At 39.3% G+C, this 270,904-nt stretch overlaps 2 protein-coding genes across 2 annotated transcripts; one reads left to right on the plus strand and one right to left on the minus strand.

The window, feature by feature from the left end:
- The first annotated feature begins 11,071 nt into the window (after positions 1–11,071).
- On the plus strand, positions 11,072–85,517 carry PLEKHG7 (pleckstrin homology and RhoGEF domain containing G7). The gene is made up of 16 exons (XM_021006421.2): positions 11,072–11,856; positions 13,821–13,843; positions 37,376–37,503; positions 41,350–41,390; positions 45,227–45,322; positions 47,216–47,359; positions 49,524–49,619; positions 51,440–51,541; positions 54,822–54,935; positions 59,293–59,467; positions 63,164–63,279; positions 64,399–64,492; positions 74,334–74,413; positions 77,717–77,870; positions 82,796–82,893; positions 85,276–85,517. The coding sequence occupies exons 1-16, from the start codon at positions 11,167–11,169 to the stop codon at positions 85,378–85,380; spliced, it is 2,256 nt and encodes a 751-aa protein (XP_020862080.1). The 5' UTR covers positions 11,072–11,166; the 3' UTR covers positions 85,381–85,517.
- A 3,995-nt stretch (positions 85,518–89,512) lies between these two features.
- Positions 89,513–210,817, minus strand: EEA1 (early endosome antigen 1). The gene is given in 32 exon segments (XM_021006418.2): positions 89,513–93,534; positions 94,090–94,188; positions 96,946–97,066; positions 97,342–97,580; positions 102,239–102,424; positions 103,308–103,439; positions 104,389–104,574; positions 111,832–112,014; positions 116,986–117,180; positions 117,412–117,507; positions 120,560–120,890; positions 122,744–122,837; positions 122,840–122,882; positions 124,956–125,050; positions 125,053–125,110; positions 126,321–126,434; positions 130,476–130,676; positions 132,766–132,969; positions 133,897–134,016; positions 138,229–138,378; positions 143,982–143,995; positions 143,998–144,319; positions 157,511–157,627; positions 161,062–161,217; positions 163,444–163,565; positions 164,342–164,455; positions 165,785–165,824; positions 168,694–168,759; positions 168,856–168,910; positions 171,148–171,266; positions 185,882–185,974; positions 210,648–210,817. Coding segments are annotated over 32 exon segments (4,212 nt in total). The 5' UTR covers positions 210,672–210,817; the 3' UTR covers positions 89,513–93,411.
- Positions 210,818–270,904: the final 60,087 nt, after the last annotated feature.

Consider the following 270,904-nt stretch of genomic DNA (forward strand, 5'->3'; position numbering starts at 1 on the left):
GGTCCTTTAGAGCCACCTATGCTTAATCATGCAACCCCTCTACCATGTTCCTTACAGGCTGGGGTCATCCAGCTTTGGGCTGAACCCTTCCACTGAGGAAGAATTCACCACTTCATAAGGAATCCCATTCATTCTACTTGGGGATAGCTCAAATTGTTTGGAAGGGTTTTTTTTAATTTATTGATATCAAGCCTAAAGATATTCCTTTTCAGCTTCTACCAATGGCTTTTGGTTCTGCCTTCTGGGGTCAAAAAGAGAAAGTTTACTCCTTCTTATGGTCCCTCCAATATTTGAAGACAGTCGCCCCACCAAAGCCTTCTCTTATCCAAACTAAATATTTCCAGTTCCTTCAAATGATCTTCATATGCCATATTTTCGAGGTCCTTCATCATCCTACTTGCCCTCTACTTGACATGTTCCAGCTTATCAATATCCTTCCTTTATTGTGCACCCCACCACTTCCTCCAGATAACACTCTGGAATGGGCACTCTCTATTATTCTCTCAGGTTCTCATATACATTCACCCTGTGGCTCCAACCCTTCATAGATAGTGTCAACTTCTTATGTTCATCTAGAAAGTAACTGTACCTTCAAATCAAATCTGATTACCTCAAAGGCCCCCACCTACTGTCACTCTTATCCACCAGAGGGCACTGGGGTTCTTTGATCCACCTCTATCAATGTCAGTGTTTCAGAAAAGCATTTAATCAGGGTAAAATATTCACTCCAAACTCTAATCCACTTCACACATTCCCAGAACTTCTCATCATACCACGACCCACCCCAAGTGTCAGGTAGGGCCCATTAATCCTACCTAGCTATGAGCAAACAGTAGCTTCCACACATGAAACTCACCCCCAAAAACTTAATTGATCAGTTTCATAACAATACAATGCAGAAACTCAGAGTATACTCAGTGGGCAGGTGCATGGGGGTCTTCTAAAGATGGCATGGTTTGAGTAAGCAGGGTCCAAGCAATCGTATCTCCATGCCTCAATCTCCAGCTTCATGGTTTGCTAGCAGATTCCTTTATTTAATTGCATTTTTATGCTTTTAACACTGGAAATGTACAAAAGGGCTTTCTTCACAGCACATGAGTTGCCTGGATATCACACAGGCTCTCCATGGAACAAAGCGGGAGGGATTTCCAGGTCATTGTAAGTTTGTTTTCCATTTCTCCACTATCTCTCCCCAAGTTCCAACCACAGTTTTTAAATTCCCCCATTTCCCCTTCCTGGGTTACCCCTGCCTCTTGTGCCTTCCACATCTCTGGGGTTATACAGGAAGGGCAGGGGTGTTACATTCCTCAAATAGGGCACGTGGAAATGAACATAATACTGCAGCTGTGGTCTAAACTAGAGGAATATCACTGATGCAAAACTCCCACTGCCTGTTGGAGATGATGTCTCAGCCCCTTACCCACTCCAAATTCTCCAGCAGGGACCACGGAGACTTTAAGGTAGCAGTGACAATTGGAGCAGATCTCTGAGGACCTGGCTCCATTCCAACGTTCGTCCGAATTCTAGCAGCAGCTTTCATCAGCTAAAAGCACTGTCCTCCCTACTGAGAACATTCTGAGTCCATCAAACTCTTGCCAGAGCAGAGAGGATCTCTTAAGAGGTCCTGGCCCAGGGCAAAGTGTTGATGAACCTTTAGCTGGTGATGTGCTGGTAAACGTTTAACATATATCTCCCTGAAAAGCACAATATGCTTTTACATTTAATCTTCATTTTTAACATTTTCTCCATCACTTTCTAGAGTCTAGACAATTAACCAAACAACCAAGCAAGCCCAGTTTGTGAGTTGCCATTTCTGAAGCATTAATAGTTACATCTCCTCGAATATTTAAATATTCACAATGAGTATTTAACAACAGGTTTTTGCAAGCCTGTTGGAGCTGGCTCATCATACCCCTGCCTGTAGCCCAAGCTGTTTTCCATAGCCCAGACCACAGGGTCCTCCATTATATTCGGTCTAATGGAGACATCCTTCACAATATGTTACCCCCTGCCTTATAGAAAATAGTCCCATTGGGCAATATAGAAGGATTTCTGAACAGTTCAAGGCTTTTGGTACCAATCTCCCCCAACTCTCAAGTGTGAGATGGCCAACAAATGAATTCTCTGGTGCCAGCAAGGGCAATGAACCTTGGCAGAATTAAATCCAGTTCAATTCACGATCATATTAAAGACCCACACTGTGCCAGTCATAATGCTAGGTGATAGGGATGCAAAGACAAAAATGAATTGTCCCTGCCCTAGAGGATCTTTCATTCCACTGGGGGGAAAATAAATATACAGACAATTAAAATAAAAAAATAGGCAAAGTGAATGTGCAGTATTTAGGAGAGGAAGAGGGAAGTACTAACCACTATGAAGAGAAATCATGAAAGACTTTCTACAGGTGATAACATAACAGCTGACATTTGAAGAGCTCTTGGATTCCCAAAGACAGAGGACAAGACCATGAGCATTTCTCATTCAGAGAGCTGGTGGCCTTGGGCAATTCCATTATCTTACCCTTCCTCTATTCCAATATCTATAATCTTTTGCTTCATTGGAAATAGGAAAAATTGCTTAGCACATGGTCTAGATCTTCTTTTTAGCTCTGATTGTATGGAATTTGCTAGTTCCCTCTTGACTCTGTGTCATGACTTAGCATGGGATATCCCTGCCTTATTGAATCAATATTTGGTTAGATAGACCTGTCCAGTCTATGATGAACTAGCCCAAGATGACGTAACTATCCATTTTGGCAGATGATGGATATAGTGGATCAAGTACTGGCTTTGGAGTCAGGAAGACCCATGATCAAATCCTAATTCAGACACTAACTAGCTGTGTTACCTTGGGCAAGTCACTTAGCCACCCTATGCCTTAGTTTCCCACTCCAGGGGAGTAGGGACTTGATGACATCCAAAGTCCCTTCATCTCCAAGTCTATAATCCTACGATCGACTCATGCTCATCCTGCAATATATAAAGGAAGTCCTTTCAGTGGACACCAGTACTGCATGTAACATTGTGGTAGACTCTGATGCAACCCTACCCCATTCCTGCCCATGCTGGTTGCACCTTGTAAGGTAGTTCAGTTTGGATCAGGGGAGAGGGAGCCAGGACTAACATACCCCTACTAGTCACTAGAGCGCCAGCCTGACAGCCACCACACTCCCTCTTTTCTACTCATCCCCATATCGACCAATCTTCACATCTCTTGTATTATAACTATTTGTGACCTTCCAAATGAAATCACCTGAAGCTGGGATGTGGAACTTTCCAGCAATGGGGGTCTCAGAAGCCCCTGAAAACTTTATTAACTCAAGAGAGGAAGTACTCAAAAAATGTCAGGTGTTCCAAATGTCCAACAGGCAGTTGGCCATGCAGTACTGGAGCACAGGAGGAAGAATAAGCCTAGACATATAGATCTGGGAGTCAATGACATAGAGATGATGATTGAAGCCATGGGAATTCACGAGATCATGAAGTTATTGTTGCAAGAGAAGTCAAGAGAGTAAAAGAAAGAGCCTTCAGGTACAGAGTTAAGGGGTAGAATATGGTGATGAACAAATTAAGGAGACTAAGATGAGGCAGTTAAGCAGACAGGTAAACTGAGAAAAACAAATGTCTTGAAAATCCATAGGGAAGAAAGAAATTAGGATCAAAGGATGGTCAACAGAATCAAATGCTTCAGAAAGATTGAAAATGGTGGGGACTGAGAAAAGGTTCTCAGATTTGGCCAGTGAGGGGTTATTGGTATCTTTGGAGAGTACACCTTCAGGTAAATAATGAGGTGGGAAACCAAATTACAAAGGACTGAAGAATGGGAGAGCAGGAAATGAAGGTAATGATAGGTGAGAGAGGCTCTCCTAAGAGTTTGGATGTGAGAGAGAAGAGACAGGAAATAGTAGTTTTGGGACATGTAATCTATTTCCAGATTTTTTTAATATTACTAATATTACCCTACATATTTAATAAATCCTTTCTCCCTAACAAATAGTACAAAAATATCCAATTCAAAATTATCATGCCTGCCTCATAAGACTGCTGTATGGAAAACACTTTGCAGACCACTGCTGATCTTCAGGTGCCATATAAAAAAATTTAATTATCATTACATTGTGGCTACTATTTTTAATATTATTTTGATTGTAATTTCATTTGTGATTTCATTGATGCTAGAATTTCTTTTGGGAAGACTTTCTCAATCAATTTAGATCAAAAACTGCTCTGCTACTTATAGGTTTTGAGAATTGCTAAAGGTATGGAGATGTCAAGCGACTTGGCCAAGGACTAAGCCAGTTTGTGTCTGGGGTGGGATTTGAACCAGGTCTTCCTGACTCCAAAGCTGGCTCACTCTCTATTACACCATACTTGCCTCCATATTTATTATTGTCATTGTTATTATTTTATTCTGTTCACCATTTTTAATGGAAATCTGATATTAAAGTACTGGGACATGTAGCTTTCCTGTTATTTATTTTATCTTTAATGTTTTACAAACTATTGCACAGGTGGAAAAAATGACTGATTTTGATAATTAAATAAAAGCATTGGAATGTATACTCATTTTTTATGAGTTCACTGAAAGCAAAATGCTGAAAGCATCTTTGGGACAATACCAGTAGCAGACGGGATCATACTGGCCCCATATAGTTATGATTCTTTCCACCAGGTCCCTATAATATTGGAAGCTTCTCATTCTACATAGTTTGAATATTTAGTATGGAGACATCTATTTAAAAACATTTTTTCTTAAAATTTGTGGGTCAAAGTTATGTCCAGATAAGTATGAGCAAAAGTTCTGTCTGCAATTATTATCACTACTGTTATTGTCATTATTATTTCATTCTCATATTATTCTCATACATATTATTTCATTCTCATAGAATGGAGTTCAGAAAAAATTTCCTGTGACAAATCCCTATCTTGCTATTCTTCTTTTATATTTAAAGTTCTGTGGACTATTACACAGGCAGATAAAATAACTGCTTTTGGTCATTGAATAAAAATATTAGGATTTGTTTTTAACCCATGGGATCTGATAACAATATCAAGTGGATGGAGAGAAGAAGAAAAGAGGGTCCAAGACAGAGCCTTGGGGTACACCCATAGTTAAAGATAGAATATGATGATAATCAAGCAAAGGAGAACAAGAAAGGGCCATCGGCAGGTAGGTGAGCTCCTCCAGACTCAACTTCTGTAGACCCATTTACAACATCCTCAATGTAACTCCAGAAGTAGACAGAATAATGGGGATATTGACCTCAGCCTTTTCCCATACCATCTTCAATTCTTCTGCTTGATTTCTATCTTTTGAAGGTCTTTTATTCCATACAGTTTAAATGTACTAAGTATTTGCCCTCCAGACCCAGAATTTCACTCTTCATTCCATACTGTCTCTAGAGCATTACCATCATCATTATACATGCAGCTAAGTGGTTCGATGGAGACAACATTGGGCTTAGAATCAGGAAATCCTGAGTTTAAATCTTACCTTTTATTTATTTGACCATGTTTCCTCATCTGTAAAATGGGGATAATAACACCTATCTCCCATGGTTGTTTTGAGGATCAAATGAGATAATATTTTAAAGCGTTTTGCAAACCAAAGTGTGTGTGTATAAATATGCGCGTATATATATACACATTTGTATACGTAAAAATGTATATATGTTACTATTCAGTCATTTTCAATTCTTCATAACCCCATTTGAGGTTGTCTTGGCAAAGGCACTGGAGTGGTTTTCTATTTACTTCTCCAGCTCATTTTACAGATGGGGAAACTGAGGCAAACAGGATTAAGTAACTTGCCCAGGGTCACAAACAAGTAAATATCTGATGCTGGATTTGAATTCAGAAAGATGAAAGTCTTCCTGACTCTGGGCCCAGCACTCTATCCATGGTGCCATCTAGCTGTAATAGATCAATCTATCTACATACACACATATGTATGTACACATACATATGCAGATACATGTGTGTACCTACATATACGTGTACATGCTATTATTGTTGGGTGTTATTAATATATGATGGCTCTCATTATCTCTGAATAAGTGGGGCCCAAATTATTTAGGCTTTGCCTTACTTAGAATCCAGAACTCTCACTTACTTAGAATCCAAACCCAAAATAATCTCTCTTCTCAAACTCAACCCTTGACAGGTCCAAGCCAACGACTAAGAATACAATATGAATGGGGCAGCTAGGTGGCACAGAGGCTAGAGCATGGGCCCTGGATTCAGGAGGACCTGAGTTCAAATCCAGCTTCAGACTTAGCTGTGTGACCCTGGGCAAGTCATTTAACCCCATTGCCTAGCCAAAAAAAAAAAAACACAACATGAGGGAAATAAAAGGTCAGACTAGTATCACCTCCCCAGTATTGACCATTTTGTAGGGGCAGAAGTAGTTCGATTTCAGGAACTTGAGGAGATCCCTGGTGAGAAATTCTCTCCACCAACCAAGATCAGCACTTACAGAGAGTGGCCAGGGAAAATGAGAGGTTAAGTGACTTGTCCAGGGTCACTCTGCCAGTAGGAGTCAGAGGCAGCTGCCTCTGCTTTAATTAGTAACAGCCACTAACAACCAGTGAATAATAAAAAAAATCATCTGATCTTTAAAAAAAATAAATAAAGCTGCCCTGGAATCTGGAGTCATTTCCCCCAGGCCTTTTTCATAAACAAATATCTAGAAAGGTATCTAAGAAGGGAGAAGGTTAGTTCCTCATTTCAGCAGCTCATCATGGTTGCTTTCATTAAGCAAAGCAGCAGACGCTGTGTCCATGGTAGAGCCAGTTACCTGTGAAGAGTGCCTGGCAGCTCATTCTTTGGATCTGAAAACTTTCCTCGGGCTACCAGAAGACATCAGGGCTGGTGGCATGCTCTGAGTGTGCCCACCTGGCAGGTATTTAAGTCAGGGTGGTCGGGGGGGTAATCTGTTTCTCCTGTTGACAATTCCCTGTTATATATAGACTGAGTCTTTTTCTTCCGGCTGTGGTTAGGTGTGGTCACCTGCTACAGACCTATCTTAAGGCTTAATGAATCATTAATTCATGTAGCTTGCCTTATGGGACAGAGAGATAGCTTCTCCCTCGGAGTACTAGAGTGTCCATGTTTGTGTTCTTTCAGGTTATGGATCAACGAGGTAAGTGAATTTCATTTTTTGTGACCCTGCTATTGGATTGTTCTTTTCTGTAAACCGTGAGAGGAAAATCTCTGGGTAACAGCTGAGAAAATCAGATTGATTCTATTGACTTTTAGATGCATTGTCAGAGTCCTGGTGGGTTTCAAATTCTCTGCTTCTCCTTGGTGTACCATGGAGACTTGGAAAGGGCCCTGGAGAAGAAGGAGCAGCCTTCTCAGCTGAGCCCCACACCCCTCAACCTGAGGCTTGAGTTATTTTCTAATAGGTCCATACGACCCTTTCAGGGGCAATAGATGGGTGACTCTCCAGAAGCCATCCAGCTGAGGAAGGATTATAGCATCATAGCTCTTGAATTAGAAGGTACCATCTTGTTACAGAGTCATAGAGCTGACAGCGATGTTAAAGGTCCTACAGTTCAACCTCTTTATTTTACAAAGGGGAAAACTGAGGTCCAAGAGATGGAGTGAATGGCCCAGGATTGCACAGCTAGTATCTGGAACAAGATTTGAACTAAAGGTCTTTCTGGCTGAATCCTGCTCTCTCTGCTGTCTCATTTTACAGATGAGGAAACTGAGGTTCATGGAGACTGACTTGCTCTGTGTGATAGAAATATTGTTTCAGAGACAGGATATGAAACCAGGTGCTCTGACTCCAAAGGCAGCATCCCTTTCATTATAACATGTTGCCTTCCAGTCAAAGGAGCAAGAGGGAAAGGTGGATTTCCATGGAAGATATAGGAGTGACTAATTTGGTTGGGTTTTTTTTTGGTTGGTCAATCATGTCTGACTCTTTATGATCTCATTCAGGGTTTTCTTGGCAAAGATATTGGAGTGGTTTGCCATTTCCTTCTCCAGCTTATTTGACAGATGAGGAAACTGAGTCAACCAGGGTTAAGTGATTTGCCCAGAGTCATACAGATAATAAGTATCTGAGACCAGATCTGAACTCGAGTCTTCCTTTGTCCAGACCCAGTGCTCTATCCACTGTGCCAACCTAGATGTCTATGTGACTACTATACCAGTGGATATAGTAATTCAGCTTTGGGGGGGGGTGACACTATGATTTCAATGATGTGCAGAACTCCCCTAAATCAATCATAAACAAAATTGGTTCATTACCCACTATGTGCCAGTCCACTGTGGATGCAAAAACAAAAATGAAATATCCCAAAGCATCACCATCTTATCTCTCCAATAAAGGGAAGGATGTTGTCTAGACTTGGAATCCCAAATCCTAGGTTCTGGTCATAGCTCAATCACTTTCTAACAGTTTGGCCTGGGGAAAATCACTCAGCCTATCTGAGCCTCAGTTTCCCTCTATGTTAATAATGGGGATGGACCCAACAACCCCTTCATAGGATTGTAGACAAAGTGGGAAAGGATCTCAGATCATCTAGTCCAATTTCCTCATTTTTCAGATGATTTCAGATAAAGATGTGAAACCCCAAGAGATAAAATTACTTGTCCAAAGGCACATAGTCACTGGCTGATCTGAGCTTCAAACATTGGCCCCTCCGACCCCAAATTCAGCATACTTCAGACTGGATTCCCCAAGACTCAATGTCCGGTTTGTTTGGGGTTTTTTTTTTTGCTTTGTTCTGTTTTAATACACAATAACCATTCCCTTTAAGGCAAAAATAGGCAGTCAAGACAAGCCCAGACACTCAGGGTATTGGCACTCCTATTTGGTAAACAAATTTGGAAAAGCAAAACTGAACATAACGTGAAACCTAAATAAATAAGCCGAATGCCTTTGGCATTGTCCATGTGGAGAATGTGGACAAGCAGACAAAGAAAAGTATGAAGTTTCTGAGGAGGGAATCTACAGGAAAATATTTCTGCTCTGAAATTCAGCCATTTCCTCATGAAGAGAAGAGAGTCTTTTCCCATCTCTTAATGGAATCATCAAATTTTCAAAAACTAATATTTACACACTCTGTGTGTTTCTTTTGATGGTCAGAATGGAAAGAAGTTGCTGTCATTTTCAATTGCCCCCTCAAAAACTGTGTGGGTGCAAATGAAAAATAGGGGATATGAATTTTTTTTACCTTCTTCGTTTCCACACTCCCACCCACCAAAAGGTATATGTATGTGTATATGTAGATATATATACATACATACATATATAACTGTGTGTACATATGTGTGTATGTGTATATAGATAGATAGATAGATATAGATATAGATACACACACACATATATATATAGGTACATATATACCTATATATGGAACTAGGCATGCCAGGCTGCTGAATCAGGAAGACTCATCATCGTGAGTTCAAACCCAATCTAGACACTTCCTAGATGTGTGAACCTGGCAAAGTCACTTAACCCTGTTTGCCTCAGTTTCCTCATATGTAAAATAAGCTGGAGAAGGAAATGGCAAACCACTCTAGTATCTTTGCCAAGAAAACCCTGAATGGGGTCACAAAGAGTTGAATGTGACTGAAACGACTGGACAGCAGCAACATATACCTCTATGTACTTATGTGTGAGCATCCAATAAACATTTATCAAGCTACTACTATCTGTAGGGCACTGTGCTAACTGCTGGGGATACACATAATAGAGAGACAGTCTCTGCCCTCAAGGAGCTTACAATCTAATAATGGAGGCAGGCAACATAGAAAGGTCAAGGAAAGACCAGTGTGGTGCTGAAACCAGGCAGAGCATGTAGGTATATATGCATATACATGGGCATGTGTTTGTCCACACATACATGTGATATATGTACATACAAAATACTAGATCAGAAATTCTTTTGAAGTCAGTCCTCCACTGGGAACACTAAAATGCAAACGTAGCAATAGGAATTTCAGGTTTTCAGACAAGAATCCAGTAAACTGTACTCACTGTTTAAATCTCTGCAATGAGACTTTATCTGTCATTCTCTTCTATCTGAATCCTACCCACGAACTATGAAGTAGAAGGTGGGGGGGGCGGGGAGGAAGGTGATGGTGGGAAGGCTCCTGAGCTGGTAAAATAGGGGTTACTAAGTATGTATTCTAAAGTTTTTTGTTGTTATTCAATTTTTTCCGTCATTTCCAACTTCCACCTATAAAATAAAGGAATTGAACTAGATTCCCAAGAATACAACTAGATTTCCAAGGTCCCTTTCAGCTCTAAATCTACAGTCCTATGTTCTATACCAAAATGGTGTGGGGGTGGGGGCAATAGTAGATTTTTCAGGTGTCAGTATGGGCTCACCTCATCTCATTAAGGACTGAAAGTAACCAAGAATTAACTCTTGGAATAACTTTTATCTTTAGATTTTTTTTTCTATGCATGGTGAAGCCATTTCAAAATTGCCCTGAACAAAATTTTGCTTTATGAATGGGATATATGCCTCTTCCTAGATTACTTGGGGGTTAGGAGAATGGGGGCAAGAATGATTTAGTAACTAATAATCATTGGAAACAGATCTCTAATTACACAGGGATGAAGAACATCTGGTGAATTGGTGGGAAGAGAGTATATTCAAACTATTTTCCTAAAATCACAATTGATAAGATCTTAAATGTGTTTAAAAATGCTTTTCATCATAATCTCTAAAGCCTTCTATAACTTAAACCCCAAGGAAAGCTTCCTGGCTTCCTTTGTTTGCGTCCCCAAGATACACTGGTGAGGGCAAGGTACTGCATTAAAAAAAACCCACAACATCAGAACCTAGGGGAAACTAAATACATCTTTATTCATTTACAGTGGAATCATCAACAACGTGAGTTCCAAGAAGCCTCCTAAGAATCTTTATAAAATTTTTTTAAAGCTTTCTTCTTAGAAACAGGAAGACATGTTATTAGGCAGTAAATAAACTTCAATAACCAAAGTATTTAGATCAAAATGGTGGGATCCCAAAAGTTAATTATGGTATTGTTATTTTTTTTTATCGAGATGGTAATCCTACTATTTATCTTTCCATCTAGCACTGACGGTGAATCAGAAATTCCAAACGTTCCCCCACATCCCCTAATATGACTCTTCATTATTGACAACAGATTCTGAGCTCTTGGTTCATTTTATCTAAAAATGCAACAGCACTCTCTTGACAACACTCTGGAACCAAATGAAGGAGTTTGCTTGAACATGGAACATGAGAAGGTAGATCACAGTGGGAGTTCTTCAGAGAACAGTGATTCAGAGAGCATCCCGCAGGCTCCCTCTGAAAATGTGGGATTTGCATCTGGGCAGGACAAAGAGTCTTCCAATACATTGATACAGGGAAGAGGTCATCGGGGTCCTGCTAACCAGTCTCCAAAGAGTCCCTCAGCACAGTATGGCAGTGGCTGGGGTAGTCTCTTCCAATTTGATAGGCAAGCCCCGAGCCGGATTTCAACCTCTCCCACCTTGAGGCGGCTCAGAAGTAGCACCTCTCAGCTGCCCCCTCATCAGGACTCTTTGGAAACATCTAACTGGGGAAACTGGAAGCGGGGCCAGGGTTCTCTGAGCTCCCTTTATGAAAGTCTTTCCAGAAGCCCTAAGGCTTGCTCTCAGTCTCTGTCATCCTTGAACCTCAGTCCCAAAGCAGTTCCCCACTTGCAAACAACAACGGCACCGTTCAGTTTTACAAACTCCAAAACCAGTTGTCCATGTCCAACAAACAGCCTCGTAGACAACGGTGCTTGCCTTGGGCCACAGACCCACTCCAACCATACTTCTCTACCTGGGAAAGAACCTCAGCCTCAGCTTGGATCTGTGACCCACGACAAATGGAATCCGGTAAGTGGGCTCAAGACTGTTCAAATTTAAATAGGTCCCACATCTCTAACCAACCCCTGGGCTTTCACTCAATGATTCACTACCCCTGGGTAGACCCTAACTATGCCCCTTTCCAGGGGGCAGCATAGTCAATGGTCAATAAACATGTATTAAGCACCTGTTATGCACCAGGCACCCTACTATGATATAGTGGGACAGTATACTGCATTTGCACTCGGAAGACCTGGGTTCAAAGCCTATCCCTGTTACTACCTATATAATATTGAGACAATCCTTTCATTTCTCCGACCCCCATTCCTCACCTGTAAGGTGAGCAGGTTGAACTAGATCTCCTCAAAGGTCCCTTCTAGCCAAGTCTATGATGCTATGATCTTACTCTTTTGAAAAGCAAAGATGCCTCAAACACATAGGCTAAAGGAGGATCGGTTCACTTTTTTGAAAGGGAGGGGAGGGGTGATATGCTCCCAACATTGGAGAAAACCGAGAGACCCCAGAAGGAAGAGGTTCCATTAAGTCTAGCCTTCTGCTCTTAGTTACTGCTTCCATTTTTAATAATTCCCATGAATCCATGGCTGTCCTGACCTGCCCAGAGACAGAGCAGGCACTAAGCATTGAACCAGCCTCACCTAAAGTCCATAGTATTTTGCTGAAGTAGGTGGTGCCATAGTGCATAGAGTGCCAGATCTGGAGTCGGGAAGATTCATCTTCCTGAGTTCAAATCTGGCCTCAGATAGTTATTAGCTGTGTGACCCTAAGCAAGTCACTTAAATCAGTTTGCCTCAGTTTCCTCATCTGTAAAAAGAGCTGGAGAAAGAAATGGCAAACCACTCCAGTATCTTTGCCAAGAAAACCCTAAATGGGGTCACAGAGAGTCAAACACAACTGAAAAAAAGACTAAATAACAATAAGGCAAATGTAGAAATTCACACTGGATTTGGGACATCCATTCGTAGTTTGGTAGAGTTGGGGAGCAATGAGTGACAAGCATGTATTTATTTTTAAAAATACCCACTATTTACTGGTAACTGTGCTAGACATCAACAATAAAACCCTTCGTCTCCCCACCAATGAAAACGGTTCCTGTCCTCAAGCAGCTTCTATTCCACTGAGAGTGAGAGTGCAGGAATGCACCAGGTACACAGATACATACAAAGGAATTTCTGGGGTTGGATACTAGCAGGTGGGTGGGACAGGTCTTGTTTCAGAGGTCACAGTTAAGCTGGGTCCTGTGAAGAGAGAGAGGGATTCTATGAGGTAGAGATAAGGAGAGAATATATCCACAGGAGCAGTGCATTATCGTGGAAAGAACACTGGATTTTGAATGGAAGGACCAGGATTCAAATGCTGACTCTGGTCCTTAGGCCTATTTGTGTGCCTTGGGCAGGTCACTTAACCTGGTGGCCCTTGCTTTCCCCACCCCCCATAAAATCAGGTGGTGAGATTTCTTTTAGTTCTAGTCTATGATCGTTGAGGGCAGGAAATGGTTGGGTTTTTCTTTCTTTGTATATATGCATAGTGCCTAGCAGACAGTAGGTGCTAAATAAATGCTATTGCTTGATTGGTTGCAGCTCAGAAATGGAATGTAATGCATGGGAACAAGAGTCAGGCCAGTTTGGCTGCAATGTAAGGCAGAAGAGAGGAGTCATGTGAAATAAGACAGTCAAGATAGTCTAGAACCAAGTTGGGAAGGCTTTTAATGCCACAGAAATAGTTGTATTTCATCCTAGTGGTAACTGGGAACCTTTGAAGCTTATTGAGCAGAAGAGTGACATAGTCAGACCTGTGCTTTAGAAATAGGCTTAGAAAAAAAAGAAAATTCTTTGAAAATCCCAACTCCATTTAACCAAACTCTGGATTTGACAATTCTGGTTGAGGTCAATGTGGTTTTTTTTTTCTTTCAAAATACTTACTTCATAACCTAGATGACTAAATTTGATTAAACTCAGCATTTCTTTTCATTTTAGGGAGAAGAATCTTCCCAGTCCAGGTATGCACATATTTATTTTTCCTGTGCTATATAAACTGTCAATTACTGTTTTGTGTGTGTGTGTGTACTTTTAAAATCTCAATTCCTTTGAGGTAAAGGAATCACGCATTTAATAGGTATCTACTGTGTGCCAACGCCTGCACCAAGCTATTATTTCATTTGATCCTCACAGCAGTGCTAGGAGGTAGATGATATTATTGCCTCCCATTTTACAGTAGAGGAAACTGAAGCAGATGGAAGTTAAGTGACTTGTCCAGGGTCACACAGCTAGTAAATGTCTGAGGATTCGGACTCTCATTTCCTGACTCCAGGCCCAGGGCTCTATCCACTGAGCCATATAGATACCAAAGGTGGTGAAAAGGCTGTAAAAAACAATTGTGATTGGGGGAGCTAGGTGGTGCAGTGGATAAAGCTCTGGCCTTGGAGCCAGGAGGACCTGAGTTCAAATCCAGTCTCAGACACATGACACTTACTAGCTGTGTGAACCGGCTAAGTCACTTAACCCTGATTGCCTCACCAAAAAAAAATAATTGTGATACCATTTCATAAGTCTTGGTCTCCATGAAGGTGGAAAGAAGTAGCTCGTTATAAATGATAGAAGGTTATTTTGAGAGCTAAATCATTACACTTGCTTGTAGGTGGGGACTTATTTCCCACATCCCTCTCTACTGTGTTCAGGTGTATTAATCCTGTTTCAGACAGGCCACGGCAGTCAGGTACTGTCACTGACTTAGTTTTAACTACTCTGGCTTAATTACCACACTCCATGTGGCAGGGTTTTTTGGTTTAAGAAAACAAAATGTACAAAGATATCAAAGGTACTTTGATGCTTCTGTGTTTGGAAGGCTGGTGCTGTCCAGTGGAAGGATAGAGTGTTGGACGTGTTATAGGACCATAGATTTAGAGTTAGAAACAACTTCCCAGGTCATTTGGGCCAACCTCTTCATCTTACACGTAAACCACCCTGCAAACCTAAAGTATTATATGCAGTAAATATCTGTTGTTGTCCCATCCATCTGGTAACTCCCCTCCCTGGTGCTGATCACACTCCACCTATGTCTTCTTATGCTGCACAATTCTTGTCCATGGATCCCCTCATGGTGCTAGAGACTTTCCTCTAGGACTCGGTGACTTCAAACCCCAATAGAAATGGGTCCCACAGAGGCATATTGACTTGGAAAACCACAAATTAACATTGTCTGTATTGTATTTAATTTTTATTTATTTTGTTAAACATTTCCCCATTACATTGTAATGGGCTTACAGCCCCTTAGCCATGAGTTTGACGTCTCTGCCTAGGTCAGATATAGATATCTTAGATATAGGCAATACCATGGTAACACTCAGGCTGCTCATCTGTGACTCTTCCTTCTACCTTGACAACTCTTTTACCTCATTGTATAATGTCTCTCTATGCTGTTTGAGGTTGTGGGTGATTAATCATTAGAACTATTCAATAGAGGATGCTAGATGGTGCAGTGGATAGAGCACTGGACTTAGAATCAGGAAGACTCAGCTTCCTGAGTTCGAATCTTGGCTTCAAGACACTAGCTATGTGACCCTAGGCAAGTCACTTAACCTTGTTTGCCTCAATTTTTTCATCTGTAAAATGATCTGGAGAAGGAAATGTCAAATCACTCAGGTCGTGAAGAGCAGACATGACTGAAACAACTGAATAACAACAACAATATGCAATAGGTCAGGCTCCTTACAACCACTGTGTGCCCCACCACTGCACTCTGGGCTACTCACATTTTTTTAATCTCCAAATATCTTATCACGCTCCAATTCTTAATTTGTAACTATAGTATTATGAGGAAAATATTGCCATTGGAACATTTTTATGTTTTGTCTTTGTCAGGAACAGTTTGGAATAATTAAAAGCATTGTCCAATTTCCCAAATGCAGTCTATCCCACTTCTTTCTCCTCTTCAAATCTGAATCTAGCTCCTTGGTTAGTAAGGGTCATTGTCCATCTGTAATGTCTACCAGGTATATATTCACTGATGGTCTAACCCATTGATATCAAACTCAAATAGAAATGGGGCCATTAATGGGTATATAAGCATCCCTGCAGGCAGCATTTTGACTTAGAAAAGCACATATTTAACATTACCGATGTTCTATTGTATCTTATTTCATTCCATATTTTCCAATTACATTTTCATCTGGCTCGGTTACACACTTGGTTCAGGTACAACTTGTAGGGCTGTAGCCAAAGAGTAGTGTGTTTGGTACCTCTGGTCTAACCAAAGGGCTGCCCATCCGGTGGCATAGTGTCATCTGGGCAATGTGTTCTTCATCATCCAGTTGGGTTTTTTTCTGTGTGAAGGGCTAGAAATCTGTATTTATAAGAGAGATTCTGAGGCTGAGCGTGGGGGTGCATGCCCATAATGCCTGCAGCTGTGGAAGCTGAAGTTAGTCTCCATTGCTTGAGTTCTAGAATTCTGAGCTGCAGTCAGGTTAAAGATATTGAATATCTATACCAAGTCTGGCACCATGGTGAGCCCTGAGAGTGTGATGCTACCAGGCTCCCTAACGGGAGGTGTCAGAAACTGAGCAGATCAAAGCTTTTGTGCCAATTGTGAGTGGCCATTGCACTCCCAGCCTGGGAGAGATAGGAAGACCCTTCCTCTAAGTAAAAACATAAATAAGTAAATCAATAAAAGAGATTCCAAGTACAAACACAAATGGAGCAAGATGTGCCTACTAAGCATCTTTTCTGTGCTCCACTGGCTTCTTCTTATGCTAACATAATGAATGAAACAATCTCTATTCACATGGGATTTACGATAGGGAAGATGACACATACATGTTATTTATAAGTCTGTATCAAATACATAAAGAGAACTAATATAAAGAAATACAAAGGCAAACTGCTGGTCTCACATCTAAAAGGGCATGTATGCATACCCTCTGCTCTCAGAAAGGTCATGCCCAGAAGGCCTTGGTGGAGGAATGGGGAAGGAAGAGATGAAGAGCTAGAGAGGGAAAGCCATGTCTAAATCATAGCATGTCAGAACTAGAAGGGACCTTGTACATTATGTATCCAATACAACTGTCTCAATTTAATAAGGGGGAGGACTATGTTGGAAATTTAATATAATTTAAATTATTAATTAATTAAATGTATTCATTTAGCAAGTATTCATTAGGCGCTTCTAGCAGAATCTCAGTTTATTAATTCTAGCATCTAATAATAAATCTACCAGCATTCATTAAGTACCTACTGTGGGCCAAGTTCTGTGCTGGGTCCTGAGGATCCAAAGACATAAATGAAACAGTTCTTGCCCTTGCGCTTACAGTCTATTAGGGAAAACAACGTATAAATGCAAACTAAATAACGCCAGAGGAGAATCTTCAGAAGAGGGTTCCCTTTCTTCCAGATGCAGCACTGGCCTGACTTTACTTCTTTGCCTTTGTTACTCGAGAGGAATTGGAATCGTTGGCGTGGATTTCTTGCCTCAAACTAGAACCTGCAGTTGAGAAAAGTCTCTCTTCCCTGAATGTTAGCATTTTATCAACCCCAGCAGTTTCCTGGTGCCTCTTGGCACCTTTCACCCAGAGCACTTGACTTAACACATTATTGTTCTTTTGTTTGTGGTCATGTCTGATACTTCATGACCCATTAGGGGACAAAGATACTGGAGTGGTCTGCCATTTCCTTCTCTGGCTCATTTTACAGATGAGGAAACTGAGGCAAATAGGGTTAAGTGACTTGCCCAGGGTCACCTAGCTAGGAAGTGTCTGAGGCCAGATTTGAACTCATGAAGATGAGTCTTGGATTCCAAGCTCAGCCGTCTATATAGTATGGTGCCACCTAGCTGCCACTGAGCCATTGTTCTTGCTTTTGAATAGAACTCTCTGGATTTGAAATGATGAGGTTTCACATCCAGTAAGAAATGTGAGCTCCTTGACAGCAGGGATGGTCTTGCTTTTAAAGTTGAATTCTAAAGCTTAGCGTGGTACCTGGTACACACAGTAGGTGCTTATTGATTCAAGAAGGAAGACTTAAAGATGATTCTAATTTTTAGAGCCAAAGGGTCTGGGCATCAATTCAAGAACCATTTGTCAAGCACCTACTGCAATACCAGAGTGATTTTTCTTTGCTTTTGTCATCCAAGAAGGATTGGGATTGACAACATTTGTTTTGGGCACCATGGCCCCCTTTCTGTACCCTCTCTCTCCTCAGTGAACTCTTATTTTCCCTTCTCCAAGGCCTAGTTTCATGCTTATACCCCCTCGAAAAAAAAACCTGTTTTCAGAGGCAACATGACATTAAAAAAATGGAGCTCAGGGCCTGGATTCAAATCCTACCTTAAAGACTATTTTGCTGTGAGACCTGTAACTTCTCTGGATCTCAGTTTCCTCATCTGTAAAATTCAAGGGGTGAATTCCAGAGCCAAGGTCCTTTCTAGTTCTAAACCTATGATCTTGTGAAAAATTAAGTTACAAAAAGCTAATAAGGCTTAAAGTGTGTGTTCTTTTTTATTTTTTTAACACCCTTACCCCCAGGTTATTTGTATTTTAAAAGAGATCAAAGTTTTAAGCCAAGGAAATGAAGCAGAACTGAGGAACAAAGTTTTAAACCAAAGGAATAAAGTAGAATCAGGGAATTTGGTTGTCAACCAGGCAGTGGAGGAGAGATGAGGGAGTGGGCCCTTTGGATAATAATATTAATAGCTCACATTTATATAATTCTATAAGGTTTGCTAAGTGCTTTAAAATATTATCTCATTTTACCCGAACAACAATCCTCCAAGACAGGTGTTATTATTAGCCCCATTTTATAGAGGCAGGATTTGAACCCAGGTCCTCAGCTCCATCCTTTATATCACATTGCCTCTTTGAGAGCAGATTTCTTCTGAGAGAGTATAAAGAAACTAGGCACTGGAGAAGGTAAAGGTCCTCAGACAGACAGAGGCTAAGTGACTTACCTAGGTCACACAGCCAGTAAGTGTCTAAGGCAAGACTTGAACTCTGATCTTTGTGAAGCCAGGTCAAGTGCTCTAACCATTTCACCACCTGTTGTTCAGCTGTTTCAGTTGTCTGATTCTTCATGACCCCATTTGGAGATTTCTTGAAAAAGATACCAGTAGTTTGCTATTTCCTTCTCCAGCTCATTTTACAGATGAAGGAACTGAGGCAAACAGGCTTAAGTGACTTGCCCAGATTTGGATTCCAGACCCAGAGCTCTATCCACTGTTCTATCTAACTGACCATTTCACCACCCAGCTCAGTAGCTAAGGTCACTCCCTCCTAGAGCCAGCCCTACAGCTGGTATAAGAGGAGATAATACTCTGATTTCTATGAAAATAGTCTAAAGGAAATGAGAACAAAAATCTATCCAAATGAGCAGCTGGAGTAGCATTGCCTTGAAACACACAAGAATGAGTATTGGAAGCCACTCATAAGGAAGTAAGACAGCCCAACTGGGGTCATGGGCAAACGGCCTTTGAGGTATTGTCCAGTCTCATCTTTGCAAAACATAATATTTATTCTTTCCCTAAACTATAATGAAACAATCAGATGTTCTTCCCTCAAAGAAAAACATTCAGAAAAATGTTTTCCAGCATAATGCTGGGACCCTGAAGGTGCATGACTTTATGCTGACTTGTTTTGTATTGTTTAAAGGAAAAAGCCAAATTATCTTAGATCTGGTGATAAACTGATGTGGGCAGTTCATGCTTTGCCTGACGGCAGAACACTTAGAAAACATTTAACAGACAGAGATGAGATGACGAGTATATCAGTTGAGTTCAGGTGCTGACTGACTTCCAAGGCACTATAACATGGTTACTTCCTCTTTCTCTCTCTCTCCCACAGAGAAAATCCCCAACCATTCTGCCCTCTTCTCTTCCCCAAGGCTTCTTCTTCCCTCCCTTCTTTTCCTGCCAACAAGTAATTCTCCTGCTGACAACTCTGTCCATCAAGACAGAACAATAATAATCCCAGTGTTTGCTACCTTTCTTCCCCTGGAATGCACAGAAAAGTAGCACCTGACATAGCTTCTCTGGTGGAGTAGAAAAGCACGAACCCTAAATCCTCAGGGTTGGACTGTCTCCACAACCCTCATTGGCCTTAGCATTCTAGCCCTTAACCCACTAAATTACCAAATTATCTCTCCCATTCTTTGGAATTTGTTTTAATTACTTCTTGGATGGTTTTCATATCATGAATTACAAAGTTAAACTAAAGATGAATTTTCCACTGGGTACAAAAACTGCTAGAAATGCCTCAGCTCTTTCTAACAATTAATCCATTGCCAAGAAACCAATATGTAGACACAACATGAACATCTAAGGTCCCTTCCAGGTCCAAATCATCCTACTTGCTGCTCTCTTTTTTCCTATCCCTTTTCCTCTTTTCTTTCCTAAGGTCACTCACAGATGCAGACAGACAAAATTGGACTCAAGTAAGAAAATTCTTAGCATAAGAACTATACAAAAGTGGAATGAGCTGAAGGAAAGGAAGTACCTTCACTGGAGGTCTTTAAGCAAGAAGCTGGGTGAGTTCTTGCCAAGTCTGTCTTAGAAGGGAATCTTGGTCAGATATAGACTGGATTAGATGGCCAGTGAGGTCCCTAACTGTGTCACAGGGTCATATTAAAAGCTAAAAGGAAACTTGGAGGACATTGGGTCGAACACCCTTATTTTAGATGAGGAAACTGAAGCACAGAGAAGCTAAGTAATTTGCCTTGGAAACATATATACACAGTATCTACTTGCATATATATGTCATGCATATACATATATGTATATACACATATGTATATACACATGTACACATTCCCTAACCTTTCAGTCTTTCTTCTAAATTCCATACCTATGTCCTCAGTGGCTTATAAGACATCTCATCCTAGATGTTTCACAATCACCTAAACTCAGCATTTCCAAAACTGAGCTCACCATCTTTCCCTCTAAATTTCCCTCTTCTTATTTAATTATTTTTGTCTATGGCAACACCATCCTCTTCCTTCTCACTGACTTCTCATATCCAATCTGCTACTAAATCCTATTGACTCTACCTCGGGGATATCTCTCATACCCATTCCTTCTTCTCAATTCCCAATGCTACCATTATAAAATAGATCTTCCTTACCACCCACCTATTATACCATAATAGCCTTCTAGCAGGTCTTCCTGCCTCCATTCTTACCGGACAGTCCATCTTTCATGCCACTTAAATGCTCAAAAGTCTTCACTAGCTCTGGACTGCTTCCTCCATAAAGTTCAAACCCCCTTGTTTGTCATTCAGATCTCTTCATCACCTGGTACTATCCCACTGTTATACCCTTCTCTTGAATTACTCCCCTCCATATAAACTCTATGCTTCAGTCAAACTGAACTATTCTCTGACTCTCAAATGGTCATGTTTGTTCATGTCCCTATGCCTTTGCTCACTCTATTATTTATACATTACGTATGCATAATATGTATGCACTATAATATTACAAGAAAACTATTGAATTTGATTCAGAAGACCCCAGTTAAGATCCTGGATCTTCTATTACTAGTGTAATTCTTGGGTAAATCATTTCAATTCCTTCAGTTTCCTAATCTACAAAATAATCTCTAAGATTCCTTCTAATACCAAGTCTATGGTTCTAAGGGGTTAGATTCTATGGCTCTTACATTCCCTTTTAGCTCTATATCCAAGATCTGCCAACTATCTTCTCTCCAACCTATGTGATACTGGGCAAGTTCCTCAAATTCTCTAGTACTTAGTTTCCTTATCCGTAAAATGAGATGTCTAGACTAGATGACCTCCCTGCCAGATCTAAATCTTTGATCCTATGATACTTCTCTTCAAATCAGGTGAATTTCCATTCATCATTCAAAGATGCATTCAAATGATACCTAGTCAATGAAGATTTCCCTGATCTCCCCGCTTGGTAATGCCTTTTCTCCTGAGACCTCACTTAGCTCCTAACTGGTAAAGTAGCATGGTTACTTTTTTCCTGCTCTCATGTATTTATCACATAATACTATCTTGCAGCAATTTCTGTTGGTGACTCAATCCCTCATCTTCCCTGCACTGGACTCCAGGTCTATGAGAATGGAAACGTTTATTCCTAAAATCTGTATCTCATTTGACACTGAGCAAAGTGTTCTTCACTAACTATTTAATGTTTGTTGAATGATGGCAGCTATAGTAGCCCTGTTACCAAAATGTCTGTCAGTACCATGGCCAGAGATTGTGGGACCAATGAGAGTAGTTGTGTGGTTCAGCACTAAGATATATGTAAGTCAGATACTTCTCACAGTTAGGGACATTGTGCCACCATTTTGATGGCATAGAGGTCAGCTTCACCAGAAATTATAAGATCATAGATGTAGAGTTAGCAGGAACCTTAGAGAACATCTAAGCCAATACTTCCATTTTCCAGTCTGTTATGAAAGCTAGTAATGTTAAAGATGGACTGACCTTTGCACCTTTGAGCAATCTGAATTATCCTCAGAAATTAAAGTAAGACTCACATGATTCTCTTAGTCACTGTTTGCCCCAGTGTGAGTATGGCTATGTATCTTTCCTACTGTGGTAACCTATACAGAAACAACATGGGGAATGTATAGCCATGTTCCTTTCACAGGTGTCTGATATTTTTGTGAAAGCACATGATACCCATTCCTATCTGATAAGGGGTCAGTTATGCATAGTTGAATTGAATCTATTATAAGAAGGATTTTTTAGAGACAACTTGAGTGGCATTTCTGACATCATGATCACTTTGAGATTCTGCCCTGCCACCATAAGGTAGTATTTCGAGAGACCAGAGTTGATACTTAAGAGAAGCCCTTGAATAGCCCTAGAGCTAACCTTGTAGTCCTCTCAAGTTAAACCATGTGATCTGACGATAAAATAGCCTGGTGGGATAGAAATAGCATGAGACTAAGTCTTTGGCAGCTGAGAAGAACTTAAGATGATTGAAAATGTGATAATTTCCCAAATATGATTTATTGCTCTCTCTTCCTCATATTCATTTTGGGACACACCTGCAATTTCTTTACAAAATATATGTTCTAATGGAGTAACTCAATGGGCTGTCAATCTGACTGCATGTAATGATCTGACCAATAAACATTCTTCAACCACTTAAGGGTTTGCAAAGCACTTTCTTGTCTCACTTGGTCCTCCCAACAACCCAGTTAGTCAGGTGCTATTATTATTCCCATTTTACAGATAAGGAAATTGAGGCTAGGAGAAGATAAGTATCTTGCCCCAGGGTCACACACTCTTCAAGACTTTAAGGTACAGAGAAAGTGTTAACCTCCATTGGCAGAGGAAGTCTCCTCACTCAGGATTTTCCTATATCAATGAAATCACAGATCCAGTCCTCTTTCTTTGCAAAGATGCAGTACTAAGAGTTTAGAACATTGTATGTACTCTCAGACACAATCGGGGTATTGGCTAGCTTTAATGAATGGTTTTCCCTCTTTTTTATTCCTTATTGTAGTTGGTTGGTTTGTTGGGGAGAAAAGGGGGGGGGGAGATGTTCTTTGAAATAAAATTGGTGGAAAAAAATTGTTTAAAAAAATTAAAATAAATCCTTAGTGCTTATACAATTGCATAGGATTTCCTCTGTGGCCAGGTCAAACTGTGTTTCCTGAGCTCATTTTCTTGAATGTCATCGTCACTTCTTCACCAAACTGTTCTGGTACTGAGCTAAGTGTGAATAGTGACTCCTCTGAAGTGGTTGCATGTGTTTGAATTTGTACTATTTGAAGTTATAATTATGTAAAATATGGTCACTGGTTCCAGCTCAATGGAAATATGTGGCGTGAATGTGGTCATGCCAGTGTCATCAATGATGAAAACTGATTGCTGTGGAAATAGCTGAATTTGGTCCATTTCCTTTCCTTCTAGCTTCTATAAATGTTCTTGGGATAATCCCATTAGTTGGATTTCTTACCATGTTTTCTGTAGGTTTATCTTTTCCTCCAATGTATTTCATGATTTTGTGAAAAATTGTAATGTGCCTTCATCCTCCCCCATAATATTTTGGAAATAAGTTTATGCTCTAAAGCAATGTTTCCTCTTGGCTGCCATGATTCACTGGTTGGCAAGGACGTGAAGTGTTTGCCGGATAAGACCTTTTTTTTACCTCTGCTCTTCTGGCTTCTTCCTTGTGATGATCTGATCAGTCAACAACTGTGAATTAAGCATCTAACTCTGTGTCAGGCTCAAAGGAAAGAAGCTTCATGTGCCTGGAATGTTTTCCTTCTTCATCTCTGCCCCTTTGGAGCCCTTTGCTAGATTCAAGTTTCAGCTCAAGTATCCTACTTTCTCAGATTCTCCTAGTTTTAGTATTTGTGTATATAGCCTGTCTTTACTTAGCTGCAAACATGGTGTTTCTTCCCAATGGAATGTAAGATCCTTGAGGATAAATACTGTCTCACTTTTGCTGTTGTATGCTTAGTGCTTGGCACAGAGAAACTGCTCTAAGAAATGTCAGTGATTGAAATAAAGGTCTTCATTTGCCAAACTTCCCATCAATTTCTTTATTCATTTTTCCCAGAACTATCTTCCTATTTTGCAGCAACTTCTTTGTATCTTTGATTTCATTTATAGAAAAGTTATCAATATAGATGTGATTCTGGACCTTTAAGTGGTATGTGAATCAGTTGTCGGAGAAAAATCTCACAGAGTTCTTACAGTATTTGAGGAGGGGGTGTGGTTTCTGGACCTGTGATTTCATTAATCTGTGTAGGGACTGTTGAAGAAACTCATGCTCCCAAAGCAGATCCCCACTCAATCTGCTTCTTCTAGGCTTAGAAAACTGACCAGAACATGATAGGTTAAATGATTTGTGCAGGGTCATACAGCTTGTATGTGTCAGGACTTGAACCCACACTTTCATTAGACTGTAAGCTACCTGAGAGTAGCGATGGTTTTATTCTTTGTTTATACCCTCGGTACCTGGCACACAGGCAGAAACATTATACACAGCAGGCATTTAATAAATACTTACTTGCTTGATTGATTCATGGCCCCAAGGCTGGATCACTTTAGACCAATACTTCTTAAACTGTGGGTCGCAACCCCATATAAGGTCGCATAACTGAACATGGAAGTAGCGAAAAATTTGGCAACAGTAAAAGGTTTCTGAACGTGCAATGACCAAAATATTCCACCAAGATTTATATAAAAATAAACAAGCACATCTTATCATTAGTATGCAAATTTGCTTTCATCTTTAATAAATGGTAAAATTATACGTATACCAAAGATATCGTTTTAAAATAAATTTCTTTATGCTTTATTATGAGTAAATGTTTGACTTGTATACCTGTTTTATATACCTATATACCCATGGTTGAGTAAAAATTTATTGGGCAAAAAGGGGTCTCAAGTAGAAAAAGTTTAAGAAGTCTTTGTTTAGACCATTCCATGGTGCCTCTCATGATTACCTTTTATAAGTGACTTGAAAATTGTAATTGTTAGCATTCTCTTTTCTCCTCCTTCCTTCCCCTCCCCCAACCCCACCCCCTACCCTACTACTATCATTGTGGAAATCTATGGAGGCTTCATGGGACTAAAGATTATTTTGTGTTTTAATCATGGTGAATTACCAAGACCTAAGAGAAGGCAGTAACATTGGTAAAGCAGAAAGAACATTGGTTCTAGAGTCAATGGATCCAAGTTTACATCCTGCCTTGATGCTTAACTCTCTGTGTAAACTTGGATAAGTTCCTTCATTTCCTAGGGCTCAGTTTTCTCTTCTGTAAAATTAAGGAGGTTGGATTATATGGCCTCCGAGACCCTTCCTCTTCTTGACTTATGGTCATATCTGGTTCACTAAAACTCCCTGGACCTTGATTTCCTCACATGTAAAATGAGACAGTTGAATTAGATGGACTCTGAGCTTCCTTCCAGCCCTAGATTTAAGTGTATAAAATTAGCATCTCATGGTCAGCCTGCTGGGGACAAGCACCTCCACACTTGGCTAGGCTGATTCTTTGGGCAACAGACATAGCCTGTCACAGGGTCTTTCCAGCTTAGTAGAACCCACCATCCCTTGTGCTCTATTTTGCATCACTAATCATAACTATTTTTCCATCAAGAAAAGCTTAAGATAAGCAAACGCTGTCATACGCCATGTTCTCCTGAAGCACGTGTCTCTGCTTCTTCATAGACACAGCTGTTTCCTGCATAGGAAATGCTAGAGACATTGAGCGGGAAGATTTTCAAAAGCTGAAACTCATTGAGAGCACACAGGTTAAGATTGCCTCCAAATGTTAAGGGTCAAAAGAATACCAGCAGAAAAACCACATTCAACAACTCAAATTGGAAATCTGCCCTTCTTATGAGCTTAGACCTGGTTTTTAACCAGTTTCATGAACTATAATCTGACTTCAGATTGTGTTTCTCTTCGATCCTAACAATAAGCTTCTAAATGGTGATGAATTTGAAACATCTCTTTCATTTTGGCTTGCTAGTTTACCTTGCCATATCTGCTCTCATAACTGAATATTTTAACCTTAAGTGATCCATCTCTTAGTTCTGGCCCTTTGAAACATGAGACCTCACTACCACAGATGGTCCCTGGGTACATCAGACCTCCCTGCTAGCATTATAACTCATGTGAGGGTTCTTTATCTCAGGGTACAACTGTACCCATTGAAGCTATGACAAATTTATGTTATCTCATCTCAACTGGGTCCTCACTGCAGCAAGGCAATGCTGTTCCCCTATAACTGATTCTCTCTCCAACTTACCACAGTTACAAACTATCCTCAAGCCTCCCCATCATCTACTCCCTCAGTTGAGGATTTTATGTTATACTTTATCCAGAAAATCAAAGCCAATCACCAGGCCCAGCTCTTCTCTCCTTTTCATCTAGCATCCCCTTGACATCACGTCCCACTTATTCCTAATGTAAGGTGGTCCTTCTCACCGAGGCTAATTCTTCTAATCTTGATCCCTTCTCTAGCAGATTGCCCCCACTATCATTCCCGTTCTTTCTCTAATTTTCAGTCTCTCCCTATCAGTTCCTTCCCCACTGCTTACAAACACATGCATATCTCCCTCATCCTGGAAAAAAAAACCTCACCAAATCCTACCTTCCCTGCTAACCTATCATCCTATATCTCCCTCCACTTCTCAGCTAAATTCCTTGTAAAAGCCATCTATACTCAATGCCTCCATTTTCTCTCTTCTCCATCCTTTGCAGTCTGACCTCCAACCTCCTCATTCACCTGAAACTTCTCTCTCCAAAATTACCAGTGATCTCTTAATCACCAAATCTAATGACTCTTTCTCGATCCCACTTCTTTTTTATTTCTTTGAAGCATTTGACAGTCAACACCAGAGCAATTTTCCAAGTATATTTTTTTTAAGGCAATTCGGGTTAAGTCACTTGCCCAGGGTCACACAGCTAGTAAGTTCTGAGGCTAGATATGAACTCAGGTCCTCCTGGCTCCAGGGCTGGTGCTTTATCCACTGCATCATCTAGCTGCCCTTCCAAATATATTCTTGACAACAGCTTGTAGTATTGGTGGTATAGTAGTGAGCAAAGCTGCCTTCTAAGCAGTTGATCCAGGTATGATTCCTAACCCATGGAACTGAGTATTTTGAAAGGCAGCCTGGGATAGAGTGCTGATTTTGGAATCAAGAAGACCTGGATTCAAATCCCACACATGTAACTTGTGACTCGGGACAAGTCACTTAATCTCTATGAACCTCAGTTTCTTCATCTGTAAAATATGGGGGTTGGACTTCATGACTTCTCAAATCCCTTCAAGCTCAAGTCCACCTGAGATCCAGACTAGCCTGACTATTCTTTTTTGTTTTATAGATTTGTTTTATAGATTACTGTAGTGAAAGAATTCATCTCCAAGTAGGCACCCTATGAGTAATCAGCCTCCCTCCAGCAGCATAAAACAGATTTGAAATTGATGGGTCCAAATTCTACTTCTTGTAATTCCCACCCACATGAAACTAGGTAATCTCTTCACCTCTCTGAGGTGAACCTCTGTTTCCTCATCTATAAAATGAGGCAGTTGGGCTATATGACCTCTGCCAACTCTAAATCTGCAATCCTAAACCATATAGCTTTTAGGTATTTACCTAGGTTAGTCCTAGGAAAGCAAAAATAGTGTGCGAGGTAAGGGGTTTCCAGCTGAAACCTTAGTTTAACAGCCTTCTTTAAAATGCAAATGCCACCTAAGAAGGGTGATTTTCTTTCATAATTTCATGTGAATTTACTAAAGACTGAGAATTTTGGTTCCAGGAAAGGAAAGGCAGGGGTGGGTGGAGCTTTGGACAGTCAGAAAACAATTTAAGAGAAACAAACTCCTGCAGAAGTAGGACAAGGGAGGAGGAAAGAGGTGAAAAGAGGAAGCATAGACCAACCTTAAAATTTGACCCAGTCATTAGTTTCCTGGGTACCTCAGAAAACCTTCTCTGAACATGTAAACAGATGGACTTTTCCTTCCATGCAGGCTATGTTGGGAGAGTTCATCCCTTGAGCAATATGGCTGCTAACTCTAAAGGCCCTTTGAGAGCTGAAATTTCTATCTGCAACATTTGCAGTAGTGTCTGTATCTTTCTTCAGGTAAAGAACAATGTATGTGATCACATATCTGAAGGGAAAAGGACCTTTCTTGATATTCCCAGGTGTTAATGCCTTCCCCCTGTTTCTCAAATCACTTTGGGTTGATTTTGTATATATCCTATATTAGAAGCAGTGTGGTGTACAGTCAGCAAGACCTGGATTCACATCCTCCCTCTGACACATACTGGCTGTGTGACCCTAGGCAAGTTATTTGACTTCTCAGTGATCTAGGCAGTTTTCTAATACAACTTGCAGAGAAATTAGTAGAGGGAGTTTACTCACCTAGGAATCCCCTATGCCAATGATATCCCATGTCCACTCTCTATCCCCTATGCCTATATGCTGTAATCTACTACTAATCCCTTGACATGTTGAAGCTCCTTAGTAGAAGATAAATTCCTTGAGGGCTTACATGATCTCTCTTGTGTTTGTCTTCCCAAAACCTAGCAGAGAGGGAGATGCAGAGTAAACACTTTTGATTCCTTTCAGTCATGCCCAACTCTCCATGACCCCCTTTGGGGTTTTCTTTGCAGAGATACCAGAATGGTTTGCCATTCCTTCTCCAGCTCACTTTACAGATGAGGAAACTGAGGCAGAGTGAAGTGATTTGCCCATGATCACACAGCTAGTAAGTGTCTAAGGCTGAATTTGAATTCATGGAGATGGGTCTTCCTGACTCCAGGCCCACAGCATTATAGGTGCCCCATATCTGATGCAAAAAATGCAGGGGTAGCAGTTATGATCTCAGACAAAGTTATGGCTAAAATAGATTTAATTAAAAGAGATAAACAGGGTAACTACATTTTTATAAAAGGTACCATAGACAATGAAGCAATGCCAATACTGAACCTATATGCACCAAATAATATAGCATCTAAAATTTAAAAAAAAAAGTTAAATGAATTACAGGTAGAAATAGATAGTAATATTGTAACAGTAGGGTACTTTAATCTTCCCCTTTCAGAACTAGATGAATCTAACAAAAAAAAGAAAGAAAGAAAGAAGTCAAGGAAGTGAATAGAATTTTAGATAAGCCAAAAATGATAGATATCTGCAGAGAATTGAATGGAAATAGAAAGGAATACATCTTTTTTCTCAGTGGTTCATGGTGCCTTTACAAAGACTGACCATATATTAGCACATAAAAATTTTACAGTTAAAAGTAGAAATATTAAAAGCAAATACTTAATAAATGATTATTACGTTATTGATTGACCTTGGAAGTCTTTGAATCCCATCCCTTCACTTTATAGGAAGGGGGAGGGAGAGGTAGGAATAAGGCCTGAGTATGGTTGAGTGACTTACTTAGGGTCATATAGGTGATATGTGAATAGTCAATTTTTTTCTAGATTCCTGACTCCAAATCCAGCACAGTTTCCCCCTATACCCCACACCACTTTTAACATTAGATTTAACTATATTTGTAATAAACAAAACTTTGACCCTAACAATATATAGTCTTTGCATTAACTTGTTGGTCAAAATGGAATATTATACATAATTTTGTATATAAATATTTAAATGGCATAAATTAAAATGTACAGGCTTAGTCATGTCATTTAACAATCTTTCCTCCCCTTGACCTCACCCCCAGTAGAAAAAAAAAGATCCTTGAGAACAGAGGCTGTTTCATTAATGTCTTTGTATAAGTAATGCCTAATGCAATGTCTACCATATAATACACGTTTCACAACTACTTAATGAATTAAAATCCAGTGACGTAGGCTCAAAATGTCATTCATATTTAACTTTTCCTTATTCCTCACCTCCATCTGCCCAGTCAATTGTCACATCAGGCCAAACCTCTCTTTCCATTATCTCTCACATCATTTTCTTCCTTTTGACTCAGATTGATAACACCCTAGGTCCTGCTCTCATTACCTAAGTCCCCCTAACTCTAGCCTCCTCCATTCCAATTTGTCCTTCATAAACCTGCTAAAGCAATCTTTGTGGTGCAGAAGAATTTGGACAATGTCAATCCCTGCTTGAAAACTTTCCATGGCTCCCTATTGGTTAAAGAAACAATCTGCTTGCCTATCATTTAAGGCCTTCCAGGTGGCACAGTGGATAGAGTATCTGAGCTTGGAATCAGAAAGACCCGAGTTCAAATGTGGCCTCAGATACTTACTATCTATGTGACCCTGGACAAGTCACTTAATTCTGTTTGCCTCAGTTTCTTCATCTGTAAAATGAATTGGAGAAGGAATTGGCCAGTCTTTCACAAGAAAATCCCAAGTGGGATCACAAAGAGTGGGACATGACTGAAACTACTGAACAACATAATCTAGTTCTGGCCTTATTTTCAATCTGTATCTCTCTATTCTTATATTCATACTCTTTATTCACCCTCTATTCCATCCAGTCTAGTTCTACTAGCTGTTCTCTGATCTCATCCAGCCTTCTCCCATTTCTGTGTATTTGTATTCTCTCCATTTCTCCAACAATTTAAATAATTCTCTTTCTTCGGTGTCTAGCTAGGGTCTGCATCATAAACATTTTTCTCTATCACTTTCTTAAGACGATCAACAAAACAACAAACCAAGGCCTGATGTATAACATTTGCTGATTTCCAAGGTATAAATGCTCACATTGAAAATTAACATTTGACTCTCCCAACTTTGAACTGTATCCAGCACACCCATGGACCGAGAAGGGACCTTAGAGATCATCTCATCCATAGCATCTTGATCCTTTGTGTCCGAATCCTCCTCTCTGGAAATCTGGTAAAACTTGGGGGATCCCTTCTCAGATTGGTGTTCATTGCCTACATTCATAATGGAAAGAAATGCTCAATTTCAAAGAGAGGTTACTAAAAATGAAGATGCAATTTTTTTCCCATACAAATTCACAGACCCACTGAAATCTGTCCAAAGACCCCAGGTTAAGAACTCTTCATCTAGTCCAACACCCCCTCACTTCACAGATATAGAAGCTGACCTCCACATGAGCGAAATGACTGGCCCATAGACACCTGAGGCAGAGAAAGTGAGATATGGTTCAAAACTAAGGTCCTCTTGACTTCAAATCCAGAGTTCATTTCATTGCACATAATGCCCTTTCCTTTACCATACATTTTCTCCCTCCATAATTTTCTTTGGAAAATATCTACAAGGACTAATTCCTCCCTTATTAATTGTACTTCAAGGCTATATCTTTTGGTTAAAGGTATTGGGGAGTGAGGCAGGAATTGCTTTCTGTTGCTGACCCTCAAGTGATGTCTTTCACTGTGTGTGTGTGTGTGTGTGTGTGTGTGCGCGCACGCGCACACACACTTGGTCAGGGGTGGGGAAACATTCTCTGGATTCCCAGAATTGCCGCAGTCACCCACCCACATATCAAAGCTTACATATTTCAGCAAAGGACAGAAAGGAAAAGAGAAGCTGGTGACTCTGGGCCAGAGACCAAGAGATCCTGACCAGTAGCATGGGAACTGTCCGCTCTGATCTGTCAGTGGCCCTGCAGCACAACTGAGGGTCAGTGGATGGGGGCTATGTTTGTGTCTGTGAGTGAGGGGTGAGAATGGAGTTTCATCTGAGAACTGGGGTGTGACCGAAAGCCCAGACAACTGGGAACCTTGCTCACACACTCAGGTTTAGGACCTATTTTGATCCATGGCATAGAATTAGATCTGGCAGGGACTTCTGAGGCCATCTAGGCTAACTCCTCATTTTAGAGGTGAAGAAAGTGAGATTCAGAGATATGCAGGGGCTTGCCCAGGATCACACAGCTAGTAAGTGTGAGAAGTGGGATGGGAACCCCAAAATTGAGTCCTAAAAACCAGGTTCTTAGTTATGTTTTCCAACCAAAATGAAAAAAGAGAGAATAAAGATTTTTGGTTTTGCATTGGTGTTTTTCATTGGATATTTCCAAGCATTTGATCAAAATGATCAGCCCATTCCTCTAAGAACCCCTGGTTTCCTTCAAGATACTGCTTGAATCACCAGCTACTTGAATCCTTTCTTGATTATCCCCCAACTGATGCCCTATTCCCCCAAATTACTTTGTTTTTATTTTGTGTATATATGTATGCATGTATGTATGGAAAGACAGATGGATAGACAAATAGATGGATAGATGGATGGACACATAGATGGATATATTGATAGATACTATATATACATATATACACACACACACACACACACACACACACACACACTATATACATAAGTGTATACATATGTACGTGAATATGTATGTATGGAAAGATAGTACATATATGTGTGCTTATATATATGTATATTTGTATATGTGTGCAAGTATGGTATGTGTGTATGTATGCAGGGAGGGAGAGGGAAAGAGACAGAGAGAAAGAGAAAGAGAGAGCATTGACTCTGGAGACAGAAGACCTGCATTCAAATCCTACTCCTGATGTATACTGCCTGCATGACCTTGGGCAAGTCACTTAACAGAAGGATCATGCATGTCAATTGTTGCAAAAAAAAAATTTTGGTAATGTATCCTATCTGTGCAAAGTCCTTTAAATGCAAATAATTGCACGCAGATATTATAATTGTACTTTGAAATGAAAACTTTCATCATACTATCTCAATGTTCTTTGACTTATAAATTTTAAAAATGTGTCAATCAATGTAGCTTGATCCTTCAAGGTATTCTAAAACGCCAGTCCTTCTATTAACTTCTCCAGACTTCAGTTTTCTCAGTTGTAAAACAAGGGGTGGAATAGATGGCCTTTGAGGTCTTTGAGGGCTTTGGACCTGGAATCCTATGATCATATGTGCATACTTTCTTCACTAACAGAATGTAAACTTCTAAAGGAAATGTTTCAGTTTTGTGTTTGTTTCTCCAGTGCCTATCACAGTGCATGGGACATGGTAGACTCTTAATAAATTCTTAATGATTGATTGATTTCCTGTCCCAGCACACCTGAGATAGGTAAATATCAAGAGGTAATAGAGAACCACTCCCCCACTATCCTACACATTGTTCATGGATGGATTACTAATTTATATTGAAAGCCACTGGGCAACTAATATATCCAGAATTAGAAATGTGGCAGACTAGAAAGAACCCTGCATTTGCAGCACAAAACCTGGGTTTGAATCCTGACTCAGTCAATTGACTGTCAAGTTAAGTGACCTTGGGCAAGTCACTTAAATTCTCTGTTTCCCATCTGAAAAATGATTGAATTAGATGATCTCTAAGGCAGTGGTGTCCAGGTGTATTTTTATTTATTTCGTTAAACATTTCCCAATTACATTTTAATACAGTTGGAGGCACTGGGGAGGGTTGCATACGATATGTCTGACACTTCTGCTCTATGATATTATCAGGATCTAAATCCAGTTTTGTTGGTAGAGGGATTTTTTTTTTCCCAGAAACTCCTGGTACTGATAAAATTGAAGGGAAGGATGAAACAAAAAATATATTTCTGGCTTAAATTCATTGAGTTACTCTGTGAAACCTTTAAAATTTTTCATTTCTCTAACAATTCTAACATTAGGAATAGCAGAATTGTGATCTATAGTGAGTTTCTCTGTTTAGGCCATTATTTCTTACTCACAGATAACTCCATCTCCCTTCACAGCACCAGCCAGCAAAGTGTGAGACGATTTCTTCTGAATAGTCCCAAATATCCATATCTTTCTCCTGTTGACTGACTGATTCTCCTGATGAATCAATCTGCTAACTTTGTCCAAAAAGGAAGGGAGATAGTCTGACATGACCTGCTCTTTTCAAGAACCTGTGCTGGATTTTGTGATCATCACTTTCTTTTCTAAATTCTCAGAAATGATCCTTTTAATAATTGAAAAACTCCATAATTTTTCCAGGAATCAAATTCAGGCTTATTTTCCTATAGCACTAAAGATTCCCTATTTTTTAAATAAGGTAACATTTCCCCTTTTCCAGTACTGAGACACTTCTTCCATTCTTCATGGTCTTTCAAAATAGGGCAAGGAAGTAATGAAGGTAGCTGAGAGGAAGATGTAATTTCAACATAAGGACATGCTTCCTAATAACTAAGAGTAGTCTAAAAGAATAATGGACAGTTTGGGGGGCTTGTGGCTATGTTGCTGAGAGTGCCCAGCAGACTTTCATGGGTGAGCATTACTCTCTTCTTCCTCTGTTCTGAGGGCTCCCCTTCACAGGATGAGATGACTTCGGACAAGCTGGACAATGACTTTTAGGAGATGCCTGCTTAGGTATGGCTTAGACTTGACTATCTATTTCCTCACTACGAGAAATTATTAAAATCAAAAGACACACATTGACAAATACTTAAAACATGATACAATACTCATACCTCCTGTCAACTCAGGAGACTGATGATGATGGTGGTGGTGGCAATGATGACTGGCATTTATATAGCACTATTTTTTTGAGGCACTTGGGGTTAAGTGACTTGCCCAGGGTCACACAGCTATTAAGTGTCTGAGGCCTGATTTGAACTCAAGTCCTCCTGACTCCAGTGCTCTATCCACTGTACCACCTAGCTGCCCCTATGTAACACTTTAATATTTGCAAAATACTTTGTATACTTTACTTCATGTGATCTTCACAACCCCTCTTAGGTAGGGGCTATTAGTATCATCTCCATTTAACAGGTGAGGAAATTGAGCTGTGAGAAGTTGTGACTTGCACAGGATCATACATCAAAACACGAAACATTTTTTGGAACTGCGAACAGGCAATTCTACTTCACCTCAGCTCAGCGCTGTCCAAGCAATTCCCTCAAGGTCCATGTCTTCTAGCCAGTCAGGGCATGGCTCGGGCTCAACCTCCTTTGGGGGATCATCTTGTCTGAGAAGCATTGTAGTAGCTGAAAGGATTACCTCCTGAAAGTCAGCCAGCACTAAGAAAGGAGCCCTGAATTTCCAAACACTCAAGGTAGTCATCAAATCTGAAAACTCTCTCTTTCAAGAGTACAGATCAGTCTCCTGAGCTCAGGGAAAGAAAGACAAATGAGTTGCTATATGTCAAGTGCTTTGCACACTTGAAAGCACTACATAAATGCTATTTATTAGAAGAGGCTGCTAGAATTTTGGGATACAGTCTCATGTCCACCTAGAAAAACACATGGTCTCACTGCCATGTCTGAACAGCTACCATAGCTGGGGCTTTGGGGGAAAGGATAAGAAAGAGAAGCCTCCTCCCTTCATGGGAAGCATAAAAGACAACTGTTAAGAGACCCGGTTACATGTTCAGAACAGAGGAAGGAGAGAGTGATGCTCACCCTTGAAAGTCTACTGGGTGCTCTCAGCAACACAGCCCTGCCCCCACTTCACTCACCACTAATCCGTTTCTCTACTCTCCTTCACTGCTAATCTTGAAAATGTTGTCTGCATTCAATATTCCCACTTCCTCACCATTCCCTCTCTTTCCAACTCCTTGCAATCTAACTTCTCCCCAGCCTCTCTCCTACACACACTTATCCTCTTTACTGAAGCCTCTCTCTTTAAAGACCAGAGGGATGAAATGTTTACCAAGAGATCACATGCAGTTAAGTTAGATGAGCTGGAATTTAGACTGAAATCCTCTGATTCAAAATTTTGGTCTTATTCCACTATGATATCTTCAATCCAAGGGACAAAAGTTGCTTCCCTCCCCAAAAAAACAGTCCTTTTTTCAAAAGTTCATCAGAGAAGTGAGAGGTTTTTTGGGGGGAGTACCACTGAATTTTGAGATAGAGAACCTGAGTTCAGACTCTGTCTCTATCAATGACTACCCACAAGATGTTGAGTAAGTCACTTAGTTTCCCTGGGCCTCTGTTGTTTCATCTGTTAATTGAAGAAAGTTAGACTAACCTCTAAGGGTGCATTGAGGTCTAAATCTATTATCCTAAAGTGAGACATTTACTAGCTGTGTGATCCTGGACAAGTCACCTCACCTTGTTTGCCTCAGTTTCCTCATCTGTAAAGTGAGCTAGAGAAGGAAATGGCAAACCACTCCAGTATCTCTGTCAAGAAAACACCAGTTGGGGTCACAAACAGTCTGAAATGACTGAAAACAACTGAATAACAACAAAGAGAGATTGATGTCTGCATCCTACATAGCCTAGGATGGCATCTCCCAGAACAATCTTATCTGAGTGCTATCAGGCAGCATCTCTTTGAAGCAAATCTGGGGGCAGCTAGGTGGCACAGTGGATAGAGCACTGGCCCTGAAGTCAGGAGGACCTGAGTTCAAATCCAGCCTCAGACCAAACACTTGACACTTACTAGCTATGTGACCCTGGGCAAGTCACTTAACCCCAATTGCCTAAAAATAAAAAATTAAAATTAAATAAATTGAAGCAAATCTGAAAATCATAGGAAAAAACCCTCAAAAGTAGCTTCCTAAGATCCTGATGAATAGGAAGAAATTGTACTGCTTGTAGAGACCAGTTTCAATGCGTTATAACTGAGCCAGTGAAATACCTTAGCAGGCCTGAACAGCCTTTACTACACTCTAAAGGCCAGAAAAACACTCAAGATGCCAAGGCAGCTGGAAATTTACGGAGTGAATGAGTCCCTGTTAATCCCTGAGAATGCTGGGGGGGGAGTGATGGAAGTTAGCCAACAGGTCACCAGGACAATATTCAATTGTCCTTCAGTATTGTCCCACTCGATGTCTTAAATATGCCATTCTCTTTTTTTTGTGAATTTATTACTAAGAGCAATTCAAGAGTTATGAGTGATTGGAAATGAGAAGAGCATCACTGTCTCTTATGGCATAAACATCTCTAATGGTGCTTATCTGTTTTCTTTCCATAAAATGTGCTAATAGAAACAACAGCTCTAGGAATATTGATATCCAAGTATCATACCACCATGCTTTTATCCACAGGGTGATTTGTAATAATCTGCATAAATATGCATAATTTAGGTTCATCTTAAATACCCTTTTAAAGCAAAAGAAGCAGGGTTGATTTATGTTGTCATTTCTCCTGAAGAAACTGTATCTGTTTTTATTCAGGCAAAGCCTGGACCAGCAAGCCAAGCGCTAAGCTCTCCCCTCTCTTGCCTTGGGTACAGGTTGTACCAGCACAGGCGAAGTTCAGTGGTGGTGAACCTACCTGGACTTGAGGTGTTCCCTGGAGATCTCCTGGTGCCCGATGGAGTGGCCAGCTACCTGTGCCATCCAGCCCTGCTGCTGAATTCAGGTCACTGTCAGAAGGTTTGGGTTTTTTGAAGTAAGAACCATAAGACCTAAACCTAGCAAAGGCAATTCACATTATTTGAAAGCAACCATTTGGCTTAGCACTAGCTCATCAGCTATAGCAAATGTGTCTCTAAGGCAGGGCAGTTTGCCTAAATGTGTATGGAAGATCTTTGACCTGAAAAATTCCATTGAATCCAATCCCCTCATTTTACAGATAAGGAAAATGATGTCCCAAAAGACTGAGTAATTTGCCCAAGTTCACACAGGTAGTAAGTGAGAGAAGTGGGAATGAGATGGGCCATTTGTAAAGACTGACCCTCGGTCACTGCCACCATTACCACTATGCTAGAAAGACAGTACAGTATACTGTACTGCTGGATCTGAAGGTAGGAAGACCTGGATTCAAAGCCCACCTTGGGTCCTTATTAGTTGTATTACCCTGTGCAAAACATTTAGACTCTATGGGCCTCAGTTTCTTCATCTGTAAAATGAGACACTTGTATTCTTAAGATCTCTAGTGTCCTTTCCAGCTCTGGGTCTTTGATTCTATGAGCTTGGGATCAACCCCTCCATCCATTGTCTTACAAGTTCCCTCAGGCCAGACTCCCAGGGTCAGCCATCTGTGAAACTGAAATGATCGAACATTTACTAGATCTGACACCAAGAGAATCTTAGGGAAAATGTAGAAGTCTTGGCACAGGTCTGTCTGCCTACACCCCATGTTAACAACCTAAATCTGCCACTCGCTACTTTCTGACCCTGGAAAAACCATCCCCTTTCTCTGGACCTTAGTGTTTTCATCTATAAAATGAGAGAGAAATCAGGGACCCTAAAGTTTAGCCATATGAAAAGGCATAATGGTCTTCAAGTTGAGTTCCCTATGTATCTGAGAGTATTCAAGTCATAGAACCTTAGAAGACTTAAGAGATCACCTGGCCCAACTCCCTTATTTCTTTCTATATGATGGAAAAGGTCATAGAGAGGCAAAGGGGTGGACCCAAGCCCACACAGCTGGCTTGTGGCAGAACTTGGGCTAGAATTTATCTCCTGATTCTTAATCCATATTCTTTCCATAAGACCATGCTGCCTCCCACAATCCACGGGCTGAAGGTTGTGATATATACATATGATAACCACAGCAGTAGTCTATATACCTGATTCCACTTTGGAAGCTATCTAAAGTATTTAATTTCCATTAAAATATATTCTCCATTGAAGCCCTACCCTGATGCCTCCTTATGACATGGGGGAGAACCCTTAGTTCTTGAAGGCCGTAACAATAGTGGATAGCCTTTGGAGAGTCTTATAAAGCTGGAAAAGTGTTCAGTGTGGCCAAATGATGACTGTATATCTGTCATAAAAGAATCATCCATGTTACCTTCACACAGGTGCATTCCCAGCTTGCTGCAGGGTGATTTTTTTCATTATTATTATAGCAACTCACAAAGACATGGAGAGGTTGCAACCTATGTTAGCATATGAAGTATCCCCACCAATGGAATTACTGATCTTGGAAATGTCAAAGAATAAATTGCACTACAATTCCTCTGTGGTGCATACCTAACAGCTTCATTTTACATCAAATCAACAAGTCTCTACTCTTAGCACTGAATTAGGTACCATGATGACTGAAAAGATGCTTCCTTTCCTGAGGTCACTCAGTCTAATTCATGAATGAATGAATGAAACCAGATACTATGATTGGGGACTCATACAAAAGCAAGACAATTCCTGGCCTCAGTGAGCAATGCCTATAGGTAAGGAATGGCCAGGGAAGGGAATATGGGTATAGGAAGTCAGAGGGATGATAAGTCGATCCATTGGGCAGCAAATTATTTAACATAACCTTTCCAGAAAGGAATATTAGCATTGACTTTATTATTATGTCCAAAATCAAAGATGGGGCCAATATTGTGTTTTCTTCCAGACAGTATCAGTGTAGCTAGAGGTAAAAGTAAGAAAAGGGCGGAATTAATGAAAGACTAAAGGTATGAGATGTCAATTTGAAAATTTCCATTTCTTGAGCCATCCAAAGGTCAGGGCTCCACGTGTTAGCAGAGATTCAAAGTTAAGTTTTCTTGGTCCATTATAATAATTACACAGAAAGATGATTTCCTTCACTCCAGAGCAAAAATTGCAATTAGTGGGAACTTCACAACTGCTAAGACAAACCTTAAAACACCAGGTAATAAGCAGTTTCCATTAATACTTACCTAGAGGAAGTGTAACTCACCTTTGTCTTTATAAAAATCAGTGAGAGGGCCAAAACCAGAAGGAGGATATTCAGCCAGACAAATACCTCCCAATGGCCCCATTGAAAATACACCGTGAGGCATGTCATTCGCAAATAAATTGCAGCCCAGATAATTACCTCCATTCTACTGAATTGAAAGAAGGGGCCATCTGATGAATTTGATTAGAAGGAGAGATGAATGTAAGTAGGGCCTATTTCATCCATTTTATTTGAGCTGTCAGCTCATGCCACCCAATCACAAGAGTTGCTTCTCAGCCTTTCCAGAGGTACCATTAACACTCACGGCACTGTTTCAGCAATGCTCAAAGAAATTCATGCAAGTAGGGAAGGCAATATATATAAAAGCCAGGGAGCCAAAGTTTTCCTGCTTTGTCTTAATGGTTATTTCTTTTAATGTGGCTTTAAAATGGTTTCCTTCTCAGTCAACCTTGAATTCTAACTACTTGAAAGGAAATCGACAATGTGAACATCTCCAGGCAGATGAAAGCAGCCAGCCTCCTAATGTCATTTTAATTCTCACTGTTTGCATATTCCTTCCAAATTATGAGTGAAGCTTGGTTTATATAATCTCTTGGGCCTCAAGATTTGTCAACACCCATCAGACCACATATATTGGGATGGTTTAGATTTAAGCTTGTATAGAAGTGGGGGCCAGATCAGATAACCTCAAGAGGTCCTTCCATCTAAGACTTTGTGTATTTAATCAGTTACTGAAGTTGTTGTACCACACCTTGTGAAACAAATGGAATTTCCTCTGAATGAAGAATGATAATATTCTAATTAGGTCACCCTAATTCCTACTGAATCTGAAAGATCACAGATTTAATTATGAAAAGAACCTGAATCAAGTCTAGCCTCCTCATTTTATAAGAGCCTACAAAGGTTAAATGACTTGACCACAGTCATATAGATAGCAAATGACAGAACAAGATGATGGTATCACAGATTTAAAGCTGGAAGAGACGTTAGAGGTCAATTTATTTTATGAATGGTGACATCAAAGCCCAGAGAGATTAAATATCTTGCCCACAGCCATTTTGGAAGTAAGTAGAAGAACCAAGATTACGGTATTATAGATTTATAGCTGGACCATAGGGACCATAAAGGATATTTCGTCCAACTCCCTTATTTTCAGATGATAAAACTGAAGCCCACAGAGGTTAAAGGAGTTGTCCATGGTCATAGAGATAGAAAATGGCAGAACTGAGATCATGGCAATGTGGATTTAGATCTGGAAGGGACCTTGGAGGATATCTAATCTAACACCCTTATTTTAGAGAAGAAGAAATTGAGGCTTAGAGAAGCCTGAATGAGAGATATTAAGCAAGTGACTTGTTTAATGTCATTGTTAAAGTCACTTGTTTAGTATCAGAAATGGCATTTGAACCCAGGTCTTTCTAACTCTAAGTCCAGGCTTCATTATATTATTTGAACAAATAGAAATTCTTATTTTGTTCCCTTAAGAGAGAAGTAAAATTAAAACAGGAAAATTTTGGTTCGGCTCATTATTTAAAAAGAAAGATTTCAGAAAGCCTCATGATAATCCATCACTTGCTTATAGAATAATACCTTTTCTTTCATTTCATTTACCAGAACCCAAAAAGCCGAGATGGCCATTCTCCAAGAAAGGCGTGGTGAGTGTCATTTAATATAATTCTTTTAATTAAGCTCCAGCAGTTCAGGACAAAGAACTAACAGCTGAAGTGTTTCTTCCAGCTCTTCCTCTTTATATGGAGACAGGTGGCAGGTGAAATTTAAATGAGATTATAGAAATGGAATTGGTGAGAGCATGCCAAATGGGGCTTTGAGCATTGAAACAATGCCAAATACCAGGCATTAAGGTGCCCAGCCAGGAACAAAGCTCTTTCCCCTGCCTTGGGATGCCCCCTCCTTCCCATACTGTTATGCTTCAGCTTTCTAAATCTGTAACTACATATACCATCATCAATAACTCATTTGATGATAGAAAGTCCTTATATGAGTTGTTGTTAGGACTGGGTTGTTTCAAAGCATTGTGAAATTAATGAGCTAGTCCAGAGAGGGATTCCAGAAATGCATTTCTATTTCAGGGAAAGTGAGCTGGGTTTGAATGAGTTCTTGATTGTGTTCTGTTAAATCAGTTCAGAAGTGTATTCATTCAAGACACTGGTAGCATGTTTATTTGATAGAGCACAGCCTGGCCACTATTGAAAGAGAAGTTGCCATGGCCCAAATCCTTTTTCTTCTGTGTTGAGGGTAAAAGGGCTAATGTAGTCAAGAGCAAGAACAGCTGACTTCTGGGGATTGAAAGAAGGGAGAGCAATTGGAGGAGTGGGAAAAGAAAGATATGTAATGGTACCACCAATTCTCCTGGTTATAGTAAAGGAACAAGCTGAATGACGAAAATTGTTCCATTATTTTCATTAAAAATGAACCTGTCTACCAGCTTAAACAGCTAACTTGTTTTAGGTGCTCTGTCTGTATAAACACTAATTGGGAATGGGAGGACAAAAAGCAAAATAACAACTGGTTATTTTGAAAACTGATTAATTATCATAGAGTTTTTTAGTTGGGAGGGATGCTAAGGGTCATTTAGTCCAACACCCTCTTTTATCAAGGAAGGATAGAATCATAGATTGGGTAGAATATAAGCTCCTTGAGGGTAGGAACAGTTTTTCATCTTGTCTTTGTATTCATAACATAATAACATAACATAATAATAACATGATATATAATAATAACATAATAGGCACCCAATAAATGAATTCTCCCTGTTTTGCAAATAATAATAATACCTAGTATTAATGTAGCACATTAAAGATTACAAAGCATTTTGTGTATATTATCTCATTTGATTCTTACAACTGGGTGAGGCAGGTGTTGTTATTATGCCCTGTTTTGCTGATGAGGAAAACGAGGACATTAAGTGACTCACCCAGGGGTCGTAGCTAATAAATGTTTAAGGTATGACTTGGGCAAACCATCTTCCTATCCCCAAGTACAGTGCTCTAGCCCTATACTATCTTAGAGGTCATCTTTTTTATTTATTTATTTTATTTTTAATTAAGGAATACAACAAGCATTTCCATAACAAAAAAGATAGCATGTGAAACTGCAAATCTAATACGTACAACTTGCTATTCCTTTTAAATATAAAATAATCAGGTATATTTCTTTCTTTTTCTTTTTTTCTACCCTCTTCCTCCACCCACCTTAGAAATGGCTACCATTAGACACAAATGTACGCATGCACGTGTATGGGTATGTGTGGGTATATGTGTGTGTATGTGTAAAATTATTCTACACAAATGTATATTTACCAGTTCTTTCTCTCGATGCAGATAGTATGGTTCTTCATATGTCCTTTATAGTTAATTTGGATATTTATAATAGTCAAAATGACTTATTTGCTCAGTGTTGCTCTTAAAATAATATTGCTGTATACAATGTTCTCTTGGTTTCTGCCTAGAGGTCATTTTGTCCAGCTTCCAGATTCCTTCAAAAATTAGCTCAGGTCTTATATCCCAAAAGAGGACTTTCCTGACATCCTACCCCTCATACCTCTAAATCACTTTGTAATTACTTGTATCTATTTTGCAGGTACTTATTTTCATGCGTGTTATTTCTCAAATAGAACATAAGTTCCTTGAGGGCAGGACCCTTTTGCTTTTGTCTCTGGATCCCCAGGGGCCTAACATAGCATCTAATACAGACTAGTTATTCAATAAATGCCTGATAAATTGAATCTGTTTTTCTGTACAGCTAAAGAAAGGGAGACCCAGCAAGGTTAGGTGACTTGTCCAAAGTCACTTGGGCAATAAGTGGAAAAGCCTGGATTAAAAACCAGGTTCTCTAGCTCCACATTCAGCTTCCTACCCACCATCCCACACTGTCTATCAATTCCACATGAAGACCTAGATTGCATTAAGGGAGGGAGCTGGAGGAGCGTGTTACCCATGTGGAGTTCATTATCCCAAGCAACCATTTGACTAGTCCCTTCTATAAGGAAAGTGAAACAAACGCAGGCAAGAAGGCACCATTAAAGGGGAACCATAAGAACTCCTAATTTCTTTGAGGCTTTCTAAGTCCTTTTCTCAGAACAACACTGTACAGTGGGAAGACCAAGGACTTTTAGCATCATGATAACATAGCTAAATATATTCTGATATTATAAGATCTTAGATTTAGAACTGGAAAGGGCTTCAGAGAGCATCTCAAACAACTCCCTCATTTTACAGATGAGGAAACTGAGGCACAGAGAAGCTAAGTGATTTGTCCAGGGTCACATAGCTAGTAAGGAGCATAGGTAGGATATGAACACACTGACTCCAAGTCTAACATTCAGTAGTAACTACCATACCACAGCCACCTAATTCTCTGAAAGAGTTAACACAACTGGAGGAATGGAACAGTTTATGCCTTCTTCACTAAGACCTCCTGGTATGGGCTCTCAGGGTTGCCAAGTACTCAGAACCTCTAATAATTGCAGAACCCAAGATTTGCCAACTGGTACCTACACCCCCACAACTCCTACAGCCCATTATCTCACTGGGATTCTTTTCTCATTTGATATACTGGTTTCCACAACAGTTCAGTTGCTGTGGTTTCAGACATCAACAAAAAGCATGGAGCCCAATGCTGCAGGATCTCACACACACACACACACACACACACACACACACACACACAATCTCCAAGATGCTTGGTGACTATGGAAAGAACAAAAAGGCTTCCTTCTTTGGAGTCAAAGAAAATACTCATTATCCTCCTTGTCACTAATCTTCATGGGTTTGGAAAATATGAGCAGGCCCTCATAGAGGAGTCACTATTGATGCTGGTAACAGGAGATGATAACCTGTTCCCATTTTTAGCCAATATTATAAATGTGACTCACTCACCCCCCCTTACCCCCACCAGCTGCTTAGATTCACTGCCAACAGCACACATGCTGAGACATAGAAACAAGCTGAAAAATTATCATTGATGAATGTCTATTTGGAATGCTGTCAAATTGGCTTTAAGGCTCTCATACATTATTTTTCTTTCGACACATCCTTCCTGGTTAAATTGCAAAACTGAACTGTTTAAAGGGGTAGTTCCATTCAAGGAAAAATTCATGTGGACATGTCAGAGTCGGAACTTGAACCTATATCTTCCTGCCTACTCTATATTCATTATTATGCAATGCTGCCTCTCTCTCCAGCTCATAATAAGATGTTAATAAATACTTGTTGAATTGAATTTTACAGATGAGAAAAACGAAGCATAGAGGATAAGTGATTATTAATTATTAATTATTAGAAGTTGGATCTGACCCCAGGGCTTCCTCATTCTAATTCCACCATTCCATCCACCTGATAGCCAACCTGTCTACACTAGGTTTAGTAGAGATACCAGATATTTCAAGGAACAACAACAACAAAAAAAATGAAGCTACCTTTGTTGTTTATATCTTCAAGGAATTAACCCATAAAGATTTTTTTTTAAGCAGAGTAAAGACAAACAAAAGCAAGCACTTGACCTGAAAAATTGCCTTTCCACCATTAAGATTACCGACTGCGGTGGATACGAGTTTCACAGCTTGAAGGTATCAACTCAAGTACACCCATATTCTTAACTCTTCTTTGTATTCTATCCCTTCCTTTCTTTTCTTTATTTTTTTTGGGGGGGTGGGGGGGCGGCTAGGCAGTAGGGTTAAGTTACTTGCCCGGAGTCACAAAGCTAGTAATTGTCATGTGTCTGAGGTGGGATTTGAACTCAGGTCCTCCTGACTCCAGGGCCGTGCTCTATCCACTGCACCCCCTAGCTGCCCCTATTCTTTTCTTTCTTAAATGGAATTCACATAGAATTGGGACTAGCAGTCCTCATCTTAGAATTGCCTCGTTTTCATGATGGATACATATTCAATCGATTGAAGCATTGAAATATAGCCTAAGACGTATCATAAATCTCCCCAGAGTACCTCCATCTAATACTTCAATACATCCAGGATTCAGGATGTCATCAGTGTTCCCTCCACCAACAGACATTCATTCATCTTCAATCCCTCCATGGCTCAGTAAGTGCCTTTCTTGAGTTGCTGAGGCTAAAGAAATTCACCAACCTACTGAAATCCTTGGCAATGAGTGTCTCTGTCCTTACCTAGCCCGATCTTCAGGTGATTAACATACTGGGGCCATTATTAGACTTATATACGAAGCCCTTCCAATTGGATATGTTCTGAGTATTTAAATTCTAATCGCATGGACTTCAGAAACCCAGGACTGTAACCACACCATGAAGAGGCATCTGAGAACACAGGTAGAGACCACAGAACAAAATGAATTAAATTCACTTTCACTTTAAAAGCCAATATAAGTGGCTTAAAGTCTCTATGCCCCCAGGCAACTCTCTAAGACTCGAAGTTACAGGACAGTTGCTGATCTGCATTGATAGAAGAGTTCCCTATGCCAACAAAATTTACAACTGCAATCCGAAACCAAAATATGCCACATAGCTCAGATGTGGTAAGTAGTAGCATTACAAACTCAGCTATTCTTTTCAACTCAGCAAAGATATATTCACTGATTCTATGAAAGGCAGAGGGAAAGGGAGGGTGGGACCAGGCATTTATTGAGCACCTGCGATGTGCTAAGCACTTTACAAATATCTCATTTGGGGGCAGCTAGGTGGCACAGTAGATATAGCACCGGCCCTGAAGTCGGGAGGACCTGAGTTCAAATCCAGCCTCAGACCAAACACTTGACACTTACTAGCTGTGTGACCCTGGGCAAGTCACTTAACCCCAGCTGCCTAAAAAGAAAAAAATTTTAAAAAAAAATCTCATTTGACTTAAAGGGATTTTACAGAGGATAGAGCTCCAGGTATGGAGTCAGGAAGACTCATCTCCCTGAGTTCAAATACAGCCTTATCTGTGTGACCCTGAGCAAGTCACTTAGCCTTGTTTGCCTCAGTTTCTTCATCTGTCAAATGAGCTGGAGAAGGAAATCTTTACTAAGAAAACCCCAAATGGGGTCACAGAGTCAGACTTGACTAAAATGTCTAAACAGAACATCGGCCAGGCATTGTGCTATACAGCTGAAAAATGACTGAACGACATGCCCTTTGTATTGTGGGGAATAAATTGACAAGCAACACTTAGGGCCATCGGTGAGAAAAAGTGGATCATGGACTATAGCTTTAGAGTTGAAAGGAACCTCGGAGACCATCCAATCCAACTTTCATTTTCTGGATGAGGAAACTGAGGCCCAGGGAGATTGACTTACCCAAGGTCACACAGGGGATAAGTATCAGAGGCAGGGTCTGAACTCACTCCTAGCTCCAGAGCTAATGATTCTTCTATTGTCTATTGATGTATTCTTGCAAGTCCCCTGCACCTCCACGACCCCCACCACCCCACCATCGCCACCCCAAAATAACAGTGAGTCAGGTCAATCAGGTGAAATGAAAGACTTCTCTTCTTTTTTCTCATTATGTATAGGATAAGACCTGGGAAGAAGTTCTGGAAAGACATGAAAAGCTTCCTAGTGAGCCAGCAGACTTGAGAAAGCAGCAGGAAGCTGTGTGGGAACTCTTCACCAGTGAATGCACCTATTATTTAGACCACTTGCTAGTTCTTAAGATGGTAATGCTCTATTTTGCTTCATTAACAAATTCAAAATGTTCCTTTAACTCCTTGGGAGTCAGCTTTGCTATTACAGAGAGTTAGGTCATTTCATTAAATTTGGAGAGGATTTATGATGCCTACAGTGTGCATGGCACTGTGTTAAGTGCTAGGAATTAAATATTTCCTGATCCCCAGAAACTTACATTCTATGGGAGGAGGTGCTCAGGTTGGTAAATGTAAAATACAGAAAATCAATAAAGAGTAATTTTGAGGAGAGACTTCTAACACAGCTAAGTGGTGCAGTGGGTGGAGTGTAGACCTACAGCTGGGTTCAAATCCAACCTCAGACACTTAAAAGCTGCATGAGCCTGGGCAAGTTACGTAATCTGTGTCTACCTCAGTTTCTTCATCTGCAAAATGGAGATAGTAATAGCACCTATCTGACAGGGTTGTAGTGAGGATCAAACGAGATCTTATTTTAAAGCATTTTGAAAACTTTAAAGTGCTACATAAGTGTTAACTGTTCTCAGCTAAGAAATCAAAGAGGGTCCTTTCTAAAAAATCACATAAACTAAACCTTGAAAGCAAAGAGAGACTAGAGGCAGTGTGGCATAGAGATTAGAAATCTGACCTCACGGGACAACTAGGTGACACAGTGGATAGAGGTCCAGCCTTGGAGTCAGGAGGACCTGAGTTCAAATCCGGCCTCAGGCACTTGATACTAGCTGTGTGACCCTGGGCAACTCACTTAACCCCAACTGTCAGAAAGAAAGAAAGAAAGAAAGAAAGAAAGAAAGAAAGAAAGAAAGAAAGAAAGAAAGAAAGAAAGAAAGAAAGAGAGAAAGAGAGAAAGAAAAGAGAGAAAGAAGAAAGAAAGAAAGAAAGAAAAAGAAAGAAAGAAAAAGAAAGAAAGAAAGAAAGAAAGAAAGAGAGAGAGAAAGAAAGAGAGAAAGAAAGAGAGAGAGAAAGAAAGAAACAGAATGAGAGAGAGAAAGAAAGAGAAAACGAGAGAGAGAATGAGAGAGAGAGAGAGAGAGAGAGAGAGAGAGAGAGAGAGAGAGAGAGAGAGAGAGAGAGAGAGAAAGAAATCTGGCCTCAGAATGAGAAAGATCTGGTTTCCTCTGACACATACTGGCCATGTATTCCTGGCCAAGTCACTTAACCTCTCATTGCCTTCGAGGTAACTCTCTGAGGCTGTGAATTGTAGAGAAGGTGCCAACCTGGATTGGTAAAGGAAATTTGGTCTTCTGGGAGTTCCCTATCCCAACGACATTATAGGTCTAGGTCTATCCCTAAGAATTTCAAGAGGTAAAGATGAGAAAAAGAGCATTCCTACAGGTGGGTCAGCCTGGCAAAGGCATGGAGAAAAGAAATAGAATGTCATATACTATAAACAGTAAGCACCACTTTAAACTGCAGTTTCCTCATCTGTAAAGTGATGATAACAATACTTAGAGTACCTATCTACCTCACAGGCTTACCGTTGGTACCAAATGAGCTAATGTATTCAGAAAACTTCATAAAAATCAATGTTATATGATTAATAAGAAGGAGAAAGCACTGATAGGGTCATAGATTTAAGGCTGGAATGACCTTTGAAGTCATCTGGTTTACTTCCCTCATTTTACAGAGTTACTGGATTTAGAGTCAGAGGATGTGAGTTCAAATCCTGGCTTTGTCACTCTAGGGTCATGACCCTGGGCTTATCACATGTTATCACTCTGAGCCTCAGTTTCCTTACCTATAAAATTAGGAGATTGGAACAGATGACCTCCAAAGTCCATTCTCATTCTAAATGCAGGGAATGTAGAGAGGATGTTTCCTAGTTTGTAGGCAAGGGAATGAAGACAAAGAAAGTTTATATTCCCCCGTTTGGATTTAGTAATAGATACAAGAAGAAATCTGAGGTGGTATGTGCTAGAGACCTAAAATCCATTCCCTTTTTCCTTGAGTACACCATCAGCCAGCCCTCATTAGCATGCAGATCTCCATATCAAAGAGTGGGATCTGAATATATTCCACAATGCTAAAATGGGACCATTTGAATTCAGTAACTTTCTAAAATCCTGAAAATTGTTTTTTAAGTCAATGCAAAGGAACACGAAGTGCACCAATCTCTCAAACAGGAGTCTTCAGACATATAAAGCAGGAATAATGGGCGTTTCTCTGGGGTTTTTCTTAGGTCTTTATGAATACACTCAAATACCTTCAAAACTATGAATGCCTCTTGGATGTGGACTTATGGAAACTTTTTGCTAACCTTGAAGAATTAAGTCAGGTAAGGAAATGATAGGAAGAAAAACTGACTCAGGCAAACTGTGGCACAAAGATAATTTGTTACAACTCATGGAAAGTACTTTAAGATGTCAAGCTTTTATCCATTTCAGTGGGTGGAATTCTACAACATGCATGCCACAACTCCTTTCTTTCCTTGAAAATGTGTAGCACTATGGCTGCAGATATGGCTGTCATGTGCGATTGATTTTACTTAATCTTTTTTCTTTGTTGCAAGAGCAGGATTGTTGAGACAGGAAAGGGGGAGGGAAAAGTTTATACAAAAATGGCAATTATTTGAAAAAAACACAAGTTATCAATAAAACAAGAAAATACAAACAATATTTCAGTTTGCATCAGTATACAGGGATGACCAGCTATTCCCAATCTCTTCTAGCAAAGCAATGGGGCTCCATGCCAGAAGGCATAGCATCATGGGTATGCTGGTAAATGTTTAACAGCCGGCTCTCCAAGAGGAAAAAAGTACACTAGACACATTTTTAATTTTATCTGCATTATTATCATTTTCTCCATCACTTTTTTAAGAACAGACAATCAACAAAACAATAAATCAAGCCCTGAGTTGTAGCATTAGCCAATTTCTGAAGTATAAATGCTCATATTGAAAATTTAAAAATCAACTCTTATGAGCCAGTGGAAGCAGTGAGCTGGCACATCACTGTATGGGATCATAGAGTTAAATTTAGAAGGGGGACTGAGAGTAGTCTAACCTCCTCATTTTACAAAGTGAGGCTAAATATATTCAATAATTTGTCCAGGGTCACAAATTACCAAGCATCTGAGGCACCATCGGTGACTCCAGGCCCAGAGCTCTATCATTTTAGACACCTGCCTAAGAGGGCAGCTAGGTGGCTCAGTGAATAGAGAATTGTACCTGGACTCAGATTCAAATCCAGCCTTAGACACTTACTAGCTGTGTGATCCTAGGTAAGTCACTTAACCCTGTTTGCCTCAGTTTCCTCATCTGTAAAATGAGCTGGAGAAGGAAAAGTCCAGGATCTTTGCCAAGAAAACCCCAAATGGGGTCATGAAGAGTCAGACATGACTGAAGAGCAAAAGAAACCTAGCTAAGAGTCTGTTAAATGCCAAGGTCTGTGTTAGGTACTAGGAATACAAAAACATAAATGAAATAGTTCCTGCCCTCAAGGACTTTGCATTCTCCAATGGAATATATAATATATGGAACTCATACATTGCTGTGGGAGCAGTATTATAGATGTTTACATATGGACAAGCGGTTGAATAATTCAGTCTTGCAATTTGACAGTGGGGTCTGAGGTTAAGGAGACACTGGTTGGTTTTGGCCAACTTGGGAGGAGAGGGTAGGCCTACCCCTCCCCCACCCCATCATCTTAGGAATGGGATGATTTAGGAAAACAAGAAGGGCATTGTGGTGTTCAGGTCTAACGTAATTCTATTTTGTGAGATGGAATCCATTGCACAAGGCTGCGAGTATTAATTACCCTTCCTTCTTGCGCTTATTCCATATCCCCATATTTAAGTAATATTTAAGTAACTAGAAACACATCCCAAAGATTGCCATCACACATCAAAAGACTGTATTCCAAAGTGAATGAGCTCTCTTAACATAGATCTTTCCCTTAAAAATAATAAACCAGAAGAAGATCAAAGAGTGCTGATTCCTATCAGTGCCTTATGCGTCCAAGTGGAAAACTACCACTGTTGTCTTGGCAGTAACCATCAAGAAGGGTCACTTCCATTCATCGAATTTATATTCTTCAAGCCTGAGCTTCAGGTCACAACAAGGTCAAGGTCATCGTCTATCCCTTTGTCTGCCTTCAGGTCAGTCTTGGCTTCCTGAGCTGTTTTTTCAGCACCATCAAGGACTATATAAATTCATCTGGCTCTGCATCCTCCATGGATTTCATCTCTGTGCTCTCCAAGGTAAAATATCTTGACATCCCCAATGGAGTCTCCATGTAGACCCTTCCCCTCTTCCCTGAGAATTGTTTACATTCCTAGATTTTTGCAGAGTGAAAAAAAAAATCACCCCGTCTCCACCCCCTTCTCCCTAATCAAAACTGCCAAATGTAATCTGCAGACAGGTTCACCTTCCCACTGTGCTTATCTTTGGGGCGTACTTATTAACATACAAATCTGAGTGCCTGGAAAAAAACATCTCCCAGTTTGTGAAATGACTTCAATTTTGAGCAATATTCAGGGCAAGAATTTTGAGTTCACTAATTACATGGTTTACTTGGTCTTCTGAGAAAAGTGGCAGCTTCTCCCAGGGAAACAAAACAAAACTTCAAATCCATCAAAGCCCCTGGTGATTCTGCTGTTGTGTTTGGTGTAGAGGGGAAAAGTTGAGATAAAAAGAAAAAGAAACCATAATTCTACCATTAAAGATACTCTCGGTTTTTTCTAAGCAAATGCTGAGAACACACACACACACACACACACACACACACACATCCATAATAATAATAGCTAGCATTTATATAGCAATTTAAGGTTCACAAAGCACTTCATAAATATTATCATGTTTGATCCTCGAAATACTGTGAGGTAGGGGCTAGTTATTATCCTCATTGTACAGGTGAGGAAACTGAGGCAGAGAGACTAATTGATTTCTCCTGGGTCTTATAAATGTAAATGTCTGAGGTGGCATTAGCAATCAGGCCTTCCGAATCCGGGTTCAATTATCTATTGACTGAGCCACCTACCTACCCAAGAGTGTTAAATGCAGTTCTTACTTTAGATTTTGTATTTTTAAAAATATTCTTGAGGCAGCTAGGTGGAGCAGTGGATAGAGCTGCAGCCTTGGAGTCAGGAGGACCTGAGTGCAAATCTGGCCTCAGACACTTGATACTTAACTAGCTGTGTGACCTTGGGCAAGTCACTTAACTCTGATTGCCTATCCCCCCCCAAAAAATATTCATTGATGAGCTGGAGGCAATTAGAACAGTGGAAAGAGCACTGGCCAATCACAAGGCCTGGTATACAGTAGATACTTAATAAATCCTCATTGATTAATTGAATGATTGGTTGGACTGGGAATCAGAAGCCCTGGGTTTCAATCCCGGTTCTGCTACTTAGAAGTATGTTATCTTATAAAATAAAGACCTTGAAGCAGAGGTAGCAAGGCAATAGAAGAAGACAGAGGGCTTCACATGGAATAAGGGATATCTGGATTCGAAGGATGCCTCAGATACCCGCCAGATTTGCAAAACAGGCAAGCCACTTACCAATCTGGGCTTCTGTTTTCTTAAACATAAAATGAAGGACTCTTAAGGTTGATGACATCTTAAGTCCCTTCCAATCTGAATCTATGGTCTTATGAACTGCTCAACACCATTGACTTTACTCAGATCCTGTGTGCTCATAGACTAAAATATTGGAGTTAGAATAATTCCCTTCCTTCTCTTAGTCAGCATTTGTTAAGCACCTACTATGTGCCAGGCACTGTACACACAAAGAAAGGAAAAATCACGGTCCCTGCCCTCAAGGAACTTACAACCTAACTGGGGAGACAACGTGGTAACAACTCTATGCCAATAAGCTTTAGACTGGAGAAGTTGGTGTGAACAGAGGGAAGGAAGGTGACTTCTCCTTAGGTGACAGGGATGACACTGAGCTTAAAACCTGGCTCGTGCTGGTTTTCACCATCTTCTGCTTCCTGCTCTTGCCAGTCTTGCCATTTGCCCATCATCACCTCCTTTCCCCTAATGCTCAAGTCAAATCGATTTGTCCAGGTCTTGATTAAGTAGGCCTCCTATTGCCATGTTATCTTCAGTAGCCTCCATCTCAGGGCCATCTATTACAAGGGGTCATATAGAATATTATAAACATTAGAGGACATTATGGACATCATGAGGACATTAGAGATCACCTCATTCTGCCTTATTTTATCGATAAGAAAAATAGTTGCCCAGAGAGTTTAATTAATAATAATAATAATGATAGCTAACATTTGTATTTCACATACTATGTGCACTAAGAGTTTTACAATTATTATCTCATTTGATTCTCACAACAACCCTGAGAAGTAGGTGCTATTATTATCCCCATTTTACAGATGAGGAAACTGAGGCAAACAGAGGTTAAGTGACTTGCCCAGAATCACACAGCTTTTAAGTGTCTGGGGCTACATTTGAACTCAGGCTCAACACTCTACCCACTCCAGTGACTGCCTTCAAAAACTCAAACCCTAACAGAAATATGAGCTGTTGTTGCCCACAGTAGCATTTGAACATCATGAAAAGGAAACCGTAATCACATATGTGCCCACTTAGATTTATGAAAGATGGCTTTGCTCAAAGCCTCAACTCCTGTAAGAGCATTTTGCTCTTACAGCATTTCTGAGGGTGCCTCTGTCAGAGCCACCAGATTTACTGCCTTAATTATACCTCCACAGGATCCATGTCTTATCTTTTATATCCCCACTTAGTGCCTTTTTAAAGTGCCTTGACTATGTGCTGGTACAGGAAAGATTTTTGTGATTCCCATCTCACATTCCTGGTATGAGAACTCCCTCCACTAAGGCAGATCACCAGCCATTGTGACATAGTAGATTATGGGACCACAGACTGAGAGACAGTCATTTAGTCCATGATAAAGATGAAAAAACTGAGACTCAAAAAGGTGAAGTTGCTTCCCAAAGTCACAGGGCTGGACAATGAACCAAGGTTAACAAATATAGCATCTTTTCCACGGCAGTCTACTGTCTCCCTAGATACATCCTTTGGAGGTACCTGAGAATCATTGAGCTTCAGTAACTTGTCCAGGGTCACATGAAGTAAGTGTCCAAGGCCAGGTCTGAACCATCTTCCTACCTCCCAGCCCAGGACATGGCAATCTTGACTCTCTTGTGCCTTGAGCATAACAAACACTTAAAGAAACATTTACTAAGCAAATGGAAGACTCTTATTTATACCCATTTGAATAGGGTCAGGCTGTCTGGAGTTTTCCTTGGTCTGGACTTTGGGGTTTAATTGGTAGAGAGAACTCCCAGTAAGCAAGGTCAGCCACTGTTCTCCAGTCTGTAGCTTAGAAAGTTGCACAAGTCATTGAAAGGCACCATGAGTTACCCAGGGTCATACAGCCAGGACTCAGACCCAGGACTCTGAGGCCCGCTCCCTGTCCACTCTATGATGTTGCCTTTCTTCCCACAGTCATGGATTATTTGCTCATGGAACTGAGGTTCTGCATTTTGCTCTTCCAGCACTTCCGAGGACGCCTCTGTCAGAGTCATCAGATTTACTGCCTTAATTATACCTCCGCCATTTTCTATCTTGAGAGCTTGAGACAGAGGGAAGACTTCGGAATCTATTTAAAGGTGATGTGAGCCTTGATTTCTCTTTCTGCATTGTCCTCCCTTGTTCTAAAGCTCTTTGAGGCTGGTGGAAAATGGGGATTGATAGTGACTGTATTTAGCAAAGGTGAGGAGAAAGGAATTCAGATAAATAAGTCAAATACAGCAAGAAACCATAACAGGAAGGAAGGAAGGGAAAAAGGAAGGGAGGGAAGAAGGGAGGAAAGGAGGAAGAAAGGAAGAGAGGGAAGGAGAGAGGAAAGGAAGAAGGAAAGAAGGAAACAAAAGACGGAAGGAAGAAAGGGAGGGCAGGAGGAAGAAGGAGGAAAGGAGGAAGGAGAGAAGAGAGGAAAGAAGGCAGGGAGGGAGGAGAAAAGGGAGGAAGGAAAGGAGGGAGGGAGGAAGGAAAGAAGAATAACATCTTAGGGAATGGGGAGAACATCCAAAATGTCTCCTGAATTGTGGACTGCCATCTTCCTCCCCTCCCTATCTTTCTCTTCTTCCCCTTCCTCTTCTCTTTCCCCTTCCCTCATCCCTTCCTCTCCCCAGGAAGACATTAAGTGGAACCCCAACTCAAACCCAGGTCCTTTGACTCCAAATCTATTCCTTTTTCCAATAAACTGGTAGAATCAAGCAAGTAACAGATGGCCTGATTCAGTCAGTGCTTAATTAATGGGTGCTTTGATTGATCGAGACAGTCTTGTTTTGGTCCTTTAGAGTTTGGAAATACATTTGGGAATTATGGGCAGGAAGGTGGGAGAAGAGACCAGAACTATACCTCAGGACTGAGCAGAGAGAACCCAGGTCTAAGAGGCCGGCAGTGATCTTCTCAGCTTAAATCTCACCTTCTGCTACAGGCCTCTCCTGGTCTCCCTAACTGCAAGTGCCTTCTCCTCTTAGACTGCCTTCCTTCTTCTCTGTCTATACCTTCTATGTGTCTAGTTTTTTGCATGTTGAATCCCTCATTAGAACGTTAACTCTTCTTTTTTTTTTTTAAGGCAATTGGGGTTAAGTGACTTGCCCAGGGTCACACAGCTAGTAAGTGTCAAGTGTTTGGTCTGAGGTCAGATTTGAATGCAGGTCCTCCTGACTTCAGGGCCGGTGCTCTATCCACTGCACCGCCTCGCTGCCCTAGAACATTAGCTCTTTAAGGACAGGGGCCACGTGCTTTCTTTATATCCCCAGTAATTACTATAGTGCCCGGTGCTGAGCAAGCACTTAATAAATGTTTGTTGCCTGACTGGGTCTCCAAAAGTGTGGGTTTGAAGAGGTGGATGCTTCCAAGTGCAGTCTGGGCAACTGGATATTGGGATTCCCAGAAGAACAGGGGGTTAGGCAGGGAAGAAACCAGGAGACACTGAGGGCAAGATGACAGGTATGTGCAGGGGCCTGGTCCTAGGGGTACTCTTACTCTCTTAGCTTGCTGCTTCCTTCCCTGTTTGCTTTTCCAGGTATGGGTTCCAGAGCATTAGAGGAAGACTATTTCCTACTAACAATGGTTAGACTTTGTGGAATAGTAGACCTGAAACTTTTAGGGGCAGCTAGGTGGCACAGTGGATAGAGTGCTGGGCCTGGAGTCAGGAAGATTCCTCTTCTTGAGCTCAAATCCAGCCTCAGACACTTACTAGTTGTGTGACCCTGGGCAAGTCATTTAACCCTGTTTCCCTCAGTTTCCTCATCTGTAAAATGGGCTGGAGAAGGAAGTGGCAAGCCACTCTAATATGTGTTTACCAAGAAAACCCCGAATGGGGTCACAAAGAATCAGATATGACTAAAACAATCAAACAACAAAAGACCCGAAGCTCAGCATTCTCTGGCTTCACTTCCCCACGATTTTCTCTAAGTCTGCAGAGTGATTTTCCAGGGCTGGGTCAAAAGCCTTTTGTTGGGTTTCATTCTAGGAGTGGGGATGGAGGTGGGGAGGGGAGGGCAGGCAGGAGGAGTGATCCAAGGCTTTCCAGAAAAAAAGCAACCCTTCCCTGCAGCTGCAAGAAAGCCTTTGCCAACAAATCACCTTGGAGACTTGAGGGGAGGGAGGGAGGGAGAAAGTCTTCTGATGTTTGTTGAGCTATTGATGTGCTGAGAAACCCTCAGTGGATTCATGAGGCCACAAGAGAGAGACCTTGGGAAGAAGCCTGACCCTTCCTTCCTTCACATTCACAGCATTTCAAGGATTTGACAGCTCCAACCAAGGCCATTAGAGCTTCCCAAATTAGAAATGACATCATCCTGTTGACAAAATTCTCCCCTTGGTTGGGCGCTAGACTGCAGCATTTGCTCAGCCTTCCAGGCCAAGGGTGAGGGACTCATTGAACAAGCCCCCGCCTCAACCGCTTTCCTAATCTCCTTGAAAGCTAGCTTTTGTGGGTCTCCAAGGATCATGGGATCACCGATTTAGAGCCAGAAGTCCATTTCAGCCCGGGTCTTCTGACTTCAAACTCAGCCCTCACACATTTTATTCTGTTTCTTTCAGGGGAGGGAAGCCCAAAGCTTGTGACAACATCAAAATCAAAAAGTCCATAGGATTTTAGAGGAGGGAAGAGATGTAATAGGAGGATTATGGGTAACATTGCCAATACTTCACTGGCAGCTCTGGGGACCCAACCTATGAACTAGTGAGCGTCCAGTTGGGGAAGCATCACAGAAGGGCTGAGGGGGATTCAAACCCTAGCTTAGACACATATTGACGATGTGTCCCAGGGCAGATAACTTAACTGCTCTCGGTGTCAGTTAACACATCCATAAGACGGGGGTGATAGCAACATCTTCTTCACACATTGTTGTAAGGATCAAATAAGATAATGCCCGTAAAGTGCTTTATAAACCTTAGAGCAGCTTGAGTCAGGAAGGCTCATCTTCCTAAGTTCAAATCTGGTCTCAGACACTTAATAGCTGTGTGCAAGTCACTTAACCCTATCTGCCTCAGTTTTGTCATCTGTAAAATGAGCTAGAGAAGGAAATGGCCAACCATCCCAGTAAGAAAACCCCAAATGGGGTCACAAAGAGTCAGACATGACTAAAAAATGACTGATAGACAACAGGATGGAAGGACCAAAGCCATCTGTCTCCATCCATAAAATAGGGTTAATTTATGTGAGCCTTACATCTGCAACAGATGTAGGGATCTGAACCCACCCAGGATTTCATCACAGAGGAATGTATTGCTCTTGGGCTGTCTCCTATGACTGGAATGCTGTCCCTCCTCACTTTCTCTCAGTTTCTTTTGTCATCTTTGAAGGCCACTCAAATCCCACCTTCTGCAGGAGGTCTTGCCTAGTCTCCTCCATTGCCATCCCATCTCCCCTACTACTAGGGCCTTCCCTCTTAGATTGCCTTCCAAATACTCTCTTTTTCTCTCTGTGTATGTATATACACACGTACATATATTTATTTATTTATTCATTCATTCATTTGTTTATTTATATGTTGTCTCCTCCATCAGAATGTAAGCTTCTTGAGGGAGAGGAGCATTTTGCTTTTGTTTCTACTCTTTGTATGCCTAGCACGTAGTACAGTGCCTAGCACACAAATGACCAGCTAACATGTAGGTCCAAGAAAGCATTTTACCCTATTTTAGAACAAGTAAATTGGGACAGGTGAATGTTCATTCTCATGTTTGATCTAAGTATGAATTCATCGGTCCTAGCATCCCTAGCCTTGCCCCTAGGACACAGCCAACTGGGGCCATGATCTAGGCTCATATACTCTGGGGGCTTTCTCATTTGCTTCAGGAAGTGACCACAGCTACAGAGGGACCCATGAGAAGACTAATTCAATCTGATTCAACCAATATTCATTCAGCAGGTATTGTGTGTGTATAAGGCAGTTGTTAAGGGGATAAGAGCAGTAACTTTATATTCAGAAGACCTAGGTTGAAGTCCCAGCTCTCATTGATGACCAGAGTGACTTTGGCCAAGTCATCTCCCTGGGTCTAAGTTTCCTCATCTGTCCAATGAAGACGTTGGACTAGATGACCTCTGAGGTCCCCTTCATCTCTAAAACCCTATGATCTGATAATCTTTCTAGAATAACACAAAGAGTGGCCTGTAGATGCTATGGCTGTCAATCACCAGTAAATAAAAGCTAGAGGGGACAGCTAGGTGGCACAGTGGATAGAGCTCCAGTTTTGGAGTCAGAAGGACCTGAGTTCAAATCTGGCCTCATACACTTGACACCTACTAGCTGTGTGACCCTGGGCAAGTCACTTAACCCCGATTGCCTCACCAAAAAAAATAAATAAATAAATAAATAAATGGATGAATAAAAACTAGAGGTTCCCCCTGTTCCCTTTTGATCAGTGGAGGCTCCAAAGAGTTTCTTGCAGGTGTGGCCAGGGAAGGGATCTTCGAATCAGCCACCCTCTCTGCTTTGTGTTCTGCAGTGGTGTGAGAGGCATGATCAGTGCAAACGACTCCACCTCCCTGAACTGCTGGTGACTCCCCTGCACCGACTGACCAGGTACCCATTGCTCCTGAAGAACATCTGGAAAAGGAGTACCAATGCCAGGGAGAAAATTACCATCTACTCCCTCAAGGAAAAAGTGGAGAAGGCGATTCGTAAGTAACAGGGGCTTGTGATAACAGGAAGTTGCCTGAGCTCTCTACAGATGAGAGGAATAGAATCACCATGGAAGGAATATCATATTTAGAATGAGCAGCCCCGCATAAACATTCTGACTCTACCATTTACGGTCTGTGTGACCTTGAGCAATCACATCTCCCTGAGCCTCAGCCTCCCCCTCTGTAAAATAAAGGACTTAGATGGTCTCTGAGGTCCCTTCCCATTTTCAGTCTATGACTTTGACTTCAATGGGCCTCAGTTTCTCCCTTTGTAAAATGAAGGTGTTGGATTTGAAGACCTCTGAGTTTCCTTCTGTCTCTAGAACTGTGATCCAGTGGACTCCAGATTAACATCCCTCCATTTTTTTTTCCTAGAGGACATAACAGAAGCTCAGAGAGGCAAAGGGAATAAGAGTTTGAGGGATGATTTGAACCCAGGTCTCCCCAATTCCAAGCCCAGAATTCTATTTCCATGACTCTAGACTGCTACTTTCTGAGGCAGGGAACCCAATCCTAGTCCTTGAGCTCACCTTCCCTAGAAAAGAAGGCCAGTAACTCAAGGTCATTTCAAGCAGGGGAATTCCTTGGAGCTAGGAAACTTGGATGGAAGTTTGATCTCCTCATGAATCAAAGATGCTCAGAACAATGGGCCTGAGTCATATCCTCTCTGACCCCGTAAGAACTCAGGTACCGCATTACCCAGATGGTTTGATCCCTAGCTCAGATTTTCAGATGTGAATGGAAGCAGGAAAAGCATCACTTCCCAGAGGATTGAAGGTACTTTGTTTATAACTTCCAAGTGAAAACCCTGCAAAGCTGGTAAGAATCAACAGTGCTTCCTGAGGATATAGATTGATTTGTCATTTTGCTTAAGTCACTAAAATCCTCAAATCCTGGTTTACCCTTGCCTAAAGTCTCAGGATGTGAACTAACCATTCAAGACACCTAAATCCCTCTGTAAGCTAGAGCTGCCCTCCCATTCTCAGACTATGCTCCCCTCTCTGCATCTATACTCCAGACAAACTCAGCTGCTCTCTCTCTTCCCCATAAACACATCTCATGGCATGGGTCTTAAGATTTAACTAAGTCTAAGCACAGCCTGGCACATAGTAGGTATTAATAAATGCATATTGATTGATTGACTAATGGTGTGTCTAAGGCTTAGCACAGTGCTTGGCACATAGTAGGTACTTAATAAATGCATATTTGACTAGTGTGTCTAAGGCTTAGCACAGTACCTGGCACATAGTAGGTTCTTGATAAATTTTTATCGATTAATTGTCTACCTCAATGCCCCTTACACAGCACATAGTAGGTGCTTGATAAATGTTTATCGATTAATCGTCTACCTCAATGCCCCTTACACAGCAGCAGGACACAGTACAGGCACTCAATAGATGTTTGCTGATTGAATGATTGATTGATTCTGTCTTTGCTCATGCTGTTCCCTTAAGAGATAATGAGATATCGTAGAGAGAGGGCTGAATTTGGAGATGAAGGACCTGAGTTCAAATCTAGGTTCTGACCCTCGCTACCTGGGTAATCTTGGTCAAATCACTTGATCTCCATTTCCTTATCTGGAAAATGAGGGATCAGACTTGAAACTGTCTGAGATTCCTCCCAGCTCTGACTTGATAACGCTATGACTTGGGAGTGAGAAGACGTGGACCTCATGTCCTGGATCTGACATTTATTTGTTATGGGACTTAGAAAGAGTCATTTTACCTCCATGGGCTTCAGGGTCCTCATCTGTCCACAATAAAAATATACAGGAAGTTGAATGAGATGCTTTCTAAAATTCTAGCTCTAATGCTCAATGATTACATGGATGAAATGAGTTCTTCCCTTTTCTTTCTCCTTTTCTTTTCTTTTTTTTTTTTTTTTTTGGTGAGGCAATCAGGGTTAAGTGACTTGGCCAGGGTCACACAGCTAGTAAGTGTCAAATGTCTGATGCCAGATTTGAACTCAAGTCCTCCTGACTCCAGGGCTGGTGCTCTATCCACTGCGACACCTAGCTGCCCCTCCTCCCTTTTCTTTTAAAGCCCAAATCAAACGCCACCTCATCTAGGAAGCAGTCCTTAACATAGGCTAGGGCTAAGCAGGCAGGCTGGTTCCATACCCAGAGTTGGAATTGAATGAGACCCTTGAAGTGTATCAGTTAACAAAAGGAGGTTTCCTTGGCCATTGAAAGGAGAACATTCAGAGCAGAGAAGAGCTATTCATTGAGAACACAGTTGATTCAGGTGAGCATAGCTCCCTATGCTGCTTTTTTTTTTTGAGACAATGGAGGTTAAAGTGACTTGCCTAGAGTCACACAGCTAGTAAATGTCTGAGGCTGGATTTGAACTCAAGCCCTCCTGACTCTAGACTGGTGCTCTCTATACCACCTAGCTGTCATGTAATATCCTTTTCTGTATAAGTGTTTGTTTTACAGCTATCTAATGAACTTCAGTAATCCTATGTATTCTAAGTAACTGAGTCTTACTCCCTTCTAGTCTGTATGTACCATGTCTTACCTAAATTCTATGCCTACCCCAGTGCCTAGAATGGGGTTCTGAACATTGGAGACCATTAATAAATGTTTACTGAATTTTTTAAAAATTGGAATTGAACCAAGCATGATAATGGATTGCATCCTCCTTTCTGTTTTCCATAATGGGAAATCCTGAATAAAATGAAGACATTCTGGGTGATTTATGCTAAGTGTGTTATGTGCTGGTCTCTCTCAGGAGTGTTCAGATGGGATATAGCTCTCCAAAGTTCCCCAATTAGCTGCTGTACAAAGCCGCTATTACTCTTATTGTTGTCAATTCCCTTTTGAGAGCTGCAAATGAAAATTAGCAAATTCTTTTTTTTTTCTAATCTTGAAGATTTGTTTTCCCTTTCTATTTCCAAAGGGTCCAAGGGATTGAAATAAATTTCATCTAGTCAAGGAATAAAAAGAAATTTGTTGAGATGTTCTATGCAGTGGTTTATAAGAAAATTCTTATATGAAGGATTGGGATAGGTTTTTGAGGGAGATGTCAGACCTTTCTCTGGGGGCCCCTTAATACAGGGTGATTTCTTATCGATCTGATATGATGTCAAGTATAGTTTTGTCCATTAAAAGTGGTTTCATCTCACTAGGATGATGAATCAATTTCTGAAACTTCCCACTGGTCTTATGGGCCAGTGGGTCTATGAACTGTCCTCCATCTCTTCAAATGAGTTTACATCATCCCATATCTTTGAAAGCAATAGAAATGGAGTCTTGAGAAATGAATATAAACACACTAGGGAAAAAATAATGGATTAGTTTCAACCTGTTATCCCCCCAACGTAAAAATATCGATTGCGTCATTACCTCCAATATTTGTATTTCTCTAATTTGGAAACATGTTTTCCCCCAAGGGAGAGCAGATAGCCCCTATGGAATGACATCAGTATTACTTGAGTAACAATACATAATTCATCTCCCATTTGCTGAACTGTGTTAGTAAAGACTTATTGCTCTCAACAAGAGACTAAGTTTAGATCAGCAAGTTTCTTCCTTTGGCATGTAAAAAACAATCAATATTCTAAAGATGCCAAAGAGGCCAAGAGGTCAATGGGGCGTGGCTTAGGCAGAGATCACCCCGAAGTCCAAGTATCAACATTTATCATGCCCTTGGATGTGAAGTGCACATGTTAAAAGGGCTTATTCTTCTCTTTTAGGTGACCTTGAAGGGAAAGTGAAATGGCTTGACAATTTCCAAAAGTTTCGGCACCTCCAGGAGATCATAGTGTGGCCTCCACTTTGGGATCGAGATAAAAGGTTCTTCATACCAGAGGTAGGCCCACTAGGCCTGACATCCTTTCCCCTGTGCGTTTGTCCTTCTAGGGGAAAATTCTCCATTAGTTTCCTTGCTACTGAGGAGTAAAACAGACTGGATTGTCCCCAGGAATTTCTAGACCCTGGGCAAGCACCCCAAACCATGTCCAAGGCAAGTTACATGAAAGATGCCCTCATTAGGTGGTGTAGGACATCACATTATTATAGGAAGACAGGGATTGGAAATCAGTGTGGTATAGTGAAAAGACAACTGGTTCTGGAGGTAGAGGAGCTGAATTCAAATGCTACTTCTGTATCTTAATATCTGAGTGACCATAGGCAAATCTTAAACCTCTCTGGGCTTCAGTTTCCTCATCTATAAAATGAGAGTATTGGATTAGATCAAGGGTTCATAATCTGGGGTCGACAAACTTGTATGGTTTTTTCAAAAATAATTTGATAAATGTATTTCAATATAGTTTCATTTCCTTTTTAGTTCTATTTATTTTGTTTTATGAATTAAAAAACACGATTCTGAGAAGGGGTCCACAGGCTTCACCTGACCATGACTAAAGTATACATGGCACACTAAGAATCCCTGGACTACATGGTTTCTGAAGACCCTTTTCGCTCTAACTCTATGGTCCTATGTCCTTCTGGGACATTGGGATAACACTACTGCTAGGGAACTTGCCACAGAGGGTGGAATGGGGGAGGATCCCTCTCCAGCAAACCAAAGGACTCCAGCACCCTGGAAATATGGCACCCTGGAATAAAGCCCCAGGTACTCTGTCCTAGTTACAATTCTGCAGGTGAGAATTCTGGGCCAATAGTATGCCTTCCATCTAAGGGTTATCTTGTATGGGGAAGGCAGATAGCTTATAAGATTTATTGAATGTATGTTTCTTTCTGGAGTTATAAAACCACTGGCAAACAGTTCCCAACAGATGGCATGTGGAAAGTATTTAGCACAGTGTCTGTTATATAGCAGGCACTTAGTAATTCTTGTTTCCTTCCCCCTCCTCCTTTTCCAAAGTATCCCATGGTGCATGGCTTGGTATCGCACTAGCTTAAGTTTCTGTAGTTGGGATGTTCCTCTTCTATGGGCTTTCTGTGAATCTCTCTCTTGTTTTTGAAGTGCCTGAAACACATTTTTAAGGAACACATGGCAGAAAACATCTTGTCACCAGCCAACAGATGCCTCCTTCATGAGGGGAAGCTGACTCTAGCAGGTAATGAACTGTTTTCCTTAAGTTACCAACACTTTCTGCTTAGGAGTTGGTAAGAAAATCTGGCTGCTTGGTTTGGTCTCCATTTTGGGGAGAAGAGGAGTAGAACTTGGGGCAGCTGGGTAGCACAGTAGATAGAGCATTGGGCCCAGAGTCAGGAAGACCTCAATTCAAATCTGAACTCAGACACTCACTAGCTGTGTGACCCTACAACAACTCTGGGAGCTAGTCAAATCAAGTGAAGTAAGCCACATTTTGAGAAGGTACATGGCACAATGCCTAAAGTCAAGAAGACTCATCTTCATGAGTTCAAATCCAGCTTCTGATCCTTACTAGTTGTGTGACCCTGGGAAAGTCACTTAGCCCTGCTTGCCTCAGTTTCCTCATCTGTAAAGGGAGCTGGAGAAGGAAATGACAAACCACTCTAGGATCTTTGACAAGAAAACCCTAAATGGGGTCACAAAGAGTCTGACACAACTGAAATGACTAAACAAGAAATAGAGTCTGACTGTTTGTCTCACTGTGACACTGGGTAATCAATCCACTGAACCCAGAGTCAGGAAGACCTAAGTTTAAATCTCACCCCCAACATTTACTGGTTGTCTTACCCTGGGGAAGTTGCTTTGCCTCAGTTTCCCCATCTGTATAATGAAAGGGGAGATAGACTAGATGGTATCTAATGTTCCTTTCGGCTCTCAATCTGGCTTGATGAATCAAAGTCCAACACTTTATGGGACTCTTAGGGTTCAAATTTCATCTTAGATATTTACTAGCTGTGTGACCCTGGACAAGTCACTTAACTTTTCTGTGCCTCTGTCATCTGTAAAATGTGAGGATTAGATTTGAGTCTCTCCTAGCTCTAAATCTATGATTCGATGATCTTATTCCTTTCTTTTTTCTTTTTTTGGCTAGGCACGGGGTTAAATGACTTGCCCAGGTTCACTCAGCTAGTAAGTGTCAACTGTCTGAGGCTGGATTTGAACTCAGGTCCTCCTGACTCCAGGTCAGTGCTCTATCCACTGAGCTACCTAGCTTCCCCCAATGATCTTATTAAAATGTTGTGTGCTGTCGGTGTTATGGAATATTTCCTATTCAGGCACCACTTTCACCTCTGAGATTATATAAATAGGAAGGGGAAAGATTCACTGCATATATTACAGCACTGAGGATCCCAATTTAGAGCTGGAAGGGACCTCAGAGGTGAATCCTCTCATTAAACAGATAAGGAAACTGTGGCCCAAGAAGTAGCTTGCCCAAGGCCACATTTGTTTTTCAAAAGACCCTGGAGTGGTTTGCCATTTTTTTCCTCCAGCTTATCATACAGATGAGGAAACTGAGGCAAACAGGGTTAAATGACTTGCCCAGGGTCACACAGCTAGGAATGTCTAAGGCTAGATTTGAACTCAGGACTTCCTGACTCCAGGCCTAGTGCTCTATCCACTGTGCTACCTAGCTGCCCCCCAAGGGTCCCATAGGCAATAAGGAACAGAGTCAAGATTTGAACCCAGGTCCTTCTGACTCCTAAAATAAAACTTTCTTCACTCTATCTTTTTGCCTTTTAAAAAAAAATTACTTGGCCTCTTTAATTGGCCTTGTTTCCTTTAATCATAAGCCTCCTATTTTTTGGATATTCATATTAGAAGGAAATGAAAGAAAAAGGAAAAAAATAGCTGCTTGCATTAACAGCTATATCTTAGTTCACTGTTCTTGCAGTGAGGGGGAGAAAGAGGGGCCTCAAGATGCCCTTTGGGACCTGGAGTAGCCTGGTGTTAAATCCTGAGCTGAGCCTCCTGCAGGGGTCCTTGAGTCAGGACCTAGACTCCAGCAGAATCTGACCAGCCCAGGGAGGCCATGACCACTGTGGACCTCAGGAGGGCATTGGCCCTTGCTGTCCAGAACTCTTAAAAGAATAGAGCTATAGCAAGAGGAAGTGCTGAGAATGAAAGAATCCAAGTCAAAGGAAATAACACCCAGGAAAAGTCTGGGAAGGCTCATGGCTGATTTTCTGGTGCTGATTTTGTGTGTGTGTGTGTGTGTGTGTGTGCTGATTCAGACCTTTGGTGGCAACGAGTGCGACCGTCTCATCCCTAGGCTTAATAAAAGGATGGGAAGAGCAGGAGCTTTTACCAAGCTGAAACAAACAAAATGAATCTTCAAAGATTTCTTCTCTAAAAGCAGTATGTGATAGTAGATAGGGATGGCCTCAAGGGTTAGAAATACCTGGGTTCGAGTCTAGATTCTGACACAGACTGACTGTGTGTGATCCCAGACAAGTCACTCTAAGGCATCTCTCAGATTCTTAAATTACAGAGAAAGGGATGACTTGGAAATTCACTCAGACAATGAAATCACAGGTTCAGGCCTCTTCCTTCCCCTCCCCCAATTTATTTAATCCTTCCTAGCCTGACTACCAACCACACCCACCTATCCCCCAAAACATGCCTGACTTGGGAATCCTCTGGTCTCCTCTGTGTTTCTTGGAGACATCTATCATTTCCTGAAATGTTAAAAAAAAACAGCAGCAACAAAACACCGAGCCCAGGTTCACCTTTTTTTAAACACTGTGCTTTCTTGCTATCTTTTGTATTTAGTTAAGCCCATTTTGACAACAACAAAGTAAACAAACAAACAAAGATGTTCTCCTATAAAGGTCTCTTAGAATAGAAAGGAGGGAGCCAGCCTCAGAGCCAGGAAGACTTGGCTTCACATGGAACCTCTCACACATTCGGGTTGTGAGACTCAGGACAAGTCACTTAACTCCGCAGTGACCTGATCTGAGGGATTCCCTTTTCTTTCTCTCTTCTTACTGCTATAACTAACAATTCTATTACAATATTATACAACAGAGGTGATAACGGCCATTCGTGCTTTATCCTAATTATACTGGGAAAGCTTCTGGCTTATCCCCATTACAGATTACGCTTGCTAATGGTGTTAAATAAATATGACTTACCATTTTAAGGTAAGCTCTGTTCAGTCCTATACTCTCTACTGTTTTTAATAGGAAAGGGTACTGTATTTTGTTGAAGGTTTTTTCTGCATCTATTGAGATAATCATATGATTTCTGTTGGTTTTGTTATCAATATGGTCAATCATGCTCATAGCTTTCCTAATATTGAATCAGCCCTGAATTCCTGGCATAAATCCCACTTGGTCATAGTGTATGATGTTGTGATATATTGCTGTAATCTCTTTGCTAGTATTTTGTTAAAAATTTTGCATCAATATTCATTAGAGAAATTAGTCTATAATTCTCTTTCTCTGTTTTGGCTCTTCCTGGTTTAAGTATCAGCATCATTTTTGTGTCATAAGAGGAATTTGGTAGGACACTATTTTTCCAAATAGTTTATATATGGGGGCAGCTAGATGGCACAGCAGACAGAGCACTGGCCCTGGAGTCAGGAGGACCTGAGTTCAAATCCAGTCTCAGACCAAACACTTGACACTTACTAGCTGTGTGACCCTGGGCAAGTCACTTAACCCCAACTGCCTCACCAAAAAAAAAAAAAAAGAGTTTATATAGTATTGGAATTAAATTGTTCTTTAAATGTTTGGTAGAATTCATTTGTGAATCCACCTGGTCCTGGGGATTTTTTCGTAGGAAGTTCATTGATGACGTGTTCAATTTCTTTTTCTAAGATTGGGTTATTTAAGTATTTTATATCTTCTTCTGTTAATCTGGGTAATTTATATTTTTTGTAGATATTCATCCATTTCTTTAGATTGTCAAATTTATTGGCATATAATTGGGCAAAATAGCTCCTAACAATTGTCTTAATTTCCTCTTCATATGTGGTGAATTCGCCACTTTCATTTTTGATACTAGTAATTTGGTTTTCTTCTTTCCTTTTTTTAATCAAATTAATCAATGGTTTATCTATTTTATTGAGGTTTTTCACAAAACTAGCTTCTAGTTTTATTTTTTACTTTGATGGTTTTCTTACTTTCAATTTTACTAATCTTTCCTTTGATTTTCAGGATTTCCAATTTGATGTTTAATTGGGGATTTTGGGTTCTTTTTCTAGTTTTTTAAGTTGCATGTCCATTTCATTGATCTGCTTTTTCTCTATTTTATTGATGTAAGCAATCAGAGATATAAATTTTCCCCTAAGTATTGCTTTGGCTGCATCCCATAAATTTCGGTATGTTGTCTCATTGTTGTCATTTTCTTCAATGAAATTATAAATTATTTCTATGATTTGTTCTTTGACCACTTATTTTTTAGGATTAGATTATTTAATTTCCAGTTAATTTTTAATCTCTCTTTCCATTGTCCATTATTGCATTGCATTATGATCTGAAAAGGATGCATTTATTATTTCTGCTTTTCTGCATTTGGTTGTGAGGGTTTCATGTCCTAATATAATATATGATCAATTTTTGTGTAGGTGCCATGTACTGCTGTGAAAAAGGTATATTGCCTTCTATTCCCATTCAATTTTCTCCAGAGAGCTGTCATATCTAACTTTTCCAGAATTTTATTCACCTCCTTTACTTTTTATTTTTTTTTTGGTTAGATTTATCTAGTTCTGAGAGGAGAAACTTGAGGTCCCTCATTAGTATAGTTTTATTAATTCCTATAATTCATTCAACTTCTTAAAAAATGTAGATGCTATATCATTGGGTGCACATATGTTTAGTATTGATGTGACTTCATTACTATGGTTCCTTTTAACAAGATATAGTTTCCTTCTTTATCCCTTTTAATTGGATCTATTTTTGCTTTTGCTTTGTCCGAGATCATGATTGCTATCCCGGCTTTCTTTGCTTCAACTGAAGCATAATAGATTCTGCTCTAGCCCCTTACTTTTACTCTGTGTATATCTCTCTGTTTCATACATGTTTCTTGTAAACAACATATTGTAGGATTCTGGTTTTTAATCCATTATGCTATCTGCTTCTGTTTTATTTATCCCATTTACACTTACAGTTAAGATAACTAACTGTGTATTTCCCTCCATGCTATTTTTCTGTTGTTTATCTCTTTCTCTCTCTTACCCTCCCCGCCCTTTCCTGCCTCATGAAGGTTTTACTTCTCATCATCACCTTCCCCAATCTACCCTCCCTTTTAACAGTCCCCTTTCCCTCTTCCTTTATCCCCATCCTTTTCAACTGCCTTATATAGGCTAAGATAGATTTCTATATCCAACTCAGTGTGTATGATAGCCCCTCTTTGAGCCAATTTTGATGAGAGTAAGATTTAAGCTTTGTATGCCACACACACCCTCATCTTCCCCTCCATCCTAATAGCTCTTTCATGCCTCTCTTCTGTGGGGTAATTTACCCCTATTCAATTGCACCCCCCTCCTTCTTCTATTGCAATTCTCTTTCTCACCCCTTTATTTTGATTTTTGGGGTATCATCCCATTAAAATCACCTTATATCCACACCCACTGTCTACATATACTCCTAATTGCTCTTACAATAATAAAGTTGTTAAGAGTTACAAATATTATCTTACCATGTAGAAATATAAACAGTTTAACCTTATTGAATTTCTTTTGCTTTCTCTTTCTTGTTTCTTTTTTACCTTTTTATGTTTCCCTTGAGTCTTGTATTTGGAGGTCAAATTTTTTATTCAGCTCTGGTCTTTTAATATGAAATGCTTGAAAGTCCTCTATTTCATTAAATATCCATTTTTTCCCCCTGAAAGATTATATTCATTTTTGCTGGGCAAGTGATTCTTGGTTGTAATCCTAACTCCTTTGCCTTCCAGTGTATCATATTCCAAGCCCTCTAGTTCTTTAATGTTGAAGCTGCCCAATCCTATGTAATACTGAGTTTAGCTCCATAAAATTTGAATTGTGTTTTTGGATGCTTGCAATACTTTATCCTTGATCTGTGAGCTCTGGAATTTGGCTATGATGTTCCTGGGAGTTTTCATTTTAGGATCTCTTTCAGATGGTGATTGGTGGATTCTTTTAATTTCTATTTTGCCCTCAGGTTTTAATACATCAGGGCAGTTTTCTTTGATTCTTTGATTTTCTTTGAATTTCTGGAAAGATGTTGTCCAGGCTTTTTTTTTTTATCATGGCTTTCAGGTAGTCCAATAATTCTTATATTATCTCTCCTATATCTATTTTCTAGGTCAGTTGTTATTCCAACGAGAAATTTCATATTTTCTTCTTTTTTTCTTACTTTTTTGATTTTGTTTTATCATAACTTAATGTTTCAAAGACATTAGTATCCACTTTTTCACTTCTAATTTTCAAGAAATTCTTTTCTTTTTTTTTTTGCCAAGTCTTTTTTTTCAAGCTTTTATTTAGTATTTTATTTTTCCCCAGTTACATGTAAAAACAATTTCTAATATTCATTTTTAAAACTTTGAGTTCCAAATTCTGTCTCTAAGGAATTATTTTCTTCAGTGAACTTTTGTACGTCCTTTTCCATTTTACCAATTCTATTTTTTAGGGAGTTATATTCCTCAGTAAATTTTTGTATATCTTTTCTCATGCTATTGGCTCTTTTTTCACAATTCTCTTGCGTTACTCTCATTTCTTTTCCCAATTTTTCTTCTACTTCTCTAATTTGCTTTTTAAAATCCTGTTTAAGCTGTCCCAGCTTTTTGGGCCTAAGACCAAATTACATTTTACTTTGAGGCTTCACTTGTAGCTATTTTGACACTATTGTCTTCTTCCAAGTTTATACCTTGATCCTGTCACTATAGAAACTTTCTATAGTCAAGCTCTTTTTTTGTTTTGTTTTTTATTGGTAACTTGATGTTTTTATGTGAGAGTTGGGCTCTGGTCCTGCACTGTCCCAAGCTTTTTGTGCTGGGGCTCTGGATCTTACTGCTGGCTTTCACTGGGCTTCAGGGATTAGCTGCTTACTTTCTCTGGAGGGTAGGCTTCCCTTCTGGCTCATTCTGTGGCTTGTGCTGGGATGAGGGGTCTCTGGAGTGGGGCCTTCCTGGGCTACACAGACTACTCACTTGTTTAGGGGGCTGCTGGCTTGTAGGAGGATGGAGCCTTGCCGGTGAATTGTCCCAGGCTTGGTGCCTTGCTGTGGGCCCTCTGCTTGTGAAGCTGGCTGCTGCTTTTAGACCACACTCCCCTCCCACCCCAATAAGCAGCCCTTCCCTGCTGGGCTGGTCAGCTGCTGCCCTGCTCCTAGACCAATTCTGAGGAGGTTTTCTAGCTATTTGGAGGGTAATTTGAGAAGGCTTCAAAGGATTCCTTCCTCACTCTGCCATCTTGGCACCACAAGTCCATAGAACCTTAGAACCACAAATTCAGAGCTGGAAAGGACTCTAGAGGTTGTCTAGTCCAACCCTTCATCTGACAGATTAGGCAATGAAGGCCCTCAGAGTTTAAGCCCTTTTTCAAGACACACAGGCAGTACAGGGCTAATGCAGGATTTGAACCCAGGACCTCTGGATCCAAAGTCAGTGTTCTTTTCTACTCCATCACACCACCTTCTATTTTAGAGACAAGATAGATGAGCTAATTTCCCTTCCCTGGCTAAACACAGTAACCACATCATCTGTTGCAAATATCAAATGCAAACAACACACAAATTTGAGCAGCTGGAGGTTTTAACCACAAAATATTGTGTCTCCCATGATGCTGAAAATGCAGACCTTTTTCCAGATGGTCATATTGTGGATCCTGCCAGAGGGATTTTGCTTTGGGGATTTTCTGAGACTGAGACTCTGCTGTCCAGTATTTTTTATAAAAATGATATTATGGATATCTTTTTTTTCCATCATCATCATAAGAGCTAACATTCGTATAACACTTACCATGTGCTGGGTGCTTTACAATCATTAGCTCATTTGAGCCTTAAAACAACTCTGGTAGGTAGATGCTATGATTATACCCATTTGGTGTTGTTATTTAGTCATTTCAGTCATGTCTGACTCCGTGACCCCTTTTGGGGTTTTCTTGGCAAAGATCCTGGAGTGGTTTGCCATTTTACAGATGAGGAAACTGAGGCAAACAGGGTGAAGTGACTTCCCAAGGTCACACCTTGGTCATGATCCCATTTGGGGTTTTCTTGGCAAAGATCCTGGAGTGGTTTGCCATTTCCTTCTCCAGCTCATTTTTACAGATGAGGAAACTAAGTGACTTGCCCAGGGTCACATAGCTATTTAGTGTCTGAGGCCAGATTTGAACTCAGCTCTTCCTTACTTTAGGCCCAGTGCTCTATCTACTGAGCCACCTCGCTGTCCTCAGGGGACATCAGCAGAATCCACTCTCCTTCACTCTCCTGGCCATCCCATGTAACAAGAATATTTTTAAATCGTTCTGTAATTTTTTCAAGTAACAAGCTTCTTTGCATCCATCATATTTGTCTTTTCAGATTGCACAGTAATATTCCATGATTCATGTACCACAGCTTTAGGATAGGGAGAAACAGACACACACAGATACTGACTTTTTATCAATGGCTTCCTTAGGATACAAGCCTATTAGTGGAATCTCTGGGTCAAAGTCTTGGACACTTTAGTCACTATATTTGCATAATTCCAACTTGCTTCCCAAAATGATTGTCCCATTGAGCAACTCCACCAACAATGCACCAGTGTGCCTGTCTTCTCATAATCCCTCCAATACTGACCATTCTCTTGTCATCCTTGAAAATTTGCTGGGTGTGAAAAAAGTAAAACCTCAGGGTTGTTTTGATTTGCATTTCTCTTATTAATGATTTGGAATATTCTTTCATATGGTTGTTAATAGTTTGTGATTTTTCTTTCGAGAAGTGCTTGTTCACACATTTTGACCATTTATCTACTGGAAAATGGTTAATTAATATCTGTTAGTTATCTATATATCCTGGGCACTAAACCCTTAGCTAAGAAATCTCATACAAAGACTTTTTCCCATTTGCTTCCTTTCTTAACCAAGATCTATTAGTTTTATTCATGCAAAAGCTTTATAATTTCATGTAATTATAATTATTTATTTTACCTTTTGTAATTTGTAAGTATGTTTATTCTTTGTTTGGTTAAGTCAATTGTCTGTTCAGATGGATCTTGCTTAAATGCTGCTCTTCCTTACTTGCTGATTCAAAACCACCAGAAATGTGATCTTGGAATTCAATGAAAAACACCCTCACTATTATAATAGCCAAGATTATAGGTAGGCTGTCTTTCTAGCTGGAACCAATATGGATGCAGAGAAGATCAGTGCTAGGGCCCCAGAGTACAGATCAAATCCCTCCAGAGGCAAATAAATGTTGTGCCATGTCTAAAAAACAGAATTAATCTTTAACACAGGCATCGTGTTGCACAGATGAACGAGGTCATTAAATTGTCAACCTGAGACTTTCCATTGCATATATCCTGCTTTGTAAGCTAAAGGACACACATGTATAAGAAGACTCTATGTTAGGGATTTCTAGTATGGGAAACTCCTTCCATCAGCACAGATAGCAACTCATCGGTGGTTCAGGAGATAAATCCCAAGGTCATCGAGGTCGAGTGACTTGCCCAAGGTAACAAAGCTAGTAAGTGACAAAGATGAGATTTGAACTCAAGTCTTCAAGTGTGGAAACTGGACCTCTGAGAAGCTAAGTGACTTGTCCAAAGGAAAACAAGGACTAAGCGGAAGAATCCTAGATCCTCTTCCTCCAAACCTAACATTCCATCCACCGTGACACGCTCCTTCTACCATCTAGGACAGGGGATGGGATAGGACGAGGTCTGTGTCCAGTACAGATGGGCATCTTCTCCGCAAGTGTTAGTCTCAAACAGTTGCCTATGGGCACTGAGGAGTTAAGTGGCCTGTCCAGTGTTACCCAACCAGCATACCTCTCAGAGGAAGAATCTGGGATCAATCTACTTTAAACAAAAGCTTACGTGCCGTTTCTTGCCCCATTTCTCCCTTCCCTCTATTTCCTCAGAAAGCACCAGATTCCTAGATGTCTACTTGTTTCTGTTTGATGACTTCCTATTAATTACAAAAACCAAACACACCAAAAAGGTAATAAGCGATTTCTCACTCTGCTGAGTTGTTTTTTTCTTTTTTCTTTTAAATTAGTTGTGGTGGTGGTGATTTTTACAGACACACAGCCAAAACACAAAAGTCTGCGCAGGATCTCAAAGTTGAAGCTGGAAGGAACCTTAGACACCATTGAGTCTAACCCCCTCTTATTACAGATGAGGAAACTGAGGCTGAGGAGAGATTTAGTTGATTTTGGGGGGGGGTTAGGCAATGGGTTTAAGTGACTTGCCCAGGGTCACACAGCTAGTAAGTGTTATGTGTCTGAGGCAGGATTTGAACTGAGGTCCTCCTGAATCCAGGGCCAGTGCTCTATCCACTGCACCACCTAGCTACCCCTGAGGAGAGATTTAAGGTCTTAAATGCAGCTTTCAGTTCTGTAGCTGGAAATCAACAAAACAGATACCCAGTTTAACCAAGATTTCCAAACCACCATGATTAATTTGTGGAACATAGTGGTATTCATCACAGAAGAGCACTCAGGACAAATCCCATTCAGAGTACTCAAGGCAGAGAGTATAGTTAGGATTCACCACCTGCCCTGGAATCAGGAGCACCTGCGCTCAAATATGGGCTTAGACCCTTGACTGCTTACTAGCTGTATGACCTTGGGCAAGTCATTTAACCCCAACTGCCTCACTAAAAAAAAAAGGGGGGGGTGGCAGCTAGGTGGCACAGTGGATAGAATGCTGACCCTGAAGTCAGGAGGACCTGAGTTCAAATCTGGCCTCAGACCAAACACTTGACACTTACTAGCTTCGTGACCCTGGGCAAGTCACTTAACCCCAATTGCCTAAAAAAATAAATAAAATAAAATAAAATTCTATTATTCTGTGACTTGAAAAGAGCTCTGATCTGACTCTCCTAAACACTTTAGACTTTTAATTGCTACCAATAGTCAAAGGAGGAGTATCCTGGATTAAATATGGTTTTGATACCAAAAAAAAGAAAGAAACTCACAAATATTAGCCAAACATGTTAGTATTCCCGAAAAACATGGCAATATTTTCCTTCAGTCATCACCTCAAGAAAGGTAGCATGGGATAATGGATAGAAAGCCAGCCTCAAGGCCAGAAAGATCTGGGTTCAAGTCCAGAGTCTTACACATACTGGCTGTGTGTCCTTATGTCTGCCTCAGTTTCCTCAACTATAAAATGGGGATAGTAGAGTTGTACAAAGACCAAATGAAATAATATTTATGAAGAGTTTAACACCATGTTGGCACATAGTAGGTGCTCAGTGCTCATTCTGTTCCTCGGCTATGTCTCCCCAGCCAAGCCAATGAAATCTCTGAAGCTGTCCCAAGCCTATTGTCACCTCAAAGTGGCTGGAAATCAGAAAACCTATAGTTTAATTTGTCCAGCTGTCAGACTGCTGCCTAAAAAAGAAAGACGGGCCTACAGGGATGGATGGAACAGTTAATAGGAGGCAACTGGTTGATGAAACCACAAGGTCGCTTAGGGAGTGAAGTATTTACATAGCTTGACCTTGTTTTCTGACTCTAGTTACAGGGCATACCAAGAATTTCCTGTCCGATTTCTATCTTCCCATTTAATAAAGCATCCCCAGAACTCAAGCTGAGAGGCGAGAGATGAGAAGGGAGGAGAAGCTCATGATCTATTAGATAAAGTGTCCTTTTGGAATGAAAGTGGGGATGACATCAAGGAAGGGAAATTATATCTGTAGGCAAGAAGATCCCAGCCACCAGCCTCCCCTTCCCATTTTGATTAATTGATTCCTTCCATGTACCTGCCATGGCTCTGGACCCTGGAAATACGGTGACAAAAATGAAATCGTTTCCTGCCCTCAAGGAACTTACATTCTGTGTTTGTGGAAGGGGAGCCAACCAGTACAGTAAAGTCCATAATTTATGCAAAGGAACCTCAAAGTAATTTGGCAGAGAGAGAGGACTCATTATTTCAGACATTAGACAGAGTTTGGGAAGAAGGTGGAACATGAGTTGAGCACTGAGTGGAGCTAGGGGCTCCAAGAAGTGGAGGTGAGAAGGTAGAGGAGAGGAAGTGGAGGTGAGGAAATGGATTTGAGGAGCGGGAGGTGAAGAAGAGGAGGTAGAGTTGAGAAGGTAAGATGGAGGTTAGGAAGTGGAAGTGAAGAGGTAGAGGTAGAGGTGAGGAAATGGATTTGAGGAGGGGGAGGGGAGGAGATAGAGGTGGAGGTGAGGAAGTAGAGGTAAGGATGTGGGGAGGTAGAGGTGAGGAGAACATCCCAGGCATAGGGAACAGTCTGGTACCAATCAACCAGTTATCTCTGTACAAAGGCATAGAGATACAACATCATATATGGGGATTAAGAGGCAAACCCAGTTATCTGGAAGTTTGAGTACATGAGAGGCAGAACTTTAACAAGTAAGCTTTAACAAGTAGGTTGGAGCCAGATTATAAAGGACTCTAAATGCCAGCCTATGTCATGCCAATGATGGCCAAAACCAACTGGAGCTTGAAAGAAGCATCATGGCCAAAATTTTCATGTCATGGAATCATCCATAAGCCATACCATTATTTTCTAGGCAAATTATTGCCATTCTCTTGTGCTGTTTTGCATTTCATTTCCATTGTGCAAATTAGGATGATTACCATCTCTTTTAAATTGCCTCATCTCTTATTTTAAAAATGATTGCAACAATTTGCAGACTCTAGGGTCTGGAGTTTATCTGGAGTCTGTGCCATTGGTAGCATCTCTGGTGACTAAATCCCAAAGGTAGCACAGCCAGAATCATTCCTTCCCTCTTCATCCTTCCATCTTACTCCAAAAGGGATCAAAATATCAGGAAGGGAATCTTCCTCTTAAGTGTAATGGCAATGAAGATCCAGTGACCGTGGATTTCAAAAGACAATGAATGAAGTAACCTTTTTTTGAGCCCTACCAAATGCCCGTATACCTGGCACTCTGTTAGATCCCAAAGACACAAAGAAAAGCCAAAAGGCAAACAAAAAAGGAAAACAAAACACACCACAAAAACAGTCCCTACCTTCAAGGAGCTCACGGTCCAATGGGGGAGATAACATGCAAACAATTGAACAAACCAAGATATTGGCCATATACACTGGAGATAATCTCAGAGTCCAGGCTTCTTCTAAAGGTGAGACTTTAGCTGGGACTTAAATTATTGGGAAATTAGTTATTCTCAGGATCCAGGAGTCATCATAGATAATATTTTGAGATGTCACCTAAAAGGGCTATTTACAATGTAAAGAATCATGGGTTAAGTCACGGTTTGGGTGTGTTATTTTGAATTTATTGAATCATCTCCTTCTTTCATTTCAGAAACTTGGGTGCTCAGACATAGGTTTAGTCTGCCCTTCCCTTACCCCTGAGCTGCAGGCGATGATTAAAGAAGGTGGTTCTTGTACGGTACTCGATCAACCCATTCCTTTGGACCGGCTGGTGGTTAAAAATATTGACCCACTCCATGTATCAGGTAGACTCCTCCTGCCTTTGCGCCATTGCTTCTGTTTGTCATCAAAGTTTTCCATTGGTTAACGGCCTATTGGCCACACCCACATCTGACAGCTGCCATAATATGAATCGTCATATTATTGCATATAATTGGATTGCACTCCCCTATAGATAGAACTGGGCCATCTGACTTTTTTCTTTCAATGCTAATGTGATTGATACATCTTACAAGCCCTACAAGGTGGAGTGATGGGATAAGGGGAAGTTCTAGAATCTGCAGGTATGCAGGTGTGGTGAATGGGAAGGAGCGGTAGATTAGGAGTCATTTAATATGATATTGAATCTGGAATCTGTTGCTTTAGGACTGCAGGATCACTGATTTAGAGCTGAAAGGGACATCAGAGACCATCTTTTATTTTTCAGTTGTGTCCAACTCTCTGTGACCCCATTTAGGGTTTTCTTGGCAAAGATATTGGAGCGGTCTGCCATTTTCTTCTCTAGCTCATTTTTACAGATGAGTAAACAGAGGTAAACCGGGTTAAGTGACTTGCCTAGGGTTAATAGTAAGTGTGTGAGGCCAAATTTGAACTCCCAAATATGAGTCTTAATGATTTAAGGCCCAGCACTCTTAGCACTATGGCACCATCTAGCTGTCCTAAGAGGCCATCTAGTCAAACCCTTCAATTTAGAGATAAAGAAACTGAGATTCAGAGATTAATTAATTGAGTTGGCCAGGGTTAGATAGCTAGTAAGTACCAAAGATGGAGATCTGAACCTAGCTATTCCAGACTCCACATTCAGCAGCGTGGTTACTATGCTACAACACCTAGCTCATTCATTCATAGGTCTCATTTTTGTCATTTGTCATATGGGGCTAAGCATGAAAAGTAGCATGGTGCTGTGAAAGGAAAGGTGACGCAGGAATCAGGAAGACCCGGGTTCAACATTCCCTTCTGCCTCATACTGTGACCCTGGACAAGTCACTTATTTTTAGAATATGATCTTAAGTATCTGAACTTATTGAGTCCAGATAATTCTGGGCCTGACTATGCATTCTATTGCTGTCTACAGTACCCTACCTACAGCACCACGGTATTTCTATTAGTCTAGCTACGTCCAACGAGATTGAACACCAGAGTTGGCCACCAGGTGGTAAAAATTTTGTACAAATGCATCAGGACCGCCCATCTGGTAAGGAAGGCTCCATCTGCCATCTACATCAATGGTGGGGGTGTCCACACTGAACAAATCATAAATCCTTGATGGTTGAGATCAAACCCAAACTGATTAAATAACCTAGATGAACCAGAGGGGATGTCTCTGGAGCATTTTCCCTGTTTATGAGAAGGGTTAGACAGGAAAGGAGTAGGGAGATAGCTCTCCAGTGTATGAGCTGGTATACCTGGAACTCGCTAACACACAAAAAGTCCCAGGATGGTATAGGACTCTCCTCTGAGGAATTCCTTGTTTAAACTAACAACCGTAGCAAGATGGTCTCAGGGGTGGGGAAACTGCGGCCTTGAGGCCACATGTGGACTTCTAAGTCCTCAAGTGTGGCTGTTTGATAGAATTCAAACCTCACAGAACAAATCCTTTTATTTGGGGATTTGCTCTGTAAAGGCTGGATTCAATCAAAGAGCAGGCCAAGGTTCCCCACTCCTGGTAGATTAAATAGGAGACTTTAAAAAAAAATGAGAACTGGGCAGCTAGGTGGCACAGTGAATAGGGCACTGGCCCAGGAGTCGGGAGGATTTGAATTCAAATCTGGCCTCAGACACTTACTAGCTGTGTGACCCTGAGCAAGACCCTTAACCCTGATTGCCTCCAAAAAAAATGAGGACCAAATCAGTGAAACTGAACCATCACCATTCCCCAGGAGAATGTCCCTCAGCTTGGAGGGTAGGGACTGATTTTTTTTGGTTTCTATCCCTAGTACCCATTGACAGAAAGCACTGCACAAAAGATAGTATCAGCCTCAGGGAGATCTGATTCAAGCCCTGCCTCTTACACATATTTGTGTGATTCTGGGTAAATTATTTAGCCTGCCAGTGCCTGCCCCCCATCCACACTCCAGCAACTCTCTCAGACTCTAAGGTACAGAGCAGGTGCTGATATGTAGCGGTAGAAGATTTCTTTACTCCTAAATTCCTATACCAATGAAATCATAGATCTGGTCCAAAATAAAACAAACCAGCCATATCAGTCAAACTATCAAAAAATTATTAGATAGAGCTAGAAAAAAATAACAACAAAATTCATCTGGAAGAACAAAAGGTCAAGGATATCAAGGGAGCTCATGAAAAAAAATACAAAGGAAGGTGGCCTGGCTGTACCAGATCTAAAACTATATTATAAAGCAGTAATCATCAAAACCATCTGGTACCGGCTAAGAAACAGAGTGGTGGATCAGTGGAATAGGTTAGTACACAAGACAGTAGTCAATGACCATAGTAACCTAGTGTTTGATAAACCCAAAGACCCCAGCCTCTGGGATAAGAACCCACTCTTTGAAAAAAACTGCTGGGAAAACTGGAAAACAATGGGGCACAAACTAGGCCTAGACCAACATCCCAAAAACAAACAAACCAACCCAATGCCTCACAGTCAGCCAACAAACATTCATTAAGTATTTACCAGGCACAACATTAAACACAAGACTGTCAAGAAAGGCAAAAAAGCCATTCCTGCCATCAAGAGCATACTAGTGGACAATCAGTTAAGACAGTGATAGTTTAAGAGAACTACCCAGAGTAACATAGCTAAGATATTTCAACACTGGGTCTTGAACACAGGTCCAAATCATGTTTTGGACTCCAAGACTAATCCTCTATCCAATACGCCATATTTCTCTTGCTCATGGTAGACGCAATATATGTGATGAATTAAATTGGAGGGCATCGTATATAACACGAGGAACCATATACCCTAGTCAGTAATTTACTTAACATTAGGCCAGTTAAGACTTTTGGTCCATGCAAAAATATGACGCTCGAAGATGTGTTGGAAGCCATGAGACACAGTAAGGAAGAAGAGTTCAACCAGACCATCATTAGAACAAATTCAATTTCTGGGCCTTGACTTTTAATGGAAATTGGTCATAATTGGTCACATGAAGACAACTGTATACATAGCCCCTTTTGTACCTTTATTTATATGCAGGAACTCCTCCTTTTGCCATATTTCCACCCATTGGGTGTTTTTTTTTATTTGAGGAATGACAGTTCTTTCACCTTTGTCTTCTCTCCCCTCCCAAGATTCCAGCTGATCAGACAGGATACATAATAAAAATGGACCCTTAGGTATATGTGCTTCTCTACTCCATCATTTAGAAAGGCTATTTTGTAAATTCCCTTTGCTCCCTGAGAAAGCATCATGTAGCCATGTTGTTCAAAATCTACCATTTACTTCAAATCACAGATGAGACAGCCAATTACATTTTATAATGGAAATCAATATTCCCACTCAAAGTCAGTCCTGCCTCAAAGAAGCCCCATCATCACTAAATTTATTATATTTAGTCAGTAAAAGGAAAGTCAGGGGAGCAGCCCTGCATTAATGATCAACTAAGAAAACCACCAGTCTTCTGTCCAACCCCTCTGACCGCACTCACACCTCTTGAGAATCCAAGGACTGGGCCTGCTTCCTTAGGTTCTAAAAATAAATGGACTACAAAGGATGGATGGGCCGAGAGATTTATATATGTATTTTTCCCCATAGCAATAATTCAAGAGAGGCATTTTAAAGAGTTCCTGCTGTGTAAAAGGAATTTGCTCCCAGAATAGAATCCTGCATGGTCTTTGACACGCCAGCTGGGGAATAAAATGGTCTCCAACACACAGGCTCTGCCAGCACTGTTTTGCCTTCTCATATCTAACTTCATTTGCGTCTGTGCATGTTTTTCAGGAGGCAATGGTGTGAACCATATTGTCATGCTTTGTTTCGACACCTACTTTTTTCTTAAGAAAGCAAGGGACTGTGATAGGGAGGGAGAATCATCTCTGTCCCTCTATTGATTGTTTCCTGATAGGACATTATTTTTACTGTGGAAACTTAGCCTTAAAATATCTACCTTGTTGGGGCAGCTAGGTGGCACAGTGGATAGAACTCCAGCCTTGGAGTCAGGAAGACCTGAGTTCAAATCTGGTCTTAGACACTTGACACTTACTAGCTGTGTGACCATGTGCAAGTCACTTAACCCCAACTGCCTCACCCTAAATATATATATATGCATATACATGTATGTACATGCATATATATGTGTGTATATGTATATGTATGTATATATGTATGTATATATGTATATACCTTGTTCCACGAAGAGCAGGCCATTTCCCATCATGTGCATGGAAAATTGGGAAGCAATGCAGTATAGTGGAAAGAGCACCAATTTTGGAATCAGAAGACCACCATTTGACCTCTGGGTCTGTTACGCCCTACCTGTGTGACCTTAGTCAAGATACTTAACCTTTCTGAGTCTCAGACTCAACTCCAAAATGAGGAGGTTGGATTAGAGGCGTGGAATCTGCGGCCTTGAGGCCACATGTGGTCCTCTAGGTCTTCAAGTGCAGCCTTTGACTAAATCAACCTGGATTCAGTCAAAGGGCCACACTTGAGGACCTAGAGGGCCACATGGATTCAGTCAAACAGATGCACTTGAGGACCTAGAGGGTCACATGTGGCCTCAAGGCTGCAGGTTCCCCACCCTTGGACTAAACAGTCTCATAGGTTCTTTTCAGCTCTAAGTCTGTGACCCTATAAACGACATTTCCTCACAACTCAGACATCATTCATAGTTCTAAGGTGACTTTCTCTACCTGCACCATCTTGAAAACCTTCCACCATCCCCAACTTCCCCCAAACAAACCCCCAAAGGAGCAACCAGGAAACTATTCTGTTTTTATTACTGAATAATGAGCTGAACATGTCACTGTAAATGTCTCTTTCTAGTCTTTGGGCTAAGAAATGCTTTCCTTCTACAACACAAAAACCGTTATCAACAATGTATAGCAGCTTTCTTGTTGCAAGCACAAACGGAAACAGCCAAAGTAAGTCTTTCACTTAATTATTATTAATTAATTTAATTATTCACTTCTGATTTTCAGATTTTCCATGAATAAAGAATCCACCCAAAACATCTTTATTTTAAATTTTATGAAGAACAAGAGGAGCATTTTGGCAAGGGGACAGAAGGGAGCTGGCCCTTTTTTGGTGGGTTCAAATTCTGTTTCATACAGATGGACCATAGTGTCCTATCCACTCAAGTCAGTTTCCCATTCTTGGAAAGTCCTACAAATCTGTTCCCTTGGTTTATCTGCTCACCACTTAGCAAAATTCCATGATCCCAGTAACTGACCTACCTCCAGATAATGCCAAATGTTGGTTGGGGTTTCCAGTTGGGGAGATATAGGTTTAGACACTCAGCTGCGTAGGAACTCCTACAATAAACAAAAGAATCCATTATTCATGAAAAATCAATTCCTTGAGATTACTGCCGAGTCCTAGTACATGCTAGGATTTCTATCTCTATTCTTTTTCCACACCATTCATTTTCTCGGTGCTTAAAAAATCCTTTATTATTGCTTTCTCCATGTGATCTTCATTGTGGCATTTTCAAATTTATCTACTTTGCATGAATTCATGTTTACAAAGGGATTCTGTGTCATCACAATGCATAACATGAAAGAAAACATGAAGTGGACTAAGGGAGAGAAAGCATAGCGGAGTGGGTGCATAGCTAGCCTTACTGTCAAGAACTAGGTTCAAGTCCCACCTTTGACCCAGAGGGACTATGGGAACTTGGATAGGTCACTTAACTCCCCCCCCACTCCCCTAAGTAGCCCTGTTTCAGTGAGAGTGGCTGTCCTGCAATGGTATATACCTAGCATCCTCTACCTAGATGGAACCACAGGTACAGACCAAAAAAAAAAAAAGTGCTACAGAGTTTAGTGTATATTGGTTTTAAAGTATAAATATATAGGAAAACATGGATCCAAATAAAAATGTGAGACTGCTAGTTTGATCCTATTAAAAAAGGATTTGTTATCTTACTTTTAAAAAATTCATTTTTTGTTACATTCTAAATTCCAAACTATCTCCCTCCCTCCTTCCCCATCCCTCACTAGAGAAGGCCACCATTTTTCACACACACACGTATTTATATATACATATACATATGTATGTATATATGTAAAACCATACTATGCATACTTCTATTTATCAGTTCTTTCTCTGGAGGTAGACAGCATCTTTCTTCATAGGTCCCCCATAGTTGATTTGAATATTTGTAATACTCAGAATAATTTAGTCATTCACATTCTTTAGTCAGTTTTTCTTTTAATTTTAAATTAATATAATAATTAAATAATTCTATTCATTAAATAAAAATTTTAATTAATGTGATTAAATTCTATATAAAATTTATATATATATTCATACATACCATTGATATACAAATTAATTTATTAATAATTAAATGATAATCAAATAAATTAATTTTTTAAATTTAGTCAGTTCTTTTAATAATATTGCTGTTGCTGTATACAATGTTCTCTTAGTTCTGCTCATTTCACTCTTCATTGTTTCATGCAAATCTTTACATGTTTTTCAAAAATCAACCTGCTCATCATTTCTTATAACACAGTAGGATTGCAAAACAATCACACACCACAACTTGTTCAGCCATTCCCTAACTGATGGGCATCTCCTCAATTTCTAGTTCTTTACCACCATAAAGAGAGCTGCTATAAATATATAGGTTCTTTTCCTTTTTCCTTAATTTCCTTGAGAATCAGACCTAATAGTGGTATTTCTGGGTCAAGAAGTACATGCGGTTTTATAACTCTTTGGGCATAATTCCAGATTGTTCTTCAAAATGGTTGGATCAGTTCACAATTCCACCAACTGTATTAAGTCCTAATTTTTCCCCATTCCCTCCAATATTTGTTGTTTTCCCCTTCTATCTGTGGTAGGGTTCTTCTGCTTAACTCAATTTTATTTTATTTTATTCATTCATTCATATATTTTATTTATTGTTGCAGCTTCTCTCTTGGTTGTTAATGTTAGAGTTGGACTCTGCTCCTGGGGTGTGGAGATAATGTCTCAGGCTTCAGGCTTTTGTCATGCTGTTGTTTTCTGAGCTCTATCTGGGCTGCCCCCAGGGCTCATTGTTTGTTGATGCAGCCAAATCTGCCTGGAGGTATCTACTCTTCAATAGACCACACACTGGGGGAGGTCAGGTCTTTCCAAACATCCTCCTAAATCATCTTAGGCTGAACGACTGTTTTACCCCAACTTTCAATTACTTCTGATGCTCTAAGATTTTCTTTGAGGCCCTATTGTGAGGGAATTTGGGAGAGCTAAGTAGATTTACTCCACCATCCTCCCAGAATCCTCCTGTGATAAAGCAGTTTTTTTTTCCACTCTTACAGAAAACATGGATGGCACAAATTCAAATGGCAACCTCTAGCTTCATGAAGAGATATGAGACAAAGAAATCCTCCTTCACTTTGTCTACAGAATCCTCTGAGATCTAGGGGCCAGAATACAATGACTGTATTTGCTATAACTTTTTATCTACTGATAGAGGCTGCTCCTGTGATTTCATTGGCATAGAATGAGGACACGCCCTCTGCCAACTCTACCTTCTCTATAAGTTAGTCTAAGGGGGCTGCCTAGGGCACTTGAGACTTTTAAGTGATTTGGTCAAAGCTGGGCAGCCACTATGTGTCACCCTTGGGTTTCCTGTCTTCAAGGTCAACTTTTATGCATTACAGCATGCTTCATCTAACTTTTTATGTATTTAGGTTTAAATTATCATTTTTACAAAGTTATTATAACCTTCCCCCCATGATCAACTGTGAAGATATAGTGGTACTGTGGAATATGAAGATTTGGTTCAAGAAAATCAGCAGAGTAGAGGTTATAAAGATGGAAACATTCTGGGAGATCCCAGTGAAAAGCATTCTGACTTTCAGAATATTTGGTAATATTTCCATTAGCCTTGAAAGATGTCCAGTTAAGATTAAAAATTGAACAGTGCGACACAAAGAAATAGTGGAAGCGCCTCTGTCTCTAAACCAGGGGTTCTTAATTTGAGGTCCATGAACCTTTTTTTTAAAAAAATGATATATTATTTATATGTGTATGTGTGTGTGTGTGTGTGTGTGTGTGTATACACACATATGTGACAACTATTTCAATATAATTGGTTTCATTTGTAATCCTATGTATTTTACGAATTTAAAAACATTATTCTGACAAGAGGCCCATAATCTTAACTAAACTGACAAAGCAATCCATGACACACAAGAAAGGCTAAGAACCCCAGGAGTCCCCAGATCACACTTTGAGAACAGCTGGACAGTAGGAAAAGGCCTAGAGTTAGGAGAGTCCTAGGTTCAAATCCCATTTCTGACAGTGGTTTATTGGCCTAAGTCATTTAAAGTCTCTGAGCCTCAGTTTCCTCATCTGCTATTTTGACCAGCGCTTTTGAAACTGTGAGTCATGAGTGGAAAAAGTTTAAGAAGCCCTTATTTTGACCACTCCTCTTCTAGCACAATGGATAACTAAGAAAGGAATGCTATTCATGCATGGCCTTGCTCTGCAAACCCTCAAACATCGGTCATTTTTATTTTAAACTTGGTGCCTTAGATATGAAAAATTAAACAAGAGGGATGGCCCACACTTCCTACCCAGAATTACATGGACATACAATCCTCATTTCTCAAAAGTTGCTCACATTTATTCATTTTGTGTATTTCAGGTTAAAAAAAAAATGTTCACACAATTAGGGTCCAGTGAAAAAGAACCCAGGCTTGGGAGGGAGAGGACCTGGGTTCTGCTGCTTACTATGTGTGACCTTGGGCAAGTCACAATCTGCTAGGCCTCAGTTTTTTCACCTGTAAAATGAGAGGGTACTAGGTGACCTTTGAAGCCCCTTCTATGACCCCAATGAATGAATCAGAAAACTGAACTTACTTCTCTTGAAAGAAAATTAAGTTTTTCAAGCACAACTTGAATGTTTTCATCCATGTCATCAAACTTTTTTGATCACTTTGAAGGTCATTCCAATATATTCCTTTTCTTCAACATAACTCTATTTTGCTTTTAATAGAAAAAAGCTACTTATTGTTGATATTACTTTTTCCATTTATTTTATAGACCATAAAAATTCAATTAGACCAAAATCAAGAATCAAATATGCTTGCACACTACTAACTATAATAATACCTTGCATTTATAGAGTGCCTTAAGCCTTGTAAAGTGAGAAACTGAGGCAAAGGTTAAGGGACCTGCCCAGGGTTACGCAGCCAGTTAAGTATTTAAGGTTGAATTTCAACTGAGCTCTTCCTGACTCCAGGTCAAGGACTCTGCTCACTGTGCCACCCAGCTGCCGTTATTCAGGGAGGGGACATAGTATGGCACATTTCATTGGTGTAGGGAACTCCAAGTGAGAAAAATCCCTCTAACAATGCAGCTGGCCTTAAGAAAGTTTGAAACATACTGCTATAAAATGAAGACACGAAAATGTTGGAAAGTTAAAGATAGGGGAAGCTAGGTGTCACAGCAGATAAAGCACCAGCCCTGGGAGTCAGGAGGACCTGAGTTCAAATCTGGCCTCAGACACCTGACACTTACTAGCTGTGTGACCTTAGGCAAGTCACTTAACCCCAATTGCCTGGCCAAAAAAAAGTTAAAGATACACACCCCTCCCAGAAGATATCAGATGCAATTCCACAAGGGTCTTAATTCAGGACATGGCACTGTCACAGCAAGTTTGTTGGTCACGTGAAGGTAGTTGGAAAACTAGATAGCAGATGAAGAGTTGAAGATGTGGACAAGGATGGCTATATGGAGCGGTCTATGTGAAGTAATTAACTTGGGTTAAAAAAAACAAACAAAAAAACTTCACACAAATAAAAATGGGTCTTGGTGGTACCTATCTGACTAATTTGCAGGTTGTTGGTGGACGTTAACTTTATAATTGATGTTTATATAGTGTTTTCAGGTTTGTAGACCAATCTACATGCATTATCTTATTTCATTCTCACAACACTGTAGGGTAGTAAAGCTATCATGGTCCTTTTACAGATGAGGAAACTGAGGCTCAGCATGATTAAGTGGCTTAAGTCAACAGACTAATATCAGAAATGGGACCTAAACCTGGGTCTAAGTCTAAGCCTCTTTCCACTATACTGGTGGGTCACCAAGTGTCCTCTAGGGACCCCTGGGCCTCTTCTAGGGGGCCAGGGGGCCAAGTCAAAAATAAGAAGAAATTTTAATTTCCAATGCAGCAAGTACTGATAGATATAATCCATGTAAACTAAAGCTCTTTGGGGGCCTTTATAATTTTTAGAGCATAGAGTCCTAAGTCCCAAAAGTTAAGAGAACCACTGCACTGTACCATGGTGTCTCATAAGTAAATGTTTGATACAGAATCCTAGATAAAGGAAAGCAAGGTGATGTAAGGGATATACTAGTAATTGACATGCATATGGTGCTTTTAAGTTTGTAAAATACTGGGATGTATATGTATGTGTGCACATATATATACACACACACATACACACACACACACACACATCTCATCCCATTTTCTCATTTATGGCTTACAACAACCAAATGAGGAATTGAAATGGGAAAATAGCACGTAAACACTGTATTTCAAAGGTGTTGGGCCTTTACAGTTTTCAGTATCTGGACCCATCAACTGAAAACAGAAAAATCTATTCTAGAGAGTAGCAATGATTAAAGAAAAAAAGGTGTTGTTTACTCAGAATGAAAAAATAAAATAAAAAGGGAGAACAGTGTTCAAATATGTAGGGATATTGTGTGGGTGGTAATGAGAGGTTCTTCTGTAGTCACTGACAAACAGAGCTGTAGGGTTTGGATGCATTGCCAAAGGAAGTTTTGCTTCATTGGAGATTGTTATGGAAAAGTGTAAATGTTCTTATTGCTGAGGAAACATCTCAAACATGTCATTTAGGTACAGGCCTACTCAGAGAGAGGGCACTTACCAGATGATCTCTTAAGGTCTCTTCAAGCCCTATGATTCTATGAATCATATTTATGTAACATATGAAGGGTTGGTTTTCCCAGTTTCATTCCACCCAAAAAGGGAAAAATACATGTTTAAAAGAAAATCTTTAACTTTTCAGCAACAGGTTGTATACAAAGACTTTTGCAAACACCAAAATGGAAATTCTAACTTACTTTTAAGGAATACTCTACAACGTATCAGTAGATAACACCTTGCGGCCAAAAATCAGGCAGCCAAAAGATCTCCCTTTTGTGGAAACAGTATCTCAAACAGGCACTCCATTTTGAAACAGAGGTGGGCAAATGGGCAACCTCTTACAAACGTACAGCATGAAATGAAGGGTTTTCACTGATTTCTTGGCATTTTATACAATGATCCATGGAGGAAAGCAAAGAGCACAAAGCAGAATGGGACAGATGAACCATACGATGAAGGAAATGAATCATGCCTCTTAAAAGCATGCATTTAACTTCTACTAGAGTTGAAATAAAAACAAAAACCCCAATGCTGACTTCCAAGTGTACTGTGTTCCTATTCTATTGGTAAATAAATTACTTCAGAACAAATTCCCTATTGTCTCATTTTGTCATGTTGAGGAAAGACCATATGTTATCATAGACCACAACTGCTAGAAAGAGGGTTTTTATTAATATTCTTTTAACAGATTAAAAACCAAATGCAACAACACAACAAGTCTCCTTCCAACGCTCTTTGTACAGAATCACGTACCACCATTTGGGGTTACTGGTAGGTACAATTCGAATCAATTGCCATCCGATCCTGAGTTCAGGTAGTACAGTGCACGCTGAACTAAACTCTTCCACAATATAAGGCACCAGCACATGATCACAAGGAGTACATACCACACAACTTAAGAAACAAAAAAATCAGATAAACAATCCATGCAAACCCATCTACAGATGAGCATGATCCAGTTTCCAGAAGTACATGTCATGGACACGTAACTGCACTGTGTTACCAGTCTGCACACAGCAAGAACTTAGTTATTTCCAATTCTATTTGATACATGTTTACATAAATTCCATAGGTCTATGCACAATATTCACATCTGCAATGATAATGAAAAATTAGAATCTAGGCAAATGGCAATTAAGACAGGATAATGTGTGGCACGCTTGCATTAAAAATACCATTCGTCAAGCTTGTGTCTAGGAATGCTAAATTAATGGCACATTTAATCTTGTGGATGATAAGTATTTGTGGTTTAATAACCAAAGTGCATATAAAATTCGCTGTGGTCACACAGACCACAATTATCAAAGTGTGTGATAATAATCTGCTCTTTACTCAAGGAAAAAAGAAACATCTTTATGACAGGGTTAAAGAAACAGAATTAGCTTTACAAATCTCAAAACTGTACAATTTAAAAATAATCACCAAGAATCACCTCTTTCAGGGTAATGGGATACAAACATTTTCGGCAATTACTATGTAACACTACTGTGAGGAAGCCCTACTCAAAACTAGCTCAATTCCACAGAGAGGTAGTTGAAACAAAATGCTATTCATATCCTGCACTGAGGTCTTCTGTTTATTTCCCCCCACCCCCACCCCACCCCACCCTTTTTTTCCTTACAAAAGAAACAAATCCTGTACAAGCAGCATTTTTAGTCTTTTTTCTACAAAAGTTCTACAGGTACAGTCTGGCATACACTAGACCAGCAAGGCCTGCCTTTTTCTTTACTTTTTTCTTTTTTTTTTTTTTTAAAAAAAAAACAGCTCTTCTGTGTCTGGATTTGAAGTTTTCCAGCCTGCTTTGCATTACTGCCAAATCACAGATCTTCCAACTCTAACTCACAGACACAAGAATGGAGCCTAGCAGCCACATTTGAAATATGCAGCCTAGGAGCATATTTTCATCTTTTTCAAGGGGAAAATTTCCTTTTGTTTTAAAAACATCTTAGGTTCGTGAATTAAGAACAGAAAGCTATGTGGCAGTGACAACAACATCAGCATCACTAGCTCAGAGAAAGCACAAGGAACCTTAGGACATTGATGGAAACAAGAAAAGCAGTCAGATTACACACTTTTGTAAAAGCATTTCTGTAATAGTCTCCATGTTATTTTTCTAATGAAAGAGGGAAGAGGCATTCAGTGCATCCCATAGCAAGGGAGGAAGGGGACCAAGAATCTATCCTGAGGAATTTTCACGATATTTACTGTTCTAAAAACTATGCTAACGGTGATACTGTGCGCTTCTGTTTGACTTAAACACTATAATACCAACGTCACTGTGTGTATTGGTTATAGATATCAGAGGTAAAAACTACCTGGGAGATTTTCAAAATAAAAAAGGTCTATTTTAACTATTCAGAGTAAATAGTTCTCTAGTCAGTCTATCTTTCACACTGAGCAACGCATTTCCTTTGTCCATATCTGCCTGAGTGCTTAGGATTGTTTCCTTTTTCAGGGGCTTATTCCATATATTTAATTATTATTGACAAGAGGATTTACATGCATGATTCCATTAACAGCTAAGCAAAACTATACTCCTTTACAGTGTAGATTTCAGATATAGGTAACATCATTTCTGGCATGATATTTGAAAACAATCCTAGAAAATATTGACTGCAAAAGAAAAACTGCTTAGTTCTAATTTTTCCTAGTTATCAATAATTTACCTTTTCTCTGATTGCTACATATTATAGGATCATAGATTTAGAGCTGGAAGGGACCTTAGAAGCCACTGAGTCTAAGCCCCTCATTTTATGAGAAACTGCAGCCAAAAGAGGGTGACTTGCCCAGGGTCACACAGCTACTAAGTGTCGAGGGTGAAATCAGAACTCAGGTCTTTATGGTTCCAGATTCAGCACTCTACCCACTGTGCTCATTTTCTTTTCCAGGAAATGTCAATAACTGAGGCTAACTTCAACTTGGGAAATTCCATAATTTCCAGACTCATTATAACAATATAATAAATTAAAGATCTATTTTCAGTCTCCAAAGTATTCACAGACTTCCTCTAGGCATGTATTAGTCTTAAAATCTGCAAGACCATCTAGTTCATCCTGTATATTCTTTTGGTAAGGTCACAGAAGCCCAGAGAGGCTAACTAACTTATGTGAGCTCACCCAGGAGACAGTCCAGGGACTGAGCTGAGCTAGAACCCCGGTATCTAAGGCAAGCTGAGCATCCTCTCCACTATAACATAAGCACTTCCTATTTCAGCTCAGGTTACAAATTTTGGGACTTACTGATGTACTTATTTGGGGCAATAATGTCTCTGTCAAAGGTAGCCATAATGCATCATTTTTTTCAAAGTAAAAAGATTTCTCAGATCAAGTCAAAAACAAAATTCTGGATCAAAATTTGTTGGTCTGTTATCACTTTGAAAATTGTCTACTAATTACCTAAAGAAAATATGAAATAATTGAAAATTTAATGTTTCCTTACCACTTAACCAGTGGTGACTTATTTTTCAATAAATAGGCTAACAATACCAATTACTAGTTTTAAGACGCAAAATTATGAGTCAATCAGACATATACCTAACTGATAGTTTTGGGTGATTATATGAAATAATATAATTTTTAAAAGTTGAAGTATTACAGAATTGAGAATTTCATATTCCTTACGGGAAATAATTTGGCTATTCTCAGAAGACTAAATTGAAAGTAAACACAATTTAGTAATATCATATATTCTATTCAGCAATTAGTGAGAGATCTTTGTGAGATTCTTATTTAGGGGGAGGGCAGGAGAGAGGAAAAGAAGAGCTAAGAAATAGAAAGAGGAAAAACAGACAAAAACATGTTTTAGACAAAAGAAATACTCAACCTTTCAAATATTTCCCCAAGGACACGAACTATTACAAAGCAAGGGATTGGTTTCACAGAAGTCTATGAAATGAGTGTAAGAGGAGTAAATCAGGATAAAACAAAAACCAGGCTTGAATTTGTGGCAAAGAGTCTTCTTAACATACAGTGTATTTAAAATACCCAAGCAACATTTTTTCAACATAAAAATGGTACAACCAGGCTATTGTGTAAATGATACAAGAGTAAAAGGGGTTTGGCAAGTTTCATGGTATTGTGCATGATTTTGTAGAGGAGACGTTTGATGCACATGAACAAGGAGGATGGTAATGTGCAACAAAAACAAACATTTGCTATACTGAATCCTTGTACATTTCTGTAATTTAGCTTTTGGAGAAAGTAGAAAAGAAGCTGTGAGATTACATAAATGTTTGTGAGCAATGAAATTATGTTTTAAAAAAATACATTGATATTCTCTGTTCAAAATTTATTTACATTTAACTAGATAATTCTAAACTAGGCATGAAAGCTGTTTTCAGGGTAAGTGGAAAGAAAGCAACAGGTGATGAGCCCAAGTCTCACAAAAATAGAAGAGTTTTACTGGATATTAATAAACATTTCAAAATATACTGATTTTGCCAAGTATCACAACCACTGTCCAAACCACATAGTAGTACAAGTACTCTTTGAAGTGCATTTATTAAAACTCTAATGTTAGTGTAATCTTGTTTGATGAACACGATAACTAGTTATCCTTGTAAGTCATTGAAACACGCATCACAGACACGAACAGGCTTCTTGGAAGAAGGAGTTAAGGCATTTTTGGCTGAACATTCAGCACAAAAGATATTTCCACACTGTCTACAATGATGCTGCGAATGAGAGAAACAAGAGAAATTAAACTTCCAATAGAAAACTAGGAAGGCATCAGTAAGGGAGGTACACTCACTTCTAGGTATAAAGGGTGCTGTCACATAGAAAAATTGTTTCTTTCACATCTTCATAAAATGTAAACGAAGTCTTTGATTTTCCTCTCTCGCACTATACAATTTTATTTCTGTTTCATTCAGAATCACAAGCTAAACTTTCTCTCAAATAATGCAATGAACTAAAATTTCATTATTCCAGACAGACAGGCAAAGGGATTGGATTTTACACTGGAGCACCGGCTCGGGAAATTCTGGAACCAGTGAAATGCACCGAAGCAGATAACTGAATGTGGAACTCCAAAATCCTAGTCTATACTCAAGATCACGTGAATGGTACAGGGAACCAAATCAAGTATGGGTACACCAATTCAAATTCGTCAGTAAGTTTCTGTCAAAATGTGCTATCCAGATATGGGGCTATTTTATTGATCAAATATTATTATCACTGAGGGGAGGTCTCCTGACACTCATTTATATACGCACAATTCCTTTACATACCCGTCTCACTGTGACTGAAAAGCCTTTTCCACAGGCCATGCAGTTCTGTACCTCATTATCTTCAGCCCATTTTCTATTTAAAGCTTGTGTATGTTTGATCTAAAAAAAAAATCATACATAGACATAAGCAAAACTATAAACCATTTTAAAGAACAGATTATTCCTAAAAACCTATCTATTTAAAAAAAAACACTTGGAGATACACATACACGTATCTGGATATGCACACACATATGGGGGTGTGTGTGTCTCTCTCTCTTTTTTTTAAAGGCAATTGGGGTTAAGTGACTTGTCCAGGGTCACACAGCTAGTAAGTGTCAAGTGTTTGGTCTGCGGCTGGATTTGAACTCGGGTCCTCCTAACTTCTGGGCCGGCGCTCTACGCACTTTGCCACCTAGCTGCCCCCGTGTGTGTCTTTCTCAACAAATATCACACATCACATTCACACATAATAGATTTTCCCTAAAATTGCTCAGTAGCATAGTGGCAACCACCAACTCATTCATTCATTCTTTCATTCCTTCATTCAAATACTTCTCTACTATGTGCAAGGGGGTGGAGAATATACAAAGATAAATAAGACATGGTCCTTGCCTTTAAGGTTCTTACAACCTAGTGAGAAAGATAAAATAGATAGATAGATAGATAGATAGATAGATAGATAGATAGATAGATAGATAGATAGACAGACAGACACACAGACAGACAGATAGATAGATATAGATATAGATATATACATATATATATATATATATATATATATATATATATATGTATACACAAATACAATGAACAAAAATCAGAATATAATCAAGACCATAAGAAGAATACAAATAACTATGAGATCAGACAAAGGAGTGATTATTTCTGGCTTGGGAAGGAGCAGAAAATCAAGGAAAGCATGATGGAGGAGGTAGAATTTGAGCTAGACCTTGGAGGATGGTTAGGAAACAATAGAGGGCTGAAAGTCTAGAGGTTAAAATAACAAGGACTAGGTCCAGGAGGAGCAAGGGATTGAGAGAGGCAGGAGGAAAGTAGACTGTGGTCAAAGAAAAGAATTTCAGAGTTGAAGATCTTGGGAGTATATAGCAAAGTCTAGGGTGTAAGTTCTATGAGACAATCAGTACGGAACTAAGCTTCAGGCGCTTAAACAGGCTTCTGCAGGCTGCCCTTGGCATTCAACCACGACACAAAATATTGATTTCATGAGAAAATGTGCTCCAAGTTCCAAACAACCAATGCACATACAAACACTGAGAAGACAAACTATCTTCCCCTTCCACGCCACTTCTGCCATTCACAAATTGATTCCCAGGAAGGCAGGCAGGAAATAGTTCAGGAAGAAGGGACTTTGCTAGGGGGGACCACTACTAGAAGAGCGCCTAGGAGTCTACCCCTCCCTTTCCCATCACTGTCAGTCTGCCATGTCCCACATCCCTCTCTGGAACAGCCCTAAAGGCAAGGTAAGACATGGGGGCAGAACGTTTTACTGCAGCAGTGGTGGCAGCAGGCTAAGGGGGAAAGGCAAGAACACAAGATGAGGAGGTGGGGATGGGGCAGAGTGATTCCAGTTTTGGTCTGGGACAGCCGCTCTGGAGCAGCTTTTCATATGCGAGGGACTTAGGCATATTGGGAGTGTAAGGTCAGGAACTATCTGAATATGCATGAAGGAAATCAGAAATTCAAAGCGCCAGATGCAGTTCCTGACCAAAGCTAAGACTGACTAATTAACAGGAGCTATCTAGTCTCATGCTGAAAAGAGCCTCCTTTCCCCACTCAAACCCAGGGCCTGACCTCGGCCTGGTTGCTTGCCCTCCACCTGCCATCATAGCAGAGTTTCTCAGCTGTCTAGCCTGCTATGGAAAAAAGTATAGCTTCATAGCTGCTCTTTCATTCTCCCCTATGAATTATCACTAATTGCCCCCTAGCCCTCACTGGCACTCAATTCTGTACTGCCTTTTGATATTCTCAAGGAGACCTTGATATCTAAGTAGTAAAGTACAGTGGACATGTGCTGGATTGGCAGAGGGCCCGAGCTCCAGTACCTGCTGGTCCACGAACTGTCTACAAAACCTTGACAATGGGTCTCGAGTTCCCCTTCTATCAAAGGAGAGGCCTGGACCAGAAAAGTCTTCTGGAGACTTCTTTCTGATCTAATTCTCCAGTGCCCACAGAGCTGGGGGCACTTTGCTTTAGTCAGAAATTGAGGGCCCATTGGGACTGGGAACTCCTAGGGAGTTATCCATGCCAATCAACGGCTCTTTAACAGCTGCCTTGAGTGTGAGGTGAAGTGATTTGCTTAGGGTCACAAAGCCAGAATGTCAGGGTTTAAATCAGGTTCCCTAACTCAGGCTTGCTCCCTGTCCGCTATTCCATCCCGATTCCCTATAACACATGGCAACAGGAAGCAGCTCAACCACTAGATGGCCCAGAGACATTAGGGGTCGTGTGAACTTTAAAGAGAGCCAGATAAATGCACGAATCTTGAGTCAGTCAGGTAATGTTAAAAACACAAAGATTCAGTAGAATTCCTGTGGAAACAGAGTCTGCACGAGTGGATCACATGTCACTTTTCCTCCTCTGGATGAAAGGACTGATTTAACATGCCCAGATCACTGTCTTATCTATCCACCTAAACCACCTAAACCTTGAGGGAAGGCAGCATTATCTTTCCGAATCCCCTATTTTTCAAAGTGTCTTTTCTGAATCTCTCACCACACTTAACACAGGATGTTCAATGTGTTGAATGAATTTTCAAACAGCAGCCAAAGTAACCAGTCTCCTTCAGAAAATGGCACTCTCTGTGAAATCAGAAGGAATGGCCCACTCAGCATGACTTCCCACCCCACGACTTACCTGTAAAGACTGATTTTCTCTGCCTAATTCCTGCACTGCTGCAGTTGTATTGTCCAGTTTTCTCTGCAATTCTAGTACTTTGGCTTGAAGCTTCTCTATTTCGCCCTCACTTTTGAGACACCTGAAGATGGATAATGAAGATATAATTAGATAGTTACAAAGACTTTAAAAGAGCCCATGAAATAGAAAAGGGACTCCTGAAGTAACTAAAAAATCATTGAAATTAAACATTCATTATTTACTCCAAGTTATTTTCAGTTTTAAATGGTGATTTATTATCAGTAGGGGCTTGTTTTTGTTTTTTTCCCCCTACATAATATGTGATTAGAAGATGACAGCATATTCATTTTAATCAATCATAAAGTACATTTTCCCCAAATAGGATAATTTAATCACCTTTCCAACAGTGCTCTCCTTTCATCTTGATTATTCTGAATAGTTGCTTCCAATACTGCAATTTCGCCCCGTAGGTCATCTATCTGTTTCTCTAGCTCACTAACTCTCCGCTGGCTGGCCTGCCATTCTTTCTTTACCGTGCCCAAATTCTCATTCAAAGCTGTTATTTGCATGGTGAGCCTTGTCTCGTTCTCTTCATGCTTCCTAATTTTCTCTTCCTTTTCTTTTATTTCTGCGTGCTGAAAAAGAGGAAAACAAATATATATGTATACACACACATATACACTCTTTCATATTACAACTGCAGTCAGATATGAGTTTGAGTACCCTCCTTATCAAATTTCAAATTTTAGGACCCACACAGAATTATTTTTATGTAGGGAAAAGTGGGATAAATAACACTTGGCTTATAACAAGAGAGACAATAACCATCTACTTAAGCTAAATTGGCTCCAAGTCTACGACTTTAAAATAACAGTTAGCTTATGATTTTCAAGTTCATGTCAGATTTTAAAATGGTCTTTGGGTTCTTTTTGAAAAAGGATAATGAAGAGAGAAATGAGCAGAACAAAGAGAACATTGTACACAGTAAAGCAATACTGCTCTAAGAACAACTGTGAATGACTTAGTCAAATCGACTACAAAGGATCTATGAAGGAAGATGCTACCCACATCCAGAGAAAGAACTGATAGGGAAGTATGTATAGTATAGTTTTACATGCCCACACACACAAATGTGCACACACACCCACACATACCCATTTGTGTCTAATGGTAGCCTTCTCTAGGATGGGGTGGGGAGAGGGAGGGAAAAAAATAAAAAGTGCAAAGCCGAGAACAAAAGAAAACAGATAGAAGCACAGAAAAGCAGGGTATGTAGTATTTATTACATAATATATGATATTACAGAGTACACAACAGAAGGAAAAGTATTGTGGCTTTTGGTCACCATAATTCTAACATGAAATCCAATTATACCTTATGTTTATTTTGCTAAATAAATGTAACATGACAATATATTTGCCACTATTTTTCTTTTCTACAAATGTGTTTTTGTTAACTTTTTGCACCTTGCAGTGACTTGTTTAAAATACAAGCATATATTTTCTAAATTAGAACTGATGCTAATGTCCTATAATCTGTGCTTCACCAACATGGATAGTCCCTCCACCAATTCAGATTACAATACCATTTATGCCTTCCAATCTTGTGCATGTAATTCTTGCCTATGTCTTCTATAATTCTTCCATCAATTAACCACTGGAAGGCCTTCTTTTAGTTCTTTTAATACTTCAGAGGTACAAATATAACACTGAGAATGTCCATTTTTTTCTCTTATTTTTGTTGGCATGAATCTAGGATGGTGGCCATGTGGGCAAATAGGAAGGGAAGCAAGATGTCGTGAGGATGAAATGTGAGCTAAAAGCAAAGTGCTGAGGACTATTTTAAGTTTACAAACCTGGAAGAACGGCAGCCATGAATATTGGAGAAGTTCACCATCACTTGGAATTTGTCCTTTGTTTGAACACTGTTCTGGCTACCTTCCATATGCTTGGTAATCAGAATTCACACCTACCTTGGGTTCAATTATTCCATGTATCACTGAACAAAATTGTTTTCATAACTGTATCTATGAGAATGTTATATAATTATAACATATGTTTAGGACTTATTAAGGAAGGCCTTCAAAGCTGTATCTTATCGTACTGGGTCAACTGCTTCATTAAAAAATATCAGACAGCAGAATTATATATTCTTAATCATTTCAGCAAGAAATATGAGGACAAGATTTTATCTGTTATAGAAAAAATCATTTGAGAAAGCATGTCTGTTATTAACTCATGCTTTTATTGCTGTTGTCATTTTAAGTAATGTCCAACTCTTCATGACCCTGAATTCTCTTCTAGAAGCTAAACATACTTAGTTGCTTCAGCAGATGCTTCTAAGTGGCCTGGTTCCCAACTCCTTCACCAACTGAGCCATCTCACCACCCCCCATTTGTGCACTCCAGTCTGCCAATGTCCTCCCTAAAATGCAGTACCTAAACGGAAACTGACAGCCAAGACAAGGTGGGTTAGGGTACAGAATAGGCAGGCAATCGCCTCCCTGACTCTGGGTACTAGGCTTCTGCTAAGTCAGACTAAGAGCATGTCAGTTGTTTGAGCTATTTCTTGACCTACACTGAGTTTACCCTTTACTAAAACCTCCAAGTCTTTCTTACATGAACTGTTATGTTGTTATACATTCCTCATATCGATCTGTGCAACTGGCTTTTTTGATCCCAAGCATAGGGCTTTAAATTTAATATGGACAAATGCAATCTTCATGGTTTTAAGTCTTAAGAGATTTGGGGATCCTAGAACTGCCATTCAGTGTGTTAGCTCTTCCCCAACTTTGTGTCATCTGCACTTCCATTCAACTTACAGAATTTCCTAACTTAGATAACTTCATACCATTTTCTTCTTGGTTACCTTTTTTGGGGAAAAGTAAAATCTGTATTTTTTTTCAATCTTCTGGAACCTTTCATTCTTTGAGATAACTTAAAAATCCCTTTAAAATTGAAATATCCACAGCACCTGTCTTCAGGCCAGACTATGTCTCTGTTCCAACCTCATCTTAAGTGCCATTGCTATGAACTGTAAAGCACTTAGCATGGTGCCTGGCACATGGTAAGCACTACATAAATGTTAGCTATTATTATTAGCTATTATTGTTGCCCTCTTTCCAGTCTCATCTACAAATGATCTAGCATAGCTACATCTTGTACCAATCTCTATGAAGACTCATTTTCTCAAAATAAATTTTTTCTTGCTATTTTATGAGGAGATACTATTTATAGTCTTCTTCATACTTCTCTATAACATATGCAAATGTATTCCAAATCAGTGTTGCCTTTGGCTGCCTTGTCTGTCCACTTGGTAAAACGATTAACTCTCTGCTAAGAGAGGTGATACCTAGAGACTGCTATTTGTTCTTTGTGCTAACTGGTTTGCATTATTTCTATTTTCTAGGATCCACTTTCCTTTTTATGAAGTTTATAAATAGTTCAGGTTAGAGCTGCATGAATAGTATTATGTACAATGTCTTCATCTTTACCTTTTCCTGTAATTTGGCTTTTATGTTGAACTATGCTCTAACCAGATAATGATCTGACAGCCGAGAAATAGTTTATTCTGAAATGACTGCAATTTCTTTAAAGAGTTATTCCTTCTGTTAAGATATACCCTATTTCTATGAAATCATGTGGTGCTTCCTGTATCCAGCACCCTTCAACCTGTCAACAAGATTTTTGTCCTTTGTCCTTCCTGGATTCTAAGCTGTATTTTCCAACTTCATCCTTCTCATCCATGACCACTGTCACACTGACATTATTCAATATTAAGATGCATGGATGCTGACAGCGTAGAAGATCTTGTCATGTTCTATACAGGTTACTGCAGCACAGTAAGCAATCAATCATCTCCTTCATAGCTTGTTTTGCACATTGTGAATAGTGCAACACGAGATGACTCCTCTTTCTTGTTGCCTTAGGGTAATGGTGAAACAAATGCCAAGCCTTTATTCAACCTTGTGAGGAGAGCCTTTTGTCTTCTGGTTTAGCTACAGGGAGACCATCACGGTGGATCAGCTTCAGTTTCTCTATTAGCATCTCAACTATTAGAGAAACCTGGATACAGATCACAGGTTAAGAGCAAAAACAGTTCAATGACTCCCTGCATGCCCTCTAAGAACTGTGACTCTTAGTATCCTTTTCCCTTTTTCCACCTTCAGAGCCCAGCGGATGATGGGAAGCTAGCATACACCTGTGACTACATGGCACAGTAGAGGGCAGGGCCTTGAGTCAAGAAAACTCCTCTTCCTGAATTCAAGTCTGGCCTCAGACACTTCCTAGCTGTGTGGCCCTGGGCAAGTCACTTAATCCTGTTTGCCTCAGTTCCTCATCCATAAAATGAGTGAAAAAGCAAATAGCAAACCACTCCAGTATCTCTGCCAAGAAAATCTCAAAAGGGATCACAAAGAGTCAGACATGACCAAAAAAATGATGGCCTGAAGCACGCATTTGGATCAGATCATTTCATGGTCATGCACAATGGCCAGAACAATTCATTGTCTGGTGGCTAAACTTGTCAAGATGAGCTTCTCTGGAAGGGACTCATCTGGTACAGCAAACAGACACAGTCTAACATTAGGCAGTTATTAGAAACCTTTTGAGTTTGACAGATGATGACAGAATTTGTGCTCTGATGGCATCACCTTTAGCATAGCCAAGGGCAACCTCCATGCCAGGAAAGCATATAGGCATAGGATTTGCTTTTCCCATTTTTATTAAAAAAAAAAATCCTGAAATTGGTTACGTTAGTATAGCTATTTCCAAATGCCATTTTTTCATTAGATTTTTTCTGAATAAAAATTAGCCTAAAAGATGAACAAGACACAAACACATAACCATAATACAAAATGATGTATAATAAATACAATAAAAACTTGCAAAAGTACTATGAGGCTCAAAGAATAAGGCTGTTACTAGTACGAGTCCAGAGAAAGCTTCACGGAAAAGGTGTCATTTTAGGGAAGGAAGACATTCTGGGAAGAAGAGACAACATAATGGCAAGAAGGCAGAAGACTGAAAGGTATATTTAGGAGCTGAAGAGTAGCCCCATTAGGATGGCATATATGATATAAGGTATGTATGGATGTACGTGATATGAGCTAAGGTTAGACAGGTAAAGCTGCACCAGATTATGGAGGACCTTTACTTCAGACTAAAGTCTGTGAACTTTACTTATGAGGTAATAGGGAGCCACTGGGGATTTTTGAGCAGAGGAGTGATATGAGCAGATCTATGTATTTTATGTGGTGGTATAAAAAAGGACTGGTGGGAAAGAAACTTACTAACCAATTTGGCTTCCTTCTCAGCAAATTCTTTCTTCAGATCATCTTCAGTCTTCTTCAACTGGTCTTTTACTACTTGTTGGTTTTTCTTTTCCTGTTCAAGGGCTGACTCCAGGGCATCTAATTTGCCCTGAAGGTCTAGTTTCTGCTGAATCAATAACTGTTTGGCATCCTTTAGATTTGTTATTTCCTATTAGAGAAACATAACACAGAACTAAAATTTTCAAAATACATCTACAAATTACCTGTAATTAATCATCTAACGATAATGATAATAATAACAACTTATCATTTTGTTTCAATTATTTAAGGAGGTTACATTCCTTTGTTCTCCACACTTTTAAATTCACCCTATTCTCATCCCTCTCCCACAGCCCTTTATCAAAGGAAATAATATTTTTCTAAGTTACAAAACTTAGTAGACAAATACAAGATAGTGACCCAAAGCTACTATCCTTAAGGCAAGATATTTCCAATTTTCTGTTGTATGGAATGAAAAAAGGTCAGTCTTTTTTAAAAAGTCAAGCATCTGGCCTCTAAAAGTATACTTTTCAGTTATTAGAAGCCAACTTCACAAGTCTCTCATCTCTTCCTTTAGATGATTATAAATGAAATTCCTTCATCAAATCTCAACAAAATCAAAACTTTTAGGTTGCCTTGTTTTTACTCAAGTGGTCATAAATGAAAGTCAGATATAGTCAATATGTCCTAACAGGGATTATTTCATAGGTTCAAAGGATCACACAGACTTAGAACTAGAAGGGACCTGAGAGGACATCGAGTCAAATCAAAGTGAGGAGGAATGACTTGTCTAGGCCACACAGGCAATAAGCAGGATTTGACCCCATATCTTCCAACTCCAGAGACAATGCTTTTTTAATGTCCTTAATCTTGGAAAATCTAATAATATTCCTTGTCTTTTAAAAAAAAATCTTAATTCATATGTTTTCCCATTTAACTTTTAATTTCAAAGAAACCAGTATTTAGATATGAAACACTGACAAGGTAGTCTGGCAAGCATGGTATTTATCCACAAATACATGCCAAGTCAGAAAACAGACATTCCAACTCACCTTCAGGCTTTCTTGCTTGCAGGACCCAAGTTCTTCACTCAATTTAGAAATCTCTTTTTCCTGCCTACCCTTAACTTCTTGTAGTTCCATCAGTCTGGACTTCTCATTAGCTAGTTCTTTTTCTTTCAGTGACTAGGGGAAAAAATTTAATTGTAAAGTAGTTAATTCAGAAGCAAAATATAAAGCTATATTTTTCTTATTCACAAATTTATTTAACTTAAATGTAACTGAAACATGATATAGTTTTCAAAATTATGTCAATAAAACATAAAGGGCTGATTACAAAATGCTGCCTGAACTTCCTATCAAAATACCTTTCCAAATTGAACATTAATTATACCAAGTCTCTCCCCCTTTTTACACCTCAGATAAGCTCTATAATTTGATGATAGGTCAGTTATTTTGGGTATTAAACCAAAAATGACAAGTTTCTTCTCATTTTGTGTGAAGAGTATATACTTCTCTGCCAAGAAAAAAAAACTAAACATAAATGTGGTTTACATTTTCTAAGCCACTAAAAGAAAAGCTGATATTTTCACATTCATAGCCTGATAACACACTATGTATTTTATCTTATTGAAATGTATGCAATAGCACTCCCTACTAGGAAATGCTAAATTTTAGCTGAGGAAGATTTTTAATATCGTTCAGAATGGTTTCCAGACTCTTTTTCATCCTGAATATGCAACCAAGGGGCTAGAGACCAAGTCATATGAGGGCTGGCTAAAAACATTAGATATTTTTAGCCTGGAGAAGAGAAGAGAAAGAATTGATACATATGAGAGCTCTTCAAATATTGGGAGGGATTTAGAATGGACAAACGATAAAGTATCCTATAAATTCCAGAAGACTGATAGATGGAAGTTATAGGGAGGCAGATTTGGACTTAACATAGGGAAGAATGAAAAGTCTGAATAATACAAAAATGACAAAAATAAAAGTAGTGAGCTTCCCATAGCTGAAACTGTTCACACACAGGATGCTAGATGAAGAACACTTCTTATTGAGTGAAACTGAAAATCTTGAGGGTCCCTTAGAACATCAAAGCACCAGGTTAAGGACAGAAAGGGAGAAAAGTTACCTTGTCTTTTTGCATAGATTGCAGTGTTTTGCCCTGCTCTTGCAACTGCTGCTCTTTTTTGGACACATCTTGCTCCAAAGAGGCCTTGGCAGTCTTAAGTTCTTGAATCATTTTACTCTGGTTTCCAAGTTGGTTTCGGTTTGAAATCAAGTCCTCCTGAGCCAGAGACAGCTTTTCTTCTACAGACTAGGAAAAGAGATTTATAAGTACTTGTTAATAAACACTATGAAAAACACAAACACTTCCGACCACACTTTAATCAAAACAAGAGAAAGAATTCTCAATTAGGTTGTCTTGCTTAAATAAAAACAAAAATAAGCCCTGCAATGTTAGGTTTTTAAATTTTTACGAGTAAAAGATGTCATTTTGAAATATATGAAATCAATGAGCAAGAGTTTATTGAGTCCTTCCTAACACTATATTCAGCAGGAAATATTTGACTTAATCCTTGCTCTCAAGGAATCTAAAATCATGTTGGAAGGACAAAAGGGTTTTTTTTTTAAAGCATAGGAAATAGCAACCATAAGATAGCAATTAGTTTAGGAGCTAAATTGTAAGGTTAAGACTAATGCTGGAGGATTTAGAATAAACTCTAAAATGACAGAACCTTCAACAAAAGAAGGAGGGTCCTTTTGCAAGTGATTTTATTACATATAAGTCAATACAGGGATACAAAGGAGGAAAAAAGAAGAAAAAGCAAGTGGGTAAAAGATGAAGGGAGAGGACGGGAAAAGATTCTTCTTTTCAATGCTTGGCTAAGGATCTTAGTGCTAGCTGGCTCTCCTTGCCATAGAGATCTGGCCCTAGCACTAAGCAGCCTCCTCCTCTAGCTGAGAACTGTATTGGCATAAGGAGTATGAAATCATAGCTACCTAATGGTCTGTTATGAAATGCTCAAAGGGCCCACATTAAGAAGCCATACTTAGACATATAGTGAACATCTATACACAAGACCAAGAGCCATTTCCCAAAAGGTGAGTGGGTCAAAGTACATGCACAAATAATTTTCAAAAGCAGAATTATAAAATATCAACAATCATATGAAACACTACTCAAATCACTAATATGAGAAATACACATCAAAACAAGTGAAATTTCTTGTAAACATTCAGACATTAGCATAGATAATGAGGTGAAAATGGTCAAAGTTGAAGAGGCTACAGAAAGACAGGCATACAGTTTATACAGCTGATTTGGTTCAACTATGCTGTGAAAAAAAACTGTGGAATTATGTAAGAAGTGACTTGACTATTCCTACTCTTTGACCCAAAGATTCCACGGCTGGGAATATATACCAAGGAAGTTAAAGGCAGCAAGACTGATCCCACATGTAACAAAATATTTATAATTTATGACGAAAAATTTATAAAACAAATTTTTTCTGGTAGAAAAAACCCAGAAATAATGCAGGTGCCCATGCCTGAGAAATGGTGAAATAAATTGTTGTGACAGAATCATAGCTCTTGAGCTGGCAGGGACCTATGAGGCCATCTGGCCCAACCCCCTCATCTTATCGTTGAGGAAACTGATTTATATGACTGTAACAAAATGTCACTAAGGGCAGAGACCGATCTGTTCATGCCTTGCATTCCCAGCACAGAGGGTGCTTTATGAAATGTTTGCTGAAGGAATGATGCCATAAAAAATGATGAGTGAATGAGGAATCCCAAGAAATATTGCAAGATAGGACAACTAATGCAAATCCATATGATCTCTGGGTTAAATTTGGGATTTACTGTGTTCATTTAAAAATTACTTGTTTAGTCTGTTTTCTTCCAGTAACTTCCCTCAAAAAAAATCACCATCATCAAATTATACATTTTTACAGAAAGAAAAAATGTATTTTAACACAGTATTTTATTTTATTATTTACTATTTTATTTTTCTCCAGTTAATTGTAAAAACAATTTTTAACATTCCTTTTTAAACCTTTGAGTTCCAAAACTCTCTCCCCACTTCCCCTCATTGAGAGGGCAAGCAATTCAATATAGGTTACACATGTTAACACAATATTTTAAAGTAAACCTTTATAAGAGGGTTTTTTCCCCTCTTTAAAAAAGTAAACTTGTTTAATGTCAGATGGTAGGAGACTGAACGGGGATGATACTCAGATTCTCAGAATTTATTTTAAACTCCAATAGCTACCTTTCTTTGAACCTGATCACATAAATAATCCAAAGCATAGTGTTTATGGTTAAATCTCATTTCTATTTTTTCGAATAGACAGTCCATTTAATAGTCAAGTAAAAGTGATACTTCATTGATATTCCAGCAGGTGGTGCTAACAGCACAGTTTAATTCCGACCCTTTCTATTCCTACTGGAGAGATCATGTAGGTCCAATCAATCCAACCAACAAAGATTGTGAGATCTGCTCATTTCACTGAAACAGAAAGAAACCATGATGGCCGTGGGTGACTTTCTGTGCAATGGCATAACCTTACTTTGGCTGGCCTATTTCTCATCAGGCTCCATCCTAATGTCCTACTACACCATTTTTTTTCTTGACAAAAGCATGCAAAAAAAAAAGCAGGAATTATCTACTTTATACCTTCTCAAAAAGCATTCCAGCCACTTTACAACCTAAGTTGTTTTTTATAAATGTCATTCACATGTAAAACAGTGGACAGTGGGCTGAACTGGGAGCCAGATTTGAATATGAATCTTAACTCTGACATTTACTAGCTGAATGATGGTGGTCCGACGTGTCTGACTCTTTGTGACCCCGTGGCCCATAGCGTCCATGGGGCTTTCCTGGCAAAGATACTAGAGTGGATTGCCATTTCCTTCTGGTGGATTAGGGGAAACAGAAGTTAAGTGACTTGCCCAGGTACACACACTGCTAGTAGATGTCTCAGGCTAGATTTGAACTCAGGTCTTCCTGACTCCAGGCCCAGCACTCTATCCACTGAGCCACCTAGCTGCCTCCACTAGCTGAATGATCCCTAGGCAAGTCATTTCATCTCTTTCGGCCTCACTTTCCTCATTTGTACAACAGGGATGATAATAGCACCCACCTCAAAGGGTTGCTGGGGGGTGCAGAGCACTTTGCAAACCTTAACGAACTACAGAAATGATAGCTACCATTACTATTCGCTTACATAATGCACTCACACACATAGTTCTAATTGTTATCATAGCAATACACTAAGAGATAAAGTCTTAGTTCCAGTTGTGCCCATGACTTTGATGACACTGAAGAGGTAATTCGAATGAGATGCATCATCCCCAGTTTGACAAGCACATTATAACAATTAACAAACCATTTATAAAAAGCCATTTGAAAAAAAAGTACTTTAGAGCTCAGACATCTGGACTTAAATCATAGGATACCCATCCTAAATATACAGTCATAATGGGAATCTCCTTGTCCTGTGACAAGTATCTAGAAGTAATACCTTCTGAAATGCTATCAAATTACATGCAGAGTTCTAAATATTCCGTAGAATGACCAACTAGGTCATGCAAAATGACAGCTAGGTATCACAGTGGAGAGATAGAGTACCAAGCCTGGAGTCAGAAAGACCCAAGTTCAAATCCAGCCTCCCACACCTACTTGTACGAATCCTGGGCAAGTCACTTAATCTGTTTATCTCAGTTTCCTCATCTGCAAAATAGGTATTATAATAATATTGCCTATCTCCTGGGGTTGTTGTGAGGATCAAATCTGATATCTGTAAAGGATCCATAATTTCATTAAGGTGGTCACCCTTCATCAACAAAGAAGACAAGCCCTTTAGACTTTGTGAAAATGGTGTTTAAGTAACCCAGGGGTGAGCCTTTCTCCACTGAGCTAGGTGGGCCCTAAGATGAGACACACAGGCCATCACTAACCCATACTCGAAACACTCCTAGGTTGGTAGGACCTGCCAGAGCCTTCCAGAAATCAGAGCCCCCTTTATGCCACAATAAGGCATGAGGAAAGGACTTTAGTCAAGGTTTATTTTTCCTGCCTGGTATCCTATATACATATAGTGCTCCTTATCAGATGAAGCATGTGCATCAGTAAGTTCCATCTCTGATCTTTTTTCAAACTACAGCATTTCTGGTCTGTTATTACTGTTTTAGTCCAATATAACTTGTAATAGGCTTTTTTTGAAGTAACTCACTAAACCCGTCTCCAGTGCCTCATCATATTTTTCAAAGCTATGCCAACAAAATATGAGCTCAAGCAGGTTCTTCCAAACTGGCAATGATGCGAATATAGTCCTGGCAACATACGTCCAAGGACAGTCACAGCCAGGGTTACAGAAGCTCACCACTCACAGGCTGCCACTCAGTGATGGATTATTTGGCCATGGCAAATCATGAGACAAAAGAAAACAAATACAAAATGGCCCTCAGCACTGTGTATAGCCCCTTCCAAGTGTGCATGGATGGTGGCAAAGTGTAGGAAAGGGGAATGGAGGGGGCTAAGAATCACACTTTTCAGGTTAGCTACAAACATTACTTTAGTCATCAGTACTTTCAATGTCAGGGATTATCCATGGATCAGTGGGCAAATGTGTTACTCAAAGAACTGAATCAGAGCAATCCTGACATTCACCACATAAACAAAATCAGAAGATAAAAGTTGCTGCTAAATAGAAGGACAGCTCACAGATTATTCTTGGCAAAGTAAATATTATAGCAGAAACAATGTGGGAAAAGAACACTGGCTCTGGAGCTCAAGGATCTAGGTTCAAATACTGAGCCTTACTACCTGTGTGACCTTGGACAAGTCACTGAACCTCCCTAAGGCATCGGATTCAACAGACGTAAAATAAAGAAGCTAGACTGGCTTTTCAGGCTCATTCCAGCTCTGGAGCTATGAGCCTAGGACATATTGAAGTTGATTTTTAAATTGTCCAAGGATAACAAGAAACATTTCATGGGACATTCTGTCAGTTCATTTTGAAGGTTTCACGATAGCACTTTTCGAGAATATCTGTGTGAATATTATGGACTAACATTTGTTGCAGAGGAAGAGGTAGAGGAATTCTAAAAAGAACATGTCAAGAGCATCCAAATTAAATCAATTAATTCTCTCAGTAATTTCAATGTAAAGGTGAGCATAGAGAAAGCAATGAAAAATATGTTGGAAAACTTGGCTCAGGAGTAAAAAACGAGAGGTCAAAGGCCAGTACATTATACACAATTCTCACATCTGTAAATCATAAATTTTTTTTTGAGAAGAGAATTCTAAGTCCCTGGACACAGAGGGCACCAATTGACATAATGAAAAATAAAAACTGCCTGATTACATTTCAATAGACAAAAGTAACTGGATCTGCATAGGCATGGGGAGGTTAAGGCAAGTGGTTATCCACCTATCAACAATACCCAAAGTGTCAAAATGGCATAGAATGTCTAGATTCTTATTATAGTATTGCAATAATCCATTTATCAAACAATATCTAAGGGCAATAATCTTGGTGTAGATGACTACTAAAATTAAATTTACTGGCATAAAATATAGCAGCCAAATTGGTTCATCTGATTATTCTAAAATGTACAATAATTTCACTAGCTAACCTATATAGCTTTCAGGTTTATTTGACATCACGAGTTCAGCTAAATCAGCCTTCCTGCTGCTCCTCACACACAACATCCTATTTTCTATTTCTATGCTTTTGTACTGATTGTCCCCCATGCCAGGAATGCCCTCCCTCCTCTGCCTCTTAGAATCCTTTCATTTCCCCAAAGTTCAGCTCAGATGCCACCTCCTACATAAGACCTTTCTTGACCCAGCTACTAGTACCAACTATCTCTCTGAAATTATTTTAATTTCTCTGTAAATAAGTATAGGTGTATGAGTTCTCTAAAAGACTATTTTATTATTTTTGTATTCCTAGTATTTGGCAAATGGTAGGTGCTCAGCTACCATACATATCAAATGTTTCTGTAGTATCTATTTCCAATTACTATTTTAGTGCTAACTGCCCTATCTTAAATTGCCAAGCAATCTGAAAATTGTACATATCTTAAGACCACCTGTAAACTGGGAATTGGCCCTTCAACAAAAAAAAAAAAGAAAAAAAATCAATGTCAATTCTTATAGATTTTGAATGTCAGACTTCTATCAGAGATTTTCAATATCGCTAGCAAATATTTTTACATCAACAAATGATCACATTTCATAACAGAACTGCAAAGAGTAGCCTTAATAAATTTATTTGCTAATGAATATTTCCTAAAGACTAAATTTAATCATCAGCCCTAATTATATACAACACAGGATTTATTTGTATATACTTCTATTACAAGACTATTCTTCCAGTATTATACTGACTTTTGTGTTCGTATTTTCTTCCATGCTAAATTCTAAGAGTCTTGAGGGAGCTGCCTACAACTTAGTTGTTTTATTTCTCCTCTTGCTTCTGACACAAAATTTTTAAGCAAATTGATATGCACAGTTACAAAACAAATTTTTTAAATTTAAACACTGGTTTCTTCTCATATAAGCACCCAAGCTCTTCTACTTAAATATAAATCAATATTACCTTTGCTCTGAATATAACCTTCTCTTCCAAATTTCCCTATTTGTGAAAGGTACCACTATTCTTTTAGTCGCTCAGGTTCAGAACCTTGAACTGATCCTTGACTTTTTATTCTTCCACACTCTCCCCCTATGTGGAATCAGCTGCCAAGTTTTGTAGATTCTCCTTCCATAACATCTGTCGTATTCATCCCACCTTTCCCATCACAGGACAGCACCCTAGTTAACTGCTCCACCACCTTCCATCTGGATTACTATGATGCCCTCCTAAAGGTCTCCTAGAATTCTCTCAGGTCTCTCCTCCCTCCAATTCAACCTCCACCAGCTGCCAAACGGATGTTCCTAAAGTACAAGTCTGACCATGTCCCTCCCCAGTTCAGAAGGCTCCAGTGGCTCACTGCTGCCTCTAGGATAAACTATAAAACACCGCTTGGCCATTTAAAACAAGTTCCAGCCCATCTTTGCAGGTTTCTTTATGTGTTACTCAACTCCACATTCTAACCACTAGTCAGCCCAGTCTTCCTTATTCACAAAGGTCCATTATCTGTCTCTGGGCCTTTGTACGTGTCCAAAATGTGCTCCTTCTTCAAGCTTCCTTTCTGCAATCCCTAGCTTCCTTTAAAGCTCAGTTCAAGTACCACGTCCTACAGGAAGCCCTTCCTGACCTCCCCCGAGGTTAGTCCTCCTCCCTCTCTCTCTCTCTCTCTCTCTCTCTCTCTCTCTCTCACACACACACACACACACACACACACACACACACACACACACCTACGTACATATACTTCTTATATCAGTACTGTATCTATTTTGTGTTTCACTATATAGCTCCATATTAGGTAAGCTCCTTGATGGCAGGGAGTGCTAGCGCATACTCTCTGTGCTGGGCACAGGGTCTGGAGCTTCATAAATCAACGCTTGTTTACCAAACAAACACCTATTGAGTTCACCTCACAGAGCTTGCCATACCTTGAGATCCTGTCTTGTTGCTAGCAGCTCAGACTCTTTCCCGTAGAAGTCAGACTGAAGCTGTTTGAGGTCTTCCTGACTCTTGTCATACGTGTGCTGTAACACCGATAGCTTGTCTCTCTCTGCTGCGAGGTCCTGGGATGACAGGGTTATCTGCTGCTCTAGTTTATTCTCAAGCTCTGTCTGAAACACATAAAAAGTGGCTTAACAATTACAAATTGGAAAAATAGCAACAAAACTGTAGAACAAGAAGTTGGATTTATTTGGGGGTTCATTTGTACCCTGTTCCACTGAGAGTGATATGAGAAAATATCAGATTATATGTAGCTTTGTGTTCTAAAATTCTATTTCTTTCAAACAAAAATTTAAGTTTGGACTATAATTTCATCACACTGATGAAAAGGAACTACAAAAAAAGCTATTTTCCTACTTGATTTTTAAGTGTATAAAAATATTAAAAAATAAAACAAAACAAAAAATCTAGTTCAACAATTAACTGTTTTATGTTCTAAATAATTTAAAAGAGGACTGCCTCTGAAGTCAAAGGACTCAAGTTTAAAACATCCCTTTTAAACTTACTCCTGGTGCCCTAGGCAAGTTGCTCTACCCTCTCTGGACCTGAATTTCATCATCTGTAAAGATCACTGGCCAGCTAGGATTCTGGGTGGTCCAAGAAATTGATTTATGATTAAGATGCAGAGACTAGTCCCCCAAGAGAGACCAATAAAATGACCTCTGCTACAGAACAGAAACTAGAGCTGATTTGGAATAATCTTGTGGGCCCAAGCATGGAAAATGTTATTCTGGATTAAAAAAAAATTTTTTAACACAGATTTTTTTTTAAGGAAATACCTTCAATTGGACTATGCTTTACCCAGGAGTTTTTAACCCTTTTTGTCTCCATACAGACTTTTGGCAGTCTAGTGAAGCCTTTGGGTCCCTTCTCAGAATGTCTTTAAATGCATAAAATAAAATACATGTAAGTACAAAGAAAACCAAAGATTAATGAAAATAAAGATGTAATTTTTTTTCCACCTAAGTTCACAGACCTCCTGAAATCTACTCTTGGACCCCATGAATTATGAGCCCTTGGCTTAAACCATCTCAGGCAAATGACAACTTAGCCATAGGCTATCACATAACCTTCCTCAGTAACTCACCATCATGGATTCCTTAAATGGAACCAGACTCACTCATGCTACACTTTTTAGCCCTGTCTTCTTTCTACATGGTACTCAGAGGCGTGATAGATCAGCTGGCCATCACCTTCCTATGAGAGATTTTCATGTATTTGGAAACTACTGTTAAATTGTGTTTTGGAATTGATACTCTTTGACCTTGTTTTCCAGTTCTTCACTCCCAAGTTCTCCACATAAAGACTCCAAATTATACCAGCAGGAGAGAATAGACACTAACCAGTGATGATCATAAAGAAGGACAGCATTACCTCATAGTTCCTGCATTCTATACTTGTTTTAATGTATTACAAGGTTGTTCATTTAAAAAATTTGGACCTGTATTTCTGACCCACCATCAGCTTGTTACTCCATTTATTTTGAAATATTTGCACATAAAGCTTTTATGCCTTCCTGAAGCATACCAACCACTTTGTACTTGTCTACACTCTATAGTTGTCATTCCCATCTATGTTTTAGCCTCTTTTCTAATTTCCCAAGGTTATTTTTAATTTGATTTCTTTATACAGAGGCTGACTATTCCCCTGCCCCAGTCAGAGTAGTCTATAATAAGGTTAATAAACATGCTATTTATTCCATCATATAGTTCACTGATGAAAATGTGAGCTAACAGTAAGAAAAACTCTCCTGAATCTAAAAATCCTGGACTAGACGAGCTAGTATAAAAAGATTACACCCATTAGCCAAAGTTTTGAAAGAAATGTCTGAAAACTATTAACCTCAAGAAAAAAGACTGATCAAAAAAAATTTTGTCTTTCTTGAATATAATCAGTGGAGCTACAGTACTGGAAGAGGGGAAAAAAATTCTAACGAACCATTTGTACTAGGACTTTTAAAGACTAGTTCAAAAATAAGATTTCAAAACTTAGATGAAAACACATTTTTATAAGTCTATTCTGTCTTTTGTCACTGTTCACATTTATACTATAAACAGTTTATACTATATTTTGACTTCATGCCAGTGAATTCTTAATACATAAAACATTGTATCTGCTTCTAAGTGGTAGTAATGTTAATTCAGTATCTTCCTTAAAAAGAGTATACATGCACAAGTACAAATAGCTACATCACCAGAACAGGGAGAAAAGCATTTTTTTTTAATTAAGAAAAGATTCCAAATAAATCTCTCCTTTATGATGAAGATAGCTCTCAGTCCATACAAATATTAGAATATACAGAAAAACAAAAAGGAGGGGGGAAAAAAAGCCTGCAGTGGTGCCTAGAAATCAATTTAAAACAGGTCACAAAACAAATGTTCCTTTTGGTTACATTTAAAATAGAAAAAGAAAATTTCTTCTAATTACATGAAACTTGACACTGCTGACATTTCCAAATGTTATTTCATTTATGGGCTTAATTTTTGACATTTCCACTCAAAACAATGCTTTTCTAAAAATTCTCAATTCAATTTCTAACATACTAGGATTATCTAATCTTGTTTTAGATGGAATTAAATTCAATGAAATACCTACTACTGTGTGCAAAGAATTATAGCAAGAGAAAAGGTCAAATAAGAAACAATCTCTTCTCTGTAAGGCTTTAAATACAGTCCAGGAAAGATGAAAAGAACGTAAACAAAGAAAAAGGGCTTTATGATGTATGAAGTACAGTGGAAAAGATCAATTCTAGCTGGGATTGGTGGTTGGAGAAGTCTTTGTAGGGTTAGCAGTATTTAACCAGGAAGGATAAGCAAACTTTCAAAAGGCAGACATGGAGAGGCATACACTCCAGGCATAATGAATGTTGGGAGACAGGAGATAGGGAAAAATGGATATAGGGAGGCAGATGTGTTCAAGAGCAAATAGCATGAAGAGAGCACAGTGGAGAGGGGCTTGAATGATAGACTCTAAACAGAAGTTTAGACTTTGTTCAACTAGCCATGGAAAGGCATCACAATGTTTGAACAGCAGAAGAACTTGAGCAGCACTGTACAGAAGGGAGATTACTGTGGTGTGAGTGGGTAGGATGGACTGAAGGAGAGAAGAGACAGAAGGGGGAAAATCAGCTAGAAAACTCTAACAATTGTCTAGGGGTGAGGTAACAAGGGACTAAACTTAGGTGGTGGTAATGGAAATGAAGGGGGCAAATGCAAAAAATACTGTGAAAGTAAACTCAATAGGACTTGACAGATCATCTATGGGACACAAAGAAAGGAAGGAAAGGTAATGAAGATGTTCCTAAATTTCAAGTATAAGTGCCTAGAAAACATAATGGTACTAGTAATACTAAAGAAGTCAGGAGGAAAAGTAGGTTTGGTTAGGAAAATGAAAAGCTTGGTTAAGACTAAGAAGAGAGGCCTACTCTGGAGATAGATCCATACAGAAAGAACAACTACATCTGTGGGGATGGATGTGAATAAAAGAGGCTTGGGGAACGCCTACAATAAAGGAATAAGAAGAGGAGCCATGGAAGAGAACAGGGAAGACAACTGGAGAGGTAGAAGAGTGTGAAGCAGCTCCCAAAACCAAGGGAAAGTTATGACCATCAAGAAAAAGAAAGTCAACTATAGGTCAAGGGACTATGAAAAAACCCCTGGAGCTGGTGATTAGGTAATCTGACAGCCTTAAAGAAGAACTTTAGTGGAATAGAAAAATAAGAAGGATTATGAGGGATGAAGGAGTGAAGGAGGAGTGACGAAGTGGAGGAAGTAAGTTTAAACTGCTCTTCCAGGAAGCCTGGAAGTAACAGAAAGCAGAGACAGATAAAGGGGCAGCAAGGGCAGAAGGGGAGTTGTTGCGTGTTTTTAAGAAAGAGTTTACCTTAGCACTTTTGAAGGAGGAAAGAAAGGATCAGCAAAGAGATAAATACTGAAAATACAAGAGAGGGACAGAGATTATTGGTACTACAAAGTCCCCAATGGACTAAATAACAGGGGGAGGCAAAAAAGAAAGCCATCTCTTTCTCTAAGACAGGAGAGGGGAAAAGAATAGAAAATTAAAGAGGCTTGAGGAGTACAGGAGGGAAGTTGAGGGAACTCATACCTGATAGACTCTTCTCACTAAAGAAGAAGTTAAGTTTGTCTGCTGAAGAAGTAAGGAGGGCTGGAGGGTTTGGGAACTCAGGGAGAATGGAAAAGGTCTTAGGCAGTCAATCACCTTTAGATACAAAAGGGAATCAATAAGAAATAAATTAAAGAATTAGTTGAGCAGCAATAAAGATGAAGTTAAATAACATGAATTTGTCACAGACTTCATCAATGTGGCTTCATGACTTTTTTAAGTTATAATCAATTACAGAGAAATGTGAGCTGAGAAAGCACATAAGTGAAGGCAGCACTGAAGTTACCTATTGATTAGGGGAAGTTAAAAGACTGAAGATTCACTATGAAAACAAAAAATGTGTTCAGTTAAGAGTGAGATGGATAAAGGAACAAGAGGAGGTACGAGGTAATGCTACTTTACCACTAATAATAAGAATTATAGCTAACATATAGCACCTACTATGTGCCAGGCACCGTGCTAAGCGCTTTACAATTATAATCTCATTGGATCCTTACAACTACCCTGGGAGGTAGGTAGATACTATTATTATCCCCATTTTACAGATGAGGAAAACTCAAACAGTGGTTAAATGACTTGCCCAAGGTCACATAGCTAGTATGTTTCTGAGGCTGGATTTGAACTTAGGTCTTCTCAACTCCAGGCCTGGCACTCAACCCACTGTCTCACCTAGCTGGTGTGAAAGAGTGGGAGTTATATAAAAGGTAACAAAAGAATGTATGCAAGCTAATTCATACTTCTTGGCTTTAAAATAGAGAATATGATTCCACAATCATATTTAACGTATTTACATACTAAAGTATTTGCAGCAATATCCAAACTTTCTATAATTCTAATGTTGAAAAATTCCTTATTCACATATGAACTGCTCACTGATGTGGAAATCATTAATTTGCTTACTTTATCATGCTAAACATTGCATTATTTTACAAGAAGAGCAAATGAACACAGTATCAGACCTTCTGGGAAAGTGTCGTTTTTATTTTGTCTTGAAGTTCTTCAGTCTGCCTCTTCCTCTGCTCAAGTAATTGCTTTAGTGAATTTAGTTTCCCCTGAAGGTGCTGCTCCTCTCTTTCCTTCTCTTTTGAATCGTTTTGGACGTGTGAGACTTGTTCCTTTGCAGAGCTGGGGTGCAACTTCAACTGCTGAGCAGCCTAGGAAAGGAAGAAAAGTAAAAACAGCTTTATCAAATGATCCAGAATCATTCTACCCAGTTACTGATATACATGACATTTATCACAGTAACACACAAGTTATCACTGTCTTTCACACTGAACAAGTCATCCTATGTCCTAAGCATCTCTGCTGAAAATAATCTGGAAATGTAAAGGCTTTACTTACATCCTTTTAAAATTCTTACTGTCATAGGAAGAAGAAAATCTTACCTCCTTCTCCTTTTCAACTACCTTCTTTGATTCATTCTTTTCCTTAACAGCACATTCAGTCTGCACTTGATGTTTTAGTTCCTTGCAAATCTTTTCCTGTAAAATTAAAACTATATTAGTCAAGGAGCATTTTTAAAAAGAGACTTAGGTACTCTATAAATATTTCAAGATATATACACAGCCATGATGGGAATCATGAAATTACCTACTATTCAATGGATAGGAACATCTTACACACACACAGACACATGTATACATGTACATATACACATATGAACATATACACGCACAATAGGGTATAAAGAACAACCTTTCTTGCAATGAAAAGGAAAGGCAGCATTTACATAGCACTTCAAGGTTTACAAAGCACTTTACAGGGTGCCTGAGGGCCTTGGTGAGTGGCCTATCCACTCTGCCTAACTACCTAACTGCAATATAGAACAGGTATAGGATTTAGAGTTGGAACGGACCTTGGAGGTCATCCAGCCCACTCCCCTCATTTTATAGATAAGGAAACTGAGGCTCAGAGAAGGGGAGTGACCTATGTGTGGTCCTATGTGTAGTTGCGGCATAAGCCACATTCTCAGATCCCAATTCCAGAGATCCTTCAGTATATACACTACAGACATAAGGCCTCCTCCATGGAGGAGACTGTGCGAAAGAATTCTGGGAAAGGAGGCTGGAGTCAGACTGAGTAGATGCCAGACTATAAAGTTTGTATTTTACCCTAAAGGCAAAAGAAGCCACTGAAGTTGTTTGAGCAAAGGAGTATCATGATCAGGCCTGCACCTTGGGAAAGTTATTTTGGTAACTGGACCAGCAGGTTGGGGTGAAGAGAAACTAGAGACCCCTTAGGAGGCTGTTACAGGCAAACAGTCATTCAGCCTTGAACTGGGATGGGTGACCATTGGTGAAGAGAAGACGAATATGAAATATGGTATGGAGCTATAATCAAGAGGAGATGGCAAATGACTGGACATGGAATGTGGGAGAGAAGGAAGAACCAAAGCTATAGACCAGATGAGGTCAGGAGTGGGAGGGACCAGAGGGGAGATTGGCACTTAAGGTGAAAAGTTTGGAACAGCTCCAGTGTTGAGTATGATGGGGAAGAATAAAAGGACTGCCATGCAGCAGGGAGGGCCAGCTGAGATGACAGAAAAGTGGACCCAGCAGGCACAGTTGCAGAGATTCCCTCTGGAAGCATTCTGGTAGCTCTGGGGTAGGAAAAGATTTTGAGAGTGATCCAAAGTTGAAGATTGGCAGGATATGAATGGTGGTAGGGCATAAGAGCAAGAGAGTCAAGGGTGAAAGCAACACACAACAGAACTTACTCAAGTATGGGGTAAAGACAGAAGAGGAGAAGGTGGCACCCAAACAACGGCTGCTGGACTGGGAGAAAAGGGAGAAACTGTGAGGAGCTGAGATCGCAATGGCATAAAAAACAGGTTTAGGAAGAGAGAGGCAGGGGAAGAGACAGAAGAATGAGAGCCTATGGTAAGAGAATGAGCTGGCACACACCCATACTGCCTGCAGAGGAAGCCAAGGTTGGTGGATCACTCCGGCAAAGGAGTTCTGAGCTGCTGGAGGCCAAGCTGATCGAGGGTCTTTACTGAGTGAGCCTGGGATTCAGGGGACCACCACGCTGCCTAAGGAGAGCTGAACTAGCCCAGGTCAGAAATAGAGGGGGCCAAAGCTCCTGGGCCAATTAATGGTGGGGCTGGGTCTCTGGGTGGCTGCTACACTTCCAGCCAGGGTGAGGTAGGGAGAACCGGGGTCAAAAGAATAGAAAAAAACCAAGACTATGATAAGAGAGGGTAATTTCAGAGTTAAAGATTGTGGAAAATATAACAGCTGTAGGCAAAAATGCAATCTAAGATTCTAACATCCCTGCAGGTAGCTAAGGAAGAGCAAGGCCAGATGACCATTAAGGCTATTTTACAGAAGAATGTATTGCAGAGGCACTGGCTGGCTGGGTAGTCTCTGAAGGAGGGCAGAGATCAAGGGGCCACACCTGGAAGAGCTTATTTAAAAGTTGGTGCCATTTCTCTGTTCTTAGACTCTATACAGAGTTCATGGCACCTCCAAGATTATTCCTTAAAAAGAACATGTTTTGTTTTCTTGCTTTACTTGGCATCTGTAACTCAAAGAATACTGAAGATCTTAGAGATAATATAGAACAAACCTCTCATTTTTGAGATAAGGAAAACAAAGCAGAGAAGGGAAGGGACTTGGCAAAGGTCACAGAGGTAAGCAGCAGGGTCCATTCTTGAAATCAGGACAAGAGCTCTTTTTAAATAACCAAAATACAGAAAAAAGGAACTAGAAGACATCTCAAAAGGTCATCTGATCTAGTTTCTTAATTCAGTCAGGGACCTGGATATATATATGCCTTCAGGATCAAAGAATTTTAGAGCTGGAAAGGACCTTAGAGCTGTCCTCTAGTCCAGTGACATCAACTGAAACAGAAATGGACAGAAGCATATTGACTTAGGAAATCACAAATTAACATAATCTATTTTGTAATATATTTTTATTTAGTTAGTTAAACATTTCCTAATGATATTTTAGTCTGGTCCTGTCATGCTGGGAGGTTTTGGTCTCCTCCAGCTGAGAGTTTGACACCTCTGATCTAGTCCACCCCCACATTTACAAATAAGAAAATTGAGACAGGAAGGCGAACTGATTTGCCTGAGGTCACAATGCTAAGTAAGGAGCAGTGCTGGGAATTAAACCCAGGTCTTTGTCTCCAAATCCAGTTCTTTTCCCAAAAGAAAATTCCTCCTACCTGCTTTTGCAAAAAATGGCTGTCTACACAAGTCTTAAATTTTTATTTTCAGAGATGAAATCGTAAAATCATTTCCCCAATTTGTTTTATTTACCTCCAATCTAAATTTTCCTTGCTTTTTTTTGGATCAATTTCATCTTATATGGTTCTCATATGTAGAAAACAACCAGTCATCACCCCCTCTTAAAAACCCTTCAAAGAAACCAATTAATTCTCTTCCACTCCCTGTACCACTGGTCCTCAAAAGGGAGTTAAATGGAAATGCAAAGGAATACAATAAGTTACTGAATAAATGCTCTAAAATGATTACACAAAATATAAAATAAGCATGATATCCCAGAAAAGTAAACAGGCATAACTAACCAATTCTGCTGAAGCTGTTTTTCCACTCTGCTTTTCCTTTTCTAATTCATTCTTTGAGTCTTCCAAAGACTCGGAGGTTTTTGCTAATTTGTCTTTGGTTGTGGAAAGTTCCTTTAGCAGCAGGTCTTTCTCCGCCTTCACTTGCTGTAAGTCTGTCACTGCTGCTTGCATCTTGCCATCCAGTTCCTTACGCTGCCTCTCTGCATCTTGGTGTAATTTCTGAAGTTCCTGCTTAAGGTCAGTTTTTTCTTTCTCATGTTTGGATAGCATTTGTGTTGCATGTTCGAAGGCATCAGATTTCTTCTGTAGATCCAAATGGGCAGTAGAGACGCTAAATGTTTTGTGAAAAAAAGTTTAAAACCTTTAAAAGCCAGTATCAGCAGCATATGAATATATTATCCACAATTTTTTTTCTTTTGTAGTCCATAAGTGAAATTAAATTAATGATATCATTTTACAGAATAATAGAGCTGGAAGGGACTTTAGGAAATCAAATGATCTCAACCCCTTACTTGATAGAGAAGGGACCTGAGATTCAAAGAAGTTACATGACTCACCCCAGGTCACAAAGCTAGTGACAGATCCAGGGCTAGGATCCAGGTCTCCTGACATGCAGTCAATGGTCTTTGCGTGATCAAGTTTTTTTCATGCACCTGGAAGGGAAATCTCTCCTTCTGCTAGCCCCTAAGCAACACAGGGGGCTTTGCTACTTTCCTTTTTATGGCAAAGCATGAAACACAGCATATGAACAGGTTTTGACTCTCAATGCAACACCTGAGTTAGCACAGGCCTACAGAAGTGAAGCAAAAGTCTTTTCTTTCTGGAGTGAGGTGGAAAAGAGTATTTCCCAACAATTTGTTCTAGAACTGGAATATATCACATATACTCTCTCCGTAACTTAAAGAGTTCTTAAAGATTCCTTGCCAACAGAAGAATAAATGTGTGGCATTTTCAACATCTCATTAACTAAAGAAATGAACTAGGTAGATTAAGACTGAGCTAGTTCAGCAATGGCAAACTATTAAATTCTCTAGGAAAGAAATGAAATCATTCCTATTGGGCTACTTGGATATCACTTTGAGCCCACATCAAGGCCTGTGGCAGCAGGGGAACTGACTTCTACCCCCATCAACTATGTTCTACTGAAGATTTCTTTCTTTCATGGACGAGACAGCCACTGAGCTCCCTTGCAATTCTCAAATTCTGAGATATATGTGTGTATGTGTGCATGCGTACTGCATTTTCAGTGTGCCTTATAATCACTACAAATTCTAAAACACTTTAATAAAGAATATTCTCATTATGATGACAGATGTATAAGCAACATGCTTAAAGCTAATAGAACTTAAAATTTTCTAACTTTTCATCCTCTGGATCACATCATTACAACTTTTCTTTCTCTCATGAAGATTTAAGAAAAAGAGAAGCTGAGCATGTGGAAGATTAGAAATGGTAAAATATTAAATTTCTCTAATGATAAAGTGGTTCTCAAAGTTAGTAAGAGGATTTAAGACCATTATGCTCCTACAACTAAAATAGTTACTAAATAGGTTGCTAAAATAGTGAGAATGCTTCCCAAGCTGTCCTGAAGAGTCACGGTCATGTGCTCCCTTTGCATGCCCCTAAATTTTCCCCAGATTATCCATGGCCCTAACCACAGGAATACAGCAGCAACCAAAGCAACTGGAACAGAACCATGAGCTGTGAGACCGTGCCAAGCAGGGTTTCTAGGGAGAGCCAGGGTGCCCCTTTGTGTCCTCTGTGAATGCCAGGTCAGTCATTACTCACAGCAGTTTGAGCTGCTGCCAAGAGAAGACTCACTGCCCCCCTGGCTTACTTGTGTGCCCCCTCCCTGAGACTGTGGCCCCAAACAGCCCCTTCTTTTTCATTCAAATTTGTGAGTAAATCCAGGTAACTACTTTACCCTGGTTAACTAGATAGATGACCCCCCCCAAAAAAAACCACCAAACCCCAAACTTCCCACGTCTTGCCCTACCCAAAAGAAGCAAAATGGCTCTACTGGATTATGATAGTTTTAATTTCCATTTCAAGCAAACATTTCCATACATGGATTCAATACATTTAATGTAAACATTTAATAAATATGAAATAATGTCAACAATATGGAACCTTTGTGGAAATAGCAAAATAAACAATATCCATTCTGAAAATATGTTGGCTTACACTTCTCTCTCAGCTTCCAGCTGCTGACTCAGCTCTGCAGCTCGGAGATTTAACTCAGCATTCTGCTGCCTTTGCTCTTGTAGATCATGTAATATTGTTCCTTACTTGCTTTAGCTTCAAGAATATCAGCCTCCAGTTTCTACAAAACAAAAAAGTTCAACTTTAGTGGCTCTTTTAGTCTAATTAATTGAGAAATCTTGAAGAATTTCCTTACATAGAGTCCACATTATTTCACTCTTGTTTTCTTGGACCAGTTTTCACAAAAACAACCATGAAACACTCCTTTAAATTATAAGAAAAAAAATTCTGAATAGGAATTCTGAACAACAGAAAAAAATTGACATGCCACTTTTTGGTTTTTGGGTGGAAGTGAGTGGGTCTGTGATATTATCAGTGTGGAGAACTCCTGGTGTAAAAAAATCCCTCCACTGATGCAGATCCTCAATCATTCTTGGAAAGCAGCCTGAGCACCACAGCCAGCACATGTCAGAGGCAGAATTTAAACCGGTGTCTTTCTGACTACTTTACCATGCTACCTTTTTAGTGGAAATCAAAAAATTCAAAACAAAGAAAAAATGAAATTCCAGATTTATAATTAGAGAAATATTATCCTTCAAAATAAATGACATCAGTTTAATTATTCACACATAATTATGTTATCTATTCTAATTACTGTAGTCATTTATCTGTTTAAACTGTTTAGATAATGTTCTTATTAAAAAATTCTGCTCTTTCTGCATAAGGCAAAAGAAATATACATAAGATCACTTAAAGTATTGTTTGAATAACAAGACACATTTTAACACAGTTCTATACTTGCTAAATACAACAAATAACTTTGATGTGTGCACAAACACACACACACGCAACACATATGTGCATGCACATACAGACATATGCACACCCACTCAACCCACCCCAACACACACACAGTTCCAAAATTCTTAGTGCAGTTTTATTAGCTAAAACAATTATTACTGTTTAATAGCTTAAAACTGCACTCAAGCTCTTGGATCACCTTACGTATTGCTATGCTTAAAACATTCAGAAAAAAATTTCTTAAACTATTTTACATAACTGAATTTAATTCTTAAAAAATTGGCTATAAAAAGCACTAGCATATTTCCTCACTGGACTCTGGAGGGTCCACTGCTGAGGTTACAATCTCACAGAATCTCAAGGTTAAGAGGAATATTTTTTTCTCCAAGCTTGAAACTCACAAAGGAATTTCTTTTCTCCAAGTGCCTAAACAGCCTCTACCTGATGATTGTGAGTGACAGGATTCTTATGACCTTCTGACAAAGCCCATTCTATTTACTTTGGGTCAGCTCTCTTCGACAAGGATTTTTTTTTTAAATACACAACTTTTCTGCAACTTCCACCTAACTCTGCACTCTGGAACCAAACAACAAGTGTAACCACTCTGCCAGATGGCCACCCTAGGACTTCTCAGCATCCTCAGTTTGGTAATACGTAACCTTCTAGTCCCCTCTGAAGACATGGTGGGTGCAGAGCACAGAACCCCTAGGCCACCCTTCATCCTGGACAATGGGATCCTCTTAAGGCAGCCCAGTATCCCATTTTCTTTCTTGCTGCAAAATCACATGCTGTCAATTCATATTAAGCTTAAAATCAACTCAAATCTTTCTCGAATCAACTACTGTCTCACTACATATTGGCTCTCTTGCATATTTGAGCAGCTTAGTTTTGAACCCAACTACAGGACTTTCTATTTATCCATATTCAGTTTTATTTAATATTTGATCTGTTATTTTAATCTATCTATCAAGATCTTTTGGTTCCTCCAGTCTATATTCTAACACAATAGCTATCCCCGCCTGAAAATCTAAGCATTCCATCCAAATCTGAAATAAAAATGTTGGACAGACAGATAGGTTTATGGACCCTTCACTGGAGATCTCTCTCAGTCTCCATAATACACTGATTAAATGGAGGGCTCTGGGAAGACTCTGCTAATCGCAGGCTACTCAGAAAACTCTTGTCTTTCTTTGATGATTCTTGAATTTTTAACACCTCGGGGTAATCATTAATAATATCAATTTCCATCATATGAAACTGTAGATTAGAATGTGTAGGTGATTAAGAGGAATTTTATAACAGAAAAAATTTTGGTAAAAAAATGCTTTATAATAACTGGTTTTTTTATAAATTTCACAAATTTACAAATTTTTACAATTGTTTTATTACAAACCTTTACTTGGCCCTCTAATTCTTCAGCTCTCTGTTCATAAGACAACTGTTTCTCTTTTAATTCCTTAATGAAGGCTTCCAGCTGGGTACAGTGATCTGCTTATCACGTAGCTGGGCAGTTACTTCATCCAACTGATTACCGATTTTATTGAGCTCCTACAAAGGAGAAAATTTAAGAGTGTTTCAGTCAGGCTAACCTATTTTTATCCCAAGATTACATAATCTATATATGTAGATTACATAAAACTAATCGGCATAATTGAAAATCAGCACTTCTGGGCTCCATGATTAAAAGCACAGAGACATCAACCCAGATCAGGGGTGGGGAATCTGTAGCCTCGAGGCCACATGTAGCCCTCTAGGTCCTCAAGTTCAGCCCTTTGACTGAATCCAAACTTCGCAGAACCAATCTCCTTAATAAAAGAATTTGTTCTGTAAAACTTAGACTCAGTTAAAAGGCCACACCCAAGGACCTAGAAGGCCACATATGGCCTCGAGGCCACAGGTCCGTCCCCCCACCCAACCCAGATCACAGCTCTCCACCCCTGCATATTTTCATTTTCCAAAGTTTCTGTGGCTGTAAAAATGTATGACTGATAATCCTTCTGGTAGCTAGCTTGTGGTCTATACACTGAGACAGTTCCACTTTCAACAATTTTCTGATTTTTTTTAAAAAATGCTTTTCAGGAGGAAATTACTTTAGGAGTCACAATGATTAAGCTAAGGAGAATAGCATATCTTTTAATATTTTAAGGACATATGCTTTCTTCAGCATGAATCACAACACCTCGATCCCTTAAGGTAGTGTTTCTCAAAGTGTGGTTCAGCGGACCCCTGGGAATCCATGCGGTCAAAATCATTTTCATGATAATACTTAATTTCTCATATAGTAAACATCTCTACCCATCTATCTCTCTATCTGTCTAAAAACCTACATAAACAAAAGCTTGAGGATGGGGGTCAATAATTTTTATGAGTATAAAGTGCTGCCTTCATGAATAGACATTGTGAGTTGCTGTGACTGAGGAAAATTCATCATCTGGTAATAACCTTCTACAAACTTATCAAGACTAAGGCTAATCATCAGACAATATCCACTCTTTCACGGAGCCCAAGCTAGAAACCTCTCCAGCTAGATGGGCCCCCCTAAAACTCACACTCTGCTGGCATAGCCTCCAAGCTAGGAGGGCGTAGTGGAGAACTTTAGTGGCATTCAGTGTTGTTGCTACCATACTTTTATACTGTGATTAAATGCTCTGAACCCTCACTAGATGCCAACATGCACGCAGACGTAACATGTAATTCTGCTAAGTCATCTTTTCAATCTATATCAGTTTAAGATATAAGGTTGTTTTACTTCTTGTACCTGTTGCTTGTCTTGCAATGCATTCTGAGCTGTGTCCAAATGATTCTGAAGATCTGCTCTTTGAGCAGTTTTTGCTGCTTCAGCAGAGAGCAATAATTCAGTTTTTGCTATAATCTGAAATAAAATGAAAAAAATCTCTAATTTATATTCAGAATATTGTTTTTATTTCACCTTACATCAATGCATACCGTAAGCCCGTTTGTGTGGAACTTCTTAAATCACATCAGAAATTATTAGGGGCAGCTAAGTGACACAGTAGATAGAGCACTGGCTCTGAAGTCAGGAGGACCTAAGTTCAAATCTGGCCTCAGACACATAACATTCACTAGCTGTGTGACTCTGGGCAAGTCACTTAACCCCAACTGCCTTGCAAAAAAAAAAATTACACACACACACGCACACACACACAACACACATACACACACACATATTTAGGTTAAGAATCAAATAAGAAGTCAAAACCTCCCAAGGAAACTTTAATTTTAAAAAAGCCACATATTTTGAAGACCAGCTTCTTTACAGTAATTAATATTATTCATCTCATATCAGCACAGTCACAATGTTCACACCTTTGGGTCAAATGCAACAGATAACTTGAAATCAAAACTGAGTGTCAAGTTAAAACATAGCAACATGTGTTACGCTTAGATTTCCTGTATCTGATGTTGGAAGTACAACATCTCCTGCCCTTTCAATTCTGTCAGTTTGAAAATATGTACTCCTAAAACAAAGCCAAGGAGATAGATAAAGCACACAGCTGAAAAGTTAGGTACATTCAGAGTGTACCTACTCCTTCTACTTCAAGTCTCCCAGGAGTCACTGACTTGGCCTCTGCCTCTATCAGTGTGCAGACAGCAATCCAATCATGTTCTCCCCTCTCAGGTGGTTATCATCCAAGTCTTTTTGTAAAACTGCCCTGAAAGCTCCACCCAACACACTAGCCCTTATTAATGATTCTTTTTTACCAGCACTCCTACTACTGCAGTTACTTTTTTCATCTCAACAATGTTTCTATGATGATCCATCACTAGGATTTTTTTATATCATCTATGAGAAAAAGGGCCCTGAAAAGGAAGGCTGTGAAGTTTTCTAGAGTCAATCTATTATCAGAAACCAAGTAGCTAAAGCAAACACCAGTGAAGAGATCCCCAGGGACTAGAATTCTGGAAAACTAATCTTTCTGAAGGTACTAGGTTTCAAAAGAATGAATTTGAACTACTTTGTGCTAGAGTTCAATAACTTCAATACATGCTGATAATTTCTTAACAAATTTTCCTTTTAGCACCTTCCCCCATGATAAACAAAAGTTAGAGAGAAAGCATGGAGTCATGGAGAGGAAATGTCTGCCCTCAAGTCAGAAAGAACTAGGTTCAAGTCCTTCATCTGATACCATCTTTGTGACCAAGGGCAAGTTGCTCAAAGTCTCCACTGCCCCCTGGTAACTCTGTAACACCTGATGTTACAGACAGACTAGCTGCCAATCTGCAAGTGATCATAGGTCCTCTAGACCAGGGAAAAGGTGAGACAATGGGGGAAAAAAATCAAGAAACAGAATTCAGAAGACAAATGCATAGCCACAGAGTTATCAAAAGAATGAAAATGAAATAAGTAGACTGAATAAGTTTTAAACTTTGAATAAGATAAATCACTACTTAGAATTTATGAGTAAAGGATAAGAAGAGCCTGCACACTAACATGAATATTCCTATGGAATAAAAATTTACTGAAAAAAATGAAGAGTACATTTATTTCTAACTTCAAAGTACAAGAACAATAAGCTAAAAAATTAAAATCTGAGAATGGCTAAAGGGCTTTAAATACAATTTTTAAAAAATCTGGGGCAGCTAGGTGCTGCAGTGGATAGAGCTCCGGCCCTGGATTCAAGAGGGCCTGAGTTCAAATCCAGCCTTTGACACATAACACTTACTAGCTGTGTGACCCTGGGCAAGTCACTTAACCCCATTGCCTAGCCCCCCCAAAAAAAAATCTAAATTATTTCATACAAAACCTGATTTTCTGCTAACAGAACCCAAGATTGCTACATTAAGGAAAATTTACTTACTTGAGAGATACATTATATGACCTGAAAAATCTTTAAAATTTACACACTCCAAAACCTGTATTAATAAATGTGTATTAGTTCTAGTGACTTTATCTAATGCCCCATAAAAAAAAACCACTTTCATATGCACATTAAAATTTCCCTGTGTGTATAATAATGAAAAAATGACTGCTGGCCACCACACTTGCTAGCTACAGAATCACAGGATATTAGAGCAGGAAAGGCACTTAGAGATTATCAAGCTCATACCTAAATTAGCTAATAATCAGAAATGTTCCTGAGCAAACTACATTATATAAATTAAGTCATTTTCCCAATTACACACTTTACAATTTCATAGCTGTAATCCTTGGGAAGAAAATGTTTTAGATCAAGCAGCTGGTTCTTCTAAGGTCCCTTTACAGAAAGCTAAGTACAGGCCTTATAAGTACTGTCATGAGGCTACTGCCAGCTTTTCAACTGAACTCTTAGAAATATCATAAAAATTTTCACTTTAAATGTGTGCCAAATCAATCAACAAGTACTATGAAGTATCTACTATGTGCCAGGCAATACGGTAGGCACTTGGACCAATACAAAGACAAAAGTGAAATCATCTTTGCTTTCAAATAGCTCTGAGGGGCTAGCACTTCACATATCTCTTTGGTCTGTAGAACAACTGTTATTTTCATTTTAAAGATGAGAAAACTGAGACTCAGTGAAGTTCAGTGACATACACTAATCAAATTTTAGGGCTGGAAGGGACAGAAATCACCCCATCTAATCTTCACAGTTTAAGATAAGGAAACTGGGCCCAAAGAGGCAAGTGACCCACCGAAGGTAGGTGATGAAGAACAGTAGAATTCAGGCGGCAGTCAAGTTCTTGGACAAACCCAATGGCTCTTTCCACCACCACCACACCAAGAAATAAGAATCATCATAGGAAGTAAATGGTGAAGTAGGAATAGAACACCAGTCTTAGCAAATTGGGTTTTTGGACACGGAGCTTAAAACTCTTGTGCGGCTAAAGGCACTTCCCAAAGTGTTGCCTTAAAGGGCCCATCCTTTCTGTCTTTAAAGGGCTGGTGGCTAATATCAGCTTGCTGGAGAGGTAACCTGTGATCTGCAGGCTGAACGGCTTTCATGGAAAGCTCCAGAAGGAACAGCTGGCAAGGGAGGCATGCAAATATCTTTCATAGAATGAGCAAAAAGAATCACAAACTTTATCTACCAACTCTTGTAATATTCCTGTATATGCTGCTCATTATACTGAAAATGATATGAAAAAATATATGGGGAGCAGCAACCACTCACCCTTCTATGGCACATTACTTCTTATAGAGTGATAGACAGTCTTGGATCTCTGCATTCTGATATGTTCAGAAATGTGTCTCAATTCCCAAACCTATGCTTAGCGTATTTGGTAAAACCAGTTCCCTTAAATCTCTAGGTATCCTAGAGGTAAATCCAAAATAAACACACCAAACATTACACTTTCAAGGCCTTTTAAAGAATAAATCTTATTTTAAAAATCTACAAGCAAAGCCAAGACATGATATAAACCTCTCAAATAGAAACATGATGGAAAAAAATCAAACTAAAGGTTTTTTTAATCTGTAAAAATAACTTGTCTAAAATGAATCAAAGAAAGCAAGTCTAGCAAAATTATACAGTTTTCAGGAGTCTAAAAGGTAGAAACAAGGACTAGAGCAAAGAATTCAGCACTTTTTAGATTATAGCTTCGTTCTGCTAACTTAGCAGCTCACACCTGAATGGACTCATTCAGCAGGGTACAAGGGAAGGAAAGGACATGTAGGGAGGAAGTGGAGGGTGAAGAGCATTTCATTAAAAACCGAGTCCATTTGTTTCTAAAGTCACTTAATTTGGTTTCAGTCCTCAATTAGTTAAAATCAACAAGTGAAAATAAATAAAAAAGAAGCTATAATTTAAAATCGATGGAGCAAATACATAAATACATTGAAGATCAGTTTCTTCTAGGTTCCTGATGAAACTGTGTCATTACTCAATCAATCAATAAACATTTATTCAGCACTTACTATGTGCTAGGCACTGTGCTGAGAGCACTAGTTAAAAGAAAAATACAGCAGTATTACCTGTAAGTCAAGCTGGGTGACCTTTTCCTTACTCTCGTTTAACTGACTATTCACTTCACTAATGTTAGCTTCTAGGGCAAGAACTCTGTCCTGCGCAGCTCGCAGGTGTGCCTTCTGCTCCTGTACCTGCTCATGCAAATTCTCCTGGGCTTGTTTGTGGCTTTCCGATTGATTTTTCAGCTTCTCAGTGAGCTGAGTTACCTATTATAATAGCAAGACACAAGAATGTTCACTGAAGAGATGACAAGAACTATGCCCCCTCCCCCCCCAAAAAAACCCCAACCAATTCTGAACTTAGACCTGGAAAGGCATTAAGCCAATCTAACTTAACAGTGATAAGCTGTGCTAAATTTTAATAAGATTGGTTTTTTTAAACATTCATTTTTAAATTTTGACATTCAAATTCTCTCCCTCCCTCTAGCCCCTTCCCCCACCCACTGAGAAGGCAAGCCATGTGATATCACACATGTGAAGTCAAGCAAAACATTTCCATATTAGCCATGAATTTTAACAAAATTATAAATATTTTAAACTATTCTTAATAAAATACTCATGGGCCCAACATCATAATTTTGAAAATGTTCACATCTCAGGGAGCTATTTCTTTTCAAAGACTTATATTGTACATAGATTTTTCTAATAATTTTAGCCTGAGTTGAACTTACAACATATTATTCCAGCTGACTACCAACCTAAATAAGTCTTTATTTAAAATTGGCAACTATGGTCAATTGGAAAGCTTCAGAAAACAATTAAGGTCACAAAAACAGAAAGTTATTAACACTTCATGGCTTAAGAGAAAGTAACTGCATTCTACATCAAAATGTTTTGCATGATCTATTCATCAAATCTGGTTTTGATAAGCAGATCCTCTGCCACTTAATGAAGTATGTTTTATGAATTCTTTTAAAATATCTCCAACCCCAACAAGTTTCCTAGAGGCCCAAATCCTGTTTCTCCATGTCTGTCCTTACCCCCTTAAGTCCATACCACCTCCCACAACCCTGTACCTGACACTTGTTGATTTCTAGGAAAAGCACCACCATCCACCCCCTTAAACCTTCATACTCACACATGCAATCTATGGCCTTATCAATTCTAATTCCTGAATATCTCTTACATCTATCTCTTTCTTCCCAATGCCCCTACCTATACCCCACAGCTTAGACACTCACCACCTTTTGTCTCAGACTGCACTGCACCATTGTAATAACTTCCCCCCTCCAATTCTTACCAATTCCTCCTGCCAGATGAGGCTTATATGTTAGTAAAAATGTCACTTACCTGCTTAAAGCTCTCATTTCTTCTCCAAAAGCCTACCAATAAAAGCTGAATTCCTTTATTTGGCACTCAAAGCCCTCCATACTTTTGCTCTAATTGTAATTTATCTCTAATGTCTCAAAAGATTTTCACAATATCCCTGGGAGGTAGGCAGAACAGGTAGCATTGCTATTTTACATACGAGGGAGATGAGGCCCCAAAACTTTGAGCACCATGACACAGGAGGCCAGCCTAGAAGACAGGTCACTAGCATTCTGCCCTATATCCTCCTCCTCAAAGTGACCACCATGATTGCTGGTTCTGTCCAATCACTGTCTGGTCAGTGTTCACGCTGCAGCCAAATTGTCCTACGAGCCATTCCCCATAGATGCCAGCCTCTCATCACCGGGAATACCTGCCCCATTTCGAGGTCCAATTCAAAGGTCACCTCCTATATGAGATTCTTCCTGATTCCCCAATTGCTAACACTATTCCCTCCTTGGAAATTCTTTTCTACGTATTCTGTATTTACTTGTCAACATCTTGTTTTCTCCTACTAGAATGTAAACTCCTTGAGGGTAAGGGCCGTTTCCTTTACCTATTTAATAAAGGTTTACTGAATTAACAGACCTTTCTAGACATGCCTTTCAGTTCAGCAGAACAATCTGCTGATTGTTCTCTGCATATATGACTGCCTATTTTCCCACAGGTCACCCACTACACCCCCAAAAGCTGTCATTCTATCTGTCCTAAAATGCCTGGCTCTTCCACGCAACTTTCCCTAATCCCTTGACCCCCAAATCACATCTCCCTTCTTTAAGTATATTCATTGGACACAGCCCATATATCAAACAGATTAAAACTCTAATATTCCATTTACCAACATAAAAATAGTCAGCAATATGTATTAGATAAAAGCTACCTACACAAAAACAACAAGGAAAATGAAATGCAGAAGGACAATGGAGAAGATTTTTTTTAAAGTAGTAATGAGTTGAAAACTGGTAGAAAGCACATCTGAAGATCTTACCTGCTCTTGTAATGTATGGTTTTTCTCTTGTAACTGATTAAGAACAGCAGTCTCTCCCTCACCAGCCTGGATTTTTGCATAAAGATCTTCTCGCTCTTTTTCAATTAATGTAATGTTCTCCTTACTCTTCTGCAGCAAGGCTTCAAGATTTTGGATCTTTTGGTCCTTATCTCCAATTTGACGCAATACTTGTTCCAAATCATTCTGGAACAATGGAAAATGGCTTCCTTAAGGAATGAGACCTTAATACATAAAATGCTAGATATCAAATTTCATAACTCATTCCTGTATTCATGACATCATAAAATGATAATACAATTAAACTAACGGCATCCTACATTTTACAAACATACTTTATTTCCATAAAGAGTAAATCTCTGAGTAATCATAACTCAGTTAATGATATTTTTCTCCTCTCTTCTTTTTCAGGCAAATATGAACATCCAAGAAAATAGCTTAGTTACTCAAAAAAATTTTTAAACCCATATTCCAGCGCATATCCTGAAATCTGTATATATTCAACTTCCCCCTTTGCCTTTTACACCTAACAGATGGAAGTCACAATGAAAGAGATTCTGACATAAAAATTTCCTTATAATTAGTGCTGTCCCAGAACAGAAGAGACTGCCAACAGCCCAACACTAGAGGTTTTCAGGTATAGGCTGGACTCCTGATTTGGGTAAAGAACAGAGCTGGATGACCCCTGAAGTTCCTTCCTACTCTGTGATTCCAGAATCCTATAATTCTATTAATAATATTGGTATCATGAATGCTGATCCCAAATTTTTCAAAGATCCTTCATCAACAGATATTCAGTGTCTAATGTGGAGGACACAGAATACGTTCACTGTGCTGTGTTTATTAAGCCAGCACAGTACTCTTTCTCTTTCCCCCCATATCTCATCTGTTGCCAAGGTCAGCTGACTTCACCTCCGTAACAGGTGGGGATCCAAAGCCAAGTCTCCAAGCTGAGGGCTCTCTCCAGCCCGCTCTGCTATCCCACCTCAATGGAACCGGAAAGCTAAATCAACCATAAAACTCGCTTTCCTCGAGTACTGTGGACAGCCGAGCTGTTCCTCCCCTCCTGGCTCTGCCTGAGTCTTAAAGGAGCCCCTCCCCCAGGGCCTTTACCTGGGCTTCCCGAAGCTTCGCTGTTGTGCTCTGCTGAAGGGCCTGCTGATCTTGATGCTGCTGCCTTGTTTTATCTAACTGATGCTGCAGCTCAGTGGAATTTGTTACTTTTTCCTTCAACTTGAAAGAGAAAAGTTAGACTGTTAATAGAAAACAAGAGGCATAATGTATTTTTTTTTGGTTGAGCAAGGGGGGTTAAGTGACTTGACCAGGGTCACACAGCTAGTAAGAGTTATGTGTCTGAGGCCACATTTGAACTCAGGTCCTCCTGAATCCAGGGCCGGTGCTCTATCCACTGCACCACCTAGCTGCCCCAAGAGGTCTAATGTATAAGTTCAATTCAAAAATTAAATTCAGCAAACGTTTATCAAGTGTACAATGTACTCTATTAGGTGTGGTGAGAAAAACAAAATAAATAAAAGTGCTTCAATTCAGTGCTTACAATTCAGCATAAGGGATGAAACACAAATGTGAATAATGATGATACAACTTAGAATATGATTTGGTGCAATGAAAGTGAAGTGAAGTCACAGTGGCACAAGAAATTTAAGGGGGAAGATCAGGAGCTGAATTGCTTTTAATTCAAGAAACTGGGAATAACTAAAAAAAGGAAGTAGCGCCTGAGCTGAATTTCAACAGAGATTGATACGATGTGAATAGAACTCATTTAAGACACACCGAGTATGCTGGGTGCAGTGGGAAGGGGTATGATGGATGCAGCATGTAAAAATGAACAGAAATAAAGAGGACTCTGAGATGGTATCAAGGATAAGGAGTGGCATAGTTTGGCTGAAACCAGTCACCTAACAAGCATTTACTGAGTGTCCGCCATATGAGGAGATGGTCTTTAAGTGTATCTTAAAGGAAGAGAAGAATTCTATGAAATAGAAGTAAGAGGAGACTGTATTCTAGCTACATGGAATGAATGGTCAGTGCAAAAGCAGAGACAGGAGTCACAATGTCATGTATGAAGCACACAGAGGCCAGCTGAGCTAGATCTTAAGAGTGTGGCCAGTGAGAACGGAAAGAGAGATTGGAATCTCACACTGTGAAGGGCTTTAAAAGCTAAATGAGGTGTTTACACTTGATCTTAGAGATAACAGAAAGCCACTGAAGATGACTGAGTAGGGGAATCCTTGGACAAATCTGTGCTTAAGGAAAACCATTCTGGCAGTTAGGACTCAAATGAGGCAGGAAGACCAATGAGGAATGAAGTTGCAATAATCCAGGTGAGGGGTGAGGAGGACTTGAACTAAGGTGGTAGCTGTAACAGCACACAGAAGGGTTGTATGTGAGATATTATGGAACAGAATTCATGAATGGGAATAGCATGAAATAAATGATAGAGAAATAAGATGTACCCAGACTACAGAAAGTCTTTAAGGTATTATTCAATCAATAATAAATAGGGTATTCAATAAAAATGATGAATTATTAAAGTTAGTTATTTTAGTTTTTTTTTTTCCATAATCAGGTCTATGCACTGAGAAGAGGATTTTGGCAGTAGTATAAAGAATGGATTGGAAAGGAAGGAAGCTACAGACAGATCTGTTAGAAGGCTATTAAGAATAGTTCAAGCAATAGGTAATAAGGTCCTAAAAAATGGTTGGTGGCAGTGAGAGCAGAAAGGAGGAGACGAATGAAACATGAAAGATTTCACGGGGACAATCAACAAGACTTAGCAACTCGTTAGATGTCAAATGTGCAGGAGACTCAGAGATGACTGCATGAGGAGAGGTCAGAGGCTGGGATGTTGCTGTAAGAAAGCAGGACAAAAGCAAATGCTTTTCAAACTCCTTCAGCCAGCACAGCAGTTGCTATTTGCCAAGAAGAGAGAGGTTGCTGGGGTGAAGAAAAAAGGTTCCTTATCACAGAGTGTCTGCAGTCCCCTTTCTTTTAAGGATGTAGCACCATGGGGAGATTTACTTCAGCCAGAGGGAATAAGACCTAAAAACAAAAAGGTTTTTTTTTTCAAACTATTAATCAGGTAACAGTTGAAGTCAGAGATGCAAGGAAGATACTAACAGAAAGAGTAATTCAATTGAGTCAGGAGTTCAGAAGAAAAAAGATTAACAGACGGGTTCGAAGAAAAGCTCAAAGGACAGACTGAACCAAAGCTGAGGCTTCTGTAGCTCTTGGCACCTCCTGGATGAAGAATCTGTGGCTAACGAGTCCAACAGAGAGCTGAAGCAGGCTTCCTAGCTACCCAGCCAGGCCGAGGTGTAGCCCTGCCTGCTGGGGAGAGAATTACTAATCACAGAACCCCAGGAGATGGAGGTCTAAGTTGTTGAAGGAAGTCTAAAGATAGCACCTCAGCTAAAGTCTACAGCTGAGGTACTGAAGGGGCAGACTGAAAGAGAGGAATGAAAGGGCTTTATACCCTTTCCCATATCAAGAAAAATGCTTAATAACTACAGCACTACTCAGAGGGATAATGGAGGAGGCTCCTAATGTTATAACCACTGCATCTCTGGTAGATGCTATCTCAGGTCATTAGTTGACCCTGAGAACAGCTGGAGTAGACAAAGCATTCATCCAGCTTTCAGGAAAGAGGAAGAGTACACAGTCTAGCAGAAAGCAGCACAAGAAAGAACAGCAGCTTTGTAGAATCCCAGAGGCATTCTTCTACAGAAAGTCACCCCTCTCTGCCTATGTGTGCCCTGGTCACACGGATTCTCTGGGTGTGTGTCTGGGTCCCAAGTGCCCTGTCTATGTGGATTTTCAACATAATTCTTAGCAAGGGAGGCTCCGCCTACTAAACATGGATGTATTTATGGAGAGTGAGTTCAAGGTTCATGGCGGGGTATGTTATATTATTACTTTATTTACAGCTACTACTGAATTAAACCTTTGTTAAACTGAAATGTGTTCTGTGTCTGACTGGTAAAAGATCGGTGGGAGCTTACGAGCCAGGGCTGCAGAGGACTCGGCTCCAAAACACACCTAGAATCTAGAGCAGCGAACTAGAACACCCACGGGCAACTTAAGATAATTTCCTCACATCCTGCAAAAGGAGGAAGAAGGAGGGAAAAGGAGGCAGAGGTATTATGAAAGATCCACATTACAGACTGTTACAATACTGTGAGAGAAGCAAATCGTGACAACAATTGCAATCCAATGATGAATCAATCTTTATAAAGAGAATGCTCCCCCCAGGAAAATACAAATCTAGGAAACTATTCATGAAACTCTTCTTACTTGTTTATTATTACTAGCATCCTAAAGTTAATTCTTCATCCATCAGATATTTTAAGCACTAAGCATTATTAAGACAAAATACCAGAATACCTTCCTTTTTTCTACAATAACTGCACTTAATCATGTGGTTTCATAAAGCAGAAGAACCACATGGTACCATATCTAAAATGCTGAGTCTAGATACCTAAAATAGAGAAGGCTACTAGCCATTAAAAAAAAACCTGCATTTCTTTTTGTGGCCAAATGGATTTGGTTCTTTCTGATAATATGAATCCTTTAACAGGTCTAACCACAGGTAAGGCTTTTACTAAAATATACATGTCATCTTTTTACAATATCTTTCAATTCCCCCTTTAAAACCCTAAAGAAATAATCATAATTCTTAGATGAGATCTCAAGGTTTCTATAAAATGTATAAATCCTCCCTGAAGTAAAGAAATAAGATATCTGACATAAAATCTTCACTATAGAAAATCCCCATTCTTCCTAATCTTAGCATTTCATTAATATCTCATTCTGCTCAGGCCACAAATCTCACTCTCAATAACTTCATCCTAAGTCTACCTGCTCACTCCAACCCCAGGCTTTCTGCTTGAAATTGTAAGAAAACCTTTCTATGCAGGCACTCAACAAATTTTTATCAAATGAACAGATGAATACCCAACCACTGCAAAAGAAATATTGTTAATCCCACTGTTCACCATTTCATTCTCAAGACTGTTTGGAACCACAATGAATAAAGACATAGTATTTAATGAAGATTTATTTTAAATGTGAAAAAAAGGCTGAGAATCACAGCAGCTATAAGTTAAAGAAAATGCTGGACTAAACAATGTTCTTCAAAATAACTATTTTTTTAAAATCAGTGAAAAACATCAAGTTCAAGTACAAAGTCCTTAGAGCAGAGGATCTCAACCTGAGGTCTATGAACTTTTTCTTTGCAATATTGTGATAAGTGTACTTCAATATAATGAGTTTCTCTTGTAATCCTGTGCATTTTCTTTTATGCATGCAAAAATCTTATTGTGAGAAGAAGCCCATAGATTTCAGACTGCCAAAGAGGCCATGACACAAATAAGGCTAAGGATCCTTGCTCTAGAGAAGCAGTGAGAAGAATTGGAAACATTGGCCCACCTGTTCTTCCAAACGGGAAAGTTTTAACTGTAGATCAGCCACTTGCTGTTCTTTATCCATCAGTTTTTCACTCGAGAGCTGTCTCTGTTCTTTAAGCCTACCATGGGCCTCTCCTAGCTGCCGTTCTGTCTCCAAAAGTTTGCTGTGTAACTTTAAAAGAAAAAACACTTAATTAATTTCCTCACCTATTACACCAGATTTAAGGGCTAAATACCAATGAGAGAACAACATTTTAAATTTCAGCTTTTTTGAGAATAAAAATGAGACATGCTGCAACGTCTCTTTTCTCAAGTTCCTTACAGATTTTAATTATAAGTGTCTGATTCTTTAAAATGATTCACATGCCCTTCAGTACACTCATTTCAAAAAGAAAAATAATGTTTCCTTATCTAATTCTCTCCTACAAACTACAAGGGGAGGGAAGGGGAAGGGAGAGGAGGGGAGGGGAGAAGAGGAGAGGTCAGCCAGTTAGTCAACAAGCATGTAAGTACAAAGCACTTACTTTGTGCCCAGCACTGTGCTAAACTAATACCCTCTCTAAGCTTGTTTATTCATCAGTAAAACAAAGATAATAAAGCTTATAGAACCTTTCTAACAAGGCCTGCTGAGAGGATCTGGTAAGATAATTTAAGTAGAATGCTTAATGAACTGCCCACTACTATCATTACATATGCAGCTAAACATTTAGAGAGAGGTATAGAGTAAAAGGGAAAAAGGAAAGCTCCAGACAAAGCTCTCCAGGAACAATTGAGGGGGGAGAAAACATACTTAGCTGAGGAGTTCCAAGAAGGCTTCACAGAGAAGCTGGCGCTACAAAATTTGATAAGGTAATACTTATCCTTACAGAGATTACATTTTGATAGGGGGATAAGACATACTATCTCATACTGTCTACTCTTGTGTTATTAATGAAGGAGTTATTAATGAGCTTCATGAGGTAAGGGAGGAAATGTTGATGACTTGGAGGGAGGGAGAGGCATGAGAAAGAAGTCTTCCTAGAGAAGATGACATTTAAACGACATTTTAAGGATAGACAGAAATTCAAAAGATGAAGAAGACATCTCAAATATAAGGAACTTTGTCAGCAAGGCAAGGAGGCAGAAGAGTACAAGTCACAATCACAAAACAGAGTAATTTAATCTGGTTGGGAGACACGGAATACCAAACAAAAATGTGTGAACATTACTCAGGAAGAAAGTGGAAATTCTGAAGATTCTGAACTGAAAAGTAATGTGACCAGACAAATGTATGTGATAGCAATATAAAAGCCTGATTAGGGAGGTGATGTGTCTATTGTCTTAGCCAGGTGGGTGGTGATGGACTGATAGTGGATGGACGATGCAAGATTGTGGCAGTGGTGGAACAGGCCTGATTTTGTAAGTAAATGCATAAAAGAAGTGAGGAAAAGAGAAGAATCAAAGTTAACCCCAAGATTACAGAGACAAGAAGGTGAAGAGTGATGACAAAGAGAGAATCAGTAAAGTGACAAGGAGGAATACATTCAAGAGAAAGATGAGCTAAGGTTTAGACACGCTAAGTTCAAAGATGCCAACATATCCGGTGTATATACTATATACCGTAACAGGAAGATGAAGATATAGGACAGGCTCTGAATGAAAGGCCTAGACATCTAGATTTTGGAATCAGCTGTACAGAAGTGGTAGTCGAGGCCATGGAAGAGAATGATATGCCAGGTGAGAAAGCATCAAGAAGAGAAGCCTGAGGAAAAAATCAAAACAACAAAAGCTTTGAAAGACTTCTACATTGCTGCTGTCACTGCTGTTGTTGCTGGTCCTTCATGCTTGAAGAAGACAGCTGACATCACAGGGTAATGTCTAGACTTGTGCTTGAACTGGATTTAAGTGAGGCAGAGCTGCCCAAAGCCATCAGCCTCACTCTCTCCTCCAAGACAAAAGTCCAGACTCCTGGTGATGGCCCAAGGAACAGAAGGATGAGGAGCCAGTGGTGAGAAATGGAGAATTAGCAAAGTAGGAGGCAAACCCATCAGTAGGAAGGCATGACCAACTGTGTGTGTCCACAGCTACTGAGATGTTATGAGGACGGGGACTGAAACAAAAGTCAGTGATTTTGGCAATCAGGTCATTACTAAGGTTTGAAAAATTAGTTTTGGTAGAGTAGTGGGAGTGGGAAGGTCAACTGCAACACCTGAGAAGGCAGTGGATTATCAAAGTCATCAGTGAAAATGAGAAGTGAAATGAGAAAGTAGTTAGAACAGCAAAGGCAAATGAAATATGTTTTTTTAGGATTTAGGAAGAAATATTTTCTGCATATATACAGATATCTAAGGCCATGCATTTTATCGCTTTTTTAAATGTGGTTTCCTGTAAATTACTGTTTCACTGTTATTTTTCCTCCTAAATTTCAGCTACTCTCGGTGGTATCTAGCTTCCCAAGATAGACAACAACAGCTCTCTTTCTGCCCCTCTTCTATTGGCTTAAAGCCCTTTTGATTTGCATGGCTCCTAGCAAATATATTTTTACCAGTCCTTAATAAGTGCACACTATCCCAGGTTCAGGCCCTATCATTTCTACATTTTAAGCCATGGCCCACAAGCCCAAGTCCTGTGCTCACATATCATCTTCACAGCCTGCAGTTCACATCCCATATCTGTATTCTCTTCTAAATTCCTTGCCTTTTATTGACAACAAGAATGGAAAAAATGCCTACACACATCAAGCCTTTAGTTTCTTGCACTGGTCCTCCTCATCTTGAGCAAGGCTTCCTATGTGGTCCTTTCACTAACGCTCATCACCATTTGTGGGGTGGAGGTCAAAGATATGTCAAGTTTGGGAGTTTCATCATGTCCTGAATGCAGTCCTCAAAACTGTTAGTGTTAACATGAGGCAGAAGGAATTTTGGCTGAAAAGTGTGAAGCAGGGAGATTCATTGAGAGTAAGATGGATCACAGTTTTAGGACAGGATCCACTTTGGGGATCACAGTTTCTAGGACAGACAGGAGGGAGATGGGAGGTAGATTAAGACTAAGTCTTCCTAGGATATAGTATGGACATGCTGTTTCAACTCATTAACACACTCCCCTCTTCCAGATTTCTCTATTATACAGGGATCCACATCATCCTTCCAGGTTCACAACCTCAGGATGACTCCTGACTATTCACTCTCATTCACCTACAATATCCCAGCACTTACCAAGTCTTGTCATTTCTATTTCTACATCTCCTCTTGAATTTCTACCCTTCTCTCTACCCACACAGCCAGCACTCTTGTTCAGGCCCTCACCGCCACCCCTCCCCTTAACTACCATAATAACTCCTTAATTAGTCACCCTGCCTCAAATCTTGTCCCACTCCTATCCATTTTCTACGCAGATGCCAAAGTGATTTCTCTGACAATACCATTCTTCTTAGCACTCCCTCTGCTAACTCTAGCACCATCACACAAGAAGTTCTAGTCTCCTTTGTTCCATGGATTATCGTAGCCAAAGAATTCATCATCAAGTGGCATCTGACTTATGATAAGCATCTGTATGTAGCTAGGTTAGGCCTCAGAGAGCAGACATAAATTGTTGAGACTGTACTAAAAGCCCTTCTAGTATGACAGAACCTGCCAGACTTAACTGTGCTGGCACAGCCTTCCAGAACTTAGGGGTCATTTCCATGCCATGATGAGGCAGCAAATTTAGAATAAAACTTTGTGAAGGTATCACAGTATGGTGAATAAAGTACTGGACTTGGAAGGGCATGGAGTTCAAATCCTACCTCCAATATTTGCTAGGTGTCTGACTCTGTCACTTATCTAACCTTCAATTTCCTCATCTGTAAAAAGAGATTAATATTCTCAGTGCCCACTTCACAGCACTGTTTGTGAGGTTCAAATGAGGTGATGTATGTAAAGCAATATGCAAAGTAGCAAGAGTAAAATAAAATTATATAAAAGTGTAGGGGATTAATCAGGAGAGTTCCCCAATCAACTTGATGAGCTTATAATGTATTGAGTCTTTGTTTGGGACTTTGTAGCTCATTGAGAAAAAAATATCATATGTGGGTCCTCTTCAGTCTGCTGTAGTCTGGACCTCCCTCAAAAGGAAAAATGAACTTGAGGCTACTAGAGAGGCAACCCACTTTTCATCAAACCTTAATTAACTTTCAGAATCATTTAATCACATGGACTTTTATGATGTGCCCACATCATGGACTTGTGCTGGGAGCAATGCATGTGATCCTCTTCCCTCCGGTCTCCTTCCCCACCTTTCCTTCCAGGCTGGTACTGTCCAAGGAGGTCCTCTTTATCTTTCTAAAAGATTATATCACAGACCTTTCCAAGAACTTAATATTATCCAAGAAATCCCCCTTTCTCTATCTAGGAATCCAGGGGATTCAGGTAGGGGGCTGGAGGGTAGAGGGCATCTATTAAGTCTCCTCTCAGGCAACATAAGCGAGAGCACATGTGACTTTGACCCTGAGATTGTCATAAGCAGCTCTCCCAGGGAAATGGAGATGATGAAGAAGGCTGTGTGCATGCACAGAGTCCCCCTCACATCCTCATTCTGCCCAGACCACAACCTACGGTTGGCTCTTACCTTTGCTGATCTCTCAGAATCTCTCCAGAGAAGGAAAAAAAGTTGAAGGAACAACAACTGAGCAAGTGATCTTTTTTACAGGCTATCACAAAGAGGCGGCTCCCAATCATAACAGCTCAAGCCAACCAATTCATCCCCAACCGACAAGATCCAAAGTTGACCACCCTATGAGCTCAGAGGATTCCCCAATCAACCTTTAACAGAAGCAAAAGGCTCTAGCCCCTACAAAAAGAACTCTTTATGTTGCATTACACACACACACACACACACAGTCAATGTATTGGTTAGTTTGCTAAACTGTTTTTCCTTTTTTAAGCTTTGTTACTACAAAAGACTGGGCAGCAGAAAGAAAAGGAATATAGCAAAAAGTGAATGTGACATAAAAACAAAGTCTACAAAAAAAGACAAAATGAAAAATAATACTATACAAAGGTTCTTAAAGGTGCTTAGGCTGGTAAATTACAAAGTAGCTAAAGAATCTACAAATATAGCTGTTCTACTCACAGCAAATTTCATTCACTTCATACATCATCCACTATATGCAAAGCGTTATGCCAGACACTGATAAAAGGAAGGCTAAATGCAAACAGGAAGAATACTAAGGTTTATGTAAAAGAGGGCTTACCTGTGAACTGTCAAAGGAGAACAGAGAGCCAAGGCAGGAGAAACAATGGGGATGGGAAAATGGGAAGAATGATGTTTATGAGACCAAAAGTCTAATACGTCACCTGGAAAGAAAGGACCTAAGCTCAACAGATAGCTCTGGGCTAGAGAGGGAGATGTAGGAGTCTTCAAATGGGAGAAGAGCTGAAGTTGTCAGAATAACTGACTTTTCTGAAGGCAAGTACAAAGCAACAAGAGCGAAACCATGGAAGAACTTGCTTGGTAAGAGGGGAGCAAGAAAAGGAATCAGCAAAACAGGCAGAGAAGTAGAGGTAAGAGAACTACAGTGGCCCAGTCTTAGGGAAATTGTGGAAGAAGAGAATTTTGAGGCAGCATTCAGTGCCAAATGCTGCAGAGATGAATGGTGTTAAGGTCAGAGAAAAGGCCACTGGATTTGGCAACAGGCAGTGACTTCAGAAGTCAGTATCTACTTTTTACACTCTAATTGTGATTCCAGCGTACATGGTAGGGAGAAGAGGACACAGAGTCAGCTGGCTCCATAAAGTAAGTAACAGGCATGTCTCTTACTTGATTAATCTCACTTGAAGCTGAAAACCCTGCTGTTCTTTCTCCTCTCTTTGCTGCTGAAGTTGTTTGAACTCCACTTTGAGATGCTGACACTTGCTCTCAACTTCAGACAATTCCTCCTTGAGTTTCTGGCTCGCCTCCCCCTTTTCCACAAGCTCTCCCTGTAACCTCTGCAGTGAGGCTTCAGATAAAGACAATTTTGATTGAAGCTGTTGACAATCTAGTTCTTTTTGATGAAGGTTTGCTTGAATATTCTTTTTAGAAACATACTCTTCATTTTGTTTCTCCTCTAACTGAGTGTAATCTTGCTCTTTCTTCAATAACTTTTCACTCAAATTCTGAAAAATCAATGAAACATTTCACATTAAGTAAATTATTATAACTTTAGAAGAAACTGCATATTAACAAAATTACTAAGTTTAAAGCAAGTCAGCAACAGATATCACAGTGAAGCAAAACCTAACCCAGGCACAGCATTCATCAGCTTTTCAAGTCTTCTTTTATTGGTGGCTCTACATGATCAAGATGGTTCTAACAGTGCAACTCTGAACCTGTAGTGAACAGTTTTTCACTATAGGATGAAGTTGCTCAATGAGATAAAAGCGCATTAGCAAAGGACAAGCTAATATTCTTCTTATATTTATACTGAGAATGAAATCTACCTGTGGTAGTTTGAATAAACTTCTGGATTTTTTGGGCCTCTTTGAAATCCATAAGGCCCCAGTGAGACATGCTGCCTCTGCTTTGAAAAACCCTTTCCTCCTGAGTGGAATTTCCATCCTGCTCCTTTTTGAAACTCTCCATATGGGGAATCTTCCATGCTAAAAATTTTCAACTCTAGGCTGAATTTGTCAACTAGGATGAACTAACCAATCCTGGCCTGGCACCTGTCTGCCTATGACATCAGAGGTGGGAAAACAATCAGATACCTGAGACCTTATCCCTCCCTATACTATGGCCCTCACCAGTTTTGTTTCTAACCAACTGGATGGGTTGCCCAAGCCTGACCTGGTCAGTGTGAGCTTTCTTAGTATGCAGAGCTGCCCTGAAAGTAGCAAGGGATGGGGGTATGATATCACATGGCCCTAGAGTAGACACTATGATCCCAGCCACGTCCCACACTGATTAAGTAGGGTCAGAGAACTGAATGAAGCTCTTGGCAACCTGCCAAGGCAAAGCAGAAGCCTCTATGCTAGACCACCAACCTCTCCTGCTGCCCAAAGACCAGAAGGCTCTAGGACCAGAGACTGCTATGGCTACTGCCCCTGGCCATCCCCTACCCCATAGTTTGTGCTCAAGATCCCCCAATGTATTTTCCTTAAGCCTCAAACCTTTCTTTGTGTGAGTTAAAATGCACAAAATTAAAGGCTTCTTATTTTTGGACTGGCTGGCCTAACACTTGCAAAACTCCAAAAACCACTGCAACTAAGATGCTAACCCTTCTACAAGCAGAAGTTATTTGGAAAACAAGGATTATATTAAATGATTTCTAATTTCTTCATCTTAGAAACATACACAATTCTAAATTACAAAGAAGCTCTATGTTTTTAAATTTTTCATATGCTTAATTTAAAAGTTGCAATCTTAAAAGAACCTAGCTTCCTCTAATTCAATCCTTTTCCTCTTCTTAGTATAAGAGTTTAAAGTCATAGATTTGATACCCACTCAGATTTTAAAGGGGGGACAAGTTTTACTCTAAAAAGTCGGTTGACAGGGGCAGCTAGGTGGCACAGTGGATAGAGCACCAGCCCTGGAGATAGGAGGACCTGAGTTCAAATCTGGCCTCAGACACATAACACTCACTAGCTGTGTGACCCTGGGCAAGTCACTTAAACCCACTGCCTAGCCAAAAATAAATAAATAAATGAATGAATGAATGAATATATAAATAAATAAATGAATAAGCAAACAAACAAATACATAAATAAATAAGTAAATAAATGGAATAAAAAGTTGGCTGACCAAGCTATCAATTTCTTTTTGCTTTTTGGTGGGGTGTTTTTTGGTTTGGGGGTTTTTTTGGGTGAGGCAATCAGGTTTAAGTGACTTGCCCAGGGTCACACAGCTAGTAAAAGTCAAGTGTTTTGAAGCCAAATTTGAACTCAAGTCATCTTGACTCCAGAGCCAGTGATCTATCCACTATGCCATCTAGCTGCCCTCCCGTTTCTTTACTCATGAGGTTGACCACCAAGTTTCAAACAAAATATGAAATCTAGAACTTTTCCTCAGACTACTGGCAATCTTGGGTCTCAACAGAGTTTCTCTCTTTATTGACATTTTACAGTTGTGTGCAAGCTCATCTGAACCCATGTCATGTGTGCTTAGGGCAGCTGGGTGGCACACTAGATAGAGCACCAGGTCTGGAGTCAGGAAGACCTGGTTCAAATATGACCTCAGACATTTACTGTGTGACCCTGGTCAAGTCACTTAATCCTATTAGCCTCAGTTTACTCATCTGTAAAGTGAGCTAGAGAAGAAAATGGCAAACCACTCCAGTATCTTTGCCCAAAAAAAACCCACAAGGGGTCACAAAAAGTTCAGAACTGAATCAACTGAACAACACATATGCTTAAGATTTAAGAATAAATTTTTTAATGGGTAAGATTAGCACACTAAGCTAGCATTCACTGGCTTAGCTATAGTTAATATATATTAACTAATATATAATATATATAATAATAATGTACACCTGTGTAAAGAACAAGTGAGGAAAAACAATAGTAATAAAATCAGGCATTCTTAACCATGGGATGCATGGAGGGTCTGTTAACATAAATGGGGGAAAGTATATCTTTATTTTCACTAAATCCACAAAGATTTCTAAATGAAATTAAGCACTTATTTCAATTATTCTGAGAAAAGAGGGAGGAATCCATCAGCTTCAAACTGCCAAAAGAAGTCCATGGCACAAAAAAGGTTAGGAACTCCCTACAGCTGTGGGATGAAAGTAAAATGACGCAAGTCAAAATTATATCATTTGCTAACAACAAGCATGAAGAAGACATTTAGGTTAGGAGAAATTGCAAGTGCCAAAAAGGCAAAAAAGGAAGGCAGCCCAGCTAGTGATGTATGTGTGACATGTAAACAGATGAGTTTGGTGGTAACGGGACAGCTGGTAAGATGAAGGAGAAAGGTAGGAAGCTAAGCTCCCTAGATGGTGAAGATTTGAATTTTATACATTACGGAATAGGGAACACTGCAGATTCCTAAACAGAGAAGTCAAAAGGGCCCAAATAATAGTGTTAGATACAGATAATTCTAGAAGCTAAATGGATCAAATAGAATAGAGGCTGCATGCAGCAGCACTGCATGAAGCTAGCAAATTAATAACAGCCTATACTAAATGATAGTCATGGAAAAAAGAGCTCATCCAGAGAATAATGCTTTCCACTGAAGTTAGTTGTATTCAGCCATTAAAAAAAATTCCCTAGAAATCTCATATATTTATTCATTTTGGAAACATAAGAATTTATTTAGATCCTGTGAATTCAGTGACCCTTGGTCAAGTCACTTGACCTCTCTCAGCCTCAGTTTTCCTCATCTGTAAAATTACCTCTTCCTCCCAAGGTTGTTGTGAGGATGGAAGGAGGTAACGTTTGTAAAGTGCTTAGCACAGTACCTTGCACACAGTAAATGCTACATAAATATTAGCTATTACTATATATAAATTACATTTGAAAAATTTACAGTTTTCCTTGAGGACTCTGAGCACATTTCATATGCCAAGTTAATACCTACTGAGTAACATGGATAGGATATATTCAACAAATATGACTTAAGTTAAGTTGATGATTCAGTTAGCAATGACTATCCCTCTGGGTATAGTTTAATAAGTCAGTATAAAATCAGGCTATTCTTTTTATTTAAAATGTATTTGCCTTTTACCCAAATTAGATGCCTTTTTGCTTTGTTATAATGAGTTGCAATATTGTCTCTGTTCTAATTTATTCCTTTACCAAGTGCCAGCTGTTTAAAAAATGCTATGTTATGCTTACATTAAAAAGGACAGTTGACACTGACAGCATGTGTCTGTGTCTCTTAGAAGTTGATGTTACTGAGAACAAAAATGAACAAAATTTCTGCTGTTATTTTAAGGGCAAAGCTCTTTCCATTAACTCAAAATGTGAGTACAGGCATTCCTTGCTTTATTGCACTTCACAGATACTGAGTCTGGCAGCCCAGCACCAAGCAAGTCTATCAGCGCCATTTTCCCAACAGCAGGTGCTCACATCATGTCTCTGTCATATTTTGGTAATTCTCACAATCCTTGTTCATTATTATTATATCTGTTATAGTGATGTGTGATCTGTGATTTTCGATGTTACCGTCAGAATTGTTTTGGGTGTGCCAAGTACCACACCCATAAAGATAGTGAACTCAATGGAGAAATGTTGGCGTGTGTTCTGACTGCCTCACTGACCGGCTGCATTCCCCCATCTCTCTCCCCTTCCTTGGGCCTCCCTATTCCCTGAGAAAAAATAATAGCAAAATCAGGTCAACTAATGACCCCACCATGACCTCTAAGCGTTCAAGTAAAAGGAAGAGTAACATGACTCTCACTTTAAAATCAAAAGCCAGAAATGATTAAGCTTGGTGAAAAAGCTAAAGCCTAGATAGCCAAAAGCTAGACCAGCACTCTGCTCAGGAACAGTGATCAACACTGAGGCAAGACCGTCCACCAGCACGGGAGCTACAATTAACTGAAGACTCAGATGATGCTTAGCATCTTTTCAAGCAGTAAAGTATTTTCATTTAAAGTGTGTGCATGTTTTTAGTTGTAGTACTAACAATACTACATAATACAATTAGCACTGTAATAATATCTATGTGTGTGTGTGTGTGTGTGTGTATATATGTATGTGTCATAGTAATGTGCAATAGACTACAGTGTAGTATAAACCTAGCCTTTGTGCGCACTGAGAATACAAAAGCTCACGCGACTCACTTGATCACAATATTCGCGCTACTGCAGCCGTCTGGAACCAAAGTCACAACACCTCCAAGGTGTGTCTCCATACAAATGCTGAGGGATAGAATTGCTCAGACCCATTCCCGCAGCACTGATGTAGATGCACTAGAAACATGCTCTGACAATGCCAGCATGACAAAAGGGCTCCATTATAGTCACATCTCGTCCTACCTGGCCTCTCACCGCCTCTGAGTCTATGAGAAAACTCAGCCTGATCAATTAACGCTTTCTACTTTCTTCTGGTCCACTACTCTTCCTTTTCTCACTGCCCGTCCAATGGTTTTTTAAAAGTTAATTATATTAATCCCTCCACTGACTATGGGCGTTCAGGATCGCTGGACCGAGAGGGCACTCATTCCTAGGAATTTCATTACCCACGTATGCAGCCAAAGCTGTGCAAAAAGAGACGGCTAATAACAATACATTCCCAAAGTGTCTCACTGTTAAATCATCTTTGATTCAAACTTTATGACACGAGCTAGCAGATGTTATTTTCTTTACTTCACAGATGAGTAAAGTATGGCTCACAAAGGGTAAAATGACACTTGACCAAGGGTCACGTGGCTAGTATAACGTGAGGGTCAGAATTAAAAAGAATCTCAGATGTCTTCATTCCTAGCATAGTTCTACAGATCCTTCAATCTCTACACTGACTCTTAGGGAAAAGATGTTAGAATTGTGAGGGGTTTTTGTTTATTTGTGTAGATGTCTAAATAAAAGCCATAAAACTGAACTACAGAATATTAATTTTAATAATCCCTACGAATGAGCTTATGACTATTGTTTTCAAGGAAACTAAGGCTCAAACTATTCACATTAGCAAAAATCAATTTAAAACTAGATGCCCTTATGCAGAAACAAACAAAAACCAATGTTACTATTTCCTGTAACATAATTATAATTAAAGTTACACAGAGTTACTATTGAACCACATATTTTTCTGAAGGCACATTATATACAGCTTAGCCAAGAAAATTTTCTTTGGAATAAGAGAATTGTTAGTTCCAGCTAAACAAAAAGCTTCAGAAAATATACTAACTCACTTGAATTACATTTAATTATAAGATAGTTCAAAAGTTAATGATGCAAAGTATGAATGATTAACACCGATGATGAAATTTCTTAAATATTTTTGCCTATTTTGCTTTCAAGTAAATGGAAGAGTGTCCATGAAAATGCCTTGAAGTGTACAAAAGTACGAATAACAGTAGAATAAAGGTGTTATTTAGAATCAATAGATTACTTAAGAGAAATTCCCAGTTTACCACCCTTACAGATGTCATACTATATCATGTTAATTAATATGAGAATGAGATAATACCCAAGGTAAACTGAAAAGCCTTACCTTTGAAATAACCACTGTATCATCATAATCCAGATATTAATGATAAGTCAGAACTTTTACTCATTTGGCAAATACTGAACATCTACTTAACGTGATCATCTACCATATTGTTCATACTATGAATACACTATCCTTTTTGGTTTGTTTGTTTGGGGGTTTTTTTTACCTATAACGGCTGTTTGATGGCAAGTTATTTCAGGTTGTGAATTTCCAACTAGATAATAATTTCTTTCATTTTTACTCAGTATTTTTATGTCCTAACAGACACACTCACAACTGACGATATCTATCAGAATCATCCAGCATCTACTAAGTACATACCTGTGTGGCAGGCACAGTGACCTGGGCAATATGGAAAATTACCAAGAAGAGACTAGGGGAAGGGCATCTTCTCTGGCATCAGAGAAGCCCAAATACAAATCCCACCTCTGAGCACTGCCTGAGTGTCTGTCACTCACACTGGGCAAGCATCTCAGCCTCCATGGTACAGCTGGTCTCTGCCATCTTTTCCAGGCCTAGATTTTTGATCCCATAAACCAGAGTCTGTTCTTTTATTTTTTGATAAAAATAAACTTTTGGTTTTTTGATAAGTAGATTTCAGTAGAATTTGGTTTCATTTGTAACACTATGTACTTTATGTTAGGCATTTTAAAATACTATTCTGAAAGGAGAGCTCCATGCTCATCGAATTGAATTTTGTTTCTTTTAAATGTTGTCTTTAATTAGGAAGAACTTAAGAAGAAAAACGCTAGCTACCTCCAGAGAAAGAACTGATGAAATCTGAATGCAGATCAAAACATATTTTTTTTACATTTTATTCTTCTTACAGGATTTTTCTCTGTTTTATTTCACAACATGACTAACATGGAATGTTTTGCATGACTGTACATGTATAATCTATATCAAACTGTTTCTCATCTTAAGGAGGGGGTAGGAGAGGGAGGGAGGGAGAGAATTTGGAACTCAAAATTAAAAAAAAAAACAAATGTTTAAAATTGTTTTTATACATAACTGGAAAAAACATAAAAATTTCCAAAAAAAGAAATAAATATATTTACATTCTTGTCACTGTGTATATTATTTTGGTTCTCCCTAGATTGTGAAAAGGATCCAGGATACAAAAAAAGATTAAGAACCCAGGGGCAGCTAGGTGGCACAGTGGATAGAGCACTGGCCCTGAAATTAGGAGTATCTGAGTTCAAATCTGGCCTCAGACCAAACACTTGTCACTTACTAGCTGTGTGACCCTGGGCAAGTCACTTAACCCCAATTGCCTAAAAACAAAAAAAAAAAACAAAAAAAAAGGTTAAGAACCCTTGCAAAAGCTTGACTTACAGGAACAAGGGAAAAGGTGAATCTTAAGAGACCCTGAGAAAAAGGGAAAGAAGAAAAGTGAAAGGATGCTTTGGGCAACTTTTTTTAAAATTTAATTTCTCTTCTTGAACCACTTTAAGGCATATATGACGGTGAATTTTTTGGCAAAAGGTGAGACAGAACTTTTTCTCCTTTTAGAATAATTATGTCTGAAACTTTAAAAGAATGTTTAAAAGTCTTAATACTAAAGTTAGTAATAATAGTAAATTAATGACTGAATTCTAGGAAAATACAGAGGAAACTATATTCATAGCAGCATTATGTATGATAACAAAGATAAAGGAGAATGTGTCCAGTGGTTGAGAATGGCTGAATTGCGGGCATGTGAATACAGAGTATTGTGCTGCAATGAATAACAGAAATGTCCAGAGATCTAGAAAAAGTCAGAAAGGCATCTATCTTGTTCAACTTTCAGGTTACAGAGAAGGAAACTGAGGCCCAGAAAGGTGATGTGACTTTGTCCAAGGCCATGATGGTGCTGCAGACGCAAAGCCTAGAACAAAAAACAGGCCCTGTCTTCAAGCCTCTAAAGTTCTATTAGAAACAAAGCTCAGATCCAATACAATGGATCGGACCACAGTGGTATCATACTGTTCAAGTTACAGCATGTAGCCTTCCTTGAATATGTTAACACTTTTCTTTTTGTGAGGCAACTGGGGTTTAGTGACTTGCCCAGAGTCACACAGCTAGTGAGTGTTACGTGCCTGAGGCCAGATTTGAACTCAGGTCTTTCTGACTCCAGGGCTGGTGCTCTATTCACTGTGCCACCTAGCTGCCCCTATGTTAACACTTGATAAACTAGAAGAAGAAACTGGGATTCTAATTCTAGCAATTACAGTAACTTGATTGTGAAATGCAGAAGGACTCCAGATAAAAGCTGGTATCAACCATGGCCACTAACCAGAAAGAAATGAAAAAAGAGTTCAGGTTCCTTAACTACAAAACAAAGATCCTAGACTATAAATGATCTCTCAAGTGTCTCAAACTTTAAATTCTACAACCTTATAAAGGAAAAGAACCAGGGATTTGCAAGATGTGCCAAGAAACCAATCTAGTTAGATCCTAGATGGGACAAAAACTACCTAACAGACCACAGTCTGTTAAACTTACTCATTTATATGCTTTTAAACTGAATTTAAACACAGACTGTCCCTCATATCTGGAATGTTCTCCATCCTTGTCTCTGCTTTCCAGCTTCCTTCAAGTCCCAGCTAAAATACCATCTTCTACAGAAAGCTTTTCCAATTGCCCCTTAAGGCTAATGCCTTCACTCTGTTGATTCTCTTCAATCTATCCTGGAGATAGGCTGTTTGTATGTGGCTGTTTTCACATAGTCTCCTTGGAGCGCCTTGAAGGCAAGACCTGTCTTTTGCCTTTTTTTTTTGGGGGGGGGGGTTAGGCAATGGGGTTAAGTGACTTGCCCAGGGTCACACAGCTAGTAAGTGTTATGTGTCTGAGGCCGCATTTGAACTCAGGTCCTCCTGAATCCAGGGCCGGTGCTCTATCCACTGCGCCACCTAGCTGCCCCTTGTCTTTTGCCTTTTAACATGCCCCTCGTATGTGTTTAATAAATGTTTATTGACTCCAAAATTCAGGAAGAACCAGCATAACTGGGAGCCCAGAGACATCTAGAAGCTCAGGGCAATAAAGCCAGATCAGATACAAATTCTAGAGCCCCTTCTCAAATACGTCATCCAGATGACCAGTAGATCTGTTTCATCTAACAGCATGAGCCACAGCCTAAAGGAAGATAAAAGTAGTGAGTATAAAAACTGGTAAAGGGTCTTAGAGACCTTAAAAAGCATTTTGATATGATTCCAGAAACAAACGAAAATAATTACAAGGCTCTACAATGATATAATTAAAGAGATTAGAACAAGATTACTTTTGATGTTCTAGACAAGGCAGAATAGAGTGGGAAACAGATAAAAGCAGAGAAACTGGCAGGAAAACCATTTTTGTAAACCAGGTGTAAGGAAGCAGGAGCTTAGATTAGAATTATGCCTGTGAGAATCAAGAGAAGGAGTAAATCTGATAACTATTAAAGTACAACATCTAGATCTGAATGTGAAAAGCTAACCAAAAAATACTGAAAATAGTTTCCTGTGTTTTGATCATTTTAAGGAAGGTACATGACTCATATTTTGAGGTAGGATAAGATTTTTATTAACATTCAGCCAGAAGTGCATTTATCTAAAAGTACTGGCAATAACTATTTTTTTTAATTCTAAAATAAATCAGCCACCTGATTTCACAAAATTCATAGTATCAAAATTTTAATATTCTCATGACTCATAGAAAGGCAGTATGGCAGACTGGATATGAATAGCGTATTGGCCTTTGAAGTCAAGAAGATCTGACTTGAAATGAGTGTCTGGACAATGCTCCATGACTAGAAGTTACAGAGAAAATGCTGACCTGTATTGATAGAGGGACTTCCTCACCTGAGATTTACCCTCTCTGATAAAATCATATGTCCAGCCTCTATTTCTATGACTTATAAAGTAAGATAGCTTATCTTTTCCTTCAATTAATTAAAAATAGAAAACATTCTGTATTGTTTTTAGTTCATCAGTTATGTGAATAGCAAAATGTTTCATTCTAATAACATGCACTATGGATTATCCACACAGCTTTGATCTGAAAGATATCTTGTTTTAAATACACTAAAATGGATCTCTGGTCTCACCCACGTGAAGAGATGCAGATTACAATCCATTCCTTCTCGCCTGTCTGGCGCTAGGCCATATCGCTCACTCACATCCTCCCAAAAGTTCAGCACAGAAATGTCCACCCAACATAGTAGGGCCTTCTCTCACTTTCTCTTTATATCAGAAAGATACCAGGGAAGTACATCGGCTGTCCAATGGTATCCCTTCCTCTTACTAAGTAACCAGCCCATTTATTTATATTTTGGTTATGCCTTTCATCGACAACATCTTTTACTCCACATCTTCTTTGTGATTCTGGGTTTGTAAAGTTAGGCAGCCATGTTTTCTATTGCCCTCTTAATGATCCTTATTTTCAGTCTTTTGAAGGCTACAGCATCCCATGACTTACCATCAATGCAACATCTCCATAGGAGCGGTAGAATACCAGTATTAGAAAGATGGGCCTTTAATTAAAAAGTTGAGTAATTAAAGAATATTTCACTTTCTCCAAGGCAATCCTTGAAAGACTACTTTTCTTCTTCCTGCATAATTTTGGGCCCAATTCACTGTGCAGTTGCAGCATCCACCCATGATGGTGGACAAACTCTGTAAGTTGCCAGCCTAACTACCTATCATAGTTTAACCAACAGATATTCTTCACCCACCTGTTTTTTCCTAAATAGATAGATGGCTATAGATCTCCTATGGGAGACTTGGTACTGTACCAATGTTCCAGGGCATAAATACAATCAGCAACAACAGAGAGCACACCTGGAAGACCTCGCCATCTATAGATAATCCTTCAACTTGGACTACGAGCCAGATTTCTCCATGACTGAGGAAAACACCTTTGGTCTCCCTGATTTAGGTCCTGCCTGATAATAAAAAGAGGATCAAACAAGGTTATCTCTCTTACATGTTTCAATAAATTTTTCTTTTTAATTTTTTTTTGAGGGGTGAGGTAATTGGGGTTAAGTGACTTGCCCCAAGTCACACAGCTAGTGTCTGAGGCCAGATTTGAACTCAGGTCCTCCTGACTCCAGGACCAAGACACTGTGCCACCTAACTGCCCCTGTTTCAATAAATTTTGCAAAATTCTGACAAAAACCTAGGAGTCAATTTCAAGGAAGAAAGCCTTTAAGGTGATATTTTGCTCTATGAAGTCAAAAGTTTTTAGGGTTTTTTAAATCATTTACATGAAAGCTTCCCTGATCCCCTCAGCTACTACTGAGTACCCCTTCCATATTATCTTAAGTTTATATATTTTTATTTTCTGTATTTATTAATATGTATATTTTTGTATATATTTATATATACATATGTGTATGTGTGTGTGTGTGTGTGTGTATGTATACACACACACACACACACACACTCTCTCTCTCTCTCTCCTGATCGACTATAAGGGACTTGAGGGCAAAAACTATTTCATTTTGTCCTTGAATCTCCAGTGCCCAGCAGTAACTGCTTAATTAGTATTTGCTGATACAAATGAAAAAAGAAAGAAAAAAGAAAAAAAAAGAAGAAAGATGGTCCCTGCCCTCAAAGAGCTTACAATCTAAGGAGGGAAAACAACACATAAGAGGAAGCTGGAAGTTGAGGAGGCCAGGGCATTTTGGGGTTGAAACTAAGTAGAGCTGCAAATGCAAGGTAAAGAGCTGGGAAGTCTAAGTCCTTCCCTCTAGAAAGGAAAGCTTTGGAAGGAATCTAGTGCTCTACACTGCAGCCCTCCAAACAGAGGGTAGGGAAGGCCCCCTGAGATAGCAGCACAGTGATAAGATCACAAGTGATCAGCTTCTCCTTGGCAGCCATCTTCTTCTCTGGAGTTGAAACCAAAGAGATCTGCAGACAGAAACTGCCTGATGGTAAGGAAGTCATCTGTTATGTGGAATATTGCCAGCAAAAGCCTTCCTGATTCCTAATACCCTTTTCCAAGGGACTCTCAATGTGAATATTAAGTATTTACATTTTAAAAAAAAATCACCTCAATGTGTATGTGTGTATGTGTATAAGCTGGTAATTCTTGCTGTTCTTTTCAGGGGCCTTTTTTGGTATTAAAGTCCAAGACTGATTCCACATCTCTGCTATTTTCTCCTCCTTCAAATAAGCTTGAAATTTGATCCCTCAGTGCCCTCCCAACTATATTGTCTCTAACACCAAACTTCTTGATTCACGCTTGGTCAAGCTGCTTTTCCCACCTCTGTTCTCTTCAGTGTCACTTCCTACCCCCAATTTACCCATCTATCTGTATGAACACAGTGGTTTGCAGATTGTCTCCTCCCTGGATGTGAGGTTGTTGAGGGCAGGGGCTGTTAGTGCCTTTCAGTGTATCCCCATCTCTCAACACAAAGCTTTACAAACAGTAAGCGCTTAATAAATGCTTGTTGAGACTGACATTTAGTCCTGTGATGTGAAGAGTCTAATATCAAAAAGTGTATTATTATGACAAAAGTTTATCATTTGCACAATAATACACAAAAGTTTGAAATATTTTAGATTTTTAATTGTCATGCAAATAATGTAAGGATTAGTATAAAATAATTATTTTTAAGTCAACATAAACGAATTATAGTGTCCTTTCTCTAGATAATATATTACTTTATATACATGCTTTCAACATCAAGGTGCAATATTTATTATGTTTTCGGGGGAAGGGGGGAAGGAAGCATCTTTCTGTTGTTGCAAGGCCAAAATAAAACACACAATAAGCTAAGAATGAGACACTCAGGCAAGAACCTCTCACTTACTCACTATTGTCAACAAATAACAAATACATTAGAGCACTAGCAACAAATTCAAACTGGCCAAGACAAAACTTAAGTTTTTCACAATCAGTCTGATCTACTGTCATTTTTTTCTCCTGCTGACTCGATTTTCCTTCTTGACTTTTCAGAGGTTTATACCAATGCAACACATAATACAACAGTCACTGAATTACCATTTTATCAAACGCTTGAAGTTTGAAACCCGAGGTTCTGTGAGAACTCCCCAAAGTCCAGAAAAGCACTAACAACAACAAAGAGTTAAAACCCTAAACATTGTTCATGTTCTTTATATGAAAAACACTTTGATAGGAAATAAAAAATGTTAGAAGTTCCCACAACCATCACATATATCAAATATGTAAGTCAACCCAAAAGTTTAAAACCATAAGCTATACTTTCTGCCAAACAAAACAAAGAATTCTCACCTGATTTTTTTGAGTTAATTCATTAACTGAACTTTGTAGTTTCTGCAGCTCCTGTACATACACGGCAACTTCCTGGGGGCCTTTAGCAAGTTCACTTCTTAACTGGCTTATTGTGACCTAAGCAGGGAAAAAAGGTCAACAAAATGAGATGGGGAATAGATTACACACAGAAATCAGGATTGTAAAGTTTGTTTCAATGTAATAAAAGTTCCTACAACATCTGTATTGCAAAAATTATCTAAAAACAGCAACTGCTGTAACTACTTGATACATCATCAAATGTAGTATCAATTCAATTCAACTTACTTGCTCTCAACTTGACCCTGAATCTCCATGAAATTAGAGGACTCAAGGTCATATCTACATGTACTTATTGTACAATTCATTAAACAAAAACTGTTCATATATTTAAATGTATATTTAAAGTATGTGTAATACAATATAATAAAACTCTTCACTGTGAAGGCTAAGAGAAGGTCCGAGAGGTCAAGCCAGCAGAGTGTAAGATATTAACCATGTGTTGCAATTTCCGTTAACTTCAGTCTTCAATATGCTTGCAGTGATACATATATATTGTGAATAGTGATAGTATCAACAAAAAGGTCATTATTTTTTCCTAATTAAAATAGGTAAAAAAGTGTCATGGTAAACATGGTAAACAAAATACATGGTAAACAAAAAGCACAGGCTAACCTCTGATCCCTGAGGCATTTAATAGAACGACATGCTTCCAAGAGGATATTAAACCAATAATGACTACTCTTTGGGTCTGGTCATTCATACTATTCTGAATTCATCTAAAACTGTATTACCTAGGCTACCTCTACTAACTCTCTCTACTGTGTCCACAGGAGTAACTTGAGAAACCGACACTTTGACAAAATGTAGATAAACTAAAGTATATCCTCCTTCAAGAAGTGACATTGAAGGAGACAATGCCTATTGGCATGTATGAGTTACAATCTGTTTTCTCACATTGATTTATAGTCACTTCATGTGTGATTAAATTTCTATTAGAGGATATGGGCAATCGCTTATGAATGGAAACGAACAATAAAGTAAGGAGTAACTAAAAGCATATGGCCTGATCAACCTTTCCAAAGGCCTCAGACTTTCATATTATTTATTTAACAAGTAGAAGCCTGACATCTGAAGTTTTGGCAATCAGTGATGCAGCTATATCTAAAAAATATTCATGCTGTTTACTACAGCAATCATAGGTGATTCTTTCCATTAAGCTCTTTTAATATTAAAATCTATTATGACAGACCTACATCACGTCATCTAACACTATTGTCAATGACTTGGATAAAAGTATAGATGGAAAGCTTATCAAATTTGCAGATATCCCAAAGCCAAGGATAGCTAGTATGTTAAATGATAGATTCAGGATCCAAGAATTTCCTGATAGACTAGGGTCCTGGATCAAATTTCAAAGGGATGGTCAAGGCAAGAGAGGCATTGCTAGACAACAGGTTTCAGTAGTTTGCCACCTCAATATGAACTGCCTGTATCATAGGGCAGCCAAGAAAGCTTAAGTGATTCTGGACCTCTGTAAGCCATGTGAAGCCCCCAGAACATAGGAAATGACTCTCATGGACTCTGCAGTAGATTACATTTGGTTGACTGTCTTCAGTTCTGGGCACCACATTTTTGGAATAAGAAGAAATGCGACAGCATTCAGAGGTTGGCTATGATGGGAAAGGGCCTTAAAATCACACCATCAATGGAAGGAACTAGGAAGAAGAAGATTGGGGAAGAGAAGACTTAATGGATGGAGACAAGAAAGTCAGTTTCAAGTATTGGAAAGGCTGTTCTGTTTAAGAAGCATTAGAAGCATTAGACTCTTTCTGCTTGGCCCCAGGCAGAAGAAACAGAAGTGACATGGAATTTACAGATTTAGGTTTGCTACAAGGACAACAGGCACTTAAGTCACTCTATCTTTCTGAGCCTCAGGCAACCCTACAACTTATCTGCTAGGTTAAAGGTGGATCACAATTTGCATCAGAATAGGGAGTTTTCATGCTGATAAAAATCATCTATCTATAATAGCCGCCTTACAAATAAACATAATAAAACAAGTAAATAAAGCTAATGGCTCATCTTACTAATAGATAAAGAGGAAAGAAAATAGCAAAATTTACAGGGAGAAAAAATACTCCCCTATCTTTTATGTTATCTACCCATAACTTGAAAAAGTAAATTTAGAAATAACCTGATGGTCCAGCACATTGTAGGTGAGGAAACTAAACCCAGGGAGGTTATAATCATTTGCCACACAGTAAAAGCATGGCAGAGTAAAAACTAAATATTATGAAAACAGAAGAGAAGTCAGCAGTAGGGCACACTGCTAAACCAAACCAAACTTTTCTCCAGTATAAACACTAAGTATCATTTGCTCTGTCCATTGCATGCAGACATTTTGACAAGTTCATAATTACAATACAGTAAAGGAAAAAAGAAAACTAAATTCCCACTTGCTATTAGCATTTAGGAATATAGAATGGCTAAATTACCAAGATGAGTCGACTAACTGAATTAATCCCCCTTCAAAGAGATAAAAACATTACATTTCCTTATACCTTCCTGAGAGTATCAAACCCACAAAGCACTGTATTTGTCTTCCTTAGCCACAGCATTATGTGCAACCATTTATTACAAAAAGAAAACCACAATACTGACAGAGAACACTGCAAATCATGTAACATAATAATCTATTGTTTAACAACGCATTAAACTACCACTGTCGGTAAGTGACCATTTATAGAAATTGTTGGCTAAACTTATTTGCTTGATTAACGAAGCAGATAGTTACATGTCTAAGATTCTGAAATTACTGTGAAAGAAAATTACAATGCTTTGGGAAGATGTAACATAAAGAATATTACTATTATTGGAGAGCTTTCAGAAAACAAGTACATCAAATTTACGTATCTCCATTAGAAAACAAAGAAAAAAACACAACAACATGATGGATAAAAAGTGGAAGCTAGCACTGACAATAGCACAAATTAAACCTATCATTCATCAAAATATTCAGTCAAATGTTGCCAAACCATAACATGACTTATGTAAGAGTACTTCCAAAAAGCATTTTTATAAACTAGAAGGGGAAAAAAACCCTACATAATCAGCATCTTCTAAAATAAAAAAGGTAAAATCTGAACCATTTATAAGTCTTTATCTCTCATTCTTATTTCACTGATTTTTTAATAGATTGGCTCCCAGGCTTAAATTGGGACATGGTATTTTGAACTTAAAATATACTGACAGCACCCACAAATCTGGCGTATTTTTTTGAGGAAGGAAGCAATTAAAAACCAGAATTTTCTCATCCTAGCAATATTTTCCTCAAATATTAAATGTATAATTACATTTAAAATACAGATTATATGTGGCATATAAGCTTAATTTTTTTTTAATTTGCTCCTAATACCAGTGGATCTAAGGAAAAGAAAAGTAGAAGTCTCCAGAAACTACACATGCATAAATATTACATATGATTACAGTCAGTGAAGTCATCATGATTAGGTATCTCAGAACTTCATTACCTCTGAGTTAGCACAATCAACTTGTAGCTTTCTACATTCCTCTTTGAGTTTCTCTGACTCTTTCTCACGCTCCAAAGTCATGCTGTCCATTAAGGTCTGAACCTGAACCAGCTCCTTCTTCAATACAGCAACATCTTCTATACCAGGTCTTTGAAGCTATGAGCAAGGAAGTAAAATTGAACCAAAAATTTTAATGACTACAATGAAACATATTTCCTATGGCTTCACTACAAAGTAATCAATATATGAACAATTCTTATGCAAGTAATTTTTAAACTACCACTATTTAAAAACTCATATACCATAATGGAGTCAGTGAAAATTTCCAACAGAATTAGGAATGAATTGTAAAGTCATTATCTTTTTGACTAATGTTATACAGGAGCTCTGTGACAAGATAAAATGGAAATATACTTCATGTCTACAAAAATAAAAAGAAACTTAAAATGGATATCTGAAGACAGAAGCAGCTAAGTAACACAGTACATAGAGTGCTAAGCCTGGAATCAGGAAGATCTGAATTCAAATCCAGCCTCAGAACCTTAGGGCTGCGTGACCCTGGGCAAGTCACATAACTTATGCTTAACTCAGTTTCCTCATCAGTAAAATAGAGATAATAACAGCACTAACCTTCCCGGATTGTTGTGAAGATAAAATGACAAAATATTTGTAAAGTACTTCATAAACTTTAAAGTGCTACCCACATGCTGGTAATTGTTCTTTCTAATTTATTTCACGCATAGGAACATGTATGAATATATTATGGCTCTCAATAGCAATCTATGATTCAATAATCAGAATTAACTTTCCAAGCAACCCAGAAACTCATCAGGTGCATAAAGTGTAATCAACTGAGTTAAGCCTGCTGATGAGCCTTTAACAGAATGCTATTTTGTATGCAATAGATATTTTCAACATCATGGACACTATGTAGTAGAAGTTATACGAAGTAAAGTAGACTAGGAAATTATTATTGGTAGTAACTTTTTAAAGTCAAAATAACAAAAATAAGATTTTCATGAACCTAGAATGGTTTAGTAATGTATAAATATACTACACTTGATGTGATATTTAAAAATGAATACTGTTGCATAGGGTTCCATTTGGTGCCTTAGTTCCAACTATTCTGTCACTTTAAAAAGTTGACAAACAGAAATAATTCTCCAGGTTCAATGCCATGACAACAAATAACCATAGCAACAGCATGCCAAGTTAGAGAACAGATCCAGGGACTGGACCTATGATTTCACTGATACAGGAAACTTTCAGAAGACCAAAGTCTCTCTTCTTACCAATGCAGGTCAGCACCTTTTCTGCAACTTGAATCTTAGAGAGTTACATAATCTCTCAACTGCCACCGAGAAGTATTAAGTGACTTGCCTGGTCACACAGCCAGTATGTATCAGAGGCAGGAGGTGAACACAAGTCTTCCTGGCTCTGAAATGATCTCTGTCCACTACACCATGCTGTCTCTCATCAAATCAAATAGTTACATAAATTAAGTAATGCTCTCTCTCTATTTTTTTTTGGCTGGGGGGTGGGGTGGGGTGGGGTGAGGAGAGTGGTTTACATACACAACATACACACATTATAATGTTATTGGAAAAACAATTTTCAAATTTAAAATAGTGGAAAATTCTCATTAAGATATTAAGGTTTCCAATGTATGACACCTCAAGATATATATGACTCAGGCCTCTACCTTTCGAGCAGGGACAGTCAATCAAGTAGAATACACTTGAATACACAGAATACACTTCTTGACTACTGGGTGCCCAAATCTATGCTGGAAATTACAAGAGATGTAAAAGGAATGTAAGACATTACCCTTTCCCTAAAAGATTTTAAAGCCTTAGGGAAATGATATTTACATATGTGAAAAATCAGAAAAATAGTAACATGCTAAATTATGTGGTTCAACTGTAAATACTACAAATATTTGTGTAGATGAATTTAATTATAAGAGTTCAGAAATGTTAAGAGTCCTATGTGGACGGAATGAAGTAGAATAGATGGGACATGAATTAATCCTTGAAGGATGGGTAATTCTTAGGTAAAATGTAAGTGGGGAAGACATTTTAAGCAGCAGACCAGGATCTGCAGATACAAAAGATAACACAGGGATGAGATATGGGGGAGAAGCAAGTGCATGCTGGGGAGGACAGGCAGAGGTGATAAATTTGGGTTTTGATTTGTCAACAGATTCACAGGTATTTGGAAATACTGGACTGAAGCCAAAGTTGGAGCTGTGGATTACAGTCATCATCACACAACAAAGCTAATAGTGACATGTACATTGTAGTTTGGATAAAACTAACGTCCCTGAAGTATATTTTTTTAAAGAAAAAAGGAAACAAACTTCTACCATATGATCTGAATTACCAATTCAGTCTTTAGATCTTGAATTACAGTCGTCTCTTTCTTTAGCTCTTCTGTTAAGCTTGTCACCTTCTGTTCAGCAGCTTCTCGAAGCCCCTTTTCTTCATCATACTTTGACTTTATATCTAGTTACAAATATAGTTACACAAAAGCTATTTCTATGGTTTTTAATTCTTTGATTCAAATTCATTCTTTTATCATACAACCATATTGATAAATAACTGCAAAAAAAATTCTTCCCCCTCAAGATGATGAATTTTAAAATAACCTAACCTAGCAATGTCTATTTCAATTCTAAGTCAAATTAAGTTACTATGTAACAGCACTTTACAAAAGGATGTTAGCACTTGAATCTTTTTTAATCGTCTAAAATAAAAAGGAAGATATAGGTTAAGGCCCAAATTTACCTAAAATTTTTCAACAGAAAGGAATGAGCAATTTTCATGTTAAAATGTTATGCTATTTTTTGTGCTCCCAGTAGGAAACAAATCAGCAATTGGTCTGTAACTCCAAATTTCAGAGATTTATCTAGGAACATGAAGACATAGAGTAACCTGTTCCAAGTCATAAAGTATGTATCAGAAGCAGGACTTAAGCCTAGGACTTTCTGACTCCAAAGCTGGCCCTCTATCCACTACGTCACGTCTCTTAATTGATTTTTTCAATTATATTTTATGTAGCTATCAGTTATACTTGGGCAGAACAAATACCTTTAGGCAGGTAAAATATAAAATTCTTTTGTCAAATAAACCAACAAAGCAAGCACCCCAAACAGAAATATTGGTTCATGTCCACTTGTTACATTCTAAAGAAATTAAGTTGATGCTTAATCAAACTGTAGCCAAAAGACACAGAGTAATGTAAAGACGTGTCTTCTGAATATTCAATTCTAACAACTTACCTGCAACTTCTGTAGCAAGCTGGGCTGCTTTCTGCTCAAATAAGTCTTTCATTTGTTTAATATTAAAGTTTTCAGTTTGGGCTTCATCTAATTGTTGTTCCAATGACTGGAGTTCTAGAAAAAGTGTAACATTTACTCAAAATTGATTCCTGTCATAACAGCATATTATGTCATTCTTATCAGTAGTGATATAACACAACTGCTGCTACACTTGATTTTACTGACGCTATCCTATTACCTAGAAGTCAAACCATTTCCAAACTCCAGCGTCCCTCAAAAATCAGTTCAGATTCCTACTATTACCTCATCATGTCTTTTCTGATCTCCTTAATTTACTAGTGCCCCCTATGCTCCAAAAAACCTACTTTGAGGACCTTTGGGGTTTACTCGTCTATATACATATCATCTCCTTCCTCAGTCATGACACAATGGAATCTAAGTACCTTGAGGACAAAGTCTGTTTTATTTTTGTCCACCCACGTGCCTTGCACATAAGAGGAACTTCATAAAAATTAAGTATTTTGAACCAACCAAAATAAAAGACGTCAAAGAACCTACCAGCTTTCAAAATAGAAGAAAAATAGATAAAAGTCCAACATATGTGTAAATACTTCTGCTTAAAGATTTTATTTTGGTGGAAACTTTTAACCTGTATTCCTAACTCAAACTATTCCTGCTCCCTATCAGCATTCTCTCTACCCTCAAAATGTTCTAAGTATTTACTTATCTGCTTACAGGTTCTCCCTCTGTAAAAAGTAAACTCCTTGAGAGCAGGGATTTTTTTTTCAGTTTTTCCTTCATATCTCACCCTGGAATTGAATTCTGTATATTTGTTCCAAATTATTAGCCATAATTTTTTAATAAAAAGAATATAAGATTAAGGCCCAGGCCAAACATAACACACCATAAACTCTTAATGTTCACGGCTAAATTAAGTGTAAAAGCTAACTCTCCTAAACATAATTTTAGCCATTAATTTCCATTTTCCCACACCTAAAGCTATATATATATATATACACACACATATATATACACACATATATGTGTATATATGTGTATATATATATATACACACACACACACACATATATGTGTATATATGTGTGTATATATATACACACACACACACACATATATGTGTATATATGTATATATATATAAAACATATTTGTAAGCAATATTTTCATTAATTTAAATAATGAAGGTCAAATCAATTAGTTAACAAGCATTTAATAAGCACCAAATATGTATTTATTAGGTACTCTGCTGGTGCAAGAGAAGTGGTCTCTACCCTCTGGGAGCTTACATTCCACATTCAACATGCACACAAATATTTGAACCCAGTGTGAATCAACAAGTCTTAATTGATTAGAATTCAACAGAATTCTATTCATTCAATAGAATGAAATTTTTAAGCAGAACTTCATACTTAAACAAATTTACCTGCTGATGAATCCGCTGCCAATCCATCAGGTTTGAATTCCTTAATGAAAATAAAACAAACATTAGTAGAAGGCATAGGCAACACTGTCTTAGAAACTGATAAATAGTGTCTGACTTTGTATTCTAAAGGCCAGATGCTACTGAGTGAATAAAGTTCTGGTGATAAGTAAGCTCACTGACATCATTTAGCAGAACAGAGTCACCTGGGTACAAGCCCTTGCTCTGAGGCCTGGGGCAGTCACTTAAACACTTCTGAATTCATTTTCTTCATCAATAAAAGTGTGGACAATAATATATTATCTACCTTGTAGAAATATTATGAGGAAAACATTCTGAAAATCTCAAAGTACTACATAAATATGAACTATTAAGGGGTATTCAATCTCCTCTGATGGCTCTTGATCTACGTCATGCCCAGTAACTGTGAGGTTACCCCAAGGCTCAATTTTTTTTTTATCAACTCCCTCATCAGCTTCTATGGGTATGATTATTACCCTTATACAAATGATTCCCAGATGTACTTATCCAGCCCAAGTCTCTCTTTCTCACCAACTATCTATTGGACAGCTCTGACTGGATGTGTGTTGTATACACATCTCAAACTCAAGTCCAAACCAAATCCTTCTCTCTTCCAAATTTCCCTATTTCTGTTGAAGTCACTACCATTATTTTATTCATCCAAGTATAAAAAACTGGTGTCATCCTCAGCCTCTCACTCAACCCACATTTCCAATCAGTTGACAAATCTCATAACTTCTCTCTCTACAACAACTCTCATATATGTCCCCTTTTCTCCACTCACACAGCACAACCCTAACTCGGTGCCCTGTGCTTTTGTAATAGCCTTATAATTGGACTCTCAGTATTAAGTCTCTTCTCAGCCCAATACATCCTCCAAGTGGCAACCAATGATTGTCCTGAAGCATAGGTCTACACATGCCAGCATCCTATTGAATAAACTCAAATGGCTCCCTATTACCTATAGGATGCTCTGGTTGGCATTTAAAAGTTCTTTACAACTTGGTCTCTTCCTCTCTTTCTAGTCTTCATACATATTATTTCCCTCCACACACTCTAGTTCAACAATACCCCACTATTTGCTGTTCCTCACATATGATGAGTCATTTCCTTCTGCATGCTGCTGTCCCCCAGACCTGGAAAAGTTCTCCCTACTAGCCTATATCTTTTAGGATCTCTAGCTTCCTTTAAGACTCAGCTCCAGGACCACCTCTTGCAAGAAGCCTTTCCAAGAATCTCCAGCTGCTAAGGCCTCTCATCTAGGTTTACCTTGAAGCTATTTTGTGGGTATCTTGTATGCACCAATTTACTTATGTACTGTCTTCTCCACTGGAATGTAAGCTCCTTGAAGGTAGGGACTGGTTTTGCTTTTTCTTTGTATTCCCAGTGCTTAGCACAGTGCCTAGCATGTAGTATGTGCTTAATAAGTGCTTTGTTGATTAGCTATTTATACTTCTGAATTAAAGAACTAAATTTTTCTCCAGCACCTTCTCAATTCACCTGAGAGAATCTACCATTTGGCCTCTATCATAGGCCATTGTGTATGTGCAGGACTCTAGAATGGATAAATATCTAGATGCAGTTTGGCACAAGAAAAGAGCCCTGGACTCGGGGTTGGAAAGCTTAGGTTTGAGTCCTCACTCTGCTATTTACTAAGTGTGTCACTGGCCAAATGGAAGTTAATCTCTCTGTCTTCAGTTTCCTCAATCATCAAGCTTTTATTAAGTACCTATTCTATACATCCTCAAGTACAAAATAGGTTATAATATTTTCACTATCTTACAGAATTATTACAAGGGTCAATGAAAATGTAAAGCACATTAAAAATGTAAATTGCTTTGAAAAAGTCAGCTATTATAACACTATAAGCGGCTTCAAAGGTAAATTTTTAAAATAATTGTGCATTATAAAAAATCTTTCAAAGAAAGAACAATAAAGTTAATGGTTTTTTTCTTCCAAAACTTCAGTGAAATATGTATTTCATGATTTAAAACATGCTACTCAAAAATTATTTTCAGATTATGAAAATATCTATTTTTACATCTAGTACAATGGAACTAAATGATACTAGCTACTAAGCAAAATTCTAAACAATTTTATTTCCTAATTTTTCTGAAAGTAAATTTTCTATGGCTACAACTGCCTCTTCTTCCTTCTTAGAGAAATTATTTTCAACGAGATTTAAAAAACATCTTTTCTTTAAATCTAGGAAACCAGTACTTCTCTATTTGCTTTGAGATATAAACCATGATACAGAAAATGCTTGATTAGCCATGCTACTAGCATGAACAAAGACAATGAACAAATGAAATATACAACTCAAAAATCCTGATTAGCTTCAAAATCCTTCCCAATTAAAAAAGCTGATTTAGCAAAAGTGATATATTTTATCACTTTCATTTCTCAATAGAAGTGATAACTCTCAACATAATAGACACAACACAAACATCATACATGGAAGAAAACAGCCCAAATAATAACTTAAATTGAACAATCAGCTCTTGAACAATTAAGGCTTCCAATTTTGGGGAACTGGCTTTTAGAACCAATTCCAATGGAATTTTCCAAATATATATGATATATGTTATGCCCTTACCAAGTGTGAAATATCTTTTTATGTGTCTGATTACGTTCACTGTTCTTAGATCTGCATTTTTCTGTTTACCTGGGTTTATATTTAAATAACCAAAGCAAGACTTTTAAAAAATCTTCACATACCATTCATTTGAATTGAAAGGAAATAGCACACTTGATATTTCTCATAAGGAAGCAAATTTTCAAGTCATTTGTATCAGGTCATCTGCCTTACAAAAAAAGGTATTATCTTCAATCTCTATGGTAAAACTAAATAGCTTCACATAAACATGCTTCAAGTATTTTAAAGCAATTACTTGCTGCCGCTGCCCTTGTAATTTTTCTAATTCTTTCTTCAACTCTTCTGAGTACCATTTTTCTTCCTAATAAGAAAAGGAGTTTTTTTTAGCTCACAAGCTTTAAAAATTGTTTATCTAAAACACTGAAAATAAGCAAATACAAAACATTTTCTTTCCAACCTTCAGGGAAGCCTGTAGGTCTTGGACCTCTTGCCGGAGTAGTATCACATCTTCTCTGAACATACGTGGAAAAAAAAGGAAACAATAAGCAATAATGCATTAGTATATTCAAATAGGTAACAGCTAATCCTGTCTATTAATAAAATATCTGCCACATCACTGACATTAACATGTCAATTCTCTCTACGTGAAAATATTCTGGTATGAGATTCTATATACAAACAAATCTCCAACTGATGAAATAGTGTGTGTGTGTGTGTGTGTGTGTGTGTGTGAAAAACTGGTTAAGTGGGTTGGTTGGCATTTAGAACACATTCTCTCATAGAAACACTAATATAAATTGGTTCCCAGGCTAGAATGTAGATGCCTATTTAATCCACTATGCAGTTAAACTATAGCACCAACACTTCTACAAAACCTAACTGCCACTTAAAACAATATTTTCCTGGGAAAATGTATTTGAGTTTTTGATCTGGAATGTCAGGCAATACACTAAGTCATAAGCCACTGGCAGCACTGGTAAAAGAAAACTGAGAGACAGTAGGATAGGACAGGGAAGGGCTAAAAATAGGAGAGCAAGATTAGTTATGGCCATAAGAATGGATAACTCTGCCAAATGGACAGGGGGAGGAGAAGGAGATAATCGGCTGCAACAATAGTAGGCAGAAGAATTATATAAATATAATGAGGGACACGAGTCCTTGCCTAACAGCTATCTGTAAATGAGAGTTTTGTATATTGGACATCCACATGTTGGAAAATAACAGGATCCATTTTTTATTAAACAAACTCAGACTCAGAGTTAAACATGAACACGTATGTCTTTTTTTTTTTAATACTGACTACATTTTTTATATGACATTTTTACTGGCAAAATACCAAATGAGAACTTTTTATAAATGCTTTCAAAAAAACTCAAAAGTTTTAAAACACATCAAAAACATAAAACCACAAAAATTCACGTAAGAAGAGAGAACCATTTCTCCTTACTTGTCATATCCAGAAATACTGGGAGACAATTCTGTTAAGATTTACTGAGCCTCCAAAAATACAAAATCCATTTGCAATTTCATTTGGAGAGCAAGCCTACCAGGCAAAGATCCAAGCACCAGGTCTAGTTATCACTGGTGCTCTTACTCTTTATTCTGTTTTTCAAAACTAATAGTTTGAAGTTTGCCACAAATTATATGCAGAATTTAAAGTTCAAATCACTATCCAAATTACTAATAAAATTATTCTAGGGAATAATTTACTAAGGACTAATTTAGAGTAATCTAAGCTTTATAAAGGAACTTCTTGTCAAAACTAAAGGTGTCACCAGAAATGCATTAGTGAAGAGGTCCCTACAAATTAGAATAGGTGAGCTCCAGATACAACACTCTTCAGTGGATGAAGCTTAGCTTTGTGATAGTCTTGAAACAGACCTGGAAATTCAGGTGACACATGAACTAGAAAAACCAAATTAAGCTAATAATATTTTGTGATATCCACTTATATTTTATGGTATCTGCTTATGACACAGAAATGCTCTTCATGTTTTACTTTGTGTGTTAACATGTACTTGATTTTTTAAAATTTATGCTACAAATATTTTTAAAATTTTTTTGAAAAATATTTGACCACTCTATATTTTAATATTTCAAAAGACTCATAGTTTCACAAGTGAGAGTACTACTCCCAAGACAGCCTATGACCCATTCATACCTCAGTTGAGTTGCTAGAGTTAAAAAAAAAAATCACCTAGCAGGCCAACTTTCTGGTGATAATCACCTAAGCAGCCTCTCCACCCTCAAATAAGAAATACTGTGATGACACATTATATTATATTATAAAAAACAATGTGAACTGAAGACTAGATTCAATAGGAAAAAAACAGGAAAAGAATTTTCACAAGCAGTAGTGAAAAAGTAAATTTATAGTTAATCCTTTATTTTTTAATTGATTTTGCCTCATTTTTAAATCCTCAAATAACTATGTATACTTCTTGTCATTTCGTTTATATAAGTGAGTTTTAAAGTTCTATTAATTGGATTGACTCTTAAATACAGAAGAAAAATATGTTTAAAAAAAGTAACATTTCCCAGCTGTGCTTTCTGAAAAATGCAACAATCACAGCACAGCCTCCCACCAACCCCATCCCAGTTGCCATCAGAGAGAACAAGGACAACAGGAAGGCAGACATCTACACAGCACTTTCCATAAGCATACATAAAACTGGTTTTCAACTTGCACGTAGGGTCAACCTGCACGTAACATCTTCAGATATTGGCCTACAAATATATTCCATCTTACCGTTTTAGAGCCTCTCCTCCATGACTTGATTCATTACCAGAGTCATGAACTGCCTGATAATGTTTGAAAAGCTCTTCAGCAGATCCATGAGATTTCATACACTGGGGACATATGAAGCCCTATTGAAACATATAAAAAAAACCTTAAGTTTTTTACATTGTAAAAATTATTTGCACATTTCTAAGCAATCCTAAGTATTTCATTCATACTGTTATCCAATAATTAACACTTGTGACAATCATAAATTCTGAAATTTTACAATGTAATTATAATATCCATTCTGAGTAACTACTTCATAAAAAAGAAAACCATATGTATCTTAAAGACTTTCCAAACAATACACTTTGAAGCACACAAGTTCTTTCTTAAAAAAAGAACTTAAAAAGAAAAAAAAAACCTTTCTAGCAATTCTTAATTGGCTACATCAATTTTGTTCTATAATAACAATTACTATTGGCAGTATGGCATAGTGGAGAGCCAGCCTGGGTTCAAATCCCATTTCCAACACATACTGGCTATGTGATCCTGAGCAAATCACCTAATCTCAATCAATCCAAAGGACTAATACTGAAGCATACTATCCACCTCCAGAGAAAGAATCTATATTGATTGAATACAGACTGAAACATGCTATTATTTCACTTTCCTTTTTTTCTTTTATTTGACTCTTCTTGTACAAAATGACTAATATGGAAATGTTTTATATTAATAAAAATTTTTAAATAAATACTATCTAGAGCATATTTAAAGACGAAACTAACAAATAAAAGAAAGGTGAGAAAGATGCACAAAAACTTTTTTATATCAAACTCTTTTCACCATCAATGCACAACCACATTTTGGACATCATAGTCCTAGTGTTTATGGAACTGGGAAAAGCACTGAAGAAAACAAAGATGGGAAAAGTAGACTGACTATACCAAGTACACATGGAAGACATCTATGCTGGACAATCTTGAGAGAACTGATTCTCAACTAGACCTATTTTCTTTCTAAAAAGAGGTGAACAGAAAAAAAAAGGTGGGGGGGTTAGTAAAAAAAAAACTCACATCTTATCATTATCCAAAAAGGCAACCGAGAAAATACCAATAACTACTGATCCATTTGCCTGTTTTCCCATTTAAATAAACATTTTATGAAAATAATCTGCATATTGATGACAATATTGAAAAGAAACAGAAAGGCTTTCACAAGCAATATACATAGTAGATCACACCTTTACCATCACACAGATTATCAAAAGATACAGAATTCAAGAATCCATTGTGCATATTATTTGTTAGCTATTAAAAAATATTTGATTTGACAGAGCAGAATGAGGCTTTCAGCAAGTCATCCATACATAGACATATGTATATATACATACATATATATGTGCGTGTATACCCAAAAAGATACAAAATAGATAACTTTACTTGACAACCCTCTGATTAATTAATACAATGACTGCCAGTGAGCAGGGAGACAAGGTATTTGCCACCATCACTTAAGAGATCCAATACAGACTTAAAGACAGAGAAGTTTCAGATAGATAATGAAGACTTCTACATGCTCTACTTCACGCAATTTCAGAACAATGTGGTCTCCTAAACAACATTCATAATCTCTTAAACAAGTGGCCTAACTACACAGGAGGAAAAAAAAAAAGACACAAGTGAGTGAGAATGCCTAATCATTCAGACTACAAGATGCTGCTGCTGATGGATGGTCTACAGAACCTATTCATTCATACATTTAGGACAGACGAAGCAAATGGACAATGAGGTAGGTCCAAGACTGAATATGAGGAGAGTCTTTGGGCTCGCCATTGGGAAATGGTATAGTACTTTTAATAACCAAAAACCTTTTCAGGAAACAAAAGCTCATCTTTTTAATACCAATATTCTTCCAATGATGCTGTATGGCTTCAAGTCATTGAAAAACTCCAGTCTCCAAAGAACTGAAGTTGAGGATCACACAAGGTGTGCAATGGAGCAGTACAGTATCAGAAACTATGGAAAGAATATTACAAAACAAATATATGATCAAAAATTGTAAGTTGGCCACATCTATATGAATATGAACTAACCAATGGGCATCCTGAGCACTCCAGTGATATCCTTACAACATCCAAAGAACTTGAGTATACTAAGGGTGAAGTTATGGACAAGCAATAACAAGAATATGAAGGGCTGTCAGGAATGGGTTGAAATTTGCATAAATGGAAAAATAATTACATCAATGAGATCACAGATTTATCTGTGTATTTCAGTATACATGTCACATCTTCAGTTGTTCTTGAGAGCTGGGACTATGGTTTGTCTAAACATTGTCATCTCCCCTAGAATACACTTTGCACACCAAGGTCTTAATGTTTCTTGAACTCAAGAGACAAAATTCAAACTTTGGTTTTGTTTCACCATCAGACTAACACTTTTTTTTGAGGAAATGTTTCAAAATTCTTGAAAAGAAATTAAATTTTGGTCAATTAATTTTTCTTAAATAGAAGCATGTTATAAAACACTAGAGGTGAGTCAGGAATAGGGAGAAGAGGTATTTCCAAATCAAAGAAAGAATAAGGAATCATATCTTCAAAAAGGGACAGAAGTCTACTTGAAACAAACCACATAAATATCAGAAGCATTATGACGTTATTATTCTTTCTATGTCTCAGCAACTATGGCTTATGCTTTCCTTGCACTCTCAACACAAGGACAACATAGCTAGAAGCCTTTTTCCTATCATAAAGCAATCAAAACAAATCTTTTTATGGTACCAATATAACTTACTATGTAATAACCCTATGAACTTCCTTTCCACTCACAAACTACCATTAAGAACTACAATCTATAGACTGAAAATAACACTGCATAAAAAGCATTTTTCCCCAGGTTCCATATTGTTCCAAAGGGTATTTATTTATATTTTGAGAGAAATAATTTATAAAATACAAGTATAAGGTTTCAGTTGTGAGATACTTCTCTTTTCTTCAAATCTGTAAAATATCAGGATGAAACAATTGTTTCATCTTACTTTTTTTCAAATAATACACACACAAAAAGGAAGACAAATGATCTGCAATCTATCAAGCAGGTATTCCTGCCAGCTAGCTGTTTCAAATGCATCCTTTAGTCAAACACATGAGTGGTACTTTGGCTCCAAACCCTCACTGTAGCAGCAGATTACCAGGTTGGTTCAGTACATGCTTACATAGGCATACTTGCATACTTTCATAAGACTTGGTCTTAATGATTTCCATGATTTAAAAGTTCCCAAGTTTGTAATACTTTTATTAGGGTAAGGAGTCAATGCTATGGCTCATACTTTGAAAGTAATCCAATTGTGCTTTCTTCCATGAATTATAAACTATTAGTGTCACAATCAGCAAATATTTATTAAGCACTTTCTGTGTATCCAGCACTGTGCTAGCATATGCAAAGCTACTGCGACATCTCTCAGCTTCCATTTTACAGATTGGACTCTTGAAAGATTTCAGATCACAGTTTAGAGCTGAAAGGGACCTTGGACAACCACTAGACCAATTCCTTATTTTTATGGATGAAAAAGCTGAAGCACAAGGAGGTGTAGTGAACTAACCCAAAGTCATACAAGTATTAAGAAGCTGAGACAGGATCTGAACCTAGGTCTTCTAACTCTAACCTAATACAAAGAGTGAGACTCGAGTAGCTCTCTTTAAAACACTAAATGCCAATCCAGACAGTTAGGGATTTAATGAGCGGATTGTTCCTTTACACTGTTGCCTGACCTACACAGATGCTGTGGGAATATATTAACACCTGAAACTGTGTTCCCAAGGGGAAAAAACACTCTTTGGAATTGAAAATAGATATAATCATCATCATTAAGGACATAGCTCATTTCAATTGCCATGAGATAATATAGAAGAGAGAGTCTTTTTTACAATCTGAGGTTAAACTTTATAGAGTTTTATAGATTTAATGGCTCTAGTATTTCTGTCTAAGGCTCTATTAATTTTTTTTAGAGAAATATCTATTCAGCAGGAAGTAAATTGAGAAAACAAAAGAAAGGTAAATCCATTCCAATTAAAAAGCAAACCACCAATAACTTTTTAGCCTTGGTTTCTCAAAAGCAATTATCTTCTCTTGGGTCCCCTTGTACTTTTGTCATCTAATCTATATTACCCAAAGGCAATAACCTCACTACTTAACTGCATCAACACCTCTCTCCACCCATGCTCCAAACTGCCAACTAAATCAAAATCAGCGGAAGATTCCCCTTCCTTTGGCTTTCTGGTTTTCTACCACTTAGCAAAACCCTATTTTTCCCCTGATGAATCCACACATCTGGGCAAAAGTTTCTGATGGCTGTCCTTAGTCACTTAATTTTCTGCTCAGACCAATTTTAAAGTATGAAATAATAGGCTCTGGGAATTGGGCACACTCTACCCATACTGACCTATAAGAACTTCCAATGCTAGATCTTATTTCTCTTTTCCAGATTTTTCTGAAATGGTATGGGGTCACTCCAGCTTCAAAGATCTGTGATTTCATCACTTTAGGTCAGTTTAGGCTTTCTCAACAAACATAAATAATACCTTTGTATCCTAAGAGAAATGCTTCACAAAATATGTGGCCAAAAATGCTGTGCTGTGGCCAATCTTTAGGCAGGTAATGAGCCTCTCTGAACTTGGAAGGTTTTCAGGCAATACACAGTCTAATACCCAGACTGTATTCAAAATGATTCCAGGTTAGATTGCCTAGCCTTTGAGAACACAGGATCACCTCTAGGCCACAAAGAGATATCCCAGGAGGATGCTAGCAACAGTAGAATCCCTTAATCTCAACACACATGTTGAAATGTAGCAACAGCATTAAGCTGTGCATAAATAAACTAGCTATGCACCAATTTAACACCATATTAGTGAGTTTTGTTTCTCAAAGGCTTTGTAAATTCACAGCATATACCACTTGGACTTAATGATTTTAATAATGTGCTGCCAAAAAATCATTTTTATCTCTTTTCCATAATTCACTCTTAAGATCCTAAAAGTTTACTTGGTACCGGCTATGAAACAGAATGGTGGATTAGTGGAATAGACTGAGTACACAAGACACAGTAGTCAATGACTATAGTAATCTACTGTTTCATAAACCCAAAGACCCCAGCTTCTGTGATAAGAACTCACTATCTGACAAAAAGTGCTGGGAAAACTGGAAAAGAGTATGGCAGCAACTAGGCATAGACCAAAATCTTACACCATATACCAAAATAAAGTCAAAATGGGTACAAGATTTGGATATAAAAGCTGATACTATAAGCAAACTGGGATAGCAAGGAATAGTTTACCTGTCAGATTTATGCAGAACAGAAGAATTTATGACCAAACAAGAGATAGAGCAAAATGGACAATTCTGATTACATTAAATTGAAAAGTTTTTGAACAAACAAAACCAATGCAATCAAGATTAGGAGGGAAGCAGAAAACTAGGAAAGAATTTTTATAACCAATGTCTCTGATAAGGGCCTTATTTCTAAAATATACAGAGAATTGAGTCAAATTTATAACAACACAAGTCACTCCCCAGTTGATAAATGGTCAAAGGATATGAACTGGCAGTTTTCAGATAAAGAAATTAAAGCTATCTATAGTCATACGAAAAATGCCCTAAATCACTACTGATTAGAGAAATGCAAATCAAAACAACTCTGAGGTACCACAGCACACCTATCAGATTGGCTAACATGACAAAACAGGAAAATGATAAATGTTGGAGATGATGTGGGGAAACTGGAACATTAACGTATTGTTAGTAGAGTTGTGAACTGATCCAACCATTTTGGAGAGTAATTTGGAACTATCCAAAGGGCTATAAAAATGTGCATGCCCTTTAACACAGCAATAGCACTTCTAAGGCTGTATTCCAAAGAGATACAAAAATGGGAAAAGGACCCACATGCACAAAAATTCATAGCAGCTCTTTTTGTGGTGGCAAAGAATTGGAAATTGACAGGATGCCCATCAACTGGGGAATGACTGAACAAGCTGTGGTATATGAATGTAACGGAATACTATTGTTCCATAAGAAAAGATGAGCAGGTGTATTTCAGAAAAACCTGGGAAGACTTGCATGAACTGATGCTGAGTGAAGTGAGCAGAACCAGGAGAACATTGTACATAGGAACAGCCACATTGTGCAATGACTAACTTCAATAGACTCAACTCTTCTCAGCAATGCTAAGATCTAAGACATCTGCAAAAGTCTCATGCTGGAAAATGCCATCCACATCCAGAAAAAAGAACTATGGAGTTTGAATGCAGATTGAAGTATACTATTTGTTCTTTTTTTTCCTTCTGTTTTGTTTTGTTTCTTCTTTCTTGTGGTTACTCCTATTGGTTCTAATTCTTCTTTACAACACGAATAATGTGAAAATATGTTTAATAGGAATGTATATGTAGAGCCTGTATCAGATTGCACACCATCTTGGGAAGGGAGGTGGGAAGGGAGGGGGAGAAAATTTAAAACTAAAAGCTTATGGAGGGGCAGCTAGGTGGCACAATGGATAGAGCAACGGTCCTGAAGTCAGGAGGACCTGAGTTCAAATCCAGCCTCAGACCAAATACTTGACACTTAACTAGCTGTGTGACCCTAGGCAAGTCACTTGACCCCAATTGCCTAAATAAAAAAAAAGATTATAGAAGCAAACGTTAAAAACTAAAAATAAATTCATAAAATTGTTTTTAAAAGATCCTAAAAGTTTTCTTTTAAAATAAGCTACATGTATTAATCCTAGAATCTTTTTTATACCATAATAAAAATGTAATGGCTCTCTAATGCAGTCCACTCATTTTACAGAGAAGGAAATGGCACACAGTAGTAAAATAATTCATCCACGGTCACACAGTGACACTGACAGAATAAAACTAGAACTGGATCTCTTGAGTCATAGGGTCATTTTGATTATTGCCAATGTTTGTCTCTTCCCCCTCCCCAATTCTGCATATGCATATATGCACACATATATATATTGGGCTCTAACTATGTATACTATATATGATTCGTCATTTCTGTTCTAGGAAGTTTTACTGGTAAGTCTTTCTGTGTGTGTATGATCCTTTGAACAATTAAGAGGAATTTTTACTGAATGTGTAATTCTCTCACTTAACAAGACAAAAAGCTTTATTTTCTCAATACCTAGATGGCATAAAGAGCTTTACTTTCTCATTAAAAGTTTTAATAGGTTCTAAAATAAATTTGTTCCCTTTTCTCATTAACATACAGCATCATAGTCACTGATTTCACCCTAGTATGGGCCCTAATTACCATTCTTAATAAGACTATTTCAATAGCTTAGCTAGCTGTTCTCTCCATCTCTAGTCTCCCTCCCTTCTAAACCATACTCTACTTCTCTACACTGCTGCCAAATTCATCTTCCAAAAGCAGAGGACTGATTGATTACCTCAGCCCCTTTCCCAAATATTTTCAACGCTTTGAAGTATGTCCACAATATGGTCCCAAAGTTGCTTTTCCACTATTTCCTTACCCATACCTGCTGCCATAGATAAACTTAATGAACTTTCTCTAAATTAGCCCATGTTTTTCAGTCTCCTCACCTCTGTTCATCCTATTCACTTCACATGGAATGTGGAGAATCCTCTCTTACCTGTCAGAAGCCAACCTATCATTCTAGGTCAACCTCAAATATCACCTACTTAATGAACTATGTTTTGATTTCCCCAGCCTCATGATGTCTCTTCCCCATGAGGCAGTGGTGGAGGTTTATATCTGGGAGCCTAGAAGCCTGGTTTCTTGTTCCAGCCAACTCAGAATAAGAGCTGGTTGGAATATAGCAGAGCTTGCTCTTCAACTTAAACAAGTCATTTCACTTCTGTTGGAATCAGCGTCATTTATAAAATAATGGGACCAAACTAAATAATTTCCACAGTCTCTTCTAGCTCTAACAAACTCTTCTAAACCAAACTTAGTACTCTGTAGCACTTAAATTACTATAGCATAATTATTTCTATGAAAGGCAACATAGCATAATAGAAAGAATGTGGGACTTGGAGCTAGAAAGATCTGAGTTCAAATTTTTCCAATTACACTTTCTACCTGTCTGACCCGTGGGTAGGTTAATTCCTATAAACTTCAGGCAACTCAGTAAGACCATAAATTATAAACAGCTGAGATGGAGGAAGTTCTCGCACAAAGGGTAATAATCATAGGTTCTTGCCAGGGTTAGGTAGTAATTATGTCTCTGCCTTATCAACCCTACTGCTTCATGAGCTCACTGACAGCAAGTAAGACCTGTGTCCTATCTATACATCACAGACAAGACCTCATGTAATGCCTTGCACATAGTAGATTCTCAATAGGTATTTATTAAATTTAACGGAATGGATTTCTCTAGATGATAGCACCTTTTCACACCATAACGTTCTTTTGCAATGATTGTCTGAGGGGCAGATAATCTAGAAAAATCTAACACATTCACCTCCCTGGATTTAATTTTAATTTAAAATCTACTTATTAATTTATTATAAATATAAATACATTAAATCATTACTTTATTATCTATTATTATGATTGTGCTATTGGTTATATATAATAATTATTTATTAAAATTAATTTTTAAAAAATATTACCCTTGCCAAGATAAATGAAAGAAAATAGTTTTTAACTCACTTATGAATGAAATATCATGGGTTAAGTTATGTAAAAACATTAGCTTAAATCTTTGACATTTCAAAGATCACAAAAGAAAACATCCACAAAACATAAGTAATAAATGCAGATTTTCCATTTTGCTTATCATACAATGCTTTAGGCATGCATAATTACAGCAGCCCATAATCCCTTGTATCAGAAAAGGTTAAGCAATAGCCAATCAATGGTGAAGCCCCCGTACTCTGAGAAGCCCATCACCAGAGCTAAAACAAAACATTAGGGACCCATAGTAACAAGGGAGTCATTAAGAAGGGTCTGGCCACTGCATTGTTTCTCCCTGTGCTCCTTCTGGAAATGCTCCAAGAGACTAGTCACAGTTACACAGCTTTTCATACAAAATGGACCGATGAAGCCCAGTGAAACAACAAACTCTATGTGTTATTTTAAAGTCAACTCAAAAATATGAAAGATAGGAAATAAATTAGATATTTGAAAGAAAAAAATTAAGTGAAATAAAATTTGAGTATTGTTAATCCACAAAAGTGGAAAAAAATACTCAAAGTGTAATCTTTGTAATTCACGTTCCCTGCTAAAAGCCAAGGTTTAATGTATTTACTCTTTTGATTAAATGACAAGTCCATACTTACTCCAAAGTGCAAATAAAGGCACAGAGGTATGGGAACCCAATATGTACGAATTTCAGGGTAGAGGAGAGTCCAATTTTACCAGAGCAGAGTGCTCTGGGAGCAGAGTAATCTTAGAAAAAAGCTCTAAATGGTTGGAGGGCCTTCAAATGCCAAAGCAGTCAACTTTCCTAGATTGGCAAGAAAGAGTCACTGAAGATTTCTAAACAAAGCAATGACATTTCCAGATTCATATGGATGAAATATTATTCTGGCAGCGGTATGAAATATAGCATCAAAGAAGGAGAAGAAAGGTGAGATAGGAAGTATTGCAGAACAGCTATTGCACTAGTCTGGGCCAGTGATAATGAGAGGCTATACCAGTGTAGGATCACAAGGAGATAAAACAGGAGGCTTGTTTCAGAGGTGGAAACAGCAGGATCTGATTACTGATCAAATGAGAGAGGAGGTAGAGTTAACAGCCAAAAGATGACACCTAGGTTGTGAATACGGGAGGCCAAGGTAAAGGGAAGTACTACAGAAAGACATTATAAAGTCAGAAGGAAAAAAGTTTACGGGAAAAAAATACACTCAATTTTAGACAGGTAGTAGAATACTCTAAATAGCTGGTGACACAGGTGTGGAAATCAGAAGTCAAAACTAAAGCTATAGATCTATATACAGGTGGTAATTGAAGTTGTGATATGAAACAAGAGGCCACAGGAGAGTAGAGAAAGAAATGTAGAGTGTCAAAGACAGACTCTTGGGAGTCATCTATGTTAAGGTGTCAGAAAGAAGATGACAGGCCAGCAAAACTGGAATGGGCAAGAAGGGAAAGCTACATTGATGGAGAAAGTACCAACATCAATGAAATCTTTATCTCTGAAATGATCAAATACTGAAATTATTTAGTATTGACATTTACTCTATGTGGCCTTTCTGTCTTACTAAATACTGGTGATAATGATATAACAGCCTATCTCTTTGAAACTATAAACCCAGTATGAGGGATCAAATGGAAAACCTGCTTTAATGGGTCATCTGCTTATTCAAAGAATTCTTAGGGGATCAAAAGATCAGAGTAGTTCCAGATTCCTCCAAGGAGAGAGGTAAAAAGTGGTATCATGTGAGTTTCCAGGGTACCTAACCCAAATGATTCAAAGGTCTAGGGCTGGGGGTAAAAAATCTGTCTTTTCTCAATATAAACAGGGCTCTGCTGGACCAAATCATCCTGGATCAGCTTTGCCCTAGAACAGTTCTGCCCTTATCCAAAAATGAATTTCCTAGAAAGTTAGAAGGAATCTACAGATGCTTAAATTAGGGAAAATAAAAATCAGTGATACCCGTTGGCCTGTTTTTTGTTTGTTAGTTTTTACCCAGACTCTCATAGAGACACCCAAAGACCACTAAAGAATTTCAACATTTAATATGACAAAACCAACTAGTTAATGAGTCAAATGATGCATATATACAATGTTCACATATCACGCAATAATGCCAGACTTGATAATGTGAAAATATATCAGTTAGTTGCTAATACTGAAATCTGATCTTAAAAGAGCATGTTTATTTTGTACTTTGAATTAAGATGCACATAGCTAGTAATGGCAGTCTTGAAGGAAAAAAAAGTGTCGAGTCTATCTGCTTAAAGTAGCCATAAAATAAAATCTCCAAAACATTCATCTTACTGTTCAATGTAAAATGAGCATGAAGTCCATTTCACTGAAGTGAGGAGTTACGATTGTACATTTAAGTAGTCTAACATCCAGAAAAATATAGACTTTAAAATGTTACAGACTGTTCAAATCTCAGCCTACAGACATAACAATATTATAGCATAAGGTCATGGATTTATAAGAAAGCCAAATATGATTAAGTAACTCACTGTTAATCAATATTTTGAACATGAGATATATTAAAAAGGTAAAATCAAAAAGCATCTTACAGCATAGGGGAAATTAATGTGACTGTTATAAAGGCAGTCCAGGTAAAGTCTAACAGAATTCATAAAACAGAGTTTACACAGCCACAGGATAATTACCTAATGTATGTAATTAATTAGATCTGATCATCGTGAGAAATGTCAACAAAAATTAGGATAGATGGACTGGTTCTTATCAAATAACTCAGAACTCAACTGGGGTCCCAAAGTGAACTAAAACCTCTGAGATAATAATCAGTTAAATTACTTTTTCTATTCAGCTTTAAATCCATGTAATTAACTGAAAAACACCTATTTTGGGGGATTAAGAATTAAAAAGGTAAACTGACAACTTCCAGAATCCTCATACTTAAAAAAAAAAAAGGATGAACACATTATAAGACAGGTGGACAAAGAATACTCTAAGAATCTGAACATTTTTATTACTAAGTAATCAGTGCAGAAAAAAAATAAAATATGAAATATCATGCTGAAAAATGCCAATCATTTTCCAGTCCAAAATTCTGTCTCTAGTAATTGCACCAATGCATCTTTTATATAGAGGAGACGGTTGCTTCCACTGCCTTCCAACATCCAAATAATAGGGCTATATTCCAATTCATCCTTTCTTCCTAACCTATCATGACACTATTCTCAGGAATCTCTCTAACTCCTTCTTGAACCAATTTATATTTTCTGCCCATGTGACCACTTGTCACTAAAAGTTCTACAAGTTTACTATGGCTATGGAAGGTAACACTTCCTTTTTATTGACCTTAAAGTTACCTGCAATGAACTTCAAGGAGTCAGTTACCTCATGCTAGCGGTCCAGAATTTGTTGAATAAATAAATCCATGTTTTTATCCCATACATGTCCTTTATGATTTTAAGAACTTCAACTGAATCCCCTCTTCATTTTTCCTAAAAAAATTTTCATTTTTTTATTACCTATCCTCCCCTGTATACTTCAACCCCTTCATCCTTTTAATTGTTTCCAGTTTTGGTTAGTCACTTACTGTGCCTAAAATGTCTTTCTCCTCCTCGTCCCTCCTTGGTGAATTACTCTTGCCCATAAAAAGCCCAAAAATGTCCTTTCCTTCATAAATGCCTTCCTTGAGCTTCCAACAGTAATGACCAGCCTCCTCAAATCTCACATAACATTTTGTAACTATAATTTACTTATAATACAGTTCAGAGTATAAGAGTATAAAGTATTTTTTTGTATTTCAAAATATTTTTTCCTAGACTGTAAGCTCCATGAGGGTAGAGACTGTGTTATCTACATGTTATAGATAACATATGGATGCCAACTCCTCCAGCACCTTGCATATAAAAGGTGCTTAATAAATATAAAGTCACTTCTATGGACTATTTGCAACTACAAAAAACCTTTTATCAGGTGCACTGGCCAGAAATACATGATTATATCATGAGCAAAGACATACCATGGACAAGCAAATGTATATGAAGAGTTCTGAAAAGTACAAAGTCCAATAGAAATATATAGCATTGTTGTTATTATTATTATTACGCAAGGATAATGATTTCATTCTCCCCCTCAAAAAAAAAAATCTTTCCAGTAAATTCCCTATACTTGGTTGGCCTGTTTGGCTAGAGAAGCAGACTGTCTACAGCTCTTCTGGGAAAACTCAACAATGAATCTAGTATTCCTTCCCTGGTGAAGAACAGCTCCGTGCCAATTAAGTCTAGCATGATGAATGTCCAGCAGACATCTAAAACTCAGCATGTTCAAAACCGAACTCATTATCTTTCTCTCTAAATCCTATCTCCCCAGCTCCTCACTTTCCCTATTACTTCAGACAGCAACATCATCCTCCCAGGCTTCCTAGGCCTGCAACCTAGGTATTATGACTCTTCACCATCTTTCACCCCCTATATCCACGCTTTTGCCAGGGTCTGTTAATTTCACCTTTGCAACATCTCTCAAATATGCCCCCTCCTTTCCCAACACTGCCACCAGCCTGGTGAAGGCCCTCTCATCATCATGCCTGAACTATCCTAACAGCCTGCTGGTGGGTCTGCCTGCCTTGAGGCTCTGCACACTCCAGTCCCTCCTCCATTCAGCTGCCAAACTAATTTTCCTAAATAAAGCAGAGGTATGATCATGGCATCCCACCTATTCAATAAATTTCAGTGGCTCCCTATCATCTCCAAGATCAAATACACAATCCTCTAGCATTCAAAACCCTTCATAAACTAGCACTCTCCCTCCCACCCTCTACCTCCCCATCCCCCACACAAACCTTTCCATTCTTCTTATACCTTATACTCTCTCATTTATTCTTTGATCCAATAATACCGGGTTCCTTGCTGTTCCCAGAACAAGAAAATGCTCTGGGCATTTTCTCTGGCATTCCCCATACCTGAACAACCCCCCACCCCCAATCTCTACTCCCTGGCTTCCTTCCAGTTCCAACTAAAATCCCACCTTCCAGGAAGCCTTTCCCAACCCCTTTTAATTCTAGTGCCTTCTCTCTGTTCATTATTTCCTTTTTATCTTATACATAGCTTGCTTGTATATATTTGTTTGCTTGTCTCCCTCATTAAATAGTCCCTGCTCTCAAGAGGCTCACCTTCTACCTTTCTTTGTATCTCCAGCACTTACCACTGTGCCAGGCACGTCGTAGGTGCTTAATAAATGCTTATTGACTAATACTTAAATTTTTTTCTATTATGTAACTTTCAACCCCAATAAATCTAAGATCCTTAAAGGCCCTGCCTAATCAGGCCCCAGCATAATGCCTTGTCTAAACAAGTATTTCTTGATTTAGTTTGCTAGTCCTTGATTCATAAAAACACCCTCCATAATTCCAGTTTTATATATGTACTTAAGCATGTATTTATGTTTTTAAGCACTTTTTGGTTTAAAAACTCATCAAATACTTTTGAAAAATACAAGTAAACTAAACTATGTTCACTAGTTCCTTATCTACATGTTCACTTTCTTCTTCAGAGGACTGAAAAAATAATTGAATTTTAAAAGTTAAATCAATCAGTGAAGTTGACTTCTCAACAACTTCTGAGTTACTTTTTGAAGTCTTTAATTACTTACTACATTAACATCTTTCGTTACCAACCAAATGCTAGGATATTTGCATTGAATAAAAGCTTATTATAAGAATATAATCCAAATCTCTATTAATAAAAGAAATGTAAATTAAAACAACTGGTCCCCCTAGCTGATAACAGTATACATAGTTAAACAAATATCATATAATTACAAGGTAATTTCTTATAGACACAATGTTATCATTTCATAAAAGATCACAGGCATGAACTAAGAGTCATTAATAGACAAGCCATATTTCCTGCTTCATTTTTCAAAGCTTTAAAAGCCCTTACCTGACCATCCTTGTCCAAAAATGGGATCTACTAAGCACACCTGTACCTACAATTATGATTTCAAAATGCATGTTCCAGTTTGTTTGGTAATGCTATAAGAACCTTGTTATAAGATGTTTCACTTATTATGCCTTCCTCAAACATTTGCTGTTTTCCCCGAACAATACTAAATTTGCTTTGTTACATTAATATTACCATACCTCTGAAGAGCCTTCACTGTTGACATCCAAGGCATTTCCAGGTGTTGCTGATGAATCAGAATCTGAACCTTGAGAGCCAGCTCTCCCTGGGGTCTACAATGAATTTTAAAAAGAGATGGGAAAAAAAAGTTCAGATTGAGTCTATAAATCATTTTATTTGCTTTCAATTGTAACCAAAACCATGTAGTAGTGGTCACTTACATATTTTGAGGGACACCTGAAAATGCTGTTCCCATCAGAAATAGGTTCCCCACTTCAAATCCCTCATACCAGAAAAATTCTACCAGAGAAACTTACTACTTAGGGTCAGTGCATTTTCTTTCGTTAAAATTAAAACATTCCTGGAGAAAGTAACATGTTAAATCACTATGTCATTAACAACATGGTGCTTACGTGATCCTTTCCTACAGAAGCCCAGAGCCTTAGAAGAAAGCAGATTTACTAAAGCACAGAGTACTGTGTAACCTATCCTTATGTCCCTCCTGTTCCTTCACTATTTCTATCAGTGATATCACCATTCATCCATGTTTTTATTATAAACTAAGTAGAAACCTTGACGTTACCCTTGACTCTTCCTTCTCTGTGATCTCTCCTATCCAGTTAGCAAACCCTTCTGATTCACTCTACAATATCTCTCCTCTCCTCAAAAGGAGATGTTTAATGGCCTCTTAATTGACTTTCCCCTCTCCAATTCATCCTTCACACTACACCCAGACTTGTTTTTCCTAAGAATGCTTTCCTCATGTCATTCCTCAACTCCAAACTCTTCAAGGGCTCCCTAATGCTTCCTAAACATAAAATCCAAACTGCATTGCCTGGCCCTGAAAGCTCTCCCCAACCCCAAGTCTGGCAGCATCCTACCTTTCCAGCTTTACTTCTTACCACTCTTCCTACTACTAACTCTAAAGCAGAGCCAAACTAGACTATATCATCTGTCTCCAAGCCCCACTCAGTCATTTCCTATGTAGTGCAATGGCAATGGACTTGGAGTTGGAAAGACCTTAGTTCAAATTTGGCAAGTCACTTAAACTCTACGGTAAAATGGGGATAATAATAGTACCTACCTCCCAGGGCTATTGTGAAGATCAAGCAATATAATATTTGTAAAGCACTCAGTACAGTGCCTGGGACATCTGCAGACTCTTTATAAATACTAAGCTATATCTGGAATGCCCTCTCCTCCTCTACTGAATCCTACCTATGTCACAGAAAAGTTTAGAAAAACTTGTATAAAATAAGCATAATCACTCAAAAAAATTAAATGACCACAATAATATAAGAGAGAAAAACTTTGAAAGAATTCTGAACACTGATCAATGCATCAATCAAACACTTTAAAGGACCGAAGATGAAGCATGCCTCCCACCTTTGGCATGGAAGGAACAGATACTACAGGCATAGAATGAGACAGATTTTCAGGAACTGCCAATGTGCCCATTTGCTTTGCTTGACTATATTTAATATGTAACCAGGGAAGGCTTCTATTTGGGATACTGGAGAGGATGAATTAATGGGTAATGAAGAAAGGCCAAAAAAAAAAGTAAAAAGAAAAAAGCAACAAAAAATTTCACTAGAAAAATAAACAAAATTCAGAAAAGGATGAAAAATTGGGGAGTTTTTGCTACTTCTTTCTTAAATTTAATTTGAATTCTAAAAAAATCTATCCCCAGTGATTCCAGAGGCTTTGTATAAAGTAGGCACTTAGTAAATATTTGTTGAACTGAATAAAAAAGACAAAGATCCACTGATATAAAAAACACATAGTGAACTAACAAAATAATAAGTCCAAAAGCCCTTCTCTAATGCAAGGGTCCCAACCTTTTCTAAGTCACGGACCACTCTGGCAATCTGGTAAAACCTACCAGATTCATCAGAATTTTTCAAAATTCACTACTGAAGGAAATATGAGATTTCAGTTAGAGGTTCTTACTGTTTGTCCTTCATTTTGGAAGAGGACTGATGACATCATGAGGGTGATATCTTGACTTTCTTGTGAACTGGATTTAAGTGAGGCAGAGCTGCTCAAAGCCATCAGCCTCACTCTCTTCTAGACTCATGAAGTCCAGTGGCAAGACAAAAGTCAAGATGACTGGAGAAGGCTCAGGATAGTGGGTGATCTTGGCCTTCCTAACCTAAGGTCTTCCCCATTTCCCATTTCCATTTCATTCTCAATTTGTCTGAGGCCACACCTATTCAATGACTAATGGGCTAGATAAGAATTGAGACAAAAAATGGCCTACCCGATTTACCATCACAACCCCAATTGCCTCATCAAAAAGAAAAAAAAATCCCCCTAATAAAAGGACTAGAATCTAAGCCATCAAAACCTAACAAAGAGCCACAGAGGCTTGGATTGGGGGTTATTAGCAGCCATTCACTGAAAACCAGAGTGATTTAGGTTTAAAAACAAAGTCAAGTAGCTCCATTTGAAACACTGGGATTATTTAAAGACTATTTTTCCAGAACTATAATTCAAGAAGCTGTAAATTAAAACTGTGTGGAACAAAAAAAGCAAATTGTCTTAGCTTTCTGAAAAAAGTATTAAAAATAACTTTTTTCAAAATCTAGTCCCCAAACTCCAAAATGTCTCACAAAATAGAAGCATCCACAAGTAAGGATATGGTCCCCCAAATGAAGAGAGGGACCGCATGTAGGGGGCAGAGGAGGAAAAGAAGACATCAAAACCTAAGCAATGAGTTACAGAGTTAGAGGTTAATGAAAACAAAGATGTCATTTTTTTTTCCATTCAAGTTCATGGACTCTCGAAAATTTATCAACAGACCCCTTAAAACCCAGGGACCCCAGGTTAAGAACCACTGCGCTAATGGATCAAGTGGTCAAAGGAGGGGAACAGATAGTTCTCAAAAAGAATTGCCAACTACTAACAACATATGAAAGATTGCTTCATATCATTAACAACAGAAATGCAAACCAAAACAACTCTGGAGGTTTCACCTCAAACTGGTAAAAGATAAGCAAAAATAAAGGTAAGAGAGGATAACAAAAGTCAGGTACACTGTATGCATTAGTGGAGTTGTGAAAGGTTGCAAACATTCTGGAAAGTGATTTGGAATTATGCTTCAAAAATGACCAAAATATCAACTTCCTTTAACCTTATCAACCCATGTCTAAGCATACACTAAAATGAGGCAAAAGAATTACTGTGCCATAAGAAACGATGAATATAACAATTCAGAGAAGCATGGGAAGACATGAAATGATGAAAAGTAAAGTAGGCAAAGTCAGGAAAACAATAGATACAATTACAACAACATAGGAAGACATGAAATGATGAAGAATGAGGTAAGCAAAGCCAGGAAAACAACAGAAACAATGATTACAATAAAGGGAAAGGAAAGAGCAAGAAAAAAATGAAAATACTATGTAAAAACTGAGTTTGGCCCCAAAGAAGGGATAGAAAATGCACCTCCCTTCCTTCTTTGTAGAGGCGTGGGACATGGCATGGATGACTGTCAGGCACAGGTAAAACGCTGTTTTGTTTGGAGGAGCTGCTTTTTTCCCCCTTTTTATTTTTTCATCTTTGTTAAAAGGTAATGGCTTGCTGGGTAGGAAGGTAGAAGCAGCTATATATGAAAATGAAAGTGACAAAAACAAAAGAAGACAATGAATAGTTGTTGAAAAAGAAAGATCCAGTCCTTAAGAAGTTTACAATCTAACTAGAGACCAAACAACTAGTATACATGAAAAGGAGAGGGCCTTAATAAATGTAAGACCATGTGATATTTACTAAAAGTGTACTTTTATTGATTATTGATTGGGAAAGGCTTTGTACTTGAGATGGGACTTGAGCTAGGCCTTGAAAGATTAGTAGAATTTAAATAACTGGACAGGAGGAAAGAGGGGATTTCAAAGTAAGATAGTAATAAAATTAATGAAGGCACACAGACATCACTGAAAATTAATGGGATGGGACCCACAGCTGCAATATGGTTCCTGAACAGGTAAATCTTATTCAAAACTCACCTCATTTCTGCCACTAACTAGATAAAGAGGGGATGAACAGAATTCTACATTAAGAAGCTATATTCTCTGGTTCTTGCTTTTCCACACTTAAGGAAAGAATGGTAGAATGTCTCTGAGTGAAGTTTAACTGTAGGAGAAATAGATAATAATAGTGTTGTGGGAGTATTTTAGAGACCACTTTGAGAAAAGATGAGAAATTCAGGGAATACTCAAGTGAAAGTCTTGAAAACAAAGGCTGGATACCTTTTGGGTGCACTATAAAAGGGTTCTTGTTCAGATAGGGGTTGTACTAAACTGTCTCCAAAGACTCTTCTAATTCAGAAGATCAACCTTAAAGGAATGAGAAGCTTCCAAGATTGGTAAAGAGGTAACAGTATACATGGAAAAAGCAAAATACAAAATTTTTAATGGAAAAAAGGTATGGTTTAAAAAAATACAAAGACAAAAAGGAAATCACAGATGTCATAGTTTTTAGTCTGGAATTTTTTTAATCTTATGAACATCTAAAAAGATATATTCAGAGTGAGAAAAAACATTTTCAATATGAAAAACTATAACTAAATGTTTTAAAGGCAAATTCAATCCAATCCAATTTCCAATCTCAGTAACCTTTAAAGGGCAGCACTCTCTCTACCTCCAATCCCAAGCTTCACTGCTCTACCCAAAAATACTTTAAAGGAAGCAATAAAATAAATTTAATGAAACGATAATTCTATTTAACAAATATTTAACAAGTTCCTACTGTTGCCACTTCATAGTAGTGTACAACTTAAATATTCAGGGGCCTTCCAGGCCTATTATCTCAATGAAGGTTACTATTTCTTCACTTTATATTTTTCTGAGGTAGTTATTATCACCATTTTACATATAAAGAAACTAAGACTCTAAAGAATAAAGTAATTCATCTCTAGTTAGCAAGTACAATGTATCAATAAAACAATAAAATGTGGATAACAAAGATATCAATTACAGGAAAATACAGGTAAAGAAGCAGTGTAAGCAAATTGTTTCACATAATAATCAGAACCAAATGGCTTTTAACACATTAAGACATGAAAACTACAAGAACACTTAATGTTAGTCTAACAGGCAAGATGAGCCAGATTCAATGGAATATTTTGCATCACTATGAACTTGCAAATATTTTAGGCTTCCAAAACCAATGATTACTGAAACAGATGTGGAAAATATGAAGATCATGTCATGTAAAAGCAAAGCAACTCATATTCTAGGACTGAAGGAAAATAATAGCCTTGTCCACTGAAAAAGAAGCAATCTCAGTTGTTTTTTAAAAACAAATTTTGAATACTGGAGAAAAGGAATTTTAAATGTTAGTCATATTTGTAACTCTAAAGAACCACAATATCAAATTAAACCAATTTCTGAAAACTCTAACTTAAATCAAACTGAAATGTATACATATAACATTCCTTAAACACCTATTGATAAAAAACAGAATTTTTTTCCTCCACTAAATTCAATCCAACTAGCATTTATAAAGGGCCCTATAATGAATGCAGCACTGTACTACGCATTGGGCAGAACAGAAACAATATAAGACACATACAGCCCCTGCCTTCAAGAACTCTGTCTCACTGGGTAGCCAGACATGCACATATGGAATAATCAACAACCCAAATAATACAAGTGTTGAAAGTTATACTTTCCTGTTTACTCTCTTCTATCACCTCACACTCCTAGCTTTTTTTCTCCTACCTCTTCCTCCAGTCTTTACCCTAATTTTCTCACTACGTAATAAATGCATTTTTTTTAGTTTTCTATATTTCTGGAACCAGAAACCATCCATCCTAATAATGAGGCAATTCCGTTACGTTAGTAACTGAAACATTAGAGAGCAGAATTCATACCCATATAACAACAACCACACAGTACTTTAAGATTTGCAAAGTGCTTTACAATTATTTTCATTTTATCTTCACAACCCTTGGAGGTAGGTGCTATTATTTTCCCCATTTTACAGATAAGGAACTGGGGCACAGAAAAGTGAAGTGCCTTCTGAGTGTCTGAAGCTGAATTTGAACTCAAATTTGTGATTCCAGATCTGACACTCTATTCACTATGCTATCTCAATGAATTTCTGCTCTTAACTAATTACATAACCTTGACTTGGGGCAAGTCACAAACTGTTATTCTTAAAAGTAAAATATGAGGGGCCACAATATATAATTTAAATTCTATGATTAGAAAAAGTTCTTTGGTTATGAAAACACATAGTGACTGTCTTTGAGTTGGCAATGATGCCTGTTCATTAAAAAGGCCACTACATCCATACATATTTAATACTATTGAATCCCAATGCTACTTGGTGTATGGTATTATGGTGTGGTACCTAATATTTTATGTAGGGGTTTTTTTTAATTGGCAAAACATTTACACTTTTTTAACTGAAATAAATTTGTTTATTTAGAAACAGAACCAAGCCCCAGAATGTTCACCAAAGGCCACTTCTTTTTCTTTTTCGCACTTAATAGTATTTTTTTCCCAATTACATGTAAAGATAGCTTTCAACATTCATTTTTGTAAGATTTTGAATACCAAATTTTTCCCCCTCCCCATGACAGCAAGCAATCTGATACAGGTTATACATATACAATTATATGAAACATATTTCCACATTAGTCATGTTGTGAAAGAAGAATCAGAACAAAACATGAAAAAGAAAAAACAAAACAAAAAATGAAAATAATATGCTTTGATCTGCATTCAGACTCCATAATTCTTTCTCTGGATGCATATAGAGTTTTCCATCACAAGTCTTTTGGAATTGTCTTAGATCACTGAATTGCTGAGAAGAGCCAAGTCTATCCATAGTTCATCATAGCACAATGTTGCTGTTACTGCATACAATGTTCTCCAGGTTCCGCTGCTCACTTCACTCAGCATCAGTTCATGTAAATCCTTCCAGGTTTTTCTGAAATCTGCCTTACACAGCTTTATAAGTTTATGAAGTTGAACCATTAACCTGACATCTCAGTTATTTCCATCTCTTTAAGGAAAAGTTATTGTGAAAGCTGAACTAAAAGAACTATAAAGAGCATTTAATAAATGTTCTCTTGATAAATAAATAAAAAGTATAAACAAACTATATAGTTAAAATTAATTAAAACTGTCTGGTCATATTCAAATTGATCCTCTAATCCAATTAATTTCCAAAGTCTTTTGTGAACACTGACTGAAAAACTATTTATTTAAATACACCACCCCATTTATCTGGGATCACTTAAGGAAAAAGTGATCTTTTTTTCTCCTTTTTTAGAGAAGTTAAGTATGATTTCATTAAGCAGAATTTTTTTTAAAATCTTTCTAAAATCCATTACACATTTTCTTGCCTTCTTAAACATAATGAAATAATTAACTTTTTTTCTAAAGGACACAGTGTCATAATTATAAATACTTATTTGTTATAATGCAGTGACAGAGACCTTCAAAGTACTATTTGCCCCAATAGTAAATGGCTACAGACAGGTAAAAATGAGTTCTGGTTATTTGTATTCTATCTGTTCCCTTAATGTCAAGTTGTCAGCTATAACTTTGCCTGTCTCTAACATCACTTCTCCAAATGCTAAACCCATCTCTTACCACTTAATGTTTATCAAATGAATAAATGTATAAGTGAAAGCTTCTAATCTGCTGTCAACTGGGAACCCAGATAATCAAGTTTATTAGAATTATGTCGAAAATAAGAATAAATGTTCTCTAAATGTGAGTCTAACAAGATCATCAAGGAGTACAGTACAAAGACATCTATTTTGGTCACTCACTGGCCTTTTGTTTACTTCTCAGCCCTTAGTGTGTTCCAGATAATTGAGTTTACTTAAATAAATGGCTTTCATATAAATAATGGTATTTATGTTATACATATTTATAATAATAGTTATTACTTTGAGTCAGAAAGACCTGAGTTTACATTCTACCAAAGAGTTGAATATATTCAAAGATGGAAAAGAGCATGAAGTGACAGAAAAACATAGTATAAAAGACAGTAATGTGAGAAAAGTTAGAGTCAGATTTTAAGAAGCCAGGTAAAGAAATATGGATTTACTGAGTATGCGATGGGGAGCCACCAACTAAAAGTTTTTACTAGAGAAGAGACATAATTAAGGCTGTCTATTCAGGAAGTGATTACTCAAAAGCAATAACTATACACTGTTTATTTGGAAGCCATTTATTTAGTAAACTCAATTATCTGGAACACACTAAGGGCAATTCTGTGTGTGTGTGTGTGTGTGTGTGTGGTGTGTGTGTGTGCGTGCGCGTGTGTGTGCACACGCGCGTGTGGGTGTGGGTGTGGGTTACATCCAGGTATGTATACACACACAAAGGCACAAACACAGAGATTTATGATTAACTGAATGATGGAAAGATTGACAACAGGAAGAAAAGTCAGAAGGCTATTACAATAATCCACGCAAAGAGACAATGAGAGCCTAAAATGGAGTGGTAGCCACAGGCAAGGCATTGTACTAGATCTTGCAGAGGTAGAAATGAAGGTCTTGAGGACCAGTGGCAATGGAAGATGGTCTTAAGGCAGGAGAATAAGACATGACTCTAAGGTTTCAAGAAAAAAAGAAATCCACAGGTAAAGCACTGAGGAGTAAGCAGGTCTTGAAGAGTTAAAGAGGCAACAAATGTACTCTTTGAAAAGTCTGGCAGCGAAGGAGACCGAATGACTAGGACAGTCACCTGAGTGACTGTCTTAAGATAGGAGGAAAGGAAGCCTTTGAGGAGAGATTCAAGGTTAGGAAGATAAGTAAAGCAGTCTCAGAAGAGATAGAAGGGGAAGAAATCAAAGTGAGAGACTGGGGCTAAAAGAATCACCTTTTTCTTTAGGGAGAATAAAGGGGGGAAATCTTGTTTCAGAGGTGAGTGGGTCCCACTGATGAATGCTCCCACGAGAGAAGAAAGATATTCTATAAAGGAAAATGGGACTTCACAATGGGTATAATCAGCATGGACTTGGTACCTAGACCACGCCAAAGAAAGGGATCAGGACTTATTACAGCAAATGACACCCAAAAGAATTGGAAGGGCACTGATTCACTGAGATTTCAAGGCAAACAGGACAGAAAATGACCACTAGGAGAGTAAAATGCAATAATCAATTGAAACATTAACCGAAAGAAAAAAAAGACATAATAACAAAGTGGCAGGAAATTTCAATGTCTCTCTCTTACTTTAGCATAAGTCTAACAGAAAGATAAATAAAGGAAACAATTTAGATCTGAACAAAAAGAAACTAGAGCAAAAAGATTTATTTCATCTTCTAAAGGGGTAAACAATATAGATATTTTTCAGCATTACATGGAACTTTTATAAAAACTTATGCATTAGGGCACAGACATGTTGCAATCATCAGCAAAAAGGACAGAAACAGTAAATACATCCTTTACAGACCACAATGAATAAAAATAGTTCACTTCAGCAAATGCAAACAAAAGATACACACCCAACACAGAGACTTAACAAAGAAATATTAAATAATGAGTGGGTCAAAGAACAAATAACAGAAGCAACAATTATGTAAAAGAAAATAAGAAAAGAAAGGAAGAGATTAGGATGGGTAAAGAGAGTTTTTAAGATGTAGAAGAAGGAAATTAAAAGAACTCACAGTCTGAGATAATATGACCTGCTAAACTAAGAAGTAAGGTCATCTTCAGAGTATGGGGGGAATGGAGATAGAGTTGGAGACTTGAAAATAGTGGACTCAGTTTAGAATAACAGCTTCCATAAGGAATGAAAAAGGAAACAGGTATCAGATGATTAAAAAGTTGGCCTTGTAATAATGAGGGTCAAGCAGAGGCTTGAAGACATGAATTATAACGGGTCCTCTCAGCACAACTTCATGACTTCCTCTAAGAGTGTCCAGTAACCAGTAACAAGGAGATAAGGTGATTGGTGGCAGCCACCCAGGACTACTAGGGACCTAAGAACTCAAGGGTAGCAGTCAATGACAGCTGAAATCCCAATAAGAAAGATTTGGAAGGGAGACATATAAAGCCAGAACAAGGGTAATACACAGAGAGAATAAAAGATGAGTTATTTTTTAATCCTATCAGTCAGGATCATGACAAAGTGCAATAAAGGAGGAATGAGACTATCAGATAGTATGGAGACAGGAGAGTGCAGTCAAGAAAGGGAATGTTTTTAACTAGGTATGAAAGAGGTAAATATTAATGAATAATATTGAAAAGGAAAACATCTAGACATAAGGAATAATAAGTAGAAAAATGTGAGACATGCTGGCCTAGACCACTACAAATTCATCCTAACTTTAAGTGGTCCCCTGATGCTGGTTGCTAAGGAGATGAATAAAAGGATTGCCACACTCCTTATAACTGTTATGCCAAACTTTCTCCATTCTCCTCAATCTCCAACTCAGTAGATAATCTAACTTTTACTTTACTGACAAGATTGAAGATAAAAGATGAATTTTTTCTCTCCTCTGAATAGCACTTTCTCTACACTTACTTTTCTTCCCTCTTCTCTCAAACTAAGGCATCCTTATTTCCCAGACTAAATTTTATGCTGATACCCCATATTTTACTCCTCTTCTTCTCTGGAACCCAGCTTCTTCAAGTATGCCTTTCTCCAATACCTTCAGTTATGCCCTTTCCAATGGCTCTTTCCCTTCCTCCTCTGAAGACAGAACAAGTTCCCCAATCTTTAAAAAAAAAAAACTGCACTAGCCTTTGATGTCCCCATTAGCTTCCATCTTGGTCCTAAATCCTACCCACACTTCAAGACCTAATTAAAAATCCTATCTCCTCGATGCAGTAAGATTTCAAGGAGAAATGGTATTTTACCTCTGAATTTTGATGATACTTACTTCCTGTGTGCCTCATTTTGTATGTATTTACTTCTTTATATTATAAGCAATTTTTCATATATGTGTGCTTATCTGTACACACATACCAACTACCTCCCCAATTAGATCGTATGTTCCTCAAGGACAGAGATTACACCCTATGCCACTGTAACCCTTTCAGAGTCCAGCATTATAAGGGACTTATGAATATATGTTAAATAATTAAGCCGTAAATTATTTGTAGGAAATGCAAAACAAAGGAATACATCATGAACAGAGAATCAATGCCAGAGTAATAAGTAATGAAGTTGGTAGAATGAAACTGCTGTAGATCATGAATGTTAGCCTTTGAAGTATAGATCTGATAAGAGTAATTCATATCTGCATTTAAGGTTTATGCTTTCCTCACAACAACCCTGCAAGGTGGGGAGAGTTTTATCTACTTTAGAGATGAGAAAAGTGATGAAGTAGAGAAATTAAGGGACCTTGCCATGGTCACACATCCAATGCATCTGCTGTGTCTGATGCAAGATCTGAAATTGTCTTTATCACTCAAGTCTACCTTTTATTCTCACTATTCCAGCCTGAATTTCCAGGGACCAACAACCAAGACTCTGTTGGGGGTTCTGATTTCCAGGTCAGCTCCCTTTTCCCCTCTACCACAGTGCCTCACTGGCAAATAGCCAGGGAGTATAATAGGTCTTGAACTGCAGGCTGACATAATGAAAGCTTTAATAATATTATTTTTAGTTGTTAGTATGATACATTAGTTTTTTTTTTAAACTAGAGGTAGAAAGACCAGCTAGGAGCCTTGTTGCAGTAATTCTCTCCAGAAGTGACAGTTTAGGTCAAGGCAAGGGCTATAAAAAAAAAAGAGAGAGAGTGAAACAGACCCCCTCCAAAAATATAATAAATCCCTACAGTTTTCTGAGCCCATGGCACAAGGAATCTGATGGTGCCATAGGAAAAAATTTGCCAGGTGGGTTAAAAATACAATGATCCAAGCTATCTCCTAAAACTTTCAAGGCTCTCTTGGATCTGAGAATCCAAATAATAATGATAGAAACAATAACTACTACTAGCATTTACATACAGCTTTAAGATTTGCAAAGTGCTTTATGTATGCTATCTCATTTGATTCTCATAATTCTATAAGGTAGAAGCCATTATCCCCATTTAACAGATGAAGAAACTGAGGCTAGCAGAGATTAAATGACTTGCCCACAGTCACACAGTTCCTAAATAGCTGAAGCAGGATATAAGCCCAGGTTTTCCTGCACTCTATGCACTGCATCATTTAGTTGCCTAGCTAAACATAAGAGGGCTGAGAGAGAATTCACTCATTTGTCCTCCATTCTGAGGAACTCCCCACACAGGAATTTCTGAAGCTGAAGTGGATTTGATGGGGTGCTAATGATGGATCCCTAAAAGGCCCTGGACTTTCCCACATGGCCCAGATCCCTGGCATTTGCCTGAAGCATCGCCCTTCCCAGTCAATAATCCTTTTAAAGGGCCTTTCATTATGGCCCTCATTGTCTGCACCTGGCCCACCCCAGGCTACTTGCCACTCCTTAATCCCATCTAGACCTCTTTCTCTGTTACTTCCAGACCACCCAGGCTACTTGCAACCCCTAGATCCCACCCATCCAGATCTTCCCACAGTCTCTCTGTACAAAAGTGTCTATTTGGGCCCCATTAAATTGCTCAGATTAGGGGCAGCTAAGTGGCACAGTGGATAGAACTCTAGCCTTGGAGTAGGGAGGACCTGAGTTGAATTTGGCCTCAGACCAAACACTTGACACTAACTGTGTGACCCTGGGCAAGTCACTTAACCCTGATTGTCTCACAAAAAAAAAAAAGGAAAAAAATTGCTGGGAATTTTTAAAATCTGGCTCACTTGTATTGTCGCCATAAACACTTCAGACTCACTAGGAATCTTGACCACCCCAACCAGTGTTTTACTAAACTATTTGGACTGAAAGGTTTGAATGGTCAAATTCTTTCCAAGCAGAACCACTCCCTTTTGCCCTTGCATTTCAGGGTTCCCAAGACCCCTAGACTGCAACTCCAATTATCTACAAGCCGAAAATTCACTCTGCACTGAAAATTCATATTTTATACAGAAAGTGAAGAACAAAGAGGAAAAGTTACTTAATGAAAGGGGGAAAGGGATTGTTTAAATTGACCTCTTTCTGCTTTTTGAAGAAAGTTAAGCTGTTTTAGTCTAAGAATCAGAGTTAGAAGGGACCTCCGAGGTCACAGTAGTTGAGACATATTTTTCTGAAGCACATTTTATTATTGTTTGGTAATATTAGGCAAGAAAAGAAGATAAAGGTTACCTATGATCTCTTAATTGCAAAATATAATGGCCTTTTCTCAATTCACATTTTTCTTGATGTCTCTGTAGCCTTCCACACTGTCAATAACCTTCTCCTGAATACTCTTGCCTCTCTAGGTTTCTTCCTCCTTCCTCTATGACCACTTCTCATTTTAATACCCCCCCAGGATCTTCAAGCAGTTCATTTCCATTAAGCTTGGGTTAATATTGTTAGTCATTCTTCGAGAGACAGAGAGAGAGAGAGAGAGAGAGAGAGAGAGAGAGAGAGAGAGAGAGAGAGAGAGAGAGAGAGAGAGATGAATGAGTGAGTGTGTTTTACTCTAATTCTGCAGCCCTGACCTGGAGCCTCTTCTCTTCTCTCTCTATATGCTATTTCACTTGATGATGGGATCAGCTCCCACTGGTTCAATTATTTCTACACATACTCTCCTGAGTTTCTGTCTGGTATTACCAATGGCCTTCTGACATCTCAAACTGGATGTTTAGCATCTCAAACTCAAAGTGTTCAAAATATAACTCATCTTCTTCCCAGCCTCTCCTCCAAACTTTACCCTCCAACTTTACCCTCTTTTGAAGTGTTATAAAGATGACCCCAGATCCAGTTCCAAAGACTGGTGTCTCAAAGACTTTTTATTAAAGAGGTTGAAGTGTGTGCTTTTGATTCTCATGAGAAGCAGGCACATCTCCTTGGAAGGGGAGAAAATGCACATGTAGAAGAAGCCAGAGCAAGTTTTATAGTTAGTAATTGCCTAACTCCTCCCTTCTGGATCAGGATTGGTCCTAATCCTTCTAGGTTACAATCTTCCTTATATGCCCCACCCTAAACATACATTATATGCTTAGAATTGTGTTATCACTCCCCACCCTGGACAGAGAAGTTAGCCTGTCTGTGCTGATTTCTTATCTACTTATGTGGAAACTTAACTCTTTCATTTCTCACAGAAGTCCCTATTTTCTGCATCACCATTGTCCCAGTCACACAGGCCTGCAACCTCAAAGTCATCCTCAACCCCACACTTATATTCATTTCATATATACAATCTGTTGCCAAGTCTTATTTCTCTCTTCACCATCCCTTTCTCTCCACTCATAAGGTCATCACGCTGGTGAAAGCCTTCAATACCTCACGCTTGACAATTTCCTTCTGACTGGTGGCCCTTGCCCAGGTCTCTCTCCATTCTGAAACATTCATTCAGCCACCAAAGAGATTTTCCTGGGCAGCTAGGTGGCGCAGTGGATAGAGCTCCATCCTTGGAGTCAGGAGGACCTGAGTTCAAATCTGACCTCATACACTTGACACTTACTAGCTGTGTGACCCTGGGCAACTCACTTAACCCCCAGCCTCACTTTGAAAAAAAAAAAGCAAAGAGATTTTCCTAAAGCACAGATCTGATCATGTCATCCCCTGCTCTATAAATACCAGTGGCTCCCTATTACCTCCTGGATCAAATATTAAAATCACCTGTTTGGAATTTAAAGTCCTTCACAGCATAGCCCCTTCCTACCTTTCCAGTCTTCTTACACTTTACTTCCTTCCATATGACCTACGATCCGGAGGCACTGATTTTCTTACTGTTCCTTACATATCACAATGCATCTCCCCACTCTGTATCTTTTTAACAGCAGCTGCACTCCACGAATGGACTCCACCTCTACCCCTACCTCTCCCTGAACCTTAAGGACAAGGACTAGATTTTTTGCCTTTTTTGTACCCCAGGGTCTGACACAAAGTGCTTAAGAAATGACTGCTGAATAATTAGGTCCTCCTTTGTTTCTAATAACAAACAAAAAACAGTTTTGACCCTTTGAAATAAGGAAGTAATGCTCATGGAAAATATGCTACCCCTCCTCCAGCATATCATGCTTGTCTTAGTATCCTGAAGGAACATTCTTTTCAACATAAACAATGCTGATCTTTTGCATGGGTAGGAACATTTCTTTGAGGTACCAAAGAAGCATGATGTATTTGTAGTGGAAAGAGCACTACTTAACTTGGAATCTCAAAACGAGCTCAAATTCTGCCTCTAACAGTAGGCTGTATGCCTTTGGGCAAGTTACTTAACTTTCTTAGTTTCCTCATCTGTAAAACGGCTCTGAAAACCACTTATGCCTTCATAGGAGGAATGAATACCTGTACTATCTACCTTACAACTCAGCTGTAAGGAACAAATAAGAATGTAGAGTAACTACCATTTCTTGCCTAATACGTCCCTGGGTCTTTGTGCTATGCGGTAGTGATAGACAGGTAAAAATAAAACCTTCCCACAGCCTTTCAGTTGCTAATAAAATTGCCGTAAAAGCACAACAAAAATAAAAAACAATGCTGTACATTCATGAATCAATTAAAAATTCTTTGCTGAAGAAACTCTACAAAAAGAACAGCAGCTTTACAAATTAATAATGGTAAGTCACCTGAGACAAAGAGAAAAAAATCTTCAATGTTCCATTAGACCTCTGGGTCCCAGAGATGCTGCAGAGGAGGCCTTACCAAACTCTCTTAACAAATTTACTTCGTGTAAATTTACTTCCACTATGAAAAAAATCTTGACTTTCATAGGGACCTTTAGGATTCGAGAAAAATCACCTACATCAATTTACATGCTAATGTTCCCTCCAATACCTTTGCTGCCTAGCAACTTCTATTTGTACCTTCACTCCACTTCTGCCACACAAGGGAAAGGTCATGTCCTTCATCTCCTCAACCACAAGGATTCTAGCTCCATAATCCCTAAGTCTGAATTTCCTTTGATTAACATTGATGATGAGGAGGATGACAAAAATGAAGATATTGATGATAACAACTGCTAGCACTGGCTAGCTCTCCAACGGGCTCTCCAGCCCTTCAAGTTCTCCCAAGCAATTTGCTATTCTGGTCTCACTTGACCCCTTTCAATATTTCAAACCTTAGTGAACCAGCTAACAATGTTCTTCATCCTAAGTAAAACCCTTTGTTCTCTTGTCCCATCACCACTCATCTCTTTCCAGATAACTTAGCCCAAATAACTCCCACTATGGAAGCAATATTAAAGCCTCCTTTTCAAAAATTTCAACAAAATTTATTAAGAAATAAATATTTCCCCAGTGATCCTTTACAGACCCTACCAGAAAAAGAAAACCTTATCACTACTAAATCAAACTTCTCAAGACACAATGATGTTCTCTAAATCCTTTTCTTCTTTCCCCTAGACCAGTAGTTCTCAAAGTGTGGTCAGAGGATCAGGTGCTCCTCAGGCAGTTCAGGGGGTCCACAAGGTCAAAGCTATTTTCATGATAATACTATACAGTAAATATTGATAGATATAACCCACATAAACAAAAGCTCCTAATAATTTTTAAGAGTGTAAAAGAATTCTGAGACTAAAATTGTTGATGTTTAAAGGGTGCTGGGACCCCAAAACAGCAACAAATGGGTCCTGCCCAAATGAATTCAACCCAAGCCTTCTTTCAGCCAAAGATAAGTTTTATTAAAGATCTACCATACTGGCCAGACTATTAAGGAATCTGAACATTTGTGACACTCGTATTGACAAGTGGGCTAGATTGAACCTGAGTCATTGGCCAGATTTTAAGAACCTGAGTACCCCAATGGAGACCAAGATGGATCTTACATATAGAAAGACTATGGGAGGGATCTAGGAGTGGCCAATAGTCTGGAGTGACTGGGAGAAGGGGTTTAGGGAGGATCTTGATGGGAGTGGCCAATAGTCTGAGGTGACTAGAGGTTCTAGAGAAGGGCAGGGAACACCAGGGACCTGGACCATGTGACCCAGGGAGAAATGGGGTCTGGATAAGATCTAGGAGTGAAGGTGTAGTGTGGGGCCGAGTGCAGACAAAGAAAGGGCCAGAGCCTTGATCAAGTGGGAAAATTCAAGTGGAGTTCAAGGGGGGGTTTCCAGAGCCTGTACTCTGTCAAAATGTCTGAGAACTATTGCCTTATTCCCTAATCTTTATGCTTTAAGAATATAAGGCCACGAATGAAAGCTAAGGCCTCTGAAAAGAGACTAAGGGTACTAGTAACTTGATTAAAATTGGAAAATACCTCTTATTAAGGTCATTTGCCTTCCCCCAGGCACTGAAAAGATAAAAGATATATTCAATAGAAGGAAGAAGTCTCCTAGACTTCAATTCTTGGAAACATCTTAGTCCACCTCTGACCATCCAGAAGGAAAGATCAGGGAGAGAAATGGTAAAGGAGGGATCTAGTGGTTTCAGGAATGATTCTGCATGGGTATATGTGCCGAAAGATTAGGTGACTTCTGTTCTTTTTTATGAAGCAAAATGTCAACTATTTCCTTATCTTGACCTATGTGACTTTTTTTATCAGTGTGAAATTATTGTTCAAAAATCTTATAAAATGTGACTTCACAATGTCCTACCTTGGAGAGATGAATCAACAAACATTTATTAAGCACCAAGTAAATGCTAGGCTAGGCTACCTAAAGAGAGATAACATGCAAAACAAATGGATACGAAGCAAGCCTTACACAGGATAAATAGGAAGTAATAAAGGCACTAGAATTAAAAGGGGTTGGGGATAGATTCCAGTAAAAGAAGGGATTTTAGTTGAGACTTAAAGAAAGGCCAGAGTACATGGGCCTGGAGGGAGTGCATTCCAAGCAAAGGAGGAGGGGAGGAGGAGAGGGAGAGAGTAAGGTGTAAGAAAACTGGAAAGGTAGAGGGGTAGGCTCTGAAGGACAAACAGCATTTTGTATTTGATCCTGGAAGCAATAGGGAGCCACTGATGTTTATGAGCAAGAAGGTGACTTGGTTGGACCTTTGCTTTAGGAAAATCACTTTAGTGGCTAAATGGAGGATGGACTAGAGTGGGCAGAGAATTGAAGCATGTAGATTCACCAGCAGCTAATGCAGTAATCCAGGCATGAGGTGAGAAGGGCCTGCACTAGAGTGGTGAGTGTGTTGGGGGGGAGGGGGGATATTAGAAAGATGTTACAAAGGTACAATCTTTGTGAGCCTGAGGGACTAGGAGGATGGTGTTGCTTCTTCTGTAATATGGAAGGCAGGAAGCAGGGAGGGTCTACGGAGAAAGAAAAACGCTCACTTTGGACATACTGAGTTTAAGAGGCTACCAGACATCCAGTTTGAGATGTCTGAAAAGCAGTTGGAGATGTGAGACTGGAGGTCAGCAGAGAATATGAAGCAGGAGAGAAAGATTTGGGAATCATCATCATAGAGACAGTAATTAAATTCATGGAAGCTGATGAAACCACCAAGTGAAATAGTATAGAGGGAGGAGAGAAAAAGACCTAGGACAGGACCCTGAGGGACCACTATTGTCGCAGGGCAAGATCTGGAAGAGGATCCAGTAGGCAGGCCAAGAAGGAGCAGTCAGAAAGGTAGGAGGCAGCCCAGGACAGAGACCGATCAACAAGTGTCTAAGGCTGCAGAGTGCTAAAAGCAAACAAGGATAGAAAAAAGGCCATTGGATTGGTAACTTTGGAGACAGCAGTTTTGGTGGAATGATAAGGTCAGAAGCTAGAAGGTAAGGGGTTAAGATTAGATTTGAACAATCATAAATTAATTAAAAATTGTTTCTGGCAGGCTTATGCCTACAACATGGAGCACAGTATTATTCTTTTTTAATCTAACACCATTATATGCTTGTTCCTATCCTGCAAAATACCTAGAATCACATAACTATGCTGACTGGGTTTTACCCAATTTCAATTGGGCTCACCCTGCTGCACATCAATGATTTTACCCTTCTCTGATAAACACTATCTCACTCTCCAAAGAAACCTTTCCAAAACTTCTTTTCTCAAACCACCTCCCTGCTTCCTCTCAGCAAAGAATCTCACCTCACATACTTCACTGAAACATCCAGGGTTCCCTTTCCTCCTCAATTCCATACTTCCAATCACTTTAATATCTTCCCCAATCATCTCCTTTGTGGCCCAGTCTCAGGATGAGGTGGTCTTTCTCTTTGCCAATGTCCTTATCCCCTCTACTTGTACCCTCAATCCCATCCCTGCCTATATGCCCCAAGGGCTTGCCCCTTTGGTAACTCCTTCTCTCCTTCATTTTCAACCTACCCTGACCCACTGGCTCTTACCAATGCTGACTGCAAACATACTCAGATTTCCTCATCCTTAATGAACCTTCACTTGATCCTTTCATCCCTCAAAGCAATCATCTTTCCTTTCACAGCCACACTCCTAGAAAGAATTCTCTACACTCTTATACTCCATTTTCGCACCTAATAATCACCGCTCAAAATCTTGCAATCTGCCCCTGGACTCCCTAAGGTTGCCAATTATCTCTTTACTGCTGAATCTAGTAGCCTTTTCATGGGTCTCATCTTTCTTGATCTTTCTACTGTGATTACCACCTCCTTCATTCTTCCCTGAGTCTTCAGGAACCTGTTCTGTCATGATTCTCTTCTTACCTGATGAAGAATTCCTTCTTGGTCTCCTTTTCAGAAGCATCATCCACGCAATACCCCCTTATGAGTAAATGTTACCCAAAGGCTCTGTCCTGGGCCTGTTCCTCTTCTCTATCTACATTGTTTCACTGAACTCAGCTCCCATGGATTCAACCATGCTCTCCATGCAGATGTCTTCCAAATTTAAATATTCAGGCCTCATTTCTCTCTTAAGCCCTAGCCCACATCTTCAACAGTCTGACTCCATTTGGATGTTACAGATCCATTTCAAACACAGTATATCCAAAACCAAACTCATTATCTTTCCCTCTAAACTCGCTGCCCGTCCCCTCCAACTACCTTATACATGTAGAAAGGTCCACCAATCTTCCATTCACCAGGTAAGCAACCTAGGAGAGATCTTGCATTCTTTTTTTTTCTTTTGGTGAGGCAATGGAGGTTAAGTGACTTGCCCAGGGTCACACAGCTAGCGTCAAGTGTTTGAGGCTGGATTTGAACTCAGGTCCTCCTGACTCCAAGGCCAGAGCTCTATCCACTTTGCCACCTAGCTACCCCCTAGGAGACATCTTGTGAGTGGACGTTTTCCAGTCTTGAAAGGTTGTTACCTTGTGGATATGACGGGGTACTTGGGTGCTTGTGTTTGGGTGCTTGTACTTGGACCCCAATTTCTCCCTAGCCTCAGAAACACTGTCCCTGACAGTTTCTCCCCAGCCCAAGGACCCTGTGCCTAGCAATTACTCATGAGTGGGCCCCAGCAAGACCCTTATCTCTCTCCCTGATGCAGTTCCAAACAGCACCTGAAGGATTTATTAGCTTAAACTGGCTTTGCACTGGGTCATAAAGACATTCTTACCCACTACTATACTATCCTACCACCCTACCTTATTATCTACATCCTGGGCTCCTCATTAACTGTATTCTAGACTTCAGACATATGTATACTCCCTACATCTATCCTGTCAAACAAGACACTGATTGGGGGCAGACTGCACAACTCTCAGTTACCCTGAACTCTAGTTGACTTAGTGATATAGCAGGCCTAAAACCACACCCCCATGTGGCCCCCCTTGTGGGCTTTTCCTAATGAACTCTGGGTAAAATGCCTGCGCAGTAGGTACAAGAAATGCATGTTCTTTTAAGAACTGACCACTCCTTAACCACTCCCTAATCCCACCCCTGAATCCCCTAGTTAGCATATTTGGCACATGTTTTATTGTATTTTATCCTATATAAACTTTAACTGTACCTCTCTAAGTTGCAGGATCCTTTAAGAATCCTTGCCTGCTGAAAAGCGTAACAATAAACTTTGCCACCTTGGCTTCAAGAAATGTTTGAGTCTGTGAATTCATTCCAGATGACCCATGTACTTCAGGCTTTGAGGGGTCACAACTTCTCAATCTCTCAGCCCGAAACAGATAATCCCAAGATTGAGCACTGGCAAGTTTGAGAGTTTCTGAGTTTGAGAGTTCAAGACCTGGCCTTCCTTGATTACTCATTCTCACTCATTCTCTACCCCCTTAACATTTCTCTTATCTGTCCCCTTCAATCTACTCACACCACAACCTCCCTAAACCTCTAACCTGGACCATTCAACAACCTCCTACCTAACTGGGACCCCCGCCTTCATTCTCTCTCTCCTCCACCAATGCATCCTACACACTGTGGCTCAACTGATATTGTTGTGGTCTAGGGGTCTTGGGAACCCCTGAAATGCAAGGGCAAAGGGCAAAGGGCGTGAGTCTGCCTCCAAAGAATTCGACCACTCAAGCCTTCTTTCAGTACCAGCAGTTTAGTAAACGCTGGTCGGGGTGGATGAGATTCTTAATGAGTCAGTGAATTTGATAGACAAGGCTGAGGGTTTTTTTTTATAGGGAAAAAGATTGTGGGAAGATTTGCATGGGAATAAGGAGTGGCGAATAGCCTGGGGGTAGTCCAGAGGTAACAGAGAATTGGCTGGGCTTCGGGTCAAGGAGGCCACAATGAAAGGACAATTCAAGGGGAAAGTTCAGGGGGGAGGGGAGTTCCAGAGCCCACACCCCATCAATATTCCTAAATTAGAGGTCTGGCCATGTTACCCCTCTACTCAAGAAGCTTCAGTGTTTTCCTGTTGTTTCTAGGATAAAAAAATGTACAAACTTGTCTGTTTAGCATTTAGAACCCTTGACAATCTGGCTCCCACCTATCTTTCAGGGCTGATTACATATTGTACCCCTCATGCATTCTACAATCTAAACCAGCCAGTTGATATTGTCCATACATAACACCAAATCTCTTGCATCCAGGCCATGATACAAGTTGTCCCTAATGTCTGAAATGTTCTTTCCTCATCTCCATCTCTTGAAACTAGCAGCTCCTTTCAAGGCTCAGATCAAAGTATTACCTCCTTCAAGAGGACTTTCTTGATTCTGCCAAGTGTTAATACCCTCTCAATCAATGTATTTATTTTGAAAATATCCTACATCTATCAACTACTATGTTTTACACCCCTATCAGAATGTGAGCTCTTTGAAGGGAGGAAGTGCCAACATTTGTACCCACATTTGAGCATAATGTAGTAGGAAACCAGGCAGAGCTGCTGATAGAAAATGGAGGGCTATACCTGGTAAGTTCTGAGCCTTCTGTAAAGGACTTGAACTAGAGGGCCTAAACACAAGGAGGCAAACTGAACCTCACAGCTATCACTCAGACTAGGTGGGTGAGATGCAACTATGACTTGACTAGTGCTCTGGATAGGCAACACAATAGGTATGGGGGGGGCAGGATCTTGATCCATTTAAAAGGTACATTTAGGGAAGCAATGGTGTAGTAGAAAAGAATGCTGAACCTGGAGTCATAAGACTTGAGTTTGAATCCCAAGTAGGCCACTTTCTCCTTTGATCACCTCATCTATAGAGTAAGGAAGCTGGATCTTTCTAAAGACCTTTCCAGCTAGATCCATGATTCTATTTTGTTAAATATAATTTTGTTAAAACTGCATTAATAAAATTCAGTATTAGATTGAAGCTCAACTACCTGTATGCTTGACTGGCATTATTACAGATAAGCCACTTCCTAGAGCTGGGTAATTTCAAGAGAAGTCCCTTTAACTTTTCTGGGCCTCAGTTCCCTAATTAGTAAAATGAAGGTATGGACTAAATCCCTTCCTGCTCTAAATCCTATCCCCTTTTAGTACTTTTTGAGGTTAGGGTTGAAAGTTATAAATAATAGTAAATACAAGATTTATTTCTTCTTTTAAAAATGATACTTAAAAAGCACTTTTCCAGAGGAAATAACAATTTTGACTGAAGTGAAAAGGTCATCAAAGACCACAATACAAAATGATATATAACACAGTTTTAAAGTATGTGGACCATTCCTAATATACTGGCTAAACCATTGACTCTTCAGTTTGGCTAATGTATTACTTCTGATGAGAAATAACAGGTTGTCAAGGTGGGATGAAATTAAAATGCTGCCATGTTATACAATTTAAAGATTCAAGTTATACCTGTTCGTAAATACTAGGCATAGAGCTTAAAAAAAGGTAAACACTAATTGTATTATAATTACTGTCTTCTTATTCCAAAGAATTCAGGCAGTTAAAAAAATGATTGTTTCTATGATGATTTAAAATGTCCTTGAGTTTTAAATTACATGAGGGTTACATTTTAATCAAAGTGTAATACCTATCTATGGAAACTTTAAGTTCACAATGGAAATACCTGTAACTAACATCAGAAGATGTCATCAGGTTTGTTCCTCCTGTTCTGACAGCTTCACAAAATACTTTATCTGCTTACATAAATTAATCCCAATTTCTCGTTTTCCTTTGGAATTTCCAAAACTATTTAGTTCTTCCTATGGACAATGAAAAACAAATACAGTTGCCTAACCTTAATTCCTAACCGTATCAACCAGCACCACTTCAAAGTATCCCGAATTTTCTGGCAGCTCTCTCAACACACCTTTAAGTCCGTAAACACTTTCTTTTCACCATAAACATTTACAAAGACCTTAAGCCAACTAATTTTCAGCTACAGAAATAACAAAAGAAAAAACAAATCTGAGGCATAAGACAACCGGTTCCTGAAAATTAGTTACATATTACAAGTAAATTATACACAGATGTCTTTACTGTTGAACAGATAGAACATACCCTTGTTATTACTAGAATCCTTTCTCAAAAAAAAGAGGTTCTAGCCCTCCAGAATATCCGAACTAATCTTTTGTTTTTAAAGAGTATAGGAAGCTCTCAAATTTGAACGCATTAGTTATTACACTTCCCCTTGATATATGACTAAGTTTTACATGATACTGACATCGCAAGAAAGCTGGGGAGAAACTCGAACACTCCCTTTTCCATGTACTGGATGACTCAACTCTCTTTGGTAGCCACCCTAGCTGCACAATCACGGATTTCAATCCCGTACTTCTTTTGTCCTCTGAACGGCCCAGTGAGGCTTTTGGCTCCCGTTTTTCTGCCGTCTAGGTTGTGACACACGCCTTACCAAGATCTCGGGAAAGGGGGCGGGGGAATGAAGGAACCTAACAAGTCGGCACACATTTAGTAAGCGCCTCCTGTATGCCAAGCTCCGGGGATACAAAAGCGAGGCAGGGGAGTTGGTGGAGACGACGTCCCGGGCCCGGGGTGCCGGCTGAGCATCTGGAGGGCCTCGACTTCCAATGACAGGCAGCGGCCTGGGCCGCGAGGAGGGAGGAAGGAGCACGTGGGGCCCCCGGAATGAGGGCCGGGGAGAGGCGCCCCGAGCTCCCGCGGCCAGCGCCCCGGCTGTCACGGCCGCTCCGGCCACCCACGTGTCTTCCCCCGAGCGAGGCGGCGGAGGTCCGGGGAGGGGGGACGGCCGCGGGGTCGCTCTGGGTCGACTGCCCAAAGGTCAGCGGGAGGCGGGGCGAGGCCCCGCCCCTCTCCACCCCCCACCCCCCCAATCTCCCTCCCTCCCTCCCCCCCCTCCGCCCCGGCTCCGGCCGCCACGTTCTCGATGACACCGTAGTAAATACAGCGTCTGTAGCGGCCGCCGGGGGGAAAGGGGTCCGGGGCGTGCCCCCCCGACCACCACCAACACACCCCACAGCGCGTGCGCCCCCGCCCCGCCCTTCCCCCTCACACCTCAGAGGGCGCGCGACCCCACCCCGCCCCCCCCCCCCGCTCCGAGGCCTAATCCCGAAGAGTGACAAGCCGGCCGCGGGGCCCGCCGCGTCAACAGCCCTCGGCTCTCACCCGCTGCAAGATCCGCCGGAACATGGTGCAGCTCAGGGCCGGGGCCGGGGCCGGGGCAAGAGGGCGGCGGCCGCTCGGGCAGCCTCCACGGCCCCACACTCGGCCGGCCTTCGAGGAGGGAGCGCGCAATCGCGCGGCCACTGACAGCGGGGGCGGGGGCGCCACCTCCCGGCCCCGGGCGGGAAGAGGGAGCTCAGAGAGGCCGCCCGGACCCTCCCCAAGGGGCGGAGCCTGCGGCAATGGCCAATCCGGGCCGGAGGGGGAGGGGCGTCCGCCCACCTCCCCCTCCCCCGAGCGTGGGCGGGCGGCTGACTGACAGGACAGCGGACTGAGCCTTCCGCTGGGCGGGTCGGACTTCGGGAGCTGGGTGCGCGTGCGCTCTTCTCCCCACCCCGGCCTCTCCTGAGCCGGGGGGCCAGGGGCGAGGCAGCCTCGGACCCTCCGGGCTCGCCCCGGGCAGGGATTTGTCCTCTGGGGCTGTGGGAGCTCTGAACTCTGCGGGGCAGCGTCTGCGGTCACCCTGACGCTAGGGACCTGCAGCCCAGCGCTGATGCACCCCGACAGAGAACCCCGAGACTGCCCCTCCTCCCACCCCTCTCCCTTTCCACTCCTTTCCTGCCTCTGGGGCTGGCGGGTCCCCACGCAGTCTTACCCGGGAAAGATGGGGCTCCACCAGGGAAGAGGACTTTGGAATGGTCACTTTTTTATATAATGAATTTTTTTTTTCTTTTTTGGACAGCATCTGTCATTTCACTGCCATGGGAAACTGCAACAATGCGCATTTCACACGCACACACATCCAAGCTGTTCTGTCTCAGAGTTTCCTGGGACCCTGAGAAATCGAATGACCAGCCTTGGGTCACGCGGCCAAAATGTGTCAGAGGTGGGACTGATTCCAGAAGACTTCGGCCCTTTTACTCACCAAGCCAACCTGCCTCTCCTTTAACCGACTCGTGCTCACTCAAATGTTCAGCCTTCTTCCAAACGCCATGCAGTCATGAAGCCGCTTCTTTCTTTCTTTCTTCCTTCCTTTCTTCCTTTCTTTCATTCTTTTCTTTCTTTCTTTCTCTTTCTTTCATTCTTTCTAAGTGGTTGAACTAAATATAGATAGCCTCTTAAGCTACTCGAATTTCTAAATATATAAACATATGAGCCTTTCCTATGTATTATTATCACACATTCCAAAGTCCAGACCAGGATTCCATCTCTCTCAAGGCCAGTCAATCATTTTTAATTAAGTCAGCATTTATTAAGTGCAGTACAAAGAATCAAAAAAACAGTTCCTGTGCTCAATGAAGATCATTACCATCCGGATAGTCTTACAAGTATTAAAAACTCCACCTGTCAGGAAATAACATACACACTCAATCGGGTATGGAAATCTATCTTACCCTACAGGAAAATGGGGAGGTGGGGTAAGGGGACAAGACAACAGGGGACAATGATAGAGGGGAGGGCTGACTGGGGAGGGGGTAATCAAAAGCAAACACTTCTAAGGAGGCACAGGGTCAAAAGAGAGAATAGAATAAATTGGGGGCGGGGAATAGGATGGAGAGAAATATACTTAGTTTTTCACAAGGTGACCACTATGGAAGTGTTTTATATGACTACACATGTATAACCTGTATGGAATTGCTTGCCTTCTCAATGAAGGTGGCTGGGGAGGGAGGAAGGGAGAAAATTTGGAACCCAAAGTTTTGAAAACAAATGTTAAAAAACTAAAAGAAAAAATAAATTTTTAAAATTTTTTTTAAAAACTCCACCTGTCTGAAATTTTATTTTCTCCTTCCTCTTCTTCTGACATCATTCCCGTCTTTGACACCCAGTCTCCCATGTTCCTAATCTTGGACTGTCCTCTTCTTCATTTCCTACAACTTCTATGGATTCTATCTCCAAAATAATTCTTGTATCTATTCCCCCAAAGCCCTTCCCTCATTCTCACTGCTCCAACCCCCTGTCCCCCATTTACTGAGCTGAACTATTGAAATACCCTTCTCCATCCTACACATCTTCCTGCTCTGGTTTCCCCACCATCACCTCCAAATCACCTTTTACCCCCTTTTACCCTCCATGTCTAACAAAATGCAAGTTCTATCAAGTTCTATCAGGTGACACAGTTTGGAGTCAGAAAGATACAGCTTTTTCAATCCTTAGAAATTTTCAGTGATTCACTATTGTCTTACCAACTGAATGTTTTTTGTTGCTGCCAAATCCTGTCCAACCCTTCCCAACCCCGTTTGGGGTTTCTTGGCAAAGATACTAGAGTAGCTTGCTCTTTCCTTCTCTAGCTCATTTTACAGATGAAGAAACTGAGGCAAATAGGGTTAAGTGACTTGCCCAGAGTCACACAGCTAGTAAGTGTCTGAGGCTGGATTTGAACTCAAGTCTTTCTGACTCCAGGCCTGGCACTCTATCAACTACACCACCTAGCTGCCCAATTGAGTGTAAATGTTTGGGTATAAAAGCAGTAATCAGTAATTGAGTACTCCTATGGTATCACCTTGTAGTTTCAACCTTATCTCAGCACTTCTCTCTGATATCCTGCACTTTGTCACATTGATTCTCTTGCCACGTCCCATATTCATTCCACCCTCTCTCACCTTTTCATCATTGCTTGCTAGGATTTTTTTTTTGGTCTTGTTTGCTTTTCACCCCTTCCCCCCCCCAGTTGTGGGAACCTGAATGCTCTTAAATGACACCTCCTTGAAGTTTTCATTGATCCCCACATCTGATTAGTAATGCTTTCTCCCTTAGATCTCACATAGAACTTTGCATTTCTTTAATCCTGTAACATTTTGTATTACAGGCATTGATTTATGCAGATTGACCCTTCTAGACTATCTGCTCGAGATATAAGTCTATAGTCTCTGTATCTCCCTCCAGCCCCTTACAGCTAGTAAAATGCTCTGAATCCATTAGGTGCTTAAATGAGTGCTACGCACCAAACAATCTCATGATAAATTTTTGGTGTTGACGGCATTATCTGATTTTATAAATGAATGGGAAAAATGTTGTCACAAGACCACTGAACCACTAGTCAGAAGGGCAAGTTCTATTTCCTACCTCTATCACTAACTAGAATGGCCCCTGGGTAAATTATTTAACTTCCCTGGACCCCAGTTTTTCATGGGTAAAATAAAGGGGTTGGAATAGTTGTTCTTTAAGACCCCTTCTAGTGCTAAAATCTTTTTCATATCAATAGACACATAACTAAAGTGGAGTAAATGGTGTTTTGACCCAGGGTACTGAATTTAGAGAGCAGGGACAAGGAAGGGGAAAGCAATAAGTATATATTAATTACCCACTATGTGCCAGGCATTGTGCTAAGCACTTTACAAATATTGTCTCATTTGATCCTTACAACAATCCTGGAAGGTAGATTCTATTATGACCCCCTTTTTATTGTTGAGGAAATTAAGGAAGCAGACAGAGGTTAATTGACTTGTCCAGGGCCACAGGGATTTGAACTCAGGTCTTCCAGACTCCAGACCCAGCACTCTTATCAGCCACCTAGCTGCCACTTTGAACTTGACAGAATTTGTATTCCATTAGAAATGCAAAAACTAGTCATCTTAGCACCTAATTAACAAGAATAATTCAAATTAGAGGCTCTGCTATTAAAAGCTGAGTTGAGCTTCTCACCTGCCTATTCCCTTCCACCCTAGCCTACCCAGCAATAGCCTCAAACCACATCCAGAGTATTTCTCTTTCTCTCTCTCTCTCTCTCTCTCTCTCTCTCTCTCTCTCTCTCTCTCTCTCTCTCTCTCTCTCTCTCTCTCTCTCTTTCTCTCTCTCTGTCTCTTTCTCCATCTTTCTCTCTCTCTTTCTCTCTGTCTCTTTCTCCATCTTTCTCTCTCTCTCTTTCTCTCTCTCTGTCTCTTTCTCCATCTTTCTCTCTATCTCTGTGTGTCTCTCTCTGTCTCTGTCTTTCTCTCGCCTCCTATATGGCAGTGTCCTTTCTGCACCACCACTACCACCACCCAGATAGTGGTCTACTTCATGCCACTTGCCCTGGGTGCATTTTGTATTATTTTTTGTAATACTTGGCCTGCATACAAAAATTCTACTTGGGATTCTTATTGCCAATTAACCCAGGTCAGAACAAGAACTCTGCCGTGATTTGAACTCCAAAATCACAACCTTACCAGCCATCTTGTTCTTTGAAACAACATGGCCAAGTTACAAGCTCCAAGGGTTCCCCAGAGAAGAAGCCATCAGATTTAATGTAAACATGGAAACAGGTGGGATAGGATTTTGCTGATAATCTTGCTAAAGAGGGCTTTGTGTTCTTACTCAATCAGTAATGGAGTGGTTAATAAAAAAAAAAGAATGTATCACTTTAAAAGGCATTTGTATATCTCTTGAGGGGAAAAACATAAATATGTGATTTTTTCATTTTTATCTAGACATGCTTTGTGTGATTGATTCTAAGGCTTACCCAAAGGGCAATGGTGAGTGTGAGTTGAGTACAACACAATATAAGCAAAGAACTTTAAAGAATCAGAGAAAAAAGATGTGCTCATAGATATCACTGGCATTTACATACACCTTTAAGGTTTGTAAAGCACTTCATGTCTTATATCATTTGATCCTCACAAGAACCTTGGGAAGTAACACTATTTGTTATTCTTCCTATTTGATGGCAAAACAGGTGGACAGAGTGACTTGCCCAGGGTTACCCAGCTAGTATCAGAAGGAAGATTCAGCCAACCTCTGATTCAATCCACTTTGCCATCCATCTGCCCTAGAAATACAAGAAGATGACTCACTCAGTTTTAGGGTTAGAGCTGGACTTGGCTAAGGGTTACTAATCAAACGGGCTCAATCCCTCTCTAACTAGCCTGGCCCCAGGAACTCGACTGCCCTACTCCTTCCCTATCAGGCAGGCCAAGGCCTGGACGCCTGCTCTGCACCACTCAGGTACAAACCACACCCTGTCACTTAATTTCTAAGAGACTGTTAATCAGCTCAATGTTCCCTTTGCTTCAGTGGAGGGCAAAGCCAACTATACACCTATAATCCCACTCAGTCCCCTGGTGCTTCTGAGTTGCAGGCTACTTCAGCTGCAACTTCCTTCTCTGACCACAGCTTCCTTCTCCCTAGTCATCATAACAATAGCTAGCTAGTAGAGAGTACTTAAAGATGGACATATATATGTATGTCATTTGATCCTCACAAAAACCCTTCCAGCCAGGGGCTATTTTTATCCCCATTTTGTAGGTAAGGAAATTGAGGCTGAGTGGGGTTAAAGTCACTTGTCTAGGGTCACTCAGCTAATTAGTCTACTAGGCTGGGAGCAATGACTGTAAGGGGTTGAGATGGGAGGAGAACCCAGGTCTTTTCATTCCAAATCATTTCACCACATCACCCTCCCCACTCCTTACCTGTTGCATCAATAATTCAAAACAACAGACAGGACAAAAGGGATTCTACGCAGCAAGCAATCAAGCAAGCCTTTACTACTGTAATACCTTCTATGTATTTCCTATTTTTAGTTAGTTTAGTATTAAAATGCCTCCTGTTATTAAAATTCCCTAGGTCTATATGGCTGATTAGCTGAATTCAACTGTGGAGAGAATGGAGTAGTTGGAGAAATGTGGAAGAATCCAGGGCAACTGAGAGTATGTATTAGGGAATGATTTTTGTTATAGATTGTGCTCATTTGGGTAATATAGATTTACTGTGCTTCATAACATCCTGAGATATTTCCTTCCCCCTCTCCTCTCCACACCCTCTGCCGTCAAGGTCAGTTTTAGCAGGACTGTTGTTGTTGGTCCTTCTTCCAAGAGGACCAATGTGCTGGGAAGATCTTGACTCTTTCTTGAATGGGATTTAAGTGAGGCAGAGTCTTCCAGAGTCATCAAAGTCCAGTGACAAGTCAAAAATAGACCGTGGTACATGCATGCATTCACTGTGTATTAGGTGATACAGATGGCCTACAAAGAATACATTCTAACTTGGGTGATAATAATAGCACACTTAAGTATCTTATACCAAAGCCAGACATGTTACTGTAACTTTATTCTTCAAAGAAAATATCATTTCGTTTTCAAACAGTATAATGGGTAGTAGTCTCCTGGACAGCCCATGGCAGGCATAAGGATACAGTGTGATGATCTTTTATGTATTTGCAAAAGAAAAAAAAGAAAAAAGAAAGAAAAAGAATTTAGTTTCAATGTGCTGTTCCATCTCGGGGCCTTTGGCTTATGAGTAAACTCTCTAGTGGAATCTTTTTACTAGTAGAGAAGGCTGAATAGACAAGGCTAAAAGTCACTCCTGCAATTTGTAGGGTCTCTATCATTCAAAGTGCTCATTAGAGGGATTAATTAGTATAGAAAAATAGAAGCCAAGAGATGGAGAGTCTTATTTGTGGGACAGCACCGGATTGAAGAGTATGTGCTGGGGAATAAGTCATAAGAAACCTAGAGAGGCAGGAGGGAACTGAGTTATGAAGGGTTTGAATGCCAAATACAGACAGTCACAAAGGATGAGGGATATAGGGTCCATCTAATTTGTTGTCATGCAGACATCAATCAATCAATTCAACAAGCATGTATTAAGTGCTTCTATGTGCTAGGAACGGTTAAACATCAGGGATACAAAGGAAGGAAAAAACAAAAAACAGCCCTTGCGCTTAAAGGGCATTCCAAAGCCCACTCCACATTCCAATGGAGAATACAACAAAGAAATCAGAACATACAGCCCAAAGGGCAATCAAACTGTGCATATCCTTTGATCCAGCAATACTGCTGCCAGGTCTGTACCCCAAAGAGATCGCGAAAAAGGGGAAAGGACCCACATGTACAAAAATATTTACAGCAGCTCTTTTTGTGGTGGCCAAGAACTGGGAATTGAAGGGGTGCCCATCCGTTGGGGAATGGCTGAACAAGTTGTGATATATGAATGCAGTGGACTATTATTGTGCTATAAGAAATGATGAGCAGGCAAATTTCAGAAAAACCTGGAAAGACTTACATGAACTGATGCTAAGTGAAGTGAACAGAACCAGAACATTGTACACAGTAACAGCAACACTGTGTGATGATCAACTGTGATAGACTTAGCTCTTCCCAGTACTACGATGATCCAAGACAATTCCAATTAGCCTTCTTTACTAGTAAAAAGATTCCACTGGAGAGTTTCTCATAAGCCAAAGGCCCTGATATGGAACAGCAAAATACAAATTGAAACTAAATTGATTTTTTTTTGCAAACACGTAAAAAGGGGAAAAGAGGATTTTGTTATTTTAATCACACTGTGTCCTTATGCCTGCCATAGGCTGTCCAGGAGACTGCTACCCATTATACTGTTTGAAAATGAAATGATATTTTCTTTGAAGAATAAAATTGCAGAAAGTACTATCCACATCCAAAGAAAGAACTATGGAACCTGAATGCAGATCCAAGCATACTATTTTCACTGGGTTTTTTTTTGGGGGGGGTTGTTTTTTCTTTCTCGTGGTCTTTCCCCTCTTGTTCTGATTCTTCTTTCACAAAATGACTAAAGTGGAAACATGTTTAACATGATTGCACATGTATAACCTATATCAGATTGCTTGCTGTCTTGGGGAGATGAGAGGGAGGGGAGGAGGGATAAAAATTTGGAACTCAAAATCTTATAAAAAATGAATGTTGGGGGCAGCTAGGTGGCACAGTGGATAGAGCTCTAGCCTTGGAGTCAAGAGGACCTGAGTTCAAATCTGGCCTCAGATACTCGCCACTTAGCAGACTGTGTGACCCTGGGCAAGTAACTTAACCCAGATTGCCTCACCGAAAAAAAAAATGAATGTTGAAAGCTATTTTTTACATGTAATTGGAAAAAATAAAATACTAGGGGAAGCTAGGTGGCGCAGTGCATAGAGTACTGATCCTGGATTCAGGAGGACCTGATTTCAAATCTGGCCTCAGACACATAACACTTACTAGCTGTGTGACCCTGGGCAAGTCACTTAACCCCATTGCCTAAAACAACAAAAACCAATAAAATAAAATAAAATACTATTTACAAAAAAAGGGAAAAAATTGACCAACAGATTTCAAGTCAGAGTTTAGGGGGAGAGGCATCAGGTGTTTGATTGGATTATGGGCTCCTTGAGGGCAGAGAATGTTTTTGCCTTTTTATTTTGTATTTCTAGCCCTTAATGCAATTCTTGGCATACAGTCGGTGCTTAATAAATGTTTGTTGATTTGACTTGACTTGGAAAAAAAAAAGAACATACAAGACATGTATGTATGCACCATAGATAGAAAATAATGTCAGAATGGAGTGCTCTAGAGACCGGAAGGACCAGAAAAGGCCTCTGCAGAATATGGGATTTGAGGTAAGCATTAAAGGAAGGCTGTCAGAGGCAGGCATTCCAGATACTGGTGACTGCTAGTGCAAAAGCAAAGCAATGGGAGATTGTCACATATTTGAGGACTAGCAAGTAGGTTGATATCAATGGATATAATATGGTGTGTGGAGAAGAATAAAGTGTGAGAGGACTGGAAAGGTTAGAAGAGACCAGTTTGTAAAGAACCTTAAATGCCAAATAGATGACTTTACATTTGATTCTGAAGGTAATAAGAAGTGCCTGGAGTTTCCTGAGTATGGGAGTGACATGTTTAGACCTATAAATTAAGAAAACCATTTTGGCAGCTGCATGGAGGATGGATTAAAGTGAGGAGGGCATTGAGGCAGGGAGACCATTAAAGAGGTTAATGCAATAGACCAGGCAAAAGCAATGAGGGTCTGAAATAGGGTGGTGGCTCTTTGAATGGAGAGATGGGGATTTATATGAAAGATATAGAGGCAGAAATGACAAGGTTTGGTATTAGACTAGATAGGTGGCATGAGTGAGGGGCTGAGGATGACAGTAAGGATTTAAGACTGGCTGATTAGGAGGGACAAAAAAGGGAAGTTCAGAGAGGGGATGGTTTGGGGGGGAAATAATGAATTCAGTTTGAGACATGTTGACGTTGAGATGCCCACACAACATCTAATTTAAACTGTCCTAGAGGCAGTTGGAAATAAGAGATTGAAGCTTAAAAGAGAGACAGGGCTGGAGAAATAGATCTATGAATCATCTGCATAGAGATGATAATTGAACCCATGGGGACTGCTGAGAGAATAGAGAGAAAACATAAAAGGCCCTGAACAGAACACTGGGGAAGGGTGATACTCACAGGCAGAAGGTGTGACTTCACTGAAGAGCCAGCAAAGGAGACAAGAAGGCACGCCCACACAAGGAGGAGGAGGGCCAACATAGAAAAGAAACACAAAAGCTGAGAGAATAGCCAGTAGGAGGCGATCCAAAGCACCATGTGCTGCAGAGAGATCAAGAAGGAAGAGAGTTGAGAAAATGCCACTAGATTCAGCATGGAAGTGATCACCGGCAGCTTTGGAGAGAGTAGTTCTAGTTGAGTAATGAGACCAGAAGCCAGATGAAGGATTGAAAGGGGGTTAGAAGAGGTGCTGGGTACAGATGACTTTTTCAAGGAGTTTAGCAGAGAAAGAAAATAACGAGATAGGACAATCATTAGTGGAGTTGATAGGATCAAGTGGGCATTTTTTGAGGATGGAAAAGATATGGGCATGTTTGTAGGTGGCAAGTAGTTAAGTGGTACAGTGGATAGAGCACCAGGCCTAGAGTCAGGAAGACCTGAGTTCAAATCTGGCCTCAGATACTTACTAGCTGTGTGACTCTGAGCAAGTCACTTCACCCTGTTGGTCTCAGTTTCCTCAACTGTAAAATGAGCTGGAGAAGGAAATGGCAAACCACTCTAGTATCTTTGCCAAGAAAACTCCGAATGGGCTCAAACAGAATTGGTCACAACTGAAAACAACTGAACAAAAACAAGAAAGGAGCTTGAAGGATGGAGATTGAAAATTATTGAGAAAGTGAGGATGATGGAAGGAATGATCTACTATAGAAGATGGGAAGGGATGATATCAAGCATGCATGTAAAAAGACCAGCCTTTGCAAGGAGAAGGGCATCCTCTTCCTCATAGACTAGAGGGAAAGAGGCAATAGTTGGAGATGATGTCAGAAGGGTATGAAATGAAGGGAAAGCCAGAAGAGGAAGATGGCCTCAATTTTTTCAGTGAAATATGATTTGAGGTCTGTGATGAATGAAAAACCTTGAAGATAGAGTTTCTGGGTAATTAATAATCAATTTATTAATTAGGCTAGCCAACAATCAATAAATTGATGGTCAGTGGTCTCTCTTGGCAACCAAAGACAAGCCCATGAAAGCCTTAAATACTTTTTGAAAGGGAATCCCCCTGACAAGTGAAAATCAACTCTGATTGGTGGACATTTATTGAGGAGATGGGCTAGAAGTCTTCAGCTACTCTTACTAAGAATATGGCTTGATCATGAGACTCAACTGCCTCTAGCAATCAGGAGAGGGGAATACAGCTCCATCTAGACCACTCTGGTTGGTTTCCTCCTTCGTGAGCTGGGTTATCCTAAACTCTAATGATAGGGTACAAGGATGGGGCACTTTTCCCCAGAGTAAGAACTGGACTGGATTCTGTTTATACTCTAAACAGAAGTTGTCTTCTAATTGGATGAGGTCCTGCCCAAGATTGAAGAACACATTCCTTGAGGGTAGGGGTAATCAGTCATGTCCTTCAGAAACTGACTTTTTTTTTTAAACAGAGACTGACTTTGTAACAAGAACTGGGCCTTCATGAGGAAATTAAAGAGAAAAGCCTGGATCCCAGTGTAATAATTGGTTATTAATATAATAGTAAAATAATACTTTCTCTCAGGTCTTCACAAAGAGGGCAGGGAGACTTGATGACAGATCAGAAAATTTGTAACCACCCTGTGGTAAGTGGGGTAAGGAATCAATTAGAGAGGAAAAGAATGTTGGTGCTGTTGCTGGAAGGGCATAAATATATAATGGACTCCATCAGCACAATTTCATGATTTCCTCTAGCCCCTTTTAGCAACACATGAATAGGAACAAAAGGGAAAGGTGATGGAAGTAATACAAGGTTTGGCCAATTGTGATAGGGCAACTGGATGAATCAAAGAATTTGGAAATAGGGCAGCTAGGTGGCGCAGTGTATAGAGCGCCAGCCCTGAAGTCAGGAGGCCCTGAGTTCAAATCCAGCCTCAGACCAAACACTTAACACTTACTAGCTGTGTGACCTTGGGCAAGTCACTTAACCCCAATTGCCTAAAAGCAAAAAACAAAACCAAAAACAAACAAAAAAACAGAATTTGAAAATAAAGAATATATTGTAGAGTTGAGCTGATTCACCAGAGTTGAGATTGAAAAGACAGAAGAATGTAGCCTGTGCTGGGGTGATGGCCTGGTAAAGTATGGAGGGGGTAGAGGGATTAGAAGTCATGGTGATGATGTAGAATAGGGTGAAGGGTCTTAAGGCATAGGGAGAGATGGAATGGCAAAAGATTATGGCAAAATAAAGGAATTCTGAAGTTCATGAACACAGACGGGTCACGCATGTGGGTGATGGCAAGATCAAAGGTATGATCCTATTTTGTAGCTGGAGTGGAATTGAGAAATCAAGTCATAGGAAATAGAAATGATGATGATGATGATGATGATGATGATGATGATGATGATAACTAGCATTTCTATAGTGTTTAAAGCACCTTACAAATATTATTAAATAAGAAATAAGTAGACTAAGGACCTGAAAAATCTGAGTATTTGGAAGTCCCCTAGTATGAAGACAATGAGGAGAAAAGAAAGACTGAGCCAGGAACTGAATCCATTGGGCCATATTCCCATGGTGAGAATATAGGAACAACCATAGAATGTATGAAATGAAAAGAACCCCCAAGGCCCTCTATTTCCATCTGTAACTGTCCAAGAATCACCTCCACAGCCTCAATCTATTCATTAACAAACATTTATAAAGCACTTACTATTTACTAGGCACTCTGCTAGGTGCTAAGGACAAAAGGTAAAAAGTAGCCCTGCCCTCAAGGAGTCTACATTCTACAGTGCTTACTTAAAAAGATACATCAAAGCAGATGGAACCTCCCCAACAAATCCCACCCAGTTTTGTGGCATCTGCAAATTTTAGAAGCATTACAGCAAATGTATTTGCTAAGTCATTGGTATTTTCCATGATATCCAATTTGTTGATATAGTGGTCTATGTGTTGTCTAATAGGGCACACAGAACAGAACAATCACCTCTCTGACCTAGCTCATTACGACCTCAACAAAGCCTCAGGGAGCATTCATTAGCTGTTGTGGCTGATAGATCATACTGGATACTGATTTAATATCATTGCTTCCAGACAACTGGAAAGTCAGAAAAGCAGAAGAAAAAGTACTGGCATTGGGGTCAGTGGACCTGGGTACAAATCCCATCCTTGCTACTAACTTATCTGGTTGAGACTGGGCAAATCACTTCTTTGGACCTCAGTTTACTTATCTGTAAAACAAGGGATTTGGACTAGATGATCTCTGGTATCCCTTTCAGCTCTAAATTTATGGTTCTATGAAACGTTCTCTGAGGAAACTGCACAACCGAATCCATCCTACATATCCTTTATAGACCTGACCTTAGACATAGCTATTAGAAGTTAATCTATCCCCTGAGAAAATGAAAAATAAATGGCAAATTTATACTTTATACTTCAGTTGTTTGACCTGCTTCTACCTTTGATAATATGCTAATTAACACCCAACACACAACCCCTACAAGCTTCTGTTTGGCCATCTTTCAAATTGTCATTAAATATAATTTAGTCACTCAGAATCATTCCTTAACAGAATTTTTGATTATCTTCCTATTCATCAGTTTTCCCCTTGTCCTTGCTTTTTCTTATAACTTAAAATTGTCGACTATTTCTCTTCAGAGTGCCTCCTCCTTTTTTTCTTTAATATAAGTTTTAAATATACCCGTCACAAAGAGCACTGTTTCTTTTCCCCTGACTGAACTTGTCACCTTCACTTTCTTAGTCTCTGATTAGCTGAATTACTTACAAATCTACAACATAAGCCACACAGCAGCCTTGTCTGAAACAAGGCGTACCACCTTAAAAGCATGTCAGTTGGAGGTTCCAGATGCCAGGAGAAATAGAGGGGTGCAACTGCACCTATTGGGAAAAGGCAGAATGGAATGGTTCTAATCTGAGCAGGAACAGCAAGCGTCTTTAGATCTGTTGCCAGATTTCCCTCTGAGTCACCCTGAGACAAGAATCACTTTGTACCCGTGTAGAAAAAGGAGAAGGTGAGGGTAGGGAGGTGAAGGTGTGGTGGTATATCCTTGGGATCCCTACTACCTGGGAGGCTGAGGCCCGTGGCTCTCCGGAGTTCTCAGCTGCAGTGGGCTAGGCCAACCGGTCCTAAATATGGCACCAATATGGTGACCCCTCAAGGGCAAAGTCAGGAAGGACAGATCAGCCCAGGCTGGAAGTGGACCAGTCAAAGCTACCGAGCCAATTTTTACTAGGATTGAGCCCACGCACGAGTGGCCACTAGCAATTCCAGGCTCCAAGAAAAGGTAATTGGTAAAATGATTATAGGGATGTTATGAAACTTTGAAAATATTTCTTAAGCTTTAAAATTTTCATATGATAAGATCACAGATTTAGAGATGGAAAGCATCCCAAAGCTAGTCTGGGCCAATCCAGTCAGTTTATCCATGAGGAAACTAAGACCCAGAAGGGTTACTTCCACACATTGACCAATCCAGAGTCACGTTGTAAGTAAGCAGAGTCAGGATTTGAACTCAGAACTTAGAGATTATCTATCTAGTCCAACGCCCTTGATTTTCTGATGAGGCTAGAGAGGTTACACAATTTGTTCAAGGTCAGTTAGGAGGGGAATTGGAACTCAAGTCCTTTGGCTCCATAGCTACTCTTGTTCTGTATACACTAGATTTGCAAGCCCTGAGGCACATGCACTGTTTTATGCCATCCTTATATCCCTTGCACATAATACTTTACTTAGGTTCTTAGATGGATCTAAGGTCTCATTTTGTAAGGGTACATCCTCTGGTGCAGATTGCAACCCCTCAGAAGCCTTTCCATCCTATAAGATTTTTATCCGTCCATCCAGATATTTCCAACAAAGGGTTATCACTGGGGAGAAAATTTAATAAGTATTTAATTGTTCAGTCAACATTTAATGAATCATGTAATTAATTATTATTGATAAGAAGAGAAACTAATTACCAAAAACCAAGCCAAAGAGGTTTTGGGGCAACTAACATGATCAAGCAATCAATATCTGTTATGTCATTGTGCTGGGCTGCCCTCAAGGAGCTTACATTCTTTTTGGAGGAAACAATCTAAACAAAACGTGTGTGTGTGTGTGTGTGTGTGTGTGTGTGTGTGTGTGTGTGTGTGTGTGGAGAGAGAGAGAGAGACAAAGAGAAACAGAGATGAGGGGGAGACAGAGACAGATAGAGAGACAGAGAAGCAGAGAGATAGGGGAGAGAGAGAGAGAGAGAGAGAGAGAGAGAGAGAGAGAGAGAGAGAGAGAGAGAGAGAGAGAGAGAGAGAATATAATTTGGGGGAGTGGGGGCAAAGTCTCTCTGTTGGGATGGACCAGGAATGGTCTCATGTACCAGATGTTACTTGAGCTGAGCTTTGATGGGAGTTAGTAATTCTAAGAGGCAGAGGTAAGGAGGGAGAATGTTGCAAGCATGGCAGGCATCCAAAATGGTCAGGTTTCCTGAATCATAGAATGTATGAAGTGAGTAATGTGTAATTGGTCTGGAAAGGTAGGCAGATAATGAAGGGCTTCCTGTGCCAGGCAAAAGAGTGTGTACTTTATCCTAGAGCCCATAGGGGGCCATTGGTACTTTTTTGAGGAAGGGGTTGACATGGTCAGACATAGACTTTTGGAATATCTCTTTGGCAGCCATGTGGAGGCTGGATTTGGGAGAGGAGAGACTCAAGGAAGGGAAATCATTTAGTAGTCTGCTGTAATAGTTTAAGGAAAGATAATGAAGACCTGAAGTAAGATGGTGACCCAGTGAGTAGCACAGGGATACAAATATAACAGAAATTCTATCAATCAGCATTAGACATGAAAAAAAAAACGCCAAGATTTTCAGGCAAGGTCTAGGAGGGAAAGGAATTTGTCATTTATTTCTTTTGTATTGCTCCTTTCACTCCCAGGATCCAACCTTCTACAACTGACTAGATTCTCAGCAGATGCTGGATTAACTTATAAGTAATGAGTCCATTTCTGAAAGAAGAATAGCATCTCAGTTTTGGAGAAGCACATATTTCTCTTTTGGGAGTGTTCCTGCCTTTCCTGATCTTTCCTGCCTTTCTTCCAAGTTAAACCAAAGAAGTTCTTTGCCTTTTTAGATTGTTTAATAAAACCAAAAAGAGCAATCGGGTCTTCTGATCCCATCAGTTAGATTTGCAAGAGGCAATACTGGTATAGGAGTAAAAACACAGAGCCTAGGAGTTGAAGAAATGGGTTCAAATTCCAGATCTGACACATTTTCACTGAACAGCTATGGGCAAATCACTGAATTCCTCTAAATTTCTTACCCATATAAATGTGGATTATAAGATTCATGCTGCCTACCTCACAGGATTCCTATAAGGAAAACATTTTGAAAGCCTTAAAGCACTATATAAATGAGGTTTTAAGGGTAGCTGTGTGGTGCAGTGGATAGAGCACTGGCCCTAGAGTCAGGAGGACCTGAGTTCAAATCTGGCCTCAGACACTCACATTAGCTGTGTAACTCTGGGCAAGTCACTTAATCCCAATTGCCTCATCCCCCCCAAAAAAAATTATAAATAAAAACTAAGTGGGGTTTTATCATTCTATAGAGAAGATCTCTAACCACATTTCCACCCATTCCACTTTGCCTTCTCTGCCAGAATTTTAAAAGTTCAAATCATTTCTTCACATTGTTAATTTATATGTGCTACCACTTTAGCTCATAAGGTGATTCAAAGCAGAGCTTTGAAAATCCATTACAAAAGTGAACAAGGTACTAGACTGTATCTGTGTCTCTCTAATGGCAATAAAATCAGTGAATTAATTCAGTCAATTTAGCTAGAAACCTAGTCAGCCTAGATGGAGATCAGTAGGAGTTAGGGTAGAATGGAAGATTAAATGCATAAAGCAGTTATTCAGCCTCAAGTGATGAGAGATTTTCACCTGCACCATTTTCTTACCATCTATCTGTGTGGCACCACAGGCTGGACCTTGTCATCTGCCCTCATGCTGTGTTCTTCCTCTCAGCTCTGGACATTCAACCCTGGAACTCTCCTTATTGGTGAGTGTCACATTGCCCTCTATATCTAGTTGGCACCAGCTCCGCTTCACGTGCCACTCTCACTGTTTTCTCAATCACCTACCCTGCCTATCGCAAACACCTCTGGACCACCGGATCTTGCCATCCTCCCAGCTGCTATGCCCCTGACATCACTCACTCCCACCCTCATACACCCCTTCCAGTTAGAACTCTCTCTAATTAACTGGAATTGTAACCAAATTAATATTGCCATTGCTACTGAAAAGGGCCTGTCAATCATTTCCTCTTTGGCTCTAATCATCATCCCTATGACTTCCCAAGCCAATATGCCCTTCCTTGGGCACCACCCACTTATATGTATTGTTCCCCCCCCATTAGAATGGAAACTTCTTAAGGGGAAATTGTTTTGCAGTCTTGTATTTTGCAAATGCAAAATTTGTGGTCCCAGCACTTAGCATAGTGCTTGGTAGGTAATAAGTGTTTAATAAATGCGTTCACACATATATGACATTTATATGAGCTCGGATATTAGCAAAGCACTTGGCATGACATTATCATCTGTGAACCTCATAGCAGATCACACACAGGTATTAGTATCCCTCTTTGACAGTGAAGGAAACTGAAGCTCCATGTGCTTAAGTGACTTGCCCATGATCACAGAGCTAGTAAATATCTGAGAGCTTGCTCCTGCCTCTGACCCCAGTGCTCTTTGCACTGCACTTGAGGTTCTTAACCTTTTTCAGGGTCATGGACTCCTTCCTTTGACAGTTTGCTGGAACTTATGTGCCCCTTTATAGAAAAATATTTTCAAATGCATAAAACAAAATACATAGGATGACAAAGGTAAACAATTACTTTAAAATACAGATTTTTTTTTCCTGTCCAGGTTAAATAGAATACATAGGATTACAGAGGAAACCAATTTTATTGAAATTAAGATATATATTTTTCCCTATCCAAGTTCAGGGACCCCAAGAGGATCTGTGTACCCCAGTTTAAGAACCTTTCTGCTATACTATGCTTCCTCTCAAGTAGGTAAGATGAATTTGTTTCTTAGAATGTAGTCCCCTTGAGAATCTTCAGCATCTAGCACCAAGCCTGGCACATTATAGGAACTTAATAAATGCTCATTGGTGGATTGGTTAATTAATTTGTTCTGTGGCATTAAAAAAAGTTCAAGAGACATAACTTCTGGGTAATTTAATCATTTAAAAAGAGGTCAGTGGCACTCTCAAATGCCAAAAGACCCCTTATGGTGGTGGGCTCACAGCTTATATGCTCTTGGAAGAGTGGATGTTCCTGAGGGTTTTCATCAGTTCTGATTGGTTAACGATTAATGAGAAAATGAATATTATAATGAGGTATGGGCTCATTCTAATGAGGGTCTTGAGGTAAGTTACTTTAATCACCCATCTTGGTCAAAGAGACTTATCAACTTTCATATCACCTGTCTGACAAAAGGGAGAATCCACACTTTCCCAGACCTGTCTGAGTAAACAGAGTGAGCAGGAATCCTCCCATTAGCCCAAACTTAGAATTTCTTTCATTGTCTGATTAGATTTTGGCCTAGGTAAATCTTTGTCTAAGATTTCCCACACTGGTTGATTTCTGGATGAGGAAGTAGGAAAGGGAAAAAACCTTGGTCTCAATACAGTAATTAGTCATTAATACAAGAAAGAAATAATCTTTTCTCTCAGCTCTAACCAGTTGTGTTAGAACTATATAACCAAAGTGTGTCTTCCTTCTCATAGCTACCAGTGCTGTTAAAATATACCTGGAAAATCAGGTGGGCAGAGGAGGAGGGGCAGCTCATCTGTACTTTGAGGTGGGGAGGGGAAGAGGGAAGACTGGCCTAACTGACCCTTAAGGCCTATCCAATTCTGGGATTCTGCTCCTCCACAAATTGCATCCTCTGCTTCCCGTCTTTGACAAGTTTCTCCAAATCAAACAGCATGTCAATTCTCCAATACACACACTTCCATGAGGGAAAGAACAAAATGCATCAGAGGTCACTCACATGACATCAGGAAGATTAACTGGTTGGCTTATTTGTTTTTAAAAATTGGAGGATAAGATAAGTTCCCCAGATGTTATGCATACTTCCTATTTCTAATCCTCATGATAATGAAGCAAAAAAACCCCCAAACCTAGCACCCTATTGGATTCAAACAAAGACATTCCAGTCACTAAGAAGATTAAAATGTTTCATAGTGAATCTCAATGATTTTTGTTTCAGTGTTCTTATATGCATGAGATTATTTTCCATTTTTCTCCTGGCAATTTTCTTTTTTTATTGTATGAGGTGAACAGCACAATCCCTTTGTTTTTGAAGATAATGCTTGGCAAATTGCTGATCCTCAAAAAAGGCTAAATCATGCTAAATGTATCGCTGTCAGCTGCCTATAAGTCAGGGCTTCTTAATCTGGGGTCTGGGAACTTGGTCAATATGTTATGATAACTGTATTTCAATAGAATTGGGCTTCTTGGTAATCCCCCGTATTTTATTTTGTGCCTTTAAAGATGTTTCTCAGAAAGAGTACATAGGTATTGCAGAACACACAAAAGTTTGAGAAGCTCTGCTTTAACTCAAATGTTGAATCAGAGCCTACAAAATGAATAAATTATTCTCTCAGTATAATTAATCTTTGTGTCCTGACTTTAGAAAAAAAAAAGTGTCAGACCCTCAGACCCTAAAGCTTTAGGAAATCTTTTACTGCTTCCCACACCAGTAGGGCATTAATTAGCATGCTGGAACTGAAATTTACAGGTCAAACTGTCCCAACTAATGCATTATAATTAAAATCTCTGTGTAACAGCAACAACAAAAAGCATACTTTCAATCTCTGACCTTTGGCCCCCAACCATTTGGACCAACTTTCAATAAAATAAATTGTATTTCAATTCACCAAACACACACATGCACACATATGTATACATTTGTGGGTATATGTATTATATATGTATATATGTGTGTGTGCATGTGTATATACACAGGTGTGTGTGTGTGTGTGTGTGTGTGTATATGGAGAGAGAGAGAGAGAGAGAGAGAGAGAGAAGGTGAGAGTTTTTACTATATGAAACATTACACTAAAGGGGATAAAAAGTTGAATAAAATGTGGTCCCTGACCTCAAGGGTCTTGCCAACTCTTTGAGAAAGGGAAATAAGACAAGTGTTCATGGATAAAAGATGGACTAGTCAATGCTGGAGAGACTGTTGAAAGATAGGCATAGTAATAAACTTTAGGTAAAGCTCTGAATTGGTCTGGCCATTCTGGAAAGCAATTGGGAATTATGCTTTTAAAAAAATGATGATGTTCACATGCTTTGATCCAGAGGTCCCATTACTAAGCATAGACCACAAGAAGGTCAAAGACAAAAAGAAAGGACACATACACCAAAATATTCACAGCACCACATTTCACGGTAGGGAAGAATAATAATAGCTAACATGTAAATATGGATTACTATGGTCAAGAACTGTGTGAAGCACTTTACAATTGTTAATTCATTTGATCCTCACAAAAACTCTATGAAGTAGCTGCTATTATTATCCTCATTTTACAGGTAAGGAAACCGTGATTAAGCAACTTGCCCAGAATCACATAGCTAGTAAGAGTCTCAGACAGAATTTGAACTCAGGTCTACAAGCCTTTGGCTCCTTTTATTTCCTGATCCTAAAGAATATTTTCCAATATTGTTTCCATCCTATGACTGTTTTTCACACTCAAATTAGTAAGTATCAAGACAAAGGTTGACTTTGTATGGAGAATCTTGTCAAATGCTTCATAAACTTTCTTTGCTTTCATTTTCTTGATCATAGATGTTGATATCGGAACCTATCAAGGGCAGGATCACCACATGACAGTGATTAGAAAAATCCCAGGGTAGAAGAGGAGGATAATTCTTGTGTGTGTGTGTGTGTGTGTGTGTGTGTGTGTGTGTGTGTGTGTTTACTTCCAATAGCATTTTATTTTTTCCAACTATATGTAAAGCAATTTTTAACATTCACTTTTATGAAATTTTGAGTTCCAAATTTTTTCCCTCCCTCTCCTCCTTCCTCCCTAAGACAGTAAGCAATTTGATGCAGGTTGTATATGTGCAATCACATAAAACATAATTTCATATTAGTCATGTTGTGAAAGAAGAAACAGACTGAAAGGAAAAAATCATGAAAAAAAAAAAGAAAATACTATGCTTCAATCTTTATTTGACACAATGTGTTAAAGGCAAGGCTCGACCTGAGTCTTTCAGACTCCAAGGCCTATTTCTATCCACTATGCACACCCTGACTCTTTTGTCAATGCTTAGGGCAGTGCCATGGCGTTAGGTGGCATCTCGATGGTATGGTGGACAGCATGCTGTGTTCAGAGTCAGAAAGAGCTGAGTTCAAATCCTTCCTCAGACACTTACTAGCTGTGTGACCCTAGGCAAGTCATGTTACATTTGTGAGCCTCAGTTTCTTTACTTATAAAGAGTTGGAGTCCATAGCCTCTGAGGGCCCTTCCAATGCTAAATCTATAATCGTGCAATAGTTTTGTCCAGTCTCAGAAGTGTTTGAACAAGGCTTGGGTCTTTTCACTGCGGAGGCCATACATGCTGAAACCTTGCATGGCACACATGTCTCGAGTATCCCTGGCAGGTCCCACTGACTTCTTTCCACTTAACCATCCCCACAGAGTTGCAGGCTTCTTAATTAAACTGCGATTCTTTTCAACAAACTGGTCTCTTCACTCTCATTCATAGTGAACACTGCTGAAAAGGGAAAGGGACCAAATCCCCCCAAAAATGATGTCTTTGAGCTCAGGATGAAACTACCTCCTACTTCTTTATTTGCCTCTCTGAAGAGAACCTATGGAGTCTCCTCAGGGCTTAGAGTCAGGAAGAACTGAGTTCAAATCTGACCTCAGACACTTACTAGCAATGTGACCCTGGGCAAGTCACTTAACCTCAGTCTGCCTCAGTTTCCTCAGCTGTAAAATGGGGGTGATAATAACAATAACACCCACCTCCCAGAACTGTTGTGAGGATCAAATGAGATAATATTTGTAAAGGACTTAGCAAAGTGTCTGGCACACATGATATGTTTAATAAATGTTTTCTCCCTTCTCCTCTTTTAGCTGCAACTTCTTTCTACCTTCTGGTTCATTTACAGTGAGAACATTAACATGGACATACATGGGTTCCTCCAGTAGCATATTAAATCATTAGACAAATATTGTATATTAAGCATAGCAAGAATGGAATTCCTATTTGTAGATTGCCTGAGACTGATATGATAGCTAACACTTCCATAGCCCTTGAAGGTTTCCAGAACACTTAACATGCATCTTATTTGATCCTCACAACAGCCCTAGGAGGTAGGTGCTATTATCATTCCCATTTTACAGTTGAGGAAATTGAGACAGACAGAGGTTAAGTGACTTGCCCAGGGTCACTCAGCTAGAAAATCCATTAAGTCATAGAATAATAGATTTAGAGCTAGGAGAGGCCTTAGCCTACCTAATAAAAGTACATAATAGGGGCAGCTAGGTGGTGCAGTGGATAGAGCACTGACTCTGGAGTCTAGGAGGACCTGAGCTCCAATCTAGCCTCAGACACATAACACTTACTAGCTGTGTGACTCTGGGCAAGTCATTTAACCCCAGCTGCCTCACCAAAAAAAAAAAGGTACATAATGATGATAGTTAACATTTACATAGTGCTTTCCAGTTTGTAAAGCATTTTGTATGTATTTTTCCTTTCATCCCTATAACCGCCCTGGGAGCTAGTTACATCAAGTGAAGTAAGCAAGCTTTTCCGAAGCTATGTGGCACAGTATATAGAGTACGGGCCCTGAAGTCAGGAAGACTCATCTTGATGAGTTCAAATCCAGCCTCTGATACTTACTAGCTGTGTGATGCTGGACAAGTCACTTAATACTGTTTGCCTCAATTTCCTCATCTATAAAATAAGCTGGAGAAGGAAATGGTAAACCACTCCTGTATCTTCCCCAAATGGGGTCAGGAGACTGGGGTGGGGGACAACAAAAAAACCCAGCCTTTGGGGATACAAAGAAAGGCAAAACAGATCCTGCCCTTGTAAGAAGTTTACATCTAATGGAGGAAAACAACTCTGACACTGGATAAACGGAAGATAATCAGTGGAGGGAAGGCACTAGAATTAGCCAGGAGGTTCAGCACAGCTGGGTGAGAATTCGAGGAATGGAACACAGCCAGTGAAAATTCCCTGAGCTGGGAGTGACTTTTGTAAGGAATAACAAGGAAGTCAGTGTCACTGGTGGCTATAGCTCTGCCTCAGGGCTGTAGGAGTACTCTGAGGGGTTAGGGTATCTTTCTAATGTTTTGAATGGAGTACTGACATTAAGAGGGTCATGGAAAGGCTTCTAACATGTAAGAGCATTTATTACCCCCAATTTACAGAGAAGGAAACTGAGGCCCAGAGAGGTATATATCATTGTATGTATATATATGTGTATACAGACTATATTATATATTATATATAGTCTGTATTATATATATATATATATGTTTGGATAGATAGATAGATAAATTGATAGATAGATAGACAGACAGATAGAAAAATAGTGACTCTAAGGCTGAGATGCAACAAAGTATGGATCAATTCTCTGTTGCTTGTGCTAACTTTGGCCTAACAATTAACACCAAGAAAACATAGGTGCTCCATCAGCCAGCACCATACCACCCATATGTAGAACCATTGGATACAGCAAATGGAAAAAATTTGAATGCTGTGGATAAGTTCCCTTACCTTGGCAGCATACTTTCCAGAGATGATGACGCTGATGCATTGTCCGAGGTAGCTCAGTGTTTGGGAGGCTCCAAAGGGAAGTGTGGGAGAGAAGAGGTATTAGACTGACTACCAAACTGAAGGTGTACAGAGCCATTTTGCTGACCTCATTGTTGTATGCCAGTGAAACCTGGACGGTCTATCAGTGCCATGCCAGGAAACTGAATCACTTCCATTTGAATTGAATTAGGAAGATTCTGAAGATTGTCTGGCAAGATATGGTACCAGACACTGAGCTCCTTTCTCAAGGTGAACTGCGAAGCATTCAAACTCTGCTTCAGAGAGCACAATCCCCATGGGCTGGCCATGTTATTTGAATGCCAAATGTATGTTTGCCTAAAAGACTATTTTACAGAGCATTTGCACAAGGCAAGTGCTCACATGTAGGTCAGAAGTGATAACTCTCGAGGTCTCTCTGAGTTCAAATCTGACCTCAGACACTTACTAGCTGTGTGACCCTGGGAAAGTCACTTAACCCTGTTTGCCTCAATTTCCTCATCTGTAAAATGAGCTCGAAAAGGAAATGGCAAACCACTGTAGCATCTTTGCCAAGAAAACCTCAAATGGGGTCACAAAGAGTCAGATACAACTGAACAACAACAATAACATGTATATTACATATGTATTATATATGTCATATATGTTATATGTCATATATAATGCAATATGTTATATATTTCAATATAATCAGTTTCCTTTGTAATTCTTTACATTTTATTTTGTGCATTCAAAAACATTGCCCTAAGAAGAGGTCACATTGCCAATGACACAGAAAAGGTTAAGGACCCTTTCACTAGAGGAAAGAATCACATTGCATGATTCTTTTTTTTATTTCATTTTTTATTTTTAGGCAATTGGGGTTAAGTGACTTGCCCTTGGTCACACAGCTAGTAAATGTCAAGTGTTTGGTCTGAGGCCGGATTTGAAGTCAGGTCCTCCTGACCTCAGGGCTGGTGCTGTATCCATTGTGCCACCTAGCTGCCCTCTGCGTGATGAAAGAAAGAAAGAAAGAAAGAAAGAAAGAAAGAAAGAAAGAAAGAAAGAAAGAAAGAAAGAAAAAGAAAGAAAGAAAGAGAAAGAAAGAAAGAAAGAAAGAAAGAAAGGAGAGAGAGAGAGAGAGAGAAAGAAAGAAAGAAAGAGAGAGAGAGAGAAAGAGAGAAAGAAAGAAAGAAAGAAGAAAGAAAGAAAGAAAGAAAGAAAGAAAGAAAGAAAGAAAGAAAGAAAGAAAGAAAGAAAGAAAGAAAGAAAGAAAGAAAGAAAGAAAGAAAGAAAGAAAGAAAGAAAGAAATCTAGACAGTCTCTTGAGGTTAATCCCATTCTAATTAATATGACTTGTGTCAGGATCCAAGACCACCCCTCTCTTTTTACTCCTCTCTTTTACTATTAGGAGACACTCTGTTTTCAAGGCTAAGCCACCCCTCCCCCCAAGCAAGCTGTGCCCTGAGCTTGGCATAACAACAATCTCTCTCTCTGGATGAACAATGCTGCAACTCACTCATCACAGAACTGATAGCCCCTAAGCACTGGCAAGCACCACTAGGCCCAGACATGAAGCCCTGCTATGCGTGGACTTTTTGTCACTGGACAACTTTGCTTCACTGTTGCTGTTATGCTTGGATGCACTGTTTGATACTTTGTCTAGCCACAAATATAGAACTCCAGGTTTAGCCTCACTGCCTCTGGTATCCTACTAGAGGCAGCCCTGATACATGCACCTAATTGCATTCCTCCAGTAGAATAAAGCTTTTTGCTTTTAACTTGTGTGAACTCTTTGGTATTTTTACAGCAAACAGTGATTGCAAATCTCAGTAACTCTTTGGTCATTTTGTTACCAGAGTTGATATTCACAAATGGTTCCCTGACATCCTGAAATAATTTGGTCCATTATCTTATTCTTCTTTTTTTTAAGGCAATCAGAATTAAGGACTTGCCCAGGGTCATAATAAGTGTCTGAGGCTGGATTTCAACTAAGGTTCTCCTGACTCCAGGGCTCTATCCACTGCTCCACCTAGAAGTACATAGCATTGTCTTATTTGCAAAGGCAACAGAATAAAGAAAATTGAATTCTAGTTAACTCTGCCTTTCACCACCCTTCTTGTGACCTTGAAAACATTAAATATTTAGCAAGTCTCTATTATCTACAGGGTGCTGGGGTAGCCACTGGGGGAGAGATTTAGATATCTAGGCAAGGTTGAGGTAGAATTCGAGTAATGAATAGAATGTTAGGATATAGTCAGAAAGCCTTTGGGTCAAATCCCAGTGGCCCCATGGAATAGTTGTGTGACTGACCCTGGGAAAGTCTTTTAAATTCTATGAGTCCCGAGCCCTTCCTAGCACCTTTCCTTCCTTCCTTCCTCCCTCCCTCCCTCCCTCCTTCCTTCCTTCCTTCCTTCTTTCCTTCCTTCCTTCCTTCCTTCCTTCCTTCCTTCCTTCCTTCCTTCCTTCCTTCCTTCCTTCCTTCCTTCTTCTCTCCCTCCCTCCCTCCCTCCCTCCCTCCTTCCTTCCTTCCTTCCTTCCTTCTTTCCTTCCTTCCTTCCTTCCTTCCTTCCTTCCTTCCTTCCTTCCTTCCTTCTTCTCTCCCTCTCCTCCCTCCCTCCTTCCTTCCTTCCTTCCTTCTTCCTTCCTTCCTTCCTTCCTTCCTTCCTTCCTTCCTTCCTTCCTTCCTTCCTTCCTTCCTTCCTTCTTTCTTTCTTTTCTTTCTTTCTTTCTTTCTTTCTTTTTTTCCTTTCTTTCTTTTTTTTTTTAAAAATCATACACAGTCCCAAGCTGTATTTTTTTTTTATTTCGTTTTAGTGAGGCAATTGGGGTTAAGTGACTTGCCCAGAGTCGCACAGCTAGTATCTGAGGCTGGATTTGAACTCAGGCCCTCTGTAGGATCATAGCTGTAGAGTTGGAAGGGGCCTCAGAAGCCAATCCCCTCATTTTACAGATGAGGAAATTGAAGCCCAGGGAAGAAAAGTGATTTGCCCAAAATTACATATTTAGTAAATGTCAGAAGTGAAGTTCAAATCCAGCTCCTCTGACACTTAGAGCCATGTGTGTAAATATATATATACACATATATGTATATATAATATTTGTAGTTCAGGGATTTTTCAGTTGTGATGGACTCTTTATGATCTCATTTGAAATTTTCTTGGCAAAGATACTGGAGTGGTTTATCATTTCCTTCTTCAGCTCATTTGACAGATGAGGAAACTGAGGCAAACAGGGTTAAGTGACTTGCCCAGGGTCCCATAGCTAGTAAGTGTCTGAAACTGGATTTGGATTCAGGTCTTCCTGACTCCAAGCCTAGTGCTCTATCCACTGAGCCACCTAGCTGATGCTGGGCAAGTCACTTAACCCTGTTTGCCTCAGTTTCCTCACCTATAAAATGAGCTAGAGAAATGACAAACCACTCTCGTATCTTTCCCAAGAAAACTCCAAAATGGGGTCATAATGATTCTGATAAGACTGAAACAACTCAAAAACAACAACAACAAAAATCTTCCACTCAAAATTAAGAAGGAAAAGTTTTCAAAATTCAGATTTGGGTTCAGGCAACACATAGACACTTTTTTACACTAAGATGGCATTGAACAACCACTTAACAAATGGAAATACTGACCTCAGGCCCTTCTCTGCTTTGTCTATGGGAAGGAAAGAGCTACTAGTCATTAGGGGAAGAAGGGAGAAGGGCAAAGAAGCAGGTAGGACTGCCTACAGCCCATCAAACTCTCCTTTCCTCAGGTTGGCCCAGATTGGCTCTGTTTGCCTTCTAACACACCTGGACAAGTTGAAGGCTACACAGAAGCATCTCTGTCATGGATGATAGAACATGCCTCACCGTTGAGCCCTATGACATTCTGACTCTGCTCGGCGTGATTTATGAAGGTTTTTTTTTTTTAATGAGTGACTTCATTATAAACACATTTCTTTCCCAGGGGATTCATTAATCCAGATATTACTGTCCATGCTAAACCAAGCTTTTAATAGTTTCTAAGATCATTAGGCCCACAGTAATTCTATTTAGCTGTCATAATTCTTAACAGTCCCAATCAATTTATCAATGCCACTCTCCTCTTGCTAGATAGAGAACAGGCACTCAGGCTTCCCTAGGGACATAGTTCCCAAAGTCAAAAGGAAAAGGAAAGGAGACGCAAGATCAACCTCTTTCATTATTATATCTATTTTTTGGCCTGTATTCACATTTCCATTTTAGCCCTTCTATCATGTTTTAGCTTGAGTGCATAGGAAGCTAAATTTAAAAAATCTGAACAAAAAACTCAAACAAATAAACATAAATGTTTTCCCAGTGACTCTCCGTATTTCCAGGGGAGTTCAAGGAGGACTAACTGCTCTGGTGTGAGGGCTGCCGAGCCCTTTTCAGGGCTGCTCATCCACCTTTGGTGTCCACCTGGCACTCTCCTCTCACCTGTGGTTCCAAGAAGCTGTAACATGCACAGTGGCCATGCCCCAGTAAATCATCTCAGTAGATGGGCTAAATCAGGTTGAAGACAACCAACGTGCCTCAGAGTTAGTGAGTTAGAGGAGTATCTACCCCAAGAATGTGAAGACTTCCCCCAGGGGAATGGGTGGTTGAAAACAAGTTGTTCCAATGGCCACAATGGCAGCTGAAGCAGGCATTGTGAAGTGCTTGGAGCTTGGTCAGACATTGAAGATGCCAAGGTCACCTACTCCTTCCCAGGCTATCACCAGTGGTCTTGACTTTTGTCTTGCCATTAGACTTCAATGACTCTGGAAAGGAGAGTGAGGCAGACGACTTTGTGCAACTCTGCCTCACTTAAATTCAATTCATGCACAAGTCAAGACCCCGGGATGTCATTGGTCCTCTTAAAAAAAAAAACCCAGGGCAGCTAGGTGGCGCAGTGGATAGAGCACCAGCCCTGAAGTCAGGAGGACCTGAGTTCAAATCCAGCCTCAGACCAAACACTTGACACATTTACTAGCTATATGATCCTGGGCAAGTCACTTAACCCCAATTGCCTAAAAAAAAAAAAAAAAGACAAGACCAAAGGACAAACAACACAACCACATGGTTCCAAATCTTGCAAGGCCACAATCTACTAAGAATCAAAATTTCAAGTGATCAGAAGGGTTATACTGCAGTATAGAACACTCCCAACTCCAGGTACTTTCATTGGTTGTCCTCCATGCCTGAAATACTCTCCTTCCTTATCTCTACCTCCTGGCTTCTTCCCCGTCCCAGCTAAAATCCCACCTTCTGCAAGAAGTCTTTCCTGATTTCTCTTAATTCTACTGCCTTCCCTCTGTTGATTATTTCCAATTTATTCTGCCTATAGATTGTTTGTACATAGTTGTTTGCATGTTTTCTTCCCCACTGGATTATCTTTTGACTCTCTTTGTATCCCTAGAGTTTGGCACAGTGCCTGACACACAGCAGGCACTTAATATATTTTTGGTGACTGACTGGAAGGGAATTTAGAGACCTAGTTCACCCCACTCATTCTAGAATGAAAAAAACTGAAGCCCAGACAGTCTGTGCCTTGTCCATGATCATAATTAATAGGGGATAATTAGCAGAACCAGAATTGAATCCAGGTCATGATACAATGAAAAAACTGGTTGATTTGGAGTCCAGGGAGGTGGGTGCCAATTTGGCTCTGCCACTTAAAACCTATGTGACTTTGGGCAAATCGCTTAACCTGTCTGGGCCTGTTTCTTCATTTGTATAATGAGGGCATCGTATTAGATGCTAAGGTCTCTTCTAACTCTGATTCTCTGAATTGAATTAAATCTTTAATCCCAAGATGTTATTTGATATAAATTTACTTTCCTATATTAATTCCTATATAGGAATTCTTATATACAGAATATTTCCATATTCCTATGTAGTATCTTCTTTATCCCTTCTTCTCCGCAATTACACTGTGATTTACAGTTTTACCTTTACTGTGATTCAGGGACTGGACCTGTGATCTCTAGGGATTTCCAGATGATGCAACTCCCTTCATCAATGCAGATAGTGCTTTCTCTGCAACTTATGGTCTTAGAGATTTGCCTAGATCACTGAAGTTAAATGACTTGCCCAGCCACTGTGTGTCATAGCTTGTATTTGAACCCAGCTCTTCCTGGCTCCAAGTCCAAGTCTCTAAACACTACAGTGCCATTCTATCTTTGTGATTTCATTTCTTTATTCTACACTTTACAAAGTATATTAGCTGAGTAACTCTACATCTAGATGTCTCCTAAGAGGCTCTGGCACACATATCATCTAACCACAGCAAAGCAAGGCCTGCCTGGGCATCTTAGCTTCTACATACATTAACCCTTCCCTCTCCAACCTCAAAAAAAGCCAGAGTTCTTCCCCCTCCTCCAGTGGCATGCTGGTAAATGTTTAACAACTGGCTTTTGGGGGGGAAGTACAACTCACACATTTTTAGGCTTAATCTGCATTATTAACACTTCCCTGATGCCTTTCTTAAATCTAGAAGTTAACAAAGCAATAATTCAAGCCCTGATTTGTAGCATTTGCTGATTTATGAAGTATAATTATTCACACTGAAAATTTAACAACCAGCTCTCTCAAGCCATTATGAGCTGACTCCAGATCACCCATTTTCAACCTCTTGTACTGGGAAGATGATTCAAATCAGCGCCACCAATGATCCTCGAAAGGATATGACAATTTACTACCCAATGACTTCCTTCACGAGCCCTTTTACTCCCCGGATCAAAACTCACTTCCTTGGCCCCCATTTTCCTATTATGTTGTCTACACTCCTATTAGAATGTATGCTCCTTGAGGGCAGGGATTGTCTCATTTTTGTATTTGTATCCCTACTGTTTAACAGAGTACCCAGCATACAAGTAGCTATATCTGAAAAGTAGCTGAAAGGTAATGTTTTTCATTCATTCATTCATTCCACAAATGAAGCAAAAGAGCCTCCATCCAACAAGCAATATTAAGCTAGATGTTAAGTCATAACTTTCTGCGTGCCAGTTTCCAAAAAATGTGGTCAGGCATTTTTGGATGAATCTGTGATAACTGAGATGGAGAGAAACACTTTCTGTTGCTTATGGGGTCACAATTACAGTCTCTCTCTCTCCTCTCTCTGTCTGTCTTTCTCTCTCTCTCTCTCTCTCTCTCTCTCTCTCTCTCTCTCTCTCTCCCTCCCTCCCTTGAGAGTTTTCATTTTGTAAACTCTCAGATGGATCCCTGCACTGGTCCTTGGTGGGTGGCTGAAGACTGTTAAGCATTGCCTTGGTTCAGGATTTTGTCTATTTTTTGTTTCATGTTTATCTGATGTTGGGATTTAGATTCACATCCAGATGATACAGTTGCCAGTTTTCACAGGGCTATCAGTGGCAGTGGCTACTGTGTGTGTTTTAAAGGCTTGAGGAGGTGTATTATAGGGTTTCATAGTACAAGTTCCTTATACATTATTAAAATGAGTTAAACAAAATATATACTAAAGGTCAAAATGGGTAATATATATTTTTAAAAGAGTTGTCATTTAAAAAGCATTTGCCCTATTTCATTTACATGGTTTGTTTTCCATTACAACAGCTTTAAGCAGATTAAGGATGTGGTGCATACATAGACCAATTGTGACCTCAGCTGAGAATTAGGTTTTCTCATGAATAAACCCAGGGCTAAATAAATGAATTACTATGCACAATAAATGAATTAACAGTCAGAAGAGAATGTTTGAATTATAGACTTGGAGCTTTTATCAAATCAACTTTCTAGAGGACTGCTGTGTCTGGGTGAGAATAAACTCTTGGATTCCACCAGGGATGAGGACCTGGGTTTCAATAGGGATTCCCCACTGAAGGTACCAGGGGACTATGGCTGTCACGTTGCTCCTATCAGGCCTGAAGGAATCTGTGAAGCTGAAACCTTTGTCACTTGATAATTCATCTAATTCATGACTGACCACATTCCTCACTCATTCTAGTTGCATCACGATTTTAATACGGGCTTCCTGCATTTCCCAGGCTTTACCATTGCTTACTCTGTTGGGCTGGTGGGCTTCCCTTCAGATCTTCCTCCTTGGCTTTGTCCATTTCTCCTTAATGCCTCCCCACATGTAGCACCTCAATCTGGCTTTCTCTCTACCTTTATTTCTACCCCTCTCTCTCCTTTACACTAAACCAATTACCCTTTCTCCTAATCACTACCAGGGTCCCACCACATGATAGTGAGCTCAGGCTACCTTCCTCTGGTTTAGCATTTGACCTCAAACTGTCAGCAACAATGAATCTTAATCTGCCACTACTATGCTAGTTCAGACAGGACCCTACCTACTTGCTGAGCTTTTGTAACTGCTTCAGGAGTGAGCAACTTCTGGGGAGATGAACTCTTTTAAAAGCCCACCTCTCCCTTGCAGGGAACGGTTACCACATAACTGATGCATTGACTTAATTAATATCACCACTGTAGGGCCACAACACCATGGATTCAGAGACAGAAGGGATGTCTGAGATTATCTTGTCCAACCCTTTCCCTTTATAGATGAGGAAACAGAAGCCTGAAGACATTAACTGACTTTTGGATAAGGTATTGACATCTGCAGGATTTCTAATTCCAAATCTAGTCCTCTTGTCATTCATCTGTTGCATGTATCAGCCATGCCAGCTGAAATGCTCATTAGTATTGGGCCAGCAAGAATTGTTCAGTAGGGGAAGGATTATAATCTTCCTCTCACGTCTTAGAGATGTGTTTATAAGATATCAGGACTATTACCATTCATTCATAAACATAACAGAATTTACACATCTAAATGAATGTTGTCTGTATAAACAGTTGCCTCGAGAAGCTATTTGTTCATTTCAACAATGTTGCTATTATTCAAAACTATTTTGGAATTACCTTTCAGAGCTAGTATATAGGTGTGATAGCTCAAAGAATATCCCAGGTCACTCTTGCTACAGGCTGCCTCTTTATAGACATACCCTCTTCTTTTTGCCTGACAGGGATTCCCTCTCTCTATTACTGGAAACTTTCAACCTCTATCATTCTTATACAGCTGGGGTCGTTCTGACCAATTTCAGGCATCTTTCTGCCTGACAGAGTAGAGAAAGGAAACCAGGCAGACACATCTGAGCAAGAGCCCACTTGCCTTTCTTAGAAAATCTATGGTCTTCTCATTCCTCAAATATATAGAGAGCTTAGTCAAATTTATAGAAATAAGAACTATTCCTTAATTGACAAATGGTTAGCGGATATGAACAGGCAGTTTTCAGATGAAGTGATCAAAGCTATCTGGAGTCATATGAAATGTGGGGATAAAAATTATCCAACCTACAATAAGAGAAACTGAGACAGAGCTCTGAGCCAATGGCACTTTGTTAAAGGGTTCATGGTCCCCTCCAGTGAAGTGGACGTCAGATTTTCCTCATGATCTGAGATGCCCCCTCCTTAGAGTTTGATATGTGAACCTTTAAGAACAGCTATACCAGATATAGAATAATCTCATTGGTTGACATATGACATATGGGCTAAAATAAGCAAAACGATATATCAGCAGGGTCATGAGTTGGGCAAAGCAAAAAATATCTCCACTGACTAGGTGGTCTTAAGCTGGTCACAAGATGGGCACCTGCTCATATCGGACAAGAGAGGTACAAAAATAATTTGGGGGCACCTTCCATGTAGTTGAGTCACCTCTGCCACACAGGGCTTGGTCACCATGACAAGAAAAAACAAGGGTGGAGGGCCTCTAGCCAGCTTTCCATAATTATGCAAGTGATCTTACCATCTGCAGCTCACAGTTCTGGGGGCAAATATACAGACCTTATAATCATATTAAATTAATTGATTGTTACTGATTGGAACAGAGTGGGCGGTCTTCAATGAATCAGCTTCCTCAGAAAAAATGCTCTAAATCACTATTGATTACAGAAATGCAAATTAAAGCAACTCTGAGATATCACGCCATACCTATCAGATTGGATAACATGACAGAAAAGAAAATGACAAATGTTGGAGGGGATGTGGAAAAATTGAGACACTAATGCACTATTGGTGAAGTGGTATACTGATTCACCCATTCTGTAGAGCAATTTTGAACTATGCCCAAATGACTATAAAACTGAGATGAATGAAAAGTCTGAGGCATAGTTGCTGGGTAATTAATAATCCATGTATTAATTATGGCTAGCAAATAATCAATAAATTAAGGTCAGTGGTTCTCTGGGAAACTAAAGACCCTCCCTGGAGAACACTGAATGCTTAAAAAACTTTTGGAAAAGGGAGTGTCCTTGAGGGTGGAAATCAACTCTGATTGGTAACAATCAATGAGGGGGTAGGCATATTAATAAGGATGTGGACATAAAGTCTTCAGCTACTCCTGATGAGAAGTGATCATGAACTCAGCCCCTTCCAGCAATTTGGACAAAAGAATCCATCTCCACCCAGCCCACTCTGGTTGGTTTTCCCATTCATAAATTGGGTCACCCTAAATTCTAATGGAAGATTCCAAGGACAGGGGCTTATTTCCTAAGGGCAAGAATTCATTTAGACTGGATTCTGTTTGTAAGGTCTTCCAGTTGAGTGGGGTCCAAGATCCAGAAGCATGTACCCAGACGATTTGGGCAATCTCATTTATCAGCAATATCCTTCATAGAGTGACTGAATAACCTATGGGGCTGCTTTATGAATGAGGAAATAGGAAGGGAAAACCTTAATCCTAATTTAATAAGTAGTTTTTAACATAAGAGAAAAAAATCATTTCTCTCAAAACCATGCAAGACTACTACTAGGTCTGTATCCAAAGACATTTAAAAAAAAAGAAGAAAAGGATATATATGTGTACAAAAATATTTATAGCAGTTCTTTTAGGGGGTGGCAAAGAATTGGAAATTGAGGGGATGGATGTCCATCAATTGAGTAATGGCTAAACAAGTTGTCGTATATGATTGTGATGGACTACTATCATGCTATAAGAAATAGTGAGCAGGATGCTCTCAGAAAAACCTGGAAAGACTTACATGAACTGATGCAAAGTGAAATGAGCAGAACCAGGAGAACATTGTACACAGTAACAGCAATACTGTATGATGATCAACTGTGAATGACTTAGCCATTCTCAGCAATACAATGATTCCAAGACTTTTGATGAAAGATGCTATCCATCTCCAGAAAAAGAACTGGTGGAGTCTGAATATAGATTGAAGCATACTTTTTCTTTACTTTCTTCATTTTTCTTGGCTTTCTTTTTTTGTCTGTGTTTTCTTTTACAACATGACTACCAGGGAAATAAGCTTCATATGACCATACATGTTTAATCTATATCAAACTGCTTGCCTTCTCAATGGTGGGGGGGTGGGGAGGGAAGAAGAGATAGAAGGAGGTAAGGAAAGAATTTGGAATTTAAAATTTTTTTAAAAGAAAGTAAAAGATTGTTTTTATAAATAATTGGGAGTTGGGAGAAAATAAAATATTAAATTTAAAAAAAGAAAGAAAATCTGTGGTCTTCATTTGATTCATCCATTGGGTTCTTGGGGTTACCAGCATGGTACTGGTATGGAGATATGTACAAGCTCCCCTGGTAGCTGCTGCTCCCATGTTCCTGGCACTGGCTATCTTATTTCAGGCCTTAAGCTTTCCCTTATGTGAATTAAAATGTCTCATGATAAAGTTCCCAAATTGCTAAGTAGATTGCGACAAGACACCCAAGAAACTCCATTAATTCTTCCTTGATCACATCCCCTCCCACCACACATCAATGACCATGGATTTGACTGTAGTTTTCTTTGGAGCTCCTTAAAGCATTCTATACAAAAATTGGGTATTCAGATTTTCTTTTATTTGTATCTTATTCTCCTGGTTAGACTTAGAGTAGAGTACTGCTTTTTTTTTTTAAACTTTGCTTCTCTCCTAGCACACAATAGGTGCTTAATAAATGCTGAATGAAAGCAGGGCCCTGATAGAGCCAATCATAAAAGGATCATGGCTAGTACAACCTAGGATTGTAGAGTTTGAGCTGGAAAGGACTTTAGAGGTTGAATCCAATCCCTTCATGTTATAGACTGAAGAAAATGATGCCCAGAACAGTTAAGGAATAGTGTCCAAAGCAGGATTCAAAAATGTTTTCTTTTCTCAAAGTCCTCTGTACAATGCTACCTCTCGATAAAATAAAAAGGTTGTGTCTAAAAGAAAAGTTTCATGAGATGCCATTCGTTGACCAAAACTTGTGCTTCTCTCATCTCTGGAACCTTGTTGAACTTGCTCCACTTAGACTTAAGACCCTCCCCCTTCCTTCCTGGCACTGGCAGCTCTGGTCTCCCTTTCATGATTCTCAGGCCAGGTCCTCTGGACTGAGTCCAACTGTGAATGTGAGCAGAAAACATGCACTCTGTTTATGCTTTGAGGTCATAGCTGGGCCTCTATTGTTTTTGCCCAGGTGGATTCCCTTCTTACTCCCATTCATTGGCCCTGCTCTGGAAGGGGAGAAATGTATGCATCAGAATAAATGGGTAACCTCCCAGAGCCATTATCCTGAAAGAGACTATCATTTCATTTAGCAGGCCTTCCCTCTGGGTCCTCTAGTCCAAGAGACTAATTTTTTAAAAATTAAATTTTTTTTTTATTGTTAGGCAGTTGGGGTTAAGTGACTTGCCCAGGGTCACACAGCTAGTAAGTGTCAAGTGTCTGAGACCGGATTTGAACTCAGGTCCTCCTGACTATTAGGGCCAGTGCTCTATCCACTGTGTCACCTAGCTGCCCCCTAATTTTGTTTTTCACATTATTGGAATGTTATCAAAACTTTTTAAGTTTTCATAGACTGCTCAGTGTTGACACCAAGCCAAAAATCTGTCAGTTTGCAACTTCTCTCCATGGGCCCTAATTCTGCTCTTGGGATGATGTAGAAGAAAGCTGATCCATCTTCCACAAACAGATAGTGGGGGTAAAAGAAGCAGCAGGAATTAGCAGCTGGAGAATTAGCACTTAAATTGGGCCTTGAAGGAAGCTAGGGATTTTATGAGGAGGATGTGAGCAGTAAGTACATTCTAGGCATGGGGCACAGCATGTACAAAGACGAGGAGGGAGGAAATGAATTTATTTATGAAGTACATAAAGAAGACCCATTTGGCTGGAGCATTTAAGTGTGCTATGGAAAGTAATGTGTAATCAGCCTGAGATGGTAAGTTGAAACCAGAGCAATGTGAAAGGAATTGAGAGCCAAGCAAAAGAGTTTATATATCTACAGGTAATAGGGAGCCACTGAAACTTTTTGAGCAGGGGAGTGACATGATCAGATCTGTGCTTTTGGAATCCAGGTGCATACAGGATGAATGCTGAGGGGAAAAACTTGTTTTGTTTTTTTTTTTGGCTAGGCAATGGGATTAAGTGACATGCCCAGGGTCACACCGCTAGTAAGTGTTATGTGTCTGAGGCCGGATTTGAACTCAGTCCTCCTGAATCCAGGGCCGGTACTCTATCCACTGTGCCACCTCGCTGCCCAGGAAAAACTTGGGAAAAGAACTAGGAAGCAGTGCAGCTAGGTGGCTCAGTGGATAGAGCACTAGAACTGGAGTCAGGAAGATCTGAGTTCAAATTTAGCCACAGATACTTACTAGCTGTGTGACCCTGGGCAAGTCACTTAACCCAGATTCCCCCCGCCCCAAACAAACAAACACAAAAAAAACCTTGAAAATAATTAGGAAGCTATTGTAATACCCAGGAGAGAGGTGATTAGGGCCTAAACCAGGGCAGTGACTATGGGAAAGGCAAAAAAGGGATGGATGAGAGACTCTGTGAAGGGAGAATCTAATAAACACAAGAATAGGGACTCCTGGCAAGCTAGACTTTAAAGCCTTTCTTCAATACCTTTCAGTAGACCTTTCAAATTTCATCAAAGGAAACCATGCTCCCATCAATTACATGAAAACAGTCATAATGGAGAGACACCTGCCAAGATGCTCGGGAAGTGAACAGCGCGGGCCTCTCATCAGGAGTTTAATGAATGGTTTCCTCTTTCAAAAACATCATTCTAGAAACAGAAATAAACACAATAAAGCTGATCACTTGAACATATCTCCATAAAGCAAATCTGAAAGGAACATTAAGAACAATCGATCTGTGAAATTTGGATTCGGTCTAAGTGCCACACTTGAGGACCTAGAGGGCCTTGAGGCCACAGGTTTCCGCACCCCTGCTCTAAGGACAACTATCTGTGCCAACTAGACAGACATCCTGACTAAGGGAATCAGTAATAATAACACCAGCTAGAATTTATATGGAGCTTTAAGGCTGGCAAAGCTCTTTGCAAATATCATCTCATTTGATCCTCACAACAACTCTGAGAGGTAGATGCTATTATGATCCCCATTTTACAGATAAGGGAACCGAGGCAGACAGTGGTTAAGTGACTAGCCCAGGGACACAATAAGTGTCTGAGGACAGGTCTTACTTTAGGTTCAGCATTCTATCTGCCATGTCAATAGTTGTAAGCATAGATTTTATCATATCTAAATATAAAACACTAAATTATAACTTGTATGTGTATGAAAGACTTTTTAAAAATAAGTTTTTGTTGATGTCTTTTTAAAAAATATCACAGTAAGGGGCAGCTAGGTGGCACAATGGATAGAGCACCAGCCCTGGAATCGGGAAGACCTGAGTTCAAATCTGGCCTCAGATACTTAACGCTTACTAGCTGTGTGATCCTGGGCAAGTCACTCAGTCCCAATTGCCTCACCAACCAACCAACCAAACAAAAAAATATCATAGTAGTTTGCCCTAGTATTCCTCCCTCTCTCATTCCTAGAGAACCATCCCATATAACAAATAGCATTTTTAAAAAACAAACAAACAAAAGGCCAAGAAACCAAGAAAAAGAAGAGGGGAAAAAAATTAGCATAACTGATCAATACACTGAAAAAGTCTAAATATATATGCAATGCATAAAACCTGTGGCCTTCTCACCTCAGCAAAATGGTGGCATGGGGGTATCCTTTCATATTTCTTCTTTCAAGCCAGGCTTGTTCTTTATCGTTTTGCAACATCCACTATTGATTTTTTTCTTTATTAGTTTAGTTCTTTCTGTTTACATTATTGTAGTCCTTGTGTATATTGGTTTCCTGGCTCTGCCCACTTCCATCTGTATCAGTTCATGTAGATGTTTCCATGCTTTGTATTCATTCACATTCATCATTTTTTTGTTTTTTTATTATTAATTTATTTCAAACTTAAATATACACTAAGAAAAGAAAAAGAAACATTGTAAACTTAAATATTAAAACTTAAATACAAAATAAGAAAAGGGAAAAAAAGCATTGATCATTTCTGCAAAAGATTTTAAAGAGCTTCTTCACCTTTGAGGTAATGGTATGACATTTATTTTATGGGTTGTGCCTCGTAATTACCTAATGGTTTGAATTAAGATTTTAAAAGCAACTCGTAGGCCTAAAAATAATACTGAGCCTTGACATAGCACAATTTGAAATACTTTGTAAAGATTAAATATTGATGCTAGTGGGTGTTCAAAACCCATCAGAGAAGAATGGAATTGTAAATTATGAAGTCAATGGCTGGTCAAATTAAAGGAATCCAGAGTTTTAGCGCTTTTTTGCTTTTTTTTCTCTTTCTCTCTCTCTCTCTTTCTTCCTCTTTCTTTCTTTCTTTCTCTTTCTTCCTTTCCTTCTTTCTTTCTTTTCTTAGCAAGCTAAAGACACTTTTTAGGGAACTTAATCAAGGGATGGAATAAGTGGAGTTATACAAGTCATTGCTTGACTTTGGCAAATTCCTCTTGGGGCTTTCTGGGTTCAATTTCCATGCTAAGACTTGAAATAATTAGTTTAATATGTATTATTCTAGAAGAGGCAAGGTACCATTTTAGAGTAAGGTTTTCTCATTTATGTTAAAAAATAAAATCTTTATCTGAGATCCTCATGAGAATTTGACAACTGGAGTTTTCTTTTAAAGTTTCTCACTTCTTAGTCACTTCTTGTACAAGGATCTGGACCCCATTTCTGTTATTGAAAGAATGAATAGAGGATAATTACATTATTGATGAAGAAGCTGCATATGCTTCAATGATTGCCCTAAAGATAGCCTGTGATAACATCTGGCTCAACATCATGGGTCAGGAAGGGGTGGGAGAGCTCACTCCTTCATATGTTCTGAAAATTAATTGCTTCAGTTGACAAACACTAGTTGCATGGATGCTTCCAAATAATAGTGACTAGAGCCCAAATGAAGTGAATATTTCTTTTATTGAAAGTGATGGAAAAACTCACATTGTTACACTGTTGATTTTCTTCCTAATAAGTACATTCAAATAAATTCAGAAGGTCATTTGTCTTGGAATATTTCCAGAAATCTGTCAATCAATCAATAAAGATCTGTTAAGTGCCTCCTCTTTGCTGGGAATTTGTGATAGGTGCTGAGGATTGTTGTTGTTCAATCATTTTTTCAGTCATGTCTGACTCTCTATGACCCCATTTGGAGTTTTCTTGTGCAGTGGTTTGCCATTTCCTTCTCCAGCTCATTTTACAGATGAGGAAACTGAGGCCAACAAGGTTGCATAACTTGCCCAGGGTCACATAACTAGTGTCTGAGGTCAGATTTGAACTCAGAAAGATGAGTCTTCCTAACTCCAGGCCCACCACTCTACCCAGTGCTCTTTGTCCCCTATCTCCTTTATTGCATGCTTTTGGTCCTCTTGAATCTAATCAGTTTGTTGACTAACTAAGCTTGTTCATGACCCAATGCATTCCCTCTCCCCCCCCATACCCAAATAGGTTCCCCACCCATGTTTGGAACAATATCGTTTGCAAGGTGTTGTCCAGAGGCTGACCACTTGGAACTTGTGTCTACAGCAAACTCTTTTTTGTTACTGTTGTTTTAAACACCACTGGTTGAGAAGCTGGAGACAATCTGAGTTCATTCTTGGCTCAGACAGGGATTCATTCTGTGCTTCAGGTTTTCTTGTCAAAACAGCTCACAGTGTCCCGAGATTCTTAGATTACAAGGGCTGGTTTTCACAGGCTTCCTCCAGAACTGTTGTTTCTTCCTTTTGGCTACAGACTATTAAAAGAAAACATCCTGTTCTCTTTGGCCATCAATAAACAGAGAAGACGTTTTAAATTTTCTGAGTGTACCTAATGTAACTGGAAAGTATTCAGAGGATCAGAGATATAGAGCTGATGTGGGGCCAGCTATTTTTACAGATAAGGAAACTGAGCCCCAGGGAGGTTGTGACTTGTCCAGGGTCACATGAGTAGTGTCAGAGGTAGGATTTGAATGCAGATCCTCTCCTTCTAGAATCAGTGCTTTTTCCATGTGTTCAGTTAATACTTGTTGAATTGTCTTTTTCTTTTTTCTCCCCTAACCCTTGTCATAGATAGGATCATATATTTATGGCTAGAAGGGACCTGGGACAATATCTAATTAAATTTCCTTATTTATAAACCAAGCCCAGCTTAGCTAAGCCTAGAGTCAGGAAGATCCGAGTTCAAATGCAGCCTTAGATACTCACTAGCTGTTTGATCCTGAGCAAGTTACTTAACCCTCCCTGTCTGCCTCAGTTTCCTTATCTGTAAAAGGAGCTGGAGAAAAAAAAGTGAACCACTCCAGTATCCTTGCCAAGAAAACCCCAAATGGGGTCACAAAGAGTTAGACATGACTGAACAACAACAATAAAAAAGGCACACAATATTAGGTCTGGAGGTTATCTAGATCAAACCTTTCATTTCAAGGTCCGCATTTTTTTTTTGATTCAGACCTATCTATTATTTCTTTCATGTGGGGACCTTTAGATACATCCCACTATGAAGCTTGGCAAAGTTCTACACCTTACAGTCTTAAAACAGGGGCTCTCAAAGTGTGGTCTAGCATCTCCTAGAGGTCCCTGAGAGCCTTTCAGTGAGTGTACAAGGTTAAAACTATTGTTTAGAATAATACTAAAATGTTTTCATTTCTAATCTGATAAATATTCATAAATATAACTCACATGAATGAATAAAAGCTTGCTGGGGAGTCCTTAATAATTTTTAAGAATGGGAAGGGTCCTGAGACCAAAAAGTTGGTCTTAGAAGGTTGGGGGGCAGTCTGGAGGGATTAAGTGACTTGTCTATGGCCACGCGGCAAGTTCAGGGATAACCAGAACAAAAGGTCATCCTGGCTCCAAGGCCAGACTTTTCTCCACTATCCCACTCTGCGTCTGAAATGGCTACTTAAAGATATCTGAAGGGGCAGCTGGGTGGTATAGTGGACAGAGCACTGTCCCTGAAGTCAGGAGGACCTGAGTTCAAATTCAGCCTCAGACACTTACTAGCTGTGTGACCTTGGGCAAATCACTTAACCCCAATTGCCTAAGAAAAAAAGAAAGAAAGAAAAGAAAGACACATTTGAATGGCTTCACTGCAGGATGTATTCGAATTCATTCTCTCTCTGACCACCATCTAAAGTTTGTTCAACTTACAAATTTGAAAAACAAAAACAAAACAAAAAACCTGTTAAGCATCAGTGCTATAAATAGCCGCTGACCTTAATATCAGGCTAGGCTGGTTCTCCTCTGCCCCCGGAAGATTCTGCCACCTGAGCTTAGCTTGAGATAAGGCAGTGTATGAGATAGGACAGAATTAATTTTTTTTTCCATTTCCATTTCTTTCCATTCCAAAGTTCCATTCAGAACTTTATTAACCTTCCTACTGGTGATGCAGGAATAATATCAATGAAAGGAGTTATTAGGAGCTAACAAATAAACCAGTGAAGAAAAACACATATGAACAGGTCCACATTTTTTTTTAAATTTCCAGATCCATGTTTCTCCAATGATCCAAGACAAGGAAGAAATACTTTTTTGTCATTTCAAGCTGCCCACTGCATCACTAGGGCAGGTTAAGTCAGATATTATTCATGCTTCATCTATTACCTTCAAGGGTTTTCCTAACATCCCAACAGCAAATGTGAACCGGGCAAGGAAGAGCAGCGTTAGAGGGTTTAGAGTGCCCTGCGCCACCCTAGCCCCTCAGGCATTCTCCTATTGAAAGAGGAACTGAAGGTGAGTTTAGCTGTCTCTGAATCAATTAAATTATACTAGACAGGAGTTTTTCACCATTTCTTGAAGCCACAAGCACTGTCTTTGTGCACTCAATAAGACACCTATACAAAGAAAGGAGTTCTGTGGTGAACCCTCAAGTACCTAGACCACTCACAAAATATTCCTTCAAATTTCAAGTAGTGCTAATAGCTACTAACTGGTAGGGGGTGGGGAGGACACAAGCCCCTGTTCTATGGGGATGTTGGTTTGTTGATCTACCCAATCAAAATCAGCTCTGAGCTCCTGCCTCCTAGCTAACTTGACTTCCTTCTGAATGAGCTTTGTTTTCTGAAAGCACCAATCATAAGACCTTGGCATAAGATAGGTAGCTCCTTATGGAAGCAGACACAGGTGCCGGAATGCTACAGGTGATATTTTTTACTTTTAGCATACAATAAACAGTACGCAATACTTAATAACCAGAAAACACTCTATCAATAGGACATATAAACATTTGCTGAAAGGCTGCTTTCCTAGGTCCTGGAAATCCCTCCTAAACATGGTATAGATGGATTGGGATCAGTCCTCACTCTCTTCCCTCACCTTCACTGACTCTCTCAGGGCACTCCCATCCTCAGAAGCCATCTATCTAGTCCAACTGGAACTTCAACAGCAGTCACTAAAAACAATCTCACTCCTCCCACACAGCTGCTCTCATAGCACCCAGACTAGTCTCCAGTCACCTTAAAGTCCTACGCCTCAGCATTCTGACTACTTTCTAACATCCTGACTTATCCCTGAAGAATGTCATCAAATGCTCCCCGTCCTTGTGGTTGTATTTTTGAGGGTAACAGATGGAGTAGGGAGCTAAAGGGAGCTAGAGGGCACAGTAGACAGAAGACCTGAGTTCAAATTCTACATCATACACTTATTAGCTGAGCTTCCTTTCTCTCAGCTTCGGTTTCCTCAGCTGCAAAATAAAGGGGGAGAGGTGGAATTTTTGACCTTAAGTTACTTTTCAGCTCTAAATTTAGGCTCTTATGTTCTATTTTCAAATATGCAACCAATCCATCAACTGTCATTTATTAAACACCTGCAATGGGGCAAGCTACTTAACCTGTCTGCCTCAGTTTCCTCATATATAAAATAATAATAATAATAATAACACTTACTAATAACTCCCAAGCTCCTAATGGAGAGGTAAAAGCACTGAAGTGTTATAAGATCTTGGGAAAATCACTTTACTTCTGTCCTTATCTGTAAAATGAGACAAGTGAAAGAGATGATCTCTAAGGTCCCTTCCATTCTATGCCATGGACTGAAAAAGCTATGAAACTATCATGCTAGATTATTCTGTTCCATCCCCAGGTTCCTGTTTTCAATAATGATATCCATATAGAAGATCCCACCAGATGTGGACTCATCATCTTCAATTTGCAAACTCATTGGTGGTAGTATAGCCTTAGTTAGGTTGTCCTAGCCAACGGCAAGGTACCCACAGCTCTTCCTGGAAATTCTGACATTTGGTCAGGGGGCTCTCAGACTTCCCCCTTATGATCTGCCTGTATGAGAAATTGCAATAGGAGATAGCATTGAATAGTGGTTAGAAATCTGGCCTCTATATCAAATTGCAATAGGAGATAACATTGCATAGTGGTTAGAAATCTGGCCTCTATATCAGGAAGTCCTGGGTTCAAGTGCCACCTATGACACACTTTGGCTGTCATTTAATTTCTTGATTTCCCCAGGCAGCTCCCTAAGATTGTACATTGCAGGAAGGTACTGGTAGAGAAAGGTTCCTCACTGGGGAGTTCCCAATACTAATGAGATCCTAAGCACAGTCTTTATCATCATTCCTGATTATAAGTGATTGAGTATCTACCCCCAGAGGGAAGTGTCTGGACTTGGAGGTGACTTTGTGAGTGAGAGGTCCTGTGGTCCTATTGATGAATGGGATAGGGGAGGTATACTCAGCAATTCTTCAGCACTCTTGGAGTTTTTTAGAACAATGAAATTATAGGTCTGGCAAAAAAAAAAGATTTTTAAATAGCCCCTTTTGCCTTTAGGATATAATATAAAAATATGAACTCTGCTATCTGGAACATAAATCCTTTCACAATCTGACTCCAATATATCACTCTAGGCTGGTTATACTTTACTCCTCTTCAAACTCTCAAAACTGTACCCAAGCTGGTCACCTTGCTCTTCTCCACATGGGATATTCCATGCCATCTCCAGCCTTGATGCCTTTGTCCAGCCTGTTCTCTAGGCCTAGAACATTCTCTGTATTCACTCTCTTCTCTTGGGGCAACTTGACAGAGGGCCTTGATTAAGGGACTGAGACATTTTGATGTGACATAGTAGATAATAAACATGTTATATTCTTGAGCAGGAAGTGACTTTATGGAAATGGTGCTGATGAAGTTGGTATGGTACAATGGAAAGAACATGGAACTTAGAGTGAGAGGAGGTGAGTTCATATACCCATGTTTGCCATATACTGGGTGACCTTGAGCATATCAGTTAAACTGGGCTTCAGTGTCCTCCTCCATAAAGTTAGAGGGTAGGACAAAATAGCCTCTAAGCTCCCTTCCACCTCTATATCATGGCCCTAGTATCCTGAAAAATAGATGACTGCAGGCCTCTGCAGAGGAAAAGCTTCTAATAAACCTACTACATTAAAATGAGGTGACAAGGATGTGACCTATGGTTGTTGGTGGCTACAGAATTGAAAAAGGATCATTAGGACTTTGTAATGGATGGAATTATGGAAAGGGAAAGGAAGGAAAGAAGGAAGGAAGAAGGAAGGAAGGAAGGAAAGAAGGAAGGAAGAAGGAAGAAGGAAGGGAGGAAAAGAAGAGAGGAGGGAGAAAGAAAGGGAGGGAAGGAGGAAGGAAGAAATGGAGGAGGAGAGAGAGCAAGGAAGAGAGAAAGAGAAAAGAGAAAGAAGGAAAAAGAAAGGAAGGAAAGAACAAAGAAAAAGAAAGAAAGGAGGGAGGGAGGAAGAATTACCTTAGTAGGAGTGACCTAGTCCAATTCCCTCATTTTACAAATAAGAAAACTCATATCTTATCCAAGGTCACATAAAAAATGAGATCTGGATTTTGTGATTCCAGGTTCAGCCCACTTCCCCCTGGCTCAAGGTTCCTCATTCTAGGGGTCCCAGGAAAATGGAGCTGTCTTTGGCAGTAAAGGAAGCAGTGAGCATTTCAAGAGAGGTGGATGACAATTTCTGACAGGACAGTTTTTAGTTTTTTGACATGTGTGGTTTTTGATGAGACATCCAGGTGGAGTTGACAATAACTCATGGGGGACAGGGAATGAAATTCTGTGGTGTAGTGGAAAGAATGCTGGACCATATGAGTCAAGAGAGCTAAGCTTGTGTTCCACTTCTGACACATACTGGCAGTGTCTGGGGTATGAACTTGGACAAGTCTAAACCTCTCAAGAGCCCCCAGCAACACTCTATCATTACCAATTGGAGACTGGTTGACAATCTTCATTTGTAGAGGGAGTTTCCTCTTCTGGGATTTCCTTACACCAATGAAGTCACAAAATTTCCCTTACCATCAATATCCAGTCTTAAAAATGATTGCTCTAAGACTACTACAGCTTGTAGTGTGTAGGGATGTTCATGACGAGCAAGATGGAAAATGGAAGTCAGTTTTTGGGTTGAATATGGTCTGAGCCAGCCCATTGTCACTTCTCTTAGAAGGAAGAGAAGGAAATGGATGTAGCATAGGTTTAAGCTTACATTCTAATAACCCTGAACATTTTCCAAAAGGGTTTTACTCCTTACCTGATATTTCTCCTTCACTGGGGCAATAGGACTAGCAACCAGATTATAGGGTTATGAATTTAGAAGTTGAAGAGAATTCAGCAATCATCTAGTCCAGTCCCTTCCCCATTACACAGTCAAGGAAATTAAGTCCCCAAGAGGCTAAGTGACTAGCCCAAAGTTACACAATTATTAAGTGACAGAGGGAAAAATGGACCTCAAGCTCTCTGACTTCAAAGCCAACCCTTTCCCTGCAGCTTTATTCTACCTCTCTGGGTTGGCTCTGACAATCTTTAGCTTAAGTTAGCTTTCAGGTTGAGCAACCATTTTCCAAGAATATTGATTAGTCATAGATTGATTAATCACAGGATCATAGAACCATAGACTCAGAGCTAGAACGGATCTTAGTCCAACCTTCTCATTTTCCAAACAAAAAAATTGAGGCCTAGAATCTAGTAGTCTTTCCACTGTACCATGGCACCTTCCATTTCACTTGAGAGCCATGTTAAGTAGCATTGTCCTTGGTGGTTTTTTTCAACATTCTTAGCAATGGTTTTGATGAAAATATTGATGGGGGGCAAGGGTCATCCCATTTGCAGATGCCACAAAACTGGAAGAGATGGCTAATATGATGGATGATGAAATTAAGATTCAAAATGATCTTGGCAAGTTGGGCTGGAATAAACAAGGGAAAACTGAATAGGGTTAAACATGAAGTCACGTTTAAGTTAAAAAAATCAATTCATAGCAGCTCTTTTTGTGGTGGCAAAGAATTGGAAATTGAGAGGATGCCCATCAATTGGGGAATGGCTGAACAAGTTGCGGTGTATGAATGTAATGGAATACTATTGTGGTATATGAAATGATGAACAGGCTGACTTCAGAAAAACCTGGAAAGACTTGTATGGTCCGATGCTGAGTAAAGTGAGCAGAATCAAGAGAACGTTGCACACAATAGCAACCACATTGTGTGATGACTAATATTGATAAACTTAACCCTTCCCAGCAATACAAGGATCTAAGACATCTCCAAAGCCTCATGATGGAAAATGCTATCCACACCCAAAGAAAGAACTATGGAATTTGAATACAGATTGAAGCATGCTATTTGATATTTTTTTTCCTCTTCTGTTGAGTTTTGTTTCCTCTTTCTGGTGGTTCCTCCTATTGGTTCTAATTCTTACTTACAACATGATTAATGTGATAATATGTTTAATAGGAATGTGTATGTATAGCCTATTCAGATTGTGCACCGTCTTGGGGAGGGTGGTGGGGAGAAAGGAGGAGAAAAATTTTAAACTCAAAAGCATATGGAAGTGATTGCTGATAAATCAAAAGAAATTAATAAAAAGAAATAAAGAACTTCAAAAAAAATCAATTGCCTACTATAAGAGCCATTGAAGATTTTGTTGTGAGATCTGGCTTGGTGGTAGCTCAGATGAAAAACACATAATACCAACAGGTGATGTATTCATTAAAAAAAAACAACTTAGGAAAATCATGGCCAGGCCTCATGCAATCAAAGTTTCCAGAGCAAAGAAGGTGGTGGGCTTTCTGGCCAGACCACACTAGAGTCTGACATCCAGTTCTGGGCTCCTAATTTTAAGGACAATGATGGACTAGAGGGCACCCTAGGAAGGGGAAAGCAGAGCAGTGAGAGATCTAGAGGTCTATGTCTTGTGAAGTATGCTTGAGAGTGTTAGAGATGTTTAGTCTGAAGAAGAGAGGGCTTTAGGAAAATATGACTAACAGTCTGGTAGATATGAATGAGGGATCAGACATTCTGTGTCATTGCAGAGAAGAGAACTAATAACAATAATAGTCTTAATTGTTCTTAATAATAATAAAAATAGGCAAAGAACATGTGAAATATAAGAATAATGGCAGGTTTCCAATTTGTCCCAGGAAGGGACATCTATCTGAACTTATTAAAAATGAAAGGATTGTGATGAATAATAATAACGGGTTTTTTTTTCCATTTTTGTGATTATAACACTTTATGTTTATGAAGAATTTAGGTTTTTCCTCAACAAAGAAACTTTCCTAACATAGATTTTTCCCACATTGGAATGGGCTAAATTATAATGTAGAGAGATACTTATTATGGAGGTATTCAAAACAGATGTTAACTTACCAGGAATTCAGCTGAGTAAATTCTAATTAAACACCTACAATGTGCAAGTCACTGCCCTTAGCTCACCAAGCCAAAATATAAAAGTTACTCTATTAAAGGAGTGGACCTTCTCATCTATGCTTCAGGAAGTATTGCTGCACTGGGTGAGAGATTAGATGATATTTAAATTTTCTTATAACTCTAACATTTTATGCTTCTCTTCTGTGAGTTTGTATAGCCCAGGACACGGAGGTATCCTGACCCTCTTGGTATGTACCTGGGATCATTGGGAAGACTTTAAGCCATAAGATTTTTTGCCAGAGATAGTTGTACTTGTTTCTTTGTTTTTAAAATGGGGTGTGTGGCCATAGGAGGTTTAAAACAAACAAACAAACAGCTGAATAATGAAGGCACCTGGTTCACAGGGAAATCTAAGACATTAGGAAATTGTTTTGTGTAGAATTCCATGGACCAAATCTTTCACAATGAAGATTCCATATGGAGGCATGACCCACTTAGCTAGGACAGAGCTGACTGCTGGGTACTGCTGTGCTTGCAGGGTTTGTTTTCAATTATTTCAAACTCATATTGTTTTCAAAGTCAAAAACTCCACAATGTCAGATTTGTTTTTGTGAACTGGAGAGTTTGGGTGCATTTAAAGGCACTCACCATTAAATTTAAATTACCATTTTAGATTGGCTTGTCCAAGACAGTAAATCAAGAGATTTGATGTTCTCAGCTATTTAAAAATCTTACCAAGTCAGTACATGTGTGATGCCAAAGAAAATCTTACCAAAGTTCCCTTCAAACTCATGTGGTAATCCCTTGGACTGCTATAGTATAATGTGATTTTCATTAAAATATTATTTTCAGGTCATTTGCACAATTAGTCCCAAATTTACTGTCCTCAACCACATCATGGAAAAGATGTTAACCAGTTTTTTCCCCCTTCTAATCCACTTGTTCCAAATGTGGTTTTAAAAATGTAGCATGATCCTTAAATAAATTATATTTTGCTGTCACCATATTTAGTCACCCATGTAATATGCTCTCACATAGTTAGCTTTACATGATTAAACTGGTCTATTACCCTATTCATTCTGACGCTTATTATGTGCTTTTTGAAAACCCTGCAATTCTGCGGTCCCTTCCAGGTTGAGAATTCCATGGTACTATAATACAATCTGACACAACTAGGTTAGATACATTTCTTCACAAACATTCAGACCATAGCTAAAAGCTTTGGCTATGCATACTTCTTGGGGGTTTTTTCCCCCCACTTTGACTCAGAGAAAAAGAAAAACTCACATAACTGCTTTCTCCTCTTCTAGGTTTTTCCCCTTTCAAAATCAAGTTCCTTCTCTGAATTGTTAAGACCAGTCTTCCAACACAGCAATAGTAATTAAGCCCATTAACCATTAGCAAAGAAAAATGCATACAGATGCCAACAGATCAATTAAATGGCTATGGAGTTACTGAGAGACAGGGTATAATTAACCACAGGAACATAAAACCCTGCACAGAGCGTCGCATTTTGCAAATTCTGCTAAATGGAAGCAGGAAATACGATTTAGAAGCAGCATTGTTCTGGGCTCTTCTTCCCTTGCTGTCTGCTGCCTTCTGTTTATTTATTTGTTTAAAGCAAATCCCCTTTCTTGGCTTGTGTAGGTGCCATAACTGGGATAGCAAATCTGGTCAAAGCAGCCTAGCCCAGGATGTAGAAGATCCTGAGTGCCTTCTCTGGAATCTTGGCCCCTTCTTGGCCAAACTGTTCCTCAGTGATGCATTGGCAGGAGAATGATGGACCAGAGAAAAGAGAGAAGGGAATGTCAGTCCCAGGCAGATGTAGAAACACCCTACCTTTGGTGGATGAATATGTGGTAACATTAAAATAATGCCAGCTCCTTCTCCCTCCAGAAGTGTGTTTCTGTAAAGGTGGGTTTTAATCTAATTTTCTCCATCACTCTCAAATACTCAAAGTAGGTAGCACAGTGGATAGAGGGCTGGGCCTGAAGTCAGGAAGACTCATCTTCTTGAGTTGAAATCTGACTTCAGATGCTTAGTAGCTGTGTGACTTTGGGCAAGTCACGTAACTCTGTTTGCCTCAGTTTCCTCATCTGTAAAACGACCTCGAGAAAGAAATGGCAAGCCACTCCAGTATCTTTGCCACCCTAAATGGGGTCACAGAGTTGGACACAACTGAAGTGACTGAACAACCACAAAATTATATAGAACTTAAAGGTTTGCTAAGAATTTTCCATATATGTAACATATGACCACCTTGGCCTGAAACCTGGGTTACATATGTTACCTTATTTGATCCTTACAATAATCCTGGGAGGTAGGTGCTATTATTATTATTTCCGTTTTACAGATGAAGAAATTGAGGCTAAGAAGGTTAAAAAATTTGTCTAGGGATACATTGCTTGTGAGTGTCTGATGTAGGATTTGAACTCATGTCTTTCTGATTCTAAATCCAGTACTTTATTCACTACTCTACCTAGTTGCCTCATTGATGCATAATCTCATTACTGTGAATATTCTCTGAAAGGAAGACAATTATATATTGAAATACAGTTCTCAATTTTTTTTTAAATTCACAAACCCTAGGTTAGGAACTCCTTACCCAGTCCAACTTTTCCTTGTTTACAGATGAGATGACTGAGGCTCAAAAAAGTGAAATTATTTGTCTAAGGTCATGCAGCAAGTAGATGGAGGAGCTGGGCTTCCAACTCAGGTCTGCAGATTTAAAATCCAGGACGTCATAAGGGGGCTTTGGTGGGAGGGTCTTTTCATATATGATTCTCTCCACTGAAACCCTTCTCTGATGCTTTATCAATGAACTGACCTTGGGATCTTATAGATCAGAGGGGCAGCCTGTATAAAATGTAATTGAGAAATGTTTAACAACAAAATAGGAATCTAACCCAGGTCCTATGCCTTCATTGTTTGATTGACTTGCATCCAGTGGAGGCTCAATAAATATTTGTGAGTTTCATTTTAATTGAGGGCATACTTTCTCTTAAGCTTACCTGCACCTATTACAATAATAGGGTTCCCCAAACTACTCATGTGAAATTTCAGGTATTGCAGGGGGGCAACTAGGTGGTGCAGTAGATAGAGTACAGGCCCTGAAGTCAGGAGGACCTGAGTTCAAATACAGACTCAGAAACTTACCAGCTGTGTGACCCTGGGCAAGTCACTCAACCCCAATTGCCTCAAAAAAAAAAGGAAACTTCAGGTATTGGAAGAAGTCTTGCTAATTAAAGTTTTGTTTATAAATGAAGGATGATAATATTAATGTACCTCAAATGCCAAGTATACAAAGAGAGGGAGGGTGTATTGACAGCCAGAGGGATCGAGAAAGGCAAAAGGTAGAAGAAAGTGGCAGCTTAGTTGAGCTATCCCTGATCTGCCCATTGGATCTTAGCAAATACAAAGAAATAAACATTTTTGTCTTTTTTTGTTTTTTTGACCCATCATAGAGATTACATCTGAGTGAAGTAGGAAGCCCCATGGCACCAAACCTGGAGTCACAGGACCTGAGTTTGAATCTTGGCTCTTCCGCCTACTCTGTGTGATCTTCAGGAAGCCATAACCTTTCTGGGTCATAGATGTCTCATCTGTAAACATAGGCCTGCATGGTGCCCAGGGCTGGGTGTACAGGCATACCCTGGCAAGAGCTATTACCACTGGTCCTTCCCCTGATCTGAAGGTGAGCCAATGGTACTACTCACTCCAGGATGTGCTGGCACAACTGGACACATGCTCTTTCCTCACCGATCTCAGTAAAATGAAGGGCTTGGATTAGATGATCCATAAGGTACCTCTCAGTTCTACACCTATGATCCCAAGGGCCCACTGATCTGTGATACGTAACTTAGTGACAAGGAAAACAGAATGACCTGTTCCATGCATAAACAGCAGAGCAGTATATTTCATCCTCCTCTAATGGAAGGTAGCTATCATTGGTTCAAAATATCATGAACCATTCGCTTCCCCAGTGCATAATTCTTTATCATCCAAGCTTTTGGAATGAAATAAGGTAAACACCTCTTTTGATTATAGATTTAGGATTATAGAAGAAGAGACCTTAGAGGGCTTCTAGTCCAACTCTATCCCATTAGAGATTAGGGAAGTAATTTGAAGTAATTGAAGTAATTTTCCCCAAGGTCACACAAGGGACAAGAAGGAGAGCTGGACTTTGAACTCATGTCTTCTGACTCAGTCCAGAGTGTTCTTTCCTCTGTGCAATCCATATCTTTCCAGGGGTGTCCTAGGAATTCCAGACAAGTTATGGAACCTTTCCAATGGTCACAGCATCATGTTCAGGCTGAAAGCAGACGATCTCTAAGTATCTCTCCTCTGGCAATTAAGAGTGAAAAGAAGAGGTATGATGGGCAAATGTGTCCTCAGATGACACCAAGGAGAAAGAACACAAAGTGTGTCCTCTCCACCCTCCAGGTCTGACCAATAAGTCCTTTAATAGACTGAAAGAGAAAACTTGTTGAAAACCGCCCATCATAAGTTCTTTAGTATAGACTTATTTTCCTTGACACTGAGCCAAGATGCTTCTGAACCTTTTAAGTAGAGCAGCTTTATTTAAGACTTTCTGCTTATAAGCACTTAACCAAGGTCATTTGCCTGTGCCTCCAGAATTTCAGGTGGTGTCCTGCTACTGAGAAGATAGGAATATTAAATATTTCAATGGATGCCACCCAGGAAAATCAAATTCATCCTAGGAAAATGCTGTCACTTCTCAAGAATTTCAAGGACTCATAGATATTTTTAAAGTATGGAGAAATAAATATTATATAAATACTTATTGAATGCTGGTTAGGGGAATGAAAAGATGAAGAAGGAGCAGAGGAGGAAGATAAAAAGGATGAAGAAGGGGTGGAAGAAGAAACATTTTCATCTGAACTCACCTCCCATTAAAAAGATGAGAATGAGAATATGTGTATTATATATGTGTATATATTACATAGGTATAGGTTTGTTCATATATCATATACACATATGTGTACACAATTTATATCCATTTATATATGCATACATACATGCATGTGTATGTATATACATGTGTGTATACATACACATACAGAGAGAGAGAGAGAGAGAGAGAGAGAGAGAGAGAGAGAGCGCAGCGGATAGAATGCTGGACTTGGAGTCAGGAAAACTCATCTCCCTGAGTTCAAATCTGGCCTCAGACACTCACTAGCTGTATGACCCTGGCCAAGTCACTTAACCCTGTTTGCCTCAGTTTCCTCATCTGTAAAATGAGCTGGAGAAGGAAATGACCAATCACTCCAGTATTGTTGCCAAGAAAACTCCACATGGGGTCATGAAGAGTCAGACATGAGTGAAACAACTGATTAATAAGAAAGAGATTCTAAAAGGTTGAGGGGAGAAAGGAGTGAATTCTAGGCACGAGAGATAACCTGCTAGAAGACATGGAAGTAAGAGATTGAAGAAGGACAAGAATCAATGGATCATCAGTCATTCAAAGAAGCATGAGTTAAGACTGTCTACATGCTTGGCACTCCAGCTAAGTGCTAGAGATACAGACAAAAGTGAAACCGTTTCCTGTCCTTAAGGATCTTCCATTCTAAAAGAGAAGCCAGCATGCACCCATCTACATAAGTGCAGAATAGAATGAGTACAAGGTAGTTAGAGAGGAAGGGCATTAGCAGCTGAGAGCAGCTGGGAAGGCTCCATGTAGAAGATGGTACTTGAGTGAGTCTTAAAGGAAATTCATAATTCCAAGAGGTGGACAGAGAGGAGGGAGTGCATTCCATGCACTGGGAGGGGCCAGGGGATGAGAGACAGTGAAAAGTCCTGGAGGCAAGACATAGAATGATGAAATATCATTGTGTCAAAGAGTGACTAGTCCACTGTGGCTGGATTGTAGAGGAAAATAATAAGGAGATCTTTAAATGTCAAACAGTTTATTTTTGCTCCTAGAAGCCATGGGGAGCCCATGGAGCTTATCAAACAGAAGCATAACATGAGCAGACATCCATTTTTCAGAAAGTAAATTTAGCAGCCATGAAGAAGTTGGATTGGAGGGGTAAGGACTTGAGGCAGGGAGACCAAAAACGAGGCTATTGTAATAGACCAGGTGAGAGGTGATGAATGCCTGAAGAGTGCTTGAAGGGAAATAATAAGCCTGGGGAGGTGGGTTGAAGTCAGGTTATGAAACACTTGACATGCCAAACAGAAGTTAGTGTTTGATCCTAGAAGTAATAAGTAGACACCAGAGTTGCTTAAGCAGTGGAGTGACATTCAGAATATCATTTTGTAGCTGTATGGAGGATGCATTGTAGAGGGGAGATCCTCTCCACAGACAGCTCTATGATATCTGAAAAGCAGTGAGCCACAATGAAAACTGCATGTGAGGTATAGAGTTGCCATCTTGGAGGAGTATTACACCCCTCAATCATTCACATTCAGAAGAAGGAACAGACTATCCAAAGATTTATCCAGTACCAGATCTGGGCATAATTAGGTTTCTGGCACATATACCTGTTACTCTTTAATCCCATCTAGATCACCTAATTAGCCTACTTGACATTCCTTTCACTTCAGCACCTGGCCCACCGCAGACTACTTACCACTCTTCAATCCCTTCCAGATTCTTTTCCCTGTCCTTTTGTATAAATTGCAGGTTCGCTAGGAACTCTACCCACTACTATTGGTATTACAATAAACCTTGTCATTTGACTGGGAAAAAAAATTAGATTCCTCTTCATTACCCTCTGTATTCCAGGCTATTGTAGTAGGTGGACAGAGGAACTGCAGTGAAAACCAAAATTTACATATATAGTGGATCATCCAACTCACCAAACCCTCTTGCCAGTCAAAAACCCCATACCCAATCTAGCTCAAATGGGTCTTGTAGACCTGGTCTGCCAGCCCTGGTGTTGGGAAAAGAGTAGTGAATTGGCAATCAGAGAATCTGTGTTTGAATCACAGTTCTTTCAAATACAATTGATATGATCTTGGACAAGTCACTTAACACCTTTGGGCTAGTAGTCGCTCATATGAAAAATGAGGGCATTGGATTAGATGATCTCTAAGGTTTTTTCCAGCACTAAGTCCATGATATGACCTATGCTCAGTCCCAGATGTCCAAATACTCAAGCAGATTATAGCCCTTGGTATTGGTTGAGGGACAGTCTCCAGTATATTTTCTTTCTTTCTTTCTTCTTTCTTTCTTTCTTTCTTTCTTTCTTTCTTTCTTTCTTTCTTTCTTTCTTTCTTTCTTTCTTTCTTTCTTTCTTTCTTCTTTCTTTCTTTCTTTCTTTCTTTCTTTCTCTCTTTCTCTCTTTCTTCTCTTTCTCTTTTCTCTTTCTCTCTTTCTCTCTTTCTCTCTTTCTCTCTTTCTCTCTTTCTCTCTTTCTCTCTCTCTCTCTCTCTTTCTCTCTTTCTCTCTTTCTTTCCTTCCTTCCTTCCTTCCTTCCTTCCTTCCTCCTTCCTTCCTCCTTCCTTCCTTCCTTCCTTCCTTCCTTCCTTCCTCCTTCCTTCCTTCCTCCCTCCCTCCCTCCTCCCTCCCTCCCTCCCTCCCTCTCTCTCTCCTCTCTCTCTCTCTCCTCTCTCTCTCTCTCTCTCTCTCTCTCTCTCTCTCTCTTTTCCTTCCTTCCTTTTTCTTTTTTTGGAGGCAATCGGGGTTAAGTGACTTGCCCAGGATCACAGCTAGTAAGTGTCTGAGGTTAAATTTGAGCTCAGGTGTTCCTGACTCTAGGGCTAGTGCCCTATCCACTGTGCCACCTAGCTGCTCCTCCAGTAGACTCTTGAACCTCCATTTATATTTGTACATTTCTTCTGGCAAGATATGGTCATGGCACTGGGCCAAGAGGCCTCTTTTCCCCTTCTCTGCTCTCCCTTCCCCTCTCTTTTCTTTTTAATTCTGATAGTATAAACAATGTTCCACACCCACAATCTCCCATCTTTAAAGAGAAGGGAAGAGTTATATTTTCTCATTTCTTCTCTAGGTTTGACCATAATAATTATATAGAATTCAGTTTCAGATTTTTTTGGGAAGTTTCTCCCATGGATAGTGTTCAAAACATTCTAAGTAGGGACCCCAGGGCTCTGGTATTCAGAAGTGTGTCAAAACAAATGCCTGTGTGTCTAGTCTTCTGAAGTGTGAATCTAGACCAATGGCCTTGTGGGAAAGCTTATTACCACCCTTGACAACTCCTTTCTATCTCTGAAGGGCAGCACAAATGAATTTTGAGAGATTACAAGGGGTAGAATTCAGAAAGATGTGGGTACACATCCTGCCTCAAACGTTTACTAACTGTGTGATCATGGCCATGCAAGTGACTTAACCTCTATAAGCCTCAGTTTCTTCATCTGTACAATAAGGACGATGCCTGGAGTATTTATTTTTGAGGGTTGTTGTGAGGCCCCACTGAAATAATTTGCAAACTTTAAAGGGCTGTACAAGTGTCAGTTATGATTATTATTTGTTATAGCTCACTGCCCACCCCAGAGGTCTGATGCCATTCTGGTAATGGTAGATCTACTGTGAACTCATTTTGACCACTATGCCAATGTTCTCCCTACTTTCAAGGCTGCCCAACTGTTCCCACGGGGCAGTTATTGGACCCCTCCAGTTTCTTCTCTCATATTACCTCTTGTCAAGGGCTGCAGTTTATTATTATTTCTAGACTCCACTATTCATAGCCCTCTAAGTAATTTTTTAAATATCTTATTTTTAGTGATACATCTGAACTTAGAACACATTCCTTTCCAAATTTATCCCTCCCCCTTTTCCTGACTCAATAAAGTATCCCTTGAAACAAAGATTAAGAAAGAGAAGTGTGTGTGTGTGTGTGTGTGTGTGTGTGTGTGTGTGTGTGTGGTGGGGGGGATCAGTTCAGCAAATCCAATCAATATGTTGACCATGCCAGACAACATATGTAATATTTTATATCCATGGTCCCACTCTTCTACCATTAAGCAAGGCAGGTGCATCTTTTCACCTTTTCTCCAGGGTCGAGTTTTATTCATTACAAGTACACAGAATTCAGTTGTTGTCATCGTCATCTTCATCATTGCATATATTGCTTTCCTGATTCTGCTTAGTTGACCCCATCAGTTTATGTAAGTCTTCCCATGCTTCCCTGAATTCTTCTCATTCATTTTTTAGGGCCTAGTAATATTCCATGACATTTATAGGCCACAATTCATTTAGCTCTTCCTTAATCAATCATATCTGCTTTGTTTTCAGCTCTTTGCCAAAAAGTGTACCACCCCCAGGCTGAAGGGTAGACAGACAACTCAGACCAGGCTTGAACTTACATAGTGTCTGAGGTGCTATATTTCCCACCATCGAGTGGATGGTTGTCTCACTGCTCAAAGCGGCATTCTGTTAAAATATCTTGATCTACTCATCCACCCCAAACGTCCATCTACATGAACTATGACTTCGATCCATGGTTTTTGTGCACATCCCACATATCACAGTCCCTATGTTCATGGACTACATGGAGGAATTCAGGGTTGCCCAAAATAATAACAGGGCAGCTAGGTGGGGCAGTGAATAGAGTGCTGGGCCCTGAGTTCAAATATGGTCTCAGACATTTCCTAGCTGTGTGATACATCTCTCTGACTCAATAAAGCACCCCTTGAAACAAAGATTAAAAAAGAAAAGTTGGGGCGGGGGAATCACTGGGCAAGTCACTTAACTCCGTTTGCCTTAGTTTCCTCAACTGTAAAATGAGCTGGAGAAGGAAATGACAAACCACTCCAGTATCTTTGCCAAGAAAACCCCAAATGGGGTCATGAAGAGTCAGACGTGACTGAAACAACTGAACAACAGCAACACACTAAAAATACAATTAATGAGACAATGAGCATTTATTAAGTACCTGCTGCATGCCAGGAATTAAGGATTCACAACCAAAACAGATGGCAATAGGGATTAGAGCTGTGATTTAATTGCTATAGAAAATTCTCAGAAGAGGAAACTGCCTTTATCAATGTACTTTCTTGGCAATTTATAATCTTAGAGACTTGTTTAGAACCCTGAAGCACCTAAGGCAGGGATGGGGAGCCACAGCCTTGAGGCCACATGTCACCTTCTAGGTCCTTGGGTGCAGCCTTTTGACTGAGTTCAAATTTTACAGAACAAATCCTTTTATTAAGGGGATTTGTTCTGTGAAGTTTGGATTCAGTCAAAGAGCTGTGCTTGAGAATTCCCTTAATAAAAGGATATGTTCTGTAAAATTTGAACTCAGTCAAAAGGCTGCACCCAAGGACCTAGAAGGCCACATGTGGCCTTGAGATCACAGGTTCTCCACCGCTGACCCAAGCAGTTAGGTGATATAGTAGATAGAATGTTAGGCCTGGAGTCAGAAATCTGACCTCAAACACTCACTGGCTGTGTGACTCTGGGCAAGTCACTTAACCTCTGTTTGCTTCAGTTTCTCAACTGTAAAATGGGGATAATAATTGTGCCTACCTCCCAGGGTTTTTGTGAAGATCTAATGAGATAATATTTGTAAAGTACCTGGCACAGAGTAAATGCTTAATAAAGACTTGTTTCTTTCCTTTCTGAAAGGTTAAGTCAATTAAGTTTACACAGCTAACAAGGGCAAGAAGTGGGACTTGAACTCAGGTCTTCCTGGTGCTGAGGCCAATTCTCTATCCTAGAAATGTTTTAAAGAAGTTTTCATTTTTTTTAGGGAAAAAAATATAAACAACACATGATACAAGTAGAAATACTAATGGGAGGCTAGCCATTAATGCATCCCTGGGATCCCTGAGGGCAAGAAATCAGGACTGGCCATCCTCTTGTGGTCTCCCTATTGATAGATCTACATGAAAATGAGCAGACAAGGTGAGGGCCCTTGTTCATTATTTAGATGAAAAATCTTGTGGCCTAATGGCTAGGGTCATCCTCTTCACCAAACATTGTATGAAGAAGGTGGTCTAGGAGAGAGCATGCTGGCTTTGGAATCAGAGAACCCGGGTTTGGATCTTACCTCTGCCACTTACTACTTATATAACCTTGGGCAAGTCACTGGACCACTCCGTGCCTCAGTTTCCCCATCTGTTAAATGAGAGGGTTAGAATAGACGACCAGATCAAAGCTAAGGTCCCTTCCAGCTCTAAATCTAGGATTCTACAGCCTACACTGTATTCTGGTGGTCCTTGTTACGTAACAGGCTTGCCTCAACCTAACTTAATATCCATTAAGTCCTTGACTAACCCCTCTAATTTTGGACTGACAAGGAGACAACATCATTAAGGAAATCCTAGACTAATGGAGGTAATGGAGATGATTCCAGTACTTGGTAGAGCGTCTGAGTTGCAGGCCTCAGAAAAGGACATGAAAGCCAGCCACCAACACGTATTACCCAGATTTAGTAAAGGATTTCCACAAATGTTCCTTCATTAATCCACGCTAATCTACTGTCTTGAAGTCAAGAGAGGTGTTCTGGGTGCCGGATGGTGTGTCTGAGCCTATGGGAGCAAATGATTTGATGAAGTAAGGCAGAGACCATAAGAAACACATCGCTGGTTGGTTCAGACAATGTGCCATTTTACAGTAAGTATAGCTATAATAGCTATCATTTATGTAATACTTCTAGGCTTGCTACAAATATATCTCATTTGATCCTCACAATAACCCTGGGAGGTAGGTGCTATTATGACCCCCATTTTACAGATTAGGAAACTGAGGGAGACAAAGGATTAAATGAATTGCTCAGGGTCATACAGATAGTAAGTATCTGAGGCTGATTTGAACTCAGGTGTTTCTGACAGACTTCCACTGTGCCACCTAGCTTCTATACCTATTCTTCCCCATGTTCTCTTGGACTCTGTGCTAACTTCTCTCTTTCTCTCTTCCCTCTCTCCTCCTTCTTTCCCCTTTCTTCCTTCTCTCTCTCTGTTCCTCCTCCTACTCCTCCTTGTCCTTCTTCTTCTTCCTCCTTCTTTTTCTTCTCTCCCTCCATCTCCCTCTCCCTCTCCCTCTGTCCCTCTCTTTCTTCCTTATCTCTCCCCCCCTTTTTTTAATCAGAGGTTCTTAACCTTTTTGTGTGTGTCTCTGGACCCCACCTCAGAATAATTTTTAAAAATTAATAAAATAAAACACATAGGATTACAAAAGAAATCACTTAAACTGAAATAAAGTTATTAATATATTTTTTAGGAATCAGTTCACAGACCCCAGGCTAAGAATCTCTGTACTGGTTATTTTCCATTGTTTCCTGTCTTCTAGTCAGCTCGGTGGATCTGGAATTTCCTGCTGAGCTAGCTTCAGAATGACTCAGAACAATTCGCTTTCTTGGCTCATAGGTTGAATCATAGACCCTTGGTGGGGGAGGAAAGTGGGGGGATCTTTCACCTCCCTAAGCCCTGCTGATTGTTCTTAATCACCAGTATGCCTC

This window comes from Phascolarctos cinereus, unplaced genomic scaffold (genome assembly GCF_003287225.1).
Source record: "Phascolarctos cinereus isolate Bilbo 61053 unplaced genomic scaffold, phaCin_HiC Scaffold_1;HRSCAF=81, whole genome shotgun sequence".
NCBI classification, from domain to species: Eukaryota; Metazoa; Chordata; class Mammalia; order Diprotodontia; family Phascolarctidae; genus Phascolarctos; species Phascolarctos cinereus.

Bases quoted from the DNA above. Each gene is read 5' to 3' on its own strand.
- PLEKHG7 (XM_021006421.2), top strand. From the start codon at position 11,167: ATGCAACAGCACTCTCTTGACAACACTCTGGAACCAAATGAAGGAGTT. The intron at 59,468-63,163 runs GTAAGTAACAGG...CTTCTCTTTTAG, and splicing joins AAAAGTGGAGAAGGCGATTC to GTGACCTTGAAGGGAAAGTG. The intron at 74,414-77,716 runs GTAATAAGCGAT...CTTTCATTTCAG, and splicing joins AAACCAAACACACCAAAAAG to AAACTTGGGTGCTCAGACAT.